Below are 288,358 nucleotides of genomic sequence, written 5' to 3'. Positions count from 1 at the left end.
AAAGAAAAACACCCAGGGAGAAGTGAAATTTCAGCTGAACTGTCTAAACCTGGAGAAGAAGCAATTAAATGGGAAGAGCTCTGTGTTAAAACCCAAGAAATTAATTGCTTTTGTCTTGAGATTGCAGGGGGAAAAAACTCTTTGCATATTAAGGAAATCAAATCAAACTATTTCATGAATTCCTCACGTGACTTGATTAGAATCTTTCAAATAAGAACATAGGAATAAATGGAGAGAGAAAATTCCAGACAGAGGCAAATTCCAAAAATCAGACAGTAAAATCCAATGGATAACAAAATTGCCAGAAGGAAGTTTCTCTCTGCTTCATTGAAGGAAGACATTTGACTGTATCATTCATGCTGGAACAGAATTGGAACAAATTAAAGCTAATGGTTTAATATAGGAACATATTTAAAGCTAAGACTGGTATATCTGATTCTTCTTCTGAGGAATGTTGACATTGAACAAGAAGCTACTGTAAGAACTTGATTTGGAGAAACAGAGTGGTTCAGAATAGGGAATGAAGGGAGACAAGGCTGTATATTGTCCCCATATATATGTAATTTGTGCAGTGATTATATTACAGGAATAGCAGGAATGTTAGCAGTGACATCATCACAGAAGGTCAAAATATTAAGTTTGTGATTGGAAGATATTACCACTTTGTTAGCCCAAAATAAAGACCCTTTTGAGCCAAGTAAAAATGGAAAATGAAAAATCTGAGTTAATTCAATGTTTCATATTAGATGTGGTTTGCTGCTTTCCATTTACTTTATTTTGATTAAAATATTTAAAAAGATAAGGGCCCTAATGGACACAAAAGGAAGAATATTCCCTAAGAATACTGATGGTCACAAAACTTTTGCCATTTCTATTTCAAATGATGGAATTATTTGTAACCATTTTAATGGGCTAAACCAATTAAAGCAAAGAAAATACAAATTTCCTAGGTATATAAATAGTATTAATAGAATATATTATTTTCAAAGAAACATTTTGCATTGGCATCCTTCACTCTCAAGAGACTATGGTATCGTGCTCTGGAAAGAGGTCCTAAAACAGCATCTAGTGTGACTAAAAAGGCCAATTCGAGAGTGGCAATCCCTTCCACACTGAGGGCAGATACATTCTGTCCCCTGCCCAGTCCCCAGATTTTGCTGGTTCCGGGACTGCCTCTTTGCCTCAGCCTGCCGAACAAGTGTCTCTTCGAATTGGAGAAGGCCATGCTGCGTCTTTAGCCTCCAAGCTGAACGATTGGAGGTCAAGGTTTCCCAGTTGTTAATGTCCATTCCCAGGGCCTTTAGGTCCCTCTTGCAGATATCCTTATATCGCAGCTGTGGTCTTCCTCTGAGACGCTTTCCCTGCACTAATTCTCCATACAGGAGATCTTTCAGAATCCGACCATCAGCCATTCTCACGACATGCCCCAGCCAGCGTAGATGTCACTGTTTCAATAGTGTATACATGCTAGAAATTCCAGCATGTTCCAAGGCTGCGCTATTTGGAACTTTGTCCTGCCAGGTGATGCCAAGAATTTGTCAGAGACAACGCATATGAAAGGTGTTCAACTTTCTCTCCTGCCATGCGTAGAGGGTCCAAGGCTCACTGCAGTACAAGAGTGTGCTCAGGACTCAGGCTTTATAGACCTGGATCTTTGTATGTTCCGTCAGCTTCTTATTTAGCTATACTCTCTTTGTAAGTCTGGAAAATGTGGTGGCCACTTTACCAATATGTTTATTCAACTCAGTATCTAAAGAGAGAGTGTCAGAGATAGTTGAGCCAAGGTATACAAAGTCATGGATGACCTCCAGTTCTTGTGCAGAAATTGTAATACAGGGCGGTGAATCCACGTCAAAGAAACATTATTAGTATAATAAAAAGAAGTAAAAACTTAATCAGAATTCCAAAAACAGTGAACATACTGCTTGAAAGATTTCTTGTCCTTTTATGGGGGGGGGAGGGGGAACCATTCCTTTGATGATATTTATTGGTTCAATTTATTGGTTCGATTTATATGCTGCCCTTCTCTGGAGACTCAGGGCAGCTTACAATGCATTAAGCAATAGCCTTCATATTTTTTGGGCTTTTGCCCCCCCCCAAGCGGTGTTCTTTTTTATACAAAGTCAGCTTATTGCCCCCACAAACCGGGTCCTCATTTTACCTACCTCAAAAGGATACAAGGCTGAGTCAACCTTGAGCCTGGTGAGATTTGAACTTGCACATCAACAATAAGATAGACAGTGCACATCAACAATAAGTTACAACAATCAATTTCTCCTGATGTTTGATAATCATTTTCTGAATCAAACTTTATGCTTTGAAAATCCATAGTTCTTGGTCTCTTCATAAATTCCAAATACCAGGAAGTTAGCCAGAACAACATATGCATCTTTAATACTACAGTTGATCCAAAGTCATATGATCCTGTTGATGTCAGCCTTTATGAAATATAATTCCCTTGAAGGTTTTATCGAAAGATAGAATATAAATATTACATATACAAATTCAAAATACAGATACAATGAGAAGAAACAAAATGAACAAATAAAAATAGGTACATTTTCAGACTTAGGCAAGAAAGGTCTTATCAAAGTTGTAATTTTTGGTCTGGGAGAGAAGAAAAAGACACTCAAGGATCTATTTTGCAAGCAGCAAACCTTCAAAAAGAACCTCTTAATGGGACAGAAGGATGTAGGCAGGTATTTTAATCCAGTTTTAATCCAAATTAAAATATTGTATTGAAGTTGAAATAATTCAATCATGTATAGAATTCGTAATCACTGCAATCAACTGGGAAGTAATTTTTGCAGCCGAAGTAATATATATATTTACTTCAAATACAACCTTATGTCAAGGTTCCAAGTAATACATCCCATTCAATAAGAACTCCAAGGCAGGCAATTTCCTCAAAGAACATCTTATTGGGACATATTAAATTGGCATGTTCCTGGTGGAAAACCAGCTCTAAATTCCCGGCGGATTTACACCCAATTAAAAGTAAAATTTTGTCACTTCCCCCCAGACTCTCCAGTCACATGGTCCAATCAGCATACAGTCCAGTTGCTAGGTGACCTCACTCTCCACCTTTCAAACACCTGCACCAACACCCTTGATTCCCAGGGGAAATAATTTTATTTAGGCTACAGTACCCTAGGTATCTCTACACCCCCTCCTCCCTGGCTCCTTCGCTCCAGGCTGTGTCAGCCCTGAAACAGTGAGAAGAGAAACCTCCCTAGAGAAAACTACAAAAAAGAAAATGGCCACAGTTCGGCCAACTTCAGGGTTGATACCTTGTATATTTGAATTACATCTTGAAAATTGTCTGTCTGTCTGTCCATCCATTTTTAGAAAGGAAAATGACAATTGATGCATATTTATAATAGATAATTATTCTAAAAAACCTAATTATGGAACTTATTCTTTGATTTACGTTGCATTCTTCCCTTGTGTAGAATGATGTCAAAAGCTTTACACAAAGGAAATAGACTGTTGTCTGATATAGAAAAGGAAAAAAAACCCTAAAAATTGGAATAATCATTCTTTGAATGTAGCTTTTGAGATAATCAAAACAGAAACGTCCTCTGAGACCCTAGACATATATCTGCCAAAGCTGTTTCAATTGCAAAGGCAGTAGTGAACATTTCATTCTGTTTACTAAGAAGATAACAGCCACCCTAGAGACCCAAGGATACCAATTCAAGACCAGGCGACTTTGGTTAAAATGTAGCTGTATTACTTCCTTGACGTGTGTCAAGACAGAGTTGAATCTCTTCATTTGCAGAGCATTTCTATCCAAGCCAAATAAGAATTAAATTGGAATCATCAAGTTCTATACTCCAGAGAAGATCTTAAGTAACAGAGGCTCTATCAAAGGCAGAGAAGGCAATTTACTAGTAGCAGCTGATGTCCCAAGGCAGACCAACCAAGGTTGCAGTGACCATTTACATGAGAGTAACCATCATGAATTCATTTGTTTTTCTGAACAGACAGATGAATGATTCTGCTGTGAAATACTGAACATCTGTCCTGAAATTTTAGAAGCATCATTTCTTTTTTTCTGAAAAAGAGGGTTCTCCATCTAGTTTATTTTTCAGGTGTTTGAGAATTTCTTTAAAATTTCTCTGATTGACATTTTTGAATTTTTTTCTTCTTGAAAGTAGCAAAGGATGCTACCCTGAAGAAAGTTTCCCATTTGATATCTTTCAGTTCTTCTGAAGTTTCCTTAGATTCTCACATTTTCTAATCTTAAAAAGCTCAATAGGGATGTGAATAAATCTTTTATTTTGAGATGGTGTAAGAGTGTGCGGTACATTAGCCCTACGATGAAAGAAAATAGAAATAATTTTGTTTCTCCCAATATGATGTCTTATTTAATCATAATTTTTTTACACAATGATATAATTTGTCCAAATTAGTGTTTCTGATTTAGTCAGAAGGTTATTGGGTGGGTAGGTAGGTCCAGCTATTAAGTAATTTAGTAAATAAATTTAAATAAATAAATAAATAATACAATATAAATAACACTTTTAAAATAAAATACAATAGTAATTGCAGTTGATATATTCACACTTTCTCTGTGTATTTGTATATTTTAATTTTAATTATTGTTTCATATTTTTATGATTTTTAATATGTATTTGTTGATTCATTGGATTTTTGTACACTGCCCAGAAGTCAATTCTTGTGAGATGTATGTAGCCATCTGTTGGCTAGATTACATAACATCAGACACAAGACAATTTTGCATGGCTGGCAAAAGTGACAATTTTTTCAAAAAGGTAACTTTATCTTATCCTTCTCTCTCTCCAAAACCAAGATGGATGCCCACAGGACTTCTTTTCAACCATCTCATGTGCAATGGATATTGAATATTTTTATTCTATCTTAATTAAACTGATCTTTTTTATTTAGAATATATGTAATTTTTCCCTTCCTTTGTATCTCCTGCATTCCTCTTTTCCCAAATACCTCCTTTTTGCATCTAGAAATCCTACATGAGTTTATAAATGGAATTGCATATTAAAACCTTCCCAGTGTATGCAAAACTAACTACATGGTGTTTTCAGAATGATTTTATGATGTTTTACATTACTGGGCTTTGGCAAGATTATTCAAAGAAGTTTCAATTCTATTTTTTCTAGAGTTGTTATTAAAGGAAAAGTCCTTGGTGAGTTAACTAAAAATTCTCCAGCTGCATAGATTCTAGTATTGCAGAGGGCTCAGCATGATTAATGGCTACTTATCTTAACTTTCTTTTATTATGGACTGTTTAGATGAAAGGTGAATATCAATGAAGTTTACATTATTTACCATTCCAATTTGTAGATTCTCTCTCCATCTTTGAGAGTTGATTGAAGGGTGGAAAGTTAAAGAAGTTTCAGATCACTCTAGATTTTTATGTTGTAACTTCTCAGGGCTACTTCATAGCTAAGTCTAAGAACATGATGTGTCATCTAGGAGAAATTTACTCTTTTTTCTGAAAGAAATTTTCAAACAAACATTTTTGTTTGTCAAATGAAAAAAAACAACAGAATTAGTATAAAAGTGTTTGGAAAATATATATTTTTTCCTAGAAGTCTTAACAGGGGCACCGTTTTGTTGAGGACAGCACCATGAAAAAAGAAAGCTTATTCAAAAATCATAAAAGTGTGAAGAGTAGTGGCTTGTTTCTACACTTCTCTATTAAAAAAAACCATAGAAGCTATTTTATACACAATTATCTAGTTTTTAGACTGTGGTAAGTAAGGAGGTGATTTATTACTTTCAACTCCACTATTAATTTGACTTCATATTAATTGATTTAACTCTTAAATTTAATTGAGAATCTAGTTTTATAACCTATGCCATTCCCATTAATCATGGCGATACTTTTATATAGTTCTTTCAATATCAAGAAAGTGTATGATTTACTCAAAACTGGACACCTGTTTAAATTTCAGTGGTTTTTAAGGGAGAGAGCTAACAGTCTCTATGTCTAGCCACAGGTCCACCCTCTGCTTATAATAACTTCTTCAACTTGGTAGAAAACGTTGTTATTTTATGCTAAAGTATATGTAACTATGTACAATAAATTTTAAACAGAAATGAAGTCATAATTTAAAGTTATAACTCATGATAATACTTGTAACATCATAGATAACTTATTTCTATAATCCTGTTTCTAGAGGAATAACCTTTACGGATTTTTTACAGCAAAACCACGAGGGAGTCTTCTGGCATCTTAACTACTAACAAAATTTATGGATCAGAGAGCACTTCATCAGCTGCCTGTATAGGCAATACTTCTTTCTCAGGATCATTGTCATGACTCACCAGGAGACCGTCTCAGAAAGGTGTAGAATATCTTATAATCACATATTCTTTTAGGCAAGGATAAAGTCATATTAAAAAGCTTGCTGATCAGAACGGATACACAACATAAATAACAATAGTAATACCTTCCATTCCCAAAACATCTGGAGCGCCACTTGAACACCATCAGCATTAACAAAATCACCATCAGTCAATTACAAAAAGCAACTTTCCTTGGAACATCTTGTGACAATAATTTTAACACCATCAATATCTTTAACACCATCAAACAACAACATCTTCTTACCTCAGGTCCTTGGGAAGGACTCAATAGGTAGATGAAAATGGCAAATCCAGTCTAAACATCAGGCTGACTGGGCAACCAATCATTATTTATTTATTTATTTATTTATTTATTTATTTATTTATTTATTGGTTCGATTTATATGCCGCCCTTTTCCGGAGACTCAGGGCAGCTTACAATGCATTAAGCAATAGCCTTCATACTTTTGTATATACCTGCTTAGTAGGGCTTTCGCCCCCCCCTTTTGTTCTTTTTTTATACAAAGTCAGCTTATTGCCCCCACAAACCAGGTCCTCATTTTACCTACCTCGAAAGGATGGAAGGCTGAGTCAACCTTGAGCCTGGTGAGATTTGAACTTGTAGTAATTGCAGGCAGCTGGTGTTACTTAACAGTGCTTTAGTCTGCTGTGCCACCAAGGCTCCTTATAATAATAGCAGCAACAGCAATAATGATAATAGCAATAGCACTTAGACTTATATACTGCTTTATAGTGCTTTATAGCCCCTCTAAGTGGTTTTACAGAGTCAGCATATTACCCCCAACAATTTGGGTCCTCATTTTATCCACCTCAGAAGGATGGAAGGCTGAGTTAACCTTGGTTGAGTCTGGTGAGATTTGAACTGCCAAATTGCAGTCAGCCGCCAGTCAGAGGAAGTTGCCTGCAGTACTGCACTCTAACCACTGTACCACCGTGGCTCATTATGCTGTTTTATGGCATTCAGAATGTTTTGCTTGGTTTTAAATATAGGGAAACAGAGTGAAAAAGGCTCCTTTAACTCTTACAACTCAGTTAGAGGGTTTATATAGTACAGATAAAGAAGAATGAGACCAAGATTCTGAAAAACTGCCCAAATGTACACACTGCACAGATTAAAGAAGCTGATAACAGATAGAAAACTGGGGGTGAGGCAACAGAAGATAAATTCCAGAAGAATTTGATTTCTTTTTCTGAACTGGTAAAAACAGTTAACAGTTTGGGAATAAGAGATAGGTAGATGGAAACTGTTGAAGGTGCCTGGCAGCAAATCAGGTATTAAACTTTGGAAACAGAAACTAAGGTTTGTGGAGCAGCAGATTGGTAGCATACAAAGTTCATGAAGTTCTGAAAAGTCTCCCCAATTTTATAAAGTTCCAAGAAATCCCAGAAAAGCTCAGAATAAGGGGAGGAGATACCTAAATATGTACAGGAAAAATCAGTGAGGATCGGTGGAGAGAATCCCTCGAGGAGGACATTGTGAACAGTATAGAAGAGGAAGAAGGCCTATGAGGACACTTCACTTATCTATTGGTTCAATTGAGCATAATGTGCCCAGCCCTAGCAGGATTTGCAGGAATATCAATGGGCATTCAGAATCAGCAAATTGAATGGCTACATCTAAATTGTTTGGATAACAGATAGTAAATCAACTACCTGCATAGGGAGGTTTTTGCCTACTCTTTTTAATTGTATACTGTATTATTTGAATGCCAGTGAGAAACTGACCAAAATGTGAAGTGTGAATATTTGTAGATTATGTAATACAAGTTGGATTTCAGATAAATCCTGTTGGATACAATATATAAATCCCAGTAAGACATAACACTATATTATTAGGTTTAAAGAAGTTAAACGAAACAGTAAAAGCCTATGCAGTTAGATGTTTATCTTACTGTCCCAAGCATTTTGTTATTTCCAAACTTCTTGTACAACTTACATTATTTCTGAACTGTGTAGTATTCTAAGGGAATGAGCTTCATTGTAAACTAATATTTAGTTGTAGCTTTTAAGATAAGATTGCATCTAATAGTACAGTATGAATGAACATAGGAAATGTAAGTGTCCCTTTACAAACGTCTATATTTTATTTCTACAGGCCCCAAACCCAGCTTTTGTTTTTACACATCAATTTCTGACTGAGCTCTCTGAGACTTTTTTTTTTTCATAGTAGATGTACATATAGATATCTACTTGTACTGTTAGACATGTTTATATCCACTGACATGAACAGCTCAGTTAAATGCTTCTAAATAGAATTACAGTATTGTGCTTTGTTCAGTTGATTATTGAAATAGGTCTTGAAAGGGTAATGCTATCCTTGTTGATGAATGAACATTCCTTTTGTAAATGGGAGCCCCTTTTTACCAAGCAACTATATCAATAGCAACCATGGTATAGAGAAAATATGAAAGTTAAAACAGTACCTCCATTCAAAAGAAAAACATGAAATATTGGGTAACCAAGGGCCACTTACTTGCTTAGTGCAAAAGGGATCTTGGAGTTTTATAAACTAAATAAATGCTTAATGCATTGTAAGCCGCCCTGAGTCTCCGGAGAAGATGGCATATAAATCAAATTAAAAAATTTAAATTTTTTTTTTAAAAAAAATAAGAGCTTATTATCTGAAGCTTTTTGTTGCAGAAAAGGAAAAGTAATATTAGGTTGTATTAATAAAAGTGTAAAATGGATCATTACCAAATCAGGGGAAATAATAGTTCTTATCTTGATAATTTAGCCTTCTAAAGATGCAACTGTAGTGAATGGGGTACGATAGCTAATATCTAAAAACTTATGATGCAGGAAAAACCCAACACATTTCTGTGTTATCCCAGAGTACATGGAATCTTAAGTTATAGGGAAATAGGTCGCTGTAACAAATTGATATTGGGAAAGATCTTAACAAAAGCACAGCCTGATAGGGAAACAATTTTCCTGGTATAACTGCAGGATATATTGAACAGACACAGACACCCACACCCACACACAATTTTCGCCCTAATGAAGATTTGAAAAACAAAACAAGAAAATATAGGAGACAGACAGAGGGGCGGATTCCAAAAATAATCCGCACAGATAGTATGGAAGAAAGTAGATAAAGTTCTATACTTTGGAATGAACTGAGGGTAGTGAAAGATGCATACTGTTCTGACTTGGCCTTCGCAAAAGGAAGAAACAGACTCCCCGCAAAGAAAAAATCCTCTTTAATTACACATTGGGAATTAACTGCATTCACCAACAGGAAGTCCAGGCAAGAGTCTGACAAAGAGTTAACTGAAGCAATAGTCCTTATCATCTCATTAAGATAAATGCAAGGCTGTGAGCTCCCAGCCCGAAGGCTGCAAATTAAGTCAGAGAAGTAGACAAACCTCAGTTCTGGCAAGGCAGTTTTAGTCGCACAAAACATACACAGAGCAAACTTTCTAGAAATATGAACTGTTGTCTGCTACAACCACCACTCCCTTTTCCTCCTATTTATTCCCTAGTCAGGGAGGGGCCATTCAGCATTCACATTTGTTTTGTTTCCTAAACCGACTCATTGTCCTCCCTTGTTCACCTCTCCTATCTGCTCTGTGCATATGCATATCTGGAACAGGCCTCAGCTGTTCCTCCTCCTCACTCATCTCTGACTCCAAAGGCAGCTACTTTTCTGGTGGCTGGGAAATGCCGGACGGCCCTGGCTCTATCTCTGTGTCCAACGCTCAGCATCCATCAAAGCCTTCCCCAGGCTCCAGAACTGGTCCAAATTCTTCCCCAACCTCGGCATCATCTGAGTCTGCCGCCAGCTTCACTGGCAGGCCACAACACATACATTAACTGACTTCAATATGATACTGAACAAGTATTCATCATTGAATATTGTAATTATCAAGGTAAGGTATCAAGTTGGATACCACAAAATCCAGTCCAAAATATCGACTTATCTAGACATGTCAAGGCTGTGATTCTGGGCATGCACAAAGGTCAGTCTGACTTTTGTACCTGATGCATATAGTCCTTTAGCTGTTCCTCTGCTTTATTAATTTTCTATGTCCCTGTCCTTCTTTACTATTCATTCTTTCATTCTTTTTTTCTTCTCACGAAGGCAAAGGAAAAATCGCAGGAATAATTTGACATTTGGCCAATGATTTTTGGCAGCCTTCAGAAACTTTTTCTTTCGCTTTTTTAAAAAGAAGTATATTGTTAACACTGTTGAGCTATTTGAATGCTGTTGGGTTGATAATCCTTGGTGATAATGCTACAGTTTTCAATCCTGTTCTAGGATTTACTCGGTTTTCATCCTTTTTTCTAATGTCATATTTTTCTAGTTGCTGTCTTTCTGATATATATTCTTCTGTATTTTGGAGAAAAAAAAACTTTACATCCAAGGAGAATATATCAGGAAACACTAAAATGATGCCAAATTCTAATTTATTTGACGCCTCTTCTTTAAGTGATAACAAAAAAAATTCTTCCCGCACACATATTTATGTAAAAAAAGGCTTGAGTCAATTATAAGAACCACTTACTGTAAGTGAGTATTTAATAAATACTTTCTGATAGAGAAGGGCTCTCTGTAATTAGTTTGATCCTGTTCTAGGCTCTTTCCAAAGTCTTTAGAATTTAACAGGAGGAGATTGAAGAAACAGATTCAGGTGACAGTGTCATTATCTGTGTTCATTAGCAAGAATTTTTGCAAAATGTTAGCAAAAGAAAAAGTTAGAAAAAGTTATAGAACACTTAAAAAAACTGCAACAGTTACTGTGACAGATGAATTTATAATTGTCTTAAATTTAATATCTCATAGAAAGTTTAGTCATTCTTCTTTAAGGAATAACTGTCCTTTTAAAAAACAAAACAAAAGGAGATTATTTTGTTTTGTGTTTATAGATGAATAAAATATTTGTCCTAAAACTGTATATTTAAAGAAAATTGTCATTTAATAATTCTTGGGAAAATTTCTCAAACAACTTCCAATGTTATATTCAGGAAAACTCTGGTAGTGATTGCAATAAGAAGACTGAATGTAGACGAGGAAGGCTGTTTATTCAAACTCCAAGAAGTTGTGAGAATTTCATTTTATTTCATCACAACATGGTGCCTTTAGCGGCAGCTTTGCTGCAGCAGAAAATGCAAAGCATGCCATGCTGAGTTATCACTATAGCAAGTGGAGGTGGTAATTTGAAGAATTATAGGTAATAAACTTGGAAACCTCCACTGTTTCTAACAGTTGGCAGTGAAGTATCATGCCTGCTGATAACATTTCTTTACTGCATCCCAGTGTTTGTTTCTTCTTTGCTTTAAAGAAAAGCAAACAATTCTCACTATGTTGAGCTTAATGGAGGAAATAAGTCTTTGGCTGAATTATTAAAGGAAGAAAACCTATTCTATTCTATTCTATTCTATTCTATTCTATTCTATTCTATTCTATTCTATTCTCTGTGAATTCATGTGCATAACAATACACATTGATCTCAGACTAATATCAGGTCTTAAAGTCAATTAGGCATATCTTCTAAGGTCAGAGTTGTTCAGATATTATTACTAAACTCCAATAAAAACACATAGGCCATGCTTCTTTTCTGATTCAAGAATACTAAATACTCTATTTTTTTCTAAACACAAAGTACAGATCGAATACCAATGAATACTGTGACTTTTTGATTGCTTATATCCATAGGAATGAATGTTTTCTACACTTTAAAATGCCACTTCAGGAATTCAAATATTTTTTTATTAACTGTGCTTGCATCTAACAATGAAAAAGAGGCAACATAGATAATTTATGGCACAGCTACATAAAATTATAATGAAAAAAATTGTAAATAAGAATGCATCGAACCTTGTCTCTGGACCTACTGAAGGTGCAGTTCGCAAGTTCCTTTCCTTTGGATTTAACAAGGAAATGCTTGGCAAGATCTTCTTCTAAGGATGAAATTTGGCAAGATGCAGCTGAGCAGACAAAACATCCTCTGAAGTTGTGAAAGTATTCAGTCATTTTAACAGACTTTGATAATCATTGGAGGTTCATAATCTGCCTTATAACTTTTAAAATGAAGATATTGGAAAAAATAATAAAAAACCAGATCTGTAAACATCTATAAACAAATAAAGTTTTAATTAGAAGCCAGCACAGATTTGTTAAAAACAGATCATGCCAAAACAATCTTATTTCATTCTTTGACAGAGTGACTAAATTAGTAGACCAGCGAAATGCTGTGAACGTAGTATACTTAGAAATCAGCAAGGCATTTGACAAAGTAGACCACAACCTACTTCTTGGTAAATTAGGAAAATGTAGGATAGACAGCATCACTACCAGATGGATTTGTAACTGGCTCAAAACTGTACTCAACGAGTGGTCCTTAATAGTACTAAATCTACATGGAAAGAAGGAAGCAGAGGGGAATTGCAAGGTTCTGTCTTGGGCCCACTACTCTTCAATATCTTTATAAATGACTTAGATGAAGGAACTGACAAATTTGCAGGTGACAATAAGCTGGCAGGAATAGTCAACACACCAGAAGCCAGGCTAGGTTCCAAAAAGATCTTAACTATCTTGAACTATGGGCCCTATCCAATAACATGAAATTTAATGTGGACAAAACTAAAGTAGAAAAACTAGGCAGGAAAAACCAAAGGGACAAGTTCAAATTAGGTAAAATCTGGCTCAAAAACAGTAACTGTGAGAGGGACCTTGTAGTCCTAGTGGACGATCACTTAAACATGAGCCAGCAGTGTATGACAGCAGCCAAAGGAGCTAATGCAATCCTTGGTTGTATAAACAGAGGCATGGAATCAAAATCATGTGAAGTATTAGTACTGCTTAATAAAGCCTTTATAAGATCACAGCTGGAATACTGCATCCAGTTTTGATCACCACAGTACAAAAAAGATGTTGAGACTTTGGAAAAAGTGCAAAGAAGAGCAACTAAGACGATTAAGGGCCTGGAGAGAAATCATATGAAGAACAGTTGCAGGAATTAGGAATGGCCAGTCTCGAGAAAAGAAGGATTAAGGGTGACATGGTAGCATTATTCCAGTATTTGATGGGTTGCCACAAAGAAGAGGAGGTCAACTTATTTTCCAAAGTACCAGAAGGCAAGGCAAGAAACAATGGACATAAACTAATCAAGGAGACAAGCAACCTGGAATTAAGGAGAAACTTCCTAAGAGTGACAACAATTAACCAGTAGAACAGTTTACCTTCAGAAGTTGTAGATGCTTCATCACTAGAGGTTTCTAAGAAAAGACTTGACAGCCACTTGTCTGAAATGGTATAGGATCTCCTGCTTGAACAGGGCGTTGCAGTAAAAGACCTCCAATGTCCCTTCCAGCTCTATTCTGATTGAAAAACTGTTTTTAGATATAATCATGACTAGCAACAGTCTCACATTGAATAGATAATATTACTAACTTATTCAAGTCATGAAATTCATGTAATGATATCAATAACAATTTGATTTTAAATTAAGCCTACCATGCAAGGCTGGGAGAAAGTAATAGGAATCAGAAATAGACCAGAATCAAATTATTTTTTATTGAAATGTATATTAGCCATTTGGTTTTAGAATTCTTCATTATTTTTTTCATTCTTCCCATTGGACTTCCCCTTTTATGCTTGTAAACAGATAGAAAATTATTAAATAAATGTGGAGTGGAGCTAAGCCAGTGTGTTTTGCAGGACACAAACATTGCAGGAACAGAAATGTTTGTAAAGGAAATTGCTGTAATTATTTTTGTTTTTGCAGCAAAGAAAAGAATAACAATAAAAATAAGAACAATTCTAGATGAACTCCATCAAGATTACAAAATAATTTCAAATATATTTTCTTGGTTGCATTAATTGTGAGATGTTGCAATTGTTCTTGGCTGCTATTTATGATATTTTATGCTATTTAAGTTTTAATTATTATTTGTGTTTTATTCTTTATTTCGTTTTGTTACTTGCCCAGAGTCATTCTATCAGCTAAGCAGCCCTATAAATTTATTAAATCAATAAATCAATCAATGAGAGCTGAAATAAAGCATATTAAAGAGAAAAAAAATGTGAGAAGAAAGTATCAGGCCACCAAGTGAAAAAGTGTGCTTTGTTTATTGTAGCAAGAAATTCTAAAACCACAAAAAAAAGTGCAAGGAAAAATTTCCCTTATAGCCAAAATATGTGGTAGATCAAACTGTTTTCTTAAAGAAAGTAAAGAAGTTGATATGTATGAAAAAATTAATAACTATGCTTCCTAAATTTTACAATAGAGATCTCGCCTGCTTTTCAAAGAATCAAATCCCAAATTGCACTCTTGCAAATTTAATAATGAGAGTTGCACTTTTCAGAATATTAATTCTACTATAGATGCAATGCCTACTTTTATATGTAATTTTAATAAATACTAAAAGGAAGATAAAACTAATACAAAGTAAGAAAATGTAAGCAAAAGAAAAAGAAAAACAAACAAACAGAAAGCTAGCAGTGGAAGAAAGGGAGAAAAAGTAGATAAAATGTAGAAAAGAGAGAAAGAAAGAAAAGAAATACAAAGTACTAGCTCTCAAACTTCACGTTTTTCTTTTTTATGCAAAAGTCCATAAGGGTTTTCCAGTCCACAAAAAACATTGTATTTTCTCTGATAAAAGAAGTCAATTTAGCTTCAGCAAATTCAGGGGTCTCAGAGTACAGCACAACATGGGTGAACGTGGTCGGGATCGGTCTGGGGAAGCTTCACCTTCCTGGGAAAGCAAGAAGCCCCTCTGTGTCCTGCTGCTAGGCTGGGCTGGAGTTCACCTTCATGCTACACTGCAGTTCAGGGGCCTATTGCAGCTCGAGCTGTAGCACACCAAGATGCCTCTTTGTGCCACACTGCTGGGCTGAGTGGAACTGGGCTGGCCCTTGGCTTTGTGCTGCACTTCAGCTCAGTGGCTTCTTGCAACCCCAGAGCTGCAGTGTGCCAAAAAGCCCCTTTGAACTTCCCAAGGTTTGTGCCACATGCAAAAGACACATACCTCCCCCTGTTGCCTTGCCCCCCTTGAGCAATGCAGAACTCTGCCATTTTGGACTTGGATTGCACCTGGGCTCTCCCTATCCACCCTCTAGCATTCCCATTGCTGCTTACCCAGGACTTCTTTCGCTTTTCCCTTGGTGACCTGGAAATCTGGAGTTTTGATGGCAACTGGAATGTCAGGATTGCTATCACTAAGTAATGGAGCCTGGATAGCTCTGCAGACTAAGCACTGTAATTTAACACCAGCTGTCTGCAATTAAAGTAAGTCCGAATCTTGCCAGGCTCAAGGTTGACTCAGCCTTCCATCCTTTCTAAGGTAGGTAAATTGAGGACCCAGTTTGTGGGGGCAATAAACTGACTTTGTATAAAATATACAAAAGTATGAAGGCTATTGCTTAACGCACTGTAAGCCGCCCTGAGTCTCCGGAGAAGGGCGGCATATAAATCAATTTTTTTTTAAAAAATGAGGTCATGTACCAGCATTTAGTAATGGAATTTCTTTTCGCAACTATGGATATAAGTCAATTGCTATCTGTATGATTGTAGTGAATCAGCCTCTTACTTGGAGATATCACAGGTTTATAAATAGTTAACAGGGTAGGTTGTTCTAATTTATTCTATATAGATCAGGTATTGTAACCATTCTTTCATCTAGTGCTGACTTTCTGAAGCTGGCGTGCTACAAATTCATTTGACTCCAACTCTCATCATCTACCATTATCACACACAATGATCTTGCTGGTGGGAAATGACAATTGTAACCTACAAAGGTTCAATGAAATATAATGCTCTTATGTTGTAAATTGTTAACAGATGGCAGTACTGATGTGCTAGAAGCTCTGACATGTTCTGTAGCATCTGTTCTTTCTTTTCAGTTGATATGAAGCTGCTGTGAAAAAGATTGTGTTGCTATTGTTCATGAAATAGACATCTGCAATGAGTACTTGTAAGTATGCTTTAAGCAATACATTTTGATTGCATTTTTTTTTTTTTTTTACTGCTGGAGTCCCTTAAATTGAAATTAACTGCCAAATACAATTTGTTAATGATGATTGCATAGATATAAGGATTGTGCATTGCTGGGCCAAAAATATGTAAAAATGAAGGGGGAGAGCTAATTTGTGTGATCAAGAATAAAGTGGACACCCTGTAACAGCAACTGAGTTTCACATAAGTAAGATGGTGAACTTATTAAGTATGATCAGAGAATCACTCAAAAAGAAATTGCAGTCAAGAATGCCATTTCACATCCATGTTCTTCAGTACTTAGAACAGTTCATCACATGTTGATGGAAGAGATGAAAAATTCAATTTTGCCAGCAGTTAACATGCTAAAAAAAAAAACGAAGACAAGGAACTTCATGTTATTGCGGTATCTAACAAAACATGGAGTGATCATTATGACCCAGTCTACAAAGCTTCATTTGTGGAATGGAGGCAAGAGATAAGAGGGAGGAAATCAGGCTATGGCAGAAAAACTCATGGTTAAGGGTTTTTTGGGGTGGTGGTGGTGCAGATGGTGCTAGTGACAAGTATTTCCTTGAATCTGGCCTTACTATAAACTCAGAGTGTTATATTGCAATACTCAAAACTTCAAAGTAATAATTTATTTATTTATTTATTTATTTTATTTGTCAAGCATGTATTAGATAACAGATATAAGTAGAAACATGATTGTGAATACATGAAATGGATATGAATAAAAGGGGACATTAGGACAGGGACGGTTGGCACGTTGGTGCGCTTATGCACGCCCCTTACAGACCTCTTAGGAATGGGGTGAGGTCACCAGTACACAGTCTAAGGTTAAAGTTTTGGGGGTTTGGGGAAGAAACCACAGAGTCAGGTAGTGCATTCCAGGCATTGACCACTCTGTTGCTTAAGTCGTATTTTCTGCAATCGAGTTTGGAGCAGTTTACCCTAAGTTTGTACCTATTGTGTGCTCCTGTATTGTTGTGGTTGAAGCTGAAGTAGTCATTGATAGGTAGGGCATTGTAGCAGATAATTTTATGTACTACGCTTAGGTCAGTGGTGGGATTCAATTTTTTTAACAACCGGTTCTGTTGGCATGGCTTAGTTGGGGGTGTGGCTTGGTGGTCATGTGACTGGGTGGGCCTTGCTAGCTGGTCATGTGACCGGGTGGGCGTGGCTAGCTGGTCATGTGACTGGGTGGGCCTGGCTAGCTGGTCATGTGACCGGGTGGGCGTGGCTATCTGCATAAGGACTACTCAGAGGGCTGAAAAAAGTCATTTCTGACTGGTCCTCGCACTTTTGACCGGTCCTCGCACTTATGAACATCCTCACATTTATGTCCATTGCGGCATTCTTAACAACCGTGTCACTCATTTCACAACTGCTTCTCTTCACCATGGTGACAAAATAGGGCAAAAACATAAAATGTGAGGACAGTCGTAAGTTCGAGGACTGGTCAAAAGTGCGAGGACCAATCAAAAATAACTTTTTCAGCCCTCTGAGTAGTCCATATGCATAAAAGGATACAGCAATAGAGAGGGATGAAGGAAGGGAAGGGAAATTAGAGCAGGAGTGAGGGTAAGAGAGGGAGGAAGAGAGGAGGAGAAGGAGAAAAGAAGAGGAAGTAGGGAGGAGAAGAGGGGGGAAGAGAAAGTAAGAAGGAAAGAAAAGAAAAGAGAGAGGTGGTAGGTTTGAGGAAAAAGATTGCTGTACAATAAAAAAGATGAAAGGAAAGAAAGCCAACCCCAAACAAATATAAAGATATTAAGATAAAGAATGAATTGTTAAACTTTAAAGAATAAAAGAGAACAAATATGAATAAATAGCAATAATTAGAAACACACATACAAACATACAATGTATTTTCTTTGAACAGTGTATTTGGCCAGTTCACAAATTTAAACAGTGTTTAGTCATTTCAATTAAATTTACAATTTCTATATTTCCTTTTTGCCATATTTATTCCTTATCTATTTTTTTAAAAAAACAATATCATCCTCATCTCTAATCTTAATCAAATTCAATTTTCCCTTCTATTCTATATTATACCCCTTCCCATTGTCATCTATTTTTATATCCATCCCCACATTGGTTAATTTTGTAATATTACAATTGTTTAATACAAATTCAACATTTTAATATAAATCAATTAGTTATATAACTATTTTTTTTTTATATTAATCAATATGAACATGAATATTCCAATTATTTCCATGCAATCCAATTTCTTACAAATCAATTAATTATATTTACCAATAATAATAAACCAAATAATTTCCCCCATATATTCTTCCAAACCACAACTTAACCATTTTTGCTTTCAACACAATATACAATTAATAGTATCTCAATTATTACAATTCCCTAGTTAAATAGAGCTTTTTTTCTTTTGTGTTTTAAAATCTTGAACTCTCCTCTTTTGCCCTAAATTTTCCATTGTTTGCAGTTTTGCACCTACCTTTTTTGGTGAGGAAAAAGAAATTTCTCTCTGCCTCATTTTGTCACGTTGCAGTAAAGACCCTGCTTTACTTTCAGTTTTGCTTTTTCAGCATAGCTAGGGGAAAACAAATCTGCTCGAACACTCTTTGCAGCAAGCAAAGAGCTTGCAAAACAAGAGCTTGCAAAAGAGCCTGCGCAAAACAGCTGAGACCAAATCAGCTGAGAGTCGGGAGGCCAATCTAATTAAATTGTGCTAATTAACGGATCCTGAAGCTGAAGGGGTTGTTTTTTCTTGCTGTTTGCTTGCAAGGAGGTAAGTGCTGTGACGCACAGGCCAAAGGATGGGGGCCACCCTCCTTGCCACTTAGCCCCCCCTGCTGCCCCCCTTGCCTCTTACCGCCCCCTAAGGCATTCCACCGCCCCCCAGAGGGCAGTACCGCCCACTTTGGCAACCACTTACTTAACTACTTAACAACCGGTTCTACCGAAGTAGAATCCCACCACTGGGTCTACCCATTTATTTTTGCAGGTGTCAGTCTACTCATTTGTTTTCTTTTAACACTGATAAGCTGTAGGGCGGCCCTTTGAAGCCCTGTGGCAGCTGCGAGGCCAATAAAATTATAAAGAAACACTGAACCGTTTGTTAAATTGCTGGCTCGCCCACCCCTCACCCAGTGGTGTGGAGGGGCGGGGCAAGGGGCAGGGCGAGCCAGCAATTTAACAAACAGTTCGGCTGAACCGCCAAGAACTGGCAGAATCCCACCACTGGCTTAGGTCAGACTGAAGGCAGCATAGTTCTAAATTGTCTAAGCCCAAAATTTCAAGTCTGGTGGCATAAGGTATTCTGTTGTGAGCAGAGGAGTGGAGTACACTTCTTGTGAAATATCTTTGGACTCTCTCAATTGTATTAATGTCTGATATTCAGTGCGTGTTCCTGACAGATGAGCTGTATTTGAGAATTGGTCTAGCAAATGTTTTGTATGCTCTAGTTAGTAGTGTGATATTACCGGAGAAGAAGCTACGCAAATTTAGGTTAACAACTCTTAATGCCTTTTTGACAATGTTGTTACAGTGGGCTCTGGTACTTAGATCATTAGAGATGAGTACTCCAAGGTCCTTGACAGAGTGAGGGTCATCTACAAGGTCATGTCCATCCAGTATTTTATGTATTTTATGTTCTGATTTTTTTTGCCAATGTGTAAGAAAGAGCATTTGTTGGTTGAGATTTGACGTTGCCACTTGTTTGACCATTCAGACACATAGTTAAGGTCTTTTTGAAGGGTAGCAGTCTTGTTGCTGGTGTTGAATAGTTTTACATCATCAGCGAAGAGAACACAGTTGCTTTTAATATGATCACAAAGGTCATTTATGTAAAGTATAAAGAGTGTTAGTCCTAAAATGCTGCCTTGGGGGACTCCGCTGTTAACAGGTACAAGATTTGATAGGGCACTCCCTATTTTGACCACTTGTTGCCTGTTTGACAGGAATGCAGCTATCCAATTATGCAGGGGTCCAGAAATGCCATAAGATTTTAGTTTTAGAAGTAGTTTATCATGTACCACTGAATCAAAGGCTTTACAGATTGAGCAATGTTCAGAAACCCAAGAAGGAAATCTTACTGTAACATGACATCATTAGGTCTCAGACCTCTGAAGCCAGCCAAGAAAGTTCCTTACTCAGCTGCCATGATGATGTTGTTAATGATGTTATCCATTCAATCATCTTTGACTCTTGGCGATTCTATTGGCCAAGTCTCTCCATATCTTCCGATCTTGCACTACTTCTTTGAGTTTTTCTATGCTCTGGCTAGTGTCAGCTTTGATGGTATCCAGTCATTATGTACTTTGTGGCCTGGTTTTCTTTTACCACTAACTCTTCTATCATACAGTCCATTTTTACCTTTTTCTAAATTGAAGGAATCTAATGCAAATGAAGAGATGGACTGTTATTGGGGCTATGGGATGTTCAGTGAAAGGAGGATATGTCCTTCACAGGCAAAGCACTGGGAAGCCTAGCCTTAAAATTAAATATCGTCTAGTATGACCAGTATCTTGAGTATTGTAGCCCAAAAAATATCTCTCTTGAGTAACTTTTCTCTGCAGCACAGTGCCTTCCTAATAAGTGTTAACTGCAAGTTAACGAGCTCCTCTGTGTGATTTTAATTACTTCATTATTGTAGTACCTTCCAGCTACGTTGTGCTGCCATCTGAAATTGACAAGACCTTAATCAGGTCTTACATGCTGAAGGCTTTTGCCTCCTAACCAGCTCTAAGATATTCCTGAGACTGAAAACCCAGTCTTTCCAATGCTGGAAAAAGTAATTCTATATATGAAGGTATATGTATTTTTTCTTTTTTACAGCTTTTGATTTTAATTTTGGTAGCAGATGTGAATAAAGTGAAACAGTTACTGTGCTCTTTGCCTGTTTACATATCTGATAACCCTAAAGCTGTAAAGGTCTGATGGAAGAAACAGGATGCTATCCTTTCATTAGCAGAATTGGGTAGTGAATGATGGTGATTAAGTAGAGAAGTCGATGCAGGTAACCAAAGAGCTCATTTCAAGGATTTTATCAGTGTTACATTTATTAAAATATTCCCATTTAATCTAAAGTTATGGAGATGGAGGCATTCCTTTACACTCAGCTCTTGTACCATGTCTTGAGAACACTAGATTGGGAAACAAGATTTGAATGTGTTGCCAAATATGTTGTTGGTCATTTTAATTTGAGATGGATGGACGTAAGATCCAACAGATGGTGTTGTACTAAAATTCCCAGCATCCCTCACTACTGGTCATGTTGGTTGAGCTTACTGGGAGTCAGCAATATCTGGAGGGCCATAGGTTATGCACCTATAAATCATGATCTCCACTGGTCCTTTTAGATATTTCAGGTAGAAAATGCCAGAGTTATTCCATATTACTTATTGAAATAGGAGCACAATTCTGAATGGAAAAGAGCATATCTATCTTAACAAGAACATACATATGTTGTATTCTGTCACCATGTGAAATATTTGATGCATTCACCCTTACATCATATAGATAATCTGAAGAAAAGCAACAGCTTATCACCAAAAAGACAAATATAAGAGGGAAACAATCATTTTAGACACTGTACCTTCTGGAACGTAGGCTGTGAGCATCCAAAGCTCTCAGATCTGAACAAATATTTGTGTTCCAGAAAGTCAACTGGGTTTAACAGCATGGGGGCATCTTTCACGGTGGAAACGGAAGGTGAAAAATAAAACAACATCAGATGCCGACATTCCTCTCCTGCTGAGTTCTTCCATTTCCACTGTTGAGATATCAAGCAGGCCCAGTAAAGTGTTTGGAAATGTGTGTGTATGTTGTGCCAAGAACACCAGGGGAATGAATTGCAGACCCAACAAGTGAAAAGTAAGGTCCCTGAAAGAAAATGCACCAGCTGTAGATTTCAAATTGCAATCCACAGTTACTCCCAATCCTGTTTCTATCATGGCATGCTAATGATGCAGACAGCAAAACAGCAAATATGGAGAAGCAGATAATGAAATATGTTCAATGGGAGGTATTACAGGAGATTGAAGGCAAAAGGCTTACCGGCAAAAGCTTACTGGAAAAATGGGGAATGAGAACATGTCAGCAGGAAAAGGAATCTTGCTTAATGGTGTATAGCAGAGCTTCCTGATAGGAGGAAATCGAGCTGTTTCAAAGACGAGAAATGCTGAAAGTTACAGAGAGGATCAGTCGGGGGAGAATATGATACTAAGAAAACTGATAACTAAGAAAATGATAACTAAGAAAAAGCTACTGCAATGAAGGTTTTGTTTTCCACAAATCTGAGAAGGAAACAGATTATAGAAACATAGCTTGGCATGAGCAGGTTGGACCTCATTTGTTTGCTTCAGAGAATGTTCCATGAACTTATTTTTTTAAAGTTCTTATATGATCCCAAATAGCCAATGGCTTTCAAACTAAAATATGAAGTAAACTTGTCTTAATTTGAAATGTATGGCACTGAAACACAGAGGGCATGAATGGAAGCAGATGAGCAACAAAGTCAGTGGATAAGGAAGAACATTTTTATGATCAGGGAATAGCTAGGGACAAACTAATGATTAAATAAAGGTTGAACTTGTTCACATATGTATGCATGTGTCATTTTCTTGTATATATTATATCCCTGAATTTCTTTCGAGTATCTAAAAGAAAAGTAACAAAAATACATAGCAGAGAGACAAAATCACAGATAATAATACGAAGAGAGGTCACATATTGTATATGTGTTTGCACATAAGTCATTTATTTAAAACCATTCAAATAATAATGTTACTTTCCTGGCACATTTGCTGCATCCATCACAGATATGATGATTTAAAGATTATAAGCTACTTATGCAAGATGATTCAAATGAAAAATATTGCACTGCAATGTGAAAAAAAATAAGTTTATCACTTTAGTTCCTTGGTGGCCAGATTCATAATGAAGGTCTTCATTTATCATGTATTCAGCTATGAAGAAATTCATTTACAACAATCATCACAATCAGAAACTATTGGCAGAGAGTTTCTGGTTTGACGTTGCGGTGAGACAGTCAGGGAAATAGCGGGCTCTGATGAGCCCCGTGAAACAGTGGGTCTTTGCACCCGAACTGTCCTGCAGGGACGGGGGTGAAAGAAAGGCGCCTTGGACGACCAAGAGGAACAGGCAAGTTCCTCAGAGGTCGGAGGGAACTCTCTGCATCGGCAGTGGGGGGGCGGCAGCCATGGCAGCTGCCACGAAGCTGGGACAAACCGAAACAAGAGACGTGCAGGAGGAAAGTGAAAAGAACAGAGCTCTTTGAAGCCAGGTGAGTGACACCAATCTAGGCTTGAAACAAATGTTAATTATTGCCAGAGCAATAATTAACATTTGAAAGACCCCTAGCCTAAAAACAGTGGCTGCGGATTACAGGGGCATAGAAGATTTTGAAAAGTGACTTTAGAAGGAAAAGACCAGGAGGCAAACTACTTTGGTCTTGAACTAATTAGAATAAATAAACATTGAGGCATATTGTAAATCCTGGAAAGAATTTGTGTAAATTAAATTTGGATTTGGAAAAAAGAAGAGATTCAATACTTTTAAAATTTAAAAGAAGAAATGGACTGAATTGGATTGTTATATAACTACAATAAAATGGAGACGGATCTGATGAAAGGAAAATGCGGATTGCAGAGTAACACCTTCCATTTTAAAAAGAAACATTGTAACTTGCTGTTTGTCTTGGAGCATGGTGAAACTACGGAGAAACAGTCGTGAGTGGTTGGGATTAGAAGTTTTCTCTTTGTCTACAGATGGCTTTTTTGATGGAGAAAAAAAGAGGAAATACAACAGAACTTTTATAATTGATATTATTTGACGTAGGAACAAACGAAGCAAGATGGTGTAGCAATAAAAGAAGGAAGATGATATACTTTGCAGGAAATATAAGAACAAAAAAGAATTAAAATGATACATGAAGGATTAATATTGGGAACACTGAATTCGAAATGGATTATAATTTGATAGACAAAGAAATGAAGAAATAAAATATTCACGGCTGGAAAGAAGATTAAAAAATAGTCTGATTAAAAAATGAAATTGTATTGTTTAGATGTACATTAAAAAGGAGGTGTTTGTATGGAGAATAAAATAATGTGTCTAAAATAGAAAAAATGAAATAAAGATGGATAGTTTTGATAAAAAGGAGCTTTTTACAGATGTATAAGAAAATATATGATTATGAGAAGAATCCAAGAAACTTTATTGACTTTATATGTGGATATACTAGAGGTAAGAATTAAGCCTCAATGTTAAATTGTAAACAAAGCTGAAAATGAAAACAAGATTAGATATACTGAATTAGAGAATGTGAATGAATATGAATGAGTAATATGAATAAGTAATGATTATAAAATAAGGTGATTATATTGGGTATAACAGTAAAACTTTGAAGATTATGCTGGGATGTACAGCAAAACAAGAACGATTATACTGGGTTTAACAGTAAAACTTTGATGATTCTGCTGGGATGTACAGCAAAAATAAAATGATTCTACTGGGCTTAACAGTAAAATTCAGAGGATTATGCTGGGTTTGACAGCAAAAACAAGAATGACCATATTGGGTGTGATAGTAAGACTCAGATACTGAAGTTGGGAGTAACAGTAAAAATAAATATGATTATACTGGGTTTAATAGTAAAAATAAAGAAGATTTTGCTGGAAATTACAGTAAAAATAAATGATCTAAAATGAAGATGATGTGCTGGGATAAATAATTAAAGATAAATATGTTGGGATTATTGGTTAAATTAGGATGATTATATTGAGATAAATAACAATGAAGATGATTTGTTGTGAGTAATTGTTAAGATACTGTTTAAGATAATAGTAAAATAAAAAGATAATAAAAAGATATTGAGTTAGGATTTAAAGATTTAAGTAACGAGTTTTTGGATAATGGGATTATAAAATAGATAGAATTTAGGGAAACAATTGTTTAAAACATTAAGTTGTGTTATTTGGAAATTAAGATCTGAGGTGAAAAAATAGAAAGGTAGTTATTTTTGAGTGAACTGTGAACTGGTTTTTGTCTCTGTTTTATTTCTTTCTATTATGATTATTTTTATAAGACGATAATTAGTGGAGATGAAATATTGTTAAATATGAATTACTGATTGTACCAATGTATAACCGGATCAATGCTTTGCTCTAAAAGATGTATTTTATGTTTATGTTTTAAAAAAATAAATAAAATAAATTTTATAAAAGAAAAAGAAAAAGAAACTATTGGCAGAGCAAAGCAACCAGGTTATTGCAGTAGACTTTGAACTACAGCTTCCCTAAACCAAAGACAATATGGGCATGATCCATGATTATGGAAGCTTCTAAAATATCTTGTGAGTACCAGTTGTCTAATTCTGATTTAGTGGCTTTGCTACACATGCAATATATAAAAAAATGTGCCAACAAGTTTACTGTGGATTTTTTCCCCCAAAATTCCAAAATATCAAGAATAGTGTTCAAATAATGGAGTTAGGGAAGGTTTAGATGCCTTAATATAATCCAATTGCCCATTCCCTCTTTCATTTTAGGAAAATTATAACCTACTTTGGTGACTTCTAAAAAAATAAGACATTGATAGTTCAGTATTTCAGGAAAAGTGCTATTTTATTATGAATCTGTGAAAGAAGGAAGAATGAAAAGAATTAGCAGATCAACTCAGTCCATTTTTATTTATAATTTCAGGATTTATTAGTCGATATATAAAATTTACAATCTTAAAAAAATCTGATCAGGAATTTATTAGATCAGATGTTATAATTACAAGCTTTGCAATATAGTTGAGTGGTGACTTTCTGTCCTTTGTTTTAATCTAAAAATGTTAGTGTGCAGTGTCTGATACTTTGAAGATTAATAAGTCCTCTTTCTCAGCATTTCTAACAGAATAACTGAGTTGGAAGGGACCTTGGAGATCTTCCAGTCCAACCCCCCCGCTCAAGAGGGACAGCCTATACTATTCCAGACAAATGGCTGTCCAATCTCTTCTTAAAAACCTCCAGTGATGGAGCACCCACAACTTCTGAAGGCAAACCTTTCCACTGATTAATTGTTCTGTCAGGAAATTTCTCGTTAGTTCTAGGGTGAATATCTCTTTGATAAGTTGCCATCTGTTATTTCTTGTCCTACCTTCTGGTACTTTGGAGAATAGATTGATGCCCCCCTACTTTGTGGTAGTCCCTTAAATATTGAAAGACTGCTATCATGTCACCCCACTCCTTCTCTTTGTTAAACTAGAAATTTCTTGGTTCACATTTGATAATATCACATGACAGTTCCATGTGGACTGAAATACCAACTTGGTGATAAATCATCATGAAGAATTTACTTAGAATGGCATTTTTATTTCAGACAATACCTGTTTTAACAACTTATCCTCCATTTAAACAATGCTAGAAAAAATATACCTAAATTTGAATGGCAGGGGGTAAAATGAGGTAAATATAAGATACTACAAGTTACAAAGGAAAGAGGAGGTTGGGTCTACAGATTTACAATTACATTTTGCTGCCTGCTGTCTAATCTGGATGGAAGAATGGGTACAGTTAAGCAATTCAAAGCTATTGGAGTTAGAAGGTCATGATTTGAGATTTGAGTGGCATGGTATTTATGGTATGACAAAGTTAAAGTTAATATAGGTTTAAAAAATCATTATGTTAAGCAGGCCTTCTTTAGAGTATGGAATAAATATAAATTTGGGTTGTGCTTGAAAACTCCTTTGTGGCTTTCAGTGCAAGAGGCATTTTATAAAAGTGAAATGATAAGTAAACATAAATTATTGACATACATATACTAGACAGAAATATACTAGAATTTTCTCAAGGAGATTGTAAAATAAAATGAAAAGAAGATTTGACAACAGAAGGATATACTTGTCAATGTACTTATATCAATTATCACAAAGATTTAAAGTGGATAAAGGTTTTTATAGTGTTGCACATACTTACACTTTGAACTGTAAAACTGAGTTTGAAACAGAAATATGTGGCAATGATGAACATGTTATTGCTAAAGTGTGTAACTATGAGACAGAAGGTATGGTAAAATAGGCTATTTGGCTTACAATGTTTTATAATGGACAATATACAAATGGACTAATGGAAAAATATGGGGTTGAAAGCATTGAAATGTATGTTATGTTCTAAAGAATTTTTTTTTACAAAAATGATATATTATTGGTGTGTATCAACAGAGAAATTGTCTAGAACAGTGATGGCTAACCTTTTCTGGACCAAGTGTGAATGTGTGTGTGCCCAAAGTCCCAAAATCCAATATGCATGTAGCCCCTTTGCATGTCTGCTCACCCCCTTCATGTTCACATGGCCCCCCATACATGCATGCCAGGGGTGAAATGCTCCCAGTTTGGACTAAATCGCTTGATCTGGTAGTGATAGAGGCGGGTGGTTCGGAGAACCGGTAGCAAAAATCCCTGCAGTATGACAACTGCAGCAAGATCATTATAACCTCAAAAATGGAAAGATTTGACATTATCCACAAGGGAGGGATGGTTGCTGAAGATGATGGAACTTGCAGAGATGGATAAACTAGCTTCTTTGATCAGAAAAAAAAGACAATATCTACTATACAATTATGGCTGACTGGAAATTCATCATAGATGTTCTGCATGAAAAAAAAATTACTTATGACTTATGATTGTGATGATTAGAAAAAGTAGATAATAGGGAAAAATGAACTTTTTTGTAACCATAGATTAAGAGATAAATTTGCAATCATATTTGTATTTGCTGCAAATGAAATTAGAAGCTTCTTTCTATTTATTTTTATTTATTTTTTCTTTTTCCACTTTTTTCTTTCTTTCTTCTCTCTCTCACTCTCTTTGTCTTTTTATTCTACATTATTTTTTAATGTTCTTTTCAAAACGTTTAATAAACATTATGAAAAAAGACTTTAGAGTCCTGCATCATCCGAGTGATATTAGGCAGCATTCACTGAAGTTTACTTTTATAGAGCTGCAGAGATGTATTTGCCCAATTAAAACCTGGATTGACAAATTAACACTTTAGCTAATTTTCTCTGTTTTATTGTATTTCTTTGGCACATTTCTAATGACCTCACAAATCATAATAATTAATTTCAGTCTCTTTGGCATTTTAATGAGCTTTTAATGATATGAATAACTAATCACGCTCACTTTATACCTGTTTAATTATTTTAATGAACTGCAAAGGTAAATATTACTTGTGTATTGAGGATGAGATGCTTCAGAGCTGCAACTCCTGTATTTCATTTCATTCGTAGCCAAAGTAACATCTTAAAAAAAAAAAAAATCCAATGTCAGGTTATTTGGCAAAAACAAGCAGCAAACTGAAATGTTAATTCCAATTGGCACTTTGGACATTACTCTTTAGATGAATATGACAATGTTTAGAAGGGGAATGGAAAAAACATGTAAAAGATCCAAGTTCAATCTCTGGCAGTGTTGATTAAAGTGATTTGGTATTGGCTGAAAATTAAGTTCTTTCTCTATCTTAGTTTCTTACCAAGTGAGCTACTTTCAGCCATTGCAGGCAGTATGTAACTATATGGATAAATTTTGATTTGGAATAAAGCAGATTCCTGCATAGAAGGAATAAGCTATTGATAATTTTCAGGTATTTTAAATGATCACTCACTGTGAGCCGCCTGGTCCAGGAATGAGCATAATTGGCACATAACACAAAGAATGAGAGATGCTTTGTTCTGAGAAAGTAAGGTTTGGCATCATTATTGGCCCACATTTCATGAGACAGCAAAGGGACAAAGATTAGTATAATAACAATTATAAATCCCAAGCCATTTCAAGTGGCAAAAGCTGGTCCTTATGGTATAGATTTTTTCTGGAGGCAAGACTAGCACCAATTCTGGGGGCCCTTTGGAAAGCTGTCAATATAGAAGATTTTTTGAGAGCTGGTACCACCAATTTAATGACACCATTGAACTCTTACAGTTATTGCAGTTTGTTTAAATTGTTTATGTTAAATTTTATTGTAACTTTTAAATTTGTGTTTTTTATGATGGCACCTAATATGATTCTGAAGCCACATAAGTGAAATAAATAACTATCTTAATATGAATCTATACTAAATAGGAATTTGTTTTGTTGAGAAATCACCAGCAGCTTAAGTTATGTCTGGAAATATACTGCAACTGAAATAACAATGGAAGAAATGAATGCTGCCCAGTGCCTAGAGGCAAGCATTTTGCATTTGTTGAAATTTCCAGATACGTTTCAAGCTCTGCTTCATATAAATTGCATTGCAGTAATACAGTGTGGAAATAGCCAAGGTTTTGTGATAACAGATAGATCTAATTTTACTGAGGGAATAGGCAACTACTGTAAGCACTGTGTGAATCAAAATTGCACTAAGGAACTCCAGGCCTCAGTGGCATCCTGAGCAAAACTCTATTAAGAAACACTTTCAAGGTGTAAGTCCGATTTTCTAGAGTACAAGCATTAGGCTATGCTCTAAATTCCTTCACAGTCTTCCATGCATTAGATCAGGGCTGTCAAACTTCTAGCCTGTAGATCGGATGTGTTATACACTGGCCATGCCCAAGCTTTGTTTAGTGAAGGGAAAAAAAGTCCCAATATGTCACGTGACACTGCAGTGACAACATGAGTTTGACACCCCTGCATTAGATGTACAGGACCCATAAATGATATCTGTCTATTAGTGATACAAAGAGTATGATATATCTGTAGAATTGCCATAAATCCAAAGAATCCAGCTGTATACAATGCTTGCACAACCTAATAAGACCTACTTTTGAGATAGGAGTGAAATTGGTGCAAAATACTATCTCCAGGACTTACAGCTATTTCAGTTCTATCTATGTGAGCCAGAGGGGTGGTTCATGCTCAGTGATGTGAAAGCCTGGGTATGGTCCAGTGGTGGGTTGCCCCCGGTTCGGTCAGGTTCTTGCAAACCGGTAGTAAAACTGGGGGGAAGGTCCGCCCACCCACCCAGATGTCATCATAGATGATGTGCGCATGTGCAGAAGCTTGGCATGTGCATGTGCAATCCTGTTGCAAACCGGTAGTAAAGGTAAGTAGAACCCACCCCTGGTATTGTCTAGTAAAGCCAATACAGGATATTTTTCCATCAACTGAAGAATAATATTCTGCCTTAAACCAGAAGAATGAATGAACACTCCACTTATACTTCTATAATAATCCAGACGTTTTATTAAATAAAGAAATTGGTAAGAAAGCCATTCACATTTCTATATGTTAATATATTTTTTTTCTTATTAATCAGATGTCTCCAAACATGGACTGGTATTACTTTTATGTATATTGTTTTCCTCTGGTTTAGTTTTCTTTCTTGAAACAGCTCCTGAAAGTGACCAAAATGCAGTGAACCTACGTTTTATATCAACAAAGTACTATATATATATGCTTTAAGAATAGTAATCAAGGGAAAGTTAAGAGAAGGAAAATGTAGAAGCCATACAAAAGACAGAATGGGAGAAAAAAATTGACCCATGGAGCAGGATTTACTGGAAGTCTGTATGACATACATTACTAATAGGAGTTAAAAGAGCACTGTTTTGACTTCCTTTTCATTAAATAGAAAATGCTGCTTTCTGATTTGTGCATTGTTAATGTTGCTAATGTTAGATTATGAAGCAGGGTTGAGCTCCAACAGCTCTTTTTAAAGACAAGCTATGTCAAGCAAAGATGAAAAACTTCATCTACATCTCGTGGTTCCACCAGTATGAAGCATAGCCATACTTATTTATTTCAGACATACAGTATGTAGGCTGCAATCATTCCTTTGTTTTCATGCAGCCGGTGTCAAATATTGGGTATGTATTTCAAAGTACTGAAATAATTCTAAATTATCATAATGTAAAATAATTATATTTTAATTGATATGCCAGTACTAGGAATGAAAAAAAAATATCAATATTCATCTGATAATATCCAATTCTTAATTATAATTATAATGGGATCCACTGTGTGTAGAATATTTCTCTACTCCCTTTTAAAAGAAGAGGTCTATTAAGCCTTTTTGAGGTAAAGGGGGGGGGAGTAATTTGGTGTGTTTTTTTAAAAAAAGTGCAATAAATAAGTATCTTACAATGCCAAAACAAAATTTCTCTCCATCCCCAAATAAAATCCATAACGTAATAAACAAAATAGTAATCAGAATGAAACTGAAGAAGAGATTTTTCATTCCAAAGAACCCTTGATTAATTGCTTTGCCCAAAGTGTCATCCTTAACACTTGAATACCTGTTGAAATAGGATTGATATTACTGGCAAGTTAGCAGAGTGAAGGTCAAATGAAATGTAAGTTGTTCCACATTGATTGAGTAACCACCAAGAATATCTATCCAGTCACTGTCCTCTTCATGTCTTATGGAATAGAGACCTTAAGCATGCTTCTCAGGATAATCACACTGTTTGGAAGATTCTAGTCAGAAGAGATGATCCTGCAAACAATCCAATTAAACTTACTGGAGAAAGTGTTCCAACCCCTAGAGTATTTGGGATGTACAACCCTCCTAATATAGGCTGTTTGATATTTACTTAGAGAAATTACAAAGAGCAGAACCTGGTCTCATAGCCACACTTGCAATCTGGTCTGATACAGTTAGGAACTACCTCTTCAATATGAACACTTCTTCACAATGACATAAGATTCCTAAATAAGTAGCAATTAAGCTACTGTGCTAGTTTTTCATTTTAAAGAGGAATAAAAGGCAAATGCTATTTTGTGCTTTATATATATAAAAAAAACTTTAAAAAACTTGTCATAAAAGGATTTCATTGATTAGTAGATGCATGGTTGGATTTCAGTGTACAAATCACCCTTATAGAATAGAACTCCCAGGGGGATATGTATTTTCAATGAATTTTGAACACAAAAATAAGGAATAATTTGCCTTACCTCTTTTAGAAAATTAATTTGTCTTACCTCTTTTAGAAAAAAAATGATGATGGTAACTAAACAGCTCAATTGTTATTGACAGATTGAATGATAAAGTAACCAGCTTCCTTCAAATCAATCATGATAGGATGAACATCATATGAGGTTATTTTTGAGTGTGACCAACTGGTTGCATATATTCATCACTTTGCCAAAATTGTAATTTTCATGGTATAGAATAGAGGAGAGATTACCCTGTTATTCTATTTTCCATCTCTAGGAAAAGGTAAAGGTTCCCTTCGCACATATGTGCTAGATGTTCCCAAATCTAGGGCGCGGTTCTCATCTCTGTTTCAAAGCCAAAGAGCCAGCGCTGTCCGAAGATGTCTCCGTGGTCATGTGGCTGTCATGACTAAACGGCAAAAGCATACGGAACACTGTTACCTTCCCACCAAAGGCGGTCCCTATTTTTCTACTTGCATTTTTTACGTGCTTTCGAACTCCTAGGTTGGCAGAAGCTGGGACAAGTAACAGGAGCTCACCCCATTGCTCAGTGTCTTAGCCACTGAGCCACCATAGGAAGGTGTGCGGATGGAAGAGGTCATGTCCCTGTAAAAATGGAGAGACAGCTGAAGCTCAGATCTAACTCTAGGAAAAGGGAATAAGGAAGCATCCATATGGAAAAGCGGTGTGGGGTGGGCGAGGTGTAGCTCAGATTTCAAGCTCACTTCTTAATTTCCCTATGTTTGAATAAGTATTTTTTTTTTTTGTTAAATGTTGCATCAAATTACTGTTTGGATAACATTAATATGAGTTTTGCAAAGTTATGTTGAATTATATTTTCTTCATAATGTGATTTTGCGTTTTCATATCTGGCAAATAATCTGTTTGAACTCAAGTAGTGCTTACTTCTGAAGATTGCTCTGACATCTCCTTACACAAGTCTGTTTTGTTAAGACAAGTACCCAAGTCAGATGGTTTGATAGTTTGATTCGTCTTTATCTCCCTGCAATCTTTTGTGTGGCAGGTAGACATTCTAAAGAGAAATTGAAACCTGAATAGAATGAGTGGCATATCTTCATCCTGACAAATTGTTTCAACCTGCAGTCTCTATTACTTTCAAACTGGATAAAGACCCCATTCTGTGGCAATCTGGCATAGATAGTATTTGCACTTTAAATATTTGGAATATCCCTGGCAAAAATAATGATTTTGGATGTAAAAAATGTGTTTGATAAAATTCACTGTTGTTTTCTCCTAAATTTAATTCTAACAAATGACTTTCCCTGAAAATTAACTGATGGTATCAAATTCCATGACTTGATCCATATTTCTTTGTTTCTTATCCTATATTTTCACTCTCATTAATCTACACAATTGTCATTATATGGCTTTTCTTGGTAACATTTTTCCTCCTTTAATTTATTATTGGTTCTGGCATTAAGACAAAATGTGGATACTTAATGACTGGAAAATGGAATTATCATATGCTCCTGGTCTGAGCAGATGATGCTTTAATATTTATTTGTGACTCAGAATAAACATTTTAATATCTTGTAAAATCGATCCATTTATCTTTTATGAATGTACTGTAAATTGAAGAAAATCTAATATAATATGGTTGGATAATCCTATTTCAGAGTCAATGGGGAAAATGGGGGATTTCCAGTTCAGGCAATGGCATTAACAGACAGCAGCAGAGGCATTGCATCTAATAGTAAAACACATCTTTTTCATGTAAAAGCTCCCAGATACAATTCCACCATCTCCAGTTAGGTCAAACAAAGTGGACAATATTGAACCAAATGAACCAATGACACAATTAATGTAAGTCAGTTTCCTGGGAAATTTATAACATGCCTGCCTCTAACTTGTAATTTTTCTGGTTACTGGTAAGATCAAGGGAGTGGGAGAGACAAACATAAACCACAGTAGGGAAGAGAAAAGGTGTGAATAAGTGAAAAGGAATAAGTGAGTTTAGATGAATCAAAATTGACCCCTTTAACTTATGCTATCTTATTGTATAGTAAAAAGGCATGACTGCATGTTCTTGCCTCCCTTCCCCCTCCAAAAATAAAGCTGAATAATGCTTCTGTTCTGGATAACCAAATGAATTAGAGCCTTGGTGGCACAGCTGACTAAGTGCTGTTAAAGTAGCACCAGCTGCCTGCAATTACTGCAAGTTCAAATCTCACCAGGCTCAAGGTTGACTCAACCTTCCATCCTTTCGAGGTAGGTAAAATGAGGACCCGGATTGTGGGGGCAATAAGCTGACTTTGTATAAAAAAGAACACCGCTTGGGGGGGGGCGGCAAAAGCCCTACTAAGCAGGTATATAAAAAAGTATGAAGGCTATGGCTTAACACATTGTAAGCTGCCCTGAGTCTCCGGAGAAGGGCGACATATAAATCAAACCAATAAATAAATAAATAAATAAATAAATAAATAAATAAATAAATAAATAAATAAACTATTGATTTGAATTAGTGAAGATATAGTAATTATGAACATCATAGAAATATATTCATCTAATGCAGATGCAATGAAGGGAGATATTGGGGAATTATATAGGAAATTCCAAGAAATGTTAAATGCAGTTTAAGGTTTTTGAGTATGAACTGGAGATCAAGACCATCAGCCATGGAAACTCACTTCCAATCATTTCCCAAAATTTAACCCCAATCTATATCATAGGTTGTTGTGAAAAACTGTAGGTCATGTATTGCGCTTAGATGAGAAGTATATAGTAAAAAATATTAATGCTCCTATTGCTGCTGCTGCTACTATTACTACTAAAGTGTGGTTGACCTATAAAATTTGGAGATGTGAAAGAACTTGGAACCACAGGAATATTTGGACTGAGTAAATGCAATAGCACAGAAGACAGGTTAATAGAGTTTTGTATAAAGAACTTGTTTACTGGCAACAACTACTTCAAGCAGCTTAAACTTAAACTTTACATAGTCAGCCAAGTCATTTCAGGTGCAGACTGTGAAACAGAACCTTGAATTATTGATGTCAAATACATGGGTGAACTTAGAAAATGAAAATGAATGAAGGCAGGTAAAATTGACTAGAAGAACATGTAATCATAATATAAATTCATTTAGGTGCCTAATAAAAAAAAAACCTCTTTTTTTATAACCGTGAAGTCCCTATTCAGGGTAGAGTTGGGGGGATTGGATGAAGGTGAGTATTTACTGGCCAGATGCCCTTCCTGATGCCCTTCCTATGCAGAGTAATCAACAGATATTTTTTTTTCTTTACACCCTAGGAGAGAAACATCTGCTGCTATTTAGGATTGTACTCTCAATCTTCTGAATGGGAGGCAAGCGTCTTCACCACTAGGTCACCATGCCATTCTAAGTGGCTAATCAAATCAAATCAATAATAATAATATCAGTGTAAAGAATAGATCTAGTATGCTAAACATTTGTAGACTTGTAGAGAAAGAATATCTTTGGAATATGTTTTCACTGGGGAAGCAGGTTAAACAGGCAGTTGACCAGTGTTGTCAAGAATAACACCAGACGCAGCTGAAATACCCACTGATAAGAGCTATAAAAGCAGCAGCAGTTAAAGTTGTAAACAGCTTTGTATCAACAAATATGGAACAACACTGTTAATCCCAGACACCGAAAAAGGGAAATGCAAGAAATGTGGAAATTACTGAATCACTGCAGTACTTCATCACACAAGTTGTTGTTGTTGTTGTTGTTGTTGTTGTTGTTGTTGTTGTTGTTATTTGCATTGCTGAAATTCATTGAGTTTCATTGAGTTCTTATATGTTTTAACATATAAGATATAAACATATAAAAACTCAAATTCATTGAGTTTTTATATGTTTCATTCTACTAGACAACACTATAAATGCAGGAATTGTGAAGAAGTTTTGTCGAAATCTTAGAAAGAAGAATAGAGCCATTCATGGAGAGAGAAGTACCAGAGAAGGGGCAGATTTCAAAAAAGACAGATGGGCACGAGATCTGATAGTTAACATAATCTGAATGAGATAGCAAGGGAATATTAGGAAATTTACTTTTGCTTCATTGACTACAGCAAGTCCTTTGACTTGCCAGGATAGGAAACATATTAAGACTAATGGTTGTGTCAGAACATTTTATTATTTTTCTAAGAAATCCTCATAATTAGAAGAAACCATTATAAGAACTGTATTTGGAGAAACAGGATGGTTCAGAATAGATAAAGTGCTGAAACTAAGTTCCATATTCTCTCCATTAACTCACATTGCAAATATATTGCAAAATTATTACAAGAATGGCAAGATAGGAAATTATGATAGATGAAATCAAATTTGCAAGACTAACTACTCTGTTACCTGAAAGTAAAGATGATTTAGAAATGTTCATTATGAGAATAAAAATGGAAGGTCAAGAATCTTGACTGATCTTAAATATTAAGAAGATATACAGTAGTTAAGATCAATTTGCATGCTTAGCTGAGTATAAAATGTAATGGATCATTTTATTTATTAGTCTCAAGGATCTCTGTTTCTGTCTCTGTCTCTATCATCTTCTTGCCAAGAAAACTCCAGGGATTTGTCCACATAATTACCAAGAAACAAAAAACTGATTTGAAGGGGGAGAGAGAGAGGGAGGGAGGGAGGGAGGGAGGGAGGGAGGGAAGGAGAAAGAGAGAGAGAGAGACAGAGAGACAGAGAGAGAGAGAGTGAAACAGAGGACAAGAACATAAAAGGTCTGTTCTGCAAAAACCATCCAAGGTGTGCTTCCAAATGCAGTATAAAAACATAGTAACCTCAGAGCCACCAACAGCAGAAATGGAACAGTACAGGAAGAACATATGGAAGAAAGAAAAGACACAACATCAATGCAAATTGGTTCAGGACCTGAGAGCAGATCATAGCAATCTCCCAAAAAAAGAACCAGTCACCAATAAGAGTAGCAGAGATTCAATACCAGGTCAAGAATATGAAGAGCTGGACAGCACCCACATGGAACATGATCCATATCTACTGGCAAAAGAAACTAAGAGGAATGCATAAATGCCTATTAGCACAAATGAACAAGCTGTTAGCAGCAAGCTCCCTCCCAGACTGCTTACACAAGGAATCTGATCATGAAAGATCTCCACAAGGGAATAGCACCACCCAACTACCACCCAATAACCTGCTTCCCAATAACATGGAAAGCCCTATCAGGCATCATGGCCACTAAGTTAAAGGACCATATCAGTCAATACATCAGCACAGCTCAAAAGGGTATTGGAAACAACACCAGAGGTTCAAACCACCAGATGCTCATAGATAGAGCAGTTCACCTAAGACTCAAGGTCTGGACTGACCAATCTATGTATACACACACAAACACAGATTGAATACAGGAAAGCCTATGACTCAATGCTAGACAAATGGATCTGTGAATGCAGGGAGTTTTACAAAGTCAACAGTACACTAAGGACCTTATTCAATAAATAATTGGGACTGAACGTTAACTTAAAACAGTTCATGCAAGTGGCTATTAAGTGTGATGCACTGCCCCCTTGCTGTTTTATATATGCTTGAACCCTGTCAGCCAAATAATCACAAGGACTGGATACAGATACAGATTCAAGAGTGGAACTATCATCAGCAACCTCCTCTACACAGACGACACAAAGTTATAGACTAAAAATGACATCAACTCTGATCCACCTGATGCAGATCAACAGTGAGGACATTGTGATGTTATTTGGATAGGAGAAGTGGCCAAATGGTAGTCAAGAAATGGAAAAGTAGTTAAGTATTAATTAAGATTAATATAGTAAAATTATCAGCAGGCCACATAATAGACATAGAGATGAGCTACAAGTAGCCTGGTGTTTCACAGCCACATGGGAATCATGCTGAGGATGCAAAAGAGACAGTAATCTAAGAACCAACAAAAGTTAAGACAGGTCCTGAAGAGTCAGTTCAATGAGAAGAACAAGATCCACAGGGTGTCTGATCCACAGGGTATCTGATGATGGGCATACCTCATGCCCATCATCAGATACCCTGCCAGTATAAAGAGCTGGACAAGGAAGGATATGGAAACTGGTGATGTGAAGAGCTGGAAGCCTTTCACAATGTATGGAGTTGCACCCAGAGACTATATGCTAGACAGAAAGAAAGTGGTCAGGGTCTGGTAAGAGTGAAAGTCATTGCCATGGATGAAACTCAGAGCGTCCAAGATTATATCAGTAAAATGGCACCCAAAGATAACCTGCTGTGAGGCATCAACAACAGGAAGATCAAGCAGAGGAAGTGCCATGGCAAGAAAAGATCCAGCATGGGATATCGATGGATGGTTGGGAAATCCTACCAGGGTCTGGAAAAAATTGGTCTAAAAGACCATAGCATGGTCATAGCAACACAAGAAAAGAAACTAAGCACCAGATCAACGGAAGCAGGGGTTTACCACACTAGGTAGGACTCAAGGTGTGAGCTAGACATCAGAGAGAGTCCAACTCTTAGTGGAATGGTGTAAGAGAGTGGTCCCCAACTTTCTGGCATCAGGGACCAGTTTCAGAAGAAAAATTGTCTTCTATGCACGGGGTGGGATGGTTTCACACACAACCTAGATCCCATGCATGTGCAGATGAAGCTTCATTCACCTGCCCATCACTTGTGCAGCCCAGTTCCTAACAGACCACAGACCGATACTGGTTCTCAGCCCAGGAGTTGGAGACTCCTGGTACAAGAGGCAGAGAAGAGCAGCAAACACTGAATGATAAAACCACATAGTTGGCATTGTATATAAGAACATGTGTACAGTGTCTGAGCTAGACCCTGCCAAGTCCAGGTGGGGATCCCACAGAAGGTCATGGGAAATAACAGGGCTAAGATCCTGCAGGACTTCCAGCTTCAGATAGACAGGCATGAACTAGCCAATCAATTAGACATTGTAATATTAAATAATGACCAGACGACAGCAGTGGTGATCAATGTAGCAGTGCCAAGTGACAGCAATATCTAGAAGAAAGAGTATGAGAAACTGGAGAAGTTTTATGGCCTGAAGGAAGAAACTAAAGACCATATGTAAAGCAGAAGGCCAAAGTAGTATCAGTGATGATAGGAGCATTTAAGGCTGTGACTCCAAAGCTGGTAGAATGGTTCCAGTGAATCTAGTAACATCAGAGCTCTCTGTCTAGAAGAGTGCAGTGTTAGAAAAAGGTAAAATTCTGTGCAGACTCCCAGATTGAGACACAGACCACCCATAAGGGTGAGAAAGGAGTTTTACACACACACACACACACACACACACACAGAGAGAGAGAGAGAGAGAGAGAGAGAGAGAGAGAGAGAGAGAGACAGAGACAGAGACAGAGACAGAGACAGAGACAGAGACAGAGACAGAGACAGAGAGAGAATGAATGTGCTACAGAAGTAAAGGCATTAATATTAGAGTAGATGTTTATGACAACCTTAAATAATATTAAGAATATTAAAATGTAAAAATCAGAATACAGCATTTAAAGCAAATAGTCTCTCCAGTGTCAACGTACAACTGTAAAAACTGAACACTGAGAAAAACAGAGATGTTGAAAGGGAGTCAATTTTTATTGACTACTATGGCCTCGAAGAAAAATCTGTCTTTTGCCAATCAAACTTAACTGCCTTCTTGGTGTTAATGGACAGGAAGCTGAAACTCATATTCTTTGTACATGTGAATTGAGTAGCTGCTAGATAATAACAGAAGATTATGTCTGGCAAGGTTGAGAGAACAGAAAGGGAAAAAAAACCAGTACTTAAGGTGGAGGGACAGGATCAAAGAGATTACTGGAATTATGTGAAAAAGTATGAGCTGTTGCTAAACAGAGAGCACAAGATGGTGAAGAATTTTCCAAAAAGTCACAAGGAGTCAAAGCACAATGCATTTTTTAAAAAGCAGAGAACTCCGTCACACTATCACAAAACTAAGAAAACTGCATGCAGAAGCAACTATGTCTGTCATTTTGAGAATTGTCAAATGCCCATTCATAAAATGTGTTCAATGGTAGTCATAAAACATTTGTTTATTTTATAAGCAACATCATTATAATGTCATCTGCTGTGATCCTCAAGTCCACAGGATTAAGGGTTTTTTGGGGGATTGGGTGCGTGAGAGAATATATTAACGCAAATCCAAATAAAGCATTCGGCTTTTCTTTATACAAATGCCTTAGGGTCCTTTGTTAGGCCTAATGGCATTGTTAAAACTAGTGATAACATATGTATGCATGTATTGAATGTATATACAATCTCAATTTAGGACCACAATTGAGCCTAAAATTTATGTTGCTAAGTGAGACATTTGTTAAGTATATTTTGCCCCATTTTACAGCCTTTCTTGTCACAGTTGTTAAATGATTCACTGCAATTGTTAAGTTACTAACATGTTGTTAAGTGAATCTGGCTTTATAACATTTTGTAATTCAAGAAATGACCATGAATTGTTTTTGTAATAATGCTATTTTGTATTTTTGTAATAATGTAATATTATTAATGTTCTGTCTTTTTTATAGTAATGTTAATGAAAAACTGAATTAAGTCTAATAAAATTGCAGTTCAATTGTCTTTTGACCAGCTGTTCTTCCCCTTTCTTCCTCCTCCGTGAACTTCCTCTTTCTTTTTTAATTTTTTTTACTAGGGAAGATGGTTGTTTCTCCTCAGGATTGAGGCCTAAATCTGGCTGCCTGACAGGAGCCCTGGGAATTAAGCAATTTTAAAGGATTAGAGAAAAGTTACCTCAGGTGTTCCGCACTGGAATTATGTATTTATGGTTTAGCAGACTTTGGCAATAAATTCATTTAAAATGTTAATACTGAAAATTAAGAGCTAGCAGAAGGATTTGGGCAAAGCGATTAATCAAGGGTTCTTTGGAATGAAAAATCTCTTCCTCAGTTCAAGTGAAATATCATGCAAGGACAGCAAGAAATCCCAAAATAATCTCCAATATACTGTCAAACAACAAAAGTCCAGATGGAAAAATCCATGAGAACTGGAAAATCATGCACAATTTATTAATGTAACAGATTGCTTAATATGGTAAATTGTAAATGAGGTCCTTAAGAGTAAGTCTCTAATAAAGAACATGGTCATTGCTGAGCATATCTAGTTGCTGATATTATACCATATAGAAGTGTGGATTCATATGTGTGTGTGTGTGTGTGTGTGTGTGTGTGTGTGTGTGTGTGTGTGTTTAAAGCTTCATTTCTCGCATGTCTCACAAAAGACTTTGGCAGACACGAGTCTTTCTCCCCCAAAGACCCCACAGTGAAACATTAGTCCAGCTACTCCCATTTTCTATTTAGCCTGAAGCAACTAGAATGGTTGGTTAGGAATATTTTCTTTATTTCCACCACAGAAATAAAGCCAAAAGACATGATTTTGGCTCAGCTGTCCAAGCTGTTGTGCTCCAGGTAGATGCAAGCCTCAGAATTCTCAACCAGAATTTTAGAGAAGGTTTCTTCCATGATGGAAAAAAAGATTAAGCCAATATAGAAGTTAAACCAAATTCATTTCTCATATTTTTTGTACGTATGAAAAAAAAAGTGAAAGCAACTGGTAATCGCCACGATAGATGAGAAAGTCTATAAGGTGTATTTGTGGAGTCCTTAGTGTGCTCTGAACTTGATTTTCTTTTTCTTACAGATGTTTTATTATCAGACTAGGTAACATCTAGGGTAGTAGAAATGAGTGGGGTTTGATTTCTGTTTACATGCAGAGTTCAGTTTGTTTTCTGTGGCATATATAAGCTACTGCAGTTATTTAGTAGCATACTTGGGATGGGGGTATCAAATAAAACTGAAGTTGGCAGCACCACTGAAGGTTCACCCACTAATATACATGCTAAGGGACAGGCCTTTGTATGGTCCCCAGTACATACCATTGTTTATTATTTATTATAGTATATTAAAGAGCTGTGGTGGCACAGTCATTAGAGTGCAGTACTGCAGGCTATTTCTGCTGACTGCTGGCTGACTGTAATTTGGCAGTTCGAATCTCACCAGGCTCAAGGTTGACTTAGCTTTCCTTCATTCTGGGGTCAGTAAAATGAGGACCCAGATTGTTGGGGACAATATGCTGACTCTGTAAACCATTGAGAGAGGGCTGTAAAGCACTGTGAAGCGGTATATAGGTCTAAGTGCTATTGCTATGGTTACATTAGCCATTTCACCACCACACCTTAATTTTGATAAATGTAATAGTTTTTATTTGGAAAATATAACATATAAATCAAAATGGCCCAAAGATTGTCAGTTTCCTAGAATATTTATAACTCCTGTTCATTAATGTTGCACTTGCACTATAACTTGTGGTTCTTGCCAGTTACCTATGTATCGGTATCAAAGAAGTCAATAAAATAATTCATCCATATTTAGTCCTTCCATCTGTCTATTTATTATATTCATATCTGTAATTGAGAAAGAAATACTGAGAAAATGAAACTTTTATAGTCATTAAATATTGTTAGATCTTATTATCATCAAACATTGCTGAGGCCCACCCACACTTATACAACATGAACCAAATTCTACTTAGGGTTAGAATTTGTCTCCGTATCAACTCTTATTCATTAGCTGCTCCCCCATCTGCTGCCATGATATAATTAAATTTGTCAATACTAATATAGACAGATATAATACACATTACAACATACACAAACACATGCATGATGCAAAGATATATTTAATGCCATTATAGCCTTAAATAGAGGATGTAGTGTTCAAATTAGCTATTACAAAATATGAGCCAATTCTCATTTAATATACTGTATCCTTTAGAACAGGGTGTCAAACTCAAGGCCCATGGGCCTGATTCAGCCCATGGGGTGCTTAGATCTGGCCCATGAAGCTGACCTGGAAACAGAAAAGGATCAGCCTGTGGTGCCTCTGCCAGAGAAAATGGAGCTCGGAAGGGCTGCACGCATTTTCGTTTTTGCTGGCAGAGGGCTGCAGGAGGCCATCATAGTTGAAAACAGAGCTCTGGAGCCCATTTTTTTATGGCACAGCATTTGGGCCTCCATAGGCTGCAGTGGTTCAGTGGTTAGAGTGCAGTACTGCAGGCTACTTCTGCTGATCACCAGCTGCCAGCAGTTTGGCAGATTGAATCTCACCAGCTCAAGGTTGATTCAGCCTTCCTTCCTTCCTTCTGAGGTCGGTAAAATGAGGACCCAGCTTGTTGGGGGCAATATGCTGACTCTATAAACCATTGAGAGAGGGCTGTAAAGCACTGAGAAGCAGTATATAAGCCTAAGTGCTAATGCTAATAGGCACCCCCGACATGAGTGATGTTGAGCTGGCCACGCCCACCTGGCCATGCTCACCCCAGCCCCCCCAAGGTCAAACATAACCCTGATGCAACTGTCAATGAAATCAAGTTTGACACTCCTGCTTTAGAATGCTAAAAAGAATCTGCACATTTTATTGGACTTTCCGGGTTGAATAAATTCTTAGGAGTTGTACTGCTTTTGTTTTTGGCAAAAATATGGATCAGCTGTTGATGATTTCATGGAGATATTGAGGCCATTTCATTGGCAGAAATTGAAGTGGGTTTGAAGTGGTTTGCTACTATATTTTGCACAGAGATTCTTCCAACATCCCAGCCTACATCTCTAGAACTCTGGAATTTTGGATCAGCTGTACCATCTTCAAGAATAGCATCATATAGTGCACATTAAAGCTGTCCATCCTATGGGTGACTGAGGACATGCCTCTTAATTCAAGAATAGATGCAACTGTTGCATTATATGTATTTGTGCAAAGGCCTTCCTGACCACAGACATCATCTGCTGTTTGAATCCAAGAAGACCCCCAATTGCCCTGTCATGAATGGAGAAGTGCAAACCCACCTAACCCTTTGCAAACCCTTTGCAAACAAAGATGAAGATCAATTCTAGCCTAAAAACTATAATGTGCAGAGAATTGCCTCTTAGGAATGGAAACTCCACCAATAAGAAGGAACACTTTCCAAACCACTTCCCTCTAACTGCATCTGCATATCTAGAATAGACAGAATGCAGAATGTATTTGGTAGATTGGGTATTTGAACTGACATTCTTTCAGATGCTCAGTGACTTAGAATTTGATGCACTCGATTTCCTGAAATAAATAAGGAAATATGTAAAGCAAAGAGTAGGTTTGTTTAATTCAAAAACCTGCTAATATTTTCAAATAACTGCTTCTAGATATACATATACTGTATTTGTGTGATAGAACTAATTCCTATATCACATAAGCAGTAGTGGTTTTCACTTACCTTCGCTACTGGTTCAGAACTGTGAGCACGCTCACGCGTGGCACTTCTGTGCATGCACAGAACCTTCTGCGCATGTGCAGAGCATCCATGATGACATCCGGGTGGGTGGGTGGAGCCTCCTGCCACCGCCAATACTGGTTTGCTCAAACCGGGGTGAACCGGTAGAAACCTACCACTGCCCATAAGGTGTATTGTTTTATTTATTCTACAGTATTTAAGATTTCATTCTGATTCTACTAATTCCAAGTGAAAACTTGGTTTCTTAAAAAGTAACTCCAGTGCTTCTTTTTTTTACTATTTGTTATCATTCCTAAAGAGAATATAGCAAAGAAATTGAACTCTGTTTGATCTCAACCGAACAAAGAAATTTTCTAATACTCTTATGTGTTTCTGACATTTGCCCCAACACAACGTATTTCCTCCCAAGAGCTTATGTTAAGAAGAGTGAATCCAAAGATGGAAGAGATTTTAAATAATAACTGCAATTTTAAAGACAACATGCTGGTGCAAGGAACAGTTTTTATGTCCACTCAATTATTTATCAATGATCTTGTACAATTTCAGTTAAAGAAAGCTCAGCGTTTGTTTAAATAGAAGCTTTTAATGATTTGAATATATGCATGCAACAAACATATGTAGTATTAGTCTGTTTTTATTCAGCTTTAGTTTAATCTGGGTGTGTTGATAAACACTAGCCATAATTGACTGCTTAGGGTATACATTAATATTGGCCACCTAAGTAGAATATTATTCCATTTTATTACAGCATATAATAAACATTGCTGGAGTATGTTATTTGAATCAGAAAAATGTACCTCATTTAAAACTGAAGATGATGTGTGTGTGTGTATATATATATATATATATATATATATATATATATATATATATATATGTAGGTCTTTGGTTATTCGGGTCTTCTCCCACGAAAAATTGGAAGTGTCTTGGCGACGTTTCGAAGAAGTCTCATCGTCATCTTCAGGCTGGTGTTCTCGGCTTCGTGCTTCCAGGAGCAATGCTTCTGGAAGCACGAAGCCGAGAACACCAGCCTGAAGATGACGAATGAGACTTCGTCGAAACGTCGCCAAGACACTTCCAATTTTACGTGGGAGAAGACCCGAATAACCAAAGACTTACATACAAACACCCGCGAAAACCTGAGAAAACATATATATATATCATAGGTATAAATGATTCATAGGTATAAATGTGCAATATTTTTGCAATCAGGGTTTTTTCCTATGTTGAAAGATGTTAAAATGGCCATGGTGGGATGAAATCTCTATTCATCACTTTCAGACCTGTCAGAAATTTTATGTTGTTTCTTCTGTGACTTATGGGAGACTGGGATAGCACTATTTCGGCCTTTTTAGGCCTCTTCAGCCAGACACACCCATATTTTGTGACTCCTCCCTGTAGAGGTCAAATATTTATTTCTTTTGATTCATAGGTATAAATGTGCGATATTTTTGCAATCAGGGTTTTTTCCTATGTTGAAAGATGTTAAAATGGCCATGGTGGGATGAAATCTCTATTCATCACTTTCAGACCTGTCAGAAATTTTATGTTGTTTCTTCTGTGACTTATGGGAGACTGGGATAGCACTATTTCGGCCTTTTTAGGCCTCTTCAGCCAGACACACCCATATTTTGTGACTCCTCCCTGTAGAGGTCAAATATTTATTTCTTTTGATTCATAGGTATAAATGTGCGATATTTTTGCAATCAGGGTTTTTTCCTATGTTGAAAGATGTTAAAATGGCCATGGTGGGATGAAATCTCTATTCATCACTTTCAGACCTGTCAGAAATTTTATGTTGTTTCTTCTGTGACTTATGGGAGACTGGGATAGCACTATTTCGGCCTTTTTAGGCCTCTTCAGCCAGACACACCCATATTTTGTGACTCCTCCCTGTAGAGGTCAAATATTTATTTCTTTTGATTCATAGGTATAAATGTGCGATATTTTTGCAATCAGGGTTTTTTCCTATGTTGAAAGATGTTAAAATGGCCATGGTGGGATGAAATCTCTATTCATCACTTTCAGACCTGTCAGAAATTTTATGTTGTTTCTTCTGTGACTTATGGGAGACTCGGATAGCACTATTTCGGCCTTTTTAGGCCTCTTCAGCCCTGATTGCAAAAATATCGCACATTTATACCTATGAATCAAAAGAAATAAATATTTGACCTCTACAGGGAGGAGTCACAAAATATGGGTGTGTCTGGCTGAAGAGGCCTAAAAAGGCCGAAATAGTGCTATCCCAGTCTCCCATAAGTCACAGAAGAAACAACATAAAATTTCTGACAGGTCTGAAAGTGATGAATAGAGATTTCATCCCACCATGGCCATTTTAACATCTTTCAATATAGGAAAAAACCCTGATTGCAAAAATATCGCACATTTATACCTATGAATCAAAAGAAATAAATATTTGACCTCTACAGGGAGGAGTCACAAAATATGGGTGTGTCTGGCTGAAGAGGCCTAAAAAGGCCGAAATAGTGCTATCCCAGTCTCCCATAAGTCACAGAAGAAACAACATAAAATTTCTGACAGGTCTGAAAGTGATGAATAGAGATTTCATCCCACCATGGCCATTTTAACATCTTTCAACATAGGAAAAAACCCTGATTGCAAAAATATCGCATAATCTCATTCACAAGTTTCTGGGCCTTTTTTCTGCTGACAAACTGCAACTCTGTGTTGCTCTCTGGGAGACTCAGATAGCTATTTCTGCCTTTTAAGGCGTCATCAGTGAGCCACACCCACTTCTCAGATATCCTCCCTGTAAAGGTACAATGTGTCTTTTTCTTTTTCGTAGGCTTTTATGTGCATATTCTTTCTAGCCAGGTTTTACCTACATAAACTAAGTTGTTCTACAGCCCTGGTTCTGAGAAATCTCATTCACAAGTTTCTGGGCCTTTTTTCTGCTGACAAACTGCAACTCTGTGTTGCTCTCTGGGAGACTCAGATAGCTATTTCTGCCTTTTAAGGCATCATCAGTGAGCCACACCCACTTCTCAGATATCCTCCCTGTAAAGGTACAATGTGTCTTTTTCTTTTTCGTAGGCTTTTATGTGCATATTCTTTCTAGCCAGGTTTTACCTACATAAACTAAGTTGTTCTACAACCCTGGTTCTGTGAAATCTCATTCACAAGTTTCTGGGCCTTTTTTCTGCTGACAAACTGCAACTCTGTGTTGCTCTCTGGGTGACTCAAATATGCCAAGACTTGCATACTGTACCTGTACCCATGAAAATCTATGAAGATAGATAGATAGATAGATAGATAGATAGATAGATAGATAGATAGATAGATAGATATAGACACACACACACACACACATACACACACAGTCTGCTGGCTGCCAGAAAAAGAAAAAAAAGCCCAGAAACTTGTGAATTGTGACTTCACTGAACTAGGGCTGCATAATGTCTTGGTTTACGTAGGTAGAACCTGGCTAAAGAGACATACACATAAAAAGAAAGAAAAACAAATATATATATAAAGTGTTTTTCTATTGAAGCACCTGGTCTACCCCAAGTTTGAATCCGAGTAAGGGTATGGCTAGCTGATGAGAACTAAATAGCTTGAAATAGATCTATAATATTTATTATTTATTTATTTATTAATGAGACTTATATGCCGCCCTATCTCCAGCCGGACTCAGGGCGGCTCACAACAGTTAAGAAACATCTAATAAAAGTTAAAAAATTAAATCCAAATCTCATAATTTAACAATTAAAAGTACAATTAAGACTAACAAGTTAAATTAAATTAGAATTAAAAATAGTCTCCCTTTATTTCTTTATCAGCAAAATATAATTTATACACACACACACACACATATATACACATACATACACACACACAATATTTATATATATTGCAAATAAATGACATCAAAGTAAATGAGATTACTGCAAATGTTTCTTTAGAAATGTTTATATGATACATTATATGCAGAAGTATTGGTATGGGGAAGAGTCAAAATTGGCAAGATGTGGATGAAACATCATAACCCCTATCCTTTTAAGTGTGTGTGTAGGTAAAAAAGTGCAGGGGTTGTTGTGGCTCTGTCCTCCGAGCCTATCTTATCGGAGGAAGAAGGCTCCGAACATGAAGGAGAGGAGATGGCCAGGCCTCCCTCTCCAGGACCCTCCTCTCTGGCAATGCCTCAGGTGTCTCCCGAAGGAGAAGAGATTGGCCAGGAGCCAGGTGTTTCCGAACCATTGGATAGTGACGAAGAAACATTGTGGTTGGACCCACGCCAGCGTCGGAGAGACAAGCGGGCGCAGCAGAAAAGGAGGCATGCCAGAGATTAAGCTGAGTCACTGTACCACATCCCACAGGCTATAAAAGGGAGTGTGGTGGCCATTCGGACTCTGTGACAGACAAAGCTAATCTCTGGCGAGGCACTTGGCACCTTCGGACACAACACCTATTTGCTGTGGATTTAATTACAAATTGGACTATTCAAACTGTGTGTATTTTTGTCTGTGTTATCGGAGTAAAAGTTCTTGGCAGGCAGCCATGGAGTTGCTGCCAAGTTCCTTATCACTGACGTTGAGTGTTTGAAGAGTTTATTTAACCCTCGGCTGGCTGGTTGGGTGTGTGCATGGTACGGGGACAGAACAGGGGTTTCATTACATCATAACCCTTCAACTTCCATCTTATCAGATTTGACACAGATATATCCCACAAATACAGCTGATCATATGTTTGCCAAGGAAAACAAAGTATAATTAAAATCTGTCTATCTGTCTATCTAGCTATCTCTCTGGTTTCACACTGAAGACTAGAACTCACAGTGTCCTTGTTTCTAGCTTGTGCCTTAGTCACTAAATTAAACTGGTTGTCATATAGAACAAATAAGCTAATATATATATATATTTTCTCAAAGAAAAGCAACTTTGTGAAGTAGGGTAGAAATGGATTTGCCAGAAGCTACCTATGAATAAAGAATATGCATTCTTGACTTCCATCAAATTTCCTAAATTGGGGTCTCCAGATGTTTGGAACTAAAACTGTCTGCCAGATCTGGCCCTCAAACATCTGGACATCCATTAGATAGCAGTAAAGAGCTATGGATAACATAAACCACTACAACTGCTCAGAGAATTACATTAAAGGCTTTCAGACAAGTATCACCTTTGCATCTTTCTATCCTTCAAAACATCATTTTTTGCTGTTTGAAATCTGAACCTTTGTGCAACCCTATTATACTTCTAATGTTTGTAGCTGTTTTTGCTAGTTATTAATTGGTTTCTAGATACCCTGTGGCCTATTGGGTCTTTCTTTTTTTCCACAAATAATATAGGCTTGCACTATTTGTCTTCCCTTGTTGCCAAATTTCAATCCCATATTAATCATGATAGTTGATTCACAAGTTTGAATTCATACTGTAAGTTAACCCATTTGAGATACAAAAATTGACACTCTATGATGCACCATTTTGCCCAATTGAAAATCACAAAGTATGATACACAGATGCAAGAGTTTTAATAATATATAGATTTCTTATTTTATATTAGTTGTTTTGAGAGGAAGGAGGGAGGGAGGGAGGGAGGGAGGAAGGAAGGAGGGAAGGAGGGAAGGAAGGAAGGAAGGGAGAGAGAGAAAGAAAGAAAGAAAGAAAGAAAGAAAGAAAGAAAGAAAGAAAGAAAGAAAGAAAGAAAGAAAGAAAGAAAGAAATAAGTAAGTAAGTCTTGTTGGAAAATAGATGTGATGCAATAGATGTCAATGTTTAAATAATTATAATTATTATATAATTTATATGTTATCATATCATAAAGTATTATTTAATATGACACAATATAGGGTTGTATAAACCATAAATTCTTTTACGGGTTCTTTTTTGGAGTGATGTGTGTGCCCATTACTGAATCTATGGCAGCATCAATTTTAACCATATGTTAGCAGGTTTTTTCCCCATTCCTTTTAAAACTTGTACATGGTAGCTGAGGGATCTTTCTTCTAGCTTTATGTAGCCTTTATCAAGTCCAGAAAACTTCCCATAGCTCTTTGCAGAAGTGTTTCTTCTCTTCTTGGGCCTTTCCTGTACAAAAGCACATTGTAAGGTCATGGTGGTAATGCCAAGAAGCACTAGGGAATGAAGAAAACCTCTTTGCAAACAACCTGGTGTTTCTGTAAATGCAAGGGCTTTTAAAAGGTTAAAAAAAAGCAGGAAGAAATCTCTCAGCCACCTCATACATTTTTTAAAAAGTAAATGCAATCTCTATCTATTCCTGTCTGGTATAGCAAAAATAATAATAATAATAATGTTATGTGTGTATATTTTTCTTAAAATACCTTTACAAAGAAGAGCAAGAGCTAAAAATTGCCCTTCTGCATTGGACAGTAAAAAATAAAATGGATTTGAAGGATCCACAACTCCCATTAGAGATTATATCCCTGAAGAGACTGTGAGTTTTAAAAAAGCAGCATTGCTTTCCTATGCATTTGCTTGTTGCCGTTTTTTGATGTGTTGGGGTTGAAGCAGTTAAGGAGAGGTACAATTTATGGCAAAGAAGTCCTTGAAACATTGATTTATTCTATATTTAAGAAAACCATGTGCTGCTTGGCAGGGGTGTTGTTTCCCAAGCATATTTGTTAGAGCAGGCTGTCTAAAGAGCATGTTTACCAACGGCAATGAAATCAATCAAAGCTTCCTGCAGAGTGTTCTTGCCCTCCATATTTGTAGAATAACAACATGCTGATCCCCTATAGTTTTCAACTTTGATTTGTCGAGGCAAAGTACTGGCAAACTCCATTGGCTTGGTAGAGAGAAACCTTCAGTGATAACAGCGTGGCCTTTCTCCTTGACAAATCTGTGTCCAACCACTTAGAAGTCTATTTAGCCACCATGACAGACAATAAAGATAATCTCAAGTAACACTGAAGAGTGAAGTAGATGAAAATTTGGAGAGAATCCAGGACCATTTTTAGGTGGGGGGGAGAATGCAATTTTCCTTCCACCCTACCTCTTCTTTCTGGGCCTTAGTTGTCTTGCAAAGAAAATGACTTTCTGCTACCATGAAGAGGAAGAAAAATGAATTCATGGGATACGCCATCTCAGACTATGTAATATTTTTAATTGCCATGTGATTTCAGCCAAGCCTAATGCAAATTCAAGCTAAAGTACAGGAAATTATTTATGCAATGAATTTGTGGACATTTTGATTTTTTTTTTTTCAGTACAGTAAATGAAATGTATAATGGTAAGCGGTGCAGAAGCATGTTTTAAGTTCCATCTGTTGGTCCACCAAAATTTATCTTATTTGTTATACCTTCAGGATGTCATATATGTAGAACCTCTTTTTTTCCTTCTCAATAACCTTCCTTGCCTTTTACCTCAGCATCCCAACTATCACTCAGATTAAAATATGACTCTCCCTGGTTGCCAGCTTTATGGAGCTGTATATTGTAGGAAAATTTCCTTTTGCTCTAGATTGATGAAATGATAGTGAGGTTCTTTGGCCATTGATTCTGCTTCTGTTAAATTTTGAGGCTGCTTGTAAGATAGCTGACATTATGGAATAAGAAGATTAGAAAACAAACCAAAATTTGCTAATTGGCAAGCAACCTGAAGCTTTTTAGAATAAAGCAGATTTCCTGCCCCTTTCATGCCATCCCTATGCAATACCATAGGTGAGAAGACAAAAAAACCTTAATATACATGGTGGCTCAGTGGCTAAGATGCTGAGCTTCTCGATCAAAAGGTCGGCAGTTCAGTGGTTCAAATCCCTAGTGCCGTGTAATGGGGTGAGCTCCCGTTATTTGTCCCAACTTCTGCCCACCTATCATTTTGAAAGCACGTAAAAAATGCAAGTAGAAAAATAGAGACCACCTTTGGTGGGAAGGTAACAGTGTTCCGTGCACCTTTGGATTTAGTTATGCCAGCCACATGACCACGGAGACGTCTTCCGACAGGGCTGGCTCTTCGGTTTTGAAGTGGAGATGAGCACTGCCCCCTAGAGTCAGGAACAACTAGCACATATGTGCAAGGGGAACCTTTACCTTTTTTACTTGCCCTAAAACTTGGAAAACACCTAAATAACTTATTAGAGACTTCTTAGAGTATTAGAGAAAAGTTACACTGAGATAGGAGAGTTACTATCTCAAATGATCTAACTGGCTGAATTTCACTGAATTTCAATTTAGTTGTTGCTTATACCTGGAAATTTTTGATTTGTAATTCAGATTTTGCTGTTTTAAAATCCAGATGGAATGGGGTTTTGTTTTTTAAAAAACCAATTAGTCTTCTTTCTGAGCAGTTGCATCATTTCACTGATTTTCCAGTCACCTGAGATTGAAGGCTTTGATGTTCAGCTTCCAAATAGTTCAAACAAACTATGGGCTGGGGAGATTCCTACTTTATGTGAAAAGATAGAACTGCACCAATTAAAAAAACATAAAGCAAAAGTCAAAGGTAGAAGCTTGGGGGAAAAAAAGCTAACTATTTAAAAAAAAATCTTGATGGGGTTTCACTCAGCAACACCTGGATGGCTATGTAGGAAACGTGGTCAAAAAGCCATTAGAAACAATTATAGTAGAAGTAAGGTTTAAAAAGGAAAACAAAAACTCTTTTTGTTGTGCCTGCAAGTATACTCTATGCATTTTGATGCTTTAATTTTTTGTGTATAAAGGTAAAATTCCAGGAAGCCCCTTCTTCAGGAAGGAAAATGATTGGCCATTGCTTTTCTGGAAGAGATAGGTGGGAGGGCATAGAAGCAGGGAATTATCCAATGGAAGAGAGGTTTGCCTGCTGTTCAGACTGAATACCTCTCCAAACTGTCTTAATCCTGACAGGAATTCCTAAAGTGGTTTAGAGCAGGGGTCTCCAACCTTGGCAACTTTAAGACTTGCAGAATTCAACTCCCATAATTCCTCAGCCAGCTTTGCTGAGTTGAAGTCGCAAGTCTTAAAGTTGGAGACCCCTGGTTTAGAGTCAAGCTGACATTAACAAAGGAACAAAGGAACGTAAATGGTAAGTCCAGTTATATCTTACACCTTAACTGACCAGTATCAGCAGTCATTTGATAAAACAGCAGATACTGACAGGAGAAGATGGTGTTATTGACAGATGCTATATAAAAGTTCAGCAGAGTTAAATTTGGGGGATAATGCAATTTTTATTAAAAGAAAGCTGGATTGTTTGACCAAACTGGTTTTCTAAATGTCCCCACCCCCTTGAAATATTAATTATGTTAGGCTCAGTGGCTAAGACGCTGAGCTTGTCGATCGAAAGGTCGGCAGTTCAGCGGTTTGAATCTCTAGTGCCACGAAACGGGGTGAGCTCCCGTTACTTGTCCGAGCTTCTCCCAACCTAGCAGTGTGAAAGCACATAAAAAATGCAAGTAGAAAAATAGGAACCACCTTTGGTGGGAAGGTAATAGCGTTCCGTGCGCCTTCAGAATTTAGTCATGCCAGCCACATGACCATGGAGATGTCTTTGGACAGCGCTGGCTCTTCGGCTTTGAAACGGAGATGAGCACCGCCCCCTAGAGTCAATTAGCAACTATGTGCGATGGGAACCTTTACATTTACCTTTATGCCTCACCAAAAGCAAAAACAAAACAAGGTTCTCCCCATAAACTATCCCTTATCATTTTAGTTATTGTTTTCTGCCTATTACAATTAAAAAAGGCATTTACAACAATAATTAGAAATGTAGCTAGAACTACCGGTATGCAGAATCTGATGTTTATGCAAATAGTTTATTGTTGCCAAGAGAGCAATAAACATTGTAAACATTGTATGCATTGAATATTTATATTCATACTAATTTATATAGCATTTTATTATAATAAAAAGTTGCTTTTTATTACCATGGCTCCCTTCCCTCTCTTGTGCAAAATTGAAAATGCAGACATGGAAATAGTGGATTCTTTGAGGCACTTACTAAATTCACTATTACCAGAAATTTATTGTAAGTACATATACTAACTTATCTATTGCATTATGGTAACTTTAAACATATACCTGATGTCTGTAGAGAGGGAGAAGTAGCAGGCGAGGGAGATATGATCTCTTCAAGTATTTTCCTGAATTCATTAGATTAGAAACGTGTGTTCTGTTCATGTCTCAGAGTTTTTGCCCATTAGCTAGGAATTGAGAAGGAGAGACATACAGTACACATACTACTTTAGACTTTAGAGTTCAGTGTGGTTTGGAACAACCTTGCTTTGTTAGAATCTCAGATAACACAAAGAGCTACACTCACGTTTTACAATTTATCTTAAAATGTTGCAGCTAATGCATGGAAGCCAGAATTTCCATGCATTATCCAGGTGGAGCTGTGGGTATTGAATAGGTCATTCCTAACCATTGCAACACGGCAATTACAAAATGTGCTTTTTAATAACTAGATGATATCACCACCTTTTATATGTTGTTTTATATGATGTTCCATGCAAGCATGTAAGGGCCGGATCTGGATTATGACATGTTTTTCTTTACTTCCGCATCCCCTGGATAGTTGTGCTAGTATGGTCTTGTTTTCCATCTGATCTCAAGCCCTTATAAAATCAAATCAAGATCAGAAAAAGGAATAAATAGATTGGGGCGTGAATAGAATATAAAGTTACATGCATGGTAATGTTTACAATCAGGTATGTGTTTAAAATAAAACTTTCTGCACAGTCCTGTGTGCAGAATAGTATGATCCCATATTAGGTTGTTTAATTCAACTGGAGGCGTGTAATTAGGACTATAAAATTTGGGCTGCAAAAATCAGCAGAGGGCTAAGTCTTATAGATTTCTGAATCACTTAACTATCAACAGGTGATTGTCAGGATTTAGTCCAGATCAGGCAACACTAATTTAATATTTAATATACCTGTTTGCTTTATGGAAAATCGTTACTAGCTGCTTCGCATCAAAAACAGTCAATAGTCTTGTACAGAATAGTGTTCCATGTTTATTTTTCAAGCTCAGTATTGTAAAGTGAAGTGTACTGCTATACCAACTTCATGTTTATATGATATCAGCAAGTATTTTCACGGGTTGAGCACAGTGCTTTTTGTTGTTGTTGTTGAAATGTTGCAATTGCAGTTCAGAAAATGTTGAATTCAATTAACAATCTCCCTCTTCCAAGGTGAACAAAGACACCCTATATGGCTCTTGGGGAAAGTGCAGCTGTTTTCTATCACACTGAAAATATACAGATGGAAAGTAGACAGGTGGAAGGGATGGTAAAGTGCATTAGAGGATGCACTTTCATATGAACTATGGTAAGATGATGCAATAATAAATCTTCGGTTAGACAGGGAATACTAATGAGTTTAAACAATCATATTAGGAAACTGAGATTCAATCAGGAAAGACATGGCTAGAGGTCTGTTCCCAAGTAATGAAAAGGGAGGAGAAAGGAATATGGACACTGATAGAATGTATTACTCCTAGTCCATGTATTTTGTGAAAAAGTCTGACAAAAAAATGTTCTATTGAACTGGACATCGGAGTTCAGCTTTCTGCATTATGTGAGCTTCTGATAAAGCAAGGCCATAACCTCCCTATTAATAAACTAGAAAAGTGTGCAATGATGGTCCCGCTACCAGATGGCTTTGCAATTGGCTCAACAACTGTAGCCAGCTCATGGTCCATAATGAGTCTATGTCAGTGGTGGAATTCAATTTTTTTTACTACCAGTTCTGTAGGCGTGGCTTGGTGGGCGTGGCATGGTATGGCATGGCTTGGTGGGCGTGGCTTGGTGGGCGTGGCAGGGGAAGGATACTGCAAAATCTCCATTCCCACCCCACTCTGGGGCCAGCCAGTGGTGGCATTTGCCAGTTCTCCGAACTATTCAAAATTTCCGCTACCAGTTCTCCAGAACTTGCTGAATTTCACGCCTGGTCTATGTCCCCCTGGAGGAAGGTATGGTTCTCTCCTGGCTCACTACAGTATTTCTTAAATTTTCACAAATGACTTAAATGAAGGAATAGAAGGGATGCTTATAAATATTGTGGGTGATACAATTCCCTTGCTACAATTCCCAAAACAGTGTCAAGAGGATCTCAAGTGAATACCCCGCCCTATACAACAAAATGTTCCTCAATGATGAGGAATGTAATTTTCTACACTTAGGCAGGAAAAAAAATAGATGGGAAAAAAATAGAAACAGGTTACAAGTTAGACAGTACCTGACTCAAGAGTCATACTTGTGTGAAGGATCTGGGTATCGTAGTAAACCATAAATTAAACATGAGCCAGCAATGTGGCACAATTGCCAAAAGAGCCAGTTTTAGAATGTACCAACATAGGTATAGTGTCACAATTAATTGAAATGATAGTACTGCTGTATGCCGCACTTATCAGACCACACTTGTAATACTGTGTCCACTTCTGATTGTCACACTAGCAAAAGGATACTGAGGAACTAAAAAGAGTGCAGAGAAGTGTGGCAAAAATGGTAAGAAGCTTGGAGGCTAAATCCTCCAAGAGCTATTGAAGAAATTTGGTATGTTCATCTTGCAGAAAACAAGTGTTTCTTCCATGGTAGTCTTCCAATACATGGTGAGATGTCAGAGGACAAAGGATGTGGATCTTCTCTCCATAGCCCCTGAGGAAAAGATAAGACCTAAAGACAAGCTTTATAGAGGAAGATCCAAATTTGAATTAAGGAGGAAATTCTTGGCAGAGAATTACTAAGCGGTGGAATAGCCTGCCTCCTGAAGTCATGGGTTTTTCCATCACTGAAGCTTTTCACGAAAAGTTTGGTCAATGATTTCTCTGGAATGATATGAGGATTTGTGCATCATACAGGGATTGGATTAGATATCTTCTAAGGTCACAGATTGCTCAGAGAGCTCTATTCACCTACAGGAGATGGTTGTTTATAGAAAGGATGAATTGGTGATGCATTTATAATCTGGGAAGAGGGTACACTTCTTTCCTTTGGCCTTTTCTTCCTTGCTTTAAATTAATCTAAATTGCTTTGTGCAATCAGTCTTTCTGTTAGCTTAATTATTTCCGTGGTGACTCATATGTAAGGAGAATTCATATATCACATAGAGTTTAAATCTCCGGATGATGTTTCTCTCGAAAAAAAAAAAAAAAATTAGTAGCAATGCTAAGGAACAGAAATGCTTTAGATAATGTCACTATCCTATTATTATTTATATTACTTTAATTACTGTTGATGGATCAATGTTTGCACAGTTAATGCATTTTGTGGACTGTTCCCAAATCTCTCTCTCTTCCCTAGCAGAGCTGGCTACCCAAAGTCTAAAGCTTTGCAATGTCAGTATATTGTTAATATTGCTTCAGTAAACACTTAAGTGAATCTGACAGTTGATTGTGATTATTAACCTTGTGTTGAACCAGTAATTAATCCATCCAAGCTGTAAAAGGGGAGAGGGGAAGTATAGGGGAGAAAACAAAGCAAACTTGCCTGCTCTGCTTCAGTAATTTTGCAGAATTCAAGTGCCCCAACTTGATATGGTTTAAACTCATTAGTATTTCTTGCCAAACCTTCAGATGTATTACACACATCATTTTATTTTAGCTCGTATACTCATTTGCAATTTTGACCACTTTTTCTTTACACATTTCAACCTTGGAAAATGACCCAGGAAATTCAATTAAATAATTACCTTGAACATGATGACATTTATTATGTGCAAATCATTTTTCCTTATTTATTTTTTAAAAATACCTTAATTCAGTAATTTTGGTGCTCAGGCAACACTGTTGCCTAGTAAGTTCCCACTTACTTATCGCTATCTGCAAACAAATATCCACTTATGTTTAAGAAAAAGAAAATAACAAATACATCTGTAATTCTTTACAATCTGCATTATATTATGTTTTAGAAACAAAGTAAAAAGGACCTCACACTTTGGAATCTTAGATCACAATTTGAAATTGATTACACAAAGGACAGGTTTATTTGGACAAAAAGTTATCATGGCTATTAATACTGAACTAATTCTTCTCACTGGGTTTTAATTCACAGAATTGCAGAGAATTTTTTATGGGAAAAAAATCTATGATGAAATCTGTCCTTCAGTTTCCCAAGGTTTTTCTTTTCCGCTGTTTCTTTCTCCAAATTATGTGTTTTCATAGTCTATCATGGGAATATTTTAAAATTTATTGACAATATATAGGCAGCAGTTTATCAACTGTTGCACACTAGCCAAGGATGTTGGGTTTGTTACACATTTCTCCATCACTTTCAAGGCCTTTGTTGTTAATAATTCTTGAAGTGAAAAATCATCATGAGGCAGTTTGTTCTTTGGCATGTGAGAAGTTTCAAAGTCCAGGAGAAGCTTTTGTATGACAAAACACAAGGTACCTTACAATCATTCTTTAACTAACATAAAAATAAGAAGCCTTCCAGCCATGAGCATGTTGTCAGCTTTTAATTTTCTGAAAAATTAGAAAGGGTACCTCTTTCGGATTATATATAATACACTCATGGCTAAAAATAGTTTATAGGCGCTAGAGGAGTTCAGTGTTTTTCAACCTTGGGAACTTTAAGATGTGTCAACTTCAACTCCCAGAATTCCAGAGCCAGCAGGTCAGCATTTATTTATTGAGTATATGGCATTTGATCTCTCTAGATGCCATATGCTAAATACATAAATAAGTTAAAGTCCATACATCTTAAAGTTCCCAAGGTCAAAAAACACTAGATTTATTCATTTACTCATTCAGCCATACATACATACATATATACATACATACATACATACATACATACATACATACATACATACATACATGTTAACAGTCTTCTACTCTCTGGAAACAGAAAAGCTGCAAATTCTCCTGAAATCATTGCCTTTGGTAAATACCTGGCATCAAGCAAATGCCTCACCATGTTGTGGCATAATACCATCTCTCTGGATTTTCATCTTGTGATCCTAACTTTCTATAATAACATTCTTTTAAAGGAAACTTTAAAAAGTTGATAATAGAGTCTTGTTATGAGTTAAGAATCAATGAGAACTATTTGAGCTGAACATATTAGTTGTCAGAAAGCTATAATTAATTCCTGAAAGTTTCTTTTAGCAAAGCAGCCTTTGTTGCAGCTTTCACTTTATTGCATATATGTAGATTTTCACGGGTACAGGTATGCAAGTGTTGGTGTATTCGGGTCTTCTCCCATGTAAGATTGAGAGCACTTTGGTAACGTTTCGACAGAATCTCATCTGCCATCATCAGGCTTATGCAAGGGGTCTTCTGCAGCAACTGCCGTTACTATTTCAAATCTGGTGCTGGTAGTCTGCTTTGCTGGGATGGCCCCACCTCTTCGTTCTGATTGGTTGGGAGTCCCAGTCTGTGTCTATTGGCTTGGCTTCGGGTGTATGGTTGGTTTTTCTCCACCAGGTGGCAGGGTTTCATCTTTGTGGCTGGCTGGAATGTGATTTGGTTGGAGGTCTCGGGGTGTGAGTGTCTGGCTTCTGGGGTGTAGATTTTTCTGTCCTTGGGTGCTGGGACTCGTTTGTTGACAAGGGCTAGTTTCCAGATGGTAGGTGGGAGGTATCATCACGTTTATTCATGTTATGGGGGTGTTTTTCTATTTCAATGGCTTCCATAATTATTCTCTTGTTGAGGTATTCAGTTTTGGAGATTAATTTGGTTCCTTCAAAATCAATTTCATGTCCTGTAGCTTTAAGGTGCTGGAAAAGAGATGAAATCAGCAAAATTCTCCGACAAACACAATATCAAGACAGCCTTCTGCACTGACCAAAAAATAGCCAACATCTTAAGAAACCCCAAAGACAAGATCCATCTAGAAAACCAAGGAGTCTATGAAATACCATGCAAAATCTGCCCAGCCACATACATTGGACAAACTAATCGGAGAATAAATGCACGCATTGCAGAACACAAGAATGCAGTCAGAAAAGAAGAAAAAACTTCCTCTCTTTTCCAGCACCTTAAAGCTACAGGACATGAAATTGATTTTGAAGGAACCAAATTAATCTCCAAAACTGAACAGCTCAACAAGAGAATAATTATGGAAGCCATTGAAATAGAAAAACACCCCCATAACATGAATAAATGTGATGATACCTCCCACCTACCAGACATCTGGAAACTAGCCCTTGTCAACAAATGAGTCCCAGCACCCAAGGACAGAAAAATCTACACCCAGAAGCAAGACACACACATCCTGAGACCTCCAACCAAACCACATTCTAGCCAGCCACAAAGATGAAGCCCTGCCACCTGGTGGAGAAAAATCAACCATACACCCGAAGCCAAGCCAATAGACACAGACTGGGACTCCCAACCAATCAGAGCGAAGAGGTGGGGCCATCCCAGCAAAGCAGACTACCAGCACCAGATTTGAAATAGGAACGGCAGTTGCTGCAGAAGACCCCTTGCATAAGCCTGATGATGGCAGATGAGATTCTGTCGAAATGTTGCCAAAGTGCTCTCAATCTTACATGGGAGAAGATCCGAATACACCAAGACTTGCATATATATATATATATATATATATATATATATATATATATATATGTATATGTATATGTATATGTATATGTATATGTATATGTATATGTATATGTATATGTATATGTATATGTATATGTATATGTATATGTATATGTATATGTATATGTATATGTATATATTTCGGACTATAGGACTCACCGGACTATAAGACGCACCTTAATTTTTGGGGAGGAAAACAAGAAAAAAAGAATTCTGCCTCTGCTACCAGCATCAGGATCAGCGGCATCCTTACTTCCACTCGGATTTTGATAACGAGTAGCACAGATCTTTTTATCTGTTTAAAATTTAAAACAAACCCTATCACTCTACATGCATTTCACTGGAGTGGCGTGGAGGATGATTTTCATGGGGGCAGAAGTGGGACTTGGCACTAAAGGCTCCACTCTCGAGATTCCCCCATCTTCCTACCTATAGCCGTAGACGTTGAAAGCCTGGCTTTCTCGCAGCAAGGCCTGATACAGTCACAGCACTTCAGTCCTCCTGGATGCTGCCATCTCGAAACACGGTGCTGGCTTCCTGGCAAGCCCCCTGCACCTTTGCTGCCTCAGTCGGAGTCTGATTCCAGAAGTGGCCTGGGGAAAGTGCAGAAGTCAGGACTTGGTGCCAACAACCTCTGAATGGTGGGGGCCAGTGGGTGGGCAGGGCTACATTTGGTGTATAAGACACACCCAGATTTTCACCCTCTTTTTTGGGGGGAAAAGGTGTATCTTATACCCCAAATAATACAGTATATACATATGTACCATATTTTTCAGACTATAAGACACACTGGACTATAAGACACACCTAAATTTACAGAAGAAAAACAAGAAAAAAATAGTTTTTGGCCTCCATGCATTGCATTTCTGCTGTCCTTGGCCCACAGAAGCACTCTGAAGTGCATCACATGTCCCATTTTCGCAAAAAACGGGCCTGTTTTTGGTCTGCAGAGTGCTTTTGGGGGCCTGGGAGGGCAAAAATGTGATGCATGGAGGACTTGGGAGCCCAAAAACAGGCCTATTTTTTGCAAAAATGGGCTGTGCGGGGCCAGGGAGGATGAAAACACGACACACGGAGGCCAAAAACTATTTTTTTCTTGTTTTCCTCCTGTAAATTTAGGTACGTCTTATAGTCCAAAAAATATGGACTGTGTGTGTGTGTGTGTGTGTGTGTTTATTTAAATATTTTTCTAGGCTAAACTTCTATTTAGATTTTCTTAATTTACTTCATTATGCTCTAGTCTAAATTCTATGCTTCTGTTTTTTCTCATAAAGTTTAAACACCTTAGCATTTATAAAAATAAAAATTTATAAAATTTATTTATAAAAATAAAAATCTATAAAATTTATTTATAAAAATAAAAAGTACTAGAAACATACCCAATAAGTATTTTTCTTAAAATATTAAATTTAAAATCTTAAATTTCTAGAGCCAAAGCAATGAAAAACATAGCAATCTCTTGGTGACAATATAACCTTTTAACAATTTGCTTTGGAAGGAGTTCCAGAGCAGACTCCAAGTAACTCTTGGCTAAAATTAATCTTTATTTTAATTAACTTCTTCTTTTGATCAAGAACGCTATTCTAATTTTCAAAGAGTTTGGGGGAACCAGCAATGATGATTTCTGTGGTGAATTGCTAACTTATTTCCACTGCTATTCAAGGATATAGATCAAGACGAACAGAATGAAGAATTTGAAAGCTAGAGATAAGATGATTTTGGTCATGGGCTATGCTTGTGGAATGAACTTTAAGAACAGATTAGAGAACAGATTAGAATAATTCAGAGTCTGGCCAACTTTCAGGTCATACTTCAAGACCTTCTCCTCTGATAAAACCTTTCCATCATAATCACACTGACATTCATAACATCCTGCTATTTTTCTTACCCTTCAAATAGCTTTTAACAAAATCAGCCAGGGAAATGAATCTAAGGGTCTCTGAAGGACATCAACAATCCTACTACAGCAATATTATTAGCCCAGAAAGGGGTTTTCTTAAGTTTAACTTTCAAAAAGAAAGAGGACTCCATAATAATTTTAGATTTAAAACATGACTTTTCAAGTTTTTTAAAAAATTCATCATTAGCAGTAACTACCTCTTAGAGGTAGTTTACCTCTTATACGTAACTGGTCAGAATTTGGATTTTATAAAATTTCCCCATTATCCCCAACAGACCAGGACTATAAAGTTTACATAGATTTCTTTCTGCCTGCTAAAAACATTAGAAAAATCTGGGAGAACAAGAGCAGCTCTCAGCACTACTTGTAAAAAAGAATGAATTTGTTATTATATTGTTTTAATCTGTAAGATTTTAATGAATCTGTTATTCATTATATATGGATTTATTTTTTGTATCTAGTTTATAAGGATTGTTATCTGTGGCATCATCTGGATAGTGGGTGTCTCCCTCCCTCCTCTCCCCCCCTCTCCGTCCACACACACACACAAATACACATAGATATAAACAAAGAAACTCATTGATATGTATTCTAATAGTGGGGCAAAGTATGACGCTCTACATGCCAAACGCTTATTCTGTATTCTTTCAGCTTGTAATTCTTGAGGATGTTGACAATGTATGTAGGAAAGTGATGGGTGCAATCTGTTTCCTTGATCCTTTCCCCTGCAAATTGTTTTAAAAGATCAAGGGAAGTGTCCTCTAATGCCTAAGGAAGTTAATTCATGATTCTTTACAGGAAAAATGTGTCAGTGATTAGGACCATTAATCAAGATTAAATTTCTTAACCTGAAGGAACTAAAAAACATTGGACTGCCTCTAATATACTATTTCTGGCTAATACGATTTGGAAAATGATCGTTTGATAATTCCCAAAGTGCTTTTTCAAAAGACAACTGGATTTTGTTTTTCCTTTCCTTTCCCAAAAGCTGTTGCTTTTTGAAAAAGCACTTTGGGGACAACCATGACCTGGATGACTGAGAATCTCCATAAACAGATAGTCTGACAATGTTACAGACATTATCCAGATACATTTCAGAAGAATTTTCAGCAAGAATATGGGACAGAGACTGCTTTGTTTCTCTTGGTATATGGTCTATGCCAGAAACTGGATGAGATGAAAGTAGCCCTAATTGTGCCCAGGGATCTTTCAGCAACCATCAGCAACTACATGTTGTGCTCCGCCAGCAGCCTGCAGAGCTGGCAGCAGAGTTGGACAGTGAGAAGGCTGGGGAAGAACATGGGCCAGTCCTGGAGTCTGGGGAAGAGCTCTACGTTGGAGGCAGAGAAAGGGCCATCTGGGAGGTATGTGCTGCCTCCGGAGCCTCCAGAGTCGGACCTCAGCGAGGGAGAGAAACAGGGGGAGCCTGTTCCCAGTGCGCACATGCACAGAGTTGCCAGAATGCAAGAACAATTAAAACAAAAGGAATGACTCGGGAATAGGGCTTGGAGATGATTGGCCCCTCCCATAAGACTTAAAAGAGGAGCAAAGGCACATGGGCTTTTGCAGGAAGCAACGTTGTTAATTCTGTGCAGTTTAAAGTCTGAAGCTCTGTTTGATTCTGGAGTCTGTGTGGCTTTTCCAATTAGGTGTTTGCCAGCGTGTCAAGAGAGATAAAGGTGGGTGATTATCAGCCTTATCCCGAAGGACTCTTTACAATTATTTGGGTCTCATCTGTGAATGAACAGAATTCACAGCTGTTAAAATAAAACAGGTTTTGGGGACTACTTGTGTGTTTTACTGACTCAGGAAGCCTAGGTCAGAACACTACATGAAGCTTAGATCACAGATCTGTGGCAAGATATAGAGGAATGCAGAAGGAATCCTGATGAAAGTAAACATTATCAAGTAATAGAAAAATAAAATACAACCCAGTCTTAAAAAAATGGGAAGGCCTTAGAAGAAACTCAAAATAACTTTCTTAGGATTCTGTTTGGTATAAAAAAATTAAAAGCTTTCGGGACCCTTTTATTACATCTGACTTCAAGAAAATAAAGCAGCACTTCTGTAATGTTTCCTGACCTGGCCTACTTGAAAGGCTGACACAAGGCATCATATTGTCTGCTATATAATATTTAATTAAAGCATTGGGAGAAATCATCCAGAGCTTTGGAATTAGGTGTCATTATTAAGTTGATTATAGTCAGCTCTACTGCCCCTTGACATCTTTGAGGATGCAATTAATTCCTGTAAACAATACGAAGTTTGGTAATGAGCTGAATGCAGGTGAACAAACTGAAATTAAACAGAGATAAAATGAAGCTGTTGCTAGTTAGCAGGAAAATGATATCTGAGATTGGCTGCAATCTGTTCTGAGTTTATACTAGGTTTGTACTCTTTCTGAAAGAACATATTCACAATCTTAGAGGAGTCTGACTATCAAGATGGCAGCAATCACAAAATGTGCATCTAATTGCCAACTAATTTAAATCTTGACTTGGCCAGGCCTGGTAGAGTCTCATCTCTGAAGGGTTACATAAGTACTTTAGTTAGAACTACTCCTTAGGAATGTCTGAAAATGTCAATTGGTACAAATGGGGCAACCAATCTCTTAAATTGGGTATAACTAGGAATATGTTATGAATACAATTTAAGAAGTTAGTTTTGGACTTTTTAGGGTCTTGGCAATGTTAATAATCTGTTACATATGTGTGAGCCTTCTGCAATCACTTATCAATCTTATAAAACAAAGCCAGTTTTGTTTTGAACTTTTCCCTATCAACATGGAGAGATGAGAGGTAAAGAGTCAAGGATTGGAAAAGTCATCCTCCTGTTCTTTTGTTGGGTACGGGGCAGTGGTTTCTTTACTACTGGTTCCGTGGGTGTGGCTTGGTGGGTGTGACAGGGGAAGGATACTGCAAAATCCCCTTTTCCTCACCACCCCACTAACCTGCTCTGGGAAGGAATCAAACTCCCCACTCTTCACTTCCCCAAATAAAATATTACTCATAAGAAAAGGCTCCCAGAAAAGCAAGGAAAAATCAAGCTGCTAACAAAAGAACTTGCCTGAGGCTCATTCCACATTTCTGCCAGCTGCATAAAGGAAACTTTGTAAGAAGAAAACAGCTACCGGTGCTTAGAGATAATAGAAAGTGGAAGCCGGAAGTTCAACTCCATTTACAAGCAGGCAGAAAACTCATTCAAGACAGGATATTTCATAATGGAAATCACCCAAACCTTTTTAGAAACACAAAGCCCATGTTGCACAAACCCCAAAACTTCAAAAACATAGAACCATATAAGAATCCCTCCTCTTATCCAGTTTGTTGTTCAGCTGACCCAGAAATGAAGTGCTGAATGTCACTTCGCTTCTGCAAGTAAAAACCTCCTTCCAGCAGCTGCTTCTTGGCTTGACAATTTAAAGCAATGGCATCTTGTTTTTTTCCCCCTTCTTCTTCTTTGCCAAGCGATCTCCCAGCTGAAAAGTGAGCCCTGATTTTTTTTTCTTCTAGCCGATCAGCTGGGAGATTGGGGGCGGACCCAGGCAGAGGTGATATTTACCAATTCTCCAAACTACTCAAAATTTCCATTACTGGTTCGCAAGAACTGATCAGAACCAGCTGAAACCCACCTCTGGTATAGAGGAAGTGAATACTATTATATTCCATGCTATTCTGGAAGTGATACTTCATTTTTCTGGGGCAGATTTGCAGAAGCAGTCTGTTTCCTTAATAGTTATATCTATATTCTGTCTTTCCTCACAAAAGAAATATACAGAATACTTAATGCAATTCAGAAGGGGAAATGAACCAAATTTAGGGGTGATAAAATAAGATTCAAGCAGAAATGAAAATGGCAGACTTTTCTGTCCTGGCTAGTATGTGCTATCATCCTGTTTTTCACTGAGCAAAGTCAGAAAGACTTGTTTTTTCTTTTCTTTCCTTAGCCCCAGTTCAGCTGCTAGTTACCAAATATATAGCCTATTTAATCTCCAAGAACTTGCATCTCATTTGTTCAGAGACCAACAGCTAGAAGGTGGTACAGAGCAGTCCACAAGGCTTTCTTTGCCCTGCCCAGGAGATCAGAAGCACCATCTGCTTCCTGACAAGTTCCGTAGTTTTGAAAGTTTTGAGATGTATTAGGTTAGGCTTAGTTTGAGGTCTCCAATGAGACAAGGTATGTTATATTACAGCACAAGCTAATTCAGCTTCCTAAAGGGTGAACTTCCAGGGTTGATATTAAAAACCATTATCTCTCTTCTTTTTACCAACCAAGGGTAAAACCACAGCTCTAGAATTATGGTAGAAGTATAACCATCAGCTGTAAACACCTGAAGGTCAGCTTCTCTTTTCTTTAGAAAGGGCTTGTCATGTATTGCAATAATCACTGGCATTTCCTTCGTTCAGTGTTCTTGGTTAACTGGCTGAAGCATCACTTACTGTTACAAACATAGGGATAAAACTTGCCCATGAGGCTTATCAGTGCATATCCATCACAACTCAGTAATGTAGGTTATAAACTGTACCCAGTTATTGGAAACATTCAAATGTGGTTGAGCCATAGAACAGATTGCAATCTATTTTGCTTTTCTTTTGAAAAGGTAATTAAGTACTAGCCTGTTGCCAATATACATTGGATGGACATACACATACCTACATACAGGTAGGCCTGGGACTTGATGGTACCATTTTGCCTGAACTTTGTTATACAAAAATCTGAGAATATTCTCTTAATCTACAATTAATTCCTTTCACTTATGGTTGGTACCAGATTTCTACACTTTCAAGGATGGCTGAGATATATTTATTCACTTAGGCTTTTAACTGAATCTATGCTGCTGTCTCTCTTATCTCTGATTTTTAAGATGCTGTATATTTATAGCATTATGGTTTTTAACATACTTTATTTAAAATATTTGTACATCACCTGTCACAGTATGCATCTCCAGGCAGTACACAACATTAAAATACATTCATGCACTATAAAGACATTAAGCATAGCCATCAACAGCTTAACACATTTTGTAATATTTTTAACATACAAGCCAGTGGCAATGAGCTGCAGAACTGTAACATCTTGAGATGTCACAAGCTGGGTGAATAAAGATGTCTTCATCTGTGAGTAATAAACTCCAATAAAGTTTATCAATAAATAAAAGCGCAAAAGTGCTTTATGTCTAGGGGGTTGATGTTCAGAGCCCTCCTTCAAAGTGATGCCAAGTGAACATCCACATGGTGAGGCACTCAAGAAGACTTTTGCTGATGGTTGCTAGGATTAGTCATATACACATAGGAGAAAGTATTTCATTAGGTCAGGGGTCAGTAACCTTCTTCTGCATAGGGGCCAGAGGTCATGTCACTGCTATCATGCCTATTCATTGTTCTACCCATGCTGAGGCAGCTGGTGAAATGACTGTCTGAGGAGTCAACAAATGTTCTATCCCTCTCTTTCATGGGATGGTGAAATAGATTTCTTTTGGGAACTACTGATCAAATGATTTTGGATGATGGCCCAAAACCAGCTATTGGTTGAAAGTTCCTGACTCTGGGCTTAGATATCTCATAGAGTCTTGTAGATTAGTACCCAAAATTTTACACTTTAATAAGAATTTTGTATGGGAATACATGGACTTTATTGTAATCATAACAAAAAGTGGATAATGAATTTTATCAACAATTTAACAAAGAGTAATACATTTAAGACAAGCTTTGATAGTTTTGATTTTTCACAGGTATAAAAGAAAATGTCTTTGACCTCTTATAATGCCATCCATTTCTTAATTAGTAGGAATTCCTGATTTTTTTGATATAGTTACTTTTAAGATAGGTTCATTTTTATTGGATGAACTCATTTCACTGTATTGCTCCCCTTGAAATCAATAAAGCTGCTCTTGAGATATAAGTACTGTACAGGTGAATTAATGGCTATTATCTATCCTTCACCAATTTGACAATCAGCTTTTCAGCTTTCCTTTCCCTTAATGGTAGTCTTAGCATCTTCAATCATCTTCTAAGGCATTCCTAATGTTTTATAATAGTTTTTAAAATTTATTTTATGTTCAGGAAGTTTTGTCAGGAAACCTATTATAAGACATATTAGGATCATGTCAATTATCTTTGGCCAATTTCCTTGTAGCAAAATGGTTTTGTTAAACTCTATTCTCTATGTGACAGTTTGTTCAGAAGTGTTTAGATAAAGGTTTATTTTGTATAACATGATGGGATAAACAATGAGAAAAATAAAGATGCCAACTTTAACAGATGCACATAACCACACACAGTGAAATATTGTTGCTCAGGTTAAATGTTATTACTTGCTAATTGGCTTGCAACAACCTTACAACTATTTTGAAGCACACTGTAAAGGAGGTTACAGGGTGAGGTAATGTAGGAATTTTCAGTTACTGTTCAGCTTCAGTTAAGAACTTACAGATTTGACTTAAACTACATACTGTCTTGGCAGGCTTTAACCAAACATATCAATCTGTACAGTCATAGTGTTTTGGACTAACTGGATTATCCTGTTGTAATTTATATTTACAGCCCAAAGCAAAATGCTATGATAAGGCTTGATCACATGATCACACCATCTTTTAAATACCTGAAGTGCTAACAAACAATTCTAAGCCTTTCTTGGAATGAGAGGGAGCGGGAGCAAAAGGAGTCACATTGATGCAAACGGTGTTGTAGCCTTGCAGTATCAGTGTTGCAGCCTTGCAATACCTTCATCTCTTTTCTACATTTGTTGAAATGCTGCATGCATGTCCTATTACATAGAATAACAGAGTTGGAAGGGACCTTGGAGGTCTTCTAGTCCAACCCCCTGCTTAGGCAGGAAACTACACCACTTCAGACAAATGGTTATCCAATATGTTCTTAAAAACTTCCAGTGTTGCAGCATTCACAACTTCTGGAGGCAAGTTGTTCTACTGATTAATTGTTCTGTTAGGAAGTGTCTCCTTAGTTCTAAGTTGCTTCTCTCCTTGATTAGTTTTCACCCATTGCTTCTTGTTCTGCCCTCAGGTGCTTTGGAGAATAGCTTGACTCCCCCTTCTTTGTGACAGCCCCTGAGATATTGGATAATGTCCTCAAAAGGCAGCGTGTGCAGCCTGTGAAAGCAAGAACCTGTGAAAACTGATGTCCAGGATTAAAGGCAGAGATAATTAACCTGGTCCAGGTGTTCTAGAAGCAACAAATTGTGGGGATGTAGTAGTGCAAAGTATCTAGGTCATTAGATTGCCTATCTTTGCTCAGTGTAAGTGATGTTTAGAGTCATTTCTTGGCATAGTTTCCTAGCTTCTTCCTTACTTGTGTTTTTAATTGCCTTAAAAAGCCTAGTAGAATTTGCAGAAATAACAAATTACTTCTCATCTTCTCCCCACTCGGCAAGCTAATGCTAGAAAGAACAGCTGGGGCTAGTTTCTTAATTATTCTACCAAGAAGAGAAGCAGTCCTGAATCCTGTGCTCCAAACAGGACCTTTTCAGGCATATGAAATTCCCCTTCGCTGGCTAATGAAGGTTAATTAAAACCAAACTCTCAATGTGTTAAAGCCATCAATTAAATTAAGAAGGTAGAATTTCTTTAAAAGCTGATCAGGAAAAAGTCAGGCTAAAGATGAAGGGGAGTTATCATTTGTTGCCTGGGTGACAGGCAATGAAATTCACGTGATCTTTGGACTGTGCAGCTAGCTATCTGTCAAAATGGAGGTCAGGGCATGTTTATAATGAATGCCAGTGATTTCAAGTATGCTAATATAAGTCAGGTTACCTTGAATATTGTGAAGGAAGATGTCAACACAATTTCCCAGAAAATGGTCTCAGCAATCATCTCAAAACTGGTTGGTGTTAACTGTTGAGAGATATGGTAATGTGAAGTATTTTAAATGAATGGGGAACACAGGCCCTGAGACAAAACTTATTTTTAAAAGATTCTTGGAGGGCTGTGCACAAAATATGACACAATGCAATGAAAGGCATGGATGGACTTTGAAATGGATTAGTTATCAACTTTTAAGACTGTATTTCCAGATAATTTTGCTTCAGTTCAGTTGAATTCAATTATTCAATAGAACTAGTATATTAATGGTAATGGTAGGCAAATTTACTCAGAACAGAAGATACAAGTGTTCACAGAGAGTCTCAGGATACAAGCATAAAATGCAAGATGGTAGTTTCCCCCTCCCCCAGCTATTATTATTCCATTAGTTTCAAAGAAGAAAAGAAGCAATGATAATATCAAAAATGCCAAATAATTTAATTACTGTTAAATGTTTAGTGTTTTATGGTTGCTGTATTATATATTAAATATATAAAGTGGATTTGCACGAAGATACAGCTTTGATGGTACCAATTTTATTAATTTCTGTTCATGGTGCTAGGGAATAGATAATATGCCAGATAAAAATGTAAGTGATGAAAATAATGGCTAGCTGCATTAAGCTTCATCATTGACTTTTGCAAATACTGTAAGATCAAAGCAGCTCTACACTGCTTCCATTGTAAATATGGAATGTTGATCAATTAAATGCATATTTTTCAATAATTATTGTGCCACTAAAAAAATATATGAGAGAAATGTACGAAAAATATGTAACTGACATAATTGAACTATGCAAGTTAAACCATATCTGTACATTTGGAGTAACAATGTATATATACAGACCAGAGGTGGGTTTCAGCAGGTTCTGACCAGTTCTGGAGACCCAGTAGCAGAAATTTTGAGTAGTTTGGAGAACCGGTAAATGCCACCTCTGACTGGCCCCACCCCCATCTATTCTCTGCCTCCCGAGTCCCAGCTGATCGGGAGGAAATGGGGATTTTGTAGTAATCTTCCCCTGGAGTGGGGTGGGAATGGAGATTTTACATTATCCTTCCCCTGCCACACACACCAAGCCACGCCCACCAAGCCATGCCATGCCACAGAATCAGTAGTAAAAAAAATTGAATCCCACCACTGATACAGACATTTTCACACTGGTGGAAAACCAGTAGCCTATTTCAGGTAACCAAGGCTATTCTGGTAAAGGAGGGACCAGTGAGCTTCATCTTCATGAAGCATGAAGCGGATTATTTTGAACATTTTCAGGATTCAGGCTAGACTTCTTGGACTTGTACCTGTTGCTGGAAGAGTAGGTAGCAGCCAAGGGCAAGTGGGTCTTTGTGAAAATTCATCTTGTGCACCAAGTGTGCCTATTCCTGGATTGCAAGACCTTGCTTGTAGTCGATCAAACATTATTGGATTGGGTTGGATTGGATTGCATTAGGTTGGGTTGGATTACTGCAATGTGCTCTATATGGGGCTGCCCTTAAAGACCATCCAGAAGCACATTTCTGGGGGCTTCCCTGTGTTACAGTCCTATTGTGCAAACTGCATTGGCTTCCCATTGCTTTCTGGTGCAATACAATTTATTGTTATCAGCATTAAATCTCTATGTTGCACTACAGGGCCAATTTATTTCAGAATTATTTCTCCCTGAGATTGAATTATCTGCCCCACTGGCTTTGATAGAGTAGATGCTCTACTCAAATGTTGTCACTTAGTGGGCCCTTGGAAGCATGTCCTTTCTATAGCTGCCCCAACCCTTTGGAACAACCTTCTACCTGTGATTTTAGAGGTGTCTCCTTCAGCCTACTGGAAGGCCATGCAGACTTGGCTCTTCTTTCAACCCTTGGCTAGGATGGGATAAGTCAGGAATCAGTGCTATGGGTGATTCTGTCTCTTATGTGTTTTATATTGTTGTTTTTCTGGTTGTTGTGAGCTGCCTAGTATCTCTGTGTAAGATAGGCAATCATATAAGTTGTCTAAACATATAAAGTATAAAAGCATAGTTGCTTTCTCATTGTACTTGATGGGATTCTTCTGAACCTTGAACATTGCTTTTAACTATTCATTTAGTAAATTTGTGGCTTGTTTAAGCCCAATATTTACCAAATGATTTCTATCCTCACTTATAAAAATGTTCCTGTGACTAGATAAAGCCTAAGGACATAGATAGGTTTGATTGAGTGCTGTAACTGTTTAACTCAGCATTCCAATAACATCATTGAGAGTCATGAATGAGGCTCTTATTGCAAGAGAAATCACTACATTTCTGATGGTGTTTGGTACTTGAATGCAGCCTGAAGCTTAGCAATATAAATCTGCTTTCCAAATCCTCTAGCTTTAAGCTGGGAAAGAGAGACAAAGAAATCACAGCCCCATGCTGTGTTTTGCAACTGGATGAAAGCAGACAGATTTGACAGTCTGTCTTTTGACCAAACAAATTTATCGACAGTCCAGTTGTCATGCATTTGGCATTCCCCATTTAGAGACAAGAAGTGGCTCTTGTTCTAAAATAAGGGAAGAGGGTGTTTCTGTATACCCTCTTCCTCCAAAGATGGAAGAATGGCAAAACAATTTTGAAATTCAGGCGGCATCACAGCTTCAATTGGATCATTATATTTGAATTACACCTCCTTGGTATAATAAGTATGCAGATCTTGGCAACAAGGGGCAGTGCAATATTGCACAGGGCAAACCATCTCTGTATAATGATCAGCTATGAATTAGTATTTACAAGCAATTTAATTTCTTAGGTCAAGATTCACAAGGATGTAATGTTCCTTCTTAATTCATTTGAGGTGCACAACCTTTTTATTGGAATATAAAAGATAAACTTAACTTTGATTTAAACAAGCCGGTAAACCCAGATCTTAAATGGTTTTGCTATAAACACAGTTATTTTTTTTAAAATAGAAAAATCTATTGCTCAATGCACTTAGCATAAATGGTAAGAGACCTCCTAACTTTTCTATAAAATATTCAGTTCATGTCAGCAAGTGTTGCAATTTTCAACAAATTTTAGTTCTATCCCTTTCTGAACATCATAGCAGAACAAGTGCTAATTTCTGGTGTTGCCTTCAGTTTATCTTGAAAGGCTACCAATCCCTCTAAAGCACATCATCCTACATAAGCACATTCTGACGGGCTACTTGAAAGAAGCCAACTTAATAGGTGATAGTCAAGCAACAAGCAAAACTTCTCAAAACTGATGTTGACTTTATCATAAAGGTTTTTTTCCCCCATAGGAAGAGAAAGCTTGAATTACATGAAACATACAGCAACTGCATTTCAATAATCAAGACAATAGAAAAAAGATATTTTGTATATTTGTGGAATGCTACCAATCTTTAAAATAAAGGTCCTTTGCCAGCACATATAATAGCAATAGCACTTAGACTTATATACCACTTTACAGTGGTTTACAGTCCTCTCTGAGTGGTTTACAGTGTCAGCATATTGCCCCCAACAATTTGGATCATCTCATTTTACCGACCTCAGAAGGATGGAAGTGTGAGTCAACCTTGAGCCTGGTGAGATTTGAACTGCCAAATTGCAGGCAGCAGGCAGTCAGCAGAAGTAGCCTGAAGTACTGCACTCTAACCACTGTGCCACCGCGGTTCATAATGAATACAAGACCATCCTTTCTCTGGTAAAATCATCTCACTATCTTTCAGTTATATGCTATTTTTAGTTATCAATTATGTTACCTAAAAAGGGCAACAACCAAGAATTTTAATTTGCCTCCATTATTTTGTTCTATATGAAACTCAATAAAAAGGAGAGCTATGCTGTGTAATTCATAGCATAAAACATAGGTAGATACTTTGAACTTCCAGAACTCCGTAAAACCTAAAGATCTCTGTGTTTAAATCAGTGTTTCTCAGCCTTGGAAGCTGGAAGATGGGTGGACTTCAACTCCCAGAATCTCCCAGCAGCGCTGCTGGCTGGGGGATTCTGGGAGTTGAAGTCCACCCATCTTCCAGCTTCCAAGGTTGAGAAACACTGGTTTAAATAGTACCATGAATCTGATTCTTCCTAAGCGCAAGATAACATTTAAATGCTACGAGACACTTGGCCCTCCTTTTAATTATGACTAGGGCCAGGTCTCTTCACAACTTCCAATCTTGCATTACTTCTTTGAGTTGTTCATGCTCTGGCTGCTATCAGCTTCGATAGTGTCAAACTATGTTCTTTTTCAGCCTTGTTTTCTTTTTGCCACCAACTCCTCCAAAAATAATTGTTTTCCCCAATGAATTCCCCCACATTACATGACCAAAATAAAGGAGACACAATTTTGTGATTTTTTTCCTTCCAGTGACATGTCCGGTGTTAGGCCTTCCAGTACTTGCTTGTTAGTCACCTTTGCTGTCCAAGCAGTGGTGGGTTGCCCCCGGTTCGCACTGGTGCTATAGAACCAGTAGTAAAACTGATGGGAGGCTCCACCCACTGACCCTGATGTCACAAAAATGCTTCTGCGCATGCGCAGAAACTTATGCGCTTGCGCGTGGTCTAATTACAAACCGGTAGTAAAGATAAGTAGAACCCACCCCTGTGTCCAAGGAATATGCAGGAGCCTTCTCCAGCACCACAGCTCACACAAATCTATTTGTTTCCTGACTTTCTTTTTTAAGTTTTCACAACCATTAAGCAATCATAAATAATTAAATTGCAAGTACTGTAACTCATTTTGGTCCTATTATGAGCCATAGATGGAATTGAGATCTTCCTTCTTAGAAGGAAAGCAGTTGAAAAAAGGGATTTGCTCATGAATAACACCATGTGAGTAAACTATCAGAAAAAATTACTACGAATCCCTCTGCCTACTTTAAAATACAACATTGCATCAGCTAACAAGTTTTATTTTCATGGGGAAATCATTTCTATTGCTTTTACTATAGCAAATTAGTGAAGCCCAATATTGAAACAATGGATTCATCTTTATATGCCACATGTGTCACATGATTTGGGATGACATAGTCATACACTGAATGGCTATGTCTTAGCCATGGCCCAATGCTGCAAAGGATACTGGCTGGGAGGCTGTTAATTCCTCCTTCATTGCCTGATATTTTCCACCCCAAGACAGAGAAAAAAAAACACTAGTTATAAACACTACAATATAATAATATTGGTATTGACATTGCCACATATTCTGGAATTCACACAGAGACAGACCTTGTTTCCTTTTCAACACTTTTTTTTTTCATATGGCCTCAGAGACAATGTCTAGAAATAGCCAATTTTCATGAAAGTATTTCTAGGATTTTATACCAATCACCAGGTATTGCAATAAACAATTCGTATGTGACTATTTTGCATGATGGGAGTCTGGGGTTAAACCTAACTCCTTTTGAATTAATTAACATAGTCAATTAATACATTTTAAAGAGTTTGTACAAGTTTACCTACTCCCTACGACTAGTTAAGGTTTCCATTCAGTCAGGGTTTATACTGTATATTGCTAAATATTTTAATACTGACATAATGAATCTTTGGTAATGTATCTGAAAATATTATAATTTATTTATTAAAAAAATATCTTAATAAGAAAAATATGTCTGCATTTTTTTAAAAAAAAGACTAGTGCTTCGATGTGATAGATAATAAGGAAATATCTAACAGAATTTCTTTCACACTGATACACACTCTAAGTCTGTCAGAACCTGAAAGTTATTTAAACATTTTAAGGAGATGGTAATGGACCAAAGAAAGTAACTAGCAATTATTATGTTTCTAGACAAAGTAATAAGGAACCTTGATAAGTGGGTTATTGGCAGGATGACGGCAGTCTGTCTGTTGGGAAAATTGTTAGGTCACTAGGTTAAAATATAATTAACAATAAATATTTCCAGGACACTTAATGATCAAGTGACTTAATATTAATGCCGGGTTTATATTAGATAGACAATGCTGCCAATGTCTTTGTCTTGAGATGTACTTTTATTAGAGCTGAACATTGTCATTAGTTTTTAAAGATAAAAATGTTGTTGAAATGAGCTCTAAAGCTGGAACTTAAGTGGAGAATTGGAAAACAGATTCCACTGAGCTGATCCTAAATTCAATTTGGACTCAGATTTAGGCTTGGAACAAATACATGATTTGGTTAAAGGAGTGAGCTGTGGACTTGAATCATATTGTTAATCACTTTTGTGAATGCGTGAAACTACAACAGTATTGCAAGTGATTGTTTGAGTAGAAGTGATCCTGTTGACCTTGTAAAGTTGGGATTTACAAAACAAGACTTAATATTTTTTCTTTTGTTTGTTTACAATCTTCCTTTCTATCACCATGGATTTATCAAAGCAAGAAGTCTTCTTTAATAAATAATAAAGCCAGAAAACTATACAACCCACTAGATAGTACTGAATGGTATAATAGTTAACTCAATTTATGATTATTATTTTTTGTAGACTCAGAATGGAGTGGGTGGTGGAGATGTATGAAAGGAAAGAAAATAGGCGGCTTTTCAAATGGTTCATTTGTTATGGATTAATTTTTTTTTTTAAGAGGCTAAAGAAAAGAGAGCCTAAGGGGGTTAGGAAAGTGGAGAGAAAGTAGTTGTTTCAGGAAAAAAATTGGCCACCCTATTGACTGAGCCTTATTTATCATAAAATAGAACAAATGGAATGCAACATAATGGTTTGATTACAACAATATAACAACAAAAAAACTATGTATGGAAAAGATATTTTTTATGATTTACAAAGAAATAATGAGATAAATGTGAAGAGGAGGGAAGGAGTAAGGAGTAAGAAGAATTTGACTCAGAGATGCTTAGCCATCTATTCAAGAAATTAACATTGGAAATAAAAGCATTAAGTGAAAATTTCCAACAGTCACAAGTGATAATATTAAACAAAATTGAGGAAATAAAAGTGGACGTAAACATTGAAATCTAATGATTGTAATGAGTGCTAAAATAAATACACAACACACACGAAAGCTTAAAAAAACAGACAATATTTGAAAGAAGATTTGGAAAGTCAGGAAAAGTAAGAAACCATACATACTCCATAATTTTAACAAACATAGTAAAATCTGACATTCGGATGAATTCCTGAAGACTTTGAAAAGGTGGCTCTTGAAGGAAAAATTCAAAATTTAGGATAAATTCTAAAATGGAACAAAGAAAAAACAAAGAAAGTTAAGCAAGTTAGATGTATTACTGTAGAAATAGAAGGAAACCCCCCCCCCCAAGATAAAATACATCAAATAAATAAAATAACTATGATAATGCAAATAAACCAGGATCTGCCCCCAAACCAGGGGTTGCCACAAAGAAGAGGAGGTCAACCTATTTTCTAAAGCCCCAGAAGGCAAGACAAGAATAAAGAAAGAATAGATGGAAACTAATCAAGGAGAGATGTATCCTAGAACTAAGGAGAAACTTCCTAACAGTGAGAACCATTAGTCAATGGGACAGCTTGCCTTCAGAAGTTGTGGGTGCTCAATCACTGGAGGCTTTTGAATGGAGATTGGACAGCTGCTTTTCTGAAATGGTATAGGGTTTCCTGCCTGAGCAAGGGATTGGACTAGAAGACCCCCCCCCCAGGTCCCTTCCAATTCTGTTATTCTGTTACTTGCTGTACGTATCATACAACATATGCTTTCCAGATTCCAAATTTGCTCACTGGCCTAAAAATACTGAGGATGGGCGTGATCTAGAACTATATTAGATAACCAAGAGCCTTGGTGGTGCAGCAGACTAAAGTGCTGTTAAATAGCACCAGCTGCCTGCAATTACTGCAAGTTCAAATCTTACCAGGATCAAGGTTGACTCAGCCTTCCATCCTTTTGAGGTAGGTAAAATGAGGATCCGGTTTGTGGGGGCAATAAGCTGACTTTGTATAAAAAAGAACACCGCTTTGGGGGGGGGGAGGCAAAAGCTCTACTAAGCAGGTATATACAAAAGTATGAAGGCTATTCCTTAACGCATTGTAAGCCGCCCTGAGTCTCTGGAGAAGGGTGGCATATAAATCAAACCAATAAAATAAATAAAATAAATTTCTGAGGAACACAGGATGCCTGAATTTATTTCTCATGTTGTTAGGATTGCTTCTATCAAGCAGGTCAGTACTGAAGTAATTTATCTTCTTCCCTGCTGTAGGACCCACATTACTCTGACAGGTGTGTGTGGGGTGGGTGGGAGATTGGCTTGTAGGAGTTTCATGGAGGAGGACAGAGGGGAGGGGAGAACATCTGATAAGTGAATAGTATTTTGCTGTGAGAACATATATAAAATAAATCATTTTAAAGTTGGGGAAAACACTAAACACCTTGATTTCCACAATTGTATCAAACTGGGATGCACAGAGTGGGCTGCTATTGATAAATGAGCAGAATTTATCCTTTCAAAATCTGTGCAATGGCATCATGTTGTGATTTAATGCCAGGATCAACTAAAGCTATGTGGCCATCAACCTTCTTTAATCCTATGCCCCAAAATCTTCTGCAGCAAATAATAAAGAAGTTTCACCGCAGGCCAGGAAAGACTTGGTGAAATAATCGCTTGAGGTCTGATGCTGATTGATGAAGGGATGCTTATTTGTCCCCTCCATTTGGATCACTTTATTCTTTTTGTTTTTCACTTCATGGTGATTAGAGCTGCTTCAAAAGTATCTGCATTAATTCTGGCAGAAAATGAAGGATTGCCAATAATTTATTCATTTTTACACTCTAGATTCAAAGAGATATTGCTTTCCTTTGTTTTGTTTTTTTCCTATTTAAGTTATACTCAGTAATTAAGTAGAAAATGTAATGGATATAATTCACCAAGAAGAAAGCTTTAAAAATTGCCTTTAAAAAAAGTCAAAGTAGCAATGAATTAATATGTGAGTCTAATGCATGAATAATATTGTTTCAAATGTAGAAATTATTACTGATATTGTATAGTTTTACTCATTGGATCCTAAAATTTGATTGAATCAGTGGATATTTGTAGTTATTTTTGGTTAGAACTTCATAAATTTGTATGCTGAACAATTCAGTGAATCAGTTAAGTCTCATGACAAACATTGGTTGCTTCACTTAATCTATTTTGGAACAATCAACTCATACATTAGCAAAACTTGAAGGGCTGCCAAATTATTATTGGCACCTGTAAAGGCCTATTAGTGAAATTCTAAAATAATAAATCTTAGAAAAGGGCTGGCAAAAGCTAGATATTTTTTATCACAATAGCACTATAAATTCCCTTACTTTCACCCCACGGGGTGAAAAAAAAAATAGAAATCTTCCAAAAGTAAAGCAAAAAGAAGAAGAAGAAGAACTAGTATACTCTGTCAGCCTATGCACAAAATAAATACTTGTAAGTCACACCAAATGCCTATAGTGTTCATTCTGCTATACTGTTACTAGCAGAACCTAGTATCACAGGGCATTTTGATCTTTCCATCTGTGCCAGAGGCCTGAAGAATGCAAGGAAGATTTTGAGATCATTTGATGCCACTGCTGATTTTGTCCAACTGTGATCAGTTGTGCTAAATGAGACACAGGCCTATTTGGAAGCATTTTCAAATTTCCAGAATGATCTTTAGACAATGCCCATGTGCCCGCACGCACACACACACACACACACACACACACACACATGTATGCACACTACATACACACATATATCATATTTGATATCCAGGTCTATCCCAACATTGCAATGTCATGAGAGCATTCTGAATCAGTGGTGGGTTGCCTCTGGTTTGTACCAGTTCTATAGAACCAGTAGTAAAACCAGCTGGAGGCTCCGCCCACTGACCCTGACATCATCAAAACGCTTCTGTGCATGCGCAGAAGAGTGCGTGCGCACGGCCCCATTGCGAACCGGTAGTAAAGGTAAGTAAAACCCACCCCTGTAAGCCATGTACTGTATATGAGTTCAAAAGATTATCTGTGGCATTATAAATGAAGCGGAATGCAATGAAACCACAACCTTTGATTAAATATTTGGCAATGCAATTTATGTTGATCTCCTTCAATGATTTAGTTTGATATTATATCTTAGATACCACAATTTGCATGTGGACAAATAAGCAATTGTTGTAGAGACAAGTCAACCATCATTTATTTTTTAAATTTTCTTCCAACACTGTATCAATTAATATAAATAAATTGCAAATATATTATTACAAGCCATATATTTATATTTTAGGTTACAGTCTCTTGTTCCCTTCTCTTTCCTTCTTTGCCCTTCCCTCCTTGTTCACATAAGGCAAAAAAGTTGTTTGGGGATGCATCTGTTCATTCAAAGTCTTCCCCTTAGTTTTCACATAAAGCCAGCTATATCTAATTTCAACATATGAAAAGAATTTTCTCCTTTTGCCTTTTCCTGGACCTATCAAGAGAAGAAAGCATTTTAGTTTTGCCTCCGAGGCAAAAAGAGATATCATCCTACTTAGAGAAATGGGAAAATAAAATCTTTGTATAATAACTGCAGCTTCATCCTGTTTTATGGGCCATTCACAGCTGCTAATTTATAAGCTTTGTATTTTATTCTTCCAGAGGAAAGACAGATAGAAATACATCTGCTCAGATGTCCCAAACTCTATAATACCCAAATGTGACAATGAAGAGAAAAGCCAAGGAACATGGCAATGGTTTAAGAACAATAGAACTGCAATTTTATAATTCTGGAAGACAGACATCATTAGGTATATTCATCCTAAGCAATTTTGCCTTACTAAATAAAATTGTTTCCCTTTTCATTATTATGCATTTTTATTCCTATTGTTGTTAAATGTATGTTTATGAGAGTGTGCTTGCACATTTTGTTGCATTATGTCTATGAAAACTATTATTTTACTCACTTTTTTATAAGGTGCATGGGTTTACACTGTATTAATTGCAAACATGGTGCAATTTAAAATACAAATTTGAGTAAAGGCTATCTTATTGCAATAAAGTTTGATACATAATCACACATACACTCTAGTGAAATCAGCTTGTGATATTGCTGTCTCAGAATCAGCTATGATCATTTTCTGACAATTTGTATAATGACTGAACTATACAATTTTTTTTGTTAAACTTTATTGAATTTGTTCCAGACCAGATGTATCTAATATTAGCTAAATTATTTCTTCATATAGGACCCTCTACCATAGAGACACAAAACCATTGTTGGAAATATAACTTATGTTTGAAGCTGGTGTTTTGCTGCATTAATTTTCTTTGCATTTTATTAAAAATCAGTGCTGGGCTTTCTGCATTACCTGATTTTTCAATCTGGCAAGTGCTTGAGGAGACCATTTCATTGTGTTCCCAAGTCTCCCAGTAATGATATGCCATGACAGGATGACTGTCATCTCAACTCTCCTTCTCCTAAAACATTGGAAAACTTTCTCCTCCTTCTTTGATAACTTCCTAATGTATTTCCACATCCACAGTAGGACTAAAATGGGATGCAGAGGAAAAGGCATTTGAACACATGTACCGTGCTTCTCCAAAAATAAGGCAGGTTCTTATTTTCTTTTGAACCCTGAAATAAGGACTTGGCCTTATTATTGGGGAGGGGGGGGGGTCTTATTATTTCAGGGTGTAGGAGGCCTGGGCAGCCTGCACACTCACACCAGGAGTCCAGCAGAGAGAGGCTCCCTTTGCGCGCCGTCATCAAGCCCCTCCCCTCCTGCAGGGTGTGTGTGTAGAACACGAGCAGCCTGAAGGCGCCAAGCTGTGCATGTGCCTGTCCCCACCCCCTGCTCGTGCCCCTCCCAGGCCTTGATGTGGGTGAAGCTGGTGAGCACCAGGTCCTTGAGCTCATAGCTGATGCCACTGGCGCCCACCACCAGCACCCATGTGGAAGCCAGAGCCTGGGTCAGCTCTCCCTGCAGGCTCCAGCTCCAGCTAGCACCATAGAGTAGGAAGCACACTCCCAGAGTGGCCACTGCCCTGGCTGAGGTTTGGAAGCCACAGAGGCAGAGTTTGAGGGAGAGAGAGACTTCTGCTGCTTCTGCTGCTTTCCTTGCATGCAGCCAAAAGCAGAAGCAGCAGAAGTCTTTCTTTTTCTCCCCCAAACTCTGCCTCTGTGGCTTCCAAACCCCAGCCAGGACAGCAGCCGCTTTGGGAGTGTGCTTCCCAATCTATGGTGATGGTGGCCTGAGGCCTCCCTTTCTCCGCCTGCTCCTCTCTGTTCTGATTGCCTGAGCGCTGACTGACCGGAGCGTCCGCTGGTGAGCCCACAGGTCCAGTTTACTCTTTCCAGGTGCCCGGCAGCAAGATGCCAGACAGACACAGCTCAGCTTGTCCAGCCATGGCCAACACTCCTCACCTGCAGCTGAGCTTGGCCTCCAGTGGCTGCCCTGCAAAGGAAGCTCCGGGGCTGTGATGCTTGCACTGTGGTTGCTGTGGTGGGTGCTCGGTAGTACAAGCTACACGGACGCAGCACCTGGGCAAGGGGGTAAGAGTGGGCAGGCCACCACCATGGTGCAGAAGCAGGCACTCGAGGTCTACGGTCAGTGCCGCGGGAGACAAAAATGGCGGGGGCACAGAAGTATGCAGGGATGTGGAGGGTTGGGTGGGTGAGGGACCTGTGTGTGTCTGTGTGAGAGAGAGGGGGGGCTTACTTTGGGGGGAGGGTGTATATTTAGGCCCAGCCCAAAATCAGGCTTGGTCTTATTTTCGGGATATGTCCAATTTTCGGGGAAACACAGTATATTATTTGCAATGTCATACGGCGTGTGTTTTTAAAAACAGTTTAATTAATGATGTTCTTCTGGAAAGCATAAAGGAGAAGTATATGTGAAGGCATTTGAAAAATAAATAAATTTAAACAGATTTGGATAGAATATTGGAACCATTTCCTGAGGTATGGTATGATCACTTCAAGGCCAAGAGCAGTTTGAATAAAAAAAAAGGTAAAAACAAATTGCCCTTTTAATATACGTTTTCAAAAGATATAACCTATATTCCTTTTAACAGATTTCAAGTTTTTGCAGAGTCTTGATGGACAGCAAAGAAAGAACGCCACCAGGAAAATTTGTCAGAGTCACCTTTCAAATCAACCAAACAATAAAAGTTTAGCTATACCTGTTTCATGAGTTAACTCACTGGGTTTTATATTTGTTGGTGGATCAGTTTGCTTGCTGGTTTGGGAACTAGAAATTCACCCGTTGCTGGATAGTGTGATCCCTCATCTTTTATTAATATTCTATTTCAGAACTCAACAGAACATGGTAAGAATGAGAATAATACAAGATTTTTTTTTTCCCAAGAAAGAAGAATGCATTCTCAATTGCATGTTAGTTTTATATCCATTCTATCCTTGGTTCAAACATTCTGAGAATTAAGGAGGTATGGGAATGTTTTCAACATTTCTCATGATACTGAAGGTACTACTACCCAAATTGTAACTATATTTAGCTAAACATAGTTATAATTTTGTATAACAGTCAGGAAATCTGAACTTAACTGCACACATTTCAGATGGTGCTGCATGCTATAATTATTTTCAGCCAATTTTAATGAGAAAGGAACAATTCTTTCCCCATCAAAATAGGGAAGTAAGGATGGAAGGGGAGTATTGTAAATATATAATGTATATGAGCTAATGGTGGAGTCACTGGCTTGTGCAGAATGCCAACCATCCACAACTCCTCATAATTGCAGTTCTGTGCAGGCAGGTTTTTTTAGTATTATTAATTTCATAAAATTTATATGCCTGCCCTTCTCATACAAAATGACTCTGGGCAGCGATTACAATCCAATAGACATCCAGCAGAGTTATTAGTGTGTTTTGTTGTTCCTTATCTGTCAATAATTACTGGTTAAAGCATCCCACATATTTTTGTGTCACTTGTTTGTATAAATAAACTTTATATATAGAAAGGTATATTTGTTTTCTGAGGTTTTCGTGGGTATTTGTATGTAGGTCTTTGGTTATTTGGGTTTTGTCTCACGTAAAATTGGAAGTACTTTGATGACGTTTTGATGAAGTCTCATTCGTCATCTTCAGGCTGGTGTCTTCGGCCTTGTGCTTCTAGGAGCAAAGGTATATTTACATCTATTGCATTCACAATATAAAACTATTGGTGGGCCATAAGGTAGATCAGAGCAAACATCCCTATCTTCTTTTCATTGATATAGTTTTATAATACGTAACTAAATCTTAGAAATGACTAGAATTTATGCTATTTCTTCAGTGTTCCATGCTTTTAATCTATTAAATTTAGCAACCTTTCTATAGAGTTTTTGTAAAAATGTATCTGAAAATGTGGTAACAAAGAAAATTTTAATATTTTAATATGAGAAGGACGGCACCTCAAAAGTAAGGGAAAAGAGAGATTAAAGGGCATGACACTTCACCCCTTTGTAATGTTAAATGGATTTAATTCTCCACATACAGAAATTTTTGGAAAAGGTCCATTTTGGTGGTTATAAAAGCACAATTTGCCAAAAAATATGAAAGAAGAAGAAAAAGCCATTTCTTTTACTAGGATGCACTATCAAATATACTAATTTGGACACTCCAGTCCAAAGTTCATTCAGTCTTTAATAATTTAAACAGTCGCCCTGATAATCTGCTACGTTGTGCACAGCTATTGTGCCTTTTCTAATTAAAATTGACAAACCCTTGAAACTTGCCTTAGACAAATGTGTGTCAGCTTTAAGCAACTCAAATCAATTTAATTCTGTGGTAACACATTATTAGAATTTTATACATGTTTTAACAGCAGATGGGAAATCCAAAGTTAGGTATGAAATTCTTTAAAAATCCAGATAAGAGTTAAACAATTAAAAGGGAAAAGGATGGTCCATCAAAATGCAAATAATAGCATTAAAATTACTTGGTTGCTTACCATATTCAAGATGCTGTTGATCATGATGATGATTTTATGGATATGCAATCATAGGTATTTAAATATAGATATTCATTTCTATAGATGTTTGTTTGTTTATTTATTTATTTATTTATTTATTTATTTATTTATTTATTTATTTATTTATTTATTTATTTATTTATTTATTTATTTATTTATTTATTTATTTATTTATTTTAAAATTTGTATAATGCCCTTCTCCCTGAGGACTCAGGGCAGTGAACAGCCAAGTAAAAGCATAAACTACAAACATCAAAATACAATTAAATATATATATATATAAATTTGGCCCCATGATTAAAAACAATAACAAACAATTAAAAACATTTTAAAAAGTGTTAGGCCAGCCCGGCTTGCTGGAAAAGGAAGGTTTTAAGGGCACAGCAGAAGGCACCGAGGTCTTGGATTCTCCTTATCTCTGGGGGCAGCTGATTCCAGAGGGTAGGTGCCCCCACAGAGAAGGCCCTCCCCCTGGGGGTCACCAGCCTACATTGTTTGGCTGATGGCACCCTGAGGAGGCCCTCTCTGTGGGAGCACACAAGTCGATGGGAGGCCGTCGGTAGCAGCAAGCGTTCTCAAAGATAACTAGGTCCTATGCCATGGAGCGCTTTAAAGGTGATAACCAACACCTTGAAGCGCACCTGGAAGACCACTGGGAGCCATTGCAGCTCACGCAGGAGAGATGTTATATGGGAGCACCATGCGGCTCCCGTGACTACCCGCGTGGCCACATTCTGGACCAGTTGGAGCCTCCGGGTGCTCTTCAAGGGGAGCCCCATGTAGAGAGCATTGCAGTAGTCCAGGTGAGAGGTGACAAAGGCATGAACAACTGTACACAGGGAATCCCAATCAAGAAAGGGACGCAACTGGCGGATCAGGCGAACCTGACCAAAAGTCCCCCTGGCAACAGCCGTCAGATGTTCCTCCAAGGACAGCTGCGTATCCAGGAGGACTCCCAGTTGTGAGCCCTCTCCGAGGGGGCCAAAGATTCGCCCCCAATAGTCAGTGATGGAGTCAACTGACTATATCAGGATGCCGTGAACCACAGCCACTCAGTCTTGGAAGGGTTGAGCTTGAGCCTGTGTCTCCCCATCCAGATCCGCACAGCCTCCAGGCACCGGGACATCACTTCAAGGGCATCGTTGGGGTAGCCTGGGGTGGAGATGTACAGCTGGGTGTCATCAGCGTACTGATGGTACTTCACCCCAAAGCCACGGATGATCTCACCCAGCGGCTTCACATAAATGTTGAACAGAAGGGGCGAGAGGACCGACCCCTGAGGCACTCCACATATAAGAGGCCTCGAGGTCGACCTCTGCCTCCCTGCCAACATGAACTGCGACCGGTCTGAGAGAAAGGAGGGGAACCATCGTAACTCGGTGCCCCCCATCCCCAACTCTTCCAACCGGTGCAGCATGATACCATGGTCGATGGTATCAAAAGCCGCTGAGAGGTCTAACAGGGCCAGAACAGAGGAGCAACCCCTGTCCCGAGCCCTCCAGAGATCATCTACCAACACGACCAATGCCGTTTCCATGCTGTGCCCGAGCCTGAAACCCGACTGGAACGGATCTAGATAAGACGTTTCCTCCAGGTACTGCGGACACTGTCCACACTCTCAACAACCTTTGCCACAAAGCGAAGGTTGGAGACAGGACGATAGTTGGCTAATACTGCCGGGTCCAGGGAAGGCTTTTTGAGGAGAGGCCTCACCACCGCCTCTTTCAAGGCCGTGGGGAAGTAACCCTCACTCAATGAAGCGTTAATAATTCCCTGGAGCCAGCCTCGTGTATCCTTCCGGGAAGCCAGTACTAAACAGGAGGGACACGGATCCAGTAAACATGTGGCCGCACTAAGTCTCCCCAGAATCCTGTCCACGTCATCAGAGGTCATGTATATGAATATACAAATATCCTGCATTGTAATATATGCTGGTTTTTATTTTTATTTGTGGCTTTAAATCAGTGTTGACTCTTAACAACTGCATAGACTAGTCCCCGTAGTTTTCTTGACAATGTTTTCAAAAGTGGTTTGCCATTGCTTGGTCCTAAGTTGGAGGGAGTGACAGGCCCAATGGTCACTCAGCTGGTTTTGTGACTAAGGCAGGGCTAGAGTTCACAGTCTCCTAAGCAGGGCTGCTTTAACCATTACACCAAATAGACTCTTTTTGTAACATAGGCTATCATCCCATTTATTGAACCAGTGGATAATACGTTATCTTTAATATAGTATTAAACAGTCTATGCACAATCTAAAGGTAAAGGTAAAGGTTCCCCTCACACATATATGCTAGTCGTTCCCGACTCTAGGGGATGGTGCTTATCTCCATTTCAAAGCCAAAGAGCCAGTGCTGTCCGAATACGTCTCCGTGGTCATGTGGCCAGCATGACTAAACACCAAAGGTGCATGGAACGCTGTTACCTTCCCACCAAAGGTGGTCCCTATTTTTCTACTTGCATTTTTTACATGCTTTCAAACTGCTAGGTTGGCAGAAGCTGCGACAAGTAACAGGAGCTCACCCCGTTACGTGGCACTAGGGATTCAAACTGCTGAACTGCCGACCTTTCGATCGACAAGCTCAGTGTCTTAGCCACTGAACCACCGTACTATGCACAATCTACTTTCATGCTAATGAAAGGAACATACTGTATGCTCTGTTAAACTTTATCAATGTAGATAATTGCTGATCGAATGACTGTTTTGTTTGGTAGAGCAAGCAAGGAACCCTGCACATTTATCTCCTCTCCTTGTCTAAAACCATATTTTTTCATTTATTTATACAATATGCTGCCTGGTTTTATTTTTAGATAGTCTCAGGATTTTCATCACTTTTCTTTCTCCCTTAGTTCAAGTTGTCAACTGATTTGTTCTTCATCCCTAATGGAGGACGACGTGCTACATGGTCTTTTTTTGTAGATAGACTTCATAATTTAAGTTTTCCTATCACCCTGCTGTATCATAAATAAAATAGTTCTTTATTTCCTTTCACAGGAGCAGCAACCTCAAGAATTCTTACAAAAGTTGTATTTCTAATGTCAACATTTGTTTTTCTTCATTCTTTCTGCTATATCTGCTACCCAACAAATGCAGGGTTTTAAAGGGGGAGTAAGAGTTGACTGATTAGTATTTGATTATAATAATTTGAAAAATGGATGCTTAAGAATCGTTAAGCCTACATTTGTAATTTATTAACACGCACAATAGCACTAGTTCCACATTGCTTTCTTGGACTGCAAAGTTGTACAATTAAACATTTTTATTTTTATACCTAAGGTTGCATGCAACCCTTGCCCTAATTTTAAAAAACTCTGTAAGTGATAAATTCAAATTTTTGGTAAGAACAAGCTGTCTTCTACTGACATTAGAAAGGAAAGTGAGGATGGCATGTTTAAAAAGAGGGTGGGGGGAGACAGAGAGTGAGAAAGAGAGAGAGTGCAAGCATTTAGAAATAAAATAAAATTGTGCAGAATGTTAATTGGTAGTCTAATACTTGTTTCAGAGACATCCACTGCCAGAATATAATCCTTGACATATTATTTCAAAGACTGGGTGCAATCCTGTACAGAAAAAAGACTATTTATAGTAAGGGGGTTACATTTTCGCACCTACTCCTCAATTCTCTGTAATGTTGCTACATCATAATATAACACCACTAAAAATACATTTTTAACTCTACCTAGCTTTGATGGATGCATGAAAGAGTGCACCCAAGATCTAGGATCCAATTTGTCAGTGTTTTGCCTTTGGTATTCTATCTCTGTCAATAAAATACCTGACACTCACTAAGACAAGACATCTGAAGTGGAATTCAGTTTGAATCTGGTTTGTATCCTACTTAGAATATTGCACATACAATATGCAATAATATACTTAGAATATTGCATATACAGCTTAATGCTCTGTTGAAATCTGTCTTGGAATTTTCAAACAACATTCTAGTATCTTCCCACCGTCTTTCAAAATTTCACATGGTGGTGAGCTGGAATTTTACAAGGATGCCACAAAGAAGTGGTGGAAGGTCATTCTGCTTAGGTTGGTATCTTCTTTCTATTTTTCTGAAGCTTTTCAACTTGCCAACGTTTCCCAATTTTTTTTTTTAAAAAAAACATCACTCAATGGGAAGAGTTTCCTCACTAGTCTAGGACTAAATACAGTGTGGAAAATTAAGTAAACAGTGGGAGTGGTGGGGTGGCCTAGAAGTGGAGCTCTTGCCTCACAACCAGGAAGCTGTGAGTTCAATCCTAGGTAGATGCAGATATTTCTCATTCTGGGCACAATGAGAATATATCTGCTGAATATAATTCCACATTGGCGAGAGGAAGGGCATCCGGCCAGTAAACACTCAGCTCCATTCAGTTGCCCAGACTCCACTCCACAAGGGATTATGGGGTCAATGGGTCTGGTCTGGTGGCTCAGCAGATTAAAAGCCTTGTGATTAACACCAGCTGTCTGCAATTACTGTAAGTTTGAATCTCATCAGGCTCAAGGTTGACTCAGCCTTCCATCCTTTCTATGGTAGGTAAAATGAGGACCCAGTTTGTGGGAGCAATAAGATGACTTTGTATAAATATACAAAAGTATGAAGGCTATTGGTTAACACATTGTAAGCCGCCCTGAGTCTCCGGAGAAGGGCGGCATATAAATCAATTTTTTTAAAAAAATTAAAAGACGACGAAATCAAGGAAACAGTGGACTGTTGGAAAGATGACCGTACATTGACACCCACCCAATGGAAGAACATCATCTCATCTTCATCACCAGCTTTGCAGTTAAATGAGAGAGGGAATATTATACTATATACTAGCACCAAAAATGTCTTCAAAATTTCAAAAGCAAATTGATTCAGTTGTATAAGAATTGATAAAATAAAAATGCAGGACCATTCTTTTGCAACACAGTCATATTATTTAGAGATACTTCATAGACACAGTATAATCCACATGTATATTATGGATTTTCACATGCAGACTTAAAAAGTTGTAGATGTAGAATCCCAATTCTGCATTAATCGTAGCTAATTCATGTGAAGTTAATAAAAATACATTCTTTTTCCCATGATGAATATCTCAGTAGTCAGCTTTTTTTGGGTGTTCTGTCCCCCTTCCCCACACAGGCAAACAGACACAGTAAGCAAGAGAGAGTTTATCCTCAGTCCGGTCCAGTAGCAAAAAGTAATCCACGAAGCAAGAGTTAGCCAAGGTCCAATCCAAATATGTACAAGCCAGATTCCAGATAACGTGATGTGAATCTCAGGTTTTTAACTTTGACCATCACAAAGCCTGAAGAGCAATCACACCCACTTTTATTCCTTGTGAGGTTTGGCTCAGGACTCAGATCAATCTCTGGTCCTCCCATGCCTCTTTCGTTGCTGCGCACGCTACTCCCTCTGACGCTGCCTGGGATCAAGCAGGATTCATCATCCTCGCTCCCTATCTGTAATTGTTCCGATATGCTTTCCTCCTGGCATATCCCAGGCTGTTCCTCTTGGCCTTCGGATGAAACCTGAGGCATTGCCAGAGAGGAGGGTCCTGGAGAGGGAGGCCTTGTCAGTTCCTCCCCATCACCTTCTGAGTCTCTTCCTCTGTTAGGACAGGCTCGGGAGTCGGGGTCACAACATTGGGTTCCAGTTTGATAACAAGGGATAAGATTTCTTTCAATCTACCTTCTTCCCAGGTGAACGATGGGGGACGAACACCCTGTTTTAACCATTTACTACAGTAATATATTTTCATCCAAAAGTTCCAAATATTGTAATCTTTTTTCTCAAAGCTATGGGACTATTCCTCCATTTTCTATATCTCATTTTTTTTAGACTCATTATTCCAAAAATGGTTGCAGAATAGATTTATATAGCAGTATTATGATATTACAGTTTCATTTTTAAAAATCCTTTCTTAATGATTTCTTGCATGAAATTCTTTTCTATAACTGCCACACCTTGCAATAACTAATTCAGTAGCACAGCTAGAAGATCTCAACAGCTGCTAGGAATCAATTACAATATATTTTATTTTATATTTTTGGTAAAGGACATTTGTCCCTTTATTATCTGTTAGCACAAATTTGAAATATTGTTTTGAAATTATTTTCAATCCCTTTTTATTATTTTCCCCACAATACCCCACTGACTTGACAACTTCTTAATCATCCCAAAATGTAGATCACAAAAAACTGAGCTAACAATTCCAATTGTCACTTGCTCTATCAATTGTTTCCTTGAAAAAAATATTAATAAAAATATATTTGAAATGATTTTATGTAAATTGGGTCATTAAGGGGCTTTCCTATTCTATTTCATTTTGCTCATTTTTTTTCTTTCTACTTAAGTATGCAACTGGCTACATAGTTTTATTCAAAATTAAATTGATAATTTTTCTGGAAAATTGTCTGAAATGTATTATTTCCAGGCTACAATTGTTCTTAACTCTTAGTGGAATATTCAACAATTTAGTTTTCTGTAATAGGAGAGAATAGGAATATTCAACCCTAGCTTTTATTGAAGAGAATGCCAGATAAGTCTTACCTATAGTTCAAAGCTACTTTGTGTGTGTGATTGAATTCACTAATTTTAGAAAGCAAAGCCTGTTCTTCCCTTCCTTCAAATTAAAGTAAATGTGTTGCTGGTAGATCAGGTTAGGCAGGACAATTTGGAAGATTGGAAAGTCGATAATTTACAAGGTGGCCACTGGGGGGAGCAAAAGTGCATGACTGAATAGAAAATTGTGGGCTATTGGATACTACCAACAAATTGAGGAGAAAGTTAATAGGGGCTAGTAAATTATGTAATGGAAGTAAAAAAAAAATACTCTTAATATACAATGTTGTTTAAAGCATCAGTTTAATGTGCAGTTAAATGCATTTTAACATTTTGTTTCCTTCCAAAATCTTTTGTTATAAAAATACATTTAAAAAATTCACTTTGCTATATTGGCAATGATCCTGGCTTAGAACATTTCCAAGGAAGAAAAATGACCTAAGTGAAGGAAAATGGAATGAAGAAAGCACTGTGATTATTTTGACACATAGAAGAGAAGCAGGAGAGGAAGGAAGGGAAAAGATAAAATAAATCAAAACACTAGAAGAAATGTAGGGAGTTGCCGATCTGAATAGCTCTATTTAACATGATTGTTCAAATACTTAAAAAGTTTTTGCCTGGGATATAGCAAAGAGGTTCATCTTACTAACTGGTGTAAAAATCACTCTCCTCGTTTTAAGGGATTTATCCAAAGTATGAGCTTGTTACTGATTTTTTTGGGGGGGAAAGTGTCCCTAAAATGAGAAGATATGGTACATAGTCTAGGTTTAATTATATGAGATGAATTGATTTCATAAAATTATATTTATTAAATAGATCTTTTGATATTAATTAGGCTTTTGTTGTTATTGTTATGTTAATGTAACAATAATCACATGTAATCACTCTATTTTTCCCTTCACTGTATAGTCATCATTGCACATGTTTTTATTTTGTATTTTACTATGTCAACCAACAATATTAAATAAATCAAACCATAACCATTGTTCCCAGTTTAACATTTGCTTCAATCACATAGACAAAATATGTGAGGTTTTTGTCTCTGTAATCGTCACATGAAGGGAGCATCCAGTTTTGATTTTACCCAGAACTGAATAATCGGTTCTTTTGATACCACATGATATTCTTATTAACCCTCTCCATGTTTATTATTTAAAGGTGTCTTGTCTTTTTTGTCAGTTTTCCTCAGTGTTAAAGTTTTCACACGAATTGGAAACAGCATCACTGTTACTATTTTAATCTTTATTATCATTGAAATATCTTTATCCTTCATTCTTTTCTTTATATTTTCCTTACTTGTCCAATATATTATCCACATTTATCTGTTCTCGAGCCCAACAAAACAAAACTGTCCTTCATCTTTATCTTTCTGCTATCAACTGTGAATTCACTAAACGTGCTGCTTCACATTATCATTGCCTTTATTGTAGAACATATTCATTTTCCATTTTTACTTTCATAATAAGTTCTTCTATGGCTTCTTCACCTTCAGCTAACACAATGGTGTCGCTGCATATCTCAAATTATTTGTATTTCAATTTCCAATTTTGATTGCAGCTGTCATATTTTCCAATCTTGCCATTATATATTCACTCTACAACTTAAACAGCTATGGGAATAATATCTATCTCTGTCCTATTCCTTTTCCTATCCTGAACCAAATTCACTTTGTATGGTATCTTCTTGTTCACTGTAAAAATTTCTCAGAGGGGAAAGCATTTGTTCTGACACATCTATTATATTTAATACATTCCACACTCTGGTAGTTTAAGTTTATTACAGTTGCAGATCAGTACAAAAACATTATTGTGTGTGTGTAACCTATTTTATTAAATTATAAGTAAAGTAAAATTCAAGACAAAGTTAAATGCATTTATAAAACAACCTAACTAAAAACTAACAGGTGAGGTCCAGAATGTGCTGCATATATGAAATATATATGGGGGGTGAAGTCACCCTGACTCCACCCCCATAAAAGGGATTACAGAATTGTGTGTGTGTATGTGTGTGTGTACACATACACACACAATTCTGTAATCCTTTTAATGGGGGTGGAGTCAGGGTGACTGAATGGAGCTGAGCATTTACTGGCTGGATCTCTTTCCTGATGCCTACACAGAGTTCACAGCAGATATTTTCTCTTTGCTCCCTGATAGCGAAACATATGTTGCTGCCTAGAATTGAACTCTTACCCTCCTAAATGTGAGGTGAGCACCTTCATCTCTAGGCCATCATTGCGTCGCTCATCTGAAATGATAATATAAACACTATAATTATATTAAATATGATAACATGTAAAATCACAGTACTATCACAATACTATCACAGTGATAGTATCTAAAATTTAAATGAACTACGTTTAAATGGAATGCATTATGGAAAATGCCCATCATGATCTGTTGGATTTTCCTTTGCTGTCACACAAAACCTAGCAGCATATACTATGACAAAGGACAGTTTATCTATAAACAGCAGTTAAGTTTAGGCTGAATCTGGGCAACCAAGATATCTACGTAGGACAAATCTGGTTTGGATGTCTCCATAAAATGGGGAAAAGGTACTTTTTTTAATATTTACCATCCAATACTAGAGAGGGAAGAACACAGCATTGGGCAAAAGAGAAAGTGTTCCAATGTTTGTATGTTTCTAGCTGTGCAAGATAGCTGGCAGCAATGACAATATATCTGTTGTGTACTGGTAACAGGAAGGCTTCCCTAGATCTATTTGTCACTCCATATTCCTTATCATTTGCTCCAGGGTTCCTTTTGCCTGATCATATTCCATCTTATGAACTCAGCAGATAGAATAGCCTAGATTTAAAAGATTAGATTCAACAGCCTTGATCTATGTGAGTTGAAAATTGTCTTGAAGAATTAATAGTGCTGGGCCTTGAGGATAGAAGTTAAGGTTTATAGAAGCTAAACACGCTCTTTACTTGCAAGATTCCGTTAATCCTTGTGATAAAGTAGAATTAGCTCATCTGGTTGTGTTCCTTGTGAAATCTACTTGGAAAAGCTAACATCAATTTTTTAAGTTTAAAAGTCCAAATCTCCTTTACCATCTGGAGATTGGATAGTGGGTCTCTTCTGCGCCTCTTTCTCTGTTCATTATGCAGCTGTGGGCTCTCTGGTCTGATCATTCCCTGGTCAGCATCTCTTTCCTGCCTCCATCTCCCAAGGTCTTATCTATATGAAACTTGCTTCACTTAACAATCGAGTTATTAGTCCTAATTGTGGTCACTAAACAAGGAATACCTGCCGATAAACGTGTTGCTATGGCCATGGCCAATAAGGGAACAATAAACTTCTTTCTTAAATTTTCTTGCTTTCTCCATTTTTGGTCTTTTGTCTTTTATGAAACATGCTTATTCATTGGCATTTCTGTTTCCATGTATGGCTCTATCCTTCTTTGTAAGATCAGAAGCAACATTTTGCTTGGGTGACAAATTAGCACCACAGTTCAGATTCTTCAGCTCTGACACTTCACATTCTTTTGCATTGCCTCTTTAGGTATTCTCTAATCTATGTTTATTAAATGGTTAGGCAATTTTTATTGCCTGTTCTTCTAGTTCCTTTAAATAGTTCAGTAAGAATTTCAGTGAAAACACCTGGTGCTTTTTACTTGTCAGATAGTTTATTACTGTTTGTACCCTAAGTGGAATCAGTTCTTGAATATATGTTTTCTCTTCAACTGTTTGTTATTTTATATTCCACTTTCAATGCTGTGCTTATAACTTCCTTTAGCTTCCTTCTGTTTAGTTTTCCTTTAGCTTGACTATCAATCAATCCATCCTATCTTAACTGTATCTGCATGAGATGGTGGGCACATCAATTTAATAATAAATAAATAAAATAAGTATTTTTCAGTGACTTCTTTATTTTTCTTTAAAATATCATTTTTTGTGTTGTTTTACTCCATTTGTTGACATTCTGTATTATTCCTCTCTATTTGATGACATTGACTTTTATATATTTCCTTGTTCAAGGAAATATATAAAGGCTGTTGAAAGGCTGCATTCAGTCATCACCTATCTGTCTTGAGGTTCTCACCCACCTCTTTTCCCTACTGTGTTCCCCCCAAAATAAGACCCTGCCTTATATGGGTTGGGGACCCCTGGTCTAATCCACAATCTGCACCACCAAAGGTCTTCTACATATTCTATGTCCTATTTTATAGTCAAATGGATTCTGTGTTGTGAAATACAGCTGTAGAATTTTCATTTATATTGCTTGGAAGATATGTTTGAATCATGAACAAAACTGTATTTGCAAAACTGTATTAATTTAATTCCTCCGTTATTTTTATCCACTCTTCTGTCCTCCTTCTCCTTTGGCATTCTGGCACAATGCCTTTTCTAAATGTTGCAGTCATCCCCTCTTACAGTTTGTCATATCATTTAATCAATATCTTTCAGTGCTGTATCTGTGCTAGGGGCATATGCTTATATAATATTGATCCTTACCAGACATCCACTAATTATAATAGATGCAGTTGTATAGCTTATTGAGATATAGATGAGTACATCCTCAATATATCATTGCTGAATCTCATTAACATTCTACTTTGTCCTATGGTCGTATACTCTAAATATTGTATCATATAATTGTATGATTTAGTGGCCTATTTGAATAAATTCACTTATTCCCAAAATATCTAATCTGGTTTGCTATATTTCCACTTTGAAAATTTCACACTGTCCCCAAGTCATGTTTTTTTTTTAATATGCCATGTTCCAGTTGTATTTGTCTTTATAAAACAAGGAATTATTCTTCCCTAATGGCACCATCACTGATAAAATTTTCTTCCTGCGTTTCTCCAGCCACGGCTTCATACAATGTCAGCCCTGCTAGCTAGACCAGACCAAAATCAAGTCTGCAGAAAGGCTATTTTAGTTTTATTGAGAGTGGTTTTATTTTTAAGTGGTTATAATAATGGAATCTTACAAGTATGATTGTACTTCCTCCTCTTCTTATACTTAAATGATTTAGGAAGGTATCTTTTTGATTCATGTATGCATACTTTCCACTTGTTATGGATTTAAGCTGCTTTTTGTCTGGTCATTTTGGTAATTGATCTGGCCTATCTCTCTCAAGATCATCTTCCTTACCCTCTACATCATAACTATGGAAGCAGTCTTCTGGAGCTTTCAGCTAGAAAAATACAGGTGAAACTCAAAAAATTAGAATATCGTGCAAAAGTTCATTTATTTCAGTAATGCAACTTAAAAGGTGAAACTAATATATGAGATAGACTCATTACATGCAAAGCGAGATAATTCAAGCCTTGATTTGTCACACTTTTGATGATTATGGCTTACAGTTCATGAAAACCCCAAATTCACAATCTCAGAAAATTAGAATATTGTGAAAAGGTTCAATATTCTAGGCTCAAAGTGTCCCACTCTAATCAGCTAATTAAGCCATAACACCTGCAAAGGGTTCCTGAGCCTTTAAATGGTCTCTCAGTCTGGTTCAGTAGGAATCACAATCATGGGAAAGACTGCTGACCTGACAGTTGTGCAGAAAGCCATCATTGACACCCTCCATAAGGAGGGAAAGCCTCAAAAGGTAATTGCAAAAGAAGTTGGATGTTCCCAAAGTGCTGTATCAAAGCACATTAATAGAAAGTTATGTGGAAGGGAAAAGTGTGGGAGAAAAAGGTGCACAAGCAGCAGGGATGACCGCAGCTTGGAGAGGATTGTCAGGAAAAGGCCATTCAAAAGTGTTGGGGACTGTCACAAGAAGTGGACTGAGGCTGGAGTCAGTGCATCAAGAGCCACCACACACAGACAGATCCTGGACATGGGCTTCAAATGTTGTATTCCTCTTGTCAAGCCGCTCTTAAACAACAAATAACGTCAGAAGCGTCTTACCTGGGCTAAAGAAAAAAAGAACTGGTCTGTTGCTCAGTGGTCCAAAGTCCTCTTTTCTGATGAGAGCAACTTTTGCATCTCATTTGGAAACCAAGGACCCAGAGTCTGGAGGAAAAATGGAGAGGCACACACTGCAAGATGCTTGAAGCCCAGTATGACGTTTCCACAGTCTGTGTTGATTTGGGGAGCCATGTCATCTACTGGTATTGGTCCACTGTGCTTCATTAAGTCCAGGGTCAATGCAGCTGTCTACCAGGAGATTTTGGAGCAGTTCATGCTTCCTTCCGCAGACGAGCTTTATGGGGATGCTGACTTCATTTTCCAGCAGGACTTGGCACCTGCCCACACTGCCAAAAGTACCAAAACCTGGTTCAATGACCATGGGATTACTGTGCTTGATTGGCCAACAAACTCGGCTGACTTGAACCCCATAGAGAATCTATTGGGCATTGCCAAGAGAAAGATGAGAGACATGGGACCGAACAATGCAGAAGAGCTGAAGGCTACTATTGAAGCATCCTGGTCTTCCATAACCTCAGCAGTGCCACAGGCTGATAGCATCCATGCCATGCCACATTGAGACAGTAGTTGATGCAAAAGGGTCTCAAAACCAAGTACTGAGTACATATGCATGCTTATACTTTTCAGAGGTCCGATATTGTTCTATGTACAATCCTTGTTTTATTGATTTCATATAATAGTCTAATTTTCTGAGATTGTGAATTTGGGGTTTTCATGAGCTGTAAGCCATAATCATAAAAAGTATGACAAATCAAGGCTTGAGCTATCTCACTTTGCATGTAATGAGTCTATCTCATATATTAGTTTCACCTTTTAAGTTGCATTACTGAAATAAATGAACTTTTGCACGATATTCTAATTTTTCGAGTTTCACTTGTACATCATGAGATACTCATCACTCGATTTGTCTAAATATATCCACACAGGTTTCTCAGTAACGGTATACTGACTTCTGGATCTGATTTTGCAGTTCCTTCTCTTAAATGGATTGACTTGCCCCACATTTTCAGAATTTCATTTGACACAAAAGTTGAAGAAGGCCAGGGACACTTGAAACCTGAGACAGAAGTATCTAGCTTCTCTAATCTCCATAGTTGTCCTGTCATGATGCCCAGTCCAAGCTGCCTGCATTTGTTTTGCTTCTGTTGATGGGGCACCTGGTACAGTGGCATTAATTAACCTCCTATTCTTTTTTTTTCTTTCTAGTGTAAATTTCTACTAAGTTCCTTTCAGGGTGAGTCAGGTGGGAAAATAAGATTAAGCATTCTCGAGTCAAATAATCAAATCAATCATGGTGGGGCGCCAAGTGAGGGTCGAGTATGAAGAACTGAAGAGAGCAGTCATGACAGATTGTCCATTTCATATACTGTTTGAAGAAACCACTTCACCCTACCTAACAGAAGGGATAGCCTTGTGAAAGTATGAAAGCACTCAACATTTCTGCATTTAGAATATACTTATTTCAGTGGTGGGTTCCTACCGATTCGCCCTAGTTCGGGTGAACCAGTAGTGACAGTGGTGGAAGGCTCCACCCACCCGCCCGGACATCATCACGGATGCTCTGTGCCTGCACAGAAAGTTCTGTGCATGCGCAGAAGTGCTGCGCACATGCACGCTCACAGTTCCGAACCGGTAGCAAAGGTAATTGGAACCCACTACTGACTTATTTGCTTTGTTATTAGGACTCAGCCAGTCAGAAATTAGCAATACAATGTTCTGTTTGGTTTCTCAATCATATATGGAAGTCTAGATAAGAACTACAAAAAGATTGATTTGGAATCTTTGTCAGTTATTACACTAGTTTAACATTTTTACACCATTCATATAAGGTGTTATTCTCTCATTATAGTCCTTCTGGCAGGAATTACAAGGTTGTCTGTCTCTTACTCCTGAGAATTCTGTGTCTTCCTTATATGTCAATAATTTTCTAAAGTCTGTTGCACATTTTATTCCTTCATGCACTGCATTGCACTGCACATTTTATTCCCTCATGACAGCTGTCAAAGTATCACAGTGCTGTACAGTTTTTGTATCCTGGGCCCATATTTTAATGGGCAGCAACATATAAGGCATGAAAGAAATGTCAGATCATATCAATGACAGCTCAGTTAAAAACTGAGGAAATAATAAAATAAAATAATAAAATAAAAATAAGTAACCAGGCATACTGGCTATTAAAAGTATCAAATTTGTGGCTGTCACTTTTTTTTTTTACTTAAAGACTCATTTTAATGGAAACCTTTATGCATGTGTACATTTTAAATTGTATTAGCATAGTGATAAAATCATAATTAAAATCATAAGAGAACAAGAGCGATTGCACTGCATCAGGGAAACCAAGCTTCAAAAGCCTACTTAACCAAGGAGCTCAGAGGGTGACTTAAGTCAAACATTTTTTTTTCATGACACCTATTTCACATTGCAAACTTTGATATGTATGTGTGTGTATGATAACATAAAAGATTCCCACTCTGGAATGCCTTTAATAACTTGGAGGAAAGGTGGGTTTAACGAATAAACAAATAATGAGATCAGGCATTAGCTGGTATGTCTGTCTATCAATCTATCTATCATCTATCTCATCTATCACCCATCTCTGTCATCCATCTCTTTCTCATCTATCATCCATCTATCTCATCTACTCCATCCATCCATCATCTATCTATCTATCTATCTATCTATCTATCTATCTATCTATCTATCTATCTATCTATCTAGGCTGCATAAACAGAGGCATAGAATCAAGATCACATGAAATGTTAATACCACTTTATAATGCCTTGGTAAGGCCACACTTGTAATACTGCATCCAGTTTTGGTTGCCACAATGTAAAAACGATGTTGAGACTCTAGAAAGAGTGCAGAGAAAAGCAACAAAGATGATTAGGGGACTGGAGGCTAAAACATATGAAGAACGGTTGCCGGAACTGGGTATGTCTAGTTTAATAAAAAGAAGGACTAGGAGACATGATGGCAGTGTTCCAATATCTCAGAGGCTGCCACAAAGAAGAGGGAGTCAAGCTATTCTCCAAAGCACCCAAGGGCAGGACAAGAAGCAATGAGTGGAAACTAATCAAGGAGAGAAGCAACTTAGAACAAAGGAGAAATTTCTTGACAGTTAGAACAATTAATCAGTGGAACAACTTGCCTGCAGAAGTTGTGAATGCTCCAACACTGGAAGTTTTTATTAAGTAGATGTTGGATAACCATTTGTCTGAAGTGGTGTAGGGTTTCCTGCCTAAGCAGGAGGTTCAACGAGAAGACCTCCAAGGTCCCTTCCAACTCTGTTATTCTATTCTGTTCTGTTCTGTTCTGTTCTGTTCTGTTCTATCATCTAATCTCTCTCTCTCTCTCTCTCTCTCTCTCTGTCTCTCTCTCTCTCTCTCTCACACACACACACACACACACACACACACACACACACACACTTTCTTTAAGATATAGATAATACTGAATATTCCTTGATGCACATTTAAAATAGATGCATATTTTAGGGAAAATGGTAGCCCTAAAAAGTTTATTTTCATATAGCAAATAAATGAACAAAGAAACAAGCAAACAACTCCTACACACTATTTTAGCTTCTATGGAAAATACTGGGAATTACACAAGAAGTTTCTTTACATGGAATCAAATGTGTACAATATTTGTATTTGCTGTGACTTTTGAAGAAAGTGATATATACAATATAAAGGCTGACAACCCAGATGAAAAATATATTCTTGGATGAAGAATGTGGACACCAGCTCTTTCTATCATCTGAAACTTTGGTTTGGGAAAATGCAAAGATATTTGTCTCTCGGCATTGAGCACAGCTGTTACCCACATAAAAATGATTGGCAAACATTGAAGCCACAGTGAAAATATCAACTTTCTGTGCTGCAAAGAGATAACAGCATTGAGAGTTAGAGTCAAAGAACCTTAGAAAATTAACCTTCAGTTCAATAAAACAAACAAAAACAATAGACTAATTTCTACTATATTCCACAGAGCCTCTCATCTTATAATCTTTTGATGGATCTACACCATCTAACTAAAGTGTATTTTGCTATCTGTGCTGTGCCAATTTGAAAAATTTAATTGCATTGCTTTACAAGACCGTGATTCTGTTTCAGAAGAGTAGTAAACAATTGATTACTTGATCTGAGGCATCGTATTTCATTTTTTTTCTATCTGAAATATTGAAATATGTTGGATGAAATGCTAATCACACACCCATCAAGTTCTCCCCTTTTGCTATAACAAAGTATACAAAATATGTACAGGTGAAAAAAAGTATGCAAAAGAAATTAAAGACATAAAGTAAGCAAAAAGAAAATACCCCTAATTTAATTTGTACAAATATATCCAGTGTACTTTCCCATTTTCTAGCACTCGTTTCACCCAATGTACTAATTTATATATTTCCTTTTGTTCTTTAATCCTCTTGCTTCTCTTTTCCAAAATCTCAACTCCATCCAACTTTATTTTTCCCATACCTACTGTCTTCTTTCCATTCCATTTCACTCATTGTTTATATATTTACTTTGTGATGCATTCTTGATGACCAAGAATGTATAACTTCCATAATCTTCATTCACTTTTCTTTCCATTACATTCATGCAGCATTCATTTTTAAAAATCTTTCATCTCTTATTTTGCCACATATTCTTTTTACGTACATGATTTGTATTACATTCAACTTATTTTTATATTTTTTTCCTAACATACCCAGCTATCACTTCCATATAACAAGATAGACAGAATAAGTTCGTATGCATAACGATTTTTCTTATTTTGAAAAAAATATCACAGCAGGCCACATACTACCTTTCTGCCAGCATTTTCAAGTTTGAAATAAATCCATCCATTTCCTATCTTTAGTAAATGTTCTATCAAGGTATAATCATTTGCTTGAAACAATTTTTGACCTGTAAAATTCATATTCAATCATAACATCAGAAACAATAAAAGGAGTTTAAAAAAAAAAAAAAACAGGAATAAGCCTGTTTGGTGGCATTTTGTTGGATAATTTTTTTTTTCATATGGATACTTTAAAAAGCAACTAAAACAGTACTTGCCTCTCAGGAACCCAGTTTTTTAGAGAATTTTATAGCAAAAAAGTGAGTTTAGTAGAACAACGTGGAGCCTTATCAGTACAGTATCAATTCAGCGAGAAAGAATTAATGAAACAAGAAAGTAATATTTAAACAGACATATCCTGTGAATATAACTTCTAATTCTTTAGTCATCACCCAATATTACCTACACCTTTAGAATATTGTCTTACAATAATCAAATTTAAAAATCTCAGGTCTTCTGAGCCCATCCAAGAGAACTTTATTTGGCAAATGCTGAGAATCATAAAATCATCATGCTGTTCAAAGTCCAAAACAAATGCATGTATATTAATATTGCTACTCTATTCCTTGCCTCCTGATACCTTAATAAGCTTGCCAAAATAGTAATACCTCTTTCCCATCAAAGCCAAAGTACCTAATTGCCATGCTCCTTCAAATCACTTTGGCACTTGTGCCAAATAAAATAAAATAAAATCCTATAAGCATCATTCACCCTCCCTGTCAGGAAAAATGAAATAATCATCAATTAATAAATATGCCATAACATGGAGCACCTCAAATCATCTGCCTGACAGGTCAGCTTCTATTTGTGTAGTTGGAAGCCTTGTTGCTTGCCATATTGTCAGAGGGGGAAAAAAAGGAGATGCAAGTAGAATTTAGTGCCACTACTTGATCTGCATTGTTGCTAAATGCTATGCCCTACTGCCATTGCAGAAGAGCAATGAGCTATTGTTGTGTTAATTCATATGTTATGCCTGGTCTCATTTCACAGATTTGCTAGAATGATTCTTAGCACTGGAAGGAATGGTAAGGGTTTGAGAAATTTGATCTTCTTACCATCAACTGCCAGAACTTTGGTTGCATACCAGTCCAATTGCTGAGGCATAGATTTTTGAAATGTGATGGGCAGGAAGGCTACGAAAGCATAGAGTGCAACTCTATTTCTTAAGTGATAAACTGGAACACATTTGAAAAGAAGTAACAATATACTTACCAAAGTCTGCTTGCTTGACTCCTGCTAGGCTTCCTTTATTTAATCATCAGTTAGAGTGTTGCTTCCAAACACTCAGCAAGCTGATAAAACAGTGTGAATGGTAGTTTGTCACTTTTATCTTCATATATATATGCAACTCCTTTAGAGAACTATAAGCATTGATTATATCAATGATATAAAAGGGAAGGAAGAGGAAAGACCAGTTCTCTTAAAGACACAGGCTTTGTTTCTGTGGGAAGGAGACTCAGCCATTCATTATGCTTCTGTCTACTTTTTCCCTTCCACTCCCTTCCTTTTAATTAAACATATTCACACATGAAATAATTTGGTGTAACTTAATAAATGTTTAAGCACCATTCTCTCCCATGTAGCTGCCTTGTAGTTTACGTCATTATGGCCTACTTCTCAAGAAGGAGAATGTCTTAATTTTGAGTGTATCCAATCTAATCCTACGGTTTATTGTGGTTAGCCCCAGTGGGTCCTGTTCTAAGGCTTTCCTTCCTTTTCGGAGGCATAGACGCAACCCAGCCTTGCTGCTGGTGGCCTGAATCACCTCAATTTGTTCTAGCTATCCAGAGGCAGCTGCTCTGTGTGAAAAGAGCATGGACCACTACACAGAGCATTAAAACTGACCTCCGGCTGAACACAAGAGACCCAGCCTTTTCTGCTGGGCCACTGGAGCATGTGCAAACAGATTTTGCTGAAAGACAAAATGCTCCAGTGATTTAAAACAAGTTTTGGAGTCTCTCTTTTTCTCAGTCTTTTTTTTTCCCCTCCCCTTTTAGAGGTGAAAACAGGACAGAAGACAGGCTGGGGACAATCTTAACAACATCTGTTGCCTTTCACTTGAGCCTTGGCTGAGGACAATATCTTTTCAAAAAGCAGTGACCTGCATGAGAAAAGTGGGGGGACATGGGGCGGGGGAAAGGCTTCAAGAAAGGAAGGTCGAGACGTGTTTCCCAACAGACACAGTTGGTCCTTTACAAGGACTGTCTGTGGTGATTCTTTTGAGGGAAGAAAAACAAGTTATTCCCTGCCCCCCACTTCTCTGTCCTCTCTTTTGGGTAAAATTCTCTCAAAAGCTACTCTTCCTCCACGTACAAAATCCATGGCTCTATAGGAGCGCAGAACTATTAAATTTCTCTTTCCTTGCTTTTCCTCTTTCATATAAATAAATAAAATGCTTGACAGCCCTAATCTTAAACACACTTAATAAGAAGTGTGAAGAAATTTATGCTTAACATTGGTTCACAACTGTTACTTTTTAATTTTCTCATTAATTTAAGTTGGCTAATCATAGCTCAGTAGCAACGGTAGTATTTTAACACTTGTACTGAGAGTTTTACGTTATTGGGTTTTTTTCTCCCTTTAGATAACTGTTTAGACAAGTTTCTCTCCAATTCCTCTGTGACATGCCTAAATCCTTTCCATTGCACCCTTTACAAAAAATAAAATCAAAGAAGTGTTAATTTTACCTGATAGTTAAGAGATAAATGATTTTCTGTTTCTACCTCCTACCCTGCCAAACACACATTGTTTTTCATCATCATATTGACTCAGACCATCCTTGACATGTCTTCATAAAAAAAGACAGATGAAGCAGCTGTGTAACTAGCAGTATATTATCCTTCTTTTGGCGTCTGCTTCTCACCTATTCAGTTATTGGCCCCGGGCCCCAAGAGCAAATTCTACATTATAATCAGCTATTTTTGCATCCATTCCACCATTGTAGAAATAAATTAATGAAATCTCCTCAAATGAGAGCCGGTATTGGGACACTATGTTTATATAGATAGACAACAAATACGGACATTGCTTTAAATAAACAAAAAGGTGTAATTACCCTATGCAAGAATTTACTGAAGTTTTAGTACATTTTAATGCTTTTTTAACCACTATCTTTAGAGAAACAGCATTACATAAAACATCTTATTTTTGTCTAGCATTATCTCAAGATACAATCCTGGCAATTCCTGCATATCACCAAACTTTCTTGAAACTTTCAGCTTTCTTTGAGCTGAAAGATGCTTCTAATAGGAAATACAATGTGCATCTTGACGCATGCAGATTTTAAAATTTTATTTTCATATACTTTAGGGGGATTTTTTGAAATTTACAAAACTGAGAAACTAAGGAAAACAAATTTGACAGGTTCATCATCTTTTGGAATCAGTGTTTTGAATATTTTTTTTTTAAAAAAAAAACATTTCGGTACTACAGTGTCATATTTTAGGTGGAAGGAAAATGAAATAAATAAATTTGACAAGAATAATTGCTAGCCCTGGCAATCAAGATTAAAGTAAGATAAATGTGAAACAAAGAACAAAAAAGACTAAAAAATAGACCAGGTAAACAAGCAGGAGCTTTAAAACATAAAAATGTATTTTTTGAATATTTCATTAAATGGTTAGAGTTAACTGAGTATATAGTTATATATATCTGAAAATAAGTATTAAACTGCAATCAGAATGCAACTATCTGAGGTAGTGGACAGAACAGTATGACTCATAAAAGGAAATGGTTAATAATGGTAAATTATACTTTTACTGCTAGAAATGTGTCTAATACTTGCAAAGAGCATATATTTTAATTGAATTCTGACCAGACTGGATTTTTCTGAAGAGATACATTTCGGAACAATATATTTTAAAAGTTATCAACAAAATAGAAACAAAGCTAGTATGATTTTTCTCAATGTACAGAATGCTTTTGACAACTTAGAATGGTGTTTCATATTTACAATTCTGAAAAAGATAAATAATTATTTTATTTTTTCACATATATGTAGATTAGAAGACTACAAGAACAAGGCAAGATTCTAAACAGTGCTGGAGGATTAAACCAAAAGAACAACAGCATTATTTTCAAAATAACATTCAGAATAATAAGGAAAACTAGTAATAACATATACCTGGGGCCTGAAATTGTTCCATTTTCAATTGACAAAGACACTTGGATAAAGATCCAGGTGGTTTAATATTTTATGAAAGACCAATATATAGCATATATTTTTGAATGCTTTAATATAGGAGCCCTACAGAATGTCTTATTCACTTAAAAAAAGAGTCAATCTTTTTATATGTGTAGAGGTTTTTTTTAGTACAATAAAACCTTTTGAAGGAACAAAGAATAGTGTGCTATTTCATACATGGTAAAACTGTAGCAATGGGACTTTTTTTAGGAAAAACTTTGAGAGACATAAATTAGTTTTGTTTAAAATAGATCCTAGTGGTCAAAGTCATTTTCCTTGTGATGATGACGTATTGTCAATAACACAAACAGCACAAGAAATATTAGAAACCTATTTCATGGGCATAAGCTCTAATAACATCATTTTGAAAACTTGACGGTATGTCTTTGCTTTCCTCTTATACCCTAGAAAGTCAAGTCTTGACCAGTCTTGAGCTTCTTCCTTGACCCTTCCAGTCTTTCTGGGCTTAGCTGATTTTTTGGTAATGGCTGCCTCATATTGTCTTCAATGTCATCTCCATAGTTCTTCACAGTAATATGTAGCTAAGAACTTTTGTTTCAAAAATAAATTGAAAGTACCTCATTGTAAGACTATCACTTCATAACAATCCATCTGTACTTTTTCAGTTTCAGAATAAATTAAACTAAATATGCAATCAGGATATTTAACATGAAGAAATAAGGAGGGGTATGTGCCTGAATATAAATATTATGATATAAAATACAGTATGTACAAGTTTTTCTTGATCGTAAAAATTTCAAGAAAATGAAAGAGACTTAAATTTTGCCAGACCCATTTACAAATATTTTCTTACTTAGCATATCTTCTTCCATAAGTGTTAGAAATCATCTACCACAAAAATAATGTCTTTCACAAAGTGCAAGAAATGCTCTTCATGATTTGTTAGACAATGAATCAAAACCAGCTCCTAAAGATTCCTTACTCAAGGCAACAATTAGAATGTTGCCGTCACAAGAGCATATGATAATTTCAAATGATAAACTGGAATCATTTGATTCCTTTTCTATGGTGAGACGTTTATCTCCTTATGCAATATTTTAATACATCATACAAATTTCAATTACGTATAATCATTTCACTTCTTCCCTTTTGTTCTTTTTTTAACTGTTTTTGTAAACTTGAAAAATTTGAATGTTAAAGTATGGGCTGTATTCTAGATTGTAAGTAAGGGAGCAGAAAATGTTTGGGACAGGAAAAATTATTTTTCATTTACTGACTGTATTTATATATCTGTCTCTAATAATCCTCCTCATCTGTTGCATTAAAAATTAGAAGAAATTTTAGGAGTATTCCAATCCAGAAGTTGCCAGCTTGTACGATTTGGTGAACATTTTGGAGAAGGCTCAAGGCTAGCAATAAAGTTAACCATGGACCTAGTCTTCCACTTGATGTACATGAGGTGTACTCAGGCCGTCTAAGTACTGTATATATGCTATTCCAAGCATGGTGTCTTCTTGTGGGACTAGGGTGTTCAGGGTTGATAAATTTAATATTTCCAGATATCAAGGAAGTCCTTTAGATATTGGTCCAATCTCTCCAACCACAAATAGTATAAAAACAGATTCCTTTTTCAATAAGTGTTCAACTTTGATTTACATGTTCCAGTATTTCATATTTTTTTCCATTGACTTTTTCTCAATCCTAGCATCACCTGGTCACCAGTATCAATGAACCAGACTTTCTTCTTTTCAAATATATAAATATATTTATATATATAAATATATATAATATATATATGTTTTTCCTCTAGCCAGCTATATATATATATATATATATATATATATATATATATATATATATATATATATATATATATATATATATACATATATATATATATATATATATATATATATATAATACTTTTTTAGTCAGGGTTTTTTTCCTATATATAGCCAGCTATATATATATATATATATATATATATATAATACTTTTTTAGTCAGGGTTTTTTTCCTATATAGATCAAGTTGTTTACATGGCCATAGTGGCCATAGTGGATATTTCAAATCACCACTTTCAGGCTTTATCAGACATATTGTGTATATATATATATTGGAATTCCAATTTTACGTGGGAGAAGACCCGAATAACCAAAGACCTACATACAAACACCCGCGAAAACCTGTTTGGATCTTAAAGTTACATATTATTTTAACTCATTCATTTTCCAACTTGATGATCCCACTAGTTTTTAATTATTTTCAAATCCAAACCTCTGGCAGTTTTTAATTGTTTTCAAATTCAAACCTCTGGCAGTTTCCAATGAACAATTTTGGCAACTCAAGTCATGAAGTTGTTTTTAGTCAGTTTGTGAAATTTTGCTGCAGTGCCTGATCAAATGGTTGTTTCATCTTTTTTTTTCTACTAAAGCAACATTTACTTACATGATTTTTGTTTTGTTTTTATGCAGTTAGTCTGCAAGCATGTTCTTGAGCCACTAAAGTACAATACAGTCTTCAGTTTCTTTCTTTAATGCTCTTGATTTTAACTAGCTCCATTTTTATTGGGGTTTCCTTCAAGTATTGATGGTGCATTAGCTTGTTCTTCCAATTAGCAAATCAATTTTCAATGTTTCTTTTCTATGCTCAGTCTTCACCTTTGTTGTTTTCAAATTTTCTTGATGGACTGCCTTTGACAAGGGTTCTTCACTTTTCTTAATATAGTTATTCAAACCATATTTTTATTCCTTTATAGCTTGTTTCACCTGTAGGAGTCCTGGGTAGAGGGATTGTCAGCTCTTGACAAATACAGCCAATCAATATTGCCTTTTGGGTGTACAGCATGGTATATTGTCATTAGTTGTTGTTGTTTTTTTCCCCGGATCCAAGTTATCAAGTTCTATCTGGTTTCAACTCTTTCTGCTGTACATTGTATAACAGAGACTGCCCACCTGTTGATTGCTTTGATGATGTTTCTATGATTTATCTTGGACTTCATAATGTATTTTTCTATTTGCTTTCCATAAGAAATATAGTTAATATTGTTGCTGCATGTTTACCTTTAATCTCTATAATCATTTAGCATGGTATATTGAGTAGAAATGGTATGTACTGTTCTTGTAATGTTTAAAAAGTTAATATTTGTATTTGCTTTGAATCTTTTTATTGTACTTTTATACTATTTCAGAAGTATATCTATGTATATGTGTGTATATACTCTCTCTCTCTCTCTCTCTCTCTCTCTCTCTCTCTCTCTGTGTGTGTGTGTGTGTGTGTGTGTGTGTGTGTGTGTGTGTAACTTTGGAACAAATAAAATAAATGTATCATGAACTGATTACATAGGAGAATGTTAGGCAGATGACATGATAACAGAAAATGTTTTATATGTTTCTTCGTTTTTGCCCATTGTTGCTGTTGATAATTTTCCGAAGCAAAGTGAGGACATTCTAAATACAGGTATTTAGAAATACTTGGCAGAAAAATTTATTTCAGGGGCAATGGTTGATTTCAGAAAACAAAATTATATATATTTAGAATAACAGAACTGCTGCAATGCTGTATATAAGGACACTTTTAGAGACAACTCAGAAATCTCTGATGATAGACAGGGGAAATTGTCAAAGTGTTAGTGAGGGCCAAGAATCCAGAACATGTTGCACCAAGACTGTGCTAGGCATAATTGTTGCTTACTCATTTTTTGGCTCGCTTTTAAAGTGCTAATTTTGAACTAGGGGAAGGACAGCCTGAGACACTAGGACTATATGTGACCCTGGCTTATTTCCAAAAGCCCTCCTGCAGCCTTAAAAACAACAACACACATACTGTTCTATGGGATGAATTCCCTCTTTTCTGGGACATTCAATAAAGAAAAAGAATCCACCTATATCTGAGGATGTCTCATCACTGTTACATCATTAGGAAACAGTGTGCAGACATCTGAACAGTGTAACACTGATGCAGTAGTAATACTAAACAATCCTAAATTAGTGATCTCAATGGGGATGAATTCTCTAGTACCCTACATATTGGCTTTGCTCCAAAATAAGAATTTTGTCCTCACATTGAGCTTGAATGACCTCTTTAATGGCATACAATAGTCTAAAAGCACAGTACACACTGAAACAATCCAACTTTCCCCTTGTCCCTTGGCATATACTGTATAACTCCTGTAATGGTTTTGGCATAGAGCCCCATTTAGCGGTTCTCCTTGCTCTCCTTCTCTTTTGAGAGCCTTCCTTTTGGACTCTAATCTGCTTCTCTCCATTTCTGTTGATGTTCCTCCAAATTATGAGTCTCCTCCAGCCAAATCTATTGAATGATTTACCTCACAGGTCAAACTTCCAATTCCTAGCATGCTACATTGACCAAGCTGCCAACTCTTACTCCTTTGTGCAAACTTTATGCCTTCTGTTATGTCCTTATATGGGACATAATTCGGAAATTCGAAAGATTTCTGACCTCCGGGTATTTCGCTGCGCACTCAAGACCCTGTTGTTCCGCCAGGCTGGGTTAGCAACATAATTTTAAATTGGATGTTTTAAATTTTGGGGGTTTTAAATTAAGCCAAATTTATTTAATATTTTTAAATTATTTTAAATTGATGTTGATTCTGTTTTTAAATAAGCTGTACACCGCCCTGAGTCCTTCGGGAGAAGGGCGGTATAGAAATAAAATTATTATTATTATTATTATCCCCACCGGATTGGCTAGTCCACCGGGGGGAGATTTGAAGATCTGTCATTGGCCGGCTTGCCTGCCGACTCCCTTTATAAGGCGAGCCCAGCAGCACAGCCGGCAGTTCTGTTTCCATCTTAATAAAGTACTGAACAGACCACTCGCGTATTCTTTTCCCTGCGCCAATCTAACACTGGCGACGAAGGATCTCAGGAACCACAGCGAAGAACCTCGTGGCATGATCGCCACCCAGCCCGACTCAACAGAGCAAGTCACTGAGGTGGAGTCATTTAGAGCTGATAGCACTAGAACCATGGCAGCTCCACAAATCTCGCTGGCACCATTCAAACCCGATCAGGAGAAGTGGAAAGCCTACATGATTAGGTTCCGCCAATTCCTGACTGGCAATGGCTATGAAGACCTGGAGTACAACCGCAAACGAGCCTTGTTCCTGGCACATTGTGGATCGACAGTCCTGGAGATGGCCATCGACCTCGTGGCACCCCAGGACATCGAGGCCATGGCGTGGAGTGACCTTCAAGACGTTCTCCAGGAACACTACGCCCCAACTGGCAAGCCGATGGCGAACAGATTCACCTTCAGCCAACAGAGCCAGCAGGAGGGCGAATCCATAAAGGACTTCGTGGCAGCACTATGGAAGTTGGCTGCCAACTGCGAGTTTGACCACATGGACAACACCATCCAAGATTGCATCGTCTTTGGGATGCGGGACATTTCCCTGCAGAGAAAGTTGCTGAGCAGGAGAAAGGTCTCGCTAAAAGACGTAATTGAAGAGGCCACAGCCGCAGAAACATCAGAGGTGGCAGCAGCAGCGATGCAGAAAGCCAAGGCAGTCCACAGAATTAAGAAAGCTCCCCAGATCACATCCGAGGAATCCACCATGGGATCCAAATCAGATGAGGAAATGATGGTCCATAAGGTCTCCAGACCTGTCGAGTGTCAGCCATTCCCTCGACACATGATCCCGGGGACTGTGACAAGCCAGAAGAACAGAGACACGGTGAAGGGGGGTGTTGTAGCGTTTAGCAGGGCACGGTGATATCAGGTGGTGGACGGTATAGGGAATCTGGGGACAGGGTCAATAAAACGATGTCAAAGGAAACAAACGCCCTTCAATATGAGGAACAGCAAGATCTGGAAGTAACTGAAGGAGTAAATAGCGCGATCACTTTAAATGCACAATTGAGCAAGGGCGGGGCGCTTGGGGGCATTCTATAAAGCCAGATAAGTGGAGGAATCGGGCATCTCCGACTTTGTTTTTCATCAGAAAACTTCAGCGCTTACTGTATGACCACCGTGTAAGCTACGATTAAACCGGATAGCTTCACCTTTGAGTGTGTGCGTGTGGTGTTTGTTCGGCGGAGCACAGGTTCCAAAGGAGGCTGACAAGACCACCCAGATGCGAGACCACTCAAAATGGTGGCCGAGGGGAGAGCTGTGCCAGCTGCAATGGCGACCACGTGAGAGCCAGATGCCAGTGGAGAGATGCAACCTGCCACCGTTGTCAGCGAAAAGGCCACATCGCGGAGGCCTGCAGAGCTCCAGAATCAGTCTGGGAGAAAGCCAAGCTGGAAAACCGCGATCACCAGAGGACATCCAGACGGTCCTACCAACCAAGGCGCGAGGGAGACGGGTACCCGCGAAGCAGAGCAGTCCACCAAACCACCATTGCCCACACCGATGACCACAATGCCACAAAGTTCATCATGACGGTGCACGTGGAAGGGACTCCATGTGCCATGGAAGTAGATTCGGGCTCAATCTACTCCATTATGGACTGGCAACAGCTCAAGAGATTGAAACTGCGAATTTCAAAGAGCCAACTGCAGCTGCTACATGCAAGGTTCGTCGATTTCAGCGGAAACCCCATTGGGGTCCTGGGGAGAGCTTCACTGAGCGTCAGCTACCATGGTTTCAAGGGCGACCTACCCATCACCATCGTCAAGGACAGTCGCCCGACCTTGCTGGGAGTGGAGTGGTTCGAGCCTCTAGGGCTCTCAATCAGAGGAATTCATCAAATTCGGCAGGATGAACTCGACAAACTCCTCAGAGAGTTCAAGGATGTCTTCGATGGCAGCTTAGGTACATTTTTGGGGAAACCCATTTCTTTCAATTTAGACACCTCAATCACTCCAATTCGGCTCAAGCCTCGCAGGGTTCCATGTGCACTTCGGCCTAAGGTAGATGCTCAGTTGGATAAACTGATCACCCAAGGCATATTGGAACCGACTGATCATGCTGCATGGGAAACCCCCATTGTGATCCCACTGAAGCATGATAGGTCTGTGCGCATCTGCGCCTACTATAAATGCACCATTAACCGGGCATTACAGCAGAGCGCATACCCAGTTCCAGTGGTGCAACATCTGTTGCATTCACTCGGGAGTGGGACCATATTCGTGAAACTGGACCTGGCCCAGGCTTACCAGCAACTGCCAGTCGACCAAAAAACTGCGGAGGCTCAGGCTATTGTCACCCACCGGGGCGCATTTAAATGCAACCGCCTCCAATTTGGAGTCAGCGCAGCCCCTGGCATTTTTCAATCAATGATGGAGCGCCTTCTACAAAGCATTCCAGGGGTGGTGCCGTACTTTGATGATGTACTAATCTCCGGCACCTCCAGAGCTCAACTCTTGGAATGGCTTAGGCTCACCCTGAAGTGGTTCCAAGAGAAGGGCCTACATGTGAGTAGACAAATGCATCATTGGGGTCCAGGAGGTCGAATTCCTGGGCTATTTAATAGATAGCACTGGCATACACCCCACCAAATCTAAAGTCAAGGCAATTCACGAAGCTCCGGCCCCCAAAAACCCCTTGGAAGTGGGGCAGAGCTCAGGAAACCACATTCAAGAACATCAAAGGGCTCCTATCCTCGGACAGTGTGCTGATACAATATCATGAGATGCTTCCGCTGGTATTGACCTGCGATGCGTCTCCATATGGGGTCGGGGCTGTCCTCAGCCACCGATTACCCAACAACACGGAAGCCCCCATCGCCTTTTCTTCTCTTCTCTGGCGGCAGCTGAGAGCAACTACAGCCAGCTGGATAAGGAAGCCTTGGCCATAGTGGCTGGCATCAAGCGCTTCCACGAATACCTCTACGGGAGGGCATTCAAAATCATCACGGACCATAAGCCACTCCTCGGACTATTTGCAGGTGACAAACACCGACATACATGTCACCCAGGATGATGCGCTGCGCCATCTTCCTTGCCGGGTATTCATACACCCTCATGCACAGACCTGGCAAAGCCATAAGCAACGTGGATGCCCTCAGTAGGTGCCCAACGCAGGAGCTGGTGGAAGACCCCGCACCCACCTTGGCCTTTTCCACATCGACAGAGACCTGCAGTGCCTGGTATCTTCCACAGACGTGGCAGCCCACACGAAGAAGGAAAAGAACCTCAGGCAAGTCATGTCCTGGGTCCTGAGGGGTTGGCGAACAGAAAAAGTGGGCGAAGAGTTCAGCCCGTTCTCAAGGAAGCAGCAAGAACTTTCAATGATGAAGGGCTGCCTACTCTGGGGCAACAGAGTAGTGATACCGCAACCGCTGCAGAAGAGGACCCTGGAGATCCTTCACAATGGGCATCCGGGGATCGTGAAGATGAAGGCACTGGCCAAGAGCTACATCTGGTGGCGCACCCTGGACAAGGATATTGAGCAATGGGTCTCCAGATGCACCCCATGCTCGGAGGTCAGACCAGCGCCAGCACAAGCCCAACCCGCAGAATGGGAGACGCCTAGTGCCCCCTGGTCCTACATTCACATCGACTTTGCGGGGCCTATGGCGGGCAAATACCTCCTCATCGTAGTGGATGCATTCTCCAAGTGGCTGGAGGTCATTGAAATGCCCACCATCACCACCGAGGCAACTTCTGGGCCCTGCGCAGACTTCACCACCCATGGCATTCCGGATGTCCTGGTGTTGGACAACAGGCCACAGCTCACTGCCAAGCTGATGGAATCGTTCCTGGCCGAGCTGGGCATCTGCCGGGCCCTCATTGCCCCATACAGACCGGCTGGAAATGGACAAGTTGAGAGGATGGTGAGGCTCACCAAGGAAGCTCTCACCAAGATGGGCACCAGGGATTGGCAGGAGAGGATTGATAAATTCCTCTTCACACAGCATATCACCCCACATGCCACCACACACAGAAGTCCGGCCGAGCTACTCATGGGGAGGAAGCTGAGGACACCATTGGACTGGCTACACCCCCAGTACAATCCCCAAGAATCAGCGAGTGCAACCCGGCCGCCGCGCACCTTCACCGAGGGAGACCCGGTCTACGCTCTCAACTTCCGCGAGCCTCCGAAGTGGCTGAAGGGCATAATCAGCCGAACAATGGGCCCGAGGTCGTACCAAGTGGAGCTGGGAGGCGGGCAGATCATCAAATGCCATGTCGACCAGCTCCGGAAAAGGTGGAGGGAAAGCAGCAGAAATGGCGAAAACCAACCTGACGAGGTAGGCCTGCGCCACCCCGATGAGGTGGGCCTACAACACCCAGTCCAGGAAGACCTACCACACCCCGATGAGATAGGCCTACAACACCCAGACGAGGGAGGCCTCCAACACCCCGGCAAGGTTGGACCGCTCCACACTGGGGGGGCAGGCCAACTACCACCACTGGAGCGCGGGGACTCCCAATGACAACCACAACAGCCGCAGCAACAACCAAGACCAAGGACCCGGATGACGGCAGACGGCCCTAGCACCGAAACCCAGCCACCGGCAGAGCGGAAAAGAGCCATCGGCTTACCGAGTTCCGGGCATCCAGTCCTGATCAGCGGCGAGTTGCAGTGGCCGAGGCATCGTTCCCCGGGGTCGCCGGAGAGTCCCGAGAACCCAGCTGGAGGTGCTGGGCCGGAGCCTGCACACTCGACGGCTGAGTTCCAGATGGTTCCAAGGCAGGAACCAGGAGAGACAAGAGCCTCGTCTGCACGGGTCGACAATGAGGCAAGAAGTGATCTGCGCAGGTCAGATAGGATGGGGAGATGCCCCACCTACCTGCGCGACTATATCACGTACGTGGCAAATCGAGAGACGGACTAAGAACTAGGAGGGGAGGGGTGTTATGTCCTTATATGGGCATCCCCGCCGGATTGACTAGTCCACCGGGGGGGGAGATTTGAAGATCTGTCATTGGCCGGCTTGCCTGCTGACTCCCTTTATAAGGCGAGCCCGGCAGCACAGCCGGCAGTTCTGTTTCCATCTTAATAAAGTACTGAACAGACCACTCGCTGCTCGTGTATTCTTTTCCCTGCGCCAATCTAACACCTTCTCTCCTTTGTCTCTTCTTTTAAGTAATTTTCCAGCAAGTTAGGGAGAACTCCTCTACCCTGCTAGTTCCAAACACTCTTCCTTTCTTTTTTTATCCCTCCTTCTTCTTCTCATTTTCTGAACCCAAAATGGAGCCTCTATGTGTCTCTGAGCTAGCTGCTTCCTCTCTGTATCTTGCTTTTTGCCCCCTGTCATTCTCTCTCTCTCTCATGACATGACCTTTAGGGATTGAATAAAGTATAACCTAAAGCCAGAGAGTCTCACAGAAAGGGCAATTCAACTCTTAGTTCTTACTTTCTCCATCCCACAATCTAGCTGATTTCCTGCATCCCACAAATTTAACCTTTCCTGGCCTGCACTAATTTTACTGCAACTCTCTGGCAAAAATTGATTATTCCTTCCTTGCCTGGCTGTCAAATCAGGGAAACAGGAGTTGTTAAAAATAGATGACATTTATCAGCACTGTTATTATAAAGGAGGCATTGTAGTATCAATACAAGACTAATGGATCTATATCTAAGATCCAATCAGGTATTTGTACTGCCACTATTTACATTGTCCTAACTGAGCTTGGCACAATCTTGTCTTTTCTGTAACCAGCATCACTGAAGAGATCTAAGAAGCATTCAAAATCATCCAGTAAAATATGCTTAATTTTCAAACTGGAGATACAGAGAATAGGGCCTATGCATTGAAAATACAACTCAACGTTCAGGAGTAAGAAGCAAAAATGATGATGGTGGGAGGAAAAAAAAAGGTTTTGTTTTCACTCTACCCCCACTGCACATCACTAGCAAGCAGCCACTGATAATCACCTCTCTGGGGTACACAAGATGAGGTTATCTGAAGGATTGAGTGAAACCAATGATCCTTATAAATCATCTCAGAATTTCTGCTTCAGGCTCTCTAACAAGGTCCAGCCAACTGATAGGCCCTTCTTTCTTCTACAAGCAGTATGTGTGGCCCTAAAACTAATGGTCTGTAAACAATTTGCTGGTTCTTTATGCTGTAGCTGTTTTTTTTAGCTTTGTAATGTTATTCTTTAACATGGATTTAAGTATTAATATCTATGTAGTTTCTCAATAATCCAGGTCATGTTTATTCCAAAGGTGCTTTTTAAAAGGCCTGGTGGCTCAGCAGACTGATAGCATTGTGATTAACACCAGCTGTCTACAATTACTGTAAGTTCAAATCTCATCAGGCTCAAGGTTGACTCAGCCCTCCATCCTTTCTAAGGTAGGTAAATTGAGGATCCAGTTTGTGGGGGCAATAAGCTGACTTTGTATAAAATATACAAAAGTATGAAGGCTATTGCTTAACGCACTGTAAGCCGCCCTGAGTCTCCAGAGAAGGGCGGCATATAAATCAATTTAAAAAAAAAAAAAAAGAAAGAAATTGGACTTTCTTGGCATTTTTCTTGAAAATGTTTTGCTTCTCATCCAAGAAGCTGGAACTCAAGAACCGAAGGAGCTTCTTGGACGAGAAGTGAAAGATTTTCAAGGCAAACATCAGGAAAATTCAGTTGCCTTTTGAAAAGCATCTTTGGGACGATTTAAGTGTTAGTTTATTTCAAATTGTATTTGGAAACTGCTTTGAAATGAAAAGAGGCATATAAATAAATAAATCTAAAATGCTTGACATCCCAACAAATAATTGAGGCATTTGTTCTAAATATATTTTGTCTCTGACTCTTCTTATCTTTGTTTTTAAATAAAAAGAAATATATCTGAAGAACAGTTTCCATGGTTAACTGTACCAAGTCTGTATGGAGCTACACAGAAGGATACTGCAGATGTTTTGTGATTGAATGGATCCTATTATAATGTATCAATAGCCTTGGGTGCATAGGTTTGAGATAGATTTCTTGTGGCTTCAAACATTTTTCCCTGAACGCATAGTGTTGTTGGACTCTGAGTAAAAGCATGACAAGAAAAATACAGACCTAAAAATCAGGTTAAGAGGAATTGATATGGATCACATTGCTCTTTGATTTTATGCTTAGAGAAGTATCTCTTTTTGTGGTTGCATTTCAAAAGCTGCACAATTTGAAACTGACATATTTGATTTTTCTCAATGATTAACAAAATATATACACCATCACCATTTTCATTTTTAAAGAAGGAAAACTGCTTTATTCTTGAGATATTCTCTTATCAGTGTTGCCAGAGTTCAAAATGTGCTTTGAATTAAAGAACTACATTTAATTAGAAATCCACATAACAGCTTTTTTTCTTTGAAAATGTACAAGAGCTTTGAAGAAAAAGCTAGTTTGTCTAAAAGACAAATCAAAAGACAAAGTTTATTTCAATTAGATTTCCATGGTTGTGATCCATGGTTGTAGGAGCAGGACAAGTTAAAAAATATCTTAAAAATGTGATTTCTATACCAACTATGCTAGTGCTATTGTCTGGCATTTATATTGTAGGAAAAACAGCTCTTGTAATGCACTAAATACATACCAATAAAAATGCAAAATATTAAAATGACTATGTTGGTGTTAACTATCTAGTTTATGTTGTTCTTCCCACCACCTTTACAGGAGCAAAAGAAAAACCTGTAAAAAAACAATCAGAATACTTAATGAGAAAATTACTTTCAATTAATGTCAAAAGTAATCGATGCATTTTACAGATGCTGTAAAATACCGCATTTTCCAGACACAAAAGCATAATACTTGAAATGTCTATGGAGATTTTCAGTCATCCGGGTCATGGTTGTCACAAAGGTGCTTTTTTTTTTTCAAGAGGCAACTGGACTTTCTTGTTTTTCTTTGAAGAAGTTTCGCTTCTCATCCAAGAAGCTTCTGTCATCCAGTCAGAACTGAAGAAGCTTCTTGGATGAGAAGCAAAATGTCTTCAAAGAAAAAAAGAGTCCAGTTGCCTCTTGAAAAAGAAAAAGAAGGGAAAAAAAACATCTTTGGGATAATACTTGAAACTGCTATACTTTGTATTTCTTTGTTTATACTGCACACTGCTCACTCCAAAGTAGCAGGATAACTGGTGTCATTAAATGGTTAACATAAAATAAGAGATGGTAAAAGATATTGTGTGAATTGCAATATCCCAAATTTATTCCAAGTATGATTGCATACAGTAAGTAACAAAGTGCTTTAGTATAGGAGGTTTTTTTTTTTTTTTTTTTTTAGAGTAGAATAGAATTCTTTATTGGCCAAGTGTGATTGGACAGACAAGGAATTTGTCTTGGTGCATACACTTTCGGAGTACATGAAAGAAAAGATACATTCATCAAGAATCATAAGGTACAACACTTAATGATAGTCATAGGGAAACAGTCAATATAAATCTTAAGGATACTAGCAACAAGGTTACAGTCATACGGTCGTAAGTGGGAGGAGATGGGTGGTGGGAACAATGAGAAGATTAATAGTAATGCAGACTTAGTAATTAGTTTGACAGTGTTGAGGGAATTATTTGTTTAACAGAGCGATGGTGTTCGGGAAAAAACTGTTCATGTCTAGTTGCTCTGGTGTGTAGTGCTCTATAGCGTCATTTTGAGGGTAGGAGTTGAAACAGTTTATGTCCAGGATGTGAGGGATCTGTAAATATTTTCACTGCCCTCTTTTTGACTCATGCAGTATACAGGTCCTCAATGGAAGGCAGGTTGGTAGCGATTGTTTTTCCCGCAGTTCTAATGATCCTCTGAAGTCTGTGTCTGTCTTGTTGGGTTGCAGAGTTCCCAATAACTTTCAAAGGTACCTTGCATCTTTCTAGTATATAGGTTAATCTTTTATACCTGCAGTTTATGGTCCCTTTTCTTCTTTCGCAAACAGAAATGATGTGGATAGAGACCTAGGTGATTCTAATTCAACCTTTGCTGCTTCATAGTTTCATAAAGTGTTCCATCTTGCATTACCAGTCTATTTTTCTGAGACCTGAAGTATGGATCCAATGGAGTCTCTTTGCATCATATTACTATTAGTATAATAAATATGACAGAAATTATGATTGAGTGAGAAGCTGTGAGAGGACAGGCTAGCCTTATTAGATTTCATTTGTATTGTTTCCAATAGTTATTTTAATATGCACTCTGACTCATAACTGAAAGCATCATACACTGATTGAAGTCATATCATAGCAGTAGGCCCCTCTCTGCTAAATGAAGAAGGCCTAGAGCAGGGGTGTCAAATTAGTGGCCTGCGGGCTGGATGCGTCATGCGCAGGCCATGCCCACCCCAGCTCCATGAATGGAAAAGATGTCACAAAATGTCACATGACAGCAATGTGACACCGCAAATTTGACACCCGTGGCCTAGAGCAAACCTTGCATATATCCACTTGCAGTCAGTCCAAATTGGGGAAAACCTTGGCAAACTGAAATGTTCAGGGAAGGATATGGCATTGCAACAGTTAAATCAGGCTGTCAGAATTAGGAATGAAAATTATTTTCCAGTTCTGAATGACACCATCAAGAGTTTCTTAGCTTTTCTTTCTGGGAACATTGAAGATCTGACTGACAGAATGAAGTAGCACTGGCTGCAGTGTCTATTCAGTCATTTTAGATTCCGTCCATCTGCATGTGCAAAGTTGCTTCCTATCATAGTCTTTTTGCAAAGTTCTGCACTGCTCTCCTCTTGCAACTCAGCCTTCCCACACACAATATTCCAAAAGCATCCTGCCAACATAGACCCTTCCACTTCATTCTAGTTTTTTTTAGAACATGAAGTTTTTCTTATTAAGTTGAACATTACGTGCTTCTTTTTCTCTTTAGTTTTGAAGTCTCCCTCCCTTAATCCCACTTGCAACCTGCTTCTCTCACACTTTCCTTTCCATTCTAGAAATAAGAAATGCTTAATAAGGTAAGCAACAGATAGAACTAGTAAAAATCCTGGGTTGCAAAGGGAGTTGCTAACTGAAGGGAGAGAGAAAAATCTCAGGTTAAACAATTCTTTTCTTATCCTGATTTTGAAAATGTAACTATTGTCTTATGTTTGTTAGGACAGTGCAAGTAATATTTACTCTCTAGAAGAAAACCTACTGGGGATTCACGATTTTAGGGAATAATGCTGCATGCGTTCTTCTCCTAAATCCAATGAGATGGTCTTACTGCAGCACCCAGAATGGAGAGCTGCACTTGCATATATTCAGATACTTTTATTACATTTATATTGATTCATAAAAATATCACCAAAAGAATATTCAGTCATAGGAATGCTGCTAAAAGAATATGTCCCCCTATGGCCAATTAAGCTCTGTTCCTAGTAAGTGTGGATAGACCTGTGTCATTAATTGATTCCCCCCCCCCTCAGAAGATGGCATTTACCTCTGAGTAACTAATGATTGTGGCTTAAGTGTTAGTTTTGCAGTAGCCTAAGGTCAGCTGGTTGTATTTTGATCGTTTGCAAGGGGCCTTACTGCCTTCAGTGAGGAGGCAGATGGTTCCTGAGGAAAAAAAAAGGACTGTGTTTTGTTTGTGACCTGTACTCTCTGGAAAGCATCCCTCTACTATAGCAATCCTTTACCTTCCTGGACTTTGAATCTACGTTTTTGGGGATTTTCTTTGAAAAATAGTGCAACTTTCTTCTATTTTATTGTCTTATTGTGCTTTTAAGCCTCAGATCCATAACCAGAGCAGCCGGTCTGGGGTCACCGCCTCAAGTTTGGATTGTCTCCTATCCCTTCTTCCATGTTTGCAACTGGGAGGATAAGCATTGGAATGATTGAAAGGTGGACGGGAAGGTTCACTTACAGTTCTCTTTGAAAGTAGAACTAGGGCAGGCTGGGGAAGCGGAAAGAGCAAACCTATAAAGAAAATAACTTCTGATTAGGGCATGATTTCTCTTCCTGCCCAGGGAGCCCAATCGATCATTGCTTTTTATGACAAGCTACGTGTAAATATACAACACTTCTCACACACACACCCCTCCCCAGCCTCAGTTTTCACGCACTTTTAAACTCAAAACCCTTTCCAGGAGCTAGATTAGCCGTCAATTACCTGCCCCTAGCTCAAGGGGAAAAGCCTTGCCTACTTTTCCCCTTTGATGCCCATCTAATTTCGTCCTTCTCAAAGGTTATGGGCGGTTATGATAAGGGGCTAGAACTGGACGGGAGGCGGGATGGAGAATAGAGGACAGAGAGTAAAAAATAGTCTCTGGTTGCAAAGAGGAACCCTGCACCAGCGATTTCTGATATGCCTAAAAAAGAAAAGAAATAAAAAAATAACGCGTGAGGAGGGGAAAAGAGAAGAAGAGAGACCCAGCCTCCTTCCACCTAAGATTCAACTTCTTTCTTTTTTGGGGGGGGGCTCTCTTGAGGGATGATCCACACGCAGTTCCCGCCGGCGTCCTGAGCTGCGGCTAAAAAGGAACTCCCGCCTGACTGACCTAGAGAACTCCCGCCTGTCACATGGCGAATGTCCTCGACCACCTGGACCCGGAAGGCTCAGCCTCGAGAAAAAGCAGGTTGTTAAAGGCAGGTATCCTAAATTGCTGACGCAGGACGATTTCCACTCGCGGCAGCGCGCGCACGCGCGCGCGTATGTGGAAAGATTGTGCTGTGATTGCAAAGCCCGGGGGACGGAGCGCGGGGGGGGGGGAACGGCGCTGAGAAGGCTGCTACTCTGTGCTGTGGGCTTTCCGAAACTCCGGACGGGCTCGATCTTCCTAAGGGTAAGGCTTTTCTCGATCTAAAATATCCGCTTTTCTCTACCCCTCCCACGGCAGGGCAGGACTAAACCTCTCTCTCTCCGCGCTCGTTTTTATTTTATTTTATTTTATTTATTTTTTTCCCCCTTCCTTCTTGACCGGCGGGCGACGCGGAGCCGCTTCGCCCAAAGGAGCGGCAGTCGGTTCGCTTCTTTCTCTTCAGCGAGGAGGCAAAAGACGCGCGCGGGCTGAACGGCCGCCGCCGCCGCCGCGCTCGACCGGGAACAGCCCATTGGGCGAGGAGGGGTGGGGATCTCACGGCAGGAGCAGCGCCCCCTCGCCGCTGACTGGCTCTCGCGGCCTCTCGCGCGTGCTCTGATTGGACGGAAGGGAACCCCCCTGTGTCGGGGAGTCTTGCTCAAGCAAAGGGGCTTGCCTAAGCCTGCAAGTTCTATAGCGGAGCCGGGGGGCACATGGTCGAGAACCGGCAGCAAAGGACTTTCCGCCGCTGCATCCCTTCCATTTGGATTAACGGTTCCTTCGCGGCGGCGGCGCCGGCGCCTGAGCGGCGAAAGGGAAGCCCCAAAGAAAACGACCCGGTAAGGCTGCCTCCTTGAACAACCGGGCTTGTTCACAGCCCACTTCTCAACCCCGCTTCCTTAGTCTCAGGGCAAAGGCAGGTGCCAGGCTGCAGGGAGACTCCCGAGCCGGCGGTCCCGCATTCCGAAGTTTCCTTTCCATCGCGCGGTTCTTTTACTAGCCAAGATCCCGACGATGCCAATAGCTTTTTCCGGAGAGAAAGTGTGATCTAGCGTCCTGAGAAAAGCCTTCGTGGGGAGCAGATCGGTCCTCTTCCCTTCCTTCCACTCCGCCCCCCCTCCCCCCTAATCCGCCCGGATCTGTCATGCAGCAAAGAGATAGCTGGACGCAATAGCAGCAATAGCAATAAGCACTTAGATTTATATACCGCTTTACAGTGCTTTACAGCCCTCTCTAAGCGGTTTACAGAGTCAGCATATTGGTCCCAACCCATTTGGGTGTCCTCATTTTATAACCACCTGGGAAGGACGGAAGGCTGAGTCAACCTTGAAAGTCCTGTTTTTAAACGATCCCTAGAAAATAATAATAAAATCAAAATAAAATAAATAAATAAATAGAAAGCCGCCGGAAAATTTCTCCGGCGGGCGCGGTAAATCACGTAGGCAAGCTGGGACCAAGTTAGCCGCCCTTGTGAAAAAGGAAGCGATCCGCCAATCCGCTACCAAAAAAAAAAAAAAAAAAAAAAAAAAGCACGAAAGGAGCGAATAACAATCCCCTTTCGCCCTCTCTCAGTTTTTTGCGGGCAAACTCAGGTGCCGCCAGTTTTTAAGGCTCGTCCTGATTATTTGGCGCTGATGCCTTCGGCTGAACAGCTAGTGATGCGGGAAAAATTCGCCGCCGCTGACTTCTTCTTCTCTGTTGGTGACGATGCTTCCAGGTTTTGCCAGCGAGACGCGGGCATGTTTTAAAATTAGCATTCACTTTGTAAGGTTGTCTTTGCGGGGTTGAAGGTTTCCTGCTGACCTGCTTCATGTGCATATATGTGTAGATTGCCCTAGATAGAATGAGCTGGCTTTTTGCCTTGTTGGACTCAATGCTCAGATGTCAAGTTAGATCAATAAAGTAAAAAAAAAAAAAAAGACTTAATATTCACGTCTTGCTTTTGTGATTCAGTTGGGTTCTAATTACCTTAAATTACTTTAAGAAACAAAACGATATAATTATGGGGCGGAAAAGGTTGCGGCTAGGGGAGCTTTTTTGATTGTGCAAATGGGATCGTTCATATTTCATTATTATTATTATTTTTTTTGGTGGTCATTATCGAGAAACCTTGTTTGGTAACATCTAGAGTCAGAACAAACTTGAAATAGCTTGTTTGTCATTATGGTTTCTTCTCAAAAGTCTTATTGGTGTATCTCTTTTGCCCTCTCCCCTACAAAGTAAAGGGGGTGATTTTAACCCTTTGTTAGACAAAATTCAGGAGTACCTTACTAGGAACCCAATATTGTCAATCACTGGAATCTCCTGTATCAGACAATGATGGGGGGGGGATTGATGAGGTTTTTTCTCCTTGGTGTCCAATTTTGATGAAAGTTGTTTTGAAGTTAACCCTAAAAATGTTTTTCTTCAAATGCTTTATAGCAAAAAGGTGAATATATATATGTAATTTATGGGGTAAGCTTGACTGGTTTTGAAAAACTGGAATGCTGAGTGTGATATTATGTTCAACACATGATAAAAACAACCAATTAAAAATTAGCAAGAAAGAAGCATCATTACATTGTCAGTATGTTAAGCAACATCAAGGTCATAGAGTTTAGCCATACTGTGACTAGGTCTCATATAAAGTACATACTCCTATGATGTTTACCTTTGAAATCTGTGGTTAAAAATAGATTCATGGTTCTGGAAAAATATAGCTTCTAAGGCATCCTAAAGACTGGGTTCAGCTGTAAATGGTTATCTTGTTTTGTTTAAAAATAATGACAAAGAATTAGCTAATCAACAAATAAGACTGAGAGTGTTTGATGGGGGGGGGGGGGCGGGAATCAATAAAAAAGGTTTTGCTGATTTAGACCTATTACTAAAGCATCACTGCTGGCATATTAGACCAGTAAGCAGAACATAGCAATATATAATCTACTACCCAAATCAATAAGGCTCTTCAAATGTAAATGTCAAAAGTTTATAGCTTTTTTTAGAACTACATCTGGAAGGATTGAGTTGATTAATCTGAAAGAGAAAACTTCCCCCATTCATAAGTGTTGTGTGTGTGGGTGCGTGTATATGTGCGTGCATGTGAAGTCGCTGAAGTCTTACCAAAAGACAAGGTTTATCTGTGCAAAGTAGAATAATATAATTAATAAATATCTTAGTAGATTAGAAGGATAGTATTAACATTACTTTCACAACTTTCCTTCTACTTGTTTATGATTATGATGCTTCTCTAATATGTAAAAGTGTGTTGTGGAACTTTTATGGAATTGTAGTCCAGCCAATTGTTTTTGTGAAAGATACACCCTTTATCCTTTGTGTGCTGTGCCTCAGAGCAACATCCTAGATGTTTAGCTGTATGCTTAATATTTAGAAAAATCTTCTTCTCAAAGCTTTTGTTTGCCACTCATGTGGAAACCTACTTGATTCATGCTATTTAGTATACTCTCTTTGGTGTAAGCCGCCCAGAGTCCTCGGAGAGTGGGCAGCATAGAAATATGACTAATAAAATAAATAAATAAATAAATAAATGTCCTTTTCCCCAAAGAGAGGAGATTGTGATTGTTTTAGTTCTGAAAGCCCTCCAAATGCAGTTGACTAATCATAAGTTGCTTCTTATCAACTTCTAAGGGAACTGAAATCGAATCTGGATAGCTAGACAATTATTTATATAGCATAGCCTGGAACAAACTGAGACTTGAATTTGCATCTCATTGGCTATTTCACCACCAACTCTTTCAGGGGCACCTTTGAGAAGCTGCTATCCTCGCTTACTTTAGTTGATTAGGCACAATTTGTTCCTGAATATATTTCCATGCCAGCTCCATTGTCCTGCTTTTTCAGGAGAGTAAGGCATCAGCTAAACCTTGCTTGGAGAGGGAGCATAGTAAAGACAGATGATGCTTACCTCAGCCTTTGCCACAGCTGTACATGCAGCTATAAGCAGCAGTGCATGAGTGCCTCCTCTGGGAATATAATGGCTCTGCAGGGAACTGTCACAAAGTCATCCTTGGAAATTATGGATAAAGGCAAAATGACTGCTAGAATCTGAATGCCTATAGGATAGATCAGTGTGTAATAGAGTGTTTCTTTTCCCCTGTTTGCATATGGACATCAGGGTCATCCTTGTATCTTCAGTTCAAATGATGGAACGTGTGCTATACAAGGACTAAGGGTTGGTTATGTGATCATCAGGGCAAGCAAGAGAAGCTGCCATTACAAAGGACAGAGCGTTCAAAGAGATGCAGTGGAATCCTTCTCTACGTATTTGAAGTCACCAATGCATATTTGAAATAAATTGGAAAAGTTTAGAAGGTGATTTATCTTTCATTAATATGAAAGGCTTCTTCTGACTTCGGTTAACAAATGATGTGGATTTTTCCAGCTCTGTTTCTCAAATCAAAGCACCCTTTTATCAAAGCAATTCAAATTGTTACAACTCAGCACTATTTCTTGAGCCTCCTGTAATGGATTGTAGTTGCTTTTCTGTATTCCTATTTGTAGAAAGCTGTGCTGTTCACAAAAGTGTGCCTTTTGCTGGTGGGTGAACTTGCAGCCTTTGAGGGAACCTGAAGTTAGAACAGTGTAGCAAGACAATAGGGTAGGAGAAGGGGCACTCATTCAGATTCCACAAAATATATGTGTTACTGTGTGACATTCATTTTTAATAACAAGAGCAAGTGTTTGGAATTTAGTATGCTTACCTAGAAAAAGTTATATGACCTGAATTATGCAGCTTGAGTTTCAAAAACCTATCTTCCTGAAGGGAGTCTTTCCAGACTTTTCCCAATAAACTGTATTCCGAATCAGCACTTGTAATCTAAATTAATTGTCAGTTAATTATATAATGCATACTGTAATTTCCTTCTCTTAAAAAGCAACTGTTCACAGGAAAAAAATACAGCATTGATTGCAAATTTAAAAAAAAGGAAAAGAAAAATCCCAAGACCAGAGTAGTACTTTTTAAAAACCCACAGGAGGGAGCAAAAGTTGTGACAATTTTCTTAGGGGAATTCTGAAACAAAATGATGAATTGTAAAGCTTGTAACTACATCTGGTCTTTTATCATGGGACAAACTTGCTGCTTCGGCAGTATTGAAGAAGTGATCGTTCAGATGCCGTGGATATTAATCAACATTAGGATTATTACAACACAGTGGAAGTTGCTTCAAATAAAGAGCTCAGAGCTGTAGGACTTACTCTTGGTGACCTTCATAGATATGTTTTTTAAGAAAGCATTGTCTCTGCTTTCCTGTAAAAGGTATTTCAAGAGATAGGAAGAATCAGGGTCAACATTTAGTCAGTTCCATAACACTGAATTATTTGGGGCATTAAGAAAAGAAGAAAAAAAAAAGCCTGAGGCAATTCATGGAGGATTTTAAAAAAACCTATATGTGTATTTGCAAACAAGGACTATATCTCCGCTGTAGAATCTATGCTGGGAAAACTCTTTATCTTACCATGAAAAGATGGTTGTCCCAAGATACTTTTTTTTTTTTTTTTACAATTGTAGTGCTTTGGGTAGTAGTTATGAAGACAGAGACAAAGAGAGATATTAATCAAGCAGAGTCCAGTGCAATAAGAAAGGCAGATAGCTGTAATACAAAACTCTGTAGAGCAGTTCAAAAAGAGTATAGTGGTGGTTAAAAACAGCACTTCTAAAAACAGTAAGAGTAGGAGGATATTACTGTAATTAAACATGCTATTTATGTCATGGACGAGTTTCATTCAATGATTCAAGGCCTCAGAGTCACCTACATTACATTCTAATTAACACTCTACTGGGAATAAAAAGGTAGGCCCTTCTTTGAGTTCACCTCAGCTCTTGGGGACTACATGGACACATTTCTGTGTCAGGAATATGGATCCGGGGTGTTTTATTTCAGGTTCCTAATGTGGTCCTAGGATTTCCTGATATCCATTCAACTAACCAGGTATGAGTTAACTTTAACTTAGCTTTTTGAGATAAGTTAACTTTGGCTACATACTGCTGTCTGTCTGGGTTATACTGATGATCATTATCATCAAATGCAGTAATTAGCATTTTTAAAAGAATAAAACCTTAGTTATATGTGACAGCATATACTTTACTGATTAAATGCCATTGTGTTGGTTTAGACTCTTAGCTGCAAAATAGTTACACCTTCAGTATGATTGTTCATGAAGCAATTAACCCCATTAGTCATTCATTCTTACATTTAAAAAAATCAGTCTAAAAGTAAATATCTTTTTCAGCAGAACATGAGATATATGGAACTAGGTGTTTTTTTTTAAACAAAAAATATGCACTGTTTGATCTTTGGCTACCATTAGATGTTTAGCATATGTATTGGGACTGCAAAATGTTTTCCTCTAGTGTTTTGCCCAAGCATTTATTGTATATTCTAAAGACATTCAAGGTTGAGACAAGTACATTTTAAAACATAAACTTGAAGTTGCTTTCTCCTTCACTTAGTACTTTATTCCTTGAAGCAGAGATGACACAAATGACACCTAAATCGTAGGAGGAAGGTACAATCACTTTATTGCTTTCGGTAGCATTAGTATCTGTTGCTCAAGCTGACAAATATAAGGTTAAATGTGCGCCTTGGCAGTTAAAAGGCCTTCTATAACTTGAAAGCCATGATGCTATTTAATGACTTTGTACAGTAAATGATCCTGAAAGGATGGCTATTCTGACATATGCTCACAGAGCCTAGTAATGTGAATATGTGTTTACTGTTCTAAGACATACATCTATATGAAACACAATCAAGCATATTTAATAAACAACTGGCTGTTCCTAGAGAATGCAAGGGTATTACAGAGACCGTTTTCTCATATTTTAATAAACTGAATTCATTGCAGTGTTAAACAAACTGGAAAGGCAACAACATAAAAGTAAAGAATTTCTGCAGATAAAATAACAACCATTAAGGCTGAAGCAAGTAAACTATCCAGTTGGAAAAATGTGTTGCCACTTAACTGAACAAAAATAATTAGAATGACAAAACTCTGTGCTTTTAAACTCTTCTGTAATGGGTAAATAATGAGTTCTTGCAAAGGATTCTATAGGCCAAACTTACTCACTCATTTACATTTTATTTAGTATCCTAGATAGATAAAAAGACCTCTGAATGTCTGACATTGGGTATGCCCAGATTTTTCTCTTCTTTCTTTTGCTAGAATTATTTTGGGCCACCATTCTCTTGGTTTAGAATAGTAATTCTTTCCAACATCACATTCTCTTGAGGGAGTTTTTGGTTTTCTCTGTTATTAAGAAAGCTTTTTATCATAGCAAGACAGGTATATTGCTAGAAATACAGGAAGCATACCTGAGGCATTATTGTATCTGACCATGGTCTATACATAAGGGTAGTGCTGCAGGTATTATTCAGGTGGATTACCTCTGCCCTTATACTTTCAAAATATCTGGAAGCCAACATCTTTAACTTTGTTGGGGCTGGTGGGGAGGACAGTTAGTAACAGTGATAGAGTTGGAGGGGAACTTGGGAGGTCATCTTGTCCAACTCCCTGCTCTCGCAGGACCCCTATACTATTTCTGACAAATGGCTGTCCAGTCGGTTCTTAAAACCTTCCAGTGTGGGACACCCACAACTTCCAAAGGCAATTTATTTCACTGGTTACCGGTAATTGTTCTCACTGTTGGGAATTTTTTCCTTAGTTCTAAGTTGCTTCTCTCCTTGGTTAATTTCCATCTGTTGTTTCTTGTCTTGCCTACAGGTGCTTTGTTAGATAAGTTGTTTTTTCCTCTTTTCCTTGTGGCAGCCTTTCAAGTATTGGAAATTTGCTATCATGTCACCCCTGATCCTTCTTTTCACTAGATTAGATATATCTAGTTCCTGCAATACGTTTGAGCTTCTAGGCTCCTAATCATTTTGATTGCTCTTCTCTGAATTTTTTCCAAAGTCTCGACAATTTTTTTGCACTGATGAATGTGCATAGTCAGCAGGAAGGTGATTTCTGGGTGACGACAAAGTCACAATTTAACCGGAAGGCTCAAATGGTATAAATACAAGAATGCGATCTCTGGAAAACGGAGAAAGTTGTAGATTGTCGTTATGATATAAGCAGAATCGGAATAATGTTTAGTTAAGAAGTTAAGGCAAAATATTTCTGGAAACTATATTTCATTGAGAGGAAAAAATGTAATATGGGGCATTCCCCTCCTCCCATATGATTGTCAGAGATTACTTGGACAAGACTGTCCAGTTTTCTTGGCAAAGCTTTTCAGAAATGTTTTGCCATTGCTTCCTTTCTAGAGTTGAGAGAAAATGACTGGCCCAAGGTCACCCAGTATGTTTTGTGCCTAGTGCAGAACTAGAACTCACAGTATCTAGTTTGTAGCTGGATGCTTTAATCATTACACCAACCTAGTTCTCTGCTAGTTTCTTTAGGAGCCCCCAATTCCTGATACTGTTTTACAGTACAATTTTGCAATGCTATTGTAAAATTGTACAATTTTATAATGGCATTGCAAAAATGCCTTTGACTCTTCTCAGTTTATGGTTGAAGTTGTACATTAATGCTCCATTCCAACATGGCAATTTTCATGCTCCTTCTTCAAGTTTAGAAGGAAAAGTAGCAGCAATTTTGTGTCACAATAATCAAGGTTATTATGGCAGCCCTGGAATATAAATGTTTCTTCAGAGCAAGACATTTCAGAGTGGTTGGAAGAAAAAAAAGACCCTAACACGTTGCAAATGTTTTACTGACATTTCTTATGAAAATTGAGTTGGTATTTTTATCCCCGTTAAATAACAATCTGCTACCTCTCTGAAATAAGATGACAGTTTATCAATATCAGATGGTTACAATAACCAAGTTGGAGTTGTGTGACTTTAGTGACAGCTGAGAGAACAACAAAGGTTAAGATTAATTGTGGTTCAGCTGAATGTACTAGGGTTTGCAATCAGGGAGAAAAATTAGAAACCATGATTAGAAGAAGATTGCAATGCATGCTTTATACTAAATCTGGTTGGTAAGATTTATGAATGACAAAACAACCCTAGTTCTTTCTTTCCAGCCAGCTGTAAAGTAGAAGCAGGATAGCAAATGTTCCAGTGGTGGGTTGCTCCTGGTTCTCACCAGTTCTATAGAACCGGTAGTAAAACTGGCGGGAGGCTTCGCCCACCGACCCTGATGTCAACAAAATGCTTCTGCACATGTGCAGAAGCTTCTGCGCTTGCACAGAAGAGCGCACGTGCGTGGCCCCGTTGCGAACTGGTAGTAAAGGTAAGTAGAACCCACCCCTGGAATGTTCCCAATCATGTTTTGTTTTAAATTAAGATTTTGCATGTTACCACAATGCTCTTTCACATTAAGTATGATAGGGAAAAGGCATACAGACTTTGGTTTCTTGAATTCTTTCCATATCCTTTACCAGAATTGGCTGTAAGAAGTATTTGTATTTTCTTGTTGCATCTCTGTGTATGTAGCATCTTTCTCTGTGTTTCCATGCTCACTTTGTGTTGTACCTTTGTGTTGTGTATGTAGGAACAGAAAAGTACAGGCTTCTCCTGTGACAGGGGAAGAGGGAGAAGTCTGGGCAGTTGCCAATCCCCTAAATCCCTTGTCCAATTATTTCTCCCATTTTCATCCTTAATCTCCTTTTTTTAAATGTAATATTTCCTACCCCACCGACCATGGTCCCATTCAATTTTCAGAGAGTTATTCTGCTGATGAACAGAGTACTAGTCCCTTATAGTTAGTTTCCCCCCCTAACATATTGTTTGTTTAGAACAGAGGTGTCAAACAGAAGACCTGCGGGCTGGATTCGGCCCATGGGGGCTTAAATCTGACTCAGTGGTGAAATCCAATTTTTTTTGCTACCGGTTCTGTGGGCGTGGCTTGGTGGGCATGGCAGGGGAAGGATACTGCAAAATCTCTATTCCCACCCCACTCCAGGGGGAAGGATATTGCAAAATCTCCATTCCCACCCCATCTGGGACAAGCCAAAGGTTGTATTTGCTGGTTCTCCGAACTGCTCAAAATTTCTGCTACCGGTTCTCCAGAACCTGTCAGAACCTGCTGGATTTCACCCCTGATCTGACCTGAAGGGCTGACTTGGAAATATCAAATGACCGGCCTGTGGTGCCTCTGCTGGCCAAAATGGGCTGTGTGCGTCCCCCCTCTGCAGCTCGTTTTCAGCCTCCATGGCTGCCTGAAACATTCTGCCAGCCAAAAATGGGCCTTGTGGCCCCCCCATTCCCCATTTTGGCCGGCAGGGTGCTGTAGGAGCCATCTATCCCATCTCCTGCCCCCCGCCGGCCCACAGAGGAGAACTACAATGCTGATCCAGCCCTCGAAGAAATCCAGTTTGACACCCCTGGTTTAGAGGGAAAAAAAAAACAAGCATTACTATATAACTGAATTGAAATCAGATTAATTTACACATCAACTATGTGATGTATAAACTCTATTTAAAGATGAAATTATTAGACTTCTATATTTAAGCAGTGAAAGTAGAAATAGTGACTAGATGGCAACAAAGAGCATTTTCTGTGTCTTACTGCCATCGTGTCAGTGTTAGATTTTTTTTATAGTTCAGCTATACTGTGGTAGCTTTTCATTACAGGTGGTCCTTGACTTACAACCACAATTGAGCCCTGGATTTCTGTTGTTGAGACATTTGTTAAATGAGTTTTGCCCCATTTTATGACCTTTCTTGCCCCAGTTGTTAAGTGAATCACTACAGTTGATCAGTTAATAACCCGGTTGTTAAGTGAATCTGGCTTCTCCATTAACTTGGCTTATCAGAAGGTCGCAAAAAGGGATCACATGATCTTGGGACACAGCAACAGTCATAAATAAGAACCAGTTGCCGAGCATCTGAATTTTGATCACATGATCATGAGGATGCTGCAAAGGTCATAACTGTGAAAAATGGTCATAAGTCACATTTTTCAGGGCTGTTGTAACTTTGAACAATCACTAAATGAACTGTTGTAAGTTGACGACTACCTGTATACTATTTTTTTTTGTTTAACTTCCTCAGGGCTGGATTCTGTATACTTTAAAAGCCATTGATTTTAATAGGACAAAATATTGGCAATCCCAGAAGGCCTTTTCAGCTCTCAGTTTGTCTCTCTTTTGTTGAATAATTGTTTCAGTATTTGTGATTTATCATTTAATGATTATAATGTAGCCTATTTCATGACCAGTGAGGTTATCAAAAGATAATTATAGTTATCACAACAATAAAATATTCTTTTTTCTTTCTATTGATCTTTATTTTTTCAATTATATACCTGAGATAATTCTATGTAGACAAGTAGAAGAGAAACCTCAAAAGCCAACTAGGTTTCTATGAATGACAACATTTATTTTTTAAAGCTGACCTAAGCAACTTACATAGCCCATAATTTATATTTATTTATTTAGCAGTCAAAAGAGCCTTGGTGGCACAGCAGACTAAAATGCTGTTAAATAGCACCAGCTGCCTGCAATTACTGCAAGTTCAAATCTCACCAGGCTCAAGGTTGACTCAGCCTTCCATCCTTTCGAGGTAGGTAAAATGTGGACCCGGATTGTGGGGGCAATAAGCTGACTTGTATAAAAAGAATACCGCTTAGGGGAGGCTGAAAGCCCTACTAAGCAGGTATGTACAAAAGTATGAAGGCTATTGCTTAATGCATTGTAAGCCACCCTGAGTCTCCGGAGAAGGGCGGCATATAAATTGAACCAATAAATGAATAAATAAATAAAGGCCAAAACTCAAGAAAGACCAATATATACATACAGTAAGTGATACAATAATTATCCATTGGAAACAAAAACAAACAATGCAATAAAATAATATTTGAATAATATGAAAGGACAAATTCAAACCCAATGTTTCTGGATGGCAATTCCAATAGAAAGAGAATTTAGTATGATGAGAGATTCATTTGGAAGGCAGCAGTAGACTAAGACCTGACTATATTATTTTATTCCCATGAAAAAAATAGGTCAGTCATAACGATGGATTGAACCAAGAATTCATCCCAAAGACTTTTCAACCAATTTTTATTGTCAGATTCCCGTTTTAGCTCCATTTGAGCCAAACCAAACATCCAGGGGACAAGTGTGTTAGACACGTAGCAAGGGTCACAAAACAAACGTTCATAAAATGTTTGATTGCATTGTTTCTGCTGCATTCAAGCCTTTACAGAGATGGAGCTGTACTCCATATAACCAGAGGATTGGTCCCTTTGCTCTAAAGAGCTTGGCAGCAGTTACAGCAAAATTGTTTCTGTTATGACTGGCAAAACACACTATAGCATTTAAAACCTTCTGGGCAAAAACTGAAAGGCTATCGGTTTGATATCTCCACACAAGTAGAAAATTGAAAGCAGATTCTTTGGTATTTAAAAATCTTGCTCTATTTGGTCTGCATGTCACTTCATTGGGTTTCCATCTATGATGCAGTTTCAAGGGTGGGTTCTACTTACCTTTACTACTGGTTTGCAACGGGAGCGTGCGTGCGCATATGCAGAATCTTCTGCTTATGCGCAGATCGTCATTTATGATGTCCGGGAGGATAGGCGGAGTCTCCCGCTGCTTTTACTACCAGTTCTAAAGAACCAGACAGAACCAGGAGCAACCCACCACTGTGCAGTTTGCACCAGGATTAATAAACCATTAAACACTTTTCTTTTGGAATAATTGATGTTAAATTCTTCGCTACAAGAGAATGTTGCAAGCACTTGTGGAATTTAACAAAGATCATTATGGATTAATGAATGTATTACATCATTCTCTGCCTAGAGTAAAATAGAAATAGGATTGTGGTCTAACATTTTGGGGTGACACTCATTTTGGGACAGATTTTTTTTTAAAGATTCAGTCTAAAGGTTAAGTAGAAATAGTGCAAGAATATACTGTATCTTTATTAGCACCTTCATATAGGAACTAAAATAAATTTGCCTGCAGTATTTGTACCTCTTAATTATAAATACACATTCTTGTACAGCATTATAATCAACTTTGGTAAACATGGATATATACAGGATATTCTAAAGCCTCACTTTAATGATCATGTTAAAGCTACCTTTCACTCAGAAAGGGTAGCACAAAGAGTTCTTCTTAGGCAGTTGGAATATTTGTACCAAATACTGCAATGTGATTGCATTGATCAAGTGTTGACTATTTAGTTCCAAAACCGACTTGTTATCAACAGCTCCTTCTCTTGTATTAATCAATATGTTTCATAAAACTATGTCCAGGACACACTTCAGTAGTCTGGGTTAGTAGACTGGTTATATGGTAACTAATGGGTTGAGGCTTGTCAGCTTTAAAAATTGGAACTGGTATTGATTAGTCCCATACTTGCAAACAATGGTTAATATGGATAAATATGGAGAACAAGGGAGCAATCCATAGGAGTTCTTCTAAAATAAAATTACCTCTTTTCAATTGTGTTGTGATTTAGAGACTTCCGAGATAGTTGGAGAAGTTATAAGTAGGGGACCCACCTGACAAGAAACAGTGCTCAATATATTGTAAAAGTGTCTTATCATTGGTTCAGATAAAATTGCTACGAGATAATATGCTTCAGATCAAATCGTATGCTGTTTTCAGAAGGCTTCATTTGATCTCAAGAGTCAACAAATACTATCAAAAGAAATGATGGAAACTAAAAAAAAATCAATGAATTCGCATGTTTTGATGACTGAGGATCCATGGTGGTACAATAGTTAGAATGCAGTATTGCAGACTGACTCTGCCTACTGCCAGGAGTTCAATCTTGACTGGCTCAAGGTTCACTCAGCCTTCTATCCTTCTGAGATTGGTAAAATGAGGACCCAGATTATTGGGGACAATATGCTGACTCTGTAAGCTACTTAGAGAATATTGTAAAGCACTATGAAGCAGTATATGAGCCTAAGTGCTGTTGTTATTGCTAATAGATACAATATGGGTTAATAATTGGATGTAAGTTACTGTATTACAACAAAATCTTGATCTATGGTTCCCTCTTAGCCATTGTCCTATTTTAGACATTTGGAGGATGATATCTTTTTTCCACCTTGGAGAGAAAGGCCAGTGTTTTAAAGAGAGTGTTTTTAAATTGCTGCCACCTAGTTAACATTGGCTTTTTCTGGTTTATTCCACAAGCCTCCTAACTATAACTAACCTTTTGGGGCAAAGAAGTACCTCAAAAGGGATTACTGTAAAAGACATTAAATGGATTCTCTAATCAGAAATGCTTTTATTTGCATTATGGTTTTGCCCTCTGGATACCTTTCTGAAAGTATTACACAGAAGCTGCAAAGCTGAAAGAACTGTGCGGAGAGCCAGAGGTTGTTAGCATAAGTGTGCTTTTAAGGCAGATGACAGTTATTAAATACATGAGGTAAATTCATTTACCATCTAGGATGTTTCCTAGCTTAGTGGTTCACTGATACGGAAGTTGGCAGAGGTGAATTGTTATTTTATTGTGGTTTCCTAGAATATATTCCCCTTTCCTCATATAGCATGTGACCTGGTATGTATTTTAATTGCCTTCTTGTCGCCATGTTAATCAGTTGAGAATTTTTTAGAAAAATTGTCTTGACTGCTTGATATTTTGCTTTGAAAAAAGTGGAGGAAAAAACTTGTTTTAATCTTAAACCCCCTAAAAAGGAATAAAATATGCTTGTAGTACAACCCAGATTTTAACACTCAAGGCCCTCTACCTTCTGTGTTTTTTTTCTCACGAAATGATGAAAAACAGATTTAAGGGCTACTGTATCTGTGCTGCAAAAAATACAAACAACCACTAAATCTTCAAACAGATGTTAGAGGTCCCTAGAGTTTTATTTCCAACACAGATAATAGATGTCACAACTTCCTTATCTGTAGAGAAATGAACACATTTAACTAATCTAGCATTTACCATTAAGACATGAGGTCATTTTTAGATGTGTCCTTTATTGTGGTCATGCAGTAGCATAATTAGTATAACTTTTGCATTCTAAATCAAAGATTATTATTTGGGAGTTGGAAGTAAAACGTTCTGTCTCAAATGCTAGGAAAATGGTGAATCTGATCTTATTAAAAATGCAGTGTACAAGGAAGGTTGAAAATACGTAATAACAAGCATATTTCTGATGGGTTTTGAACCAAAAATCTTTGACTTATAGACAAGAATTACAAACACTGTGATTTTACAGGAATTATGTAAAGGAAACAGAAGGGGGGATTAGAAAGCCCCTTAAAAGAAACACAAAAATAAGAATATATATATATATATATATATATATATATATATATATATATATATATATATATATATATATATATATATAAAAGCTTTTTGTTATGTCTATGTCAGGGGTGATATTCACTTACCTTTGCTACTGCTTTACTTCGCTTGCACGCGCCACCTCTGTGCATGTGCAGGACCTTCTGCGCATGCGCAGAGTGTCAAAAACAGGACATGATGACATCCAGGCGGATGGGCAGAGCCTCCCACCGCTGCCGCTACCAGTTTGCCCGAACCAGATAGAACCAGCTGGATACAATCACTGGTCTGCATGTATACTACGTGGATGTTTGTTTGTTTGTTTGTTTATTTATTTATTTATTTATTTATTTATTTATTGTTTATATTTATATACCATCCTTCTCCCGAAGGACTGGGGGCAGTGAACAGCCAATAGATAAAACACAAGAAACACAAGATAAAACACAAGAAACACAAAATTTAAAAACAGTATTAAAATCCGATTAAATTAATTTGGCCCACAATTAAAAGCACCCCTGTATTAAAACCCATAATTAAACAGTTTAAAAATTAAAACAATTTAAAAGAGTTAGGCCAGCCCGGCTTGTTGGAATAAAAACGTCTTTAGGGCACGGCGAAAGGTACATAGATCCGGGATCCGCCGTATCTCCAGGAGCAGCTCATTCCAGAGGGTAGGTGCCCCCACAGAGAAGGCTCTCTCCCTGGGGGCCGCCAGTTGGCATTGTTTGAGCGACGGCACCCTGAGGAGCCCCTCTCTGTGGGAGCGTACTGGTCGGTGGGAGGCTATCGGTGGCAGAAGGCAGTCTTGTAAATACCCGGGTCCTAAGCCATGGAGTGCTCTAAAGGTGGTAACCAATACCTTGAAGCGCACCCGGAAGACCACCGGGAGCCAGTGCAGCTCACGCAGGAAAGGTGTTACATGGGAGCACTGAGTCGCCCCCATAACCACCCGCGTGGCCGCATTCTGGATCAGTTGGAGCCTCCGGGTGCTCTTCAAGGGGAGCCCCATGTAGAAAGTGTTACAGTAGTCCAGGCGGGACGTGACGAGAGCATGAGTGACCGTGCGTAAGGCATCCCGATCCAGAAAGGGACGCAACTGGCAGATCATGTTGATGCTTTTACTTCATATATATAACAGTATGTATGTGTGTGTGTATGCACATGGGCCAAGGCACATGTACATAGTATCAGAATTAGTGTGGTAAAATTGTTTAAGGTGTTGAACTAGGAGCAGGGAAGTCCATAGCAGCCTGCAGGATGACTTTGGGCTAGTTGTTCTCTTTCAACCTTAGACTGGTAACTAAAAAAAAATGCCTATCAACTCTCACTGGACCAGCAATGTAGAAAGATGGGATAAAAAATCAAATCAATTCAATTAATCAATAATAGAGGCACTTGGACACAACCCCAAAACATCTGGCACACCACTTGAATCACCATCAATCATTTGGAAAAGGCAACTTTACAGCTGACATCCTGCAACAATATCTTGAGTGTCATTAAATAACAACATCTGCCTATACCCGGTCCTTGGAAGGACTTGATTGGTGGGGAAAAAATGCCAAATCCGGTCTAAACATCTGGCTTACTGTTTAATGAACCATAATAATAATAGTAGCCTCGGATGCAATACTAAAACATCTGAGCACTGTTAGAACACCATCAGCATTGACAAAGTCACCATCAGTTAAATGCAAAATACAGCTGTACTTGACACAGTTTATGTCTGTGACAGCACCTTTAACAACAATATCTGCCTATACTAGGTTCTTTGGAAGGACTTGATTGGTAGATTTAAAAAATGCCAAATCCAATTTAATTATCTGGTTGATTGTATGAGCAATTGTAATATAACAATAATGCAGAAGACCAAGCCTTAAGAGCAAATGCATACAAAGCCAGAATTGAGAAGACAGCAGTACTTCCTCTGCAAAGATGCTGAAGAAACAGTGAACAATTTCTTCGCTAAAAAAAATAATAATCATGGACTGACTACAAACAACGGGATTACAAAGTAGTCACAGTTATGCATTGGCATATCTGCAAGAAATACCATTTGCCTGTAAGCAAGACCTGATGAGACCACAAAATAGACAAAGTAATAGAAAATGAAAGTCTGCAACTTTAGAATTTAAACGGACAAACACCTGCCACATAATGGCTTAACAAATGTTGATAAAAAAGACTAGCAGACATAGCTATGTCTGGAATCAGCATACTAAAAGAGAAAGAACTGGAGAAAAATCACAAAATACAAAGACCCGCAAATAGAAATAGAATGCTTGTGGCAAAAGAAAGCAAAGATGGTACCAATAGTAATAGATGCCTTGCAAGTAATCCCAAAACAACTGGCACACCACTTAAACACCACCATCTTCGACATAATCCTCATTAGTCAGGAGTTCAATATTTGGCTGGATGTCCAGGATATTTGATTCTAAACAGTTGAGCCATTCAGTAAAAATGAAAATATGTGCCCACTTTCATTTTTAATTGATTGGCTCCCCAGTTTGAATAGTTCAAATTGAATGTTGTTATATGGTCCAGGAGATTTGAAGGAAAGGAAGGTAGCATCTGCTTCAAGTTAAGGATGAAATCCGTAAATAGAATTGTTATTTCATAAAACAAACTGTTTCTCAGCAGTTATTCAGAAGTTTTCACATCTTGGTTACTATTTCGATCTCAGTGCTGAACAAATATTTAATTTTAAGAGCATGCAGTTTTACAGCATGACTTTCAAACGTTTCTTCTCAAAAGTGGTTGCCAAAGTGGGAATGAGTCTTGGAGACCTCTGTTTACTAGAAGATTGCTCTATAAGGTACAGTGTACCGCCCCCGCCCCCCACTGCTTTCTACCAGCCTAGCTAACTTTTCCATCTTCTTTAGGCCTTATTTTTCTTTGTTCTTTTTTGTTTTTAAGGAAAACATTGTCTTACAATCATGCTAAGAATGCTTCAGAGATAGAGGCGTTGTTATAAATAACTATGTTAACAAAAGTAGATTTTTTACTAGGGACTGACATTCATTTTTCGTTTTCTTTGATTCCTAATTAAAAGATACATAAAACACATATGTGTGTGTGTGTGTGTGTGTGTGTGAGACATGGTGGCTCAGTGACTAAGACGCTGAGCTTGTTGATCGAAAGGTCGGCAGTTCAGCAGTTCAAATCCCTAGTGCTGCGTAATGGGGTGAGCTCCCGTTACTTGTCCCAGCTTCTGCCAGTTCTAGCAGTTCAAAAGCATCTAAAAAATGCAAGTAGAAAAATAGCGACCACCTTTGGTGGGAAGGTAACAGCGTTCCATGTGCCTTTGATGTTTAGTCATGCTGGCCACATGACCACGGAGACGTCTTCGGACACACACATACATACATATATATACATATACATATATATGTGTGTATATACACATATACATATACATATACATATACATATACATATACATATACATACACATACACATACACATACACATACACATACATATACATATATGTATATACACACACACACAAAGAAACAAAAAAATAAATTTCTCAAGAGAAGTAACTTCAGGGTGTTGTGTCAAGACATACCATGTTGCCTAGCTGTGACATATTGCAAAGTATCATAAATATTATACAGAAGAGGCATGCATTATTAACTTCTTGTCATTAAAACTAATGGCATTGTTCCAAGAAGCAGCATGCAGTTCATTATATTTTGCATCATATTTTCATCCAGTGATTCTTAGCATTGTATTATTGCTTCCTCCTTTACTCTCATTCTGTCAAAAATCCTGTGAATTAGGTTCGGCTGTGAACAAGTGACTAGTTCAGTCTTGCCCTGCATACATTGTGTCTTCCTATGAAATCTTAAGGTCTTTCTTATGATTGAATATAGTTTTCTAGTCTTTATGAGTAGCATTTAATATAAACCAATTTCTGGAAATTAATAGGTCACCTAATTTTAATTGGGTTAACTCTTGGCTCCAAACAGATCAGATTGTTGCAATATTTTTTTTAATTTACATCAAGACGACTAGCAACCTGATTGTAAACATTTGCATGATTGTATCTGGTTTGTATTGTATCCTTCTGTCTAGTTAATTATTCTTTCAATGAAATATTTGTTTTTAATTGGAATGCATTCATATTTGATAATGTATTTATTATGTACTATTGGTTTCTATTATAGTATTTGTCTTATTTTATTGCTGTATAACTTTTTAAATTCATTTTATGGTGAAAGGTGGAATATAAATTAGTAAATTAAGCTAAGTTAAATAAATACTTTTTTCTCCAGTGCCTTTGATTTGATAAGTATGCTGCAGTCTGGGGACTTATAGATAATAAACTGGTTCTACTTTATCATACTTAATGCCTGCATATTTTCAGACTGTTGTTCGTAACTATTAAGTAATGCTTATTTTTGAAATTGAAGTATCAAGTGTTAAACTGAGATCTGGAAAATAATGCTTACATTTCCATATTGTATTTCAACCTTGATTTGCTGCATATCATAGTCCAGGAATCAGTACCTATTTCAGGAATCTTGAGCTAAAATTTCTAAATAGCCTTCATTCTCCCACTCACTAAGCTCTAATGTGGCTTTTGAAAATGATAAAACTATCTACCAGCAAACCCGTATCTGATATGCACCACTGAGACAGCTTAAGGGCAGTGTATAGGTGGCTTTGAAATATAAAAACATACTGATATATTTGCTGGTGGAATAAAAAACCTGTCATGAACCATAAGCATAACATTCTTGAGTTATTTGTTTGGAAAAGTCTGAAGCAATGGATGAATATCTGTTTTCCTTTCTCCGCTTATGAGACCATGGTTAGGATGTAATTGGACTCTCTGACTTCCTCAATAGGTTCTGGTTAATTTGATTGCTATGATGAAAGGAAGAAATCAAGGGTGGGAGATTTGGAAATTCAAATGAGCTCTTATTAGTTCCAGTTGGTTGGTTGAGACATCAGAAATGTCTTCCTTTTCATACCCATAGTAGTTAGATGTAAACTCACCACTGAAAAGTATTAATGTAATTGAATGAACAGCATTCAGTAGATTGAAAGATTACCGCTAGCTCATATCAGATTGAAAAGTTGAGTGAATATGAAAGTTAAAAGAAATGTAATTTTCAGGTATATATATCTGACAACAGTTCTCGTCTTTATCTTTCCCTTTTCTTTTATAGGTACTTCTTATGCTGTGTCTCTTGTGAAGAATGTTCAGTAGTGGAGAGTGATTTTTTTTTTTAAATCGAACACAAGTCGTTATCTCTGGAATCCCAGCGGATGTCTTGCTAAGCCAAGTGGATCTTTGCCCGTTCTTTTCTCAACTTTTCTTTTGTTTGTTTGTTTTGTTGTTGTTGCTTTATTTTTTCCTTGCACAGGGAGAAGAAAAAAAAATGAAATTAGGCAAAGTAGAGCTCTGCCATTTTTTGCAGATACTAGCTCTATTCCTCTGTGTTTCTGGGATGAGCCAAGCAGAACTGCCAAGATCGGGATCAAAGCCCTACTTCCAACCTGGGAGACCACGAACCAAACGCAGTTGGGTGTGGAATCAGTTCTTTGTACTGGAGGAATACATGGGAAGCGATCCTCTCTATGTAGGAAAGGTAGGAGAACTTATCTAATTTCATGTGATATAACTTCTTGCCTAATGAAAACCATTACAATGTGATTCTGAATTGTGTTGGTAAAGTACCATCTTCAACCAGCTGTCATCTTGCTATGTGTAGGCTATAATTCCCAAATGCCTACTCAGAACACAAGATAGATAAAGCTATATGGGTCTGGTAATGCAAGGACTGCAATTTTAAGCAATTCTTTTACTTGCAGACGTCTAAGAATTTTTTACTTTAAAAAGCAGCTGGCAATATGACTTTTATGTCCCCAAATGTTTATCCATTACTAGGGTACTTATGTGTCTATATGGTCTCAGAGTTGTACTGCCTTGTAGAACTTCAGCACTACATGTCTTTGGAGATTCTCAGTCATCCAGGTCTTGGTTGTCCCAAAGGTGCTTTTTCAAGATGCAACTGGACTTCCTTGTTTTTCTTTTAGGACATTTCGCTTCTTATCCAAGAAGCTTCTCCAGCTTCTTTTTGGATGAGAAGCAAAATGTCTTCAAAGAAAAACAAAGTCCAGTTGCCTCTTGAAAACATACTTTTGGTATAGTATTACATACTCAGGGAGTACAACCATCTCTGGAGGCCATGGATTGTCCCTGCAGTTTCAACAACTCAAGAACCACATTGAATCAAATAATAAGGGGACATTTAATATCTGTGTTCATTCAGTTGATTACATGCTAGCAATAGCTGGCAATGACACCACTGGGACCAGATTAGTTAAATATGTTTGTTATTCCTGAAGAAAACACTGGCTTAAATGGATTAAGTCAAGTCACCTGGTGACCTACATGGCATATCTATATAATTTCTTGCCATGATTGGAAGTAGTTGCCATTTGCCTTCTTTGAAAATGTTTTTGCAACCTCCCTAACCTATTCTATGGCACTAGGATTTCCCAACGGTATCCATCCAATTACTAGGCCAACCCTTCTTAATTTTGTATATTATCCAGAGTGAGTAGATACTACCCACTTCTGAGGTGAAATTGATTTTTAGTTGGTTTTTGTACTTAAGCAAAGTGTTGTTTGGCATGCAAATAAGGGCACCAATATTCTAAGATTCGATGCACATGTGTTTGAAGCTGTGCAACACATATGTGGAAATGCATGCATGTCAAGCAGGGTACACGGACCATAGTATGATAATGTCCATATTTTGTTTGGTTGCTCAAGCATGCAACATTAATGCTCCTTAATTTATTTTCTTTTGTCTTTGGTACTGATAAAAATCCCAAAGCTATGAGTTTTGCATTTCAATAGTTTTTGCTGTTATCGTACATTTCCAAATAAATGAGCAAGCAAAGTACAGCATCATAAAAGAAAATCTGGAACCTAAACAAGCTGAGTGATAAATGGGTTTCTAATCATACAACATTATTGCTGCAACCCATTAACCAATTTACAACATCAGCAGAAATTTATAATAAGGAAACTGAAACAGTTCAATATATCTACCCAAGATTAGATCCAGTTCCAATTCTAAATGGAGAAAGGACACCGCAAGGGAGGAGGCAGAATCCAAAATCTGTGTTTGGGGAAAGACACTTTAAAGAAAGACACTGAAAACCCCAAACCATTCACAAATAACTGGCATGGTTAGCAGCTGATCATCTTCAGTGGAATGACAATTTGGGAAGGAGAAGGAATGAATGGATGTTTTCAGGTTCCATGTATTGTATCCCCTCAGAGTAGCCTTGGACCAAATAGCAAGGCAGCTGTTACAGTTTGAAAGCAAACTCAAAACAATTGTGAAGGAAATTTTATAGCACCCTATGCTCTAGTTATATCTACCTATAGTTTTAATGCTGGTTGTCACAATATCTTATTCCTGCAAATTGTGCAAGTCTAACAGCTGGAGTTAATGCAATTTTTTCCCCTTGTCTCAAAATTTTACTATTCTGTCCTAAAGTTAATAATAATGGAAATCATGTAGTTCAGGAGTGTCAAACTTGCGTCATCATGATGGCATCATGTGACGTATCAGGACTTTTTTCCCCTTCACGAAACTGGGTACGGGTGTGGCCAGTGCATGACACATCTGGGCCGCAAGTTTGACAGCCTTGATATAGCAAGTAACTTTTCCCCTCATTTTGCTTTTAAGCATCTCTTCTTCCCAAGATACCAAGTGCTTGTTAGTACCCTCATCAGGTCTACAGTTCAGATACTTTTTCAACTTCTCTGCCCCACAGCTTTCACAGCTGTAAAATGCTTTCAGGCCTGTGACAATATACTATACTCTAGGCCATTTCTTTCCTTGTAAAGCTTATGGCCTGTTCTTTCCAAAGACTTTGATTGTGATTATACATAACCAGCACAGGCTACCTATTGTAGCTCTATTCTATAGCTCTTTAATAACAGATTGATAAGGGGCATTGGAAAAAGTTGTGAATAATTTGAAGATAGTTTGGATAGTATTTTGTTTTCTTACCTATCTTTCTATCTTATCTGAAAGAAGGGGGTAACAAAAATTCCTCACTGCACCCATGTCTAGCAACATCTCCTAATTATTAAAAGGATTATAACAGTATTTAGAAAGATTATCCTTTTTCAGAAAATGTCCATGCTCAGCAGGGAACTCACTAACCAATCATGCTATTGTATTTCTTTTCAGGTTAAGCAACTTTATGCAATATGTAGGAAAGGAGTAAGAAATAGTAAGGAAAAGAAATGAAAGACTTAAAATAAGAAACAGAACAAGAAATATGAAAGGAAATATCATTTGATTCATAGATACCAATCTCTCTGGCCTTCTTAGCCTTGATCCATGAAGGCTTTCATATAATATAGCTAAAAGGTGGACCAGGTTACACTTCTTAGTCACTTGTGTGGTATAGGCCATATTTAGGTCAATATCAGTGAGACATATTTGCAACTAAAGCCCTATTTTACTTCAAGAATATTCACATTTTTCTATGCAAGCCAGGATCTCTAATCTAGAGAATACTTACCAACTAGGAGATAGATGCAATAAACTTAACTGCATATTTCTAAATTCATATTAAATATATACATTTATTTATTTGTTTAGCAAATCTATTTGTCACCCATGTCATGGTTCAAGGCAACTCTGAAATGTTTTGTGATATTGTTTGTGGGGTTTGAGCAAACCAAAGTGAAATAAGGAAGTAAAATAGTAAAATAGTAAAATTATATGCTTAGGATCCTATTGTAGGAGGAGTAAGACATAAAGAAAATGATACTTTAAATCAATAAATAATTGGTTACAATGGTGCTTAAAGGCTTGTGAACCCTTTAAAATTTTAAATATTTCTGCATCAATAGGATTTAAAACATGATCTGTTCTCCACACAAGTCCTAAATCTAGATAAAGAGAAATGAATGGAGAGCATCTTCATCTCCACTTTAAATCTCATAGCCAGTGAATCTGGTACTGAAATTGCTTTGCCTGTTCCTGAATATAGGGGTATGTGTGTGCAACACACACACACACACACACACACACACACACACACACACACGTAAAGTAGATATATGGAAGTTTTTCATTCAGGGTAAAACTTTTCTCCCTTAAGTTTAGGAACATGAATTCTTTTTATTTTGTACTGATAAAACATAAAAGAAAGTGCTGAGATATTGGACCTATTATTTATGGATTTTTGTCTTTCTTTCCTCAAGTATAAAGCCACTACAAAGCTGCCACCTGTCTTGCATTCCAATTATAATATTAAAGACTCATCATACGTTTTCATTTTCTACCATCTCTAGTGAAGGAGAAACAACTTGATAAATGACTGAAGTTATTGATTTGAGTTATTTTTGTGAGGGTTTTACTGATGGAGTTGTAATAAAAAAAATATAAATTCAGTTCAGTTGCCAGTAGTAGACCTATGAAGTCCTTTAAGATAGTTCTACTATATTTTGATGGTTAAGCAGCTGGCTAACCTTGGTCAATAAATGGCCACTGAATCCTTTCATATGGTACAACCCCCAATAATTACATCACCATGTTTCATACAAATATGAATATCACAACAATGAGACCAGAATAGACTTACCACAATAAAAAAGAAAAGAAAATGCAAGTTAAAATCTTGTCCTTCATATGCACAAAATGTCCTCACTCTCTTTTCATTATAAGCATTCATGATCCCATTTCCACATACTCTTCTTCTCAATAATCCTAAATCAACTCTAACCACCAAAAGCTAACACAATCTAACGCTTACACAAGAAGGGATTGACCAATCTGTCAGCTTTACTTCTGGTAATTTAACCTTTTGAAACAATGTGCTTCTATATTTTAAGCCTGTCTCATGAGACTCCACTGACTGTTGGTCTAAATATCATTTAATTTTAATGATTTTATTTTTCCAGTAAAAAAACAAACAAACAGATAATGGTCAAGGAGGGTTTTGAATCTGCGAAGTACACCATTTTACTTAAAAATGGTGAGATAATGGTTAAAACTCTCACAACTCTTAAACATTGGCCTTGCTGATAATAACTGTAGTCCAATTACTGGACTATTGGAAGCCACTGGTTTTCTTTAGCACATAAAGGAGCATGTCTGTTTCTTACCTAGGCCAGCCTGGAATGGAGAACTCGAAACATAGAGTATTTTTTTGTGGGGGGGCAGAGTGGGAAGACAATCACCATTGCCTAATACAGAGATTTTGAAACTGTTTGATGGAACTCTAAATTTTCAAAAGAATGTAGAAAAAGCATGAAAGAATGTGAATGCAATTAATTTCCTTTCACTAGACCTTTTCTTCTTAATCAGGGTTAGCAGGATTCCCCCTCCTTGTTAATGTGCTTTCTAGCCTGAAAAAGGTTGAAAAGCTCTGGACTAATTTGCTTATTCTAGTAGAGACCACTGTCCATGGTGCTGTATTCTCTAAAGATAAATGCTACTGACTGAATGGTTATTAATCATACCATTTTTTCTTCCTGTTGAGAAAAGTAGGCTAATAATTTTCTCTTTTGCCCTGCTCACCTTCCATTCCTCATGCTCTTAAGCAATATATATATATATTTAAAAAATAACATACTCTGAGTGTGCATTGGAAGGCCCATGGAAGTATAGCTGGATTTTACCAAATTCTATTTGAAATCAGTGCAACATGGTGTTATATAATGCGGTTCGAAATGTGATTTTGGGGTAATTTCAGAGATACTGAAAGTCAATACATCTATATGGGTAACTAAAGAATTTAGAAAAGGGTAGATACAGTACAAATCTTGTTAGAGCTTGTGATGTACATGTGGTTCAGACTGTAGCATCCTAAAGTTGTAGAATGCTGTAGCTAAACTAAAGGGTATGGATGTGTGTAAGTATGTTGGGAGGTGGAGGGGGGAGAATAGGAAATATTTTATTCTGGAAAAATGCTTTGTATGGGTCAGACAATGTTTGATTTAAAATTGAGTTAAATTATTGTAATGCATTTTAGGATTTTTTAATAACTGGACTTTTGAGCTTCTTTACAACTGCAAAACTGCTGTACTCTGAAGATTTGCTTAGAGCAATTTAAACTGGGCTGCAAAGCTTTGGATGATTAACTAGGTGCGGGAGTTCCAGAATTCCCCCCCCTCCCCATTTAGTGGTGTCCCATCCAAGAACTAATCAATTCCAACCTTGTTTGGCTTTTTTTGAGATTAGTCAAGGTTAGCTAAGCACTACTACCTAAGTAGTCTGTGGTACTACAAGCTGGGCTCTTGAGGTTCTAGTTGTTATCTTTAAAGTTCTTCCTGGTTTAAGGTCCTGGATGTTTGTGGCCTTCTTTCAAGAACATTTACCTACCTAATCTTATTAAATAGAATAGGGTCTTTCTGTATCTTCTCACTCAAGGAGCAGAAAACCTGTACCTCATAGGTTTGTTTGTGAGAGGGATCTTGGAGTCTTAGTGGATAATCAATTACATATGAACCAACAGTGTGCGGTGGCAGCCAAAAAAGCCAATGCAATCTTAAATTGCATTAACAGAGGGATGTAATCAATATCAAGTGAGGTACTAATACCACTCTATAAAGCCCTAGTAAGACCACACCTAGAGTACTGCATCCAGTTTTGGTCACCACACTATAAAAAAGATGTTGAGATTCTAGAAAAAGTGCAGAGGAGAGCAATCAGGATGATTAGGGGACTAGGGGCTAAAATATGAAGAACGGTTGATGGAACTGGGCATGGCTAGTCAAATGAAGAGAAGGACCAAGGAAGACATGATAGCAGTGGCTGAAGGCTGGACAATGAATAATGAATGGAAACTGAACAAGGAGAGATTCAACCTGGAAATAAGAAAAGATTTTCTGACAGTGAGAACAATCAACCAATGGAACAGCTTGCCTTCAGAAGTTGTGGGAGCTTTATCACTGGAAACTTTCAAGAAAAGACTGGACTGCCATCTGTCAGAAATGGTGTAGGGTCACCTGCTTGGTCAGGGAGTTGGACTAGATGACCTACAAGGTCCCTTCCAACTGTGTTAATCTGTTAAATCTGTTGTATAAAGAAAATGAGAGCAATCCCCATGTATGCTGTTGTGAACTCTGAAGAGAAGACAGGTTGTAAATATAACAGACATAGGTAATAAATTAATAACACACATTTTTGTGGCATGCATATTAAATTAATTGTATTTTACAAAAGATTTACTAATATTAACAGTTCAGTGATATCTACATAAATGTGGATGTATCATTGTGTTCACTTGGACTATAAAAGGACTCAACTCATGAGCCTTTCATGTAGTGTTTCTCAATCTTGACAAGTTTAAGCTGGGAAATTCTGGGAGTTGAAGTCCACTTGTCCTAAAGTTGCCAAAGTTGACTGCTCTAATATATAAAGCCAAACATAAAATGAGTTACAATTGCGGTGGTGTTCAGGGTAGAGAAATTAGACTTTCTGAAACTGGTTGGCTAAAAAGTGAGGACTGGGGTCACTCTCCAAAAATAAAGCTTATAAAGATTAAAAAGTTAAATGTGTTTTATTTATTTGGTATTCCAAGAATGCACAATAACATTTTATGACTATTGTCCAGTGAGTTTAGACTTATTTACTCTGATAGCAATTATTAACAGACTCAGCCATAGTCTTCCTCATTGATTTTTTTTTTAAAGAAATGGTATGGTATTGCCTAGACTAGTGTTAGGGTTAGGATTTAAAATATAGTCCTAAGAAACCTGAAGGGGATGGGTTCCTAAGGGAAAAAAATAAGAAAAATTAAGAAACACTTATCTTCTATTGTAAGACTATTTGCCCTCTCCTTAGGAACATCCTTGCCTTTTATAATTGGGTCTCAGTATGTTGTTGTCCAAAAGTGCTAAAAAAAAGGTGAAAGTTGAATTAAAGATAATCTCTTGCATTGTTCCCACTTTCTCTCATCTCTCATCATTCCATCAGCAGCCATCTATAACCTTGTTTGCCGAATTTTTTATTACTGGTTGTAATGCACGATAATTGAAAATTGAAGTTTTTGTAAAACTGGCTGGATCTGGGAAGCCTGGCATTTAAAATTAGATAATAAAACAGTATTTGGTCTGAATACAGATTAGGAAATTTTATTGGGCCTTCCTGAAGGAAGGGCAAGTTAACACAGTAAATTTGCAAATCCCTTCCCCCATACTTATTTTAAGGATTTTATGTACATTCCTAGCACAGCTGTTTAGCATCTAATTCCGAAAGTTTAAAGTAGACAACTCCATAGATTCTTACATACGGGCAATACATAACTGAAGATGCTATGCTGATAAATGAAAATACCATAATTTTTGTGCCAATACATCATTGCTGCAAAAGAACAGAACATGCTTTAAAGAGGTGTAATATATGTTACTTATCAGCAGAAACTTGTACCAAAGTTATATTATAATTGCAGAAAAAAAAATGCTGCCAGCAAGAGATTTGTACAATGCTGAGTACAGCATTCTTCATTTGCATCACAGAATACTAAAACTTTTGAGTTTCCTTAATGGACCAAAGGAGGGACGATAAACTGAAGCTGAATATCAAGGAAAGCTACTGGCAACTAGTTCATCTTACTAGTGAACTGTCTATACTTGGTGGCAATTTACCCTCTGCCTCAAGAACATTAGATGAAAATACTGGTAGATGCAGCATTACTCTGAATGCTAAGACTTACAAGATATGAATGCTTGTACATCAAATATGAACTTCTGTGACAAAATTAGCTTGGTTACAGTTATGCATATTAAACTTCTACAGTAAAGTTTTGTCATTTGTAGCCTATTCAGGATGCAAGGTGACCTGCAGTGCACTCTTATTTGAGAGTGAACCTCATTGTTTTGAGTTGATTTACTTCCAAAAAGTACTCGTATCTAGAGGACTGGATTGCCTGCTCATTTAGATTTGAGTATCTCAGTCATAATGGGTACATACTGAGCTGATACACTTGAAGTCGTTGGCAAAATTCCCATTGATCTTTTCTTGAATCAAAAATGCATATAAATAGCGTACTGCATTGCTCTTTAAAGATAATTGGAAAAAGGGTGTAAAATAAAACAAGCATTCTAAAAACAGTAAAAAGACTTAAATTACACACTTTACTGTATAAGCATGATGCGTTTATAAAGCAAACTATACGTATTGACAGAAGGCCGTTCAATGCAACTGTAGTATTTTACATAAAAGCTTTCTGAGATATCTTGGAGACAGAAGGTTTTAATGTGAGCATGTGAAAGGGGGCAATAGAAGTCCCAGAAACTATTTACCATATGTTTCGTAGTCATAGTAATAAGACTCTGCTCAGATAGTCCACATAAAACAGAAATGCATTTGTGCCAGGATGAGATTGACAAATTGAATCAATTAGGATTAGAGAAGGTTTAGACAATCTGGTGAAAACATTTACAAACTTTGTGAAAAGAAACCTCAGAATGATCATTCACTATGGTTGGAGCAAGCATTATCGACTTTAGACATACAGTATAAACAAACACAAGTTTAGAGAAAAATTGAGATTACAAAATAATATTTTACGGGGGGCAGGATTTGGAAGGTATAATGGCTTCTTTTAGAAGATGTCTCATGTAAAAGTCTAGTAGGCACATTAGCAAAACTAGAATGAAGATAGATTTGAAGTAGGCAGGAGAGAAAGGAAAAATCTGGTTTAGTTTTCTCTTAGTGGAATAACTAATGAAAACAACTAGTTTGGTACCTATTATTTTGAACATATTCTTTCACTTTAAATAAAAAGTTAACCATTGAGTGTAGGTGGAGCTCACTGTGTTTAACTAGAGTTCATTTCATTTAGAGGAGGAGATAGCAGGAGAAAAATATGGAGGATTAGATTAGAAAACTCTTTAAGTTCAATCAGTGATGTTTGGGAAACCTTTGTGTGTTCTTAAATGATATATCCTCCATCAAATACTTTGTAGGATAAGTTGTGTTCTGAGTTATGGAATCTAATCAAGGGAGTCTGCAGGAAAATCCTACGGTAGCTTCTCAGCAGCAAGATAGTTTATATGAAACTGGTAATATTCTGAGCTGTTTCAAGAATTGCTCAGACAGCACAATTTGAATGTTAATGAAGATTCAGCAAACCCACAGGACCAAAATATAACAGCACAAGTCATTTCTATAATTTCCCACTATTGTATCGTTAATGGAACATAAATCCACTATAACACCAGCAATTAACAATCATGGCTAACTTACAAGAAACGCTGGGAGAAGGGCATAGCAAAATACAAAGTCATGCCATTTTTACTGTTTTAGGTAAGGGGAGAAGAGCTAATGCACCGCTGACTCAAATGTAATCCATTAATGTCTTCATTTGCACTGTAAATGCTGCAAGGTGCTTTGTTAAGTGAGTAGGTCTCATTTACTTATATAGAGGAGATTACATTTATTTCATGCTAGGAATATTAGCAACATAATGGGATGACAAATCTTCCCTCTAGGAAGGGTTCAAAATGCCTGACTGTGCCTGATAACACTGAAGATTGACAGGGTGCATACACATTGTTATATTTTGAGACTTTTGATTTTTCCACTTCAAGTTTTACAAGATATCTTCCTCCCACTTTTCAAGGTGACTCATCAGAACCGCCTATTCTATTTCCAGATTCTTTTCCAAGAATTTGAAGTTTATGTATGTTGCTTATAACCGTGATAAGTGGTTTGCTTTTGTTTGATTTCAAATATATATTATGGTTCCATTCTTTACATTTCTCTGTTTATTTTTTATTTTTTGTTAACAGACTGCATTCTAAAACTTGGAAACATGCAAGTATTTGAAAATGCAAACTGGTTAATTTCATATCAAAATGCAACTCAAGCATGCATCTTTGTTTATTTGTCAAGAACTTATCAGATAATATATATACGTATGAATTGAATACATAAAATAGATACAAATAGAAGAAACATTAGGACAGGGATGGTAGGCACGCTGGTGCTCTTATGCACGCCCCTTACAGATCTCTTAGGAATGGGGTAAGGTCAACAGTAGACAGTCTTAGGTTAAAATTTTGGGGGTTTTGGGATGAAACCACAGAGTCAGGTAGTGCATTCCAGGCATTGACCACTCTGTTGTTGAAGTCATATTTTCTGCAATTGAGTTTGGAGCAGTTCACTTTAAGTTTGAAGCTGAAGTAGTCATTGAAAGGTAGGACATTGTAGCAGATAACCTATGCTTAGATCATACCGAAGACGGCGTAGTTCTAAGTTTTCTAGGCCCAGAATTTCAAGTCTGGTGGCGTAAGGTATATTGTTGCGAGTAGAGGAGTGGAGGACTCTTCTTGTGAAATATTTCTGAACACATTTGATTGTATTAACGTCTGATATGCAGTGCGGGTTCCAGACAGATGAGCTGTATTCGAGAATTGGTCTAGAAAATGTTTTGTATGCTCTGGTTAGTAGTGTGATGTTACCGGAGAAGAAGCTACGCAAGATTAGGTTAACAACTCTTAATGCCTTTTTGGCGATGTTGTTACAGTGGGCTTTGGCACTTAGATCATTTGATATGAGTACTCCAAGGTCCTTGACAGAGTGAGGATCATCTACAAGGTCATGTCCACTCAGCTTGTATTTTGTGTTCTGGTACTTTTTGCCAATGTGTAAGACAGAGCATTTGTTGGTTGAGATTTGGAGTTGCCAATTGTTTGACCATTCCGACACAAAGTCAAGAACTTTTTGAAGGGTAGCAGCATTGTCGGTGGTCATTTATGTATAGTATGAAGACTGTTGGTCCTAGAATGTTGCCTTGGGGGACACCGCTTTTAAAAGGTGCAAGATTTGATAGGGCGTTCCCTATTGTGACCATTTGTTGTCTGTTTGACAGGAACACAGCTATGTATGTAGGGGTCCGGAGATGCCATAGGATTTTAGTTTTAGAAGTAGTTTGTCATGTACCACTGAATCAAAGGCTTTACAGAAGTTTATGCAAATTGCATCTATTTGCCCTTATCGAGATTTGTAGTCCATATGTTTTTGCAGTGTAGTAGTTGTAGATTACAGGATAATTTTCTAAAACCAAATTGTTTATTAGAGAGAAGGTTGTTTGTTTCTACATGGAGGATAATGGATTGGTTAATGATTGATTCCATGACTTTGCAGGTGACCCAGCATAAAGAGATTGGTCTGTAATTTTCAACTAGGCTGGGGTCTCCCTTTTTGAAGATAGGAATAACTGTGGCTAGTGACCATAGGTTGGGTAGGGAGTTGGTCCTGAAGGATTTCTCAAAGATTATGCTTAGGGGTTCTGCTATAGCAGAAGAAGAAGTATGCACATAATCCATCAGGTCCGATAGAGATGGTTTTAGTCTGTGTAGTGCCTTTTCAGTGTTTTCTTCTGTCAAATCTATTTGTGTTAGATCGTTGTAGTTATTTGTGGCATGACTAGGGAATGTTGGGCATGAGTCATTGCTGTTTACAAAGACTGAGCTGAAGAATGTTTGCTTGAAGAGGTTTGCTTTGACTGCTTCATCATTGCATTCTTTACCGTTAGGTCCTTTTAGGTGTGGGATGGATCTCGAGTCTTTAAGTTTGTTGTTTACAAAATTATAGAAGGCATGGTTGGATCTCTTCTGTAGTTCCAGACTCTTTGTGGTAGAGATAATAAATAATTCTTAAATTATATCATACTTTTTATTTGAAAGAGCTTATCTTAATGACCAGCACTAAACCAAATTGAAGCATAAAACATTTGTTTAAATTGGTTTAAAGCTTGTGCTTTTGAGCTATTATGGAACAGATAAAAGGAAAGTGGAATGCTGGAACAGCTGCCATATTATTGCATATGACACCTGGCATGGTCCATTTGCTTCAGTACCTTGAATTATCGAAAAGGCAAGGATCTGAAAATGTTCTAAATGAGAAGATATTAAAATGAATCTTAAGTCCTTACATATGCTTGGCTTGTGCCAATTCAGGCCAGTGCTATTCCTCTTTGGTCCCACAGAATCCTGGATCTTCTGTAGCTCCTCCAACCAAACATATTGCTTTCTGGTTCACTTCCAACATCTGTGCTGTAAAAAGAGTTTTGCACCATTAACTTTGGAGTTGTGGAGCTAATGATTTCCCATGAACGAAAGCAAATATATATGTCCCAGGATAATGTTGCAGGACCCAATCTGAGCTGGTCACGAGGATGAGATGTTTGTTCTTCCAAGCTTTTGGACTTACGTTGGAGCCCATTCTCAAGGAACTTCTCTCTCTCCAGAATGTGTGAGACAAGTTCTCCAAGCATGGACTCCAGCACAAGTCCAAAAGTTTGCAAGAACAAACTTCTGGTCCCGGTGACTGACTCAGATTTGGATCCAGCTAATGATTTCCTATTACTGTGAACGTCTTCCTTATCTCATCTTCTGGATCTTTGGTCATCATCTTTTTTCCCCCTCTTCCTCTCTTAATATTATTTCACCCAATTTCATAAACTGAGTGGGGAGGAGGAGGAGAGGAAGACTTTGTTTTCTAGCAATGCAAGAAAAGGGATATGATGTCAGCTAAATTTTTGCACCCCTGAACTGTTTTGCTGAAGAGAGGTCTAATTGGCTCAGAGAGAGCATTTGGCATTGCAGAGTTGACAGCAGTGAGAACATTCAAGAGGGCAATGCATAAATGCTTCTGAGAGTATGTATGACTGAATAGAACATGATTCCACTGTTTCTGTTCACTGAACTGTTCTGTGATAGAGAACATCTCTGATGTTTTATTATTCCTACCTGTTGGTAATAATTACGTATTACATATACACAAAATTCATTCCTGATGCTTGCCCTTTAGCTCCTGTGTGCAGTTATCTTTTTTTCAGTTCTGCTTTTGCAAATCTTTTTGTCCCTTTTATTAATCCCAATTTATCACCCATTTTCTTAGTATCAGTTACCACTTCAGAATTGTAATTAATGGAATAGAGATTTAACTAAGATAGTGGTTGGGACAATTACAATTCACTCAGAAATGTTTAATGTATTCAGATAACATTATCCTGGGTTAGTGTTTTTATACTCTACACTTCCTATCCCTCCTTGTTCTGTTACTGTTTTTAATGGCTTTAATAATGCTATCTACTCAGAGAACCTCAATTATTGGAAGGAGTAGAGCCATTATTATCATTGTTATCACCATCTAGGATATATGAAAGGATACTGAAAAGTAACCTATTTAAGTGGAAGTTTATGATTATATTCTTGATGACCTCCATGCTATGAACATGCTGCCACCAGGATACACTTAGCAACTTCTGTTGTTCCAGAAGGTACTTTTTTCAAAGGACTTTCTTTTGCTAATGAGAAACAGTGGGTAACCATTTATTTTTATATCACTTGACATATTTCAGTGGGGTTTAGGAAAGAGTTCTTAGTTGATGGTCATTGTATTGCTGATTTTGCAGCCTAAATAAATACACAAAGTTAGTGGACAGATCTATTTCTGTCTTTCTCTCCATTATTTTCTGAGCAGAAAGAAACTGGAAAGTCATTATTCAGCATTAGAAAATGATTGTGAAGTGCACCGCTGCTGTTCTTCTCTTCAAGGATCAGAGAAATCAAAAACATGAGATAGGAAACATTCACTCTTGTGTGCATTCTTGCCATATAGTTAAAGAACGGATGTTTCCACATAATTTGTCAAAAGAAGGAAAAAGAGAATAAATTTATTTCTGGTCCTTGGGGTTCTTTGTTTTTGTTTTTTTTAGAGAAAAGGAGTTCTGAGTGATGAAATAAGAAATCATGAATCTGTCATGGATCTATGACCTCCATGCATTATATTTAGTAGGAATACATTATTGAAAACATGGCTGCGAGAAAACGTGCATATATTTTAAAAGAATACTGGGTTTTATTTCATTTATGTAAGGCTTTTATTGTCTTCCTTAACATGGAAACCCTTGCATACATCCCTTTAAAACTTTGGAAAAATGCTTCTTCTCCAACCTATATGGATGTAGGTCTCTCAGTCAACTCTTTTGTTTAGTTCCCAACATTTTTAGCTTAACTGACTTACATAATCACAAGGGTATCAGTGCTACTATCTGAGGACCTATAATCGTGATGGTGAACCTATGGCACGGGTGGCACATGGAGCCATATCAGTGGGCACGCAAGCGTTGCCATAGCTCAGTTCCAGCGCGCATGTGTGTGCCGGCCAGCTGATTTTTGGGCCTTCCGATCCCACCGGAAAGGAAATGGGCTGTTTCCGATCTCCCAAAGTCCTCCGGGGGCTGGAGAAGGCCGTTTTCACCCTCCCCAGGCTCCTAGAAAGCCTCCGGAGCCTGGTGACAGTGAAAAATGGGCCTACCAGGCCTACCAGGCAATCACGTGCTAAAAGCAGGGGGGCACATGTGTAGGGGCGCATTGAATTATGGGTGTGGGCACACACGTGGGAGACCTTCCCGTGCTCCCTCCACTTTTGGCACATGACGGCAAAAAGGTTAGCCATCACTGACCTCTAATAACGTTGTTTCATCTACTCCGTTGCTCTTGATCCTTGATCCAGGTGTGCCTGCCTGCTTATTTATTTCTTCTTTAATTCCTTATTTTGTTTGCGTATACCCAGTTTACTTTCATGCTTTTACTGCTAAGACACTCAAGCCAGTTTAGTGTAATGACAAATTGTTGGACTCAGACAAGGGTGACCTAGGTTCAAGTCCAGATTCCGCCACAGAAACTTACTATGTGACTTTAGCCCAGATCACCTCATAGAGTTCTTGTTGTAATGAGAACCTGGAGAACAGAATGTTACATGTGCTGTCTTGTATTCCTGAACGAAAGACAGGAAATAAATCTGATGAACAAACACCAAAACAAAATAGGCCTTCTGGGTGTGATAACCTCCCTATCCATTCTGCGCATCTTCTTGAGGGCCCATTTGCTTGCTAAATTGTTGGTAAACTGTACGCTTAAGCACTTTTTTTTTTTAAAGAAAAAATGTTTTGCTGAAAGGGCTTCTGTTTTATCTAATGTGATGTAACCTTGAACAACCTCCTTCCCACACTAAGCAAGTTTAGAAGTGAATGCTGAGGTCAAGAAAATAGAGAAAAGACTAGGACATAGTGTATTCATCGAGAAACTACAGCGTATTTAAAATAGACTGCATTTCAGCAAATACAGCATTATGTCCTAGTCATGAAAAGGGACAATGTGATACGGGAACCAAACGTATCGGAAATGTTCCTATGCAGCTTACTGTCAAAATATAAAATGTGACAATGCCCTATGTGATATATAAAAAATATACAACCTCTGTTCATGTAACATATATGCTATCAGAACTAAACATGATTCATCACAACGTGGCTCCAAATTCAGTGAAGGCCCAGACAATAGAATGAAATAAAACCTTTTTCCTCTGTCTTGAATTTTTTTGTGCACAGTTCAAACCTGGCAATGGTACTCCAGAAGTGGCTACCACATTCAATCTGCCTCTTAGTGGCTTTGTAAGAATGCTTTGTCGCAATCTAGCATTCATTTGAATAGGTATTAGGAGGAAAGATACTTCCAACATCAACATCATCATCTTAGTGGGCAAGATTTGGAGGAAGAGCTTCTATTTATTTTCTCCAGAATCCCCAGTGATTTTTTTTTTATGTTATTGTTCTGAACTATTATGAAACAAAAAAACTGCCAACAACAGTGATGACTTAAGAGGAATTCTGATGTTTTTTGTACTCTCTTTTGCTTTGGCCCACCTCCTGAATACAGCTCTAATGTGTCTTCCCTCAGTACTCAGGTAAGTGTGTTACTTTCCTCACTTTGTAAGTCATCTTTATTGAATTTAGTGAGCTGAGGTGCCCTCTTGTCATTTATTTAAATGGTCATCAACATTAAGTTCCATGCCACAAAACTTAATGTTGATTTATTATTTATTTTAATAAAATTAACATCTTTTTTGATGTTAATATCTTTTATAGCTTGTTCATGTTTAGTAGGAAGTGAGCTCCACTTAGTTTTAAATTCTTTGAGTTGTTCTTAGCAGTAATGATCTTAATAATCTTTAGATTTTATGTGATATAGGTTGATTATGTGTTGTCCCACAATTTATATCTCTATAGTTTTAATTTTCCTGTTTTCCTATTTTATGTCTAAACTTTCTTTATCCAATTTATGATAACAGATTAGAATAAATAGCCTGCTTTACAGAATAATGTCAGTACATATATGTTTGTACCTCTGATTTGGAAATTATTAATAGAAATCTATTAATAATATCAATTATTTTTAAACAAATTTTTCATTATTTCACAATTTGAGAATCTAAATGTTTTGGGGAAGAATTGTCAGTTCTTTTATTATTAAAAGAAATGTCTGTTTCACTTTTTGTTCTTAGAAAAACCTAACATGAATGTTAAAACAAAAACCCCTCTCTTTTTTATTATAAGACATAAAATAGCTGACCTGAATATATATGTCAGAACAGAATTATATATTTTTATCAGGTAAGAAGATAGGTAGTTAATTCTCCATTATGTCAAGAAACAGGTAATTTATTAATGAACTCATCCTTGTTAATAAATTGTACTGCTTAGTTATGTAACTGAACATTAAAATCCTGAAATATATTAGGATCCCATAAATATTAATCTTTCTTCCATCTCACACAGATTTTCTATTATTATTTTTTTTGACATTGGAGAGACCACATTCCAATGGTAGAGGTAGAGAGGATCATCACCACTGTTTAGAGCAGGGCTGTCTGATCACGCTGGCTGGGAATTCTGGGAGTTGAAGTCCAGAAGTGTTAAAGTTGCCAAGTTGGACACCCCTGGTGCATAGACTCTTATCTAATTTAGCTGTCTGATTTCTGTTGATAACATAAAAGCACAGAAAGGGCAGAGCTACCATTTATAAAGAAGGAGCTAATTGATACCATTCTAATGGCAGAAAGTGACGAGGAACTAAAGAGCCTCTTCATGCAGGTGAAGAAGGAGAGTGCAAAAGTTGGCTTAAAACTCAACATTAAGAAAACTAAGATCATAGCACCTGGCCCTCTCAATTCCTGGCAAATAGATGGGGAAGAAATGGAGGTAGTGACAGATTTTATTTTCCTGGGCTCCAAGATCACCACAGATGGGGACTGCAGCTAAGAAATTGAAAGACACTTGCTCCTGGGGAGGAAAGCTATGGCAACTCTAGACAGCATACTAAAAAGCAGAAACATCACCCTGACAACAAAAGTGAGTATAGTCAAGGCTATGATTTCCCAGTTGCAATGTATGGCTGCGAAAGTTGGACCATAAGAAATGCTGAGCACCAAAGAATTGAGGCCTTTGAACTATGGTGCTGGAGAAGACTCCTGTGAGTCCCTTGGATTGCAAGGCGATCAAACCAGTCAGTCCTAGAGGAGATCAACCCTGACTGCTCCTTAGAAGGCAAGATCCTAAAGATGAAACTCAAATACTTTGGCCACCTAATGAGAAGGAAGGACTCACTGGAGAAGAGCCTAATGCTGGGAAAGATTGAGGGCAAAAGAAGAAGGGAATGACAGAGAGTGAGTTGGCTGGATGGAGTCACTGAAGGAGTAGGCGTGAGTTTAAATGGACTCCAGAGGATGGTAGAGGACAGGAAGGCCTGGAGGAATGTTGTCCATGTGGTTGTGATAGATCAGACACGACTTCACAACTAACAACAACAAATTGAGGCATTTAGATATACTAATGTAGAGATGATGTAGCTAATTCCAGTATTTACAAATGTGAAGGGGGATATTAAAATAAAAGTTGAGGGGAAAAATGACCTTTAAACAAGGTTTTTGTAAGCATGTAAAATGTTGGGAAAAATGGTGGCTTTACATTTTTTTTCATCACTATCATCTCATTTAGGATTATCTCATTAACGTCACAGATCATGCTAGTAGTGAAGATAATACCGGTAAGACTTACTATTGAATAAATTAGCATACGGTTGCAGTATATTCCACATTTAAATGCTTCTTTTCTTGTGTCTTTAGATTAATGGTACGGGTCCATAGAGCATATGCTTATAGTTTGGAAATTTTCTTCCACTTACATTTTTCCTAAATTGGCATAATTCAAGTGAAAACCCATTGTATCTTACTTAGTTCTTTTGGTTTCCTTTTGTCTCCCTCTTTTATTTTATCATCTGTTTGCATATATGTACATGTGAGTTTTCAAACTATTCATCACTCTGTTTTGCTTAGTAAGAAATTCTGTGATAGACAAAAAATTAGATGTCTTTATCTCTGCAGAAGACATGCAAATTGAGTTTTTATTATATACGTTGGGTCCCATTTTCATTAATATTTCATCAAAATTACAAAAGAAAGCATGGTATTTACCAGTTAAGGCTCCTTCAGTGAAGGTGGAAGACATGGCATTAATAATATGCCATCATTTTCTACTGGTATGCATTTTTATTAATTAAATTGCCTAAAATGGTTAAGAATTAGAGGATTTGTGAAATAATTAATAGTTTTTGTTGTTGTTAGTTGCAAAGTCATGTCCGACCCATCGCGACCCCATGGACAACGTTCCTCTAGGCCTTCCTGCCTCTACCATCCTCTGGAGTCTGGAGTCCATTTAACAATTAATAGTTTTACTCGTGTTTTATTCAACAATTATTATTATTTTATTTAAAGATGAATTGTTTTTACAGAAATAAAGGTTCAGATGGGGTCCAACATTAATTTAGCTTTATCATATATTTTTTCATCATTAAAATGTACAGATTATGTGTAGACATGAAGTCTAGGAATTACATCATACAGCGTAACATGAGTCATGCAAGAAAAATATGTAGGAGAAACAATGCTTGTAAGGCTGTCTCATACTATTAACTTTACAGGAGTTTACCTTTCTCTCCTATCTGAATAATTGGGTTTCTGATTGGAGCAACTGTTTACATCACCATGTAGTACAAGTAGTAGAAATAATTTTTATGGAACTTAAAATATCCTGCCTGTTTAAACAATTCTTAAAATATCTAGCTTGATGACTTTCAGTTAAAGGTCAGCCCACCTCACCTAGCAATTTTCAAAGTATAGCAACCAAATCTTAATTTACAAATTGTTTTATGGTAGTAAGTGCTATATAAGTAAGTCTGATGTAGTGGTTAAGGCATTAGGCTAGAAACTGAGAGTTGATGGGTTCAAGTCTAGCTTTGGGCACAAAACCAATAGGTAACTTTGAGCCGGTCAATCATTCTCATCTTTGTGAAGGTTGTTGTTAGTCGTGAAATTGTGTCCGACCCATCGCGACCCCATGGACAACAGGCCTTCCTGTCCTCTACCATCCTCTGGAATCCATTTAAGCCTACACCTACTGCTTCAGTGACTCCATCCAGCCACCTCATTCTCTGTCGTCCCCTTCTTCTTTCCCAGCATTAGGCTCTTCTCCAGTGAGTCCTTCCTTCTCATTAAGTGGCCAAAGTATTTCAGTTTCATCTTTAGTACCTGACCTTCTAAGGAGCAATCAGGGTTGATCTCCTCTAGGATTGACTTGTCTGTTCTCCTTGCAGTCCAAGGGACTCTGTGAAGGAGGCAACAACATTTCTGAAATCTTGCCAAGACAATTTCAGGAACTTGTCCAAGCAGTTTCCGAGAATCAGATATGATTGAACAGAACATATACGGAACATAATGTTCTATAGTTCTATTATGGAATCAATTAAACAATACAGATAAAAGTCAATAATGTCAGTATCTCAGGGAACATATGTGTATTTTACTTTTGTGAAATTGTAATAAAACCACCTTTATAGTTCATATAGTTCATATTCAGTCAAATGTATTTCTTCCATTGTAAGATTGGAGAGAAATTCTCTTTACTCCGTCTCAAAAAAACACCAATGAATTTTAGAGGAAAAATTTTTAGAGGAAAAATTGTTCTTTGCTTCCTCCATATTTATTCTTTTATTTAATCAATTTAAACAGCCATAAATCTTGTCAGTTGTGGCTCTGGGTGGGACAAAAGAAAAAAAAAAGGGAAATCATCAAAAAGAGTATAATGATCAATCTAATCAAATCCATATAAAATAATCACACTTAAAGATCATATTGACATGATCTCAACCAGTCACTTGTCTATGTCAGAACACTCACTGAGAGATCGAGAGATCGAGCTATAAAGCAAGCATTAGTCTTTTTTCTTGCTACAATCTGGGCCATTTTGATTGCCTTGAAATGGACTGAAATGTTTCTAGGTATATACAGTCCATGAAATGTTCAAGAAGCTGTATTATTTAATCTCCATCAAAACATGAAGATGTGCATTTCAGCATTCAGTCTATGACTTCTTGGTTTGCTCAGGTTTTGTTCTTAATTTTTTTTTTTTTTTTTTTGGATTCCCGTAAATCAGGTTTCCCTTTACATCTAGACTTTTCTTTTTTTTTCATTTGATCCTGCTTACTTATCCAAGTTTGTATCAGTATGGGCATATTCGTTAGACATTGGTGAATACATTCAGCTCTCAGATCTACAAGTGATATGATGCATATGTAACAATTGTATCTTCAAGTTGAAGTTGAAGTCAGCTTTTGGTGACTTTTGTGGGCACATTCATGTAATTTTCTAGCCTACACTAAGGAAATGCTTGGCCTTTGCCTTCTGCTAAAATGATTTTGATTTCTTAGTCTAGTATTCCCTGATCCCTAGACCTCAGTAGAGCAGGCTTTTGCATGGTTTCTAATGGACTCAAAGAGATTGTATGTATATTGATTATATGATTGTTTGGCCCTATTATTAAAATGAAGACAAACACATTTGAATGTAGGGCAAATTAGAATAAAATACACAAGTCTAAGTGTTCCCATAATAACATCACATCTTTTAGCATTATCCCAGTATTGTGCTGTCAGTACATCTTGAATAGATTGATAGAGAGGAACTTATACACCAGTGTAGTAAATGTTAATACTTTTAACATTTCAGGCATAGTAAATGTATTCAAATGACAGAATACATAGAATGAATGATCATGCCTGCAAAGAATGTGTTGCCATGAAGGAAACAGTATAAATTCCCTAATAAGCTTCTTCTATGCAAACTATTGTTTTCATCTTACTAGGCTATCTGATTATTATTTTATATTTCTATGACCTGTTATGAACTTAGGTAGAAAATAAATATCAGCAATAATGCATAAAATTAGCAATATTTAATAGCAGAGTTTATAAATTAGTTAAGGAGACAAAATTAAGCACATTCTGATACAGTGAATCTAATACCTCAGATATTGAAGACAACTAATTACATGTGCATTCAAACCAACAATTGTGCTGAATTATTAGGATTCATCCTGTGCACATACCAACTCCGGAATTTAAGATTTTAAAATTTTAAAAGAATTAAAATTTTATTTTACTAAGCTTTCGTCAGCCATCTGCTGACATCGTCAGAGTATTAAACTACTATTACAGAGATCTCTGCCTTTATATGCCATTAATCAATTTAGCCCTTGTGCATGTAATAGGCCCTTCCAGCTGTCTCCCACTTGTATCAGCTGTGTTGTTTTTGCTGTCGTCATGCTGGATGATGGAGGCTTGACTCCCACTGTTTTCTCCCTCCTAGCTTGCTTATCAGTGTGGGGTGATGTTAGCCTGTCAGCTATTGCGATTTGTTGCCTTGTCTGTGACCTCGAGGTCAGCCAGGTTTGTTTCTCATTAATCCTATCTGTTGCAGTTTGAGACAGCCCTGCCGGGTTGCTCCGTGTTTGGTCAGGACCAACCGTGCCTTCACAGGCTGAGTCTGCATGCCCAGAGGTGGGGGATGGGTGCCCTTGGTCTCTGCTCACTGATGGAAAGCCATCTGTGCTCCTCCTGCAGGGTCTCTCCTGGTGTCTCAAAGCCTGGTAGGCCGGTGGCAGCTTGATATGCCTGTTGATAGAATTGCTATTGGCGAACCAGGCTTCCTTTAGTAGGAGTCCTCCCTTAGTCTTATCATGGGCAATAACCTCAGACTCTTGAAAATCAAATGTGTGGCCGTGCTCCTTCATATGCGTCCAGATCTGGAAGCGCTGCTCCTTGCGTCGGATAGCCAGTTCATGTTCGTATAGTCTGGTCTGTAACTGCTTGGCCATTTCCCCTATGTAATTGCTTGCACAATTACTACAGTTGATGCGGTAAATTATTGAAGATGTCTCCTCCTTGGATAAGGCTTCCTTTGGGCACATCATTCTCATTCTCAATGTTTGGTCCGGCTTATGCGCCACTTTGACTCCATGTGCTGAGAGGATGCATGCCACAGTTTCGGATACCCCCTGTACCATATGGGAGTACCCTCCACACAGCAGTTCCAGTGGCACCTTCAGTAGGCTGCCAAACCCTAGGTGTAGCACACCTTCGGATAAAATCCATTGAGTATCTGTTGAGCTTGCAGACTTGATAAAGATATGCCCGCTCCTTGGCTTTAGCTGCTGGTGTACTACAATGAGTGTCTATCCTATTGAACAGTGCCTGAATACAACTGATTTTATGTGCCATGGGGTGATTGCTCTCATTATGTAAAATATGGTCTGTGTTCATGGTTTTCCGATGCACACATGTGTCAAGACTCCCGTCTAGGTTGCGATTGACCAGTACATTCAGAAAGGCCAGCGTGTTGTTGGTCTCTTCCTCCATTGTAAATTGAATGTCCGGATATATGGAATTGAGGGTTTTTATAAAGCTGGTCTTATCTCGCCGTTTAATGATGACAAATATGTCATCGACATAACATGCCCAAAACCTGGGCTTGTAACTTTTCATAGCCTCTTTTTCCAATTTCTGGAGGACGGCCTCTGCTTCCACTCCTGCGATAGATAGTTAGTTAGTTAGATAGATAGATAGATAGATAGATAGATAGATAGATAGATAGATAGATAGATATTACAAACTATTCTAAAAACTATTCTATATATATACACACACACACATACATACACACACATTTATAATATTGGTGAATACTTTACAATGGATCATGCTCTCAGTGACTATTTGAACAAAAGAAAAAAAGGAAAAGGTTGTGTTGGCTGAATATTAAAGCCATATCTCTGGATCTGAAAAGACTGGGTTTTCTTTTAGTATAGCAGTTGACTAATCCATTTCCAGTTCAATCATTGGTACCACTTGGATATAATTTTATTTATTCATATATTTATTTATTGATTAGCCTATAGGCCCGTGATGGCGAACCTATGGCACACGTGCCACAGGTGGCACACGGAGCCATATTGCCTGGCACGCACAGTGATGCCCGGTCCGCTTCCGGATTTCTGGTGCACGCATACACACCGGCCAGCTAGTCTTCTGGTTACTGGTGTGCATGCGCGTGCAATGATCAGCAGGACTTCACGCAGGCGGCTGTGCCAGAAACCAGAAGATCAGCTGCCCAGCTGATCGTCCCACCCACATGGTCACCAGTAACCAGAAGACTAGGTGGCTGATGTGCATGCGTGAACCTGAAACCAAAAGTTTATTTCCCGGCACATGCATGCCCATTGGGCAGCTTCTCTTAGCGCGCATGTGCACTGGCCATGCGATTGACAGCCGCTTCCTGGGATCCACATTGGAGGCCGTTCATGCCAGCAAACCAGCGCTGCCTTATGGGAGGGGGGAGAAAGAGGGGAATGCTCTTTGCAGAGGCGGAAGCTCCTCCTCCTGCCAGCTTCGATGTTAATTTCGGGGTTTGCCTGGGGGGGGGGGGAGAAAAAGGTCCTGGTTGGGGGAAAATCCTCTTTGCAGATGCAGCAGCAACTTCTCCTCCTCCCCCTGCCAGCCTTGCTATAAATCTCAGGGTTTGCCTTACTGGGGGGGGGAAGAAGGGAGGGGTGGGAGAAAAGTGCTGGTGGGAGAGACGTCTGTGGTGCCAGTGACTGCAGCCACACTCCGGAAAAGCCCCGTTGGAGCGCCGATCAGCCATGTGCAAGGTGGTGGCCAGAGCAAGAGAAGCAGGATGCCAGACGCTCAGCTCTGCAGACACACGGAGCTGGGGCATGGGGCTTCCCTACATAAGTTTGCCAGCGCCACTGCCTCTTTGCTGGCACAAACGGCCTTCTGCCGCTGGTTCTTTGCCAGCAAAGTTATGTAGGCAAGCCCTGCACCCTGCCAGCAGAGACTATGCTGGAAATTGCCTGACCGGCTCCAACGGGGCTTCTCCAGAGTGTGGCTAGAATCACTGACACCACGGACGTTTCCCCCCCCAGGATCTTTCTCCCCCCCTCCGTAAGGCAAACCCCGAGATTTATGGTGAGGCTGGCAGAGGGAGGAGGAACCGCCATTGCCTCTGCAAAGAGGATTTCCCCCCACCAGGACTTTTTCTACCCCCCCCCAATAAGGCAAACCCCAGGTTTTACGGTGAGGCTGGCAGGGGGAGGAGGAAGAGCTGTCGTTGCCTCTGCAAAGAGGATTCTCCCCCCAACCAGGACTTTTTCTCCCCCCCCCCCATAAGTTTGAGTTTGAGTTTGAGTTTATTGGATTTCTATACCGCCCTTCTCCCAGGGGACTCAGGGCGCTGTACAGCCACATTAAAACACATGAATTTATAAAATTTAAAACCAATTAAAACAAATATATAGAATTTGGCCCTCAAGCTAAAACACGAATACACCCACTTAAAATTCATATTAGGCCAATCCAGCTTGCTGAAACAGGAAGGTCTTTAGGGCATGGCGAAAAGTACGTAGGTCGGGGCTAAGACGAAGCTCTAGGGGCAGCTCATTCCAAAGGGCTGGTGCCCCCACAGAGAAGGCTCTCCCCCTGGGTGTCGCCAGTCGGCATTGTTTGGCTGACGGCACCCTGAGGAGCCCCTCTCTATGGGAGCGTATTGGCCGGTGGGAGGTTGTTGATGGCAGAAGGCGGTCTCGTATGTATCCTGGTCCTAAACCATGGAGCGCTTTAAAGGTGGTGACCAACACCTTGAATCGCACTCAGAAGACCAACGGGAGCCAGTGCAGCTCGCGCAGGAGGGGTGTTACATGGGCGCGCCGAGTCACACCCATAACCACACGCACGGCCGCATTCTGGACCAGCTGGAACCTCCAAGTGCTCTTCAAGGGGAGCCCCATCGGGATGTGACGAGGGCATGAATGACTGTGCGCAGGGCATCCTGGTCCAGAAAGGGATGCAACTGGTGCATCAGGCAAACCCGATAGAAAGCTCCCCTGGCCACGGCTGTCATGTGCTCTTCCAAAGACAACCATGCATCCAGGAGAACACCCAAGTTGAGAGCCCTCTCTGTGGGGGCCAAGATCTCACCCCCCAATAGTGGCAACAGCCCTACCTGAGCTACTCGACGTGATAGCCACGGTGGCAGTAGATACACCCAGGCTTTTAGTCATGGGTGATTTCAACTTGCCATCCGTCGGTGAAATGTCTGAGGTGGCTCGGGAGTTCATGGCTTCCATGACGGCCATGGACCTGACCCAGTTAGTTCATGGCCCTACTCACAGGGGAGGTCACACTCTGGATTTGATTTTTGTCTCTGGCCAGTGGTTGAGTGGTCTTGTTATAGGGGATATAGACATGGAACCCTTGTCATGGACTGACCACTCACTCCTTCGCCTAGATCTTCGAACCGCGACCCCTCGCCGCAGGGAGGCGGACCCAACTAGATGGATCCGCCCCAGGAGCCTGATGGATCCTGATAGGTTCCAGATGGAGCTTGGGCCGTTTCCTGAGGATCTAGCACATGACTCGGCCGAGGACCTGGTAGCCGCCTGGGATTGGGCGGCTGGTGGGGCCTTGGACCGAGTTGTGCCTTTGCGGCCTCTGACCCGATGCCGATCCCGGGTGGCTCCTTGGTTTACTGAGGAGCTGAGGGAAATGAAGCGCCGGAAAAGACGCCTGGAGAGCGGTTGGAGGGCCAGTCTCGCTGAATCTGATCGAACACTGGTAAGGTCGCATATTAAGGCCTACCTAGTGGCGATAAAGACGGCAAAGTCTAACTACTTTTCCGCCTCTATTGCGTCATCAGGGAATCGTCCGGCCGCCCTGTTTAGGGTGACCCGCGCCCTGCTCCATCTGGGAGTGCGGGAGGATCCCTTAGAAGGCAGGGCGGAGGATTTCGGACAATACCTGTATGACAAAATCGCTCAGATCCGGGGGGATTTGGACTCTGACTGGGTAGATCAGGGCAGGGTGACGAGGAACAGTCTTGAGAGTGTTATCTGGGAGGAGTTTGATGCTGTGACTCCCGATGATGTGGACAGGATTTTGGGGAGACTTAGTGCGGCCACATGTTTACTGGACCCGTGTCCCTCCTGGTTGGTACTGGCTTCCCGGGAGGTTACACGAGGCTGGCTCCAGGGCGTCATTAATGCTTCGTTGAGTGAGGGTCACTTCCCCGCTGCCCTGAAAGAGGCGGTGGTGAGGCCTCTCCTCAAGAAGCCGTCCCTGGATCCAGCAATATTGGCTAACTATCGTCCTGTCTCCAACCTTCGCTTCATTGCGAAGGTTGTTGAGAGTGTGGTCGCGCAACAGTTTCCACAATTCCTGGAGGAAACATCCTATCTAGATCCGTTCCAGTCGGGTTTCAGGTCTGGGCACAGCACGGAAACGGCATTGGTCGCGTTGGTGTATGATCTCTGGAGGGCTCGGGACAGGGGTTATTCCTCTGTTCTGGTCCTATTAGATCTCTCAGCGGCTTTTGATACCATCGACCATGGTATCATGCTGCACCGGCTGGAAGAGTTGGGGGTGGGAGGCACTGTATTGCGGTGGTTCTCCTCCTTTCTCTCCGACCGGTCGCACTTTGTGTTGGCAGGAGGGCAGAGGTCGACCTCGAGGCCTCTCATTTGTGGAGCACTGCAGGGATCGGTCCTCTCGCCCCTTCTGTTCAACATTTATGTGAAGCCACTGGGCGAGATCATCCGTGGCTTTGGGGTGAGATACCACCAGTACGCTGATGACACCCAGCTGTACATCTCCACCCCAGGCCACCCCAACGATGCCCTTGAAGTGATGTCCCAGTGCCTGGAGGCTGTGCGGATCTGGATGGGGAGGAACAGGCTCAGGCTCAACCCTTCCAAGACTGAGTGGCTGTGGCTCCCGGCATCCCGATATAGTCAGTTGACTCCATCACTGACTATTGGGGGCGAGTCTTTGGCCCCCACTGAAAGGGCTCGCAATCTGGGACTCCTCCTGGATAGGCAGCTGTCTTTGGAGGAACATCTGACGGCTGTTACCAGGGAGACCTTTTATCAGATTCGCCTGATTCGCCAGTTGCGGCCCTTTCTTGATCGGGATTCCTTGTGCACAGTCACTCACGCCCTCGTCACCTCTCGCCTTGACTACTGCAATGCTCTCTACATGGGGCTCCCCTTGAAGAGCACCCGGAGGCTCCAGCTCGTCCAGAATGCAGCAGCGCGGGTAGTGATGGGAGCAACATGGCGCTCCCATGTAACACCGCTCCTGCGCGAGCTGCACTGGCTCCCGGTGGTCTTCCGGGTGCGCTTCAAGGTGTTGGTTATCACCTTTAAAGCGCTCCATGGCATAGGGCCTAGCTATCTCCAAGACCGCCTGCTGCTACCGACGACCTCCCATCGACCCATGCGCTCCCACAGAGAGGGCCTCCTCAGGGTGCCATCAGCCAAACAATGTAGGCTGGTGGCCCCCAGGGGGAGGGCCTTCTCTGTGGGGGCTCCCACCCTCTGGAACCAGTTGCCCCCGGAGATAAGAAGAATCCAGGACCTCAATGCCTTCCGTCGTTCGCTGAAAACCCATCTTTTTCAGCAAGCCGGGTTGGCTTGAGAAGAAATTTTTAAATTCTTTTAATTAGTCTGTGATTCTTAACTTTTGGGCCAAAATTTATATATATATATTTAAATGTTTTAATATTTGTATTCTATGTTTTTTATCTTGGCTGTACACCGCCCTGAGTCCTCAGGGAGAAGGGCGGTATATAAATTGGAAATTAAATTAAATTAAATTAAATAGTCAGCGATGGCGCCAGCTGACTATACCAGGACGCTGGAAGCCACAGCCACTCAGTCTTGTAGGGGTTGAGTTTGAGCCTGTTTCTCCCCATCCAGATCCGCACGGCCTCCAGACACTGGGACATCAGGTCAAGGGCATCATTGGGGTGGTTCGGAGTGGAGATGTACAGCTGAGTGTCTTCAGCATACTGATGGAATCTCACTCCAAAACCACAGATGATCTCGCCCAGCGGCTTCACATAAATGTTGAAAAGAAGAGGCGAGAGGACTGACCCTTGTGGCACCCCACAAACAAGGCGCCTCGAGGTCGACCTCTGCCCCCCTGCTAACACAAACTGCGTGTGGTCGGAGAGGAAGTAGGAGAACCACCGCATCACAGGGCCCCCCACTCCTAACCCCTCCAATCATCGCAGCATGATACCATGTTCGATGGTATCAAAAGCCGCTGAGAGATCTAATAGGACCAGGACAGAGGAACAGCCCCTGTGCTGAACCCTCCAGAGATCATCAACCAATGCGACCAATGTCGTTTCCGTGCTGTGCCCTGACCTGAAGCCCGACTGGAATTGGTCTAGATAATCGGCTTCATCCAGGTACTGGGGCAGTTGTCGCACTACCACACTCTCGACAACCTTCGCCACGAAGCGAAGATTGGAGACTGGGTGATAATTTGCTAATGTAGCCGGGTCCAGGGAAGGCTTCTTGAGGAGAGGCCTCACCACCACCTCTTTCAAATAGGGGGGGAAGTAACCCTCACTCAAAGAAGTGTTAATAATCCCCTGGAGCCAGCCTCGTGTAACCTCCCGGGAGGCCAGCACCAACCAGGAGGGACATGGATCCAACAAACGTGGCAGCGCTAAGCCTCCCCAGAATCCTGTCCACGTCCTCGGGAGTCACAGGGTCAAAGCCCTTCCAGATAACATTCTCAAGATTCCCCTCCATCACTCCATCCAGATCTACCCAATTAGAGTCCAGACCTTCCTGAATCTGAGTGACTTTGTCATGCAGGAATTGCACAAAATCCTCAGCACCACCCTGCAAGGGGTCTTCCTTCACTCCCAGGTGAAGGAGGGAGCGGGTCACCCTAAACAGGGCTGCTGGGCGGTTCTCTGCAGACCCAATAAGAGCAGAAAAATAGTTAATTTTCACCACTTTTATCGCCATTAGGTAGATCTTAATATGAGACCTCACCAGTGTTCGGTCAGATTCGGAGTGACTGGCCCTCCAATCACTCTCCAGGTGTCTTTTCTGGCGCTTCATCTCTCTCAGCTCCTCAGAGAACCAGGGAGCCAATTGAGATCGGCACCGGGTCAGAGGCCGCAAAGGCACAACACGATCCAAAGCTCCAGCGGCCGCCCTATCCCAGGCGGCCACCAGCTCTTCAGTCGTGTCGTGAGCCAGAGTCTCAGGGAATGGCCCAAGCTCCGTCAGAAACCTATCCGGGTCCATCAGGCGCCTGGGACGGAACCACCTGGTCGGTTCCGTCTCCCTGCGGTGAGGTGTAGCAGTTCGAAAGTCCATGCAAACCCCAAGTTTTACGGTGAGGCTGGCAGGGGGAGGAGGAAGAGCCGTCGTTGCCCTTCTTCTCTGGCTTCTCCACATCCCAAGGAGACACACACACACCCTGCACTCAGCAGCCACTTCAACCAGCTTTGCTTTCTTGCGCCCCACCCAAGCCATCTGTTGCAAGTTGAGGAGGATGCGGGGAGATGGTTGTGTCCCTGTCTCAAAGTCCCCTCTCGACTCCAGATGGGTTTCCCAGTTGTGTCCCTGAGTCAACGCCAGGGGAGGAGCAAAAGTGTGTGTGTGTCTCCTTGGGCCCCGGAGAAACCAGGTAGGTTTGGATCATGGAATGCCGAAAATTAACCCTCGACTCTCTGCAGATTTCCCCCACCAGCGCCTGGATAGGGTTGCTGAAAGTAGAGGCTCCTGTAAATTAACACATGTTCATGTCTGAAGGCTACTCAGGAGAAATCAGGACCGGGGTGCTTATTTGCCGAATCAATTTTTTGGAAGGAAAAGAGAGAGGTGGCTGGAGGGGGATGAGGGAGGGAGAGAGAGAGAGTTAACTTTTCAGCACCCGCCCATCCTGCGATCCAAACCCAACTGGCTTCTCTGCGTCCCAAGGACACACACACACACACCCTGCGCTCAGCAGCCACTTCTACCGGCTTTGCCTTCTTGCACCCACTCGAGCCATCTGTTGCAAGCTGAGGAGGATGTGGGGTGATGATCGCGTCCCTGTCTCAAAGTCCCCTTGACTCCGGATGGGTTTCGCAGTTGTGTCCCTGAATCAACACCGGGGAAAGAGCAGAAGGGCAGCCAGAGTTTCTCCTTTTCCATGCCCTGAAATCTTTTGAGACTAAGAAGAACCTTACATCTCTCAGGAGAGATCGGGACCGGGGTGCTTATTTGCAAAATCAATTTTTCAGAAGAAAAGAGAGGGGTGGGTGGGGAGGAGGAGGGAAGAGAGAGAGAGAGAGAGAGAGAGAGAGAGAGATTCAGATTCTTCAGGTATCAGTTTTAATTTAGTCTCAAAAGATTTCAGGATTTCATGCCTCCATCTGGCTGTCTCTCAGCGAGGAACCTTCCTGGAGAGGCGTCCGAAAGCTCCATGTGGAGGCCGACAATCACAAGCTCTGGGGGTGCCTGCTTCCAAGGGAATGGCTCAGCTATTTCAAAGCAAGTGATCAGGAAGCCGAGATACAGGCAGACGTACTCTGAGCTTGCTCTTGCCTTACTCGCCAATTGAAAACAGCGCTGAGCTGTGGAGAGCAGCAAACTCCAGAGCTTAAAGAGGCTGAGGAGAGGCAGGGCCGGGATTGGAGTCAGCCAGGCGGAAAGGGAGGTGTGTGGTGCCACCTCCCCTACAAGTGCAGTGTCCGTCTGTCCCGTCCCTCTCTCCGCGAAGAAGCTTCCCAGCCACTCGCTTCAAAGTAGCTGAGCCATTCCCTTGGAAGCAGGCACCCCTGGGGCTCGTGATTGATGGCCTCCGCATGGAGCTTTCAGCTGCCTTTCCCTGGAGCCCTGAGGCATAGCAGCTGCCTGCTCCTTCCTCTCTGCCTCCTGCCCACCGTCAGCCCCACACCAAAGTTTGGGAAGCATGCGGAAAGTTTATGCACTGCGCTCGCACGCTCAGACTTTTGGCACGCAATGCCAAAAAGGTTCGCCATCCCTGCTATAGGCCATATCAACATAGAGGTTCAAACACATATTACGAAAGCAAGCCGCTGCTGTTGCCAGCATCATGGCGAGCAGGCCAGCTGGGTCGGAGGAGGCTGCCTGACCAGCTCCCTGCTCCTCCGGCAGCTCGCTTCTTCCCTGGAGAAGGGATGGCGGCATACAGCAGAAGTGCTCTTGGTCCCAACCTCACGGCAGCTTGCTTGGGCTCCTCCCTGCTGGGAGCCGCAGGGGGAAGGGGGAAGGGCAAGAGCGACTAGCCAGCTCAGGTGCACAGGGCAGCATTTGCTGGCTGGGCGGCTGGCTGCCCCGCCCGCTGCTCCTTCCCAGGTGTTGGCTCGGCTGGCGGCACAGTAGCAGGAGTGACGGGGGTCGGGTGACGGGCCCAACCACAGGCAGCGCAGTGGTGGGAGTCAGGTGGGGGTGCCGCAGTGAGCCAGGGAACGGTGGCTCCCAACAGAAAGGAGCCCAGGCAAGCTGCACGCTCAGAGCTTCCCCGACAGCGCACTTGGCCCCACCATCTTGGCAGCGCCATGCGCTGGCCGGGGAACAGCTATCTTGCCATGGAACGGGCCGGTACTTAGTTGTCCTCCGTTAAGAACACGGAGGGGGGAATGTTTGGGGATGCGCATGTGCAGTGCGGGGCGCATGCGCAGGGGAAGCATGGGGGCATGTCCTGTGCACATGCGCAAATGGGGGTGCACATTGCATTATGGGTGCCGGCACGCGGGAGCGCGAGAGCGCTCGCGCGCTCAGACTTTTGGCACGCAATGCCAAAAAGGTTCGCCATCCCTGCTATAGGCCATATCAACATAGAGATTCAAACACATATTACCAATAAAATTTTAAACAAACAATTTAAATTGAGTGTAGGGTAAAATAGAATAGTTATAGGATAAAATACAATAACGTAATACAAAAATATATAAAATAGAATAAAATGACATGAAATTATATTTCTTTATCACTCCTTCAATCTACCCCAATCCCACATATGCTGATCTCAGTCGGACCATTTTAGTCAGAAATTGTGCTGTATTAAATGTCGTTTTCAGATTCTGGCCACATATGAGGTATGTTGTTTTAATATGGGCCTCCCATCCGGCCATATGTTTACTATATGGATCAAGGTACTTATCTCTCACTCCGTTATATAAACAGCAATCGAATAACATATGAGTATGAGCATTGGTACCAATGATCATATGTTTGATGTGCTGAGAAGGGATTATGGAACTTGAACATATTCAGAGACTGATTGAGTAAGCTTGGTTGCTGTCACAAATGTATTCTTTGCTACACATTATGTAAAAACTTTAATAAGGACCAGAATATACAGCATGAATTTCAAATGTTTTTATTAAAATGCACTTAAATAATGAGAAATCATTACATTACTGTCTTTGAAGGAGCAGAGAATCTGTTAAACTTTCCTCTAGAGTAATTGTGATTAACAAGCAAATTGGGAAATGTATGCATGGAAACTAATTGGAATAAAAAGAATGAATCAGCTAATTCATTATTATTTCAGAATTATTTGCCCACTTTTCCTTGAAAAAACCTTGGGCTGCTTTTTTTTAAAAAAAGCTACATTTAATTGGTTGCATTAAGTGACATTTAATTTTCCTTCAGTCAACATAACTTGACCCCACAATTATCATCCAGAAAGTATCTGTTTGAAATGTGGCTGTATTGCAGTTCTTCTAATTTTTTTTTTTTTTTTTTTGCAAATGTTGCTATTTATTTCTAGATAATTTTTATCTTTCTTTTTATAGCTACAGTTCTGCAGTGTAGAATAGTTTCTTCATCATATTAAAATTTAGCCTAAATACTAATTCATTATAACACAGCTTTAATGCCTTTGAATTCCCTGGATATATTCATTGCTGGTAATATGGTAATATTAGATGGTAATATGAACCTTGGTTTTACATTTTTTTATGAGGCTTAAAAGTGACATGTGGGTGCAGTTTAGATAAAGATTCTTGATAAAGAAGCAGATCATTCCACACTATAGGACTGCAGCTTTACCTGTAAGTATCAAATAATGACATGATGTGTAGTATACCATTGATTTTATCACCCAGACTTGCTGAATGGCATTTTAAATTTCTTACTGACATACACCTGTTGGGTTGAGGGACATGAAAGTCGATGGTCCATTAACACTTATCGTATTTCCACAGTGTATCAACATTTTCCTGTTCTACCCTAGTTGCAACAGCTGCTGCCCTGTGCTTTTGCTGTGGTTGAACTCATCTTAATGGACTGGCTTCACATTTCTTTATAGCCAAAGGGCTTTCAGTTCTATTATTAAACTACAAAGAAAAGAAAAAAAAGCTTACTACAGTACTTGCTCAGATGGATGTAAAGAAAGCCCAAGCAAGAGAGATGTGTCTGTTAATGGTTACAGCATTATGGACGCAGAGATGCACAACTTGACTTAATTATGTTGTTCTCCATACAAAATAATGTGATCAAGTCTCATCTGAGGAACTTTTTAAAGAGGCAAACCAAATATTTTATTAAGACCAATATGATACAATATGACTCTGTTCCTACAAATAGGTACATGGATGTTAACACATGGATATTCTCTATCCTATACTTATTGTACTTACAGACAAGCATACAGCAATAGAGTGGTCAATTTAGTGCAGACCTGTGGCCCAATGGACAGAAGTTCAGTTATAACCTTCTAGCAACCAGTTTTAAAGATTTAAATGATGGAGAGAACTTAGAAAGAGATATATAGTAATCATTTCAAGCAGTTAGAATAGAGCTGGGAAGGACTTTGGAAGTCTTGCTCGTTTTGGACAAGTAGCTGTCTAGTCTCTTCTTAAAATCCCCCAGTGATATCTATATCTAGTGATATCAAAACCACTATCACAATTTCACTATTGTGATAGTGCTATCAATATCTAGTAATTAAGATTGCCAGTTATTCATAGTCAAATTATGTCTAGTCTCTTTTAGGGTCTCTTCTTAAAGTTGATCTTCACCAACTGTTGGCAGTTTACTTGTGAATTTCTAAACAGATGCTTCCATTGATTGGCCTTGAATCTTCCTTCATTTAATTTTGTGTGATGTACTCATCTTCAAACATGGTAGGCAAGAAGAAATAGTAACAACAAAAACTTCACTTTCTCCACATTTTCCATTTCATACTAGATAGATAGAGAAATAGAGAGATAGAGAACACTTTGTTTTGTTATCTACTTTTCTTCTGAAGTAAAATAAATTTTAAACCTTTCCTCTAAAATTTTTGGTTGTCATTTTCAACCTCTTATATTGCTCTACCATAGTCTGAAGTTGCAACACAATACATCAAAAAATTATAATAAATTTTAATGGAAATTTATTTACAATCCTTTGTCTAATGATCCCTAACATAGAACTCATAGATAGAAAACTAGAATGATATTTTCACTGAGCTTTCCACATGATTCTGAGACGCATTTGTTAACATAAAACTAAATTGAAATTCATTCACCCAGTTCTTTGAACTTTTCAAGCCTGAATAATTTAATGTCATCATCAAACTTGGCTTTTTTATCTGATCATCCTTAATGTCCTTTATAAACAATTTTAAAAAGTATTGGTTTTGATGCATTTTCATGAGAACTCTTCTTTGTACATCATTCTTAGTATCTGTCAAATGTTCCCACATTCCCATACACATATATTTCAGAATATTAAAATCCATTTCTTAACATATTTATTTGAATGCTTCATATTCCCTGGAAAATCTCATTTGCATATATAAATTGACTAATTGAATAAAGACTGGCAATTGTTAAAAAAAACCCAATGTGTTTTTGTTTACAAGATATATGGGCTTTGAATATTGCTTGAAAATTTTTAAGAAATCAGTTTCAGAAAGAAGTCTTTCTATGCTAGCAGCATAGATAGAGCAGTTCGATTTGTGCTAGGAGACATTTCTTCCCTATGCTGTCAAGTACTACACACAATACAAGCATGATTAGATGGTCAGACTGAAGAATGAACTGATTTCAGGCTTGTGGGATCTACCTTGATTTTTCCTAGAACCCTACAGGACACCAACCAAAGGCAAGTATAAAATAGTAGCTTGGGGATTTTGACATATACTTAGAATTATAAACCAAGCAATTCTGGAAGCATGTCCATCCTGGGAATTCATTTATTTTCTTCTACATACCTGAACTTTCATTCTTTTTACTCTGGAAAGTCCTCTTCTATTTCTCTACATAGCCATGATGATTAGTTTAGAAGCTTACTAGTACAGTTGTCACCAAATCCTTTGAGGCTGATGAGCATATTTGATATTTTGGAAAGATGTTGTGACACTTTCAGCAAGTCCTCAAAGTAATAGCCATAAAGAGCATAGCTAGGCACCAACCACCTATTTATATGGAGGACAAGGTGCAAGATTGATTTCTATCACTTTCTTGAAATTTGTAGAATGATTTTACTACTTTTTCATATGTTTGATGTTTTGGAAGTGGGAAGGGTGGGAGTAGGATGTGGAGAGATGGGGTCTGTTGTTAATGTATCAACCACTTTTACTGTGATACTCCCTCATTGGAGCCCCTAGCTAACTGGCAGAGCCAGGTCTTTAGGGTCTTAAGGAAGGTCAGGAGAGCTGGAGCGGACCTCACTCTGGAGGGCAAGATGGAGTGGACCTCACTCCAAAGAGCAGGTGCAATGGCAGAGAAGGTTCTTCTTCTGGAAACTGCTAGCCAGAATACTCAGACCAATGGGGCTCACGGCATGCCTCCTCTGCCAGCACAAGTGGAGCAGGCCAATCCCATTGGGATGAGATATTCAATTATTATTCAATTATGGGGTTCACACCATCTTCAATTTCTTTCCTAAGAAAGTTTCTAAAGTCTATCTGGGGATCTTATTTATAAAAATACAGGTCATGCTTTAGATTGCAACATGCTTATTTATTCACGTATATAATTACAAGAATATTATAGTAGAAAACCAGGTACAGCAGGGGGTTTCAGGGGTATTGAAACTGAACTATTTTTAACTATTTAACTATATTTAACTATTTTTAACCTCCCCACTGAGGTAAGTCTAGTTTGCTTTACCAGGTACTTCTATAAACTGTGCCAGAACATCTTCAAGAGTGAGTGGCCTCTATATCTCAGACTTTACCCAAGAGATGGCAGCATTATTTGCAATGAATTTTTTCTTTAGCAATTACAGTTAGTCTTTTTTTCCTGCTTTATTATTTTTTTCTTTGTTTTTGTCATCCTTGTGAACCCTAAAGGAATCAGAAGTGGTTCAGCAGCTGTTATTATTTCAGTAATATTACAGGGATCCTGTAATAATTAAAATAATAATACAAATAATACAGAGTCTAGTAAAATCAATATTTCCTGTAAGTCTTCTTAGCTCAGACTGCCAAAAGCTAGGTTCAGATTTTAGAAAGAGAAATTGGTTTGGCTGTGCCTTTTTGAATGCATTTTTTAGTTAATTTTTAGTTAATTTAGTTAATTTTAGTTAATTTAGTAGTTAATTTTCTTTTATTCATTTTTTCCTGCTATTTTTTGTACAACCTTAGCTGCAAATATCTTGAAACTGAAGCAGTGTTAACACATTCACATGGAATGTGTGCATGTGTATTATAGACAAATGATTGTTTATTCTCAAAGTAATGATAAGATTTCTTATAGATGGGAAGCAATGACTTATATCATTTACATCTCACACAAAAAATATGTCTGTGCAAACATATTTTTGTGCCCTGTCCAGCAATAGGCTTTTCTACTAATGTTTTTTACATTAGTAAACATTCTACTAGAAGTCCATGTTCCATTTTTGAAGCATTTGTCCATGACATATCTCCACAAAGCTTGGCCCATAGGGGAAAAATACAAAACCCAGCTTTAAGCAGATAAAATCATGGTTATAGTTTTTTTTTTTTTTTTTTTGGGGGGGGGGGCGACACACAGATTGTGTATTCACATGGATTTCTTTCTTTGAATTTCACATCACTATCATGTTGAAGTGCTACACTGCAGTTTCTCAAAAACTTTGAAACAACAATTAAGCAGATTTTGGACAGATAATAAGAAATGTTACTGCAGCTTGGCAATGCGAGGCCTCACACCTGATGAGCCAGCTATGAGGGCAATTGCAAAGGTGGCTTTCATAATTTTATCCCATTCACAATACTGTCCAGGCTTGACACTTTGCAAATTCCACATTTTCTCAAAAATTAAAGGAATATCTTCATGGGCATCTGACTCAAATGAAGAGGTGGCTCACTGTATAATGCACAATATAATGCACATTTTCACAATCTTATCAATGATTATTACCTGTAAATATTTTCAAACTCAAACTGGAGAAGCTTGGAGAGATTCTGTCCAATAAGTTTTCTCTCTCCCTCTCTATAAATAAGAGCTTTTCATGATCGAATACAGTACTGCCAATTGTCCAGACCTTGGTGATTTTCATGATAAGGATGCCTTCTGCAAAATTGCTTATTCTTCTAATACATAATCATATTTACCTATTTGACCATTGCACAGAATCTTTTGAACATATTGTTGAGTCATTTGTACCGAATCTCACTTCATTTCAAATCAAGGCTGATTTAAATAGTACTTTCTAACTGATGGTATTTATATAAAATTGTGGGTGTAGTTTTTTTACATTTGAGTTACAACAAAGCTCTAAAGTCAGCTATTTATAAAGCATCAAGTACAAGGGGTTAGCAGCTCATTAAAATATACCTTTCTGAATTATCTCATGTTTACATACCTTCTGTCACTTTTATTCATTGTAATGTTACTGGTTCTTTTCATAGTTTATCTGAAATATTTAGTTGTCTGGATTTTAAATTCTTAAATGTTGGTTTGGAGGACTGTTGTCAAGCTCACTGAGACTGATTCAATTCTACAGAATCTCTTTTGAATGGAAATAACTGTGTTTTTTCTCCAGAGAAGCTCATTGTGTGCTATTTTGATTGTTTCTCTGGCCCTGGTGAAGATTTTTATTCAGCATTTTTTTTAAAAAAAAATCATTATGTGAGCAGTCCCAGGCTGCATTAGCAGAGGGACAAAATCAAGATCACATGAAGTGTTAGTATCACTTTAAAATACCTTCGTAAAACCACACTTGAAATATTGCAAACTGTTTTGGATGCTATAATGTAAAAAAGATGTTGAGACTTTAGCAGAGTGTTGAGAAGAACAACAAAGATGATTAGGGGACTGGAAGTTAAAACATATGAAGAACAGTTGCAGGAATTGAGATGAAGGCAGAACAAGAAGCAAAAACTAAACCAAGAAAAGAACCAACTAAGAAACAAGGAGAAATTTCCTGACATAACAATTAAATCAGTAGAATGGCTTGCTTTCAGAAGTTGTGGATGCTCCATCAGTGCAGATTTTTAAAAAGAGATTGGACAACTATTTGTCTTAAATGGTGTAGTGTCTCCTGCGGTTGGGCTAAAAGACCTCCATGGTCTTATAAATGCTCTGTCCTACACATTGGCAAAAAAAATCAGAACACCAAATACAAGTGGGCGGAAATAATCTCATAAACGGTCCTCACTTTGTCAAGGACCTAAGAGTACTCATCTTAAATGATCTAAGCCCCAGAGCTCACTGTAACAGCATTGCTAAAAAGGCATTAAGAATTGTTAACCTAATCTTGCAAAGCTTCTTCTTTGGTAACATTATATTACTAACTAGGGCATACAAAACCTTTGCCAGATCAATTCTTGAATACAGCTCATTTGCCTGGAATCCACACTGTATATCGGACATTAACACGATTGAGCGGGTCCAGAGGTATTTCATGAGAAGAGTACTCCACTCCTCTGCTCACAATATAATCTTTTATGCCACCAGACTTGAAATTCTGGGCTTGGACAATCTGGAACTGTGCTGCCTGCGGTCTGATCTAAGCATAGTACACAAAATTGTCTGCTACAGCATCTTACCTATCACAATAATGCATGGGCAAACAATCGATACAAACTCAAGATAAATCATTCCAAACTCAATTGCAGAGAATACGATTTCAGCAACAGAGTGGTCAACGCCTGGAATTCTCTACCCGACTCCATTGTTACAGCCTCAAAACCTCACAGCTTCAACCTCAAACTGTCTACTGTGGACCTCACCCCATTTCTAAGAGGTCAATAAAGCGGGCGTGCTAAGCACACCAGTGTGCCTACATCCCTGTCTTACTGTCCCCATTTATCTGTACTTACTTCCTTTGTTTATGTTTATGTTTATACCTATACTTGTTATCTTGTACATGTTTGACAAACAAAATAAATAAAAAAATAAATTAACTAACAGTAAAGCCAAGAAACGGGCTTAACACAGATTGAGCCCCAGGCTTGAACATAGCCAAGTTTTTGAAGTCTTGTGAAAAGCCACCAGAATTGGCACCATTCTAATTTCTGAGGGGAAAATATTCCATAAATCAGGAGCTGAGTAGAAAAACACCATAATCTAGTCCCCACCAGCTCTTTGATGCCCTTTGACTGATGGAATCTGCAATATGTTGGATCCAATTGGATATAGAGACTATTGGAAAAATGAAGATTAGACAGGTAACCAGATCCCAAGTCATGTAGGACTTTAACGGTGACAATCAGCATCTTGAATAATACCCAGCAACACCAGTGCAACACTAGTTCAGCTCACACAATAATAATAGTGTTACATGTGCCATATAGCTGGCACCATTTACCACCTATGTAGCTGCATTTAAGTTTTTGAATGCTGTTCAAGTGCAACCACAAGTAGAGCACTTTACAGTAAGTGAGAAGTTAAAAAGGTTTGGGTAATAGTGAGCAGGGTCTCCTGGTCCAGAAAGGGGTGCAACTGATGCACCACCTAAGATGTACAAAGGCTCTCCTAACCACAGTTACTGCTGTTCCTCAAGCAGGAGTTGTGAGTCTAGGAGGAGCTGCAGATTGTGCAGCAGTTCTGTCTGGACAATGTTACACCATACAGAATGAGAGATGGAAGAATCTTGTCTCCAGAGGGTCCAAATATCCACAGCAATTCAATTCTGCTTGCGTAGAGTCCTATCCCATTTCATCCTATCCAGACCTGAACAGTCTCCAGACTGGTATAGGACATCCACAGCATCACTCAGGAGTAGATATATAGAGCTGGATGTCACAAGTGATGATATTTCACCCCAAACCAATGGATTACCTTGCTCAGTGACCTCATGTAGATATTAAATAGGAGAGGATGGAGAACAAAGCCCCACAAACTAGGGTCATGGGATGGACCTCTCCCCCCTCATCAACACCAACCAGAAATGATAGCGGAAGAAAGAGGATAACCAGCACACCAAAGTGCTCCTCACCCACATATCTCAAAGTCCTCCCAGAAAGATACCATGATCAATGCTATTGAATGTCACTAAGAGGTCAAGAAGAGACAGGATGGATGTACTTTCTCCATCCCAATCCCACCAGAGTCAACCATGAGTGTGATCAATGCTGTCTCAGCCCCAAACCCTGGCCTGAACCCTGACTAAAAGTGGTCTAGGTAAACCACTTCATCCAGGGTCCTCTGTGATCGCCATGCAACCATTTTGTCCACCACCTTCCCGAAAAAGGGCAGATTGTCAAATGGATAAAAACTGTCCAGCTTGGTTGGGTTGAGTGATGGTCCTTTGAGGAGGGAGTGCACCACCACTTCCTTAAGAGCTGGTGGAACTATTGCCTCTTTCAAGGAGGAGTTAATTACCACCCAGGACCATGTCAGGAGGAGCCTAGATCTAAAACACAAGTGACTGAATTAGCGGCTCAGAAGGCATTGAGTACTTCAAGTTCCACAGGCTTCTGTTGATGCCCACATCCAGATCTTCATTCATTTCCCTGGTTGTTATTTCCAGCTTATTTTCTAGGATCTTCATTTTTTTCCCTCAGTTTGTTTAACATCTTCAATTATTTGTATTGCAGATTCTTCTAATCTTTTATTCATTTTGTCTTCTATATTTGCAAATCTTTCAGCCAGTAAAGTTGTTACTGATTTTATATTCTTTCTCCATTTCTCAACATTATTTGTAACATCCCTGGTGTAATGCAGTTTAGTGATCCTTTTCTCACTTTTCTCACTGCTTCTCTGATAATAGCCATCCCCCCCTCTCTCTCCCTCCTTCCCTCCCTCCCTCCCTCCCTTTATTGAATTTGTTCAACAAGGGAAAGTAACTGCCAAAAGAGAGCTCTTCTCCTGTTTTTTCTTCTTCTTTTCCCTTTCTCCATCTTTTTAATTTATTAATCCTAACTGACGTGTTCTGCAATCTTTGCTCAGAGTCAATGCTTAACGCATTGTAAGCCGCCCTGAGTCTCCGGAGAAGGGCGGCATGTAAATCAAATTAAAAAAAAACAACAAACCAGTTCCTTGATTTTTTTTTTTTTTTTGTTTATAAAAATCCCCCAATCATTTCACTTGGAAGACCTGAACAGTATACTTAATATTTAAAATAAGCAATATCCAAATTTAGACAAAACTATTAATCATTTTAAATTTTCTTAGTCCAGTTCTTCCAATTCCAAGCTTTTTGTTGTAGATTATTTTTTAATCCTTGTATTTATGTCTTTTGCTTTATTCACACTCTGTATCAAAGGAACACTTACCAGGAGGTGTAATTTCTCAGCTGCTCCATAGATCTCTGTAGCTTTTATTTGGTTATAATACAAATGCATTTTAGAAAGTGGTATTAGATCAGTTCCGGTCTAATCTGTTGAGGCTGGAACATGATCCTTCTTTCTTGGCTTCTGGTGCTCTTTCTTTGAATCACCTGTAGGGTTTCTGCAAGCTTCCTCACAGGAAATTGTCTTCCAAACTGCATATGGACACTCTCTTTTGCTTCTTCTTATCCAGAGAAGCTATGCTCATTGCCTGGTCGTGTTCTCCACTTCAGCAACATGCCGGCTCTTTGAGGATACATCAAATCTTCTCCTGGAAAACATATGATGACAATGGTCTTGAAGGTGATACAGATGTGAAATTAAGGGGGAAAATAGCTGCTTATGTAATTTGAACAGGTTACACAGACCTTCTGAGTCACTATTCTTTTCAGCCCTTTTTATTTTACACGCTGCTTGCTTTATTTTTTTGAGACTAGTATGGAAAATTTCTGTTCTTCTCAATGTTTTATTTCTAAATTTAGTTTTATAGTTTTAATAAAACTTCAAATCTCAATTGAGATTTTTCAGTCATGAAGCAGACTGATGCAGTTGTGTCCAATCATTCACATTCTGATTCATATCCTAAATCAGTTGTCAGATTGTATCTCAGATATTTTGGGCAATATAAAACAAACACACAATTGTATGTGTGTTTGTGGGGGTTGGGGTGTTAATTGTAGAACAGTGATAGATACTTAGTCCAATATTACTGAAAGGTAAATCTAAAGAATAATATTACAATTTAGAGAAAGTTAATATTTTTGGAATACATTTATGCTGAATAATACAAGTGGCCATAAGAACCTAAGCACTTAAAATAAATAATGAATAATGCTAATGTCTTTGGAATAACCCCCTTCGTTCTGTCTTATTTCTGATTTTGTTTTCCTCTTTATCAATAATCAGTCAATATTCTTCTGACAAATGGACACACTCTGACCTCACTGATTATATTCCCTTGTCTCTTCCTTCACTTCATCAAATGTGATGTCCAGTGATACATCATCACTGATGTATCCAGACATACATCATCACAATCAATTCACTAAAATCCAGACCAATCCTTGCAATTATTTCCATCCTGAATCATGTCCATATAATTTGCTGGCTATGGAAAGTTGTCTGAATAAGAGACTGTGGGCTCAGAATTAATTACACCCTAGAAGGACTATTAAAAGTGTGTATAGCAAAAACATAGAGAGGAGCTGATCTGAATCCTGTTGTAATGGACAATGACATCTGAAATAAGAACCTCATAAGAAGACTTTGATTAGTAGAAGCAAGTAGCACCATTTTTGGAAAAAGAGAGAAGCAAATCTCATCTTTTACTGCTTGTGACGCTTTCACATATGCTATATAAATGTAAACCTCATGGCTAATTCCTCCTTCCAGGATGATTCTATTTATTAGATTAAGTATACCCAACCTTTTGTTTCTTCAGTTCCATATAGGGAAGATATGTTCATCAGTTTTGTGAGCTTGTAAAAGTGGCTATATTCTGTTTTATAATGTTCATTTCCCAATTCCCAATAAATACCTTCAGAATAATAAATGTTCTTCAGTGCTCAAACCATTTATTTTCCTCCTCCTATTTTTCTAGTTGTTTTCTTTAAAAAATGCCCCTTCTAATATTCTAAATAGGTTTATCTGCTGTAAGTCATCCATCACTTTTGTAAAACTTTACAGATTGCTTTATGACAAAAAAAAAAAAAAAAAGTGGTATGAAAGTAACCAATATTTATAAAGACCAGAAGGGAAGATGTTTTTCTAACACTGTATGTCAAAAAAGTTTCTTACAGAATTCTCTAAGTGGATGCTGATTATGCTAATTGGATAATCTAGAATTTCAATTTTAAGACATGTGAAAGCTGAAAATACCTGTCCTAATCTATTTATATCATTATAGAGTAATACACACACTGAGAGATAGTATATGTGTGTATGTGTGTGTGTGGGGGGTGTATCTAAACTATGACAATTATGAAAATTGCTGAGAAAATATGAAGCTGACTCATTTCAACATATTTTGATAATACATTGTTCCCTTGTCATGTCCTTTTATTTTCCTCTTCTTGTTACTAAAACAGGCAAAAATAGTATTTGCAAAACTCTTCAGAGTATTTTTTACAGCAGTGGGAACATAGCTAATTTTGTAATGAGCCAACCCATGGTAATTGTAAAACAAAACAACAAAAAATGGATCAATGTTTTTAAGCACAGAACTGTGCTTTTTAAAAGAACTTTTACTGAAAACCCAGAGAATATAGTCCTAAAATTATGTTAGAAGTGCTAGCCTTTGGAGATCAAACTAAACTATAATATTTTTAGTTCTCTGAGTAGCAATTATTCATTAAAGTGTTATACACTAATTGCTATCATAAGTGCACAGAAAGCAAATACAGTAATTTAAGTCATGACTATAAATCAGTAATGCAGATGTGAAACAGGAACCCCCTTAGTTAACATGGGATTTTTTAAATCTATGTTTTATTTCTCAAATAAACTAAGTTCTTCAAATGATCCCAATTCAAAGATGTGCTGGCTGTAGAAAATTTAAGATGAGGTATAAGTAATTTCTAGTGACAGAAATTCTCTTTTGCTACTGGGATGCACTTTATTGGCTGACTCAGTTTCCCAAAAGATATCGTTAGAGAAGTCAAGTAATAAAAAAAAAAGTTAGGAAAAATAAGGATCCATTAAACTCTCTTCCAGATCATGAATCATCCATCATTCAGTGCTGGCACTGAATTAACTGAATCTAAAGGTATCTCTAACTAAAGTAACCATGAATCTAAATGATTTTTTTTTATTAAAAAAAGAAAATGTGCCATGACATCATTATTTACAGGTGTAATGGAATGTGGGAATAACCTTGGGAAGTAGGGAAAAGATTTGCAGTCCAGACAATGGTTTAATAAACAAAATTTGAGTCTGAAAGAAAAGCATTTCAGAAGGGACCCTCCCTAGTTTTCAGGAGAGTAAAAGTGAGGGGATAATTTCAGACTTGCAAGGTTCTGTTAATGTAAACTTTCAGTAAAGGTAGAGTTACAGGTAGTATCCTGACTATGCTTATTGTGTTTTTGGCTGGTCAACAATAAGTTCCTGATCCACCATTTGGCTTAAACTCTTACATGAAAATACATAAACTCTTACAATAAAATCGCTTGAGATTACTGTGGTTTTGTATGAGATCATACAATGGTGTCTGACAAGAAATCCCCAAAATACCTATTTTGGAAATAGGCAGATCAAATTATCTAATATGAAAATATTAATAGTACTCCTCCATGATGTGGAGCCTTGAAGATGGCTTAGACTAGCATCTTGTAGATACAGTGGCAGAACCATGGATAACTTTAGGAACAACTTCACAAGTTCTGTGGCTCAGCTGAAACTTTTGACACCTTTCCTAAGCCAAATTATACCTGAAAACCTTAAAATGATAATTCTCTGGTCTGAACAGTTAGTCAGCTCCTTCTATGTGCATTGACTTTGATGGGTGAATATTATAGTTGAAAGAAAGCATCTGATGGACCTCAGGTTCCATATGATAACCTGTTTTGGGTTATCATATGGAAATGATAATGGCTCTTTGCATTGAGTCTGGATCTAGCTTATCATCTAACTGATTTGCACTGTGCATTTTCTTGATCCTGTGATGGAATGTGCACCTGGAGAAGCAGTGGAGGTGAGTCTTGGCAGCATAGAGCTTTCCCAAGGAGGAGACAATGCATTCCAGAGAGAAGCTCACATTAAGAGACTTTTCAGTCCTGAGCTGGATGGGAGAGGAAGAAATTTAGAGAAGCCACACTCTAGAATCTCTTAGGATATATCTAATAGGTCAGAATCTTATAGTTTTAGTTTGGCAAGGTTCTGTCCATTAGGTATAAGGGATAAGGGTTCAATTAGATGTCACTATGTCATCTTTAGGCTTTGGCCTGACAATCCAGATGGTAATCTTTCTTCTCTGTCAGAGTCTTTTTTTTCCTGTTCATATCCATCCTTCTAATTACATTATATCATATAAGGCAGAGAAGGAGAAAAATAATTTAAAATGAGACCAGGGATATCAGTATATTAAAGATGAAGTAGCAGAACATTATGAGAGTGTTATTATTCTTTGCTTTTTTTTGTCCATGGTTATGAAGAAAAAAGTTGCAGACAGAATTTTAAAGAATGAATGCATGGAAGAGTTCAAACATAAACAATTCAATGTTAATAAAATCAATATTAAGAATCAAATATCATAGAGTTAGAGTTAGGGAGGGATATAGAGGTTGTCTAGAATTCAGGTGGTTTGCATCCAGGCAGGCAGGCAGGCAAATATATGCTGCCAGGTGGAGGAGAGCACAAGTAGACAATTTCTGAGAGTCATTAAGGTAAGTTTCCCTCACCTGTGCAGTCTCTCTGCGCTGGCCACTTGCACCCTGGCCACCTGACCCCTGTTGCATTTCCCTTGTACCCTTGCAGATCCTTCCTGACTCTTGCCTTCCTTGCACATGCCTGCACACCCTCCCTGTCCTTTTCAGTGTCTTCCTTGCATGCTCTTCCCTGCCTGTCTGAATGCAAGCCACCTCGTTACGCACGGTCACTCATGCCCTCGTCACCTCCCGTCTGGACTATTGTAACGCTCTCTACATGGGGCTCCCCTTGAGGAGCACTCGGAGGCTCCAACTGGCGCAGAGTGCGGCCGCGCGGGTGGTGATGGGAGCGACGTGGCGCTCCCATGTAATGCCTCTCCTGCGCGAGCTGCACTGGCTCCCGGTGGTCTTCCGAGTGCGCTTCAAGGTTTTGGTCATCACCTTTAGAGCGCTCCATGGCTTAGGACCTGGTTATCTACGGGACCGCCTGCTACCACCAATAGCCTCCCACCGACCAGTACGCTCCCATAGAGAGGGGCTCCTCCGGGTGCCGTCGGCCAAACAATGTCGACTGGCGGCCCCCAGGGGGAGAGCCTTCTCTGTGGGGGCACCTACTATCTGGAACGAGCTCCCCCCCGAGATACGGAGGATTCCGGATCTGCGTACCTTCCGTCGCACGCTGAAGACGTTCCTATTCCAGCAAGCCGGCCTGACCTAAACTTCTCCTCTTTTAAATGGGAATTTTAAATTTGGTTTTAAATTATTGGGGTTTTAAATATGGTTCAGCCAAATTTATCTAACTTGTTTTATTTCTATTTTAAATTTTGTATTTATATGTTTTATTTCATGGCTGTTCACCGCCCTGAGTCCTTCGGGAGTAGGGCGGTATACAAATCTAATAAACAAACAAACAAACAAACCTGGTACTTTCAGCTTTCTGCTTCATTATCTGCTGACGTGACAGAAGCCAGCAGGAAGTTGCCTTGCCTAACAACCATGGGATTTGATAACTGGGACTGCAGGGATTGCTGTCACTAACCAATATGATTGGGCTTTATGGCCATATCACTTGGTCATAGCAATTTGAATCCCAATTCCCATCATAAGTCAATTGTATCTTGTATTGTCTTCTTTCTACTTCCCATCATTTATTTATTTCTTTTCAGCATTTTAGAGCTTTCTGAATATATCCAAGCTGGCTAATTTATTTTTTTTCTTTTTTTTTTTAAATTTTAGTTTTTTTATTTTTTCCAATATAAACATACATATTTCATGGACAGTACATTGATTGTGTCAGGTCTTTTTTATACAATGTTAACAATAATAATATAAATAGTATGTAGAATTCTAATCTTCCAACTTCAAACAATACAAGTTTCATTTCATGTTCCTTTTACATTTTCTCTTTAATTCATCTAAGCATAAATAACATTTCTTCACATTCTGTGTTTATTATCCCTTAGTAAACGTTGTCATTCAATATTTTAAAAATCACTTATTATTCCACCATAACATCAATATTCCAAATATAAAATATATAGGATTACAAATAACACCAATTATTAACAATATTCAATCCATCATGGGAGTATATCTCCAAGTCCCCACCATTTCTAATCCTTAATATTTTAAATTCACAATATCTTTTAACACACTGTTAGTATTAATACTTCAGTTAAATTGTCTAGTCTTAAATTACCATCTACTAACCTGAAGCTTATTGGGGTTTTGGGGTTTTCCCATTTTCTCATTATCCATCAGCTCTTAGTCTTTCTAAAATTCCATCGTTTATTGATTTTTTGGTCAATCTTTTATCTCTCTCTCTTAGAATCTTGTATCTCTTTTTAATTTTTTTGTGTCTACTAAACTTTCTCTTCAGGGTGCCTTTTGCCACTTTCTGCTCTTTTTTTGAACACCCATCCACAAAACTTCCTTTTGTTTTTGTTTTTTAAAGGAGTTTTTCTCTCTTCTCTCTGTACCATTATAAATTATGATGTTATGTATTTGTCTTTTACTTATTGGTCTCTTCTCCTCTTTGTTCCTAACTTCTTGCTTTTCATTTTTATTCTCCCCTTCCCCTGCTTTTTCTAGTTTCTCATCTACTTCTTCAATATCATGTTCCTCTTTTTCCTTTTTAACATGCACAATATTTCTTCATACATCTCTAGATCCATTTTATAGTGATTTAATACAGCTTATAAAAAGTTATTTCTATTATTCCAATATCTAAATATTTAAGAAACTTCTATTTAATCAAGTTACATCAATCCCATAGTTATACCTTCAAAGCCCCACATTTTATTTCATAATAGTTTACATCCTTATAGTTCCCCAATTGTCCATATTTTAAAGTCTTATTTCCTTCTTCTCTCTTTTCTTCTGACCTTTTCTTCTTTTGCCTCTTAGAATATTCTATTACATAACATTAATAGTCCAAGTCTAAATTTGTCCAGGTTAGTCCTCTAAATTCTTCCAGTCTTTCCAATCCATAATCCAATAATCAATTTTAGTAAGATTTAGTTATTTGCTAATTAGTTCCTTTTATAACTTTTCAAAAGGAGCCCCGCGAAAATCCAGCTGGTAACCGCTGCCAGGAGACCCTTTGGGGTCACAGCCATCTTGTAGGGATGGTGAAGGATGGAGAGGTGCTTCACTGACCATGAGGAATCCGCAAATTCCTTGTTAAGACCGAAGCAAGCTCTCCCTGAATGGCAGCAGGCATGGCCCTGAAACCAAGATTGTGCAGGAGCTGTGTATGGATAGAACATTGAAATTGGGTGAGATATTTACCAACTTTTATTTTAAGGACTTGCAATAACAAAAAAATTATGAAAAGAAAACTCCTAAGCTTAAATAGCAGAGAATTGACACTCAAAGGGGAAAAAAAGGCAGAAATGAGAAGCCAAAAAAAAAAAAAAAACCCCAAGAGAAGCTATAAAGCTAGAGCTATAAAGAGAAGATATAAAACACAGATAGTGTGAAAAAAGCCCAAATATTGAATTTATTTTTTCTTGTTTTTGTGGGAATATTTCAATTCTCAGGACCTCATTTCATAAAACTTCCCTTCCAAGTCAGACAGACAGATTGACAGATAAATTCTAATTACAATAATAAAATCCAATACAGGCTAAAAGAAAGGAAGAAGAGAAAGAATAGAAAGTGCAAAAGAGAAAGAAAAATGCAATATAAAAGAATCTAGTAAAGAGAGAAATGAAATATATAAAGAAGTGACTTTCAAGCTTTATCACTACATATATAAACAAGTTTTGTAATACTTCACTCACTTTTTATGGCCAATTATCTCTTCATCTCATATCCAATCTCTGATCTACAGACAAATCCATAAAGCATCAACTTTTTAGCCCTAATGTCAGCAGAAATTCCTTTAAGGGTTACCAAAAATGATAATATATCTTATTTTAACCTTGATCAAATAAGCCAACTTTATATTCCTTCCTTTTTCTTCTACTAGTCTTAATCTTTAATCCATTCAAGTTATGTTTTAGAATTTGATTATTTTCATTTCTTTGTCTGTTTTCATAAGTTTGTTCAAAGCTTTAACAAGCCTCTTTTGTAATTCCAATATAAAAATATATCCAGATCACTCTCAGTTTATTATTTTTATTTCCTTTTGAGTTTTCAAATATCAGTCAGTTTATTCTATATGCCCAATGAACCATTCCTTTCCATTTCATTCCCACAGCCCATCATTTGCAGATTCATTTCTATCTTTGAAATAAATCTTATTCATCATCTGCTATTTCTTCTGTAATGTCTTTTGAACATGCTGTATCCATAGAAGCAAATATTATTATTGACACTGTTGATACTAAATTCCGATTGAATTGTTCAAAAGTGTCCTTTAATATTTTCAATATTTTGTATTGATTTATGTCTTAGTTAATTAGGTGTTAATCAGTTTTTTAAATTATTTTTCTTCTTTAATTAAAATCTATAGTTCCCTCTACAATCCACTTTTTAAAATTGCTTATTTTATTTTGTCTTGCAAAAATCCAAACAAATCTACTTCTCATGAGAAGAATTCTTTATAATTAACTACAAAATCTTATTACAAATTTATCTATATCTGTAATCCATTTCTAATATTATTGTTTTATTTAGCTTTTTTGCTGTTTATTTCATTTAAAAAAATTTAAATAAACTTTTGATTAAAATTTTGTTTCATTAAGAACTGAAGGAAAACTCAGCTGGCGTTTTCATACTTGTCAATTCAAAGGTCTTTATAAAATTGAAAGCATTAACAAGCAATTTCCAAACTTGCTTAGAAAAGATGGTTTGTAAAGTTTTCAGAGGCACTGATTGACTTTTGAGCAAGTTTTCTGTTGTCTCCCAGAGCTCAGAATTGCTGCCTTGGGGTTTCAGTACAAGGAGCAACTGTTTGGAGTGCACGTTGGCAATCTTCTGTCCTCTTTTTCTCTGGAGAAGGTTCCAAAGAGCCAATTTACTCCCTGGCTCTTTGGAACTTTCTTATTGGCTCCACTTTTCATATAGCTGTCTTCAGTCTGCCACTTCTTCCTCTGAAAGTCAGAACTTCCCATCCTATCTGATCATTTTTATCCTTCAGTATTACAAGCCACTATATCTGGCCTACCTTCCTTCGGTGTTCATCAAAAACTGTGTTGATAAAGTCTAGTATGCAGGCTACAATGTTCTTTATTCTTTCTGCTCTGTATTTTACAATTTCATAGAGACAGTGATGACTTTCTTCAATGTACAGTTCTTCAACCAATTCCTTCTTATTTCTGGGGATTAAGTCTAGGGTATTAGACTCTCTTGTTCTTTCTTCTACCCTTTGACAAATACACTTATTTTAATCCCTTTAATAGAATATTCCTGCCCATAGTAAGTATTTAATCATTATTTAAATTGTAAACTATATTTTGTGTTTCACATGTTTTTCCATGAAGCACGACTGTTTTTGTGTATGTGCACATATGTGCACATACATATCTCTCTCTCCCTCCCTCTCTCTGTCTCTCTCTGTGTGTGTGTTTGTGTGTTTGTATATCTATACATGAATACATGAGTATTCATTATATATATATATACATATATTATACCATACATACATACATATATGGAAAAAGTTGCATAAAGTTTTTTTTCCAGATTGATATAATCTAGGAATTGTGGATTTCAATTCTTACTAGAAAACCCATGACCTATTGAGTTATCCTTTCAGAGATGCTGCTTTGCCTAAAAAGATAAACAGAATAATCATAGGGGAAGGGACAAAAAAGCAGTGGGATTGGGAACGATTTTTTGACTTCTGACATCATCCCCATTGCGATTGCAACTGACTATGGTGGCATTTGCAATAACCACAAGTTTGCAAATACTACTTATCCGAGGATATTTGAAATCTCACTTCAACAGGATTAATGGATCCCAGATTTAATTTAATTTAATTTAATTTAATTTAATTTAATTTAATTTAATTTAATTTAATTTAATTTAATTTAATTTAATTTAATTTAATTATTTAATTTAATTTAATTTATTTATTTATTTATTTATCAACAAGTACAAGGAAACAAGTAACAGTATAGACATAGACATGGACACATGAAAAAAAATGGCACAAATAACTAGAAATAAATAAGCAAAACATAGCCATAAACACATAAAATTAGTACATTTAAATGGGAACAGTGGGACAGGAACGATAGGCACGCTGGCGCACTTATGCATGCCTCTTTAGGGACCTCTTAAAAACATGAAAGGTCCACGGTAGACAGTTTAAGGTAAAAGGTATGGGGATTAGAGAGACTAACAACAGGATCAGGTAGAGTGTTCCAGACATTTACTACTCTATTGCAGAAGCGATATTTCCTACAATCAAGATTAGAGCGAATTACATTGAGTTTGAATCTATTGGTAGCCCTTGTGTTATTGTGGTTGAAATTAAAATACTCATTTACAGGTAGGACGTTTTGGTAAATAATCTTATGAACTAAGCTTAGGTCGGAACGTAGACAGCATAGTTCAAGGCTATCGAGGCCTAAAATTTCAAGCCTGGTGGTATAGGGAATTTTATTTCGAGCAGAGGATTTGAGTACTCTTCTAGTAAAATATCTCTGGACCCTCTCTAATGTATTGATGTCTGAAATACAGTGAGGGTTCCAGGCAGGTGAGCAGTATTCAAGTATAGGTCTGGCAAAAGTTTTGTATGCTCTAGTTTGAAGTATAGCATTACCAGAGAGAAAACTTCGTAAAATAAGATTGACAACTCTTAATGTCTTTTTTGCAATGATGTTATAGTGAGCTCTGGGGCTTAGATCTTTTGAAATTTTGTACATAATTATTTGACTTAGCATATTTGATGAACCAAACTTCAAAAATCTTAATTGAAGGTTACAAACAGCCTAACATACGGAAAGTTGTTTGTACTTACAGAGTGTGCCCTCAAAAGCTTGGTCTTTTGATGGGAGTGGCATATTAGGATTAAACCTGTGACGGATTTGGAGAAGACATCACAATGAAACTTGATGAAGTAGATTAGCAATCATATAGCTACTATCTCTACCTAAATACAGTGATAACATTTATTTCATGCTTACAGTTTATAAATGCTGCCTTTATAAAATAAAAATATTTAATGATGTCAGGATGAACTATTTCGGCTTCCTGTTCAGTTCTGTGATCTTTCAAAATGGAAATAGACATACTTCCTATTAATAAACCACTGTAATAAATATAAAGGAGGATGGAGACTATATGCTGATTCATTGTTTTATTTTTTTCATGACTTGGAGAAACCTAAATATTTAACGTTTTAGGTAGCAAGCAGGTACATTGATCCCCAAAGGAACGCAAAGCACAGGTTGCGTTTCTTCAAAGGATTTCAGCTGGCTTTATCAGGATTACTCTTGAGTAAATCGCATTAGATTACCAAGGCTTGTCAAATCAACTGTGTTCTCAGAAAAAGCTTAATCAGACATGACAGCTTTTGAAAATAAGATTGGGTATGACATGGGACTGCCTGACAAAGGGGAGTTAGTTGAAAGCTTCCTATCATTTGTCACATGCTGTGCACATTCAACATTTTGTCTTAATTTTCCAAGAACAAACAATTTCATATACTAAGGCATGACATGCAGATTATTTTTAAACATATATTCATATCGCCAACTGTCTTGTACGTTAATCTCATCTCTCATCAATTTTTTACCAGCTTCACTCTGATGTTGATAAAGGAGACGGCTCCATCAAATACATCTTGTCAGGAGAGGGGGCAAGTTCCATTTTCATTATTGATGAGAACACGGGGGACATTCATGCTACAAAGAGGCTTGATCGGGAAGAGCAGGCCTACTACACCCTCCGTGCACAAGCACTAGATAGACTGACAAATAAACCCGTGGAGCCCGAGTCGGAATTCGTCATTAAGATTCAGGACATCAATGACAATGAGCCTAAATTTCTGGATGGTCCTTACACTGCTGGAGTTCCTGAAATGTCTCCTGTGGGTAAGTACATATGGCTTACAATGTTTGTTTTGTTCCAAATTATTATTTATTACGTTGATACCCAAAAGAATCTTACGATCCAAACATTGAACAACAAAAGCTCTGTTATTCCAAATTTACAACTGAGCTAAACTGAGAATTTTGAGTTAGCTGTTTCAAAAATAAAGCAGTGATCCAGACAAATCAAATGTTTTATGAAACTGGAAAGATATTTACTAATGTTTTTTAGAAACTGCATTCTAGAAAGTTTGATTTAATGCAGCAACCTAAAAACTTCCAAGCTTTGCCAAACTCTTAATTTAAGATTACATAGACTGCTGATGTGTACGTCTAACTCAGCTGTCTCCTTCATCAGCAAAACTTTCTATTTTTCCCAAATGAAGAGGCTAATTAAGGGCAGCACAGCTGACAGACCAGTGTCTTTCTAAATCTGAGTTTGAAAATGACACTCTTTTTTCTGGAAACCATCATGCTCAGCTTAGAATTAAACAAACACCTTTTGTGTGAAACCTCCTGTTTTGTCTCTGCTTCTGAAAAAGTAGAAATTTGGGCAATGAAAGGGAGGGACAAAAGAAAAGTGCTTAAAAGATAATTGAATCACTGGGTCCTTCCAGATGATTTAGACTCCCAGAATCTACTGCCATTGACCTGTGATTGATAGGAATTGAAATCCAAAATAATGGAGGACAGCAGGTCACCTTTGTCCCCTCTAGGACTTCACAGCATGATCAATAGTTTCAGTTGTGAGCAGCAATAAAAGAAATATTGATGCTAGTCTACCATCTCTTAGAAAGAATAATTGATTCCCTTTCATACTAATAAATTCTTAGAATTTTACTTCATCTCAAGCGATATGCTGTTAAATAGAAATGCCAAAGCCGAATATCTTTAGATACATGGCCTTTTCAAAATCATTTCTACTGTAGAAAATAACAGCGCTTTCTTGCACCTATTCTTACATTTAGTACGGGTTCTCATACAAGATATTTGTATCTAATGTCAGTAGTTATATTTCTAAAGGCAACTCTCAGAAAAAATTAAGGTAGGCTCTTTGTTGGTAAATTAAATTAGTGGAAATATATGAAGGAATATTTTCTGCTGTGGTTTTTGGCCAAAAACCTCAGTATACAACCACAAATGCTTTTTGAGTTTTCTCAGTGAGACCAAACCCAAACACATTTAACATTAAGTTACCTTTATTGCAGTTTACAGTTCCATTTATCTCTACTTACATGGAAATCAGTCAGTTGCCTTACCCTACATTTCTTTTGCAGTATTGTACTCACTATCATAAAGTGAAGACATTAAACCTAATGAATAGACTTTCCTATGAGCCTGAAAAAAGTGCAGAATCTAATAAGAGGACTTATCTTTGCCCAGATTAGAAGGATTGAAATATCAAGAGATTTATTTGTTGCTATTAAGGTATAAAATTTACATATATTCTTGCCAAGTATCATGCTGTATATATATTGAAAATGATTTTGAAGAAATGCTTTAGACTTCATGTATCTCTCTGCTGTGCATTAAAGCAGACCAACTTTTTTCAGGCTTACAGGAAAGTCTACTCATTAGGTTTAGTACAACTCTTGAAACAGTGTCATACATTTTTCAGTTCCTTGTAGATGTCTGATAAAAGTCACCCTCAGTCTCAATGAATAATAGAGCTGTGCTGTCTTTGCAAGATACCTGAAACACTTTTTCCAAATCCCTTTCCAAGTATGCACAGTCCTATGATTGTATCATATGCATTCATATGACTTCTAATATTATAATATTGCATTCCTCCTTATGATCTTCTCTGTATATAGAAATGGTACAGTAGTGGCCAAAATTGTGGAAATCTTTTGGTAAAAGTATATTTTTGAGGTTTGATGGCTAATAACACCACTTTCTTTTGGAGTTTCAAATAATCATATTCCACTGCTGGAATGGCTTGGGAATAGTCCAGACCTTAACCCAATTGAAAATCTATGGAGCTGGCTAAAGAAACTTGTTAGTCAGAAGCGACACAGCAATAAAACCCAGTTAATAGAAGCAATCATTCAATCTTGGTTTCACATTATAACAGCTGCAGAACTAAAAGACTTGGTTCACTCCATGGGAAGACACTGTAAGGCCATGATTCATGCTAAAGGTTACCCAACTATTAACTGACAGGGTGATATTTTTTGTATATCTCATTTTTTATAAGTGTTTCACTTTTCTTCTTTATACTGTAACTGCTATTCTAATAGCAAATCCTTCATAGAAGTTATTGCATTACATTCTTGATTAAATTATCTTTCCATTGATATATAATTTTATGGTACTACTCCAAAAAAAGTGGTGTTATTAGCTAGTTTTAGAAAATACACTTTTCAAAACCTTTCCCAAAAGGTTTCCACAATTTTGGTCATTACTGTATATGCCCATTGACCGGTAAGGAATATACATGTGTGGACAAGAATACCGAAGTATGAATGAAATGAAAAAGTCTGTACCAGCAATTATTAAAATAGACAAATGTAAAGCCTTAAACACTAGAATGCATTGATCAGAAAAGCCTTCACTTTTTCTCATTCTCTTTGGTGAGATCATTGGTTAGTATGTGATGAGATATCATCAGTATATGGATATATCCTAGCTATATATTCCACTGCCAGACAGGAGCTGCTGTAGATGTTCTCACCAGATGTTTAGATGAGTAAAAAAAAATAGATTGGACCAAATAAAGTGATGCTGAACCCAAATCTCTTTGTCCAGAAACTGCTAGGTTTGATAGTTAGTATCTATGCTGGCTCTAAATTAAGTTATACACTTCCTGAAAGAGTAGACCTGTCACTTGTATTCTATTGCAGTCGACTTGAAAAAGAGGGTAGAGTTCATGGCCAGAAGAGTAATTCGGCTTCAGCCCCATATGTCACTTGTATCTCATTTGGAGTGGAGGGACCTGGCAACAGTCACTTATGCTTTCATTACCTCTTAATTGGATTATTGCAGTAAACTCTATTTGGAATTGCTCTTGAAGATTACCTCAAAATTTTGACTGATGCAAAATGCAGTAGGCTGCATCCTGGAAGATGAAAGCCATTTTATCGCTATTATTCCTTTGTTGCAGATGGTACATTGGCTGCCAGTTTATTTCCAAATACAGCTTTCTACGTTTTGTCAAATCTAAGATTACAAAAGATACAATTATAAATAGATAAGAAAATAGAAAAATAAAAAAGTGCAGGAAAAAGAATCCTCCCCTTCATCCCCAGCAAGTATAATTAACATTAAGAATTAATTAATATCTCTTAAAATACAGCAAACAGTGCTTCATCCCAAATATCACCCATTATCCACAAACAAATCTTTAAAGCACTGCTCTCTTAATCAGCAGTTCATTAAGAATTGTCAGAAATAACAACATAACTGTTACAAACTATACTTAATAAATGTACTTGAAGTCCTTCCCATACTTTTATTAACTGAATCCATTTAAAATGCAGCACATGGATTCTCTCGTTTCTTCTAGATATACAAAACCTGTAAAATATCATTATCCTGTCCTAGTATGCAAGAATCTATTAAACATTACTCATTCGTTTTAACCTTGATCAAATAAGCCAACTTTGTATTTTTCCTCTTTCTTCCAACAATCTTATTTTCCGCAGATAACATCCTAACATCTGTTTTCTTTTTACACTCTGTTTCTTGCCTCAAAGTTGTTGACAACTTCAAGAAGTCCACTATAAAGAGAATATCCAAGTCACACTTCATATTCTCACTATCTCCTCTTACCAAATTGACAATTTTAACAAGCCCCTTTCGTAAATCTGTAAAAAGATTCTCTGCATCACACTTCTAGTTTAGTATTTGCATGTTTTTAATTATTAAAACATCAACTGTTTCATTTCTATATCCAGCATTTCATCTTTTTTATTTTAAATGCACATTGATATCAATTTTGGTTTTATGTAAGGAAACTTGTTCCTTTCCCATGATTCCATTCAGCTTATCTATAATAGTGGCTATCTTTGAAATTATTTCTGAATTCAGTATTCATTCCCTCTCATTAGATCCATTAATATATTTGTTTCCCTCTAGTCATCTTCAAAGTCATCTTATCTGTTATTTTTATTCCTAAATCTAAACATGGAATCACATAGGAAGGGTTCAATTAATTTCAAAGTCATTAATTTGAGTCCATCTGAATCCTAAAACTTTCTAAAATCAGCACCCCAATCAGCCTTTGCTGAATGTTCCATTTTCTCCCTAAACCTTAAATTTATAATTAAAACCTCATTCTTAAAGAATTGAAGGAGACTCACCCATTGAGTACATTAGAACTTTTTTATTCTGAAGTTTCTCAATTTTTAAAAAGCGATGAAAAAAATTAAATCTAAAGTGAGAAAAGAAGGGCTTCCTGTGAAATAGAGGAAATAGAAATAGAGAGATAATATTGTGGCTGAAAATGGCATGTGTATGATGGATTTGGATTTCTAGATTTTTTTTCCAGAGAAAGAGATCTTAAGCTTACCTACATGTACTCTGAACATCTATTTTACAATGAGTGTATGGCAGGAACTGACTTTTTGCAGTCAACTTGCTGCCAACTGGAAGTAGCAGGATTCTATTGTGCTTATAGCTGTTAATATAGCTTATATGGGCTCTAGTTTTGACTGAGGCTGACCTCTTAATCACTTTGGATTTATTTATTTATTTTCACTGCATCTGAAAGATTGAGTAGCTTGAGAATGAACAGTTAATGAAATCACTGGGTGTGTTTTCTTCAATACTTTTTTTAAAAAAACTTTCTAAATCAGAGATCTATAAAAAAGTTTTTCAACGTACAGCAAAAGTATGACTAGTGGGTTTTTTTAAAATAAAGTTTCAAAAAGATTAGGGGCTCAAATGAACTTGATTTAAGATTTTGAAGTTAAAAAAGAAACCTTCCTGTGGAAACATATATATTTATATTTGGAAAAATGTATAAAACAACTTTGAAGATTGAACATTAGAAGTCACTAGAAGAAAATAAATGTATCAAGAGAGATCTACAATGAATATGATAAGGACTCAATCAAGTTATCTGCTGTTACAGAAAATTATGGCATGATAATCCAGGACATAAATTATGTAAATGAATGTCACCAATTATAAATGTATATTTTCATCAATATGTATGACCAGGTTTAAGTCCTTAGATGTTCATAAAAGTGTATAATCAAAATACCAGTATCTGCTGTAACCACTTAATGCAAAGCAAAGTCTCTTTTAGGCCTACAAGCCTCTTTCCTCAGAATTCTTATTCATATCCCTGATAATTTCTTCTTCAGGAAGACAACATATTTAAGCCTCTATAGTCTTGCCAGTGAAGAAAAAGTGGTTAGGTGACTTAGATCAGGGGTCTCCAACCTTGGCAACTTTAAGACTTGTGGACTTCAACTCCCAGAATTCCTCAGCCAGGAATTCTCAGCCTTTGCTCAGAAGCTGTGCCCGCTGAGGAATTCTGGGAGTTGAAGTCCACAAGGCTTAAAGTTGCCAAGATTGAAGACCCCTGACTGAGATCATAATCTTTATTTCATTCTTGCTATAATGATCTGTAATATAATGTAATGATCCCTAATATAGTTAGTGGTTTATTATCACATCACTTTAATTTCTGTTAACACCTGTAACTTGATACATTTAAGGTGATATTTGGGGAACAGACAACCCACTGTTCTTTTGTTGTAGCCCCCGTATCTTACCTCTAATCCTGTCATGAAAAATTGCCAGTTTTGCCAAGGTTGATAGCATGGTTTTGTTTTGCTTTAAGTGTTGTACCTTATGATTCTTGATGAACGTATCTTTTCTTTTATGTACACCGAGACCATATGCACCAAGACAAATTCATTGTGTGTCCAATCACATTTGGCCAATAAAAAATTCTATTCTATTCTATTTTTTAAAGCAAAGAACAGATGAAAATGGTTGATAAGCTTTGCAATAGGTTTACATTATTAACCTTTAATAATCATCTTCTTCACTTATCATCATCCTTGTGTGTATGTGTGTGTGTGTTTGTATGTGTGTGCAGGCATGCAGTCATGCACATTCAAATCAGTAGTGACTCCTGACAATTGCCTTAACAAGTTGCTGCACTTTTCTAGACAAGATTTAGGAATTGATTTGCCATTCCCTCTGTCCTAAGGCTGAGAGATCGTGAATGGCTCAATGTCACCGAGCTGGTTTGTGCCTAAAATGGGACTGGACCTCCCAGGTTTCTAGCTATATACTTAACCACTTTCCACATTGGCTCCTAATATCATCCTAACCATCAAAAATAAATAGAAAAATATTATGTCCACAGCCTTAGAAAGGGTGTTTGCTTATGATGTTCTTATTTGGGAGTAGAGTCCATTAAAATTAGTAGATTTTCTGCATATATGTATGGAAGACTGTAATGCGAGAGACAAGTTTGCCCTATTAAAAGCTGACTTGAAATAAATAGCATATATTGTCAATTGTATCTTATCTTGATTTTTCTCTTGTTTTTTTCATAGGACCAATAAGCACCCAATCTATATCTAGATATTTTTCCCCCTCAGAAATGGCAATTTATAAATAGATGGTGTTATCTTGGGGTGTGGAAAGCAGGGAGGAAAATCTGTTTTCTTCATTTGAATTGTTATATAAGTATGTTAAGAAGATATTCATCCAGATTGTATGGAGAAAATATAAAACCTAAATCAGAAAAGACTCAAGCTGCTGCACATTGTATTTGAAATAGTTTATCCCTGTAGCAACATAAAAGGAGAGGAACAGTTGAAATATTAGTGAGGGCAGAGGAAAGAATAGTAAATAACTTTAACTGCAATATGATTTTATTAACATGAATGTAAAACTCGTATTGCTAGCTTGATGGCTAGCCTTTTCCCTATCGTTCTTTTAATACAATTTCAAAGCCAAGTTGGACAAAAAGGAATAACTTCTGGAGAAGAAACAGAGATGAAACTGTGGGATTCTAAAGATGCTTGTAGATATGCTCTGGATCATGGCAGTCCAACCTTTTGGCTTGCCTGGACCATATTGTGAAAAGGAATTAACTTGGGCTGGATATAAAATATATAATATTTTAATGTATACATTTTGTGGAAATGCATTACTAGCTGTCCAGGGCCACATGTAGCCCTTGGGCTGTGGGTTAAACACAGTTCCTCTAAAAGGAGAGGGTACACAATTTTTAAAGGACTTTTAAGCACAAATCACACCACATTTTCCAAATATCTACTTGAAGAAAGTGGCTTCTCTTAAAGATAGAAAAGATGATGTTTTATATATTTTAAGCTGTCTGTGGAATGGATGGGTGGGCAGATAGATAAATAAATAAATAAAGATATTTACTGAATTTTACCGAACTGTTCTTGAAGTTCAGAACAAACAGCTTTGAAAAATATCTTAACTTTTCATCTTGGCCCTGAACAGTATTTATTTTTATTCTTCAAATTTTAATTATTATTATTTCTAATTCCCTATGTTGATTTACAAGCATTATGAGGATTTCACAATTTTAAATCACCCTTCCCAACCTAGTGACTTTCAGATGCGTTGGATTATAATAATTTGTTTATTATATAACATTGAAAATGTATTTTGTTCCGACACTGATTGTATGCTGACATGAATTTATTTTAAAATGTTCTTAATTTTAAGAACATTTAGCTATCAGGTTTTAGGAATACTGTGTCTTTTCATTTTTGCATGTTAGAATCAGACAGGCAAATAACATTAAAGTGGGAGGAAAAACTCTCACCAAGATTATACTAAACAAAGAAATACAGACTCATTCAGAAAGCACTATTTAAAAAAAAAAGTATGGGAAGGGCAAGACTCAGAAAATACTAATTCACCTCAGGAAATGTTATTCATTATTTTCCTGAGACTTTACTTTTATTTCTTCAGTGCCATGGTATCTGAAACCTTCTGTTGTGACAAGCTTTTCTATCTTTTTACATGTTAATTATTATGATTATGATTTGTTGTATTTCCAAACATGGACCACTTTATTTGACACTTTAGCCATGTTATGTGGCATTTAAAAGGAAAAATAGGAAATATTCCATAATCTATTTATTTTCAATCTTTTAGAAAAGAGAACAAACAAAAATTCCCACCCTGATCTTTCCCTATTGCTTCTGGGTATCTCTCCCCCCCCTACCTCGGTAGTCTTCTCATCTCTGATTATAATTCATATTGCTCTATCTGTGTGTACACACTGAGCAAGACACACACAACTGTGTCTAGTATTCTCATAACACTCTCTCTGCTGTGCTGTTGATCAAATGATACATACTAGGACATTTGCCTCTTCTAGTCAGAATAACTGCTTCTATGCCTGGTTTGATAGTCTCCTTTATTATGATGCCAGTTATATACCAAGAGGGTTGCATTTTGTGTACCGATACCTGTACTCAGATATTTTTAATCTATTGCTTGTTTACCCAGTCCGTTTAGAGATTCTCCTTAGGGAACAAATCTACAATCCTGTTTCAAGACATTATGGACATTTATCTTTGATGACAACCTTGGGTTAGTTATGTCAACTATATGCCTCAACTGTGATTTTCACCAACATCTGCAAACTGCAGATAGTAAATCTGCTTGATAACTTTTCCCTAAATGAAAGTGTGGTCTTTTAACCTTGCAGTAACTTGTTGATGTCAAAGAGGGAGAAAAAATGAGGCAGGGGCTAAGTCCAAGGCAGCATTTTAAAACATTTCTTTATTGAAAAGGTGGCAGCACATTTTGTCAAGGGTCTTGTTTTTAAAGATCAAATAATTTCTCTGAGTCTTGTTCCCCAGATTCTTTGGCCAGCAGTTACATTTTGGAGCATGCCATGGGCAGTCTGAGGGCTATGGGAGATTACAAGATTTTGTTTGTTTTCATTATGATCTCTGACCAGCAAATTAAACGTTGACATCTTAAAAGAGTAAGAGGCAAAAAGCAGAAAACCATGACAGAAAATATAGACAGTATTCAGAAAGAACAATAAAATGCCTAGAAGCTGGAAAACTTGCTAAGATATTATCAGGAGTATATATTGTTATAGTACAATAAGTGCAGCTAACAGGATATTAAAAGTAGCACCTGAGTGCTAAAAACAAAATAATTACAGTAATTAATAAAAAAATACTCTAAAATAAAATGCTAGAATTCTACCTATCACTGTTGCTGCTAGGTACTACTATTACTACTACTACTTCAACTACTACTACTGTCATGTTCTGAGCACCAAAACGCTTTCAGTTGAAAGGATAGAATGGTGACTTTCACCCAGCTAGAGGCTCTTTTGATATCCCCATTAAGTTGTCCAACCCCTGCACAAACAGTAGACCTTATACCATTCCAGATAAATGGCTGTCCAATCTCTTCTTAATGAGCTTAACTCGTTAAACCTACTAAAGCTAAACCTACTTGCGGTCACCCGTTTTTGAACTGCTAGGTCAATATCTATTGAGTATTTTAGTATTAAGTGATAACCCCGGGACATGAGTTTGTGTATATTGTATGAAATCAGAAAATTAACAAAATATTTTTCTACACAAGGCAACTGCAGTTGAGAAATTTTGCAGCCCTCTTGAAACTGTCGGGATTCTGGTTTGGTAGCAAGGAACAACTAGGATTGTCCTCCAGACAGAAGAGACTTCTGTTGTCAAATGAAAGTATAAGGGTGGAATGTAGCTTACTATAGAAAGAGCGCCAAAGGAACATGTATGCTAGGATCTCAGGTTCCTCCAAAGCACAGAAACAGGTTTGATGTACAAAGGAATATTATTATATCATTATTCTTTCTGATAAGGCAGAGGGCAGGACATTAAATGAGATTAAAGAAGAATTTCTATGATGTGATGGCTGATGACATTAGTTTGCTGGCTGGAAAGGTCTCCAGTTTATATTATGCCAGTCACGGTGGCCTAATATCACCTGTTCTACATGAAGAGATATGTGATCCCTTGCTGCTATATTACAGCTCTCGCTTTTGGATTACCTAAAGCTAGGAAAAACAATGATATAAGTCACTTTGGGTCCTAGCTTCCAAAAAGGGAGAAATTATTAAAAAAGAATAATGACAGCTGGAGAATTACTGGAAAACTGAAGCTCAAGCCCAAAACAGAGCCACATACTGTACATGGACCTTGAAATCCAAGGGACTCAACCCAGTTTCTGCATTCTCAAGAATTTGTACTGCATTGTATCGAGGGATTTTAGGTTACTGGATGCACATACCTGCAAACCATATAACATTTTGGAGATAGATTTAGCTTTGAAAAGTGTTGTGGTAGCAAGTGCATTCATACCTCCTGTAGCATGAAAAAAAGCTGAGTATAGCTTTAGCAGTAATATTAGCTGTATTAGAAATAGTTTTAATTAGTTCTCGACGGATGCCCAATTGCTGGAATAGTGTGCTGAGATATTTAAAAGATGAAACTTGGTCTACAGTAATGTTATTCATCTGCCATTGATGCTTACAGCATTGCAATCCCTTTGAAAAGACCATAATTTTAGTTTTGGTGTAATTAATTGTAAGCAATTCTTTTCTACGGTAAGAGCCAGTCGATGTCTTCTGAGACCAACTTCAGTGACCAAAAGAATATTTTCATCAACTTGATACAGGAACACAGTCAACAGTCTAAAGCAGTGTTTCTCAACCTTGGAAGCTTGAAGATGGGTGGACGTCAACTCCCAGAATCCCCCAGCCAGCTGACTGGGGGATTCTGGGAGTTGACATTCACCCATCTTCAAGCTACCAAGGTTGAGAAACACTGGTCTAAAGTGTAGTGGGCTGGAATTCCTGTTTAGTTAAGGCAATGACCATTGAACTGCCATATCTATTTTTAAAAAGGGGCCAGGGTGCAGTCCTGTTAACAACTTTCTGAATGGGAATGCTACAGTGAGTTGGCTATTACTGTTACATCTAATTTGCAGGTTCCTAATTAGGCAGAGTAACTGATTACTAGTCCATTTATAAAATAGTCTCTGTGGTGGTCTAGCAATATCCAAACATACTTATGGATGCTCCCTTGGTGAACATAAGCACCACTCTGGAATTCCAGTTCTAATACCTAAACAAAATTTACCTAGATAACGCTCCGGACACACCAGCTTTAGTCCTACTCATTTCTCTATTAATATAGTGTAGTTGGAGCTTTAACCCATCTTTTCTTCTTCACTTTCAAATATGTGTATCAAATCTGTGTTTCTTTACCTGCTGGGAAAGAAGCAAGTGGCAAATCATATGTCAAAATGTGATGTACTCTTCCATGTATATACCCGCATACAACATTTAAACACAAATACAAAAATATTGAGCTTACTTTGCGGGTCTCTCTGAAGCTGTGGTGAAGAATCAGAATAACAGAATAACAGAGTTGGAAGGAACTTAGAAGTCTTCTGGTCCAACCCCCTGAACAAGCAGGAGACCCTATATCATTCCAGACAAATGGCTGTCCACTCTTTTAAAATCCTCCAGGAATGGAGCACTCACAACTTCTAAAGGCAAGCTGTTCCACTGGTTAATTGTTCTCACTGTTAGGAAATTTCTCCTTAGTTCTAGGTTACATCTCTCCTGGATTATTTTCCATCCATTGTTTCTTGTCTTGGCTTCTGGTGCTCTGGAAAATAGGTTGACCCACTCTTATTTGTGGCAGCCCCTCAAATATTGCTATCATAACACCCCTTTTTACTAGACTAGACAAACCAAATTCTTCCAAACTTTCTTCATGTGTTTTAGCCTCCAACTCCTAATCATCTTTGTTGCTCTTTTCTGTCTACTTTCCAGAGTCTCTACATCTTTTTTATAATATGTGACCAAAACTGGATGCAGTATTCTAAGTGTGGTCTTATTAAGGCTTTATAAAGCAATACTAATACTTCACGTAATCTTGATTCTATCCCTCTGTTAACGTAACCTAGGATTGTATTGGCTTTTTTTAGCTGCTGCTGCACAATTGCTGGCTCATATATTAAGTGTCCTCTGGAACTCCAAGAGCCCTCTCACAGTTATAGCTTTTGAGCCAGGTTTCACCTAATCTATACCTGTACATTTGATTTTTCTTGCTTAAATGTAAAAATCTACATTTCTCTACATTGAATTTCTTTGCATTAGATAGGGCCCAGTATTCAAGTCTGTTGAGATCCATCTGGATCTTGAGCCTGTCTTCTGGAGTGTTGGCTATTCCTGCCAGTTTAGTGTTGTCTGCATATTTGTTGAGTTTCCCCTTCTATTCCCTCATCTAAATCATTTATGAATATGTTGAAGAGTATTGGGCCTAAATCAGAACCTTGGAGTATCCCACTGCTTATTTTCTTCTGTGTAGATGTAGTTCTAAAATCCATCTGATGTTGATGCTGTCTATCCCACATTGTTTTAATTTACCACAAAGTAGGCTGTGATGCCTTACTGAAATCCAAGTATACTATATCCACTGCATTTCACTGAAAGACTCAGACAGTGTGCTTCTTATGTAGGATGTTATTAATTGTAAAGTTTTACATGTTATGTAATTGAAGTGAAAATTCTATTCTATTAGAAATTCTATTGAGATAGAAATCCATATAGCGTTACCATGTATACAAACTATTTTACTTGTTCTTTTGCAAATAGAAGTTATTTTTGTATATAAGTATTCTTTAGATGGCAAAAACAGCAAAATTGCAATTCCTCTACAAAGGAAGTCTAACAAAAGGCAGAGAAATCACTAGAAAATAATATCTAAATTGGATTATATATAGTTCATGAGTTTTGTATATTACAGAACATTAAATCTAATTCAAGTTTCATAGAATGATATATTTAAATGCCTTTGTGGTTACTGGTAGAGTAATATTTAATACTGCATTAATACTGAATTTAGCTTCATGAACTGCTTGTGTGACATTTATCTTATATAGTCACAGTAAGTCATGGTTTATTTATATGACACCATTTCTAATTAAACATCTCCTGCATTCATGAAATACTAAGGAGAAATGAAGTATCTACCTCACATATTTTAAAATTAGATCCATGACAAGGACTTTATTAATTGGGTATTAAGGACAGTAAAAGTAATTTCAGCCAAAATGAGCTATTAAAGCTTAAAAACTACCAATCTCTTTGAATGTTTAAAGGCTTAAGACATCTTTAATTCTTAAATAACATTCTGGTTATTTAGATTATAGCACTGATTACAGAAAGGCACTAGTATTTAAAAATATCATTATCATATTTTTTCATATTTAACATTTATCTAACGGAATATGTAAATTTCTTATAGTAGTTCATATTTTTTATTCCAGTTTTATTCCAATTTTGCACACTTTCTATGTGTCCAATACTTTCTACGTGTCCTTGGATTTTTCTGGGGGAAAAATGAAAATATAATAAAAAAAAAATAAAGATGATGGCAGGATGATACCTACCGTATGTTCAAATTAAATTCTCCATTGCTCACTCAATCTACACTGATATCTCTAGAGTCTGGAATCCAAGACTAAAAAAAAAAAAGAATAACAAAATAATAAATGAAAATGTGTTAGTTTTAGAAAAGATGAGTATGCTTTTAGGAAATGAAGACATGATGTGTTAAAGCTAAAGAGTGGAAGGGAGAATCTTTGCTTTATTGGTTCCCAGGTAAGTTTTACTATAATATGGTGATTTGAAATTCTTATACTCTTCAGCAATAAAAACGTTGGTGAGTACAAGCTGGAAGAAATGTTAAGACCACCTAAATCATTTTTTATTAGAAACTGTTACATAAAAGTGATATATATATCACATATATATATATATATATATATGTATGTATGTATGTATGTATGTATGTATGTATATGCTTAAACCCTTTTTTTTATACTTAAAAATTGCAGCAAAACATTCAGTATTTTTCTGGCTAGAAAATTCTTGTTCTTGTCTTCTATATATCTATACAATTGGGAGAAATTTCACATGTAAAAATCAGGGGTGAAATGCTCCCCGTTTGGACCGGATTGCCCAATCTGGTAGCGATGGCGGCGGGTGGTTCAGAGAACTGGTAGCAAAAATCTCTGCCCCCCCGCCCATGCCCAGCTGAGCCGCGTGATCATCATTTTTTTTACTTTTAAAAGCATTTTTTCTACAACCTCTTTGCTTTTAAAGTTAAAAAAAAAAGCCTCTGATGATCAGGCAACTCAGCTGGGATCGTCAGAGCCTTTTAAAAGCATTTTGTTTATAACTTCTTCGGCCGAAGAGGTTGTAGAAAAAATGCTTTTAAAAGGTAAAAAAAAGCCTCTGATGATCACAGCTGAGCAGCGCAATTGTCAGAGGCATTTTTTTTTTTGCTTTTAAAAGTAAAAAAAAAGATTGTGCACCACAGCTGATCACCCCCCCTTGCGCACTGTTCTACTTACCGCATGCCTCCTTTTGATGTGTACTGCACATGCACACCTCACATTTGGTGCATGGTGCGCACTGCGCATGCACAGCCAGCGAACCGGTAGTAAACCAGTTCAGATTTCACCACTGGTAAAAATGTATATGGATTTAGTCAGGAGTCAAATTCTTCTTTTTCTATTTCTTTTAATTTGACTCCTGAAGTTTAGCGACTGGGTTGGCAAACTCTATGATTTTGTCTGTAGGTGAACTTCTGGATTTATAGAGTTTCCCTAGTGGAATTGTAGAGGCTCTCACTGAAGTTTATATATGCTTCTGTGACTTCCTCAAGAATTACTAACTGTAAAAATAGAGCTGATTGCTGGAGGTATTTGTAAAAGACTATTGTCAGTAAATGCAAGTCTCAAGAGCAACGGCTGTGGTTCCAAGAGAGATTATAAATTCTAGAATGGCAACATTGTACTCAGGAGAACAAAGGAAAGGGCACTAAATAATGGCCATAATGTTTAAAAAAAAGAAAGAAAGAAAAAGGAGGTGTTATGTTTGCAGTATGACCTCATATCACATTTACTGCAGATAGCACAACACTTATATAAATCCAGTTTGAAATTTTAGACTCCCATTCTTTTATCCAGTTGTCCGGATATAAAATACAAAACTCGGGAGTATAATATAAGAGTACTCTCGGGGTATGTTGCTTTTTAAATAATTTTTAAACAAGTGCAGAAGATAAATTTAAGCATGTGAATCAGAGGTGGGATTCAGCAGGTTCTGACCAGTTCTGGAGAACCGGTAGGGGAAATTTTGAATAGTTTGGAGAACCGGTAAATACCACCTCTGACTGGCCCTGCCCCCATCTATTCTCTGCCTCCTGAGTCTCAGTAGATCGGGAGGAAATGGAGATTTTACAGAATCCTTCCCCTGCCATGCCCACCAAGCCACGCCCACCAGGCTATGCCATGTTCATAGAACCAGTAGTAAAAAAATTTGATTCCCACCACTGATGTGAATTGAAGACATGTTGAGAACTCCTCTGTCCTGGAATTAATCTTGTAAAAAGCTGTTCTTTGAAGACACAGAGCATGGAAAGTATTGGTGTCAAATTCTTAAAACAGAAAGTAGATCACCTTAAAGGAAAGATCATAAATGAAAGACTTTTTGTTCATACTTGGTATATTTAATCTTCCTGATAGTAATTTCTCTATCCAGTTTGCGGACAGAGTAATTGGAGATCTTTTCAATGATTTTGTTTTTCTACAGAGAAGTTGCACAGAACTGTGGGCTGTTATTGATAGCAGTAACAGTAGCTAGTGCTCACCAGAAGGTGATCTTTTTCTGGATTTGTATGTGGGTATACATGTGTGCCTATATGTATTGGGATGAAAACAGAAAAAGTTAAGAAATTTTGTCCAACAATTGATTTTGAAAAAAAAATGTCTTGGTTCTATTTTACAAGAACTTCTTAAGCCATTTCATTGGAAGAATTCTGCTTATGTTCAGAGACACTTAGGCTGGATATACATATCATACATGCATGCATACATCTATAAAGGTAAAGGTTCCCCTCGCACATATGTGCTAGTCATTCCCAACTCTAGGAGGTGGTGCTCATCTCCGTTTCAAAGCCGAAGAACCAGTGCTGTCCAAAGACATCTCCATGGTCATGTGGCCAGCATGACTAAATGCCAAAGATGCATGGAAGGCTGTTACCTTCCCACCAAAGGTGGTCCCTATTTTTCTACTTGCATTTCTTACGTGCTTTTGAACTGCTAGGTTGGCAGAAGCTGGGACAAGTAACAGGAACTCACCCCGTTACGCTGCTGCTAGGGATTCAAACCGCTGAACTGCCAACCTTTCGATCAACAAGCTCAGCATCTTAGCCACTGAGCCACCGCATCCCTTACTTATATACATCTATACATACATACATACATACATACATACATACATACATACATACATACATACATATTTTAAATTTTTAAATACCTATATTAGCATTTCCCCCCTTTTATTAACCTGGACATTCTCTTTTAAATTGCCAGCATTTTATTTATTTATTTGTTGCTTTTTCAAGGTTAGAACAGCCTTGGCAAAAACATCAGTTGCTGCTAGACTTTTCCTCTCCTTTTTAAGGTTGGAATCTCTCTGCTAGTACAGTTTAGCCTGGGCTGCGCCTGCCTTTCTACTTTAGATAGACTTGAATAGATTAGGAGAATCGTCGGAGAGGTAGTTTGTCCATGCAGCTATTCATGTGAAGCTGCTTTGGGAGTTTGTAATTTACAGTTTTGTCTTGTAAAGTCCTGCTGAGTCCATGAGCACCTGTTCTGTTCTGTTTTGTTTTGTTTTGTTTCTGGATATCTCTGCAAATTTACACTGCTCCTGCAGACAGTTTTAGACAGATTATAAAGAAAGTCTGTAATAATTCACCCTTCCTCTAATGTCTCTCTCCTTTCTTTATAGCTTTCCAAGTTCCCTCACTTTTCACTCTTGTTCCCCCTTGTACACTGAGGTATCAATATCATTACATAGCTGTTTTCCTTGTCTATATATCTTTTCTACCCTCTCCTGTCTGCCACAAGCCTTTGTTTCTTTACTTTACAATTTGTCTTCTGGTGAAAAACTCTGACTTTGTTTCTATTACTCCCACATCAGCAATCTTTTCAGAACACTCTCTATTTAGGACAACGTACCTAAAGGCTAACTTGATTATGTATTTGGGGAAAACAATCTTCTAGCAGTTATGCTGGTCTATGACCGCAATAAAGATTTGATTTGATTTTATCTTCAAACAGAATAGAGCAAAGATGGAAAGAAAAAGGTTTCTCTCATACACACCAGGCAACTTGGAATCCTCCGTAGATTTAATTACAGCTTCAGCAATCCTTTTCTTTGGTCATGCTGCCCAAGAGAATAATTTTCTACAGGCACTTTTGTTCTCAAATTCCTTAAATGTGATAAAATAAGCTTGTTTTAAATAAGTGTCCTATCAAGGTTAGTGAGTTTCCTGGGTCAGAGATAGGCAGCAGTGACAGAGACAAGGGATCTACAAAAGCCTCAGAATAGGAAGGTTCTGCAGCAGTGGTGGTATTCAGACTGTTGTATGTGGTTTGGGTGAACTGGTGGTGGCAGCGGGAGGCCACCATCATGTCCCGTTTTTGACACTGCGCATGCGCAGAAGGTCCTGAGCATGCATCGAGGTGGCGCACGCTCACATTTGCGAACCGGTAGCGAAGGTAAGTGACCACCACCCCTGCTCTGCAGAATCCAAATGTGCTTTTCGGTAATACAAAAATGCATATTATGGTTACTTATTTCAGTAAGTGGGGTGTGGTCCCTGCTATGGGCTTTCTAGATCACAGTGGGGAATGAAACCTGGAACTCTGCCTTACAGTTTGCCCTAATGGCATAACTGCATTGCCATATGCTTCCAAACAGACTAGATAAACATATCAATATACTTGCAAACGTTGTATATGTGTTGTTGCCATTTGCAATATTATTTGTGGGCCATATTTGAGAAATTCTTTATTAAAGAAACAAAAGTATGGAACCATTTTCAGAAGTAAGGGTTTTCGTCTATTTTAGAAGTCATATGTTAATAAGGGATAGAGAATGTATTCCTTTTGTACTTTTTTAGAATCCTAAAACAAATTAACCATAATAATATTTTGCTGCATAGTACTTACAGTCTAAAGAAAGAAAACAAAACCTTTTTTGGCACATATTGAGATGCCGTATACATATGTATACCACACTATTTCATTTGGGCATAAACCATTTTATTATTCAAAGTGCAAAAATGAATGAACAAACAAACAAATGAATAAGAAATACTATGCTATAGAATTAAAGGCTTGAGATATGAAAAGCAAACATATACACCAACCATATGTCACTATAACTTTTGCATTCTTGTACACTATCCTTGTTTATATCCTGTCCATAGACCAATTCATATTTAGTTAAACTTTTCCCTTTTTTAAAATTTCATCAACACCAACTTCATCAAATCATGACTTTTTGTTCTCTTTTTTCATTTTAACACCTTTAATTTTCTTTTCTATTTGAGCCTGATTCATTTTTTTCTAGATGATCAAACCACCTCAGTGTACCTCTTTCATATTGCTCATGCACTTTTGTATTAATTCACGTTCATCAAGGGCCAATCCATTCTTGATCCTATATATTTTCTTTTACCTTATTTACCATAGATCTTGGGTACCCCATTTAAAATACTTGAATGTTTTTCCTAACATATCTAATTTTCACTTCATACAACGAAGTAGGCAAAGGCATTTTGGCTTTTTTCAACATTTACTCCTCACAACAAACAACATGTGCACAGTTTCTCTGTGAATTTGTCTCTGGTTCTTCCATTATAACAATTCTCTGGAGCGTCAGAGGCAGCTATCATCAATCTGTGCATTCCTACCTTCATATGCACACCAGGAATATAAATGACATCTATTCATACCTTTCTGACACATGCTTCCAAAAATTCCATTTTCTGCTCTGGAATAATTGCTTCTAATGGCAGGAAAAGACTGATACTACGAGTTTTATAGCCCAAAATCTTTTTTAAATTATCAATATTAAAGTCTTATGGATGGATATATTGCTGAATTGCTTGACATTGATGTGACTCGTTTGTATCTTGTGTGCATTTTCTCTGGGAGTAAATGGAAGATGCCTTCTATTTCCGGCACTATTTGATTTTGCAGTTCGAGAATAACATTAGATGAATAACTGACAAGTGCCATCAACTCATTTGATGTTAAAAGCATCAAAGAAATTCGGTGTAATCTAAATGACATACATATCAACATGGTTTGGAGCTGTATTGGGCTGAGTTTCATTAAAAATGCTCACCTCAGAAACACAATATTCTGTTCCTCTGTTTCATGACGAACATTAACAAATTCATTATTATTTCTGAACATTTCCAGGAACCTCCGTGGTACAAGTAACAGCAACCGATGCAGATGACCCTACATATGGCAACAGTGCCAGAGTGGTTTACAGCATCCTTCAAGGTCAACCTTATTTTTCTGTGGAACCAAAGACAGGTAAATATTCTCCTGTGCTTTTATCTATAACTAGCAATCTGTGATCCATTGCGTTATTCTTTCAGATATATTTCCGTATTTAAAAAAGAAGTCCAAAATAACTACCATGTTCCTACCATTAGAAGCCCCGGTGGCGCAGTGATTAAAGTGCAGTAGTGCACTACTTCTGCTGACTGCCGGCTGTCTCCAATTTGGCAGTTCAAATCTCACCAGGCTCAAGGTTGACTCAGCCTTCCATCCTTCCGAGGTGGGTAAAATGAGGACCCAGATTGTTGGGGACAGTATGCTGACTCTGTAAACTGCTTAGAGAGGGCTGTAAAGCACTGTAAAGTGTTATATAAGTCTTAAGTGCTATTGCTATTGCTATCAGCTGCAGACATGAGATCCCCACTGACTTTCTTCCTGCAAGCTTCCCAGGTTTCCCCATTGACTTGTGGAAAGGAAATGAGGATCACATAACTGTGGCAGAGCAGCTGTGGCAATGAAGAGCAATGGGATTAAAACAGCAAGAATTTTCAAAAAAATCATTTCCATCCAGAATAATCTGTCTAAGTTAGGCTGAAATACATTAGTTGAAATGGGTTTGCCCTGTGATGTGCTGTTTTGCCCAGTTTAAGGATACAAACACAACAGTTTGAATAGCAAATAGATAAGTCTTTGTGGATCACCTCTGATTCCATTTGAATTAGAGGTTTGAAATTCCAAGACAGTTTGATTCTATTCAAATCTGTAACTGAAAATTCATTGGCTATCTGATTTGAGCCATTTTCAAATCCAGATATTGTTCATAACTATAATGGGGAAAAAAATCAAAATGCCAGATGCTGCTTCATTTTTAGCAGACTGGGATGAAAACAGCAGTGATGATAGGCCCTTTACAGAATATTAATCCTATTAAGTTTCACTTGGATATCTTCAAAGGATTTAGCACAATACATTTTTAAAATAATACTATTATTTATTACATTTGTTCGCTGCCATCTCTCTACAAGGTAACTCTTACATATCCAATATGCAATATTCCTTCATAACTATTTTAGGTCAAAGATAAATATAAATTAAAGATAGAACAATAGCTTCCAAACTATTTAATAAAGAATCAATAAGATTAGGGGAATCAAAGCAGAGAGTATCCTAGCTTAATTTGAAAATGCACACTTTAAAAGCTGGTGTTTTGTTTTTTTTTTTAAATCCTCCTATTTTCCTACATGTTTTTCCTGCCACAGTCGTGTGGAGCTTCATTTCCTTTTATAATTAAGTATCAATGCCAGGATGGCTGACATAATTGTTACCAAACTTGGCCTATCCCTGGAAGGATCCTCTCATCACTGGTTTTGGTTGGGTGTTAGTCTGATTAGGATTTTTGGTGAAAGCTTCTGATATAATTGTGCCGCTTCTGATAACTGGGCTTTATTTGGTGCTTGGAGGGTTAGGATAATTGGTGACAAATTTGGCCCTTTCTCAAAAGGACCTCTTGGTTATTTGCAAGTCTTGGTTGTGAGGATTATGGTTTATTATCAGTGCTCTGCCTTAGTTAGAGTAGGCAGCAGAAGTCAAAAAGTACAATACATGGAATAGGTAAATTACAGAGTAGGAGATTGGACAAAGAAAGTGGTGTAATTGATTATTTATTTATTCGCTTTATTTACTTCTATACCTCCATATTCCTGGTGAATTCATACCAGTGTACAAGAAAATAAAAATAACTGTGACAGCAATGCAAAAACAAAAATGTAGTCTTTCTACCTGATCCCTATTTTTAGGATGTTAAAAGTTTGGGCTAGTACCATTAAATATTAACCTGGCACCCAATCCTTCATTGTCAAGAGACTAAAATCTGCTTCAGTAATGCAGACTATAAAAATAAGGTCAGTCATGAGTCTATATTTAGAATGCTTAGTGCTGAGTTGAATTCCCAGTTGTGTGAATAGTTGTGAGCATAGAAGTTACTGCAAGGAAGAACGAAGTTAGGATTTATAGCTTAACATATTAAAGAAACTAAGTGCTGAGAAAGTGAATGAAGCTCCCAAGGAATGTCAGTTTTGCCATCCCAACTGTGTTCTGATAGGCAGAGATTAAGGAAGTGACAAACCACATTGGCCAGCTATTTATGTCACTATTAGAGAGTTAAACACATATAATTGTAGTTGTAACATTCTATATCATACATAAGGATCTCAAAGTCACTGAAGCATTTTGGAGGTACTCAATTAAATTGTTATTTCAAAACACATTCCAGTTATTTCGTCCTTGAAAGGAGAGGAACCAATCACACATTACTTTCTCCTGATCTTTTCCATTCAACAGAATTAGCCCATGGCATTCTGGTGCTAGAGACAAAGAAAAAGGACCACCTGCCCTCCATATTCCTCCCCTTGCTTCCAAGTATTAATGTACTGTACTAGAAATTGAAATTGGCTTCAGATAACTATATTAAAATGTCAATCACTTCTGAAGATTGAAAACTTGTAGAGCTTTCAAGGCAACTTGGACAGCACCTTCAGGGTAACTTAAAGATTGTTTTGGAAGGGAGGGAAACTCAGGAGGAATGATTAAGACAATTACCATTATTTCATCTCAACATCAGTCATCTAAATTTTTTTTTTCCTAATGGGAAAGCCAATTTTACCTTACAGTGTCTCTAGATCTTTAACAACAAAGTCCTTTAAAAAAAAGTGGCTTGTTTCCTTGAATATGAGATTTAATGAGGAAAGTAAGAGGAAAGTGAGAAAAATGTAGTTCTACCATGTTCTTTTGATTATGGATTGGACTAGGCATTCAGAATGTGATTATTGATGTGCTACTGCAAGTAAAAAAGAATTATTATCACAAGCCTAAAATGTGTTCTAACAAGTATACATCTGAAATGTCTAAATACTTGATATTATTTCTATTCATTTTTAATTTTTTTATTCTTGCAGTGTTATCATTTCTTTTCCCTTCCTCATTCATTAGTATGCTCTGAAACTCTCAAAGCTATGTTTTGCTTTATATTTGAAAAGGTTCCACAAATGTTGTCTTTGTGAAGATATGTTTGTACACCTGACTGCACTGTATTACTGAAATGTTTCACTTTTTTTTGTAAAAATACTATTTCATTACCAAAATATAGCACTTTTTTAATTATTATGGCAATTTATGCCATAAATTTTGTCCTTTCTGAGCAGAAAATCAAGAATCTATGTTCATCTGGAAAGAACTTTTCATATTTGCTAAAAACATTATGATAGTACCTAGAATGCTCTCATCATGTACATTATATTATAGTACTTCATACTATGATATTGTTATATATTATGAGTGCGAGAAATAAAACAGTCACAGAACTCCATTGTTAGACCTGCCCTTGGATGATATCAAAGAATGCCCTATGTCTCTTGGTAGGAATAAATAGGAATCATAAGAAAGGGCTTGTCAAAATGATCTAAGGGTTGAAGACCAAGGTTTAAATTCAGGTCAAAGCAGAATCGCCAAACAGGAATCTAAATACACATCAGTTCATGTTTGGATCTGATTTTTAAAAAAGTTATTTGTACATTAGGATAATTGCGGCTAACAGAAACATGTTTATGTATGTCTAGGATTTCAAGCAAAAGTTAAGGCCTGTCAGAATCTGTGGAACAGAAGATCCTTGTATATGCAGAGCCCAATGTTAGCCTTCTTTTGTTATTGTTTATTGTATCCAGATATGGCAGCTGAAAAACCCATACTGTTTGACACCAGTTTGTGAGCACCCCTTAATATAAGAAGAACGATAACAGTTTGTGAATATATTTTTCCACTGCACGTGCTTTGACTCTTTCACACTCCTTGAATTCTGTCACTCCTTGAATTCTGCAAGTACTATTGAAATATTACATTTATACCCAACACGATTGCTCAACATGATGTGCTTTCTGTTTATGGAAAAATGGAATAGTCTTGTATTGATCAAGAAAAGTATTTGGATAGGGAGCATAATAACATTTCACTTTGTTTCTTCCACATTTCACTTTGTTTTTCTGAGCAAGGGAGTGGATCAATATTAATTTGCACTTGCTGATCTTAGTAGTAACAATTCTCTAAGCCATAAAGCAGCACAAATATCCATTTTCACTTTTCTAGAAATAAGCACATAAAAGTTTAGCGTGTGGAAGTTTTATGAGGGGCTCATAGATTTATTCAATTCATACCTCTAGGTTTGCCTGTCCATAACCTCAAGCTATTCTCTTTCTTTCAACTTATCCTAAGAATGACTGTTACCAAGAAGATCTGACTTTTTTTTTTTTTTTGTCAAAGGCCTAAGGAGGCCATCCCTGGATCAACAGTGTTAAATAATAGAGTTGATCCTGGTGAATCAACTTTGAACACCCTAAAGCAGGGGTGTCAAACTCGTGTTGTCACATCATCACATGATGTATTGTGACTTTCCCCCTTCACTAAACCAGGGGTGGGCATGGCCAGTGCGTAACACATCCAGCCCATGGGCCACGAGTTTGACACCCCTGCCCTAAAGGAAACAAACTATTTGGACCCTGTTCAGTCTGGATTCAGGCCTAAATGGGCAATGCAGTGGCTCAGTGGTTAAGATGCTGGGCTTGTTGGCTGGAAAGTGGGCAGCCCAGGTTTGAGATCTGAGCTCCACATGATGGGGTGAGCTCCCATCTTCACCCCAGCTCCTGCCAATTTAGCAGTTTACAGGATACAAATACAAGTAGATAAGTGGTACAGCTTTGGTGGGAAGGTAACAGTGTTCTCAATGCCCTTGAAATGGAGATCAGCACTGCCCTTATAGTCAGCAACGACTAGCTGAGAAAAATCCACAGGAACTCTTTTACCATTTTTTTCAGATACTGTAAAATCTCCATTCCCTCCCCACTCCAGGGGAAGGTTACTGCAAAATTCCCATTTCCTCCCAATTAGCTGGGACTCGGGAGGCAGAGAATAGATAGGGGCAGGGCCAGTCAGAGGTTCTGCGAACTACTCAAAATTTCTGCTACCGGTTCTCCAGAACTGGTCAGAACTTGCTGAATACCACCTCTGTTCGAAATTCAAAAGAAGAAGAAAGAAGTACATCTGGATCTAGAGATTATAAATATCAAGGATAATATAGAAGGCCAATGCATTTTAGCTGATCATATATTTTGTCTTTTCTCAGCTGGTGACATGGAACAATGGTGAGATAAAATCTTATATCTCTGCCTGCTGTACTGTATAACAATATGAAAACCTTCCTAGTTAAAGGAGGGATATTTAATTGCCCAATGCTTATCTACATAGTTGAATGGTAACAGAACAGTTGTTCTGTTCTTTTCTTCCCTCTTCTTTTAAATTTCAAAGAGTAATTACAAGTGACAAAGAGATGGCCAAATGGATAGCTCTAAAACTGCTTCAGACAATACAGTGCTTCAGCTCCTACATCAAAGTTCTCTAATTATAGTGAGTGATTTTGCTTTGTTTTATTTTTAAGATATTAGCTAATTTAGAATAGCTTCATTTAAATGCACAGCATGGCATCAGATTATTAATAGCACCAAGATTGTACTGGGTCATTTATGGTTTGAGATTCTTAAGAAACTCATTTTGGCAGCATGGGAGTTTGGCAACAGAATGATAAATGCTATTGTTCATCCATGTTGTCACTTTGATGGCAGAGAAAAAGGCTTTGACTACTTCTGTTTAACAAATCAGTCTGTGTGTGCATAGACTGTAATGAAAGTAGGAAATGTAATGTCTTTCCTTATTTTGTTTGAGAGGAATTGCAACTCCTACAGTTTCTTGCCATTAGATGTTGACTGGGTTACCTAATTTTTATTAGTCCCATCCTGTTTACACTGTAGCATTGGAAAAACTCAGAACACATACCAGTTTGCAACATCCCCATCATGTGATCTTATTCCTTTCTTTTCTTTTGTTTTTACAATTCACTAAAAAAGCCTTAAAATAAGCAACTTTAAGTTGAGTAGTGAAAATCTCAGAGATTGAGACAAACAATTCATTTGTTGTATCCAATGGTTACCTTAAAAAAAATGAAATAACTTCTATACCAAGCATAATCCATTTAAGGGCAGTAACCCATTGAGCCCAAAGTCTCTACACCATTGTATGGTTTGTCTCTGAGGTGTCACTGTATGTTCTTGATAGCAGCTTTTAACATTATAGAAATAAAACAGTCCTTGGAGTTTTGGCACTTATAAGTGTAAGGACTGCAATGACCCTTCAATTTTTTCCCCCCAAAACTTCAGCCTCACCCCTTGTTACTGTTTACTTTGCAGAATATTGGAACTGTTTATTTTGAACGTTCATGCAATAATGTATTCCCAAATCCTTTGAGTGTTCAGATTTTAAATTTGGACTATTCCAATTTGGAATTTAACAACATGGCAGTTAACTGTATGGTTTCAAGCACTGCAATTTTTCAATTTTTAAAGAATGGAAATCTTGGTGTACTTATAAGCTTCCTGAATGCATCTGGGTAGACATTGTGTAACACAATATTGTAACTGAGTTGTTGGCCTGACCCCGGGGGTTCTTCTTATATTCTTCAGCTGCATTCACAAATATAGGAATTTGAGATAGATGGAATGAAATCTAAAGTATGGTAATTTGGTAGACCATAGTATTCTTAGCAGTTCTAGTTATATTGAGAATATTCTATTTAGTTATAGGAGCTTAATTTTAAGGTGTATGAATTAAAACATAATGTATTATGTACAGTGTTGATCTTTTAACTGGTGTAGACTAAATTGGGTTGACAACCAAGCAAATCTGGGTCATTTTATGAATCATTATTTTCTTTAATGTTATTAAAGCAGTGGTACACAACATGTTAATATGACAAAGGAAAAAAAATAGTTAATACCTAGGAAGTGATCATATTGATCGGATTTTGAAATTTTGGTTTTAATTCTCCTAACCTCATTTACTTCTTTGTAAATGTGCAAAGAAGTTGAAATCCAGTGGGATGTTTCAGGTGACCCTCATTTTTTTTTAAAAAAAAAAGTGGTGTATATGTCATTTAAAACATAGAGAAACGAAAGAATATTAAGTATGGGAAAGGTAAATAATGTTATGGAAGAGTGAAGCAAAACAAATAACGCTGGTAAGAAAATCAGCAACAGTAAAGTAGGAATAATAAACCTGATTGAGCTTAAAAGTAGTTCCTGGAGATAAAAGTAGATGATCATTTGGTCATATCATATACTGGGCAAGAGAAAGACTTATCATTTGCTGGATATTTAAAATTAGTGATTATTTGACATAAGTGGGCCTGCCTAGAGTTAATACTTTATGAATGATGCTCACTGAAATACATGATAATTTAAAGTCATGGCAGCCCAGAATTTTGTATTTTTTGGGGGGTGGGGGTTACAATGCAAATGTTGCTGCTGTATGTTCATGCTTAGTAACTGATAAGATGTTTACCCCTACTTTATGTACTATTTTGGTATACTTTAGGTATTATCAAGACTGCACTTCCCAATATGGATAGAGAAGCAAAAGACCAATATTTGCTTGTCATTCAAGCCAAGGATATGGTTGGTCAAAATGGGGGTCTTTCTGGGACCACATCTGTCACCGTTACCCTGACTGATGTCAATGATAATCCTCCACGATTTCCACGCAGTAAGTTTTTATATTGATAATTAAAGGTAATTTGCACAGTAACAAATTTATATTAGTATGCTACTTGGAATGGCTAAAATTCAGCTACTTAATGGCTGAAATTAATTTTGGACCAAGATTCAAATTATGAATTAAATTTTTTTCAGCTTCTTTAGCTGCTTCTTATAGAAAATGCTGATTCCAGACAATAGCTGTTCATTGTTTTTCATATACAGAAATAAAAAGATGTTATTAGTGATATAGTATGAGATATTTTTCATAAATCCTGATAATGTAGAGTTCTTAATGTTTCCTTGAATCATTCAAATATATTTTCTGTGAGGATTCATATCTACTAATTGCCACTAAGACAGAATGCCATGGATTTAGAGAAATGTGGAATGCCAATGATGATAGTAAAAGTTATTTTGGAATATAAAGCAAATATCAATTATCATTCAACACTGTACTTTGAATTGGTTATTATCCAATAGTGTAACCTCTCATATTTGCCTTTTTCTCTCATTTCAAAACTCCCTAATATTTGTAACAACATATCTTTTGGAAACCCAAAAGTCTCAAAACTGTTTTTTCCTTTGAGTCTTGTTCTTATGGTCTGTTATGGATGGATGGATGGATGGATGGATGGATGGATGGAAGGAAGGAAGGAAGGAAGGAAGGAAGGAAGGAAGGAAGGAAGGAAGGAAGGAAAAAAAATCAATATGGGGGAAACCAGAACCAGTCTGCCTTCCGTTTTATGGATAAATCAAATAAGAAAAAGAAATCTGTTTCCACATTTCAGTTATTCTATTTTTCAAAAGTATTATATTTCCCTGCTTTTCTTAATAGTCCCATTGCAAAAGAAAGTTACCTTAATATGCAGAGTATATACAAATTGTTAAAACTAGTTTCTTTATAAGTGGAAAAGAAAATGGAAATTTTATTTTCCTCCCATCTTAAATTACTTATACAAACAATAAAATGCAACAGATTCAGTTTCGAGAAGTGGAAAGGTTTGTGGTGTCAGTTTCTGTTTTCTTAATGTGTAATCTGATCAATTTCAGTTTTTCAGTTCAGCCACAAGAAAATCCAATACAGTACAAGACTAGAATTTGGCTCAATTATTTGACATGGAAAAATCCTTAAGACACAATAAAGATTTATCTGTGATCCTGCAGATTCATTTATTATTTTCCTTTAGTGACTTGAGGCCTATAGAAGCTAAAGTGCCATTGGAAGTAGATTTCCCTTTGACAGAAACTTTAGGTTAGGCATTATTTTCAGCAATTAATTTGTGCATCGATATTCTCAAAGAAATGTAGACTGAATTAAAAGTGCAGAAAATGTTAATATGCCATCACAAAAGTCCATACCTTTCATCTTTTATTCCAAAAATTATGCATAAGAGTTGATTGTGGCATTCCAGTGAACTGTCAATAAATCAACAAAAATAATCTCTTGTGTTCATTATGTAGTTTTAGTATACACTGTCAGGGGACAGATCACTATCTTTCTCATATAATTAAATCCTACTGAGAGTCCAGAGCAGAGAATACTGCTATTATGTACTTGGATATTTCCCCCACCCCCAAATTCCCCCCTAAAGAATTTTTTTTCCCTTTAGAGATCTTAAGAAGTAAAAACTACTTGTGTTTATTCCTGAGAATGCTCCTTTTTAAACAGAAATTCTGGATGTTCCAGTTCCAACCCATTTGATGAGTTAGGTACTTTTCCATGGTGTATTTATACATGGTGCCTTTGTAGTATAGAAGAAAGGAGTAATGTTGGTGTAAAGGATGCGGAGAACCCTAGATGGACTTATAGAAACAAAATGCACTGCTTCAAAACTGCCCTCATTTTGTATCTACCCTTTAACTAAAGGGTTTAACCCTTTAGTTAACCCTTTAACTAAAGGGTTAACTAAAGAAGGTCTTAGATTAATAGATCTATGAACCATGAAGATTCACTAATCACTTTTAATTTTATAGGATCGTACCAATATAATGTTCCAGAATCACTTCCTGTGGCTTCAATGGTGGCTAGATTAAAGGCTGCAGATGCTGATATAGGGGTTAATGCTGAAATGGAATATAAGATTGTGGATGGTGATGGCTTGGGAGTTTTCAAAATTTTAGTGGACAAAGAGACGCAAGAAGGAATTATTATGATACAAAAGGTAAGATTGGGGGGTTTTTGGGTGCTTTGGGATTCAAGTAAGTCATTCGGCAATAGATAAAATATTTAACTAGGCTATATAATATCATTAAAATGTATTTTAGTATATGCACTGACTATTTTTGCTTTTTTTACAATTTTACAAATTAATGAAAAGTGCAAAGATAACGGTATGGTAGGTTACTGATCGTATTGCTGTCAATTCCACCTAAATTTACAGACAAATAGATAAAGTATGTTTTATACAACTCAAGAACAATTTGTATAAAAACATTAAAAATGCATTTCTTCAGTATAGGACTCAGTTGTTTATTAGAGAATTTAGTACTATTTGAATTTTAAATATTAATAAAATGAAGCAAAAGTCTAATTCAAAGATGTTAACATGATTGAGCAGTATTCAGAGATAACCTACATCAGTTTGCAAATGGGAATGTGATATAAATTACATTATTTAAAATTTATCATTTTATTTGTATGAATCTTAAAACTAATCTCTGGAAAACTAGATGAGGTGAAGATCTAAGGAGATAAAATTATCAGATAGATATTAATGAAGCCTTCAAGCTTTATTCACTATACTAAAGAATTAGAGAATGCAATTGTCCCTTTAACCTTCAGGATAGTTGTTATTTGCTATTATATTTCAAACCCATATTTTAGTTGCAGTAATCCAAAGACTAGCTCAATGATAATTAGTATCAGAGTACATGAATTATTTTTAATTCAAAGTTAAGTAGAAAAATGTTTATGGAATAGTATCCTTACATTATAACCCAGAGTATCTTAATTGCTTTATTTTGAATTTTACTTTGATATCCATCCTAGGATGTTACAATAATGCTACATACAAGGAAATCAATACAATGCTTATTTTAGATAAAATTTGTAAAATCAGCAATTGAGTCTGAAAGGCCCGTCAACCAAATCAAACTAACCTCTCCTTTTCTCTAGTCATCAGTACTTGGTGCAGTGAGAAAATGGTACCTATTGTGCCTAGCAGTTTCTACTGTTCAGCAACTGTATGAAAGTGCTTTGCCATTGCTTCCTTTCTAGGGTTGAGAGAGTGATTTGTCCAAGGTTACCCAGCTGGCTTTGTTCCTAAGTGGGAGTAGAACTCATCGTCTCCCAGTTTTTAATTTGATGCCTTAACCACTACAATAAACTGACTCTGATTCTATGATATGATATTGAATTAATGGCTGCCCATCTCATAAGAATAACTCTGAGTAGTGTACAATGATTAAAACAAAAAGCACAACAAACATCCCATGATGACTCCATCTCTCTCTCTCTCTCTCTCTCTCTCTCTCTCTCTCTCTCTCTCTCTCTCTCTCTCCCTCCCTCCCTCCCTCCCTCCCTCCCTCTCCCTCTCTCCCTCTCTCTCTCTCTCTCTCTCTCTCTCTCTCTCTCTCTCTCACACACACACACACACACACACACACACACACACAATCACATCAGCAACAGTAGCAGCAGAACATACTTAACCTCCTGGCCCAAATGCCTGGGGAAACAGCCAATCTTTAGGACCTTATGAAAAGCTAACAGGGATGAGGCCATCTGGATTTTCAGAGGGATACTGTTCTTAGATAGGTCTTCACTGACTTGTGAAGACCTATCTCCAAGGTGCAAAAAGATAACACTGTTTGATGAAAAGGACTCTGAGCACCCCCTTTCTGCTGGATGTGGTGAGCCAAGCAAAAACAATGGGAGTGTGGAAAGCATTTGGAGTGTTTTCAATGGCAGCCACCAAATAATTTGTTGAATATGAAAATGTCCTACATGAGCAGTTGTCAAATGACTACAGTAGTTAGAATAGAATGGATATTTATACATTTAATTATCTGACAACTATGAACTTAGATGGTACACCATGTGTAAGAAACTTCCAGTGGAATCTTTTAATGGAATTGGAACAGCCCCTGTGATAAATTGATATATTATGTTAAATATGTTAGAAGACTTATGTATAATAGTTATAAGAACATATAGTAGTTATAAAAAATAACTGGATTTATGTCTGATTTAAGCAAATTAAAAGCTACAATAAAGGTGTAAATACCATGATCATAACTTACTATAATATTAATGAATAAGGTTGTGATGAAGCATCTAATTAGGAATATGCACAAAATGGGAAACATTTTATTTTAAGTTCAGAACAAAACAACCCCCCACTTACTTACATGTTCCTTAAGAACATTCTAAGTTTAGTGTATCTTTTAAGAACAAAAATTTGAAATGGTTCCATATTTTATTCTGATTTTGAAACTAAAGTCTCATTGCAAATGTGTTTTACTTTGGTCTCAGAACACTTGAAAAAAAATTCCGTATCAAGACTGAAGATCTACTGAGGTTGAAATAGCCTCTGCCTCCCTGACCCCTTTATTGTTCAGTATATTAAAGTTCACCACCTTGATTTCTTATGATGTGCTCTGTCTTCTATATAGAGCTCTTGAAGGAGGAAGAAAAATATCTAAGAGAATGGTATTCTTTTCTGAAGTGATGAATCTTCATATTTTGCTATGATACTGTGCTCTGACTGCTTTCTAATGGATTGAGTCGTTAAGTGGGTTTCATGATTAGCATTTCAGATATTAAAATAAGTATATTCATTTTAATAACAATAGCATTTGGATAATTTTCAAGACCTTCCCAGATAGTGCACATCAATCCCAGTAATAATAAGAGATAATATTATCAGCATAACACACCCTTTTCTGATTCAAAAGAGGAAAACAAAAAGAAGTTACTCAAAATAGGAAAATATAGGTATGGCACATTTCATTTCATTTCCTTTGTTTATTACAAGCTTGTGTGCTTCAGATCTACCACAAATTACTTCTAACACATGGTAATAGAAGCATAGAAGAGCAGATTTGCATAATCAGGCTAGCAAAAAAAGAATCCTTCACATTGTTTAGATTTGCTTCCATATCAGTGGCAGGTGAAAGTTGCTAGGAGATGATACTAGAATCTTAAAACTCTAAACAAGGTATCAGCAGTTTTTCGCAAGGCATATAGGGCATGGGGATAAGTCAGCATGTGCAGAGACATCCACAAGAAACCATAAAGGTTGGTGCCTGTCTTTTTTGAATGTGCTCAATGACCATGAACTGAAAAAGCAAGCTGTCAAACAACTGTGAATCTATGTTCTCAGATCTGACCTTGTCTGTCATGCAACTTGTCCTTGTCTGTTTCTTCCATTATAACAATCTGAATTTCAGTAACAGCGATCAGCATTCTTAATCAATCTAATTTTCATGTTTGATTTTGAGATTAGCGGTATTTCAATCAGTTTCCATGCGGCTGATTTATATCGTTCAAATGCAGTTCTGCATATTCAGAAAATATTATTATGCATGTGATTATTCATTAATAGTGTTCAGAATGTATCTAATTACTAATTTGCCCATCCCACACAAAACGAACTCGCAGGTATGTAAAAACAGAGGAAATCACCAAGTAGTAATACATAATATTGGTTTGATTATTTCAGACTGTAACATAAGTAACTCAGAAAATTAATGATGAAAACAAATGCAATTTACTTCTCAGTACAAACTATTACCTACTTTATGTAATACAATTATATTGTCATGGAGCTATTTTAATGGAAAGTTTCCCTGTAAGAATTTCTAGAGGTTGGAAATTTCTATATGGCACCACAATCCTTTACATTGATAGAACATTCATTAGTTTGATGGCTATGGGACTGAAAGCAGCCGAATCATTCATCTTGGAAATACATCCAGTTCACTCCAGTTCTCTCCCACATAAACTTCTCAATACCATATTCTAAGCATCTTGAATTGATTGCAAAAACCTCATTTGGAATTGTGAAAACTTATTTTTTATAAATTTTCTTAGGTCTGTTGGAAAGAATAACATTTTTGCATTCAAAGATGGGAAAAAACCTGTATATTTTTGGGTAGTCATAAATCAAAGACTTTGCTAATTGAACTTTGCCATTTCTAGGAACTGGATTACGAAACAAAGACTAGCTACACGCTGAGAATTGAAGCAGCGAATAAGCAGGTAGATGCCCGCTTCTTAAGCCTTGGACCATTCAATGATGTGACAACAGTCAAGATCATTGTGGAGGATGTAGACGAGCCACCCATGTTCAGTTCACTTTCATATAGCATGGTGGTATCTGAAGCAGCCAAAGTAGGCACTATTATTGGTACTGTAGCAGCCCATGATCCAGATGCATCTAACAGTCCTGTCAGGTAATCTGATAGCTCATTTATTTATTATCTGTTGCTTTTCTCACAGGAATATTTGAAAGTATGAGGCCTTTGGCAGTTCAACTGGAGGAATATCTCCATTCTCTCCCTTTATTTTCTTCCTTTATAATCCCAAAGTTGGAGACCAGGGTAGTTCTTCAGTAATTTGGAAGATGCTCTAAAATATATCTCCCAAACAGCCACAAACATGCACTCACAATCACACATATGCAGAGAGAGGGGAAGGGGGAGAAAGAGAGAGAGAGAAAGAGAGAGAGAGAGATGGACATCTCTCTCTCTCTCCCCCCCTCCCTCCTTCTCTCTCTCTCTCTTTCTCTATGTGCGTGTGTGTGTGTGTGTGAGAGAGAGAGAGAGAGAAGGAGAGAGAGAGAGTGATTTGGTCAACTGAAACAAGGTTCCATTTCACTTTAAAATTGTGTACAAGTATATTAACAAGGACTGTGCAGGGAATGCCAAAGATCTTTATAAATGTGCAGTTCAGTAAGCTGTTAAGAGACGGAAGCAGCTAAATCTGCATAATATTAATTTGCTTTTCTGTTGTAATTGCAAATAGGTTTAATTCTTTGGGGCACAGCAATTTATAAACATTCAAATAGGTAAATACTACTTCATCAGTATTCTAGGCTACATTGCAATGGTTTGTGGCATTTGTATAATGCAGGGAAAGGGACCACATGCATCACAAATGAAATCTGAGGAAAATATTCCACAGATGACAAGAATTTCTCATTATCCACAAACCATAGCTTTTGTTCTCTCTAAATTATACCAGCTGCTATTCACAAACAGACTATTTTAGAAACAAAATCAGTCCTGGATATTGCTTCAGTATTTATTCTTCAAAAAATTCCATATGTGTATGAATATGTATATGTCTAGTGTGCGTGATGTCATTTTGTGTCTGAATGTATGTATTTTAGTTTGTGGTATTAGATTGGCTGAAAAGGAACTTCTTCAAAATAATTTAACACAAAGTACTATTGAATGTAAGAGCAGAAAGCGCCCGATACAGAAGTAGTATTCAGCCGGTTTATACCGGTTTGCCCGAACCGGTAGCGGAGATCGCGGGTGGGCCCGTTCACCCACTCTGGCACTATGCCGTCCTATTTAGGCATGGTTTTGAGGCTGGGCGCATGCACAGAAGGCGCATGCATGAGCAAAGCACATGCACGGAAGGCTAGGTGCATGCACAGAAGGTGAGTGAGCGAAGCGAGTGTGCGCATGCATGGCGAACCAGTGAAAACAAAATGTTTTCAAACCCACCACTGGCTTGATAACAATTCAATTATAACTTTAAAATCCCAGGTTTTTAATGCTTCATTTGAGCCAAAACTGATATCTGTTTTGAAAAAGATAAGCACAAAATGCTTGAAACAATGTTATTAGATTACTTATAATCAGTTGAATAACCAAGAAAATACACAAATGGCTTCCATTGTGACACTGAACAATAGTACAGTTATTAACTTAAAGAGTTAAAAGCTGACAAGAAATTAAATTCCATCTATCTGGACCTGACAAGAATGATATTATGAAGATGACCAGCAATATCTCTGGTGCTGACCATGAAGCTTTTTACAAGTTTGGCATTCCTGGCCAAATAGCAGAATACAATCACAAGATATAACATACAAACAAACATAGTTTGTTATTAGTGGGATAATTTAAAGCAAGCCAAACCATACCGATTAAACGTATGCACAAACAAATTCCTGTAAAACAAAAGAATTCAGCAAAGCACGTGATTCAAAGGATGTGGGAAAAGGATATTAAAGCTTTGTAGGTATAGAACATATTTTTACAATCTCGTATGTATTTATGGGAATTCAAGTCCAGCACATATGGATTAGCAATTATGGCAGTCACTTACTGCATGTTACCCAGCTCAATGTATGTTTTTAACAAAAAAATGAACATTTTCATTAAGAAACATTCACAAGCTCGAAATAAACGAGGTTAAGAATTACGATATTAAAACCTCAAGAGCACTGTGTTTGTTGCTTATATGATACTGCTTAAAGAAAGAGTAGGAAAAATCAAATCAGAATGCTGTTACCAAAACCAGAATATCTCTAATTTAGTCTCTCTAGGTCACGGGTGTCAAACTCACGTTGCCGTCACATGATATTTTGTGACATTTTTCCCATTCACGGAGCTGGGATGGGCATGGCCTGCATGTGACGTATCTGGCCTGTGAGCCACCAATTTGACATCCCTGCTCTAGATGATAGTATACATTTTAGCAGCAGCATTTCTGATAATATTTATACATTTGAGACAGAATGATAGAAAGCTTCTGTGATAACTAATCTGTTAAAATGATCAAAAATAAAATCTTCCTGCATGAGTCAGAAACCCAGACAGAATATACTCTAGATTGGAATATGATTGTTATTTCATAAACTCTTTATATTTTTGGAACCCCATCTTTCTGTTTTGTAAAATGAATTTTAGCAATAGCAATTAGCACTTAGACTTACATACCTGTTCTGTCCCCGTCTCACACACGCACCCCTACAGACAGGCAACAGTTAAAAAACTCAGCCCACAACAGTTTATCTGGTATCAGAATTGGCAGCAACCCAGTGGCTGGCTACCAGGTATTCTTTACTCATGAGGGGGGAGTTTCTCCCTTTGTCCAGGAACAAAGCCAATACACAATAATCAACAAAGTCCAGTAAATACAAAGAAGGTTATCCGATATCAGTTTTTTGCTTGTCACAGAGCTGAACCGGCCACCACACCCTCTTTTATACCCTGTGGGGTGTGGTCCAGTGACTCAGCCTAATCCCTGGCACGCCTCTTCTTTTGCTGCGTGCACTTATCTCTGCAATGCTGCCGAGAGTCCAGCCAAGACTCATCTTCCTCATTACTGTCCACCTGTGGCTGCATGGATGTGCTTGGCCCCGGGCCTATCTCTTGATCTTCGGCGGACACCAAAGGCATTGCCAGAGAGGAGGGTCCTGGAGAGGGAGGCTTTGCCAACTCCTCTCCTTCACTCTCGGAGTCCTCTCCTGTCGATAACACAGGCTCAGATAATGGAGCCACAACAATACCACTTCACAGTGCTTTACAGCCCTCTATAAGCAGTTTAGAGTTAGCATATTGCCTCCAACAGTCTGGGTCCTCATTTTACTGACCTTGGAAGGATGGAAGGCTGAGTCAACCTTGAGCTGTTCAGTATTGAACTCCTGGAGTGAGCAGTGAGTTAGTCTGCAGTACTTCATTCTAACCACTTTGCCACCACAGCTTTTTAGTTTTAACCTTAGTTATGGTTATATATTTTTCAAGTTTTATAAGGTAACACCTAATGTCCTTATTTTTCAAATTTAATTCTAATTGCTAATAGTTGCTAATTAGTCCCTTTTTGTTTGTAATTACATGGCCTTAGAGGGGGAAAAGTATCATGCACATACATGACTAAATGATTCTAGATCCATCCTACATAGTTAGAGAAAAGATAGTTGTTTAACATAAACAATGGACAAACCAAATACGACAACGAACAGCAAGAGAGGTTGCAAAATAGGAAGATTGTAGAACTTTTTGCAAATTTTTAATGCCAGTTGGTAAGAATTCAGCTGCCCCAGTTACTTTTCTGAAATATTTTTTTAACTGCAATAATTATAAGAAAAAAATATATGACAAAGGCTTAGTGTTAACTATGCTAGCCAGTTTGTAAAGAGTCTCTCTTTACATTCCAATGTCTCTTTTCCAAGTCCAGCAAGATCAATATTTATTGTTTCACATAAAAAAGATCACTTTCCTGAATCTTCAAATTATCTTTATGACTGAGCCACAGATGTAGATTTCCATATAAAACATCAACTGGATGGCTGCTACCTGCAACCAATTTCATGTCCTAACTCTGAAATGTCCATCCTTTTGGTCAAGAGTGAATTGAAGTATTTGTTTTGACCTATATCTACTTAAAATCATTTTATTTAGAATAGAATAGAATAGAATAGAATAGAATAGAATAGAATAGAATAGAATAGAATAGAATAGAATAGAATAGAATAGAATAGAATAGAATAGAATAAACAGAGTTGGAAGGGACCTTGGAGGTCTTCTAGTCCAACCCCCTGCCCAGGCAGGAAACCCTACACCACTTCAGACAAATGTTTATTAGGAATAATTTTGGCAGAATGTGGAAAATTTTTATGTGTATAGAAACATATTCTTTTTCATGGTTTTACAATATTCAATATTTCTGTCAGGATTGTTGAACTAGCTGTTGAAAGGTCTACATTTCTCTGCCATTTATATCTCCCATTGCTGCATAGCGAAAAGAGGTGAAAATTCTGAAATGATAACACTATTATAATTAGTAAAGCTCTGGAATGTATATGAAAGAGTCACATCTCTCTCTCTACTCATTTGTTTTAATCAATTACAGTGTTGTTGCTATCCTCCTAAATTACTCCTTTCCTTCACTTGCTCACTTTCCCGATGAACTTAAATCAAATTATAGATTCTGTGGAAAATTCTAGTTAAGCCATTTACTCCACTACTGTTTAAATCATACCACAAGCTCTTTGTCATTCTTGAAGTGCTGCCCTGCACACACAAAAGGCTTTATGCAGAATGATTCATACTACCAGTGTGTGAGAACTCTGATTTTATACTTTTATTGTAATGGCAGGAATATGATTTAGAGTTATCCTATTATCCTGTCAACATACCCAAGTCTGGAAGCATTTGTAATGAATCTCAAAAGACATGGCTGTTTACAATGAGGGTAACCAAACCAATGAGCATTGGATAATCTCTCTGTATTCTTTGCTGTAGGTTTTTGCTTTGAAATTTTCTTTCAAAAGAATTTGGAGAAAGGAAGAGAGTGTGTTCAAGCCAAAGGTGTTCAGTAATAAGAGCCTGAGCTTGTATGATGACAATCAAACTCCAAGAGCAAATGTGATGATATATAATCCCTGATCTGCTCTATGATTTCCTTATCCATCCTTTTTCTGCCTCTAAAATGTATTTTAAAAAAAACCGTTACCTTTCACTGTGCAAGCTCTGATGGAAATGGAATAGGTTAAATACAAATGGCTGATTTCCAGGTCTATTTTATGTTATGGTTATATTCACATGTAGAGTATCGCCTAACACACACACACACACACACACACACACACACACACACACACACACACACAAATTGCTGTATCCAGGAATTAAATAACAGAAAAGGCAAGAATATACCTGTAACCTCCCTTAAGAAAAACATCATGAAATCTAGGGATTAATCTAACACAGTACATTTTACAGAAGCAGATAACATGGTATAATGTACTATTTTAGTTTAGGAAGACCATAAAACATCACATTCAAAAAGGAATTTAGATGAAGAGGGGAAATAATAAAAACTCTCACCTTAATGTGAAATCAATGAAACATTTTTAACAATGCAATTATATATACATCAAAAATTTGCTTTCATCTTTCATCCAGGTATTCAATAGATCGAAATACAGACTTAGAAAGATATTTCAATATTGATGCCAACACTGGGGTTATTACTACAGCAAAGATATTGGACAGAGAGTCAAATGCTGTTCATAATATTACAGTTTTAGCAATGGAAAGCCGTAAGTTGCCAATTTTTTTAAAAATGGAAGTTTTATAAAGTGTTGATTTTCACTGTATTAGTTAAGCAAGTTTGAATCAAATCTTTTTTTTCTAAAACCCATGTCAATAGAAGTTTCTAGTTATAAACTCTGAAATACAAAGAGTTAATATTTATTCTATTCCATTATAATTCTATGTATGTTAAAGTACTTCTATGTATCATAGGATAAAATGTGTGTCTGTTGTTGTAGAAACATCTCTACTGTAATGTTTTATTGTTTTATGCAAACTGCAGTAATCACTTTTATGGATTCAGAGACAAGAAATAGATTGGTTAATAAATGGCATTAAAAGGACATTGCAGAATTGATTGATCTTGTAAATCTTTGGAACCCTAGAATTATATTTGACTTATATTATGGATAACAGAGGTTCATTAGTCATCTTTGTTACTGCAAATTGGAATTTACTGTGTGTAACTACTATGTCAATACCTACATCTTGGTTAAAGAGGGTAGCTTCATTAGATTCTGCTGGTTATGGCTGAAACTATCAAATGCAACAAGCTTCATCATTCAGGTTTATTCCTTTGCTTTTATCTAAAATAGTAAATAAGACATAGTGGAAATAAAAGGAGAACACATCTAATGAGTCATTGATTTGTTGAGATATTGCAATTGCTGCATTTGTTGTCATTTTTTCCACTGACAATTTCATTTTGTTAATGCAGTTATACAGAATATGTTAGATATCTGCAGAATTGGTTTATGATAAAGAATAATAATTCCTTTTTGTTCTTTTTATCAGAAAACCCTTCACAAATTGGAAGGGGTTATGTGGCCATCACAATCCTGGATATTAACGACAATGCACCTGAGTTTGCTATGGATTATGAAACAACAGTCTGTGAAAATTCAGAACCTGGCCAGGTGTGGATTTATATTCAAAACAGCTTGATGATATTTTCTGCAAAATAGCGATTTGATTTACATTGATGCCTCTTTTAAGTTAAAACATAATCAATTCATTGCAGTAAAACTGACATGTTGATTTGAAGCTAAAATAAGCGTTAATTAGGTCTGAAACCTTTATCATCCAAGATCCCACTACACATCTGCATAGGTGAATCTACACTACATACAGCTTTGAACATCTAGACTTCTTAACTGATTAAAATAACCCATTTCCATTCTTTTAGACATCTCTCTGTAGGAATACAGCATTTCTAGTTTCTATTTTATACAATGTTTCTGGTTCATACAACACTTCCTGGGAAGTTGAAGGACACATGAAAATTGCTAGACCACCTTTTTTCAACAAGTGCTCTGAAGAACATTAGGATCCTATGAAAAGCTGCTAGGAATTCCATAGATTTTTTGGGAGGAGTAGGGACCTTAATTATCTTTAAAGTTTATGAAAAGCCAATGCAGTCATAGGCTTATTAACAGAGGGATAGAATCAAGAACACATGAAATGCTAATACACTTGGAATACTGCATCTAGTTTTGGTCACCACAATATAAAAAAGATATTGAGACTGTAGAAAAAGTGCAGAGAAGACCAACAAAGATGATTAGGAGACTGGAGGCTAAAACATATAAAGATCAGTTGCTTGAATTGGATATGTCTAGTTTAATGAAAAGAAGGACTAGGGGTGACATGATAGCAGTGTTCTAAGGCATTGCCATAAAGAGAGAAGGTCAACCTATTCTCCAAAGCACCTGAAGGCATGACAAAAAGCAACAGATGGAAACTAATTAAGGAGTGAAACAACCTAGAACTAAAGAGAAATTTCTTGACAGTTAGAACAATTAATCAGTGGAGCAACTTGCCTCCAGAAATTGTGTATGTTCCAACACTGGAAGTTTTTAAGAAGAGACTGGACAACTATTTGTCTGAAATGGTGTAGGATTTCCTGTCTGAGCAGGTTGGACTAGAAGACCTCCAAGGTCCCTTCCAACTCTGTTATTCTGTTATTGCTGTGAGTCACCCAGAGTTGTTTTTATGAGATGGGCAGCCATATAAGTTTTCTTTTCTTTACTTTATTCTCATTGCACCTCAAACAATGAAATTAAATGCTATCTTCAGTGTACATTATACATAAAAAATAAAACAAAAACACATGTTCTTCACATTCTATACAATTGAATTGAAAACCTCTGATATTGCACTATATTAATATTGCACTATACGGTAGAATTCAATATAATTACTGCTCTGGGATAGAAGTTGTTTTTCAGCCTATTTGTCCTGGTTTTTATTGCTCTGTACCATCTGCTAGATGGTAATAGTTCAAAACAAGGATGCCCAGAATGAGATGGATCTTTAAGAATGTTTTGAACTTTCTTAAGGCAGTGGGAGCGATAGAGCCCTTCCAAAGAGGGGAGAGGGCAACCAATCATCCACATGCTACTTTACTGTAGTAAACCTTATAAAACGTGGATTGTGTCAGCTACAGGTCGTATTCACAATCGTATTGTGAATGTATGCAATTTCTTGTAGGACTTCCCTGAGACTTGAAAACTATTTGAAGGGATCCTCCAGGATAATAAAGATTAAGAAAGGCTGCTCTAGAGCAGTGTTTCTCAGCTTCAGAACTTTAAGATGCATGGACTCTAACTCTGGGAAATCCCCGGCCAGGATGAGTGATGTTCTAGAGTGGTGTCCTAGAGAGTCCACTTCAAGAAAGGATAACTAAGCGGAAGAGATAGGTAGAGACAGGACAAATAGCAACATTTACATTTATTATTACCGTATTTTTTGGAGTATAAGACGCACCTTTTTTCCCCCTAAAAGAGGGTGAAAATTTGGGTGCGTCTTATACACCGAATGTAGCCCTGCCCAGCCTCTCAAAAGGAGGTTTCAGAGGCTGAAAAAAAAGCAAGGTGCAGAGATCACAACCAACGAATCTGTTGCTAAAGTTCATCTCTGGGAATAGCTGATTGGGGGCATTCCGGGAGGGTGATCCACCCGCCAATCAGCATTTTTCTCCTTTTTCTTCCCAAAAACTAAGGTGTGTTTTATATTCTGGTGCCTCTTATAGTCGGTACATCCTGTGCTAAGCACAGGGGGCTACAAGTATACTCCACAATTTTTGATCCACTGCTAGTCCCCACATCCTTCCATTTAAGGTTGATGTTTTTCAGGTCTTGACTGATCTTTAAGTGAACTAAATTAATTATTGCTATTATTATTTATAATGTACTTATAGCTTCTTTTATTACTTAAAAAATACACTTTGCATGGAATTTTTGGAGGGGCACTGGGGTTCCACCAAGGCTTTTAAGGACTATAAATGAGTCTCAAGGTGTTCTCCTGTCATGCGGAAAAGTCAGTCTGCAACATACATTTGAATCAGCTCTGTTACTACGTCTTGGGAAAATAAGTAAGTGTCAGGATAACAAAGTTCAAACATTTGAGTTTGTGCTAAGTCCTTTAGGCAAAAACGTAAGCTTTCAGTTTGATGGAGCATTTGCAGCTTCTTTAGAAAAGATTTCTTTGGCCAACAGTACTTTTTCTCTCTTAAAATTCATTAAAATCACTGAACCCATCAAAGCTATCATTTCCCCTATTTATTTCTTTTAAAAGTAATAATTTAATCTACTTTCTGGGGCTTTGAAATGATAACATTGCCCAAAACAATGTGAATTTCATTTGGAAGTATTTTCAGGAAAATACTCTCCCCACCCAAAAGCATTAAACGGGCCCAGAATACACATTGCAATAGCAACATTAAAATGTGTGATATAGTATGAATTGAAATAGCCTTATAATTTCTGTTCAATTCACCTGAAGTTAAATTTATAAATTAACAATATTTTTTCCCTTGACACCCAGAGTGGTAGAAGAGGAAGTAAACAACAGTATTTTTTTAATCATTTTCATTGTCCCAAGAATTATATGTAAATGGAAATTGCCTCTTTCTAGAAACCCTTTCAAAACATTTTTTTTTTTGTTCCAAAAAACCTGCTGTAAAAAATCCCCCACTTGGAGCCAATTTCAAGAAATAAATTCTGCCTGAGGAAGTGAAATTTATTCTACTTATATATTATGTTTTAGCAAGAGATTAATTGAATAGTGCCTCTCTTTTCTATCATGTTATTTTCCAGCAAGGAGAACTGTTTGGAAAAATACTTCAATATACATTCTGAAAAGTACTTTTAATAAACAGATTTCAGGTCATATTAATATTTAAACTTTCTCTATGAGTAATTATGTATTCTTAATACAAAATAATTACATTGTAATGAAAACAAACTAAAATCTGATATGAAGATGACATTTTTCCCTCCTTAGATCATTCAAAGAATCAGTGCCATTGACAGAGATGACCCACCTAATGGTCATCAGTTTTCCTTCAGTTTGGCAGGAGATGCAACAAACAACCACAACTTCACATTACAAGATAACAAAGGTAAGGTATCAATCACAGTTCTAGCCTAAGGACATTTCAGAACAAACACGCTACCACTCTAATTTCTTCAGACAAGCAACACTGACTGTCACCTAGAGTAAATTCTTTGTCAAGAAAAACATTAATTAAAAGCAATCAGACCCCATAGTAATTTCTTATCTATAGATCATCTGTCAAGGAAAAAAAAGGTGTTAGTTAAATCCTTTCAATCTATGAGCCAAACAGATGGACTTCAAATCCTTTGTTAAACTAATTATTTTTACTTTTTTCTTACTTTTTTTTCCTAAATAAAATTATACTTCAGGAGCATTAACATTACTGGGCTTCAGATTTAGATGTATATTTTTTTAAAAAAAATTATCCTGCAAATAATTCAAGGCAGCGAACATACTAATACTCCTTCCTCCTCCTATTTTCCCCACAACAACACCCATATGAGTTAAATTAGGCTGAGAGAGATTGACTAACCCAGTCACCTAGCTGGCTTCCGGGTCTAAGACAGAACTAGAATTCACGGTGTCTTGGTTTCTAGCCAGGTGCCTTAATCACTAACCAAATTGTTTTCATTTATAGACTCCAGAAATACAGAAATAAATTTTTAAAAACTTGTGAGAAAATAATTTCCCACACATCACTTGCAATATATGTGTCACATCGATCATAAATTGGAGGCAAAAGCTAAAAACCCCACATTTCTGGCTGTTAATGGCATTTCAGTCTCCTGAAAATAATCCTATATTCCTGATGGGTACAGATTAGTATTGTTTTGCAAAGTTTTAATCTTGTTTTATTGTTTTATGAAGAAAAATCCTAGAGGAAACATTTTGTCTCAGCCATGAGGCAGCTATCGGTAACAGAATGTGATTAACTCATTCTCCAGAAACATATTGGTTCTTGGCCTGTAAATGATATACAGAAGGAGAAAAACCCTTGTGCTTTACAATTGATTCCAGGGTTATTGGCTTTCCAGGTTTGGTTACCACCCTATCAAAGATTGCAGGCGTTCCTTTCCCCTTTTGCTTATACTGTATATATTTCTTGCTCTATTGTACTATGTTATTGCACTGGCCTTTTGATCCATCTCAATGAACTTTCCCTGTCAGTTCTTCCATTGGTATTAGATATTCCATGTCAGTTATACTTCTATTTTGAGACTTCAGACAACCTGAAGTTGTGCTTCAAACTAGACAACCTGTTCATTTTCTGCCTTAAAGATGGACATGTTTTGGGTGATGAGGGGCCCCACTCAACATTTTTTGAAAAGAACTTGTTTAAGGGTTAGCTATGGCTTTTGGATATATCCCCATCCTTCCCTTAAAATAGAAGGAAAACATCACCAATTTTAGGCAATGCTTTGGATCTGGTTATAGGATTATGTTCAGCCCAGCACTAAAATCTTCTGCTCAATTACATTGACCGTATAAGACCAAGGATGTATATATTCCATATGTGCAGTTTATTTGTTGGTAGAAGACTGTGTTTATTTTTAGAAAATATCCTAACATATGCAGTTTTACAATCCACCACCTGAGGATTATAGTTAAAAAATAAATACCTACTATAATACAAAGTCTTCCAAAAATAAGACATATTTTAGTTTTAAAATGTTAAAACTGGCAGTTTTTTTAAAAAAAAATCCATTATCTAACTGTTATTAAATTCATTACCTATTTTTATATCTAAACTGAAATCTTTGCTATGACCTCATTTGAAAGGCTTAGATATGTTCCATTATCAAAATTAATTGTTCTTGTATCTGCTTAGCCCTGATCCTGAAGATTGAAAATCAGTTCAGTGTAATATTTCTTTGATTTATGTATCATTTTAAAGAGTAGTTTTCAAATATAAATCAGGTGCCATTTTATTATTAGATTCCAAATGCAGTTCTTTAAATAGATATCAATGTAATTTTTGTGTGAAGGACAAATGAATATTCAAAATTTGCATTTCTAATTCATTTGCACTCATTTTAATTTTTGAGATATATTTTCACATTAATGAATAAATCTTCTGAAGGATGTTCTTCTGACTACATAGATTGATTTCTTAAATTTTAATTTGAACATACTCAGATTTGTGACAACAATGTATTTTGTCGAGCTTATTAAATATTGATTATGTACTATATTTGTTTAAAAAGCCATTTCACATTTCAAATATAAACCATGAATGGCAAGTATGGGTTCATATAGCATTTTATTGGCAATGACCAGGACCTTGAACTGAATCTTTGAAACAAACCCTAACACCAGGGTTTTCACAATATCATTAAGTACAAGGATGGCTGTATTTGGTACTAGCTAAAGTTTCTTTGTGGTTTTCAGGGGCTGCCCCATGTTGAGTAAATTGCAGTAGTACAAATGCAAGTAGCAAGGGAATAAGTAATTATGGGATAATTAATTAAGCGAGTAATTATGGGAGCAACATGGCGCTCACATGTAACACCTCTTCTACGCGAACTGCACTGGCTTCCAGTGGCCTTCCGAGTGCGCTTCAAGGTGTTGGTTCTTACCTTTAAAGTGCTCCATGGATTAGGACCTGAGTATTTACAAGACCACCTGCTGCAACCGATAACCTCCCACCAACCAATACGCTCTCACAGAGTAGGCCTACTCATAGTACCATCATTAAAACAATGTCGTCTAGTAGTTCCAAGGGAGAGAGCCTTCTCTGTGGGGGCACCTACTCTTTGGAACAAAATACCCCCTGGAATACGAATAATCTCAGATCTTCACACTTTCCGACATGCCCTGAAGACCTTTCTGTTTCAACAAGCAGGGCTAGCGTAAACATCTAAATTCTATGCCAAGATCTTAGCAGATACACCAAGTTGGCTCAATTTATTATTTACTGTTTATTTAAAATAAATAAATAAATGTATATGAAATCTTAATCTGTTCACCACCCTGAGTCCTTCGGGAGAAGGGTGGTATAGAAATTCAATAAATAAATAAATGAATGAATGAATGAATGAATGAATGAATGAATGAATGAATGAAAAATAAATAAATAAATAAATAAATAAATAAATAAATAAATAAATAAATAAAGTCCTTCTTTAGTCTGTACTTTTCTAGATAAGACCACAACTACTTGGCAGAAGTTCTCCTGGACATAGTATCCTGAACCAACAACCACTCTGTCTTGCTTTGGTTGAATCTGACCCTGTATAAATCTGATTCAACAGCATATCATCAACATATTGATGATACCTCACTCCATCCCAACAGATCATCTCATCCATGTAGATGAGGAAGAGAAATGAGCCCTGGGAACCTCATATTGACCTTCCTTGGGATTAATCTTTCCCCTTCCTGCAACAACTAACAGACTTGCCTGCTCATGAAATAAGTGGAACCATGGCCAATAGTCCCTCCAGTGGTGAAATCCTACTGGTTCTCACCAGTTCGAGTGAACCAGTAATGAAAAAAAAACCCGGTTCATCCAAACCGGTATTTCTGACAATCAGCTGTGCCATGCGATTTATATTCACTAGAAAGCAGGAAATCCTGCTTTCTAGTGAATTTAAACCATGCGGCACAGCTGTTTCCCCCCCCTCGTTGTTCTACTTACCTTGTAAAGCGTCCTTTTTCCATGCAAAGTGTATGTTTGGCACGCACTGTGCGCAGAGCATACACATGCAGAGCATGCATTAGGCGTGCACTGCGCAGGCACATGCACAGAATGTGCATTTGGTACGCAATGCACATGCACCCTCATAGAGCATGTGTTTGGCATGCACTGTGCATGTGCATGCACAGAGTGTGCATTTGGCATGTACTGCACATGCGCATGCATTGAACGTGCATTTGGCACGCACCACACATGTGCAAGTAGCGAACCGGTGGCAAACCGCAGAGAATTTCACCACTGAGTCCCTCCCAATCCTAAATCTCACTAACAACCAGAAATATGCTGTGATTCACATAATTAAAAGTTGACATAAGTCTAGCAGGGCAATAATGGTTGCTTTTCCACCCTATATGGTCAATTACAGGACAACAGGGAGGGCAATTTATGGAATTTCTGACTCATTCCTCGCTGGCATTCCTACTGCCTATCACATAATCCCTATCATCCTGAATCTTTGCATTTGCTATCCTTCTACTTTGCTCTAACCTAACCAAGAAGGAACTTTGGATTTAGGACAATAGTCCAGCACTGCAGATCTAAGGCAGAATTCTTGAAGAGGAAAACTTTTTAACACTACTGGAACATTCCTTAAAAACAAGGCGTTGACTACTGTCCAAAATCCAATCTGCATTTTCTTCCTTGGCAGCTTTTAACTTGCCCACAATATGAAGAAAAGAAGATGGACTTATAAATAGATTTGTTTTATAAAGTATTTAAGATTTTGGTTGGTTGGTTGATTGTGTTTTGTGCATATGCGTGCTTTAATAACACGGCCTTATGCCAGCAGGCAAGATCAAGTGATTTTCACTTGATTATTCTAAAGAGGGAATAAGAGTTTATTTTTAGTCCAAGTCACATAAGGGTATGATTACAGTAAATGTGTCTTGCTTTCAGTTAATTTTTTTTCCATGGGTGGGGGGATGCTAAGAAGAAAGCCAGAATTACTTTGATCTTATGTTATGACTTGATTACAATTGTAAGGTCTAAGAGCAGTCAGAAAAAAAACTTGGGATCAACTAATTTGAAAGTTATATATAAAACAATTTTTTCAGCCTCAGTTGTCTTTGCATAGTATTTCCGCATGCAAGCTTTCTCCCTAAGCAAAGACCCGGGAGTATTATTTAAATTAGTAGCAACCCATTTTGGAGATCATTCGAGAAGGGGATCATAAAGAAAGCCAATCCCTTCCCTTTTTATTATTATTTTTGAGAAGGGATCAGTTGGGGATAATCGCTAGAGAACAATAGGGAGATGGTTGAGGCTACTATTATTATTTCATTGCCAATTTAGCATTGCAGTTGTGATTACTACTTAGTCCTTTTACTATGAACAGTTTATGCTTACTCTTGCTTCTTACACTACCGGGTATATTCTCCCATATTAAACAAATATAACATTCCTGCCAAAACTGTTAAGGGAGATCTCTGCCACCAAAACCCAGAATAGCAGGGACAACAGTAGAAAAAAGAAAAAAGGAAGCTATTATGTACTGCTTTGTTAACCACAGGCAACTTACCAACAATAGGTAATGCTTTTCATATCAATGGGCAACTTTCCCTTCAAAATCAGGTTTCATCGGTAAAAGAATCTGGTTTCCACAGTAAACAAAAGCTGTCTGATTCTTTTTAATTTTAATGGTGCCAAAGGCTGGCAGCTTTGTTAAAACTCCTTTTACTTTGCCTATATTTGTTGGTACTGGGTGTTTCTGGGCCTCCTGCCTGAAAGTTAGTTTTTAAAATTAGTTCCGTGTAAGAGCTCTAACTTCAGTCTCTTGGATCTAGCATCTAAGTGGACAGCCAAGAATAATTTTTGCAAATGTAGTGGTCTGCTTGAAGAGAATCAATTCCATAACACCGAAGACAAGATGAAGCAAGGGAAGAAAATGGTTATTTGTTCTGCCTCTGTTTACTCATATCCGACAGTATAATTGCAATATAATTTATGAATTGGATCAAACCACCTGGAGAACATTCCTGAATAGACCATGAAAAATGACTGAAATTAACTTAACAACAATTGTTCCAAACATTCTGTGTAATACATCTGTCCAAATCCTAAAGAGTTGCATAATGAACTCTTAACTGGACACTGGGATGATCTTTGGAGAATATACAATTTTCTTGAGTGATACATCTCTTCACTATTCTTCATACATGAATTCTACAGTTTATATGTGTAGTCCCTGCATTTCTAAAAAAAGGAACATGAACCATAGGTCTCCACTGGGGCCAGGAGGCAACAAGTGGCGAAATATATGTCATGACCCATGACTTACATACTTCCATCTGATATTAGGACCCAAGAATAAAATTCAAGAGGTTTTATTTGAATGTGTTAGAGTGGAACTGTATCTCAGTTGGGCCAATTATAATGGGCATAAGTCACGGATAGAAATTATGGTTCTCTGGGTATTACTGAATTACAGCTTGCAGCGTCCAACCATTAACTGGCTGGGGTTGCTGGGAATTGTATTTTAACAATGTATCTAAGGACACTTTTTCACTATCCTTAGCACAGTTGAAGCAAGAACTTTTAACCTTTTCTATTGTCTTTCTTGTGCTGTTGCATTAATACCTAGAATTTCAAGTCTGCCATCAGGAAAAGTGGAAGGTTTGTCATAGTTCAATTAGCAAATAAGAATGAGAGATTAGTAATAAATCTTTTTATTAACTATTTACAAAGGGCCATTGCAGTCTTTATGCTTACTTCCAGGGACTGTGTTTTGTACTTTCAAATTATGAGGCATATTTATTTATATTGCTAAGCTAAGATACTTAAAATTAAAGTTAATTTTAAATTAACTTTAATTAATCTAAAAAAACAGATTTTTTTTTCTTTAAGAAAATGTTGTTTCCCTTTTGTCTTTTCCTTGATCTAGACAATACAGCATCTATACTCACCAGACGAAATGGCTTTCGAAGGCAAGAACAGTCTGTTTATTATTTGCCAATATTCATTGTAGACAGTGGCTCACCTTCCCTGAGTAGCACCAATACACTCACGATTCGAGTCTGTGACTGCGATGCAGATGGTATTGCCCAAACATGTAATGCAGAGGCCTACATCTTGCCAGCTGGACTTAGTACTGGAGCACTCATAGCAATCCTGGCCTGCGTGTTGACACTGCTAGGTATGTGGTTTCTTCACTGAAGGGAACAATCCTCTTTCAAAATATGTGGAATACTGTTATTTTCATTTCTTAATTATTGCCTTTTTATTGCAAGACAAATAGGATCTAAAAATAGATTTTAATTTGTATATCATCTGATGTAAAGGTCCAGATTTGCTTAACATCAATAGATGTGGTTGCATCGGATATCTTGAGATGTTTATAACATTTATTTCCTGTAATGTCTGATTTTTAAAAAAAATTAACTTATTTGGTGTGTTTTTGGAGTGATAATTCAGGTTGGCTAGCAGTTAAAAGAAGAAATAAAGATGCATAATTACAAAAATAAATAGCAAGAAATCTTAGCCTTATCAAAAATCAGGCAGGCAGTGGTGTTATTGTGTTTAAATTGATGGAATAATATTTCACAAGTTTTGATGGTAATGATATCTGATGACCTTGGGTGGAAATTCTATAATGGGAGGAAACATTTTTTCATATATCCTGCAGCCAGTTGAACATTTAAAAGACAGACACAACAATGTGAACTGAATTTGAAAGAAGCCAGAATTCTTATCAGGCCATTTTACACAGCATATAACATGCAGTCTTATTTTATCTGATAAAAAAGGGAACAAAATCTATGATTGTTACAAAACCATTATGTCTGATCACAGATTAGTTTATTTGGGATCTATGTGAATGTACAAATTTTAGACTCAAAATGTGTAGTCCATTCTTTTTTAAAAAAAACAGACCACGTAGAACTAAATTATGTTAGCAAAATGGTACAAAAGCAATATATTCAGGAAACACTAAGATGGGTTACATTCTCTTAAGTGTAGACAGTGAGCTCTGAACTGTAGTAATGTATGTTTGTTCAGTTATTGTCCAGTGTTTTATTTATTTTGTAATTATGGCTTTGCTTAGGATATTTCTGGATAAATAGAGTTTGTCCAAAGTTAATCTAAAATTCCTATTTTACTGGAGTACATTTTGCATTATCTACTTAGGAAATCATTCTCATTTATATAATAAACTTTGAACTGAAACTTTCCACAGCCCTATCATATTGCATACAATTAGTCAAACTAGAAACTTCCAATCACCATCTGTATGATCTATTTCCATAATGCTCCCCATGTCAAAGGGCATTATAGAATTCTGCTTGCTCAAAATTATTTCCTAAACAAAACAATTATATATGGAATGGAAGAAATTCACTTATAGGTTTACAGGAATATTTAAAAATACATTATTTTCTCAAGCATAGCAATTCAGATAAGCTGGAAAAGAACTTGATGAGAAAACAGTAACATTATTATTATTTTGATATGCCTATTTCTTCATTGAGATCGCTACTTCTTCCTGATTGTCAAAAATTGCCCATGTAGTAAAATATAAAACTATGCTAAGATAATGACATGTATTCACCACTAGACTCTTTCAGGCTTTATCTGGTAGTTGGACTGGAACCAATTAGATAAATCCATAGGAAAATCCAAGGATAAGTAATATTTATTGAAGGAAGTAGAAAGAAGTAGAAAGACAATATACCAATTTACTATTAATTATGGAACTAGCCTTATTTATAAATACAGGAATAAAATCTTTTTACATTTAATTTTTATCTCCACCCTAAATGATAGAGAACATGCTCCTTATCTTTGCTGGAATTTATTTGTTCCTTTTTGTCCCTTCTTTTTACAGTGATAAGGTTTATTTTGATCTGGTTGCTCACTGACTCTGTAGAATTAACTCTCAACAGATGTTGTGCCAAATTCAGATCTCATTATAACTCTTGCTTTTGTTTGGTTAACAAGAGTTTCAGAATTGAAACTCTTTTTTCTTAAGTGTGCTAGCTTTCTAAGTGTTTCTAACTTTCAGTTTTCTAACTTTCTGTTTTCCTATAGTACAGGTTCTTAAAAACAGTTTCCACCAAAAATATTAGGTGTAAAAGTTAAGATGACAGTACTTTACCGAGCACTGTAATTATTGTGCTGAGTAAAAGAAAAGACTCAGATCTCCAGATGGCCCTTTTACCTTATTAAAGCTCACAAACACATTTCATAATTGATATATTAAATCTAGGAGCTCTAGAATTGCAACTGGCACTAAAGCAGATTTGAAGACAGATTCAACTTTGCTGAAAACTCCAAGTTATATTGGAGACAATATAACTTATTAGATATAGAATAAAGATTAAATCCAAAATTCCAAACAGTTCCGGCATCATTCAAAGTATTCTTGCTTATATTACTGCCATGCAAATCCAGCATAGTGGAACAACTCCAGGTTTCAAAATTTGCCATAAACTTATATTACACAGTGTAATTGTGTAATTGTAGTTGAAAACTTTACCTGTAAGTCAAGATGGAAATCTGATTTTACATTATTTGCCTGGGGTCAAATAAAACATAAGTAAACTCCTAAAACTAAATTTTGTAATTTGCAAAATCAAATGAAAATTGTTATAATGTGTGTCATTTCATTTACACTGTAAATGAAGAGAAAAGAGAAGTGAAGAAAATATTTAATGCCTCTGAGAATAATATCGCAATTGCAGTGTATTTTTTTTCAGTTAATATCAAAGAAGCTTAATAATAATAACTGCTTAATATTGTGGTTATAATGTTGTTTTTATAATAACTGCTTAATATTCTAGTTATAATTTTGTGCATACCAATAATTCTCTTTTTCCATACTTTCTTCTCACCAAGTTTTATGGTATTTGAACATGGTGCAGTCTAGTTGACCTACTTTCCAGATCTGCATCAGTGTTTCACATAGAATACCTGATTTGCAGAGGGTCATGTTAAGTTCTTTTTCAGATCAGGGATAAGTAAATTTTAGTGGCTATGGACTGAACTTAATGGTTTCTGAGAACAAAGGTCATTGTATTACAATACAAGGGGCTGTATTGTAAGAAGTAAGTTTAATTTTTTTCTCCCTAGTTTTGTTCTATAGTTGTTACCTTTTTGGCCTCAAAGTTTGAAAGAACACCTTATTAGATTTTGGAGTTTTTTTAAAGACAGTGTGGTGACTTTTTGCAGTTCTGCATAAACCTTTTAGGTTGCTTGTATTTAATTTATAAGGAAACAACCAAGTTCAAAGAGCACAAGGAACTCCACAGTTCAGCCCTGAACTATAAATATTCTCTTCTATTGGCATAAAACTATGTCAGTAATAAATAAATGCATGCTTATATAAATCTAAAATAAACCAATCATTCACATCCAGAACCTGCATTTTATTGAACAATCAATAAAAGCTTTGTTGCAATGTTTTTTTTTAAAAAAACCTCTATAAATTAAACTAAAAAGTAATAAATAGAAATGAAGAAATGATTTTCGGTAGCTACAGTAGCTACAAGTCAAAGCTGTATTTTGTGGGAAACAATGTTACAATAGCAGAGAAAAGTTTTCCACTCTTGCAGCATTTAAAATGATTTACAAAGTTGGCATATTCATATTAAACCAGTGGAGGTAGCATATATGCTAATCATATAGGGAATACCATTATGCAGTTAGACTTCAATAACATCTACAACTTCCATTCAGAACATGCTTCAGTGAGTTGGACTAGTGAATTCCTATCAATTGGCCAACATTGCTTCAGATGATGGGAATTGTTGATCCAGAAATCTAAGAAAAACCAGGCTTGGACTGACTACCATTTAGAATTGAAGCTTCAATGACTTTCTTAAGCCTTTAATATTTGTGAATGTGTTAACAACAGACGGTCCTTAATCTACAATGGTTCATTTAGTGACCATTCAAAGTTACAACAGCACTGAAAACAATGATATATGACCATTTTTCACACATAGTACTCAGCAATAAGTACCCAGCCCTATCACATTAAATTGGCCTCCTTACGGGATATGTTCCTGACTTGGAAAAAGCAACTTTTACTGCATAACTGCTATCCTGTTGTTGCATTTATTTGAACAAAGGTGGAAGATTGGAGATAAGGTTTCCTCTGTGTCCTCTTGGACTATGGGTATCCTTTCAAGCAAGCTCTTGTGCCCTTAAATTCAGGTAAATAAAAGCTGGAGATTAGATTAGATTATAACATATATTTATCATTCAGATTCCTTCTTCCTTTGTTTTGGTGAAGGCAGGTCTCAAATAATCTGTAAATTAGCCAAAAACAAATTTGGAATATTTTGTTCTGAATTTTGTACGATGAAAATAATGAACAATTTTGTCTATGAATTTCATTATTTGTTTAGCTAATACTAATAAGAATCCCATAGTATATAAAATAAAAGTAAATAAAAGCTTACACATTTATTTTTATACAAGCTAAACATAAGATCACAATCCACTAGCAAGAATATAGAGGTGAGAAAGGACAATTAATGTAACTATTAGCCTTTAAAGTACCACAAACTCTTTGTCACCTTTCTGCTAAAAAACCCTCTAAAATAGCTGTATCTTATTTTAAAACTAGTGTTGGCTGATACTGTTTTTTTTTTTTCCAAACATGTCATCATTGTTAATTTTATAACTCTGTTCTATAATAGTTCCCATTTAAATCCAGCAATTAGTACATTGGAAGCAAAATTGACTAGTTTTTCAAACATTGCCATGGATTTTGCATGGCTGTTCATACAGCTTTTATTCAGATAGAGGTTAAAAATTATTGTGCAAGAGCAGTTGAAGTGATTAGAAATTAATATTCTCTTAAAGCCATTTATATGCTAAATTGTTTAACATTTCAAAGGACTTTTTTTTTTTGGTTTGGCTTCAAGCAATCATGAGCTGTGCAAGGCAAAGCTGCATAAAACATTCTTTTTATCTTGCTTTTTATTGTACCTCTCAGCAGATAAATCTACTAAGTTTCATATATTTTGCACTTATTAGCAGGTATTTAACTCCCCAGATAAAGTCTGCTGAACATGTCACAGTGTGAAAACACATTTTCACTGGCGTAATGAACAGATTAACTGCTTGCTACATGGCATAGTTAGTAACTTAGAATAGTCAAAAGTAATTTTAAAAGAAAGAAAAGCCTAGCAGCGTCCATTGGGGGACTGGATTTGAAATATGTTATAAATGTATTATTTTTTCATTTTTTATTTTATAAAACTTAAAGGCTAATTGGAATCTTATCAGTCTTATCCAGTATAATATAGTTACTCCATGAATTCCTACAGTAACCTTTTATTTTCCAACGCATATGGAAAATATGTGCCAGCTATCGTCTTTATTTTATTCCAGGTTTCTTTTCTTTCTGTACAACCATTGACATGTTCTTTTATGGAAAAAATGTATTTAGTATAGTAATTATAGTATAGATATTAAGATCAATTTTTCAGTTGCTTGCACCTACTATACATTAAGAGCCACTATTTTACATTGTGATAATGATAATTGTGAAAGCACAAGAGGTCATTATTAAAAAGAACCCAGTGCAATTTGGATTATCATGGATTTCCTTAATATGTCGATTGTGTTTAGGAATATTTAATTAATTAATGTGTTTTGTTTTTTATTTTGCATAATGGTATAACTAGATCTTTAGCAAAAGTCTTCCTTAAAGATAAATATATTTATAACTTGAAATTTGAGTGGTGTGATTGGATTATGTTTTTGCTGGTTCTTAATATCACCTGCAAATATTTAAATGAGTATATACAGACTAAGTATTTAAGTCTTTTTGGTAATTCTGTGAATATCCTAAAATAAAGAATAAAGAGCCGTGGTGACGCAGTGGTTAGAGTGCAGTACTACTGCTGATCACTGGCTGCCAGCAGTTTGGCAGATCGAATCTCACCACGCTAAAGGTTGACTCAGCCTTCCATCCTTCTGAGGTCGGTAAAATGAGGACCCAGATTGTTGGGGGCAACAGACTGTAAACTCTATAAACTGCTTAGAGAGGGTTGCAAAGCATTACGAAGTGGTATATAAGTCTAAGAGCTATTGCTATCCTATCTCTAAAAACCATCTATCTTCGAGACCATCTTCTACCACATAGTTCCCAATGACCGGTAAGATCCCACAGAGTTGGCCTCCTCTGGGTCCCGTCAGCTAAACAATGTCGGCTGGCAGGTCCGCGGAGGACGGCCTTCTCTGTGGCTGCCCCGGCTCTCTGGAATCAGCTACCTCCTGAGGCCCGGACTGCTCCTACCTTACTGGCTTTCCAGAAAATGGTGAAAACCTGGCTTTTCCAGCAGGCTTGGGGCTGTTGATCTCGCTGCTGTGATCTTGCGAGATACAGCCATGAGCAGTGTGTATGGGTTTTTTTAACGTCTCTTATTGTATATTGTTTATATTGTCTTTGTTGTAAGCCACCCAGAGTCCTCGGAGAGTTGGGCGGCATAGAAATACAAATAATAAATAAATAATCAATCAATCCACCAAGAAATTATCTTCAATGTTAGAAATGTCAAAAAACATTGTTATCTAAGGAAGTGATCTGGGCCAATAAATATCAACATCTCTATGGTTTCTTACTGCAAAATACCTATCACAGATCCGTGATAGGTATTTTGCATGTTAAAGCAAAGTGCTCTGTTTTATAATGCTTTTAATGCATGAACCACAACTTGTGGTAGCTATTATTTAATAACTCTGAATTTTCCAATTAAGGATCAAATACTTTATCAATAATCTGTACTCAAACACTTCAATAATGGAGTTTACTTCCCAAACCCTGACAGTTAAAGCACATAGAGAGTTTATAAAAGTGCTTTTATCAGTCGGGCAATTAAGAGTTCAGAAAAAGGTCTCTATATTTAATGGCTAAGAGGTTGTAATTTTCTACTTGAATTTGCTTTAGAACATATGTTTTAGCATTCTGTACCAAATAAACAATACATATGATGACATTAAATCAGAATGAACATAGTAATAGATTCTTTAATGTCTAAAAGCATTTAAAGCCACCTTAAGGAGCTATTTTTTCCCTAAAAGGAATCCCAAACAAACCTTATTGCGTAACCATCCGAAATCTGTTTATGTTGCATAATTTACAAATAGTTTTACTCTGAATGGAAAATGTAATGAATTGGGGATTAGCTTGATTCAACTTTGCTTAAAGCTTTACTTTTTCTATTGCAGTGCTTGTCCTGCTGATTGTTACAATGAGGAGACGGAAAAAAGAGCCTCTTATTTTAGACGAAGAGAGAGATATCAGGGAAAATATAGTCCGATACGATGATGAAGGAGGTGGAGAGGAAGACACCGAGGCATTTGATATGGCTGCCCTGAGGAACCTCAACGTCATTCGTGATACCAAGATCAGGAGGGATGTGACTCCAGAGATCCAGTTCTTGAGCAGACCATCTTTTAAAAGCATCCCCGATAATGTTATTTTTCGGGAATTTATTTGGGAAAGGCTAAAAGAAGCTGATGTGGATCCCTGCGCTCCACCATATGATTCCCTGCAGACATATGCATTTGAGGGAAACGGTTCAGTGGCTGAGTCACTCAGCTCTTTAGATTCGGTCAGTTCAAACTCTGATCAGAATTATGATTACCTCAGTGACTGGGGGCCTCGTTTCAAACGGCTTGCAGATATGTATGGAACTGGACCAGAAAATTTGTATTCATAGCCTTTGAACTTTTTTATGACAATGCACTAAAGGAAAAAGGAAAGAGAAACTCAGTATCTGGACTAAGAAAAATCTGTAAATATTTCTCCATCTTTTTTTAAACTTGTTTTTTTTTCCCCTTTCCTTTTCTTTTTCTTTGACTCGGTGAAGCTTATCTTCATTAGAAAATTGCCCAAGGAACTGCACTGAACAACAAATAGTGAACATCAAATGGCATTTTTGGTAAAATTAAGATGCTTGGCCATATACAAATAGATAGCAACCCTCATATCTCATATACCTGCAGAGGCAATTAACCTCTAAGAGTAAGTACTGCACTGTGACCTCAATGAGCCAATGATACCCTGTAGATGCCTTCTGAGTTTTGCTGGGTTGAGACTTCAGAGTCTCTGCTTAGTGGAAGAAAGGGGAAAAAGTTCATTTACCATTTAAAATAGTATTACAATATATTGTATACTATTAATGCAAGGATTCATCTTTCATTTGCAGTGTTGCATGCAAGTTGCTGGCTCAAAACAATCCAACACAGTGACTTCTATTTGTTTGAAAGGCTACTAAGTCCAAAAAATATATTTGTAAATATCTGGGTAATTCTGAAAATAGACTACAGTTCCTATTCTGAAAATCCCCAAAATATGCCATTGCCTTATTACAATTGTTTGCAGGAAATGTCAGTTGAAAAAGATGGAAAGTGATTCTCACAGTTTTGTGATGCCTATGTAGGTATGGGGAAAAAGTTGCTGTCTATATATTGATTATTATTAATATTAATATTATGTCTTCTGATTCATACAGGAGAACGTTTTTTTCCATTTTTTAAAAAATAAAATGTTGACATGTAGAGAGGTATGTTCATTTTGGAGTTCTAATCTCTATTTACATTCACGTTTGTTATATGCATTGTGGTGTTAGATGCTTGGGAACATGCTGTTTTTTCCTCCAGTCTCAGCTACATGAAGGAAATGAAGCATGGAAATAGAGAAATTATAGTAAAGCAATTGAGCTCGCCATTCATCTCTCCAAGAGGAACACTGCTACAAGGACACATGGCTGTCATTGTTCTTCTGAGCCATTACAATGTCTAAGGTTTTTGAATAAAATGTTTGTACTTTGAATTTTCAAAGGAGACTATAGATGCAGCCAGGAGTGTCTCTAATGGAAGTTGGAGTTTTTCAAGGTCATCTCTTCTATGTGCTTCAGCAATTTAAACAAACCTGCTCCTTCTATCAAATTCCCTACCTCTTTACTGCTGTGGAATCACAGAAAAGGACTCTTTTACATTTCTTTCATATGTTAAGCAGCATGATATGATTAGCACCAATTCTGTCTTCAGATCCTCACAACCTACATAAGCATTTTCCTCCTGGGAGGTCACTTCATAACACATCATTTCTATACCGGTTCAGGTGTGCCAAACTTGAAGGATGACTGCTGCAGTTCATTAAAATAATATTGGGGTGGGTTTTTTTTTTAATGTAGGATTTCTTAGAATATGACTTTTATGGTTCAGGCAATATTTATATTTTAGCTGTTATTAGAAAATAAGACATGGATTGAAGTAGAATAGTGCTTTATTTTAATACTTTATTTTTTTCTCTTTGTCTCTTCCCCCCCTCCCTCTCTTTTCTTGAACAAGGACCAGTTTTTGAAAACAGTTTAATTACAGCTACAGCTCTTGTAGCAAAAACATTTTGACATATTCACATATTATGAACTCCATAGAATGGAGACATTATGAATGGAGTTCATAATATGTGAACATAGACATGTTCACATATTATGAACTCCATAGAATGGAGAGATTTGGAGCATGTTCTTATATGAGCATTTCTGAAGCAAATGGCTTGATGCTTACCTAAATTTAATTTATACAGACACATGAACTGGTCAAGCCTATTCTTATAGGCAGCTAAACAAATGCAAAAATCAAATCAGGGAGCAGTTGCTGAAATTCCTAATGTGCTCTGAAGCATTTTAAAGAAGAATGATAGGGATTTGTATCCCTTCAGATGGGATTCCAAAAGATTCAGAGCACAAGAATATATGAATGTCCATGACTCTTTAAAGCAGCCACATCTTTTGCCCAAGATTGTGAGGTAGCTTGATATATATGACCTACAGATAGATACCATATTTATACAAAGGGATAGTATCAAGATCACATGAAGCATTAGTACTGCTTTATAGTACATTGTTAAGTCTACACTTAGAATATTGTGTCCGGTTTTGGTCAGCATGATACAAAAAACGTTGAAACTCTAGAAAGAGTGCAGAGAAGAGCAACAAAGATGCTTAGGGGACTAGAGGCTAAACCATATGATGAATGATTGTGGAAACTGGGAATGTCTAGTCTAATGAAGAGAAGGATTATGGGTGACATGATGGAAGTCTTCCAATATTTGAGGGGCTGTCTCATAGGAGAGAAGTAAACCTATTATGCAAAGCACCTGAGAACAAGACAAGAGGTAACAGATGGAAGCTTAGCAAAGAGATCCAACCTAGGATTCAGGAGAAATTTCCTGTCACTGAGAGCAATCAGTGGAACAGCTTCCTCCAGAAGTTGTGGGTGGTTTATCACTGGAGATTTTAAAGAAGAAATTGGACAGCCATTTTTATGGAATTGTAAAGGTCTCCTGCTTGAGCAAGTGGTTGGACTAGAATATGTCCAAGGTCCCTTCCACAATAACTCTGTTATTCTGGACCTTCATAAACTCTGAAGACTATTTTGAAATCTGGTCCAAAACAATATTGGCCCTTTAAAATTTAAGAAGCTTCTTATATATAAAAGCCATTAATACAGCTGGAGTATTACACAGGTTTATTCTCTACTTACTGAACTGGAAAGAACATATACAAAAGTCAGGGCACTGTCAGAGAGAAATTTGTGCCTTCACCTAGAAAGTTAAGTACTACTATAGAAAGGCTCATCTCACTTTTTGAAAACCTAGGTTAGAGAACGCACTTTTCAATATGAAATGGTTTCTTTTATCCAGTGCTTATGATGGACAAATCTAGAATGCATCAATAACAGAAGGGAAATCACCTTAAGGTTTTATAATTTTTGCAGCTCAGCAGTGTCAATGAACTACATCCAAGTGGCCTTCAGCTTCATTAAGGAATAAAGTTTGATCATGCAGAAACACAATTACTTACCTTGGGTAATTTTTTGTAGACAATCATTGTTTTATGATTTAGTAGACTTTGGATATATATATATATATATATATATATATATATATATATATATATATATATATATATATATATATATATTGTAATGAACTCAAAAAATATATTAAGTTTTCATCACAAATGTAAAATTTCAATTAAAAATAAAAAAATTAACTGTATGAAACTCAATAAGTAATTGACCTGCAGGACTTATGTAGCTGTTGTATGAGAAGATCTTGTAAAAGAATCACCTTGTTATTAGAAAAAATATTCTAGTTCAAGACCAGGATCCAAAGAACTATGCAATTAACTTACATATTGACATATCCAAGGTGAAGTTTGGCATGTGCTTCTCAAATAATAGTCTGTCATGTCATGTCATGTGGCAAACTCCTACTTAAACTCAGGGGACCTCCAAAATTGATTTCTTAGCTGACATCATTAAAAAAGAAAGAAGGAAAATCCCATTGAGCATAGTCAACGAGATTGAGAATCTTTAGTTATGTCCTGTGTATCCTTACTTGGTCATACATTAAAGTATTAATGTATTTAAATAAATGTATCAATCAATAAATAAATACTTTAACTTTAATAAAGTTAAAGTATTGATAAACTGAACTTATTTCTAAGGAGATGTGCATAGAATTATACTTTCAAATCTGTGTTACTCTTGGTCAATATATTTGCATTTAGATTTTAACGTATATCAATTCAGAGTAAACCACTATAATGTACAAATTTGCCTCTTATTCTTTTTTATATAAAGCTGTATGATATTATTTCTATAAAATATTGAGAGCATTATTGTTTTTGTTACCCAATCTATACTACCTGAAGCATAAAAACCCTTCTATGTTACCATTGGGTATACCTCTCACAGACCCTCCTTCATTACAAATATTGGTAAGTTTTTAAATTATTCAGGGGCATAGACCCTGAATTGATCCTGTAACAAATAATTCCAGTTTGTTACAAATATAAACCATCTCAAGTATTCCAGATTCATCAATTGAAATGAGAGGGAAATTGCTCATAAGTGAAGGATCCATGTGTGATCAGTTTGTGCACCTATAGCAATTGTTGAATTGTGGTGCTTGGCTACATCATGTGAAACCACTTTTTAAATTGTTTTTATAAATCTGATGAGTGATTATCAATGCAGTGTGCAATTTGCATTATCTTTCTTGGTTTGTTGTACATCTTGTTATTTTGCAATACCATAATGGACCTCCACAATTCTTGTAGCAAAATCCATTTCTGACCTAGTCCAAAATTATGCATTTAGATATTAACATATTACCACAGTGTATCAACAGATGAACTGTTAAACTGAAGTATAAGTAATATTTGTGACTTCTGCTGATATTAATTAGACTAAAACTAGCTATGGTTTTGTATACAATCACTATGTTTATATTTTGTCTGTCTCGTTTTTCAGGATTGTCTATTCCACCTAATATCTACATTATTCTATAATTTTTTAAAAAAGTGTGCAAGCTTTGCATTTATTTCACATGCAACTTTGGCTAACATACAGTATATATTTGAACAGTTGTACATCACATTCAGTTAACATTTGCACTTTTATACCCAACTTTTTTTTTAAAGAATGTGCACAGTTATTTTTGCTGAGACCTACATTGCCAAATTTGAGCAAATTCAGAATCTGAGAGCTAACACTATTGGATTAGTTCTCTTTTAAATCTGGGCCAAAGTCACAATTTCTAATTCTGATACCTATAATATATAACAGAACGCAAAAATTCTCCTCTATTCTATAACATGTACTTTTTGCTATATCATATTTTTTAAATTGTTATTTTCCTTTGCTTCTATTCTATTGGCAGTGAAAAATGTCATGTAATTCCATCACATTGTTGGAATCAGTGGCACTGATGTTTCACATTCCTTAAAAAAAAAAAGGTGCTAAGCCATGATATGTTTAAAAATGGCTGATAAAAAAATCATATAGAATTTGCATGGAATGCTTGTCCATAAACAATGGTTTACAAATTACATTACAAATTACAAAGGCTGAGCTCACACAGCGCATTAAGCTGTATTCAAAGAAACTACAATATGGCTTAGGACAATATGTGATAATCTTCCAAATTCATGCAATTTAGATTACTTCTGAATTTAACACAGCCACGATGTTCTGTCCTGATCTTGCTAATAACTTACAAGTAACCAGGGATGTGCTGCTGTCTCTCTGTTAGCAAAGAGCATTTTCACTACAGATGGAAGGAAAGAAGTGAGAAAGAGCTGGTGGTCCAAAAAACCCTCAATGAGTTCCTTTCTCTTCCATATGAGTTTTTTTCTTTTCCAAAATGAGCCGAGGTGGCACAGTGGTTAGAGTGCAGTACTGCAGCTACTTCAGCTGACTGCTAGTTCAGCAGATCAGCGGATCAAATCTCACCGGCTCAAGGTTGACTCAGCCTTCCATCCTTCTGAGGTGGGTAAAATGAGGACCCAGATTGTTGGGGGCAATATGCTATTTAGTGTACTGTCTTTGGTGTAAGCCGCCCAGAGTCCTCAGAGAGTGGGCAGCATAGAAATATGACTAATAAAATACTAATAAATATTGTTGGCCTAATTGAGAGAGAAGAAATATATTGATGCCGTCAAGTCGTGAACCTCTTATCTTTTGGTCTTCCTCAAGCATCCAGCATCCACATATGGGATCAAATTGAACCCCCCCTTCTTGCCAGTCATAATTCCTTCACCCTTGCAAGACAATCACATCACTGGAGATGACTCCTTAGTGCTTCTCCCAGCATTATTTCACCACCTTCCATGTTTGCTATTATAAATGAAATAACACTGTTTTAACAGGCTCTGACATTCCTCATAAACTGAACAAAGGGCTCTGATATGGTTCTAAGCCCCTTTTAATGAAACCCATTGTTAACAAGCAAAACAAACCCAGATACCTTTTGAGCACATAATATCTTAATTACCTTTATAACATATGCTTTATTGGACACTTAACAGAGTTAAAACAAATATAAAAGGAACAAATCAGGTCAAAATCAATTTTTCTCTCTCTCTCTAAAACACACAAAATTTATTATAACTCTGCTTTAGCTCTCTCTGACATAGTTACAGATAATTCTTGATTTATAGCCACAATTGAGCCCAACATTTCTGTTGCCATGCAAGACATTTGTGAAGGGAATTTTGCCCCATTTTACGACCCTTCTTGCCACAGCTGTTAAGTGAATAACCACAGTTGTTAAGTTAGTGGCACAATTGTTAAGTGAATCTGGCTTCCCCATTGGCCTGCTTGTCAGAAGGCCACAAAAGGTGATTGCATGACCCCGGGACACTGCAACCATAAGTCAGTTTCCAAGCATCTGAATTTAGATCACATGATCATGGGGATGCTACAATGGTTGTAAGTGTGAAAAATGACATAAGTCACTTTTTTTCAGGGTTGTAATTTTGGTTACTAAACAAATTGTTGTAAATTGAGGGCTACCTATATATAGTGCAGTGTCTCATTAAGACTAACTGTTTATCAACTGGGAGTAGCTATGATATAAAACCAAAAACTGAAGATACCATTAGACCATTCAAGTTGAACCAGAATTATTAAATCTCTAATAAAAGTGGCCTGGTGGCTCAGCAGACTGATAGCATTGTGATTACCACCAGCTGTCTGCAATTACTGTAAGTTCGAATCTCACCAGGCTCAAGGTTGACTCAGCCTTCCATCCTTTCTAAGGTAGGTAAATTGAGGATCCAGTTTGTGGGGGCAATAAGCTGACTTTGTATAAATATACAAAAGTATGAAGGCTATTGCTTAACGCATTGTAAGCCGCCCTGAGTCTCCGGAGAAGGGTGGCATATAAATCAAATTAAAAAAAAATGCATAATATCCTCCTCCTCCTCCTCCTCCTCCTCCTCCTCCTCCTCCTCCTCCTCCTCCCTCTCCCCCCTCTCTCTCTCATCTATCTATCTGCCTGCACAGCCCTGAAAAATACCACACAGTAGCAGGATGGTATGGACTATTAGTTAAATGGTTGCAAAATAATGCAATGCAGCCAAAGGGATGGATATGAAAGAGCCATTTAGATCCATTAAAAAAAATAAAGATAGGAAAATAACATCTGAACGCTCCACCAGTCTCTTAATTACTTTTTCAACCCTCCTTATATAGATGAGCTTTTATTTCATTGCAACTTAATAAATATAAAGCTCTCTTTTCTATGTGACTCTGGCAAGGATGCTTTAATGGCAAAATTTAATAGCTGTCAGTATAGGCACTTAATCTCATAGAGTTGATGTCCTTGGGTTCCTTAGGTTGCTTGCAAAAATAGGTATTGCAACGTGGCTGGAAAAAGACAGTATTATTAGTAGCAAATGTATTTTATAGTTCTTGTGGAAGATTGCTGAAAATAGAAACAAGTAAAGTGTGGTTGTCCCTTGGAAAGAATATAGAAACTGAGAGTTGGCTGCCTGAAAAACAGCTTGCTAACCTCTCTTCATTGAAGCTTTCTGGAACTTGCCACCACTGAGAAATATTAGGAATATCCTAAAATGCCTTTCCTCTTCACATAAAAAATGTAGTGATCAGCCTTTTGAACTACAAGAACCAGCCAAGACATTCACAGCCTGGAAAGTCCGCAAATTCAAAGAAATATCCTTATTTTAGTTTAATGAGAGGTCTTGTCCTTGTTCTTCCTCCCTTCCCTCGAAGCCCCCTAGGGAAATAAAGGTGATTGGTATAGCTGCAACTTCATACTACAACAATGTTTCATCTGAGCAACTTTAAGAAGTGTGGACTTCATCTCCCAGATTTCCCCAGCCAATGCAGACTGGGGAATTCTGGGAGATGAAATCCATTCCTCTTAATGTGGCTTAGGTTGAGAAACTCTACAGTATTGCAGGTGCAAGTGCAATTATATTGCAGTATTGCAGGTGCAATATATTGCAAGTGAACGGAAAAGGGGAACATGTCTGAGTTGTTCTCAACTCAGGCTGAATTTAAAAAACAAACAGAGGAAACAAGGCAAATCCCATGGAAGAAAAGAGAAAGCCAGTGTGGGTAAATTGGAAAGAAGAGAGAAATTGTGAGGGAGGGGTAGGTTGCCTTCAACACAGTGTGTGGAGCAGCTCCCAGTAGGTATTTTGCTTAGTGTCCTCCCCACTCTGCCAATTCCACTGATAGCACATAAAAAAGATGATAACTATTGGGATTTCATTATATACCCAGGAAGATGTCCCAGAAATCAATGTGTCGGTAGACATTTCTAATATAATAGTAATAATGCAAATACAGTGTTTCAACTCAATGCATTTATTCTATAAAATGAACAGTCAGTTCTATGTTTGTTTGGCCATTATGCTCTGGAAGGTGCATAAAGTAAGCCTAAAATATCTAAGGAGCTTCTACAATAGAGATCAGTAGCAATTGCTTACCTTGCAAGCCTGACCACAGGTTTTTTAATTTTTTTTATTATAATGTGGCATTATAATAAAAGTAGCTGCATAATATCCTGCTCCTGCTCCTCTTCCTCTTCCTCTTCCTCTTCCTCTTCCTCTTCCTCTTCCTCTTCCTCTTCTTCTTCTTCTTCTTCTTCTTCTTCTTCTTCTTCTTCTTCTTCTTCTTCTTCTTCTTCTTCTTCTTCTTCTTCTTCTTCTTCTTCTTCTTCTAGCTCTCTCTCTTTCTCACACACACATACCACACACACAGCTTGTATGAAATAGCAGAATGCAGAGGAGGAGGAATTGTTATAAGCAACAACTGTCTTTACGTACAGACAGCTAGCATCAATTGATTTCAGTGAAAGCAGAATAGTTATTTTCAAGGTGAAAACTGGACCTAAGAAAATTGTTCTCTCTGATTATCTGAGCTGCATTGTAAAGCATATTTTAGGCAGGAAGGCAGATGCTGTTTATAGAACTAATGGCTGCCATGGCAGTATGCAATACAATGGGAAGGATCACAATTGTTACAGCATTTTACACAACAAACAAACAAACAAACAAATCTGTCTTGAGAAGAACATTCTAGTCAATAAAAAGAATAGGATGTTCAAGATACTATTTTATTCCGGGTAGTATATCCACTTAATGAAAGCTATAGCAGCCTATAGCTGTGCAAATAGTATTGCAGTACACTGTTTATCTGATAAACTATGGAAACTCAGAATCTTAATGGTCCAATTTTCAATTATAGCTGAATATCTGATAATTTGTGTTTCTTAACTGGGTTGACTCAAAGTTCAGTTACATAAAAGGCCTGTTTAACTTTAGGCATTATTTTTTTTCCTATTGAGCTCTTTGGCTGCTAATTGTATCATTCAATATATATTCATGGGTCCTTTTTCAGAACAGAGTAGTTCCCGCCATTGTAATTTCTTCACAATAACTTAAATGAGTGCCTCCATTCTCAAATCATTCTTGGAGTAAATATGAGAAAATTTGCAGATGTTGTATTTTTGCATTTAAGGGAGCGATTTCATCTTCCACATGAACCCAACATTAAGATCTTATACATTGATCATCATCCAAATATCTGAACTGCTGTCATTGAAATATAAATTTAGCTTTTCAGGAACATTTCTAATTACACACCAGTATTTCTCCCTGTAATATCAAGAATAGAGCAGCAGGCTAGTCTGATTAACAAATCTAGTAGGAGTTGAAATAGTTATCTGATTATTCCATCAAACAGTTTAGATGAGAAAGCTTTTGAAGAGGCACTTTTTCTTATTTTGGTTGAAAGACAAATGTGGCTGCACAATAGACCAATGAGATGAAAGTGTTGCAACAATGGACACTGAAGTTGCTCATGGCCAGAACATTATTTATCTTCTCTCTTCCCTTGCATTAATAAGGTTCTAGCCTCAACTAGTGAGTCAGACTTGCCCGAGGGCAAATTATATATTGAAAAGACAGACTTCAACCACATCTTTCAATCCATTGAGTGCACGTTCTTGGAAATGTGCAGTTAGTTTATTTAAAATTCTGCTACAAAGCTTTCTAAAGAAGGTATCTGCTACTTTATATATCCCAGGAGAATATTTTCAATTCAAGCAGAATTTGAAAGTGCTGTAACCATTATATTGCTGGTTACTTTTTAAATTATGAAATATTCAGCTCAGAGTACAATGCTGCTCAGTGTTTAAACTTTCATTTAAAAAAGTGTAGCTATCAGCCTGCACTGACCACAACCTGATCTTTACGAATGCAAATATAGTCAATACGTAAACGAAACTTCAGGGAAGAAGAAATTTGAGGCTTTTCTCTTTTTAGATTTCTATTGATAAAGGAAAGGAAGAACATGCTACTAAGACAATTAGCCATTCTGCTTTTAATATAAGTGCAAAAATTCTGCAAATGGTTCTTTCACCATCATTAGTGGCTGGTTCATCCAACATACTAAGCTGTGATATTTTTATGTAATAAATTATAATTTATTGGCTAAGCTATAGTGACTGGGTTTATATATAATGTTACACATAAATATTCCATAAACTTTTAGGATGTATAGGTAAGATATATAAATAACTACCTTGCAAAATAGCAAGCAACTATGCATTTTATAGCAAAAGGTTCATCCATATACCCTAACGGCAATGGAGTCTAAATTTTGTTACATGGGTTATTAATATGTAAAAGAGTGAGCACTTAATTTATAGTAATTTTGGTTCAAGTGTATTGGAAATCAGGATGGTATATTGGAGACAGAGGTGTCTGTGGGATGAATGGTGTCAATAATTTAAGATGGCAGCTATGAGGAAACAACTGAATTGTACATTTTTATGTGTGTCTCATATAAGGGATCTATGAATTTCAAATGTAAAGGTTTCAATTGTATGAACACATCAATAAACACAACTGATTTGGAGGAGAACTTAATAGACAAATAGCTGTTTAGGGTGAAAAAGGGCATTGCACTTATCGTATTCTTCAATGCCCAAGTGGAGAAGCAAAACAGAATTTAATAAATCACTTTGGAGCCACCCAAACAAAATGTTTTTTGAGGAGATTGTCTATTGTTCTTAATCTCTAATTTAAATTGATGTAGAATCAATTAAGTGATTTAGAATCTTTAAGGTTAAGATTGTCATCTGGACTCCTAAAAATGTTGAGATCGTTACTTATCCACAAACATTGTTGAAAATTGTTTTTTGATCAGGAAAATCTGAGTCATTTGCAAGTGTCTTTTCTAATATAGTTGCTCTGTAACAGTTATGGAATTATAGGAATTGTACAAATGAGATAACCATTTGATGAAAAGAGCATGAGTTCTTATGGATTTGTAAACAGACTAATAGCAATCATTAATGAATATGTTCTTCCAGTTACATTATTGATGAGTCTCTACTCCCTTAAAAGAGTTTAAATCACTTAGAAACGTCTTCCTTATTGTGTCACATACCACCAGGTAAAAGGAACATAATACTTATGTTAAATGTGATGAAGATTTTTAAGAGTCATTACATCAAATCACTGAAGCATCAAGTTTAAACACAAGAGAATCCTGTCATCTTTAAACACGTCATTTCTTGAGGAAATGGTAATGCTATCTTCAGCATAAGGTTGTTGGGATAATAAAGCATGGTGAGATATATTAATTCATGCCATGCATTTTTCTTGGGGGCGGGAAAACAAAGTAGTATTAATAGTAACTTACTTTGTAATAATGTGTATTTGTTGGTAAATGAATGCATAGTCTGGAATGAATCCACATCATCTTCTATCTATCTATCTATCTATCTATCTATCTATCTATCTATTCTTAGTGTTTGAAGATATTTTAACAAAGTAAAAGGCATAAAAGAAAGTTAAAGCAAAGAAAAATAATAATAAATAGTGAAGAAAGAAAAGTAATAGCACAGAAAATGAAACAAAAAGAAAAAACATTATAATGAAGCAGTTTTCAAGCTCCTTGATAGTAGTTATAAATATATTTATATTTTGCCCTCTCTCTCTCTAAAGTTACATCATAATTGCCTTCTTTCTATAAACTACCCTTTCAAAACTTCAAACCCATAAGTTACAAAATCTTATTTCTCTATTTTTCAACAAAAATTCTATCATCCTCACCAACCATTTCTACATTGTGGGAATTTCAGAATCTTTGGATTCATTTTTAAACTATCGCCTTTTTGAAATCACCTATGTTCTAGAGGGCACCTGGATGCTCTCCTATTGAACGTTCTACAAATTTCATTTGGTGGAGACCTTAGTGCTCTTTGAGCGTGGATGATGCTTGCAGACATTTCATTATCAGAAAAGTCTGCAAGCAAACAACCAAGCTCAGAGAGCACCAAGGACTACACATTTCAGTCCTGAGCTACATATATTCTCTTCTATTGCTAAATTGTTGGGGTTTTTTTTTTTTTTTTTTTTTTTTTACTGAAATGAGCAATCTGATCTTTGACATTTACTGTTCCAATGCCAATTAAGTATTAAAGAAAATTTTAGGAGACACAAGAAGTAAGATATTATATATCAAAACACAAATAATGTGCGAAACTGACATGAGGTAAGAATATGAAGTGCAGCAAATATCCAGGATGGCTTATTTACATCCAAAGATTTCCACTGGTAAACTATTAACTTTACTAATTAGTTAATAGTAAATTTAAAATGCTAATTTTATGACAGGTTGGGAATGAATAATGACAAGGAAAGGAGATTGAATATATTAACTGTGTTTCATACAAATACAGAGAAACCCAACTTTCTTCTAGATCATGAATGTCTAAAGCAACAATTCATGACTAATTAAAATTCAATTGCTAGAAGGAAACAATAAGATTTTAAGTTACCTGCCTCTTTGCATTATTTAAATAGATTTTTTTTCTCCTTCTGATTTCTTCTCCCTCATCTTAATTTGAAACACAAGACTTTCTGGTATAAAAATTGACTCATGATGATGACAACATGGAAACACATATATAGTTTTCTTAATGAACAACTGGTTTGCCACTGCTTTATTCTAGGATTCCCCCCCCCCCCCACAGTTTCTCAATTTAGCTTGGGACGTCCAAGTAGTTTTCTCCAAGGATTGACCAGATTCAACTTTGTCTAGCTTTCTGAGATCAGCCAGGGGGCTATCATCTGCTACTTCTGTAGATGTTTTTTATTCACTTTTTCCTTATAATTGTTTGCTCTTGTAGCCAAACTATTTTACTATTTTATTTTCTTACAATATAATTGGTATTAGCATCCCAGAGTTATGAATGATCTTTATGCCTTCACCGCTATAAATATCATATTTAAATTTGTTAATTCAGGATTGTTCACCCTTCGAATGAATATGCATGCATGGTTTGTACATTAAATTTTGTCCTCTGTATTAATACAAATTGCATCATAGTAACAGAAACAATTCCATACCAAGATAAACAGTATCTTATACGTTTTTTTTTTTCCCAATGTCATTACAAATCAGATCTATTGAATATACTGATGACTGGATATCGGCTAACCACACATTTACAATATACCCTTGAAAATATAGAACTTGGCCCTGAGCTAAGTTAACAATGTAAACATATTTTTAAAGATATTATAAACTGTATTTGATTATTATTAGACATGGAGTGAATTGTAGATGTCAGGAAAATAAGGAAGAAATTAATTCAGCAGTTTCATATTCAGGAATAAAATTCTGTAGAGATTCTCAGTCATCCAGGTCATGGTTGTCCCAAAGGTGCTTTTTTAACAGGCAACTAGACTTTCTTGTTTTTTCTTTGAAGATGGTTTGCTTCTCATCCAAGAAGCTTCTTCAGCTCTTACAGGATAGTGAGAAATGGACTGAGAATCTCTACAGACTTTTAGCTACTGTATACAATTTGGGATGAATACCCTTTGAATGGTGTGGGAGTAGGAATGGATTTCCAGAGGGAAAAAAATTGCAGGAACCAGGAGCACTATTCAGGTGACCCTGAGGACACATATAAACATCCAAGTGCTTCAACGACCATCTAAAAGGAAGCAAATGACAGCTATCTGCAGGGAGTATAAATCCTTCCATTCCCCATTATCCTGTCAGAGCTGAAGAAGCTTCTTGGATGAGAAGCAAAACGTCTTCAAAGAAAAAACAAGAAAGTTCAGTTGCCTACTGAAAAAGCACCTTTTGGACATATTCAGGAATGTTTTTTGTATTTGTTAATCCATATGGTTCAGAAGCTTTTGTGCACCTCTGCTTTGTAAGATTTTTCATATGACTTATTCTATATAGTCAGAGTGTCTACATATATCCCACAAGACAGATTGCCATCTCCCACTGTTACTTCATATTTTATTTGGTTGGCAGTGGGAGAACTTCACATACAATGTTCTATTTCCATATAATCACTTCACTTAAGCCAACGTTAAACTCTTCACCTGCTCAAACTCTTCATTTTCAAACTGCATTTAGGGAGCTCAAAGCAATAACCAAATTGGCAGATGTCCCAATGTCATTAGTCGAGTAGGGAAAGGGTGGAGGAGAATTCAAGATGTTACACTAGTGTGCAAAATGTCAGCAATTAAAATTAATTAAAACTCATTAAGAAACTCCCACTTTCAAGTTCCTCTTCGGTATATATTTAATTTTTGTATCACGGCAGCGGACACTCTAGGCAAAGGCCATTAAATAGGCAGAAAGAAACCTGACATTAAAAGGGCTTGTTTACAGTAGGTTATATTTCCATTTTTCTTTCTTTCTCTTTGGAGTTAAATTACAATTATAAATGATTGATGTGAGAACAAATGGTTTTACAATTATGTCTGCCTACCCAGTTATTCTCATATACTTTGAGATTGCTATCTTAACAGAGTTGTAAGGGACCTTGGAGTTCTTCTAGTCCAATGTATTTCTGGAGTCTCCTGTGTGTTAAACATTTTTTTTTTTTTTTGCAACTGGACGGATATTTCTCCCTCTTTATCAAAAAGTGACTCCATATAGTATTTCGCATCTGGAAAATATAAATCAGGAACTATTCACATAGCTTGGTCAATGAGAACCACAGCTCTGAGAGAGAAGTTCATAACTTGGTGGCCCTGGAAAGTCTTTAGTAAATCCTATATTCAAAACTAAATTTGTTGCTGAATTATAATTTTTATTGTGATAAAGATGAAATTATAAACGTATGGAGAACAATTATATTACCAATATTCACTTAATTAAACTGATCATCCTTCTTTGTTCTGGTACTATCTTTTAACTGAACTTCAGACTTTAGTCTGAGAAAATAGTATACTTTTTTTCTTAGACATGAGGGCTTTGTTAATTGGGGATGGGTTTGTTAGAGGAAGATGTGAAGTGAGAAACAGTGTGAACTTTCCATTTATTATTGCAGACCATTATGCAATGATGAAGTAGGACTAAAGCTTTCAAGCTCTGTTGAGATGTTTTTAGTCATTTTAGTCATTTTTTTAGAAATGAAAATAACAAAAAATAATAATAACTTGGTAAAAGCCTAATTATATCTCAAATTAATGTATTTAAAACCTATAATCTTTAACAAAGCAAGTAGTATAGGGCAGCCATAAGGAAAGATAAGATATTATAGTTAGAAGAAATCACCACCATCGTCACCTAGTGAGCCCCTACCTTGATATGATTGTGAGGTTTCAAAGAATACTTGACTAAAAAATATCACCTAGAAACAAGGAATCGCTGGAAATAATAAAGCAGCAAACAACAGATATAGCCAAGAAAGAATAGCATACAAAACTGTTGATCACAATGACAAAAAATATCTGTAGAGTGGACATCACCATACCAGCAAAATAGAAGAGAAAGAATTGGAGAAATTCACAAAATATAAAGACTTACTGGTACAAAAAGAAATAGAATGACTACAGCAAAAAAAAAAAAAAAAAGCAAAGATAGATGCCTTGGCTGCACACAATACACAGAATTTCAATATTAGAAAATCAGAAATATTTCTACTAATCCATCATTGAAGAAACTGTGAACCAGTGAATACTTGACAAAAAATGCAACTCTGGGCACAGGTATGGGACACCCTAAGGAAATACAACAAAAATGCACCTTGAATAAAGGAGGTAGATAAAGAATTAAAAGGAAGCTGAAATGAACGAGCGTGTAATTATACCAAAAATGGAGAAAATGACAAGGAAAATCAAGAATTGGTCAGCACCAAATGCAGATGAATTGCATGAACTGTAAGTTGAAACATCTGACTGGTTACATCCACTCATTGCCAAGCAGTTCAATAACATACTGCAAGAAGGTGAAATTGAAGAGTAGTTAACATCTAGCAAAATCTACCTGACAATGAAAGATCTAACAAAATAGGCAGAACCAGGAAACTAGAGGCCAATTACCTGATTACTAATAACTTTAAAATTGCTAATTGGTGTGGTAATTGAAATGAATCCAACAACATCTAGCTGAAAACAAGCTCTTTCCAGCTGGGCAGAAAGGAAACCACCCAAAGAGCAAGAGGAACAAAAGATTAACTCCTAATTAACAAAATGATTCTGGAAAACCTCAAGAGGAGGAAGACCAATTTGAATGTAGCTTGGATTGATTACAAGAAAGCATTTGACTTCCTGACACAACATTTGATAAACAAGTTCCTAAAAATAACAGTAGAAACATCATAAGCTTTGTGCAAAGATCAATGGCACAATGGCAAACACAATTGCTGGCCGGTGATGATAGACTAGGAGAGATTAGGAGAGATTAATATCAAGAAAGAAATTTTTCAAGGAGACTCACTATCATCACAACTGTTTGTCATTGCATTAATACCTCTGTCAACAATACTGAACAAATCAGGCCATGGTTATAAAACATCAAAAACATCTGACAGACTATCCTAGCTCTTTACATGGATGGTCTAAAGCTATATGGAAAAACACCATCTGAAATAAAATTACTACTCAACACTGTCTGTATATACAGTCAAGATATTGTGGTGGAGTTTGATATGGACAAATGTGCTACTCTCATCATCAACAGGAGAAAAGTAGGGAAAGCTGAAGGAATTAAGATGCTCCATGGAAATGACATCAAGAGTCTGGATGAAAATGATCTCTACAAATTCTTGAGCATCCTTCAAGTTGACAAGATAAAATACACTGAAATCAAAGAGAAATTGTAGATTCCAAACTTAGTAAAGTAAATCCAAACTCAGTGGAGGAAATACCATCAAGCCTGGGGAATTCCAGTCAATAGATACACAACTATAATAGTGAACTGGGCTCATCCAGAATTAAAAACCCTGGATAGGAAAACCAGAAAAATGATGACAATGAATCATGACCTTCATTCACACAATGAAGTTGACAGACTCTACTTTGCATGTGGGGTGTTACAAGTATAACAGACAGCTAAAAAAAAAAAATCAAGGCCATTGAAAGAACATCTGAAGGACAGTGAAGAAGATGCACTGAAGTCTGCCAGGAACACTTACTAAGTACTAGAGAAACCAAACTGGCCTACAGGAAAAAACAGATGAAGAACAGAAAATAGACATGGCAAGACAAATTATTGTGTAGCCAGTATTCTTAAAAATATTAACAGGTAAAGCAGATAATAACAAAACTGGAACAGGAAAGTAAGAGAACAGAAAAGTAACAAGAACGAGACAGAGAGGCTAATTCTGAATGCAAAGGACCAAGCTAAGAGCAAATGCAAGCCAGAATTCAGAAGACAGCAAAAGACAGCAATTGCCACCTCTGGAAAAAAAAAACCTGAAGAAACAGTGGGCAGGTTAGCTGCTGCAAGAAAAGCTCACAAACTGACTATAAAAAATGGCATGTTGGGAAACCTACAAGAAACACCATTTGCCTGCAAGCAAGAATTGTTGGGATCATAAAACAGAGAAAGTAATAGAAAATGAAGATGCTAAAGTGCTTTAGGACTTTAACATGCAAACAGATAAGCACCTGCTACACAAAATTCCAGATTTAACAATTATTGAACCCAATGACAAAAAATGTCTGTATAGTGGACATTGCCATATCTGGAGAGCGCAGAATAGAAGAGAAAGAATTGGAGAAAATCACAAAATATAAAGACCTTATTATAGAAGTAAAATAATTGTGACAAAAGAAAGCAAAGATAGTACCAATGGATGTCTGAGCTACAATCCCAAAACAACTGAAGCACCTATTCTCGAGTCTTGGGAAAGACTTGAAAGGTAGATAAAAATGTGAAACATCTGGCTTACTGAGTTACCAATCATATATAATCTATTATATATTCAGATTGCACTGCATTCTAATTTTGATTGCACTGCTTAAATAGAAATGATTTGCTAGATTGTCCTCTCACTTTGGGTTGAATATATTGCTGTAGATACCATATTGCTTCTTTAGAGGACAATACATTGAGCTTCTAATTCTAATTCTGATGTTGCCAATTTAACAATTGTTCTAAATGCTTTATCCAGAAGGAACGTGTAGTTCAGAAGTTTGGCTTCAGATAAATGAGAATGGTCCAATTTTATACTATACTTACTCATTTAATCTGAATATATTAATCAGAACAGTTGCATTTTGAAAACAGAGCCCTTCCAGAACTCAAGACTTGAAAAACAAATGTTGGATGAGCTAAGCCTGGAATTTATTGATTTATAGCAAGAGCAGCAACAGTATTATTATGCAGACATTGTGATGCCAGCTGGCAAAGGTAAGTATTCCTGTCAGTGAATACAGAGGCAATATTTTGTCTGCTTCTGACCTCACACAGTTGAAGAACAGTTTTCAGTCCCTTCATTCTATGTTTACGTGCCATATAGAATTCAAAGAAGCTTCTTTTCATATCTCAAGTCCCAGATCCCAACTTGATATGTCATAATAATCCCTATTACTTCCTTAAATTATTCCAGATAGTCACTCAAATCTTATCCTTATTTGTTTAGCTTTCACTATCCCTTTAAAGAATGATGACTTGAAATTTTGGGCTTAGAAAATTTATAACTATGCCACCTTCAGTATAACTTAAGCATAGCTCATAAGATCATCTGCTACAATGTCCTACCTGTCAATGACTATTTCCTTCAACCACAACAATACACGAGCACACAATAGATACAAACTTAAAAGTGAACAGCTCCAAACTCAATTACAGAAAATATGACTTCAGCAACAGAGTGGTCAATGCCTGGAATTCACTACCTGACTCTGTGTTTTCATCCCAAAACTCCCAAAATTTTAACCTTAGACTGGCTACTGTTGACCTCACCTCATTCCTAAGAGGTCTGTAAGGGGCGTGCATAAGAGCACCAACGTGCCTACCGTGCCTGTCCAAATGTTTCTTTTAATTGTATTCATTTTATGTATTCAATTCATGCTTATATATATTATCTAATAAGTACTTGACAAATGAATGAATGAATACATACCTATCTACCTACCTACCTACATACATACATACATACAGTATATGTAATCCTGCCAAATGAGGTAAATTGAGGATTCTAAAACTGAGATGATAAATTTTGACTTCTGCAGTCAGGATGGGCCAAATAACTTCAGGTGTCTGTTGGACACTCTTAACTTTTAGATGATGCTTTGGAAAGTGATATTGAACACATTTTTATTATTTTATTTTATTTTATTTTATTTTATTTTATTTTATTTATTTTATTTTAATTTAATTTATTTTAATTTATTTTAATTTAATTTATTTATTTTATTACTTTACTTCACTTCACTTCACTTTTGATTTGTAAAGTCACCCAATTTCATAACAGATCTGGATATTGATTTCTGGAATTACATCTGTGACAAGTACTGGATAGGATTGCTCCAAAATGGCTTCTCAGATGAAGGGATGACTAAAATGATGGTGGAAGAAGATGATGAACAAGGAGTATAGAACATAGTTTCAAGCCTATGATGGGGAAGATGGGCAAAACAATTTTTGCCATTATTTCATTTAGAGCAACACTATTTTGAGTTTCACAGATCTTGCTCGGAAAGCACAGGCAAAAAGATATTAGTGTGTATTAATCTAACTTTGTTTCTGAGTGAGGGAGTGCTTCATATAAAAGAGCAGTTTTATAATCTGGTGCTTCTGTTGGACTCACAACTCCCAAAAGAAAAACAAGACCATAATCAGAAGGAAACATGGATGGAAGAAAGAGAAAGAGAAGGGTCTTTATTGCAGTTGATGACAGTTCCATAAAATGCATACATAAAATTGATATTGATTATCTAAGTAGGAAAACAGATCAAACGTGCATTTTATATGTAACATGACAACATTTGGAAACATGGAAACATTTGAATCTCAAAGTAAAAAAATTAAGTAAAACCAGTCAAAGTTAAGGACGTTTCATTAGGTGTAGGGTTAGAGCTCATGGAGGGTTTCAACATAAAATGATCAGTACAATAAAACACATCTTGTGGTTTCAATGATTCCTTCACTATATGGGCAAAGTTTGAAAATCAGTGGGATTCATTTGTATCTCCTTTCTAAGACTTCTGATGGACACATGCTGCTTTTTAAATAAAATTCTGAGTTCAGTTCAAGGGCCTGTAGTACAGTGGACTAAACACTGTTATTAACATCTGCTGCTTGCAATTACTGCAAGTTCAAATCTCACCAGGCTCAAGGTTGACTCAGCCTTCCATCCTTTCTAAGGTAGGTAAATTGAGGACCCAGATTGTGGGGGCAATAAGCTTACTTTGTATAAATATACAAAAGTATGAAGGCTATTGCTTAACGCATTGTAAGCCGCCCTGAGTCTCCAGAGAAGGGCAGCATATAAATTAAAGCCAAAAAAAAAAAAAAAGGTTTAATAATTAATAATTAAACCTTAATATCCTGGGACCTGGGAATCTTGAAGACCACCTATGTTTGGTGGACTCTGCTCACTGAGGATGTGTGCATAGTGCCTATAGATCTTCCCATACATTGAGCCAGCCTCACAAACTCTGTCCTGGCAACCAACAATCTATCAACAATCACAGTCCCAAATGTGTACAGAGAAGGGTTGGGAGATTCTGGCTGCTTTTTCTCTCTCTCTCTCATCTCCTCTCCCTTTAAACTTTAGCCAGTTACTTGGAATATTTTTCAGGTTTCTTTTGATAGCTCGGGATTTTTTTTTCATGTATTGCTGTGGGAATATCAGTGGACGGTTGGACAATTGGATGATTTAGTTACCATTCCCTTGGCAGAAATAACTTGCTACAGTGAAGTTCTTTCCAGGTCTTCCACAGCTTTACTTTGTTTCTTCATCTTTGCTTTGGTGCTGAGCTACTGATCTTAGTGTGGAATGGGACAACTCACCACAGCCAACTCGGCATAGCCAACTCGGCATGGCCAACTCTCCATGGTGCAATTTGCCATAGCATATCTCACTGCAGGACAATTCAATACTTCAATATAATTAAAATAGTCAAAAATTAATTTAATTTTTGCTTTTCACATTTCATTTTGTCCTTCCTTTGGCATTCTTCCATTGGCATTCAATGATTCTATTCCATTATTTCTTCAATATTAATGTAACTCTTATCCCTTGGCAAGTTGTCCCACAGAGTTGGCCATGGTGAGTTGACCATAGCAAATTGGCCAAGGTGAGTTGTTTTCCTCTGTCCCATTTCTTTAGCCATTCAGATTGCCTTCAGTTAATTCCAGTGGTCCTCTCCTAGACTCCCATCCACAAGTGGATTCTAGTCCATCTAGCCTCCTCACCCCATTTCGCTGCCACCACCTATTGGTACTGCTCCAATAATGCTGACTTTGCTCCAGGTGTGGGTTCTAAATTTTTTTACTACCGGTTCTGTGGGCATGGCTTATTTTGTGGGCGTGGTTTGATGGTCATGTGACAATTCTTTAGGATTTAGCAGAGATACTGGTCTACCAGGCTTTTAACTGCTTGCAGAGCTGTACCGGTTTACCCATTTGTTCTTGGAGCGTTCCGGTCTACCATTTATTTTTGGAGGCACCAGTTACTCATTTGTTTTTGGAGGCACCGGTCTACCCATTTGTTTTTAGAGGGGAATGGTCTAGCAACCCACTGCCTTTTAACACTGATCAGCTGTAGGGTGGCCCTTTGAAGCCCTGCGGCAAGAGTTTAAACAGATTTTTTCCTTCTAGCCGATCAGCTGGGACTTGGGAGGCAGCAAATAGATTGGGTGCGGGGCCAAATAAAAGGTAAGAATAATGCGGGGGGGTGGGGGGGGCGGCAGGTCCCGAACAAAGAGAACCAGTTCAGTGACATCATATTGTCACCGCTACTGGCTCGGCCGAACCGGGCTGAACCAGGAGGAACCCACCACTGCTTTGCTCTATTTATTTCCCCATGCCACCAATGGTTACTTACATGCTCTTACCTGATCTGAATTCCTAGGCAAGCTTTACAACCAGATTGGAAACCAACCCTTTTTAGATCATTAGATGGTTGACTTTTATAGAACAGATGATGGAAGTCTTCCTAGATACTAAGGCTACCTAGATACTAAGTAAGAATGAAGCAAAGTTTGACTCCTCTTCCCTCAGATTTGATAAGTCTGGTCTCCATATCAACGAACCCTACAGAGATAGAAAGAAAGCTGTTGATCCCAATATGCCAAGAAATATGGCACTTTTGATACCTCATGGTCAATATTTTTTCTGCCACTGTCCCTAAAGCTCTGCTTCTCTTGCTAGAAAAATAATTTAGAGTGTCTCTGGAAACATTTTTCAGTAAGTCTCATGTTGTACTGGATTTTTAGCATTCAAGCTGTATGTATTTAATCCTGAGCTGGGGACTGTGTAATGAGTTTTAAAAGTTTTAGCTAAAAATATTTCCACGGACTGAACTTTTCAAAAACCAATATGTGACATTGACCCCTAGAAGAAGAGAATTGTGACAGTGAAAGTCAGCACTTATGCGTGATGCAGGAAGATAGCTGCCACATGAACTTTTCAGTCTTTTAAATACCAATAGGGTAATTGATATCCTAGAAAACCTACTTCTTTCACATTTAGATGTATCCTAGGACTCATCCTTACATCCTGCTAACCATAACATGAAAATGCCTTGCTAACAACTTTAAAGGACATTGTAATATCTTTTCCATTTTATTTCGAGCTCAATCTGTGGGCAGTCTGAAGTTGGTTTGGGTTTTAGTTTTTTTAATTGCTCCACTATTCCACCATCTACAACATCTTGGTGACAAGATGGTTGGTGGTTGTTGATAATATGCCCAGATGCTCTTGGCTACTTAAACCTAATGTGTCTATGATTCCTTCCCATTTCATTTCTGGATATTGCTTTATATCACCATTATGTATTTTAAGAGAAACCAAATACTGCAATAGTAATAGTAATCGCAATCGCAATCGCAATAGCACTTAGACTTATATACTGCTTCACAGTGCTTTACAGCCTCTCTAAGTGGTTTATAGAGTCAGCATCTTGCCCCCAACAATCTGGGTCCTCATTTTACCAACCTCGGAAGGATGAAATGCTGAGTCAACCTTGAGCCGGTAAGGATCAAACTCCTAGTAGTGGGCAGAATTAGATCGCAATACTGCATTCTAACCACCTACCATGGCTCATTTATCTTATGTAGCGGTATCTTCTCCATAATGCAAATTAAACTTTATGTAGACTCCTTAACTACGTGGATCTGTATAAAACCAGTACAACTGTTTTCAAATATGTCTAAAAAAAAATCATTAGCCTGGTCAGTATAAAAAAAAGTGCTTCTGGTCAGTTAATAAACTGGAAGAAATAATAAGACATTATGATCCAAATGAGAATAATATAAGTTTTCCATTGTTTCTAGGAAGAATGTTTCTCTCCCTCCATCCCTTCTTTCCTGATAGGTTATTGAAAAAAGGAGGAGTACAGGATGATATTGGATGGAGCTCTGTGGATGTTGCTGTGATGTCTCTCCAACTCCACTTGACTCCACTCCACTGCCTCTTCTATCCCATTGACTTGTCACTGGATTATTTTTACTTTCTTTAAGGAAGCTGCCTGATAACCAAATCATTTTCTCAGTGAGGATTGGGTGGGGTTTTTTTTTTTTTGAAAGCTTAGTTTCTTTGTCAGACATGGGCAGTTTGTACTTTAAATATAATTTACACACACACACATACAGACATAAATAAATTAAAAGAAAGAATTAAGAATCAAGGACACTTGGGGAGGGCAGGGGCAGAATGGGGGAGGTGGGATCTGTTGTTAGTCAATCAACCACATCCATTGTACTGTTCCCCCTTTGGGGCCCCAAGCAGAGCCAGGTCTTTAGGCCCTTATATAGGATAGGAGGGTTGGGCCAACCTCACTGTAATTCCTACAGTCTGGAAAATCATTCAAATTATACAGTATATATTATACTTATATTATATTTCTTCTAATTTCTGTTTAGTTTTTTTTTTAACCTTCCATTCATGCCTTGCCCTTAATTTGCTAACTTAAAAAATCTGTCTCCAAGGACAAAAATATCTAAAACTTTAAAATAGTTTTACAGCTTTAAAATAGAGCCAGCTCATTTCACAAGTGATATGTCTGATATGTAATAGGGCCATCACTTTGAAATAACGGTGTTCATAAGTTAAAGATTCACATTCCTAGACATTTCTCATTAAAACCTGGGATTAATATTGTATAATAAAAAAGACAATGAGGTTAAATCCCACCATAGAGATATACAGCCTAAGGCCAAAGGGCCTACAGCTTCTGCCAAGTTGTAATTTTTAATATGGTACGTTTGATTACATTAATTGAGCCTAATTAATTTAAATTTATTTTAAAGTGTACTTAATGTAATTGTGCTGATCCTTTTGTCCTCATCCTATCCATTGCTTGTACTATGGCCTTCAATGTACCACTTAAAGGCCAAATCATGGCCTTTAACCTGAATAAAAGATTATGTATTTCTATCTTTGGAGTCACTCTGATGCAGTGATTGGGTAGAAACCAAAAGAGTTTGAATTCTAATCCTGCCTTAGGCAGCTGGGTAACTTTGGACTAGTCATTATATTTTAGCCCTAGGAAGAAGGCCACCAATCACTTCCAAACCTGTTGTTGAGAATACTGCAGGGAACTGGTCATATAGGTACTAGGAGCCAGGACTAATTTAAAGGCCTCAAATAAAAATATAAATCTGTATCCTACTCCACAGAACCTGTAGCTCAAAGTGTCCTGAATTTAGGATAGAATAGGATCAGATTGGTATTCAGCAGGTTCTGACGAGTTCTGGAAAACCGGTAGTGGAAATTTTGAGTAGTTTGGAGAACTGGTAAATACTACCTCTGACTGGCCCCACCCCCATCTATCCTCTGCCTCCTGAGTCCCAGCTGATCAGGAGGAAATGGGGATTTTTCAGTAACCTTCCCCTGGAGTAGGGAGGGAATGGAGATTTTACAGCATCCTTCCCCTGGAGTGGGGTGGAATGGAGATTTTACAGTATCCTTTCCCTGCCACACCTACCAAGCCATACCAACTAAGCCATGCCATGCCCACCAAGCCATGCCTACAGAACTGGTAGTAAAAAAAATTGAATCCCAGCACTTGATAGGATAGGACAGGACAGGACAGGACAGGATAGGATAGGATAGGATAGGATAGGATAGAATTCTTTATTGGCCAAGTATGACTAGACACACAGGGAATTTGTCTCCGGTGCATAAGCTCACAGTGTACATGTAAACAGCAATTAATAGGTCATAGGTCATCATAAACCATAATTACAATCATTAATCATAAGTTACAAACAACAATTGATAAACCATAAGAAACCAATAGGAGAAGATAATAGGAAAGATGAGATGAGAAAAGATGAGAAATGAGACAGTGCTGTGAGAATTAAATGTTCAGCAGAGTGATGGCGCAAGAAAAAAAAAACTATCTTTGTGTCTGTTGTTTGGCATGCAATGCTCTATAGCAGTGTCCTGAGGAGAGAAGTTGAAATAGATTATGTCCAGGATGTGAGGGGTCTATTTTCTCAGCCCTCTTTATGGTTTGACCCTCAATGGAACACAGGCTGGTTGTAATTGTTTTTTGTGCAGTCCTAACTATCTGTTGAAGTCTGTTCCTGCTCCCATTTGGTTGCAGTAAAACAGACAGTTTTACTGAGGTACAAATGACAGATTCAATAATTCATCTGTAGAACTGTATCAAAAGATCCTTGGGGCAATCTGATCTTTCTGAGTTGACAGAGAAATAGTACACTATATAATTTACACAACTGTAAAATACATACACAAATTGGGTTCCAGGTTTGTAATTGGGATGCACTGATGCCAAAAGAAGGAAGGGCATTTTGAAAATTTGCCTCCATGCTGGAAGACTTTCCAGAATAACATGAAGATCAGGATACAGTAGTGTAATGAAAAAGAGAATTGGCAAAACTGATCTCGTTCAGCTTCTTTAAGAGAAGTCTGTTGCTTAAATTGAAGGTTCTGCTAATATTTTTTTAAACAATCCAAATATTATATTTGATATAATTGATTTGAAACAATTCAAATATCATATTTCAAATGTGCTGACTAAAAGTAGTACCTGGGAAGAGTATTCATTAAACAAACAAAAACTGGAATCACACATTACTTTTTCATTTATTTAAAATAAAGGAAAGCTGATGAAAACAAATTATCTCTTCTATCAATAACAAATTATCTCTTGAAGCCTAAAATAATATACATAAGTCTGTAAAATGAAATCAAATCACCTTACACTGTCTTTTCCTTTGTATCCTCTCTGCAAAGAAAATATTTGAAATTCAGAACAGGTAGAATAGCTGGTAGGGTAAAAATAACTATAGTTTGAAAGAAATCTGTCCAGGAAAGTCTTTCAAGACTGAGTTTGCTTGACTTTGCAAGAGGGATGGGCTTAAATGATTTTTTTAAATTTGTGAACTTTTGTAACTAGCATAGAGATATACAGAGATAAGTTTGAAAAAGGGCTGCAGGAACTATCAAATAAACTACTTAGTCCTGTGAAAGAACAAGAGGAGGGAATGAAACTCAAGATAACACTTTCTTAATTCTGTTTGGTATATAAGAGGACAGATGGATATTCTGCAATTTTAAGATTCTGTTATACTTATAACAATAACAAATTTTCAGTACTTCTTGCATTATCTGTTGCCTGATCTGATCCTTTGATCCCTTAAATAGCTGACAACTATTTATTTTATTAGAAAAGATTTTATAGATGAACTGAGGTTATACTGTCTCCCAAGGAACTTAGCAATGTGAAAAAAATTCTGGTATCCCAATGTAAAAAGTTTGTTCTCCTTATCCTTGAAAAGACATTTAGTGGATTCATCATGATGCTAGCTACTAGCTGAAGTAACCAAATATTTTATTAAAAACAACCTCAGTAGTTTTGCTGGAGAGCTAAAGAGGAAGATATCTTTTTATTCTGTTCTGTGTCCATAAAATGAATGATTAGAACAACATACTGGAGACAGAGAGAGAGAGGGAGGGAGGGAGGGAAGGAGAGAGGGAGGGAGGGGGGACCATCTTAGCATTTGATCTAATAGTAAATATAATGGTTATCCTAAAGTGATATAACTTTAGAACTTATCTGATTATTGAACTCTGTGGAGGCCAAAGCTTCCTAAAGTGTAGGAAATCCATTCTGCACAATTTTTACTATATTGATATGACTCATTTAAGGATTAACAGCAGCGATACTGTAAATTAATTGTATCATTTTTAAGCCTAATATATTCAGATGAATCCTGTGATCGAAAAGTAACTCTTTGATTTTCAGAGCTTTGTTAGTTGGCAATCTATCATTCTTCACAGTTTCTCTGTAGAGGACAAATGCTATCTCTACTATTTGAAAATTCTTTGATTATATGTACTATTGATATGGTATCTTTTTATGTTCATAGTCAAATTATTAATCAAAAACAGTATAATTAGGGACTAGCTGATTTCACTTAGCCCAATAAATATTATTATACTTAATGAGGCTTAAGACCAAATTATGATTGTCCAGGGATATCTATGGTTACATTTTATGGATTGTTTAGATTAGAGATACGGAAGGAAAGGAGCTTATCAGATACAAAGTGGATGTGAGCTTCAAGAGGTACTTCAGCAGGATAATGCTTCTGTTAAAATGAATCCTTGAAGTAAAGTGTTGAATCAAGTGGTACTTTCTTTTGAAGCATCAGATTGACTGTCTCAAGACACTGAATGCTAAAAGAGGTAGCATATAGGTTCTCTTTCATGGATTGAAGCAATTGGAAAAACAGAGCTAACCTCCTTCTAAAATGTCTCTATCAAGATGTAGAACTGGAACAACTCAGTTTACCAAAACAAAGCACCATCTTGAAGTAAATGGTAATCTGCAATGATTCCAATTAAGATGATATTTCAAAATGAAGTACAACTGCTTTGAATCAAACTATATAATCCTATCATCTCACTGTGCCATTTGTTCTCTGTGAATCTGCTTTAAAGTAAAAAAAAGAAAAAGAAAAAGAAAATGCTAGTCATCTAACTAGCATTTAGTGGTTTTATTTCCTTTCATCAAAATATATAAATCAAGGCAGCTTCTCTCCTCACAGACACTGTATTTCATAAAGAAAAAAAAAATACTTATGAACCTAGACAATTTGTCCATTTGATTAACTGATTTATTTTTAAGATTACTTAGTTTATCCTACAGTAAAACATATTGGGGTACCATTTTTCTTTTTGTTTTTTTATAGTACAATAAAAAGGGGAGGTTATTTCTTTGGAGTCTTAAAAAAAGCCAGAGGAGCCACTTCTCAATGCCTGTGAGTACTAATAGCATAGACTAACTTTAACAGTAGCTTATTGGTTGTTTAATTGGTGACATCATCAAAGTAAACAAATGTCATACGATGCATACTTCCTCTCCACATGATGCTAGAGTCACAAGGTCATAATACCTTGGACATGACATCGTGAACTTAATCCCATCAAGAAAAGGGAGACTTTCAACCCTAGACTGTATGATTAGCTTAACCCCAAAACCTACTAACCCCATAAGAATCCGTACCAAAACTAATTAAAATGAATAATTAACAGAAGCCTTGGTTGCATTGTATTTGGGAAGCAAACCCTATTTTATACATTGTGAAATAAATGCTATCCTAATGATGCTTTTAATTTTCATGGTTTTAAAACTGTCACCTTGAAGACAGGAAAAAGAACTCCTAAAATGCAGCCACAGCCTGCATGTATCCCTTTTCTAAAAGGTTTTATTTCTATACAGTTTTAAAGTCATTTCCTTGAACACAGAAAAACGAAGTTTTTGAACCACAGCAGCCCCAGAACGATGAACTTAACCCTCACCCTCCCATTTTATTCCTTTATGGATTCAAATAAAGCCTAAATGAAATGAAAACTGCAGGCAGTTTGATCTTTTGTAAAACTTAAAGACATGTACTTTACAAATACAGGTAAATACATACACCCCTGTGTTTGCAAATTAAACTGATCAGACAAATCATCACCACCAATGCCATCATATGGTTGTTTTAAAAGAGATGGGAGGGTAGAAAATATGCAACCTTTGACCCTGGAAGCAAAAAGATGTTGGCCTGAAGCACATCTCCCTAGCCAAGAATTTGGCTTTACAAATTTACATAATTGTGAACATCACATTTTTGTATAACTATCCTTCAGTTCATGTATTAACTTTGGAATTATAAATTACACTTGTACTTAAATGTGAACCCATTTTCATGTATCTATAGTTAATGTCAAACTATACATAGGTAAAAATGGCTTCAACTTTTAAAATCACTTGCACAGAATTATCTTTACATAAGCCAGTTATTGTTATTTCAGTTTTAGTAACTTGGATGTAAAATTTACTTTAATATATTAGTTTTTTTTTTAAAAAAATAATCTAACATATGACTTGAGTCTTGGTCATGCTTTCTTCACATCTGCTGTTAGTCAACTTCCTTGTTGTCCATATGTTGGTCTGATATCTAATTCAAAGTTTACAGGGTCCCAACTAATGGAAACCATCTATCTGCTTTGGGCTGGTTTGTTCTTTGTAGACAAGCATGGAGATGTGGGCTGGCAGGATATACAGTTCTGGGGGTAGAATTAACATATGTAGCTGTGCAATTACTCAACTTGTTAATTATGTAGGTTTAATTTTAGAGCAGTGCTTCTATTAATCATTCTAATCAATGGCTTTCATCCAAAGTTCCTAACATATAGATAGAATATAAAAAGAAAGCATTCCTCCTACTCTCATAAATGTCACTGATCTATTTTTTTTTTCATCTGAATCAAAGTAGCATCGCACTTGTTATGATCAATACTTGATGGACACCTGACCTTGCTGTTTGCTTAATTAAAAAAAGTGACTGCATGTTGTAGGAGATGGTGATTGATCCCAACTGGAACTACCTTTCCTCTATTCCTAATCCACTTTTTTCTCACTATATTCTATGTGAGGCTATTTTTTCCCCATTTTTAAAAATCATTTGAAGTCAAAAATATAATAAGTAGGAATGTTTGGGGAGGCTCAGTAGTATGCTGAAAGAATGTTCAGCATTATATTTTACCTATTTACTTCTCCTTGAATGAATGTATCTATATAATTGATCATTTAAAATGCTAATGTATTCTTAAATTGTTCCCCTTCTGCATCTATGTCCCCACAAATCATCCTACTCCAACAGCATTCCTCTTTTCTCATTCATAAGTTGAAAAAGGAAAAGTGCTTTCATTGATCCTTCAGCTGGGAAAGAACATGAAGTAGGTTGCATAAAAATAATACATTTTCCTTTTAGTACTGTTGTAACTTAGAGTAATCACTAAACAAATGGTTGTAAATTGAGGAATATATGTACAGTATATATATGCACATTATATATGTGTATATATCTATAAATGTGTGCATATAAATGTATTATTAATGTGTGTACACATCAATTGAAATATTTTAAAATATATAGCCCAGCTTTCAACATCTGTCACAGGTGGTTGGTAAATATATATTCTTGCTATATTATCTATAACTATAAGAAGTTATAGGTAACTTCTTCCCCCAAGATATTCCATCTTCGGGGACTAGATTTTTGTTTTCTTTTGCCTTGAAATGTTAAAATTTCCAAGTACAAATATTTGTTTCACCGAGAACTAAAACATTTGCAAAATCTCCATTATTGCAAAATTCCCTTAATTAACCTCCAAAATCTCTTGCTAACGTATAAATTTGGATTTCTTAAATAATTTTCTATTCCTGGCAGATTTAAATTCCCACTTAAATAGATGTGATCAACTCCCTTTCTGGCTGAAATATATTTTTTCATAAGAGGGAATGTGAATTTCTTGAAAGAATAGATCTTCAACCATTTTACTTGATAAAAAAAAAAAAAACATTCTCATTTTAGTTATATATCTCAATCCTTTAATATTCCATGACAAACATACATAGTTACTGTTATGAATAAATGCCTAACTTTGTATATGGCAGTGCATGAGTTAACCCCACCTTCCTCACCTAGCCCTTCCCTTAACCCGTCCTTACCTTGACTCCGCCTTCGTGGTACATAAGTCCGTGCCCAGGGACTGACCAGAGCAGTTCCAGATGTTCACCTGAAAAGAGAAGACATGGTATAAATAAATACTTTTGAAACAAAGACAAATCGTATTTGTGATTATTGGGTAAGGTCCTTGGAAAACAATTAACAGATACATACCAGGTGAAATGCTCCCAGTTTAGACCAGATCACCCAATCCGGTAGTGATTGTGGCAGGTGGTTCGGAGAACCGTTAGTGATCATGACTTGAGGCTCTGCCCACCCGCCCAGTTGTCATTACTTCCTGGTTTTAACCAGGAAGTAATGTGTTTTGTACCCTTTGCGCAGAAGATTTTGCCTTTTTGCTTTTAAAAGTAAAAAAAAAAGGCTCTGACGATCACAGCTGAGCTGCACGATTATCAGAGCCTTTTTTTACCTTTTAAAAGCATTTTTTTTACAACCTATTCACCCAAACAGGTTATTTTAAAAATGCTTTTAAAAGTAAAAAAAGAGTCTCTGACGATCGCAGCTGTGCATCGCGATTGTCAGAGTCTTTTTTTACCTTTTAAAAGCAGGGTTTTTTACAACTTATTGGCAGAATAGGTTGTAAAAAAATGCTTTTAAAAGTAAAAAAAAAAGATCGCGCGCCACAGCGAATCACCCCCCCTGCGCACGCTGTTCTACTTACCCCATGCCTCCTTTTGGTGTGCACTGCGCGTGCGTGCGCACCTTGCATTTGGTGCACAGTGTGCATTTGGTGCGCAACACGCATGCGCAGCCAGCAAACCGGTAGTAAACCAGTTCAGATTTCACCACTGATACATACATATATGCATGCATACATACATACATACATACATACATACATACATACATACATATATACACACTTTGAATGCAATAAAGTATATATAGTGCAGTAATTTCCTTTTTATGACCTTTTAATCTTTAATTTGGGATAGAGTTGGGGTGACTTGAGGGAGCTGAGCGTTTACTGGATGGATGCCTTTCCTGATATCATGCGGGGTTCGCAGCAGATATTTTTTTTTCTTTGCACCTAGGAGAGAAATATCTGTCCCTACTTAGGATTCAACTGTCAGCCTTCTG

General features: G+C 37.3%; 1 protein-coding gene across 2 annotated transcripts; it reads left to right on the top strand.

Annotated features, from left to right (window-relative positions):
- The first annotated feature begins 123,249 nt into the window (after window positions 1–123,249).
- LOC117672607 (cadherin-7) lies at window positions 123,250–256,520 on the top strand. Of its 2 annotated transcripts, none has more exons than XM_034429388.2 (12): window positions 123,250–123,406; window positions 143,529–143,951; window positions 197,654–197,948; window positions 217,260–217,379; window positions 224,817–224,984; window positions 226,952–227,139; window positions 231,120–231,373; window positions 236,846–236,982; window positions 237,770–237,891; window positions 241,259–241,376; window positions 247,888–248,139; window positions 255,186–256,520. In XM_034429388.2, exons 2-12 carry the CDS (start codon window positions 143,742–143,744, stop codon window positions 255,677–255,679), a joined length of 2,358 nt encoding a protein of 785 aa, XP_034285279.1. In that variant the 5' UTR covers window positions 123,250–123,406; window positions 143,529–143,741; the 3' UTR covers window positions 255,680–256,520. The 2 variants fall into 2 exon arrangements, with proteins under 2 accessions (XP_034285279.1, XP_034285278.1); XM_034429387.3 differs by lacking the exon at window positions 123,250–123,406 and adding an exon at window positions 123,626–123,981.
- Window positions 256,521–288,358: the final 31,838 nt, after the last annotated feature.

The sequence above is a fragment of the Pantherophis guttatus genome, chromosome 3 (genome assembly GCF_059756535.1).
Source record: "Pantherophis guttatus breed Tessera chromosome 3, ASM5975653v1, whole genome shotgun sequence".
NCBI classification, from domain to species: domain Eukaryota; kingdom Metazoa; phylum Chordata; class Lepidosauria; order Squamata; family Colubridae; genus Pantherophis; species Pantherophis guttatus.
The sequence above is the reverse complement of the archived record's forward strand: the minus strand, read 5'-3'. Positions and strand labels throughout refer to the sequence as shown.

Excerpts from the sequence above, each read along its gene's own strand:
- LOC117672607 (XM_034429388.2), top strand. The coding sequence starts at position 143,742 with ATGAAATTAGGCAAAGTAGAGCTCTGCCATTTTTTGCAGATACTAGCT. Across the intron at positions 237,892-241,258 it reads AAAATTCAGAACCTGGCCAG|ATCATTCAAAGAATCAGTGC; the intron begins GTGTGGATTTAT and ends TTCCCTCCTTAG. Across the intron at positions 241,377-247,887 it reads CACATTACAAGATAACAAAG|ACAATACAGCATCTATACTC; the intron begins GTAAGGTATCAA and ends TCCTTGATCTAG.